Here is a 272,150-nt window from a genome sequence, read left to right as displayed (position 1 = left end):
AGATAATTTTGTTGTATACTGTAGTATGTTCCTATTTCTCATAATGTAAAGCTTATTAAATTGCAGTGCCTGTGTGAGATGAGGAATTCAGTGGCGGCCTTGGGAGAAAACTGTGTGTGCGTACAGTATATTGTTCATGTGTACTCCAGATGACGTCTACAGCCCCCTCAGCTTTCAGCTAACTAGATGTCTTTAAGGCTCGGATTGTCTGGTATTGTATTGTATTTGATTGTATTGTGTGTCAGGACATTGACAAGAGTGACAAAGACGTGACAAGATCGGAGGACAGATGGAATAAAGTTTCTGCACCATTTCCCTCATTGAGAGAAGAGACTGAGGCTGAACTGCTAGAAAATTAAAAGAGGAGCCTGAGAGAGAAGGAGGCGAATGGCAGGATAGATATTAAAAATGTTAAAATTTTGCTTAAATATTTCAATGTGTGCCCACAAGCTCAGTTTGTGAGCTTTTCTGTTGGTGTGTATGTGTATGTGTGTGTCTGCATTCATCCTCAAAACATCTCCCTTTAAAAGCCAGGCCATAATAATGAGAAAGCACTTTGAATGGACAAAAGAGGAGTCCAAAAAGAAGAAGAAGAAAAAAAAAAAAACAATGTGTACTGAGTCATAAACAATCGGTGGCAAATAACAGCAATTTCACAGCTAATTCGTAGATTTTACGTGTGGATGCCTCCATCACCTCCCTCCATTTAATGCTGTGAATAGAGACACACGCTGACATTACATCCACAAGACTGTGTGTGTGTGTGGTGGGTGGAGGTCGTAGGTTTAATGGTTTAAGGCTAGTTTGAGTGTCAGACCTGCTGCTGGGCACAGAAATGTACACACACACACACAAGCGTCGGAATAACTGCAGATGAGAGCTGATTGTTAATTAAATATTAAATAAAATCGAAACAAATCGATTTCCTTTCAATTCTTTAGCTTGTTGACTTAGCCAGAGTGCTAATTGTATACATTTACAAACAAAACCCTATAAACTTTTAACCTTCAGAAAACGCTGAAGATATGTGAAATGTCTCTTTCAAGTATGTTTTTGTGGCTACATTTATCATCCAAGATTCTTAGAGGGAGCATTAAAAGGTCATTTTTGGCTAAATTAAATAATCTTTATTGATACTATATAGATTTTCCTTTCCCCCCCCCACAGTAGGATGTATCTGTGCCCCGGATGCTGTGAACAAACACTTCGGCTCTTTCCTCCAAACAGCATTTTGTGAATAGAGGGGAAGTACTTGAGGGTCTACATATAAGTGAGCAAGATTTGACTTCAGTACAGGCTGAAAATTGCTGCATGACAGAAAACTTTCAGGACAAAAAGATGAAAAAAGCTTCACACTGTGTCGGCTTCTGATAACAAAAAAGAGGAGAATGGCTACATTACATTCAGTAATGGGGAGTCTTGAACTGGATGAGAGCTGCTAAAGGGAGCTACAGTAGTAGCATGACGGCACCGAGGGTCCTTGTGTAGAGGAAGAAGAGGGGGCCCAGGACGGAGCCCTGTGGAACCCCTGTTAACTGGCAGTATGGTTCAGACAGCTGATCCGTCTCGATGTCACCTGGTAGGAGCGACCAGTCAGGTAGGATGAAAGTGAGAGACTCCCAACTCTTCTAGAGTGGAGAGCTTCATCTCAGCTGAGTGGCCTATGTTGAATCCTGGCGGGGGTCTAACTGGGGGTGTTGCATTTAGCCTCTAAGCTACATCCAGACATTTCTCTGCCAGTCCCATTTCTGTCTCTACCATTTCATTACACATTCAACATTCTTTGTCAAAACCCTCACAAACTCTTAAATGTGCCTCAAGCAATCCAACCTGAAGCAGTTCAAGATGAAGGAAGCCTAAACTGGGCGTGAAGAGGTTGTAAAGGACTTGGTTACACCTTAAATATCACCTCCCACCTCTCTATATATTTTAGAATCTATACTGAGTAACACACCATAAAATGTAATTAAAAGGTAGAAGACATACAACATATTTATAGTCCAAGTGTTTAGTGGTGTTCAAGTTGATGAAATAGGTGGTAAAACATCAAGACTTTGGTCGTTCTGCTCTCATTTTTAAAATGATTGAATGAGTCATTACAATTTAACTTCTGAAAATCCTGGAGAAGGCAGACTAAACAACAAAAACGCACATGGTGCATTTCTCCATCTACTTTTCACATGTGCAATTTTTTTTTTCTTATTCCCAACATTTCACCTCTGACAGCCTTGCCCTAGATATTTCTCCATCCTTGTCAGACACACTAGCAGGTCTCATCGGCTGCCAGCTGTGGAGGAGAGGACGGGGAGATCAGCACAGATGAGAAGTGAAAAGGATGAAGGGAATCCAATCGATCCAAAACCTCCATCCTAATCTTGTTGACGTCTTCGGATGGTGCAGACAGCAGCCCTGAAGCAACTTTGGGGAACACATCAAATCTTAAAATTGTCATTTTTACCAATTCCTAAGTGTCATTATCAACACAGAAGTATGTGAACACAGCTTGGTTAGATGTTCTACTCATGAAGCATCCTTTTGATTATATTTCATCAGCTTTAGATGTTTAGAAACTCTTCAGGTGTGTTTGATTTATGGCCTCAGAAAGGTCTGACACATCAGAAATACTCTACTGCATCCCTGTGGCTGATGAATGAAGTGCAGCAACAACTAAAATCTGAACAGATTTGACTATCACTCAGGAAAAAACACATGATACTTATTTTTATATTTCCACTTCTGGCTTTTATTTTCAAGCAAATGTACAGTTGTTTGCCGTCAATAGCTACAGAAAGGTTGGCAAAAATCCACAAGTAAATCTTGATATGACTCTGTTAAAAACTGTATACAAAAGACCCCAAAACTGTACATCAATTAACATAACTACATTTATATTGTATATATATATTTATATATATATATACTGTATCTGAGTATACAGTTATTTATAGATACTGTAGGTTACGAGAAATATAGAACACTGTACATTAATACATCGTAAAAGAGAAAGATAACATTCTGTTCGAAGGCTGTCAGTTTAGGTGGTCTTGAAAGATCGGGACAGTTAGGACAAGAGTTATTGGTACAGTAAGACCTTAAATCCACCTTAATGGCTTGGAAAGTTTCTACAGCAAAGTGTCAATCATCAGACAAGACGGTTCAGTGCAAGGGTGTGTCTGAGCGTCAGCTAACACCACAGAAATCTCTTTTTTTTTGTCTCTTTAAAGCTATGCATACACACATACAAACAAACATGTCCAGTGTTGTTTTGTCACAACTCTGTTTGGTTGTTCGGATTCTCCTCTACAAAAATAAGACACGCATCAAATACTGTCTCCAGAAAGTAAAAAAAAAAAAAAGGTAACAAAGCCTCACATGATCTTTAACATACTGCACATACAAAAATCTCTATAGTATTCTGGGTACTTTTTGTAGTTTTTTTAATCAATTCATTTGGATTCCACAGTTTTCTGACGATGGATTACATGACACAAGACGGGGAGGGGGTTAATTCTGATTAGTGCCAATATTAGGTCAAGTTTGATTGGAAAACTAAGAAATGCTCAGACAATTCAAAATACTTCTGTTTTAACACACAATAAAAGAGTCTCTTTGAGTTTTAATTTGTGGGGAGAATTCATTTTCATCTAATACATTAGATTTCAAATAACTGACTCTTGATTGTGATGGATGACATTTGATTGTAAGATCATGATTGTAGTAATTTTTCCCTCGCCACATGATTAGAGCTTAGAGGCCACATTTGTTGAGATGGATTATTAACATACAAGGCAATAGTATGTAAGCTGAGGTAGGGTAATCCTTGTGTTACCTTTTCTAAGTAAATCTGTTGAGTGATTATATCAATAAATGCATACTAGCAAAGAAAAACTGGTTTCTGTACAGTTTCCGACATGACAGAGGTTCGTCTCTGTCCTCAGTTATGTGTCTTTTTTGTCGGGGAGGTTTTTCGTCAGCAATATCTTGAATAAATGAATTATTCCTCATTCATTATGGGGCAAAACAAGCTAAAAAAAAAGATGAGCGCAAGTGTCATCTTTTGGTCATTTTAGTTAATCTGTGTCTGCCTTGAAGAACAGGTATCTGTCCGAAACTAATGTGAATTCAGACATACAGAAGGTGGAACAGGATCCTTGATTACATGTGTACATTCAGAGTCCTGAGAACGTTAAAGGGCCAGTTCACCCAAATTACAAATGGAACATAAAAGTACTTTCTCGCTCTAGTAGTATCAAACCAATCAGATAACTTCATTTGTCCAAGTTTGGAGACATCGGTGTCTCAGATTTCTATTGCTCAAAAAATGTCCCTATGACTCTGAATAATCCACAGACTTCATTGTGAAAAGTTTTCCAAGGGGACTATTTCTTTGATAGACAGTAGTTCCAATCTGCATGGCCAGATACCACTAGAGGTATGTGAGAAGCCTTTTTCTTCTTTAAGACTTTGGGTGAAGTGACCCTTTAATAAGAAAACCAGAGAGAATGAAGTTTGGAGATAATTTGAAAGGAACAGTATAAGAACCCCTAACTTTACTGTTATAAATATTAATACAGCTGTGAGTGTCTTCAGTTGTCTAGAAGGAAACATACATGAAATTTTTTTTTTTTTGAAAAATTCCCAGTTTGTAACATTGATCGACTGCAGTTGATCGATCGAGCAGAGCTGGTACTCACTTCAAGTTTTCTTTTTTTAAATAAAGATTAAAGACACCATCAGACTGATATATCTCCAGTGTTCTCTGACCACTTCACTCATTCTTAATATGGTAGTGGGGGGTAATTCTCGACATTTTACATCAATGAAAACAGTAAAAATAACAGTCTTCCTGGACATGTATAAAACATTTGAAATAAAAACAATAAAAAAACAGATATTAAACACAAGTCAATGAATGTTTTGGTGCAATAAGTGATTCATTTGTTCATCAATTGTATCAGTTGTGATATTTCAGTGCTGTGTTGTTTTGAATGAGTCTTGGGGTGAAAAATCTGCATATAACCAGTTTTTACATTCACCTTTTCATTCACGTATCCATTTTCCCAGTCACTCCTCAGTCATGCATCCATACATCCATCATCTGCAGTGCTTTTGTACCATCCAAATGCCTATTATTAGCAGTAAATTTAACGTATAGCAAGCAAAGACAGATTTCAACTACCACAAGGCACCTAATGTAAAGCAGCTAAAAGTATCTCTAGCAGCAACAAGGCTTTGGTTCATAGAAGTACTATTAAAATCAGAGTACAAAAAAAATCATCTTTTCTGCTCTTTACTCTACTCTGTCTCACAACGGATGGATAGATGGATAGATGGCTGGACGGACGGAAGAATGGCTGAGACAGGCGAGAGAGGATGATGATGATCAGACGGGGTGGAGGTGGCTGTCACAGAGGTAGGAAAACTTCCACATCACTTCATCAGAGCGAGAATGAGAGAAAGACAGACAGAGACAGCTAGAAAGAAAGACAAAGGATACATGTTGGAAGAGGAAACTGTGAGACAGAATTCAAAGACTGTGCTGCGAAGGCCATTTTCAAGGTAGAGACTCTTGTTACACCATCATAAGGCTTTAAAGAGCACTGGACTATCAGATGCTATAATTAATCTGACCTGCAAACCAGAATTCCTCACAAATGTATATTCTGTTGACATCAGATGGAAAAACATCTGTGGCATGAAATCAGCATGAAGGTCTGACACCTGAACTGCATTTGAATGTATAAAACTCCAACTTTATCATTATATAGCACATAAATTAAAAGCTTCAATAAAGACATGGATCAGTCCTATATTCAAAGACAGAAATATGATTTTCACAAGCTATGTGAACTGACATTAACTAACTCCACTCATGAAAAAGACCTTGGGCTGTCCTTCACTGTAGTTTTTTTTTTTTTTGTAAAGTGATGAAACAGTTTCTAACTTTGAGAACGCACCCACAGGAAGGTGTAGCCTTGTGTGAGCTTCAATATGATAGAATAATACTGTAAATTCGATGAATCATGATGAAATTAGACTGACTGGTGGGTGACAGTAGGCCAAAACTGAGTTTAAAGCTAAATGATAATTCATTTAAAAGGAACTGTTTTCCTTGTTTCCAAATAAGAAACTCCATGCATTGTAAAGATTGAGAAGATTGAGCTGTGACACTATTGTCACACAACATAGTGTTATTGTATTATAAGTAAAGATGTCTCTGTTTTCATCAATAAATGGATATATGACCAATGAGCAGATCTCAGAAAATTGTTGTAAATATTTAAGGCAACAAGTTCTTTGGGGCACTTGACAGAATACTTTTGTTGCACTATGATTATCTCAACAAGGACAAGGATGTTTTGTATGGTCATTTTTAAAAAGGTGCTTTGAGGAAAGAGTTGGGAAAAAAAATAGTAAAAATCAAACCTCTAAAAACAGTTTGCTACATGGAGAGCAGAATTGACATGCACCCCATGTTTTACACATAAGGACAAGGGAGGAGCTGCATTCTTCTCCCATTATATCTTTCATTATATTGTTATCATTATATATTTCTCTACAGATGTCCTCTATATTCTCTCTGCTGGCCACTTTCAATTAAAGTGTTTTACAGTACCATGAGAATAGAGTGTACAGTACATTGACCCACAGTACAGACCACATGCTTTATCTAATGAGATAAACCTACAGTGTATCTATCAGTTGTTGCCTAGAGGAGGCGTATTGTCGCTCTGTTTCTTTGGTAAATAATCTCTGTGGAAAATGATGTAGTATTTACAAGGTGACATTAAGGCAATAAGAAACAGCTAGGAAGCAGTCACATATTGTAGCTATTTCTACTGAACTCTATCACTGTAACAATAAGCTATAGGACATTTAGATAAGTCTCTCAGCATTAATATAAGAAGAAGGTCGACAGTTAAAGTGCTTTAAAGATGATAAGAGAGATGGAGATCCTGCAGAGATGAATATAGCACACACACACACACACACACACACACACACACACACACACACACTAACACAGCCTCTAGTTATCAGCACACAGATGCACATATAACACATATACATGCAAGACGACTCTAGTTTCTATTCTGACATCTATCCCAGCAAAAACTCTAGACTACCTACACGTGAGTTTAAAAGCTTAAGTGTTGGATGTGAAGCTAAAGTTTAAGACATCATGATATACAAGAACTAATGTAATAGGAAAAAAAAGGGAAACTTTTCCAACACTTAGGCTTTACTCCTTGTGCTACAGCCCTCCTTACAGTGTTGTAGGATCCTACGGAGTATTTCGGAATAATATGTTTGCACACAGGCAACACCAGTTAGTCCTATAAGGAGGCAGAACAGGCAGACAGACAGACAGACAAAGAGAACGAGAGGAAGAGAGAGAGATGGTAGGAATTGAAGAAAAGAAAAATGTTTGGTCAGAGAAAGCCCATGCTTATCACCACTGTCTTCATCATCATCAGCAGCACAATTCCAGTCACAATACATTATGATTATCATCATTTAAAAAATCATCTAAATCTTAATAATTAGAGTAAAGTACACTTCAGCTGCCTTGCTGTCAAACACAGGCAGACTTAAAGGGCCAGTGCTCACATATTCAATGTGACAGAACAGGGTTTCAGAAATCGGAGCTCTTGAGTCGGGTTGTTAGTTAGTTTGTTGGTTTGTTGTGACATCAATACACTGAGCCCTTTGCACGTCGTGGCGGCGAACGAGGCCCTGCGGATGGAGTCTGTTCCAGAGCCGTCCCATAGTGCTTTGTGCCATACTCAGCTGCTGACTTGGGAACAGTTGTGAAGGTCACTTTCATTGTAATCTCTTACAGATGGATTACAGATACCTGCTGTTAGCAACATAGTCCGCTATTTGACTCCAGCTCAGTAATATAAATAAATTAGTTTCAGTTACTTTTGGGTAACTTCACTTTCCAGCTCTGCGAGCAGCGACCTGGTCAGCTTCTGGATGCCATTGTGTTTGATATCAGAATATAAGAACGGAGAAACACCAGAGAGAAATAAATTAGACTGAGGTCTCTGGCCCCGCCATGCCATAGGTGTGTCCCTGCCTTGTGTGGCGGGCACCATCGGCGAATCGGAGGAGGGGGGTGAAGGTGCAGTAGTCTGGCTTTCTTTGCCAGCGTGTGAACATGAGTTTCTTGGTAAAAGGTTCAGACCTTCGAGGGTTCGGGACGTTACGTTGGTTGCCCGAGCCTCGGCGGTGGCTGCCAGCCTTGGATGGAGCGTGGAGAGACGCCAAGGGAGTGAACTCAGAGAGCTGGCCCTTGTAGAGTTTATCAGCGTTCTGTATGAGTGTAAGAGAAGAAAAGAGAAATGTGGGGAAAGAGGGAGAGATATTAAGAAAGAAAGAGAGAGAGGGAGAGGGAGGAAGAAGGAGAAGCCAAGTAAAAAATACAGATGTAAACATGTTGTGGAGGCTCTCGGGAGAGCAGGTGGAAGAGATACATGGTGGAGAAAGTGTCATCCCAGCTGGCCAGCATTTAAAGTGTAAGATTTTAAACTATATGGCCAGAAGTCTGTGGACAGGTGGTGAATTTGTTTGTTGGTGATGTTGCCGATTAATCTGACTCACTTTATGTTTTTAGATGCTTCTTTATTTACTCAATATTTAGCTAGTAGCTTCTAGCAGCTGCAAGTTAACAACATTGGCATTTCCTAAACCAAGATAATTTTCTGGCTACTTCAACGCTTCTTAAGCTGAAGTTCAGATGTTTTGGAGTTGAGGCGATAGCTGTCACTTCAGCTAAAGGGACAAAGACCAAATGAGCTTCTGCTACAAACAAGATAATTTCCTCTGTCAGTAACCTGAACCTGCAGTAGGAGTGACTCTGCCTTCCAGACAATTCAATTGTTTATATATAATTTAATTAATACAGTATTTCATTGTCTTTAATCTAATTAGCCAGCTGTGATGATAATATCCTGTCCACTCTGTTCAGACACAAGCGATACAACCCAAGCATATAAAGTACATAAAACATGAGTGAATAAATAAATATTTAACATCATACAACACCATGAGCTTACTTTTATGGAAGCAAAACATGCAGATGGAAACATGACAAATAAACATGCACCAACCTTCAGTCCCACTGTGAGTAAATAGTTTCTGCAGTAAAGCTGCAGTTTGTCACTAGAGGGCGCCAGACCTCCATGTGACAAAACACCCAAGTGCAAATACCTTTTACCATACCTGGAGAAATCATGGCTCCTCAAACCTTTACAATCTTCACACACACACACTCACACACACACACACACACACTATAACCCACATGTTAGTCAGGTACAACTCCCAAAGGTCAAATCTGTGAAACCACACACCACGGCAAAGTAAACCCATCACTGCAGGATGTTAACATTACCCTCCATTACCCAGACAAGCCATAACACACACACTCACACACACACACACACACACGCACACACATGCAGCGGCAGGTTGTGTATTTTACCATGCTGAAGCCCTCTAGGCTTCTGTGACAGCTACTCCATCTAGTAAGGAGTCAGAACTCTGGTAGGCCATGGCCCTCTCAAAACCTCTATTATCCCTCACACACTGTGAACACACACACACACACACACACACACACACACACACACACACACACACACATACATACAGAGACGAACACATTTAGTGTGTACAACGCACACCCAAAAATACACATAGTCTAAACTCAGTGTTAAAAGAAGATTGATCTCTAAAACAAAGGTCATACCACAGTAAGACATCACACATCATGTGCTGCATTTACACTACAGGCAGAGGAAAACAATATGAGTTTTGTTGCTCTGCATGTCTAAATCCAGATGTAGATGCACAAGCATGCAATCAGACCGGTTGACAAGAGAGAGACACTGCATGCAAAACAGCGGAGGGAAGCAGGTAACAGGATATAGAGAAAGGAGAGAGAAGGAGGGATTCTACAGTTAAAAGACAGGAGGAAAGGCATGGGGGTCACCTTAGGGAGGAGGGCTGGGTTAGAAACTGATTCTGCTGGAGGTCTGAGACAGCATAAAGATGGTGGAGGGCTCTGAGGCAAGGCACCGGCGCTTAGTCTGCTGAAGAGGAGAGCCACAGGGAGGAGGAGGAGGAGGAGGAGGAGGAGGAGGAGTGAAGGAGTCAGGAGGTTAGAGGGAGGAGTAAACAAGAAGGGTAAGAAGTCAAAGGCTCTGAAGATCTGTCTGATCTTTCAAAATGCCTTATGATCAAATTATACAGCTGTTAAGGCTGAAAGCAGAAGTTCTTGTTAGGCTTCCTATGAGAGGCTGCTTTCATAAAGGAAGTCCTGACATTTACAGAAATGACAACATCAAGTTTGTCTTAAAGGATCAGATAAGTAGGTTAGTTATCAGCTCCCCACAACCACAGTTTTTAGGAAAGTTAAGGGGAAGGAGAAGTTTAGGACATGGAAAATATATGGATGTTCAGGTAAAAGGTAAAAAATGTTCAAACCTCACTGCAAACAGTTAGAAAACAAACACATTCAGCAAGTTATACATCTACTTTCTTGATTTTCTCAGTGCAACCAAGAAAGGCTGATATCACCACACTCTGCTATCAAATATAATCATCCAGGCCTGCTCGAAAGTCATCAGCTATACTGTGCCGGATATTAGTCCCCCCACCCTGTGACATTACATTAGATCCTAAAATAACATCAGTGCTGCACTAATCGTCTCATTAACTGACTGGATTTCATAGCCTGGGACAGCTGGTATTACAGTTTTTTGCTGTTTGAGTACAGTATTTGTACTAGATACTGACTGCCTTGTGACTTCATTATTTCTGAGCAACATGTCACTGTTTGAACATCTGTGGCCGAGAAGTCTCGTTGATTCCTGATCAAATCAAGCAGTAACGTCAGCTGCTAAAAACACTGATTTATCCTTCAATAACATTACTCTAAATCATCATTTAGTTTTATGATCGATGTCTTTAGTGTACTCAACTCAGGAACTCTGGAATAAATCAGTTCACATCTTGAAAAAATGTTGTCTTTTGATTTTTCTTCCAACGTCTGTTTTGAAAAGCGCTGTATAAATAAATTCTTTCATAGCAAAACAGACACTCCCAGGTTCTGTTTAACAGTTATAGAGGTTGGTTGTATTTATAACTCTCCTTTCATGCAGGATGACCAGCGCTCCACCTGGCTAAATCTTTGTAAGGTGCTGGCAGCATCAATGATAAAAGAGATTTACGCACACTTAGATCTCTACAGTATTCCACTTTAATTCTCATTTTATAAAATATTTTAACTGTTAATGTAGCTGGTCTGGATTAGACGTAAAAGAGCACTGCACACAAACAAACACTGACTTACATTGAACAGAGCAGGGACGTAGCCAAAGCCAGCGTACATCTGCTGACCCACAGTCACCAGTTAGACATTTTATACACTGCATCATCATAATTAATAAAGAGTATTATGTTGTTTTTTTCTTTAAACCAGATATTGAAAATGCTTTAAACCACTTTTCAGAGTGGCAAATGTTACTCAAAGATGTCTTGTTCTTGATAAACAGCAGTAGTTAGAGGTAAATCTGTGAAATAGACAAAACAAGCAGGAAGTGCTGCTCTGCCTGTGTAAACTGAGCTTACGTCTTCAGAGTTGTTAGCATTTTTATTAATATTCAGTATATAGAAAGAGTGCTTCTTTTTATTATGGCAATTATTTAAAAAAAATACCTTTAATAACTAGAAAGGAATGGAGTAAGGTCTGAAAATGCTACAATTTGCATTTTTTATTACTTTTTACGTCAATGCTGGAAAACTAATAGAGGTGTAAGGTGGTGATAACTTTATTGACAATTAAGACTTTAATTTTTATGTAAATATCGTACGTACAACATGTATACATAACTATGTATGTGTTTGTACCCACCTGAATGCGTTCAGTAGTGGTGGGCCACAGCGCCCTCCAGATGACCTTCTTCACAACATCTGGCAACAGACTGGCTGTAATCAGAAGGATTATGCTGAGCCAGGCCGGACCACTGGACAACATCTGCATGAACACATAGTACATCCTCTGGTAGTTGAGGAAGGGCCTGAGAGGAGAGGAGACAGCAAAAATGTTTCTCTCATTAATTCAATACAACTTTATTTCAGCAACTTTAAGCAATTCATAAAACCATAAAAAACAAGCCTACCAGATGATTCCACCCCACAGCAGAGAGAAGACCACAAAGAAAATCAGCGAGCCCCAGATGACAAAATGGTTAATCCAGGTCCAGTAATGTGTATCTAGAGCCAGCTGCAAGAGAGAGATGAGACCAGTCAAATGTTGAATTTCATACTGTAGCTCACTTTCATGATACCAGCGAGCTTTAATCCAGCCTTGCTTGGGTGCGTCTGTGAGTGCAGATGCTGTTTATAGTCTGGGTGAGTGTGAGAGTTGTGTACCTTGAATGTAACAGTGAAGACTAGCACAGTGAAGACCAGTGTCCCAAACGTCCAGTTTCCAAACATCTGCAGAGGCAAAATGACGACAGCAGCTGTTAGTGACACATTTCAAATGTAAGGATGTTTAATGTCAAAAAAAGTTGTCTTTGAATGCCGTACGTGCCATCAAATTAGTGAAATAACCATGTGGAAACAAATTCTGAGCAAGAATTTATTAAAATCTTCTTTGGTTTGTGTAAATATAGAAAATATAGTGTACTGATTGCTAAAATATCGTCTGTACACCTGGCATTAACATGCATGATGGCTGACATGACTGTAATCAGCAGAAATTCACATGTAAATGCAACAAGCACTCACTGATGCTCTGATCATTCTAGAAAAGTCTGACCACATTAACAGGTCTGCTGTTAATATGGTATACAGAGATAAACGCAAGTGCACATAATCAATAAGGAATCAATCAATCAAACAGATGGCAGGGTGCTCGGATAGCAACATTCAGGTGAGAAATAGTTCATCAGATGACAGATGGATGGGAAACAGGTGATATGAAGCGTTTTTAAGTGACTTAAATATAACTAACCTGCTGGCAAAGCATGTTTAAATGTGCTACATGAACCATTCATAAATTATTATTAGCTGTGTAGTTTTTAAACAAACAATGAAGTGAACATATTATAAAAGCTGCCAACATGAAGCAGGGCAGTTTTAATTTTGAACGACATTAACTCACAATACCACTGAAATATAGGACAGATCCTATTGCTGCCACTCATCCTGGTCTCAATTTATAGTAATTTTACAAAGGTGTCATATTAACAGCTGTATGGAGAATATTTAATGTCTTAAACACATTTCACATGTTGATTCTACTTAGTAGAAAAGACTACAGTATATAAAAAAGGTTTCCATAATAGTCTTTTAATATTAAGATGACAAGAGCAAGATTTTTTTGCCTAAAATTAAAACTTTGTCATTTTTATTTACGCTGTCGCTTTCTTACATGTTGAATATAAGAGAAAGAGTAAGAAATGTGATATATGAATAAATAAAATCAAAAAGAACATACAGAGGAGCATGAAAAGATACAACTTATGCTTTCAAAGGCCACCTGAATATGTGGTGGTTGTAATGAAAAATAAAATGATGACAGCGATGAGTTTTAACACACGATGATCTTGTGGATTTACAATATAAGCTGTTACAAATGCCAAGACTGGCCGGACTGGTGGCTTCAAAGTGTTTGGTAGCTGCTATTATTAAAGCAGGCTTAATAAGATTTGAGATGCTTGTTTGAAATTCTTATTTTCTATGACTATAAACTTAAGTAAAAATCAATAACACTAGGCAGCTATTGGCTGAGACAATTTAAATGTGACCTTGTATGTTAGCTAGTTTGCTGACACAGCAAAAGCGAACCATGTGAGTCTATGTGCAAATCAGAGCAATGCCTGATTTTGCTAAAGGTGTTTAATGTTAAAATGAGAAATAAGACAGCACTGTAACAAAGTGTTGATTGTGTCTCTTTACTATTTTGGTTACTCTGGTAACATTTTCCAGCAGGCTGTTACTTTGACTTGTTGGTTCCTGATAAAATCCTTCCTCAATTACTTTCTGTCAAATTAGGTTTTATGCATTATAAAGACTAGCAGAGAGAGAAAAGAGTAATTTAAAAATCCTCAATATGATAAAAAGCAACTGTGTGAGGCAAGAAATGATTTTCTTAAACAAGGTTACTTTAGATGTTTCTAGAGGATGAATGCAAACAAATATTTTATATGTAAATACATGAAGAGTGACACTAGAAAATGAGATCATCAACTAGGACCCTCCAAACTGTTGTACAGAGTTTCTCTAATGTATAATGTATATTGTAGTTGATGGATTCGCATATGACCAACTACATTTCAGTGTTCTGAGCCTTTAAGCAGCATTAACACTGACAAAAGCACTTGGCACCACAGAACAATTTTAACAATACTAATTTTTACTTGATGGACTGTTTTTTTTTTATTGTTCTTTTACTTTTTGTAACACTTAAAAAGCATCAGATTTGCTTCCTGTTGCATGAAAACATCACTCTTTGCCCTCCACCTTTGTCATTTCTTTACAAATAAGCCTATAAATAGTCCTGATGGTCCAGAGAGGAACCACAAATGTGACAATCTTCTTCTACTCTAAAAAGGGGCACCATCAACTGAAGAGGAATTAGATTAGAAAGATGGCTAAATGTCTCAAATGTCATGTAATGGAAGCAGTAGAGCAATTACATTTCTATATTCATTCATTCCCTGCTTTTAACTGAAGCTGTAACACACGGCTATCTGCCACACACACACACACACACACACACACACTCAATGTAAGCTAAGGTGATCACTACATTACTGGACACATGGTTGTAGGGAAAAAGGCGGGTCACTACACAAAAGCCTACAGTTGATGTGTCTACAGCAAGCACTAAGAGATGTGAGATGAACGGTGAGCGGATGTTGGGTGGTTTGGTATCAGACTGTGTGACGGGACAAAACGGGAAATTAGAGAGATGACAGAAAGAGAGACAGGGACAGGCTTACCATCTGTGTGTTGGTTGTCATTAGCTGGGAGGAGGAAAGAGAAGCAAAAAGAAAAAGCAACACAAAGGTAAGAGGAGAGGAAGAAGAAGAAGAAGAAGAAGAAGAAGAGGGCCAGAAGAAGAAAATCATAATAAAATGAACAACAGTTTTGTGGCTGGAGAAGAATAAAAAAAAAAAAAAAATTAGATGCATAAACAACTTAAATCAAGCAACTCAGAGCAGTCCAAAAGGTTTCTGGGAAAGTAACGCTGTTTGAGAATGAAAGAGAACGAATAGAGAACACAGAGGAAGATGGTGGAAAACCCGCCATGCTGTCGTGTCTTGGATGTGAATGGGAGAACATACAGTAGAGTAAATACTGTATCTGGTATGTCATATGCTGTATATTCATGTAGTAAGAAGTAATTACTAGTGAAGTTTAATTAAATATAAAGGTAATTAAGATGAGAAAAGCTGCCAGATAATTTAAAGAACGCTGAGGATTAGCTGGTATTTGGATATGGTTCCTGCTACGTTACTTAACACAACACACCTTTATGTTACTTCATGCTACAACTTGACAAATTAACTGCAAGTAACTGCTTATGCCTGCTAATCTTCAGCTATATATAATATGGTGTGTTATACAGTAGTTTATAGTTAGCATCAAGACATTGTGGTCTAGAGAAATCAATTTATAGACAGGAATAAAAGAGTTTTCACTGTTAAATGAATATGCCAAACTACAAGTGAGACTGTGCTGAATACTGAGTTACAATCAAAGTAAAAAATAAATAGCTGAAAGCCAAAAATAAATCTATCAGATGTTACATTTTGGGAAATCCACTACCAAAGCAACTCTGCATCATTCACTAAAGGCTACAGTTAATACACATTGAGTTAAAAAAAGAAGATGATGAAAAGGTGACAAAGAAAAAAAGTTTCTGGTCTGTGTTAATTAATAAACATAAAACCTCCCAGACAGAAATGACAAGCAACAAATATTGAAAATATGCACACAGACAAACTGAAAGAGGAAATTAAAAGCCAAATGTGTTGTCTTCAAGTATGCAGTCTTCAGTTTAAATAAATATAAACGTCCAACATCCATGAGTTTCAATGACAAAATGTGCTACTTGAAAAAAAACCCCACAGAGGTGCAGAAACATTTTAAAACTGTAAACCTGGAAGTATGGCCAGCAGATGTTTCTTCATAAACAGCCTGTGAATATTTTTACTTTGGATAATGTAAATCTTGTTAAAACATTTTAAAAATATCTCATTTACTGAATTACAATCGGCTGCCATAGACACGTAGGTGTTACCTGTCCGTTGCTGGTGAAGGTGGTGTTGTCAAACAGGAAGTAAGCACCGAAGAACATCACAATTGCGTCATATACTCCCAGCACAGTCCAATATATGAAGATGGGCCACCGCAGCAAAGAGTTCTTAGCGATATCTCTGTGGAGGTAAACAAAAGATAACAGTATGAGTTCCCATCCCTAATATGAGTTACTACACATATAATGATCAATACTACACTAGTGGCCTTTGGGAGGACCTTAACCAGAAATGACTGTAACGGGATATTTTGATTTAATTTAGTATATTATTTATATGCATTAATTCATGAATAACTCAACTAGGCATCATAAAAACATCAATATGACCTGGTATAATTTATGCATCTTCTGCAGCATCAAAACCTTTGTCCATGTTATTCAACACGCAAATTATCATTCCCTCTCTGACTTTTCAGTCTGAGAGGAAAAAATGCTCCGTCTAGTCATGCGACGCCTTGAATTTTCACTTTGTTTGAGCTTTGAACAAACTAAACCCGAGTAAAGTTTAAGTACAATGTTTCTGCCCCGTGAGGCCTGATCTGCATTAAGCAGACATCTCCTTTGCATGAATGTAAGATCAATAGATACTATAATGTTTGTGCCGGTAGTCAGATATTTTTTTTAAAGTGCTGTTTTTGCATTTGGAAATATTGTTTTTCTTGTTTGCCTGCATTTTTATATCAGTGATTCTGCAACCATTGTAAGTAAAGAGTCAGAATGGAGGGTATTATGACTGAAAATGACTGAAATCTATAAAATAACCTAAAAGTTAAACATTCATGTGTTTTTTTCTTGTTTATGAAGCTGAAATGAACTCTGTGCATGTTGGAGAACGTCTCTGGAAGAATCAGCTGACTTCAGCAGCAAACAGGCAGTTCATTCTGTGCTGTTGTTTACGAGTGGATTGGATCACTTAAACACCCTGAAAATTGGTGTCATGAGAGCTTGTTTTCCTGGTGACGAACAGTTAAAAAATTCTGGAAGAAGGAGAGCGGATCTGGCTGTTACCAGATGACAAGCATTTTATTTGCTCAAGTATTTAATCTGGAAGGAGCGAGACATGAACCACACTTACCTGCTCCTGCTGGGCTGCTGGCAACTCGTCAGTGACACTCAAAGCAAAATATACTCACATGTACTCGTTGTTGTACATCATATACATACAGACAAGGCAGATTTTGTATTTGTAGACTGGTAGATATCAACACTGACCTATACAGAGAGGGGTCCTTCTTCAGGATGTCCATGTTAATGTGCTGCTCTATGAGACTGTAGAGCAGAATGGGCAGCGAGGTGAAGCTGATGTTGTACAGAGTCAAGTAGGCTGTATCATACAGTGGCTAGGGATGAGGACAGAGAGCAAAGAATAAGTCATTTTTTATTTTATTCTTTGATAAGTTGCTTATTTTGTGTACTTGTATAATTAGGTAGGTGTGTGTGTGTGTGCATGTGTCTGTCTACCTGTTGTGAGAAGCCACAGAAGAACTGGTAGAGGAACTGGGGGAAGATGAAACATACATTCTGGGAAGAAAAAAGGAGAGGAAAAGCAGGCAGCGGGTCAGTAGTTGTACTGTACCGGTGATTAGTGTCTGATAGAAAGAATCAATTTTCTTTCTGTACAAGCTCAAAAGAGAATAAACTGTGAGAAATGTTCTGTGTTTTTACTCATTTTACTATAATTATTGGAGACAACATATAAAGGGTTTCTGATTTTTGATTAAAGCCTATTGTAAGTATTAACAAAAGTCAAAAACTTACATGTATAGTTCAAAATCTCTTGAACATTTCTTAAAATTCATTTAAACATACTAACTCTTCCACAAATACCACTATGAGAAACAAAATAAATACTAAACTAAAAGTAAATATTCAGAAAGCCACAAAACCCACAATAATCCATTGTACATGCAATGGGCTAATGGACTACCTTGTAGAAGAAGTATTGCACAAGTTCAGAGATGCGTATGTAGTAATAGTGTCCATGGACAAGCAGCATCTTCTTGAGGTGTTTGAATTTCGGGATGGCGTAGTCACTGTTCCTCACTGCCTGACGACCCTCCTTACCCATGATACCTGTAGAGACACACAATGTTTGTCATTAAACTGACGCAGTCATTTATAGTGAAGAGTATTATGGCAGTGATGACAGTGATACAGCACATTGGATTTGAAAGTGCTGACTTTCAGCTATAATAATGTTTGGATGAATAGTGTAGGACTCATGGCTCCAAGGACAATGTACAAAAAACAATCCTAAACAGACAAGGAAACAAATTAGTCTTTTAACCAAAGTGGACTTGACTGGTTGTGTCAGTCACATCTAGTCATTCACTTGAAAGAAAACCAGAATAAAAAGGCAAAAATCCCATAAAACAAGTAAGATTGGGCACTGATGTCTGTGGGTCCAAGACTTCAGACAGTTGTAGACTGCAAAGGTCACAAAGGAGTGTAGCCTTTTATTAAATTTAATGCAGGATGGGTGAAACTGCCAGAATACTAACCGATGCCAACATGAGCCTCCAGGATCATGCTGACATCATTAGCTCCATCTCCAATGGCCAGCGTGATCGGGTGCTCCTCGGAGGCTTTGATCAGCTTCACGATCTAGAAAGGCAACAGAGAAAAAGTGACATCTTTGAACTCTTACTGTAGCTTAATGCATCAGCACAAAGTATTACTAAAGGATGTGGTCTTTGATTTTTAATTTAGCTCCGTATTGATGTTTTTGTACCTGCGCTTTCTGGAGAGGCGCCATTCGACAGCAGAGCACAGCGCTGCAGTTGCGGCAGATTTCTAGGAAGATCTCTTTGTAGTTCCCTGAGTTTGAGTCCTCCTGGCCGGGCCTCATCACTGCAGAGAGGGTGGCTCCATCGATGATCAAACCATAGTCGGTGCAGTCACTTGATAAACTGTACGAACACAGGAACACTTGTCAAATAACACTCTGTACAGTAACTGCATGATGGCACTCAGTGAACTACTGTCATCCTATTTTATGCTCAGTATTAATTCATTCTGACTGTAACCACATTAATATTGTGGGAAATAGTCAGCTACAACACATTTTCTCCCCATTGTTGATTTATTGCAACAGATTAAAGACAAACACTTTATTTTAGTTCAGCTCATGTTACTAGATATTTGCTAAAAGGTTGGCAAGTTGGAGATCTGACAGTGTCTCTCACAAACACACATAAACATACCCAGAGAAGGTGTCCCTGGTCATGCCTCCATGCTGCCTCAGGACGGTCCTACTCAGGTCAAACAGGACATCGTGAAGGCTCTGCTCCTCGGTGCGTTTGGTGGTAAGCTCCAGAATCTGGGTGTTGCGGCGAAACAGCTTGCTGGCGTAGCAGGTAGCGGCCGCCGTCTCCATCTTATCACCAGTCAGGACCCACACCTTCATGCCTGCCTTGTGGAGAGACTCAATAGTGTCTGCTGCTTTTTCCTGGAGCCTAGAAAAAACACAGACAAAGAAAAGAGAGAAATTTCAGTGGTTGGCACACTAAATTATTTATTTGCAGTTGATCAACAACAACAATAACAGATTCATACAGTTTAACAATACTCGGATCATTTTCTCTCTGCCTCTCTCTGCACAGGACAAGTTGACTTGCAAAACCCTCTGGGTTAACAATTCTTTTTCAGTCTGCACTATAATTTCCTTAGTAGTGAGTGTGTGATCAGAGGGTTGAATTGCCACATGCCCTCACTCAGTCTGGTTCTCTCTGAACTAGGGCAGCACTTGTCTGGGTGGCAGCACGCACAGAATCAAAGGTTAGCGCTTTGGGCTATTAGGGGTGCGGACATTTGGACATTTAGATCCAAAGAGTGCATAAGTGTATTCTGGGAGGTGGAGATCCCTTAATCTTTAAAGTGCTAAAAGATACTAAAATATAAAACTAAAATCCCAGAATGCAATGTGACTTATTTTCAGTACTTATTTTGCAGTACAGAATTACAAGCTGTACTGCAGTTATTGATATAAGCAACATAACAAATTTGTACTTGTGTCGATGACAATGAAGGTCGGTTATGGCTGAAAGTGGCAAGAACAAACCAAAAGGAAAGACTGGATGCATTGAAAGAGATCCTCTACCTGTCCTCCACAGCAGTGGCTCCCAGCAGTATCAGATCTTTCTCAATGAGGTCGTAGGCCTCGGCCAGACGTTTGTCCCGGTCTTGTAGTGCCAATTTGGCCCCATTCAGCAGGTGGCACACTTCCTGGTACTGTTCAGGACTCAGAGGTCGATAGGCAACACAAAGTGTCCTCAGACCCTCCTAAAGAGAATCAAACAGGGTCAGACTGATATATCAAGGAAGAAACAATAGAGAAATTATTCACAGAGAACTTATTCTGATCAACCTTTTAGATTTTGTGTCTGAAATGTGCTTTATTTTGTTTGCAAGATTCTAAACAAACAGCAAAATATAGATATTGGCTCCATTTGGGTTCTGAATGTGAGTGTGTGGGTTTTAGGCGGCAACAGCACTTTCTATTTGAACCTCACCAGAACACCCACCACAGAATTGTTTGCTTCCACGGAAAGCTATGTTTTATCTGCAACTGCAACTAGCAAAGCTTTACTGACCTGGTTTCTGCTACCGCTTAAATTCACTGCCTTTAGTTCATCTTTATGGGTAAACTGAACTAAAAACTCCTACATCTTAGATACTCCTATACTGCTACAACCATCCTGTGATATTCAGTTCTGCATTTTGAGAGTTATTTTGTGATAAGGTTTCACAGTTAACCGTTTTATTATGTGTACATCCACTCAACCTGTCTACTACCTCAGTTGGTTATTTCCTACATTCCCCGGAGAATTTTGGACATCAAATGAGTGTATATAAAGATGATAATATGTTAATGAATGAATGAATTTTGTGGCTGTTAATAAATTCCAATGTCAATGAAACTACAAACTAGAAACCTCCCTGAGCTCTCTATGGAAAAATACAGAACGACTGTTTGATGGAAGTGGGCCATGCTCCACTGATCGACTTCCTGTTGTAACCATGGAAACTTGCTGTGGTCATGTAACTGTGGAAACCACCGAAGTCACACAACCTTTAAAATACACCCACAAGGTGAATCTACAGTGTCAAAACTGTTCCAAGAGAGAAATACTGTTATTTTATGGATCTATAGTATAAGGGAATGAGAGAGTTTGTGTGTGTGTGTGTGTATGTTCTCACCACTGCGTTGTGCTCCACCCGAGCTTTGACCTGATCCACCTTGCCTGATATAACCTTTGGGAAGATGGAGGAGTCTGCACCTTTACAGAACAGATAGAGCTCACCTGTTCACACACACACACACACACAGAAAGGCAAAGAAGAAGAGGGGGACGTGTGTAAGAGAGAAACCACACACATACGGTAAACCCAACCATATACATCCATATTAACAGTTTGGTTTGTATTACCAGTGCTGGCTCTGACAATGACGCTCATCCTCCGTCTGACTGAGTCAAATGTCAAAACTTCCAGCAGCTCAAACCTGATAAAAAAAAATTATATAAATCACACAAACAACAGTGAAAACATCCTATACTGTAGCTGCATTTCAGCCTCATATAAACATTTAAAAATCTATTTTAATTGATGGTTTATATTAGTTTTGAAAATGCTGAAAAGTTCTGTTTTCAGCCAACACTAATTTACATGCCTATATATGATGGAGAATATCTGAGATCATGTCTGTTCGTCTGTGTTCTAAATTTATAGCTCGCAGGGTTGCTGGTTTCGGCAGTTACTAAGCTGCTCATACTTGCTGCGGTAGTGACATACATCGGTTGCTAACCAAATTATGTAACTATGGTAACATGCTGAAATTGTAAACAAGCATACATATAATCTTTTATTCAATAAACAAGTGATAAATTACCAAAATTGATAATCTAATCAGAGGTGACAAAATTAAACATCATCATATATTATATTAGATATAAATAACATCTAAAATGAATGAAAAGCTGGTAGATATGAAACTATTTTCTCCAAAGAGAATTGTTGCCGCAGGTTAAAGAGATAAACAACGTGGTTTTAAAGGGACACACTCACCTCTCAATCTCATCCTCCCTATTCAAGATCTCCATGTGACTGTCCTTTAGTCTCAAATAGGTGAAGCCAAGCCTGAAGCACAGAGCAACGCACCATTATTGGAAATTGAGTGAGTTAACTGGATGAACTGGATCTGAATCTATCACTGGCATTTTATATGTGTGTGTGTGTGTGTGTGTGTGTGCTTCACCTCTTCATGCCCTCCACCAGAGCCACCTCGTCCGGAGATGAGGAAATGTAGAAGGAGGTGGATTTGCCTTGGTGGATGCCGTGCTTGATCCCATCTACTGTCTCCTCCTCCTTCACCTGCACCGTGTGGCACAAACACAGCGCCCGGAAAAACAGCTCTTCGTGCTCCTGTGGAGGACGACGAAACACTGTGTTACCCTCATGCACACACACACAGACACACACACACACACACATATAATTAAATTCAAACTGATGCTATGCTCACCCTGGCCCCGGGACCTGGTGACGTGTCTATCATGTCCATGCTAGCTGCACCGGGCATCACCTAGAAATACAAAACACAAATTAAATATAAATATGATGATATTAACATGAATAGAGTGAATATGGGGTTTTTAAAATATGATACAGCCACAATTACAACTACTAATTAATTTAGTGAGAATATATGAATAAAAGAAAGCTAAACATATACAGTATGTATATGCAGGGTGTGCAAATAGAAAACAGTGAATCAAAGAACGTGAATGGAAATAAGTGAAATTAGTCTTCATTTGTCTTATTCAGTCAATTTATAATGATGGTTGAGCTAATTATAATTATGATTTAGGCGTGATGACTGTTGGACCCAGTCTGTTCCTGTCTGTGTTAGCTGGCACTGACACTCAGGAGATAAAATCTTACAATGTGTGCTGTTAAAGGTTTCCAATTGTTCGTCTTCTGATCTAGTCATTGCTGATTGTTCTTGTTACAATTTTTATAAACATGTTTGAGAATTACTACTGGAATCTGGACCACTGACATCACAAGTGGTCACACAATCTTCACCAACAACTTACATTTGCTGAAGACTATGAGATTTGGTTGAAAGCTAGAAAGAAACAGTTACTATGTGTGGAGTGGCTTTCTAGGTTTTTAATAATCTTAAAGTGTGTTCCCTGCTTAGCCCCACAAATAAAGATATGAGAGCAAATAATCATGAGCATCCATCCATCTATCAGGTCGTTACCTGTCCGTTACAGATAGCGTGAGGTACATAAACGTGTCCGTCCACACAGCACTCTATGAACTCCATGTTGTTCTCTGTCAGGGTCCCCGTCTTGTCAGTAAACACATACTCCACCTGGAAAGAGAGCAGGATAAGTGTTAGTGTATGTGTAACACTACATTAAAGATGGAGTGCAGTTGTTGGTATGTTTTCCACATGCTCTGCATCAGAAAGTGTGAGCTGGAGATGAAGTTTACAGAATGACATCACTGAAGACAACAGAAATTGTGGGGAAACACATGTTTTGACTATAAAATGTGTTTGCATGTGTGTCCACCTGTCCCAGCTCCTCATTCAGGTCTGAGGTGTTGACCACAGCTCTCTCCCCCAGCTGTTCGTCAAACATCTCGTCGTCCCACATGATGAAGTAGGAGCCCAAGAACTTCTGCATCTCCACGGTGACGTACATCGAGACAGGGATGATGTAGTTGAAGAGAACCATGAAGGCCAAGAAGTCTGTGAACGCCCTGATGACCTGAGGAGGAGGACGAAGAGTGTGAGACGGTAAACAGGGGGTGAAGAAATCCTCTTTTCCCAGCTTGAAGGAATGCAATTAAAAGACTTACGATGTGTCTCTGTCTCTCTGTCTCGGTTCTCTCGTTGTACCAGGGCTCGTCTCTGTTGGGGTCTGCCTGCCACACGTATTTCATCACCGTGTTGATGAGGGCTTTGCTGATAAGGATGCACAAGTAGACCACCAGGTAGGCATTCATCGACCTGCAGAGAGAAACAACAAGCAGCTAGTGAAACATTTGTTCACAATCATATTATATACTCCTGTTTCAGACAGTATGTGGAGCATGATCATTCTACTTGATACGCAAATTTTCCCTGACAGAGAAAAGGTTCTGATATGACCGAGTTGGCACTTTAAAAAAAACAAGCAAACATGGACGCCTCACGTCAGCCCAAGTCTGTCCTTCAATGTAATTAAACCCAAGTTTAATGGTCATAATGTAATTTTTGTCAATGCACAGTATATTAAACCCTCATACGACCAGCTCAGTTTTCATACAACCTTCCTGAGTTATCAGATGACACGAACGCTCGCAAGTCCTTAACATGGGAATCTTTCCGATCCTTCCCTTTCATCTGACATAGTGCAAATGCGGCCTAAGTAGCAGCTATCGAGATAGAAGCATTACGACCTTCAACAGTGGTACAAATTCACAAAAATAGAAGCAGCAAGTTATCACAGTAAGGAAAGTATAACACTCTGTATTTTCTTGTAGCCTTCAACTAAATAGTTTGGAAGGAAAATGAAGCATATATTTATTTAACTCTACTTTCTCTCAATACCAGCACAACCTGATAGCATCCTGTATCCCTTTATGGCCTAAAAGGTGCCCAAGACTTAAAAAAAACCTGCAAAGTTTCTTTACGTTTAGAGGACTGGATCAGGTATATACCAAAGTGACACTCGAACTTCCAGGCATTAATTCTCAAACAGAAGATTCATCATTAACAAAAATATATCCAATCCACATATAGAAACTAAGTAAAGCGCATAGATTCAGGAAGACAGTGTAGATCAGTTCCACATGTAAAAGCACAATAACACACTGTATTTATCAGAATAGATACTTGAATAAAAAGGGAACAGCTGACACAAGTCGATGACTCGAAGCCAAGTCCATTTTGGCAAAAGAAAGACAAATAAAATTCTAATGAGTTAATCAGACTCACTGTATCCAAGTGTAAATGTAATCCACCTACAGTCAGTCATATCTACAGTACAGCCAATCTAGATACAAGATGCATGTCAATGCCAGATGGAGAGAAACGATCCAGTGAGTGTTGAGTGAGAGAACACAAGGATCTTCAGTCAATGAATAAATGAGGAAATGAAAAGTGAACAGATGGATGGAGGGATGGGTAGAAAAATGAAAATGATTATCTAAGCCAGTGTTAATTGAAGAAAATTATTCTGCCAAAGACTGTACAGCGTGCGTGTGGATGTCAATCAATACTAACAAGTTCTCCTCCACAATTTATTACACATACAGTACATGGAAATGAGAGAGACAGAGAGCTCACTTTTCCACTGCCGACCGCTTCTGAGACTTGGACTGGTAGTTGAGAGCCATCTTGGTTTCCATACCAGTGTAGATGGCAACCGCTAAAGGAAGAAAGAGATAAAGGTGTTTTAATTGTTTTTTTTAATGGTGATAATACTACAAATGCGTTTTTTCAATATGTGAAAGCAGAGGTGAATGGTATTTTTAAACATTTTAGTGTATTTCATGTGATATTACCATAGATGTACTCAGTGTTCTTGAGTGTGGCTCCTCGGAGAAGCAGATTCTCTGATCCTAATGGCCTGAAAACAGAAAAATACTCAGTTAGACTGTTTGTGACTCATCGTGAGAAATTTATCCCAGAACACCTCTACCCCTTAATATCAAAACGCCCTGTTTGAACAAGAAAAAATGTGTGTTTCTGACATTAACATTACATTGTACCTTGGATTTTGTTTTTGTGTCTGTAATCTATAAATGAATCATATCATATCATAATGACTGAATATGAAAGAAACCAATTGGTGGTGATTACATTAATAATTACTGGGAAAAGTGATAATATTTCTGATATGTTAGGAGTTTCCTGCATTGATTTTAGATTACCTGGCAACTGGCTCACTGTCCATGTAGACGTTGATACGCCCCACAAATCTGTGTAAAACAGAGGTAACAGACATGTTTCAGATATTTATTTAAGAAATAAACATTGTTCAAATGTGTGTGTGTGTGTGTGTGTGTGTGTGTGTGTGTGTGTGTGTGTGTGTTGTACTGACTTGTACAGGTCTGGCTGTGGTTGTTCACATTCTATCGTAGCGTGGATAGATTCCACCTCCTTCTCTGTGTTGTAAGCTTTGGTGTCTTGAACTGCATAGTATGTCTAACACAGGAGAAAAATATAGTAAATCATGACAGACAATGACGGATAAAGGGAAAGACAGAGGTAGGAGGAACATCAGAGGAGAGAAGTAAGACAAAGATACGATTGGAAGTGAATTAAGTGCTTAATTAAATGAAATTAAGTGCACATTAAACACACACACACACACCTTATGGCTGCTCTCTCCGTCCAGACTAGCTGTAGTAACAAAGCAGGTCCCGTCATCTCGAGACGAGGAAAGGAGGATGAGATCGCAGGGAAAAGTCTCATCTTCTTTCACGTAGACGACATCTCCGACCTGAGACGGACACAGAAATAGAGCACAGAGAGCTGGAGTGAGAGATGGAAAACAAAGGCACAGTAATTTACACTGGATCCTCAGTAAAACTCACATAGACTGTAACCCTTTTAAACCCTTTTTCCTTGTTAAATTTCTAATTTCAATATAATTCAACTTGATGATTCAAACCAATAATTTGCAAGTATTTGCACAATCAACTTTATTTGCACTTAGACTACATGGTCAAATTTGTCTCTTCCTTTTGTTTGCTTTGGTGAAAAGCTGAAATGAAATGTATCATATCTATTGACTTTCCAATGAGGCCTGAAAGAAACAAACTCCTACATGTGGCATCTTTAAAGATGGCATGGCATTGATCCCTATTAGTTAATATTGCTAATGCAGTTTGCCTAACAAGCTAACCTTCTGCTTTACCACCTGTAGACCTCTCAAGTTCAGCCAACAGTCACTTACATCTGTTCTCATACAAGACTGTTGATCCTGTAAGAGAACCTTCATATTTGTTTTTTAGCTGCAATTTCACTCTCTCTTACTCAACCAATGGTAAAAAACAACAATGTAACAGATTTTAAAAGAATGTAAGCTTACACACACACACACGCACACTCACAGCTTAATCACATGAAAATCCCTCAACATGAGCCTATAAAACAAATGCACCAAAGCTCTGTTCATGTTATATGGGGTGAGAGTGATTTATCTGGTCACACACACACACACACACACACACGCAAACACACACCCTGAGCTTGCGACTTTGTTTGCGGACAACTTTCCCATGCTGCACCACGTGGACAGGACACTGGTTGACGGCGTTGTCTGCTTTGTGTCTCAACCAGTCCTCATAACCCTGAGAGAAAGAGAGAGAGTGGCATGTATAAGTGAAGAGATGAAGTGTGTGTGTGTGTGTGTGTTTTGTCAGCAGTGGATTTATTGTAAACGCCAACAAAGAAAAAGAAACTTAAGAACTTAATCGCTCGTGAAAAGCTTCGGGTCTCACCTGTTTAATGGCGGTGACTGTAATGACAAAGAAGAGCGGCAGTCCACTGGTGATCGGACTGGTGGGAGTGTCAATGATCAACTGAAGTGACACAAACACAGACAGATAAAGAAATAAAGTTGAGATGAAATGAAAAATGCATTTTTAGCCTTTTTAGATCACATCCACCTATTTAACAATATATGCTAAAAAAATCTATTTCTTTACATTATTATATCAAAATCCAATCATGTTTTCCTCCTATAAAACAAAATATGACATGTTCTTATGCAGGCTTGAACCAACCAATTTCAACCAATAACATCATGACGTCCACGCATCAATCAATCGTCACGATACGGAAGTTAGATACTCTTGAAATGCTGTTTCATCAGGAAAAAGAGAAACAGGATCTGACCTTTACTTGCCTCTACAGGGACGTAGTAGCAATTACAAAAACATTGATGGACCTTATCTCCTCCTACACCCAGACAGATTAGTTCCTTTGTTTACATTGGATGAAACTTTATAGCTGCATTCACCAATCCTATTATGCTCCTTTAATATGGGACTACAGGAAGTTCAACTGTAGCAACAGTGCATGCTTTTGTTCTCCAAAATAATGGTTTATTGCCACATTGTCTGACAGGTCAATTATAAAAAAACAACAACAACATAAAAATAACTCCATTGAATTGTTTTAATTACAGCATAGAAGTGAACAAAAGCAGTAGCAAATAAGATCTTATAAAACTGAAGAAAAAAAAAATCAATGTAAGGGAAACAGCTCTTACCTGAACCAGAAATATGATGAGAAAGTAGAAGTTGGCGACTCTCCTGAACTGCTCAAACATATTCTTTGGGATGAAGTTCCAAAATGTGTACTGGAAACATGAGACATAAGTTCAGTAACACAGAAGAGTCACTTTAAGTGTTATCAACAGATATTCATGACAAATCCAGAGGAAACATCCATACAGGTTCAGGGTGACACAACTTGGAGACAACTGAAAATAAATGGCCGACATAAACACATACAGCAAAAGAGACAAAAATCAAGTGCAGATAGTTTCCAGCCTAATATTTATCCTAAGAGAGCATAAGGAAACATAACATCACATTTATTTAAGAAGCACAATGCTCCTCAATGTTTGTGTTTTTACAGCAAACACAAAAATCAATGAATAGATGCTTTTTAATCCACATCACCATCAGTGGGATTGAATAATTCTATAAGAACTTTCAGGTTTAATCACACAGTATCATCACAGTACAAATATAAACCTGTGATTAACCACAACCATAAAAAAAAAACATTTTACAAAACTGCACACAGAGAAACAAAATTATCAATAAACCACCAGCTCAAGTAGCTGCACAGATCACTGAAATCGTTAAATATCACTTCCTCCTAAATATCACCTGCTCTTCTTTCCCAAAACGCCTCTTTTCAACACTGTGTCCTATTACTGAAACTAAGTCACCCACACAACAAAAGACAAGCTTGAATAGTGCAGCAGCAGCGCTGGCTGTTCTTCCCTGTCATGTCCTTTTGTTCTATTATCTACGCCCTGCTCTCTTACCCTACTTACTCCATGTATAATTGATTCTGAACAGGAAAAAATAAACCGTCTTATCTAACTCAGTTCAGAAGTTCATTACTGTTGCTGTATTTTTAAAAAGATCTGAAAGTGCATTTTAAATCTGCGTGTGTGTGTGTGTTTTTTCACTGACCTTTGAGGAAACTATTCTGTTGTCGGGGAATCTTTGTTGTATAAAGGCCTCGGTTCCTGGAGGAGGCTCCTTGTGTCCGATGTAAATCGTCCTGCTGTCCACCCAGTTCTCCTCACCAGCACACTGCAGGGAAAATAAGACACAAAAGACACATGTTTGTATATTTCATGTAATGTCATGTGGGTGAAGCTTTGTTCTGCCAAGATCTGAATAGATTTTCTGAATAAATCATCCAATATTTGTAACTTAATTTGTCATTTTTATTAGACTCTCATATTTGACAAGGTTTTAATAGCTAAACAAACGTATGACGATCTTATACTGTCACACATGCACTATCAACACACTCCTGCACACTAAAAACAAAATACTGTGTGATACACGCAGAGATTCTCAGACATTTACACATGGATAGAATGAATGAGTAATTTCTCTTCAATGAATGAGAGCTTTTGTTACCACGGATACACGGACCTGCATGTGACTCAGACTGGAATGCAGAATACATGCGCACACACACACACTCCCACGCCCACTCCCACTCCCACACACACACATACACATACACAAGACTAAAAAGACACCTGAAAGCAGACGTCTTCCTGTGTTGTTGCATCTCTTTTGTTTTTTTGATGTTCTTTGTTTTCTTTCTTGTCCTCAGGATATAAAATAAATCCAGATAGATTTAGGAGGATAAGCGCGTTGGAAGTCATTCAGTCTGTCACTCATTCTTTCTCTACTTGCCAGAAACTCTAAGTTCAGCTCCGCTGCTCTGAAACAACGGCAACCTTTTTGCCCCATAAAGCCATCCAGCACATTTGCCACCAAGTACAACCAGTGATAAACAACAAGCTTGTAAAGACTTTAATTGCTTCTTGGTGATGTCTGATTGGTTTATTGTAAATCCAGTGTGTCAAATAAAAGTGCAACTGATTTAATCTTTAACAGAATAACATGCTAAGACTTCATATAAAATATTAAGTGACTTCTCAACTTTTTGCACTAAAAACTCAATTTTTTTCTGAACAAGTCGGATCAAGACATTTTGCAAAAGTAAACCCATTGACACATTTTAGTTTACTGGCTGAAACTGCATTTAATGCTTTGCAACAGCTTAACATTCAATATAACAGCAGAGGTGATGATGATACCGATGAAAGACTTACTGTATTTACCCAGTTTTCAGCTCCTATTTGCAGTTTCTTGCATTTATCCATTTTCTGCTCCTGTTTAAGTATCTTCACAATATTAAGGATCCAGACATGTTTGTTTTTTTCTCATACAAACTTAAATTACGTAACTTAAAACTACTAATCCAAAAATAGCTCTTAAAGTCCTACAGTTATATAAACAAGAGCTAACAAATATTAGACTGGAAAGGCTATTGGTGGCTGGTATTCTAATACTCCTGACTAGCCTGAAACATGCAAGTCAGATCTTTGGGCTTTAAAGCATTTCAGGCAGGACTGGGCTTGCATGGGGAAACACACTTTATGACCAGCTGGATTTGGGGAACACATCCTACTCCAGCTCAAACTCCATTCATCCTATGACAAAAGCACATCCCAGAGATTTACCAAACAAAAAACCTCAACAAAAAAATGCAAATTGTTTGCACAACTACATATTTGTTATGCAAAGTGCTCATTGGCATCCATTTCACTTTTCCAACTCACACGAGAAGAGGATGTCACAAATTCAGACTTTAAGTGTAAAAACCAAGCTCTGGTGGCAATACCAGCTATGTTTACAAAAAATATGCTGCACAAGTTTTAAGCAAATTTATGAAATGTTGTCAAAATGATATGTGAATCTACCATAAGAACATGGCAAGATTATATAACACTGATACATCACCTAACATGTCATCTGTGCTTTCTCTTGTTTTTTAAAGGAATTGATTTGTCTTTTCTGATCCATCTGGTCTGAAACATGAGACATCAGGGTTACATACACCTCCAACACCTCTGAGACATGTAACAGTTGGTAGCATTTTTTTTTCTTGGCATTTCCACCCTGGTTTTCTTTAGTTTGAATTGTGTCCAGGGGGCGTTCATGTCATAGCAGGTCACAGCCATCATTAAGCACCTTTTCATTTTGAACGGTGGCAACCAGCATGAGGGGCAGGCCTGGACGAGACATCCGAGCTCTGAACACACCTAATCCTCTTCACTTTTTCTGGTGTCGCTCTCACTCATGAAACACTCTCTATATACATTTCCAATGGCAGCTGTCAGTCACAGCGAATAAACCCGGTCTAAGTCGTTTAATTTGTTGCTAAATAGTCCGTCTACAAACATACACACACGTTCGCACAGGCTAACAAGAGGTGACAGTAATCTGTGGCCGGTCAATGAGATCGAGTGTGAAGAAGCTGCATGGCCCAGTTTCCATTACTCTCTGTCTCTCTCTTGTGTACACACACATACACACACATGCTGTAACTGGTTAACTCAGTGCTCTAAGATTACCTTGTTAAAGATGGAGGGCTATTTATATCCTGTGACCTCCAGTCATCAATGAGAGAGCAAAAGAATGGAAATGGAAAGGAAGGCAGAACTGAAAGCGAAGGAAAATTGACGTACAAATAAAAATGGACGTCTTCTAGACATACACAGTATATTATATCCATTTCTCATCACGCTTCCTCTCTTCTTTAGCTTTCTGAAGACGAGTATTGACGCTGCATTGAGAGTGAAGCTGCTAAAACAGCTGACATTCAGCGTTATTACAATCAGTTTGAGCTACGCGTTTCCAATAAACAACCAGTTTTAAAATAAATACGCCACCAAATCAACATCATATCCATCATATCAGTGAAGGACCTCACTAACAGGCTGACATCTGATGAGGAGATGAAAACCAGATAGCATGGACAGCTTGCCAGCGCCGTCGCCCACACAGTGTTACTGTTCCTCCTCTTCTCGCCCACCTGCCTGCTCCGTCTGCTTCACCTAACACATTTCTTACACGCTTCCTGTTTGTTGTCTGCATATGGAAAAGAGCCACAGGACAATGGCTGAGGTCTTAATGCTAGCATAAATTGATTAGAAACTATAGATATATATCTAATTGAATTTCACTATTTTTTATTAAAAGTAGTGGCTGGTTTCTGTCTGCTGCTACATGAGAAAGTGAGCAATTAATGTGGTTTACTGTGTTATCAAGAGATGTTCTACAGCACTGCCTATCATAAAGTGTCACATTACAAACATGTTATATAAACATACTGTTCATAATGGAGATGCTGCTAACTGGTGGTAGCTCGTCATAGTCTCATAAATAGCCTGAATTGGCATTTTGTTTCACTTCTTTGTATTTCAATCACTGCAGAAATGAAACTAGAAACTAGACTAATAGCTTGTTTTCTTTGATTGGAGTTGTGTAGATACAGAAGTATTAAAGCTGGACTCTGCAGAATTCAGTCTTTCCCTCTTATTTGACTTTTATAAATGTCTGTTGCTGCTTTTACAACACAAAACAGAAAAGCCTTCATGCTCAGTCACTACTGTATTAAATCAATCACCAGTAGAGAGTTGCACAATGCTTATTGTTGTACATAAAAATGCAGCTATTTATAATTTGGTAAGCTTGACCTTACATCAGTGCTGTGAACTGAACGCAGCAAAGGCAAACAAGAATAAATAAAACGTACGATTGCAAAGTTTCATTATTGGTCTTCAGGCAGTAACTTCAACAGCATCTGCAGTGAACTACATTTTGACTCAGGGCACCTCAACAAGGCAGGATCTACTGTAAATGTTCGAGAATAAGACAAAAGGCCCTTTTTATTTCCGCTGTTCTTGTATTTAAGTGGCACATATTAATCATACTACCCGCTGAGGGTCCGGCTGTCTGCTTTAGTGTGCGTCCAGACTAAAAACAACCTTGTGTTAAAAAAAAAAAAGTGACATTGGTGGCGGCGTGTTGTTTCAGGCGGCGGTGAGAAGATGAAATACAATTGAGGAAGTCAAGTGTAAGTAATAAATCCTGTTACAGGAGTTTGTCTGAAGGCTCATCAAATGACAGAACCTGCACTTGTTTGATGGACGACACTAATCCTCTAATCCTCAAACTACTGTACGCTGTGTGCAGCTTGAATCACTACTGTGTTATGTAAAGAGCTGCAAAACAAATGTGTATGAAAATGATGATTATTACATGAATCCATGTTGATCTGTGTTGTCTCCATTCACTGTATTCAACTGCCAGTAGGGCTGGGTATCAGTACTCAATACCTTTAAGATATCGACTGAAATAACCCAGTACTCTAGAAAAAAATAACTATTTGCATGGTTTTGCTCGCAGCCAATCACCGCAAGTTCTTTGATTTAAAGTGACGTGTGATTGGCCCACTATTGCAGCAGCTACAACCCATACAGTCTGTGGTGATGTACAGTTATTAAATAAGTATTTCAATAATTTGAACACTTTCAATATGTATTGAGGATTGGTGGCATTTTATGCAACTGAACGCTTCCATTCACATGACGGGTATTGAACGATGTACTCTATTAGTATCAGTATCACTTTAAGGGTACTGGTATTGGTACTGGTATCGTAATTTTTTAAACGATACCCAGCCCTAACTGAGAGTCACTGGGTCTCCTCTCTTACTGACATCTCTTCCATTTTATCCAAAATGCCGCTTTACTGGTTTTCTCACTTCTTTCCTCTCCATCTCTCACCGCGACCCGGATGACCTCTAAGCTGACAATCTCTGTCCTATCGATTATGCTTAGCTTTCATCCACATTCAGGCTTTTTACATGAAAGCCTGCCTGTGTCTAATCATATAAAACAGAATCTTTATAAAATAAAATCTCGGCTTATAAAATAAAACTGCTCAGTATGAGCTCGGGCCTTTAGCCTATGAATGTAACCGGAGACTTTACGCTATTCTGGACCTTGATAATCACTTTTAGCGGCGTTTCATGTTTCAGGACGCGGCAGGTTTCAGGGGTGTATTTATAGTCAGAAGGGAAACATTTGTGGTCAGGCGAGAGGGATGGAGAGAGCTCGCAGGCTTTGTTTCTGTCTGCCTCACTCAGCGCCCACATCCACTTTCCTTAAAGCCATGTTACAGGAAAGTGTTGGGAGCCTATTAGGGAACACACACACACACACACGCAGGCAAACACATCACTGCTACCATGTATGAGTGCAGGCACACAATAACACAATGGCAGTGTTACCTCTGTAGTCACTGGTCCGAAGGATATATTTAGCTGAGCAGACAAGCTCCACTTCTCCTATTCTTCCTGTCACTTGTGTGTGTGTTTTTCTCACTGCTACCACAGAAAGATGAGGAAGTCTCCGGAGTGAGAACATTAAGTTTTTTTATAGTTTTATTTATTTTTGAGCTAGAATTTACGTTAGTTCAGTTTAAAGGAAGTGCTGGAGCCTGAAGATACACACATGGAGCAGTCATGTGTTTGTATATTTTAAAAGAAGTGAAACTAACACTTCGGATGTGATCTAAAAACTGACAACAGCTCGTCAAAAATGCCTCGTAAAAACATAACATATAACTCTTTCTTGTCTAATCAGTAAATGGTGTGGAAAACACTCCGTGAAATTGCATTAAATGTTGCAAGTGCACAGACATTATTCAGCCTTTTTGGGAGAAAGTGTGGGAGAAAGAAAATCCTGGTCTGGTTTTGCAGATATGCTTAAACATTTGTGACATCTACCTTCTGAGGATCTTTACGGCTGCAAGTAAAGTAAGTAAGGCTGCAGTTATCACATGCTCGCTTCAGAGAAATCCCCCTACTACGGACCTCTTCATAGACATGGTCAACTATATATACTTCATGGAAAAGACGACTTACATCCTTTGAGACAAATGTGAAAAATACTGGATGAAATAGGATTGTTACTCTCAGGAAACAGACACTGATTAATGCTTTATTATTTCTATCATATTCAATAGTAGATATAGGTAATGGTGCTTAACTCTAATGTAATGAACTGCACTCGTGTATTTAATTCTTGACCTCATTCTAGGTCTCATGTCTTCAGTTTCTCTGTTAAAATGACTTGAATCTGACTGAAATGTGCGAACAAGTCGGCGCTTTGAAAATCAGACGACATATAATTCCCACACAACCTGAACACAACATTACAGCCCAGCAACTGAAGTCCCACTGTGATCTGGAACAGAGGACCATATTGTAAACAGGAAGAGTTGAACCCACCCACTCACACAGATGACACACACTTCCTTAAACAAGCAGCCGCCGTCCCTACATCCCCCCCAATAGCACCCGGACCACCAGAGCCGCAGTTGAAAGATGGATTCAGAGAGAAAAGATGAGTATTGTTGTGTTTGTTTGTTACATAGCGGAGCCAAAAGCAGCGGATATCTCATCTCGCTGACATTATTCCTTCTAACAGAGATGCCGTTTTGATCAAAGAAGCACAGAAACTTTTGAAGATATCTTGTAAATTTGCCATTTTGATTAGATTAGACATACTTATATGTTTGTGCTCAAGGAGTAAATTCAATTCCACAGCCTGGAAAACACAGATACATCCATAAAAAATCCATTAATAATCCAACACATGACTTAAACATGACTTACAGATTGACATGATTTAGATATGTCAACACACCATCACAGAGGGTAAGCAAAGCAATATAGACCAAACGTTGAAGATAATTATCACCACAAAATAACAAGCTGAAGATATTATTTGATCTGTTTTTTAGTTTTTTGGTATACTTATACATCAAAAAAGATGTAAAAATAAATCATCTGTTAAAAAAGAATAAAGGGAATCACTCAACTTGAGCCCAAGAAATGACATTTAGTTTAAGAAATGAATAAAAATAAAATTTATAGCTCAATACCAGAGCAAATGTCTCACTGCAATGCATTTTTAGTTCTAATGATCAAATGTAAAATGCTGATTACATTTCAAAATTACATGCATCCACACTGATGTTTTCAGGTCATTGTCATAAAGATCTTAGTCCACAATAAAAACACATAAACAGTATCAGAAGTCGTACCTTTCCATCCTACTGCAACAAAAAAAATGTGACAGACACCGGTCGTTCTCCTTGTGCTCCTTCATCACTGACTGAGTTTTAATAGAACCAAACTCACAAATTTAGTAGTTAACATTTACTGAACAAGCATTAAATAGTCATTTGTGAATTAACCAGATGAGCAGTTGCTGGGCTGAGAGAAGTCTGACAAACTCAACATGAATATAGCTTAATGACGACACCTGTACTGTGAGACTGGCTGTATTAAAACGAGTGATCACAGAGAGGGTTGAGGCATCTTGAACTGTACCGCCACAAAGCTCCTGATCAGGCTCACATCATTGTTTTCCAAAAGCTCTGTTTTACTCATCGACAACCGAAAGGAGCAGCTGGCATTTTAAGATGTATTCGCTGTAGACGCGGTTTTCTAAAAAAGCTACGTTTTGATGTGAGAAAAAAATGACAGCTTTGTGTATTTTACACATAAGGCAGTGAAAAGACTTAACAAAATTTATCTGGCTTAATGTGAACGTCAGATCTGTTGTTAGAAGTTTACTTTACAAACTCTAGAAAACAACTACAGTATCAACAGAGCATTCAGTCTCCGAGGTAATATTATAGTTAGTGCTGTGTGATGCCTGGAAAGTAAAGATAACATTTACAGGACGCTCCGAGCAGGAAAGAGGAATCACTGCAACGCACACAAATGACTGCTGTTTGTTTGCGGCTTTAAAGGCTGAGCCGTTGTTTTCGACTGATGACCAATCCCAAAGTATTTTATCTCCCGCTCCAACAGGCAGCGCCGAAAATGAGTCTCGACAAAAGCTACGGACGACAACCTGCTCTCTGCGATTCGGCTGACGGACACACACACACATACACTCATACCCTTCACACTCGCTTTCACATCTGTGTCATATATCAAGGTTGCATGTGCAAACATCATCGAACACATGCAGGTTATCTCTCTTCTGTCACTGAGCTATGGAGATAAGAGAAACCCTGTAGCCTTCCCTAAATCACATTAAATACAGACATACATTGTGTGTGAGTGTGTGCCTGTTGACTACTGCTCTTGAGATAAGGTAGAAAATGTTTTGGCTAATAGGGTGAGAAGGATAAATAAGTACAGGACTGTAGAGATGTTCATGCTAACTACCGTAGCAGTCCTCTGGTTTATTTCAGGTATTTAGAGCAACTTTTAAATTTAAAAGATGTGAAAATCGGGTGAATCCCAACAACCGAGAGAGTTTGAGCATTTTCCTAGGTCACAGCTTTCTTTACGGCTGCTCCCGATGGACTTGAAGTTTAAAAAAGGCACTGGAGCGAGTTAAAAAATAGCAGTGAACATGAACCTCTTGTGTTTTCAATGCATGTGGAGACCTTGTGCTGTATGTCAGCTGGTAGGCCTGGGAGGCAATAAAGTGATTAACTGCTGCAGTATAGAAAGTCCACATTGCATAAAGAGATAAAAAAAATAAATACTCAATGCAAATATTGTGGAGGATTAAAGATTTGGTGTGTTTATTTTTATCTTTATGTGTGTATGTGATACTCTGATACAAGTCCTGATATCTGCATGTAACAGCCTGGGTGTGTACGTTACTGTACCTGAGTCACAGATTAAATACCAGCTGTGCTCCCCATCTGTCACTGTGTTGTTCTGCCTCACCAGGGCCAACCCGCCAGACCAAATAAGATAATGACAAATCCTCGCTATCCTCCCAAACGCCACCCTTTAACCTTTAACCGTGACTGCGTGTCCACACTCAGAACAAAACCCTCAGCATGTGTCTGTGTGTTTAGAGCTGTGAGCTTCCAGGAAATGTCAAAAGATAAAAGCCATCGGCAGCCAATAAGATTTCTGTGATTCCAAATAGTTGAGATTTTTAGTTCTGGTTATGTGCGAAACATGAAAGAAAAGGTAAAAAGTGTTTGATATCCGGTTACTATGATTGTACTAGTATAGTTTACAGGTTAAAGTAGTGACTTGGAAATGTTCACCTGTTTGCTGAAGTTCTTCTTTCAGCTGATGAAGACTGTCTGATATGATTAAAAGCTATGGAAAAAGCTAAAAAGTGAACCTTGAATTGGGATGTTTGACTGAACTTTCATACTTAACCTTTGAGCCAACAGGGACAGGAAGTCTTAAAAGTGCTGTGAAATAAATCGCAACAGCTAATAATTACATATCAACATGACAACTGAGCAAACTCTAAATTTGTAGCTTAAAGAGCCAAACAGCATTATAACACAGACTGAAACGAATTTCCATGCTGATGTCATAGCACTTTAAGACTAGTTAATACTGCTTTTCTAAACAGATCAACAGTTTTGTTTCCACTTTCTGAAGTCCACCTCTCTAATTTTCAAGCATTACAAGTCAAGTCAGTTTTATCTGTATCACCCAATATAACAAATTTGTCTCATTACAGCAATACCACATCCTCTATCCTTAGACCTTTGATTCAAATAAGGAAAAAAAGAAACTTCAGGAAGAGTCCTCTCCCTGGACAGACAGACATGCAATCATGTGCAATCTGTGATCATTTTATAATCAGAACAGGGAGGGGAAGGGAAAGAAAAACAACACAAATCCCCTGCAGTGATACCTCTGGCTTGGTTATATGTCCCAGCAAATGGGGTTGACATCTGGGAGGGATAAGATTAACCTCCATGCATGTTACACCTTTATAATGATGCTCCTCATTAGCAGGTGCAAAGAACTGGTGATCTTATCTCCACACGCAGATCATATCAGAGAGAAAAACAAATAGAGTAAAAGAGCTTCAAAAAGCCAATGCAATTCCACAAAAAGAGAAATCACTGACTCATGTTTTTTAAAAAAAAAAGTGTGACTGTGCTGCTTTTGTGTGTGCGGAGGTGAAACAGCAACAACCACTGTGGCATTACCAGAGATGAGAGGACAGAATACTAATCAGTTAAAACCAAGCCAGTCTATAAAGCAAACTGTCTGTGTGTGTGTGTGCGTGTGTGTGTGTGTCTGTCTGTCTCTGGGGGATTTAGTGATCTGACCCCTCTAGTCCTTACTGCTTTGTAACCACACACACACACACACACACACACACACTGAAGATCACATGAGAGCACTGCTGGTATTAATCAGAGTCAGTGGACTTTATGATTCAGCATTTGTACTGCAACGTGTGTGTTTCTGTGTGTGTGTGTGTGTGTGTGTGTGTGTGTGTGTGTGTGAAACACCAACTGACATCATGATAACGCTACACCTGCATGTCCTTACAAGCCCTCGAACCTGAAGATAGTTAAAAAAAGGAAAAGTAGAGTAGAGAGAGAACAAAGGAAGGATGATATAGGGAGAAAATCTAGCAGCTTGTTTGATGAAAGATTTAAATAAGTACTCTACCTTTGAACTGACAACACTGAGTGAAAATACAAACCTAATTAACTGCAAAACAGCATTTCAGCTTCTACTGTCATTTGAACTTCTATTACCAATACTGCAACTACTGCACTATTACTACTGTAGTATTAGGCTACTACTACTTGACACATTACTACAATGACTGCTATGATTACTACTATTAGTAATACGTTTGCAATTACAGCTTACAACTCCTCCTCCTGCTGCTACCACCACTATAAACATAACAATACTGCAACTATTGCTCCTCCTGTTATGACTAACATGCTTGTTTTCCTGTATGTACTGCCCAAGTAATGATGTGAACCTCCTGAGCTTCCATTCACTTTCTTCTTTGATTTATGACTCAGGGCGGATGATCCAACCCTCACTGTGGAATGTTAAACACACACACACACACACACACACACACACACACACACCTGGATAATACCACTATAAAATCACTACCCGGTGTGATGCTGCTACAGATTGGTACAGTCTGATTGCTTGTGTGATTTTATTGGATAAATAAATCAAAGTGACATGACTACAGGTGCTGGTGGACTGGAGTGATACAGGGCATTAATGTCAGTCACTTGTTTTGCACTTGCTTGGTAATACCAATTAATAGTGGGAAAAGCACAAGATTATATGAACTAATAACTTGTTACATGAAGTCTTAATGAAAAAGGCTGAGTCATATTACATTACTGGCCTCAGTCTTTACAGTCTTTACAGATCTATTGTGCTTACAATTAAGCACAATAGATCATTTGCTCTGGATTCCTGAAGCTAAGAACAAGATTCACATAAAGGAAAAGAAATTCACTGAATTCATCCACTGTACATTTCAGTTGCATTTGCATGAAATTAAGGTCTTACAATCACCTGGCACCTTCAGCAAAACATGCAGTGGGTAGGAAGACAGATAAGACATGAAGATGCAGGACAAGTATAGAATAGGAAGTCAGAAAATATTTGGATAAAATTGCAGTCTTCATCAAAATGTGATGGATCTGCTGCACTGGAATTTTTACTTGAAAATTTACATTAAAGTCATCTTCACACAGGATTAAAATGATAATGATGAAAGGGTTCTAAGTTTTGTGAAAATGATTTAAACTTAAGACTAAAACACAGATGCTATCGGTAATAACATGAGTAATAATTACACTGACATAATAATGATAATAATGAATTCTAATCCAGTCCAAACAGGGTTTATATTATAAAGATTTGAAGCCTCAGGTAAAAGTATCTAAGGGTTTTACTGCAGGGCTGCTAACACTCTGGAGATCAGCCATCACTGAGATAAAATGACCTGAAATAGACGTTCACCTGCTTCTATTACCTATGTGGGTCAGCGGACCACTGCCAGGCTGCGTGCGGATTTGTTTTGTGGTTTTAAGATTCGAAGCGCTGCGTAAGTTTGTTTTTGTAAAAGGAGTTATATAAATGATATTATCCATTATTAACGAGCTGAAATCACTTGTTGTGTATGATTATGTAACACGAGGTTGCAGTCGCCTCTATTGTAGGCCTAACAATTAGGTGTGATGACATAATCTCTTTAAAAAGGATGAATCCGGCTTAATCTTATTTCACACAAATACATATATGAATACATGAATACATTATTATACTATTTCAGAGAGGTAGTTGTATTTCACACCACTCAAACAAGGCCGACCCTTCCTGCTGAATCAGTTTCCCTTCTTTGATAAACTATAGAAACAGTGACAGAGAGATGACAAAGAGGAGAGGAGAGGATATATAGCGAGGAGAGGAGGAGATATAAAGAGGAGAGGAGAGGTGTAACCTCGGTGCTTCTGTCAGCTATACAGAGAAATTCATTAGCCTGGTTTCCACACAGCAAATCTCAGTAGGAAACTGGGATAACAAGCCTGTTTTACCACAGTGCATGCAAGACTTCTAACTGTAGATTCAAATTTCACAACTTTGATGACCCAAATAATTACAAATATCCATCTGCATCAGAGTGAGAGAGTCTCTATAGCAGCATTAATCCCTCCATTGCAAGCTGTATTGCTTTAGGTGGACTATAAGCTGCTTTAAGCAGTGATTACATTCAATGAAGTAGATGCAGGATAATGCAAGATAGATACGAGGCAGGAGGCAGACAAGCTAATAGGCCAACCACTGTGCTACTACTCCTCAGAGCTGGATAGAAGACCATTGTTGTGGATTTCCTGTGGATAATCAGTCATTCTTCGGATGTGGAGGGAATAAACGTACACACTGCTCCTACTTGCTTCATTGTGTCTGCTCTGTGAGTGTATGTGAGAGAGAAGGGCTGGATGGGAGTGCTGCTGATGGTCACATGATCCCCCATGACTTGACCTAATGCTGCGTTCAAGTCGCATGGGAGTAAACGTTGACAACTTGGAAGCTTTCAGGACTGTAACAGCTATTGATCACCTGATGACAGTCGTGTCATCTCGAGTAGCAGTCTCTTATACAGCTGAACGGTATTTTTAAGTAGGAGGTTTGTATGCATCGGAAGTTGTTCTCACCCTGGTTCTCTGTCTATCACTGTTCAGCAGTTAGTAGATTACTTAATGCCCCTGAATGCACCTCTGCTCGCAAACACCACGCAGAAAACATGACTAGTCAGACATCCAAAGATGTGTCATGAGTCTGAGATTAGGGACAAAATGTCCAAAATGACCAATCAGACAGAATTCTGCAAGAATAGCAGCAAATATTTCTGACAAATGTTGAGTAATTCTCACTAAATAACCAATTCTTTAACATGGTTTTCTCTATATCTCTGGTATAAAAACAACTCAACTAACATAAACATATACTATTTTCAGATTCCATGTTTAAAACTCCCAAATAACAAATCTTCATACACAGTAAAATGGAGACATACACATGCTCTCACTGAATCCAACCTATTCCAGTAAAAAAACTATCAAATAATCACTTCAGGAAGTGGTGAAGAGAGATTTAATGGCATCTGTAACATCATGACTGTTCCCCTTGGCTCAGCAAACTCTACAGTTAAACATATGTCTATTGGTGTTTGTGTGTATGTGAGTACACAAGTTACACTAAGTGCCTGCATTGATCTGTGGACACTCAGATGGCTTTAAATAACTCAAGCGCTGCCGTTGAAGGGTAGCGGGCTCTTATGAGTGGGTAACATCACTCAGCTTTTGCAGGGGTAGCACCCTGCTGGAACATTTTGATTAAGTATGCTGAAGAGGCATCAAATATTGAGAGGATGAAACAAAATGTGATCCTTTTTGTGCAGGATGTGGTATGGACGATTTTTTCAAGTTATTCTGACTGATTAGACCTCGGTACAGGTTGAAGTTGGGTGGAGCAGTGTTGAGCTTGCTGAGGTTACAGAAATTGATGCAACAGATTGGTGCAACAGAGTCATGAACATGTCAAGCCCACACCATTCTGAATTGCATTGTAGGTCAAAACATTATTTCAAATGTTTGCATGGAATAAAAGAGCCTCAAATCAAACTAACTTGAGAGAAAATCATATATAAAATGACTCAAAATGATTATTTGATTGTCAACATAGTTCAACTTTAATTGATTAACCGAGCAATCGTTGTAGCTCTAAAAGGTTAAGTGGCTCTGTCCTGAGAGTTGGCAAAACTGGCTTCTGCCGTCATCATCAGGTGCCGAGTAGCTGAGCTTTTTGCTCTGTGTGTGTTCAGTCATGTGGATATGTGTAACGCTCAGGTTAACAGTGAGGAGACAATAGCTAAACAGATAACAGGTTGAAGTGTGTACTTTCAGATGATGGAGAACATCAGATCTCAGCATGAGGGAGATACAGTACAAGAGCACAGCTGAACCACAAATCACGGCCAAAAATGAAAATGCATCAACCAACTGGAGCCTGGAGCTCTGTACAGCCACATACCTGGAAGTAACAGCGATTTTTTAACTGTAATGGCCAAATAGATAGCAATTACCTTATTTGTTACAATACTATGCCTGCACAGAACTAAGGTGTTAACATGTGAAGCAGAAGATATTTCTGTTCTATTTAGATGATCTTGTTTTTTATGCATTTAACTTCCCTGATCCACCTGGAGAGAATCTGCAGTATAAGCCCTAATGCATTTGTATAACCTGCAGTTTGAGAGGTTTCCTTATGTAAGTCTGTTCTGTTCATCAGGCATTTTTATTTTCCTTAGGGTGGCAGTACCATTAGCTGTTGGTCTACACATGTTGTATCTCTGTTTTATTGCTTTCACTTCCTGCTGTGATGTAAGGCCATCTGCTTGTCTCCCAGGAGTTCAGAGAAAAGTACCAAAATGCTTTTAATCCTTTTTATCTTCCTCCAATGTGTTTATTTCCCAACTTTTCATTCTCTCGGCCAGTCTCCTGCACATTAGTGGAGTTCCCAAATGTTTGTCCTGCAGGGACGCTGCTGCTTAATGGTGTTCATTACACGGTTTGTGTTCCCGGTAATCATTCCCAGACATCACAAACAGACACACACACACACACACAAAAAAAAACTATAAATATGATAAATATAAAAAATATATGTAAAAGTTGTGTATGCTAGTGCTGCTGTGTCTCCAACATAGCGACAAATGAGTCAAATGTTATCATAACCAATAAGAATTAGGACCAAACTTAAAAATGACACCCTTTTCTTGTCTATTTAAAGACAAACTGACTCATAAAGGAACATCATTAGCCTCACTTTGTTCCCACAATATGTGAAGCAACACATCAACACGAGCATGCTGTGAGCAGTTTAGTGACGTCAACTAGGCTACTGCTATCCTTGTAAACATATACCAGTGGTGCAAAGTGAAATAAAGAATGCAACAACACCAAGAGGGATTGAATGAAACAGAAAAAGTGAGAAACAGGAAGTGAAATATTTGGGGAATTTAAAGCTTTACCTGAATCAGTCTCTTCATTCTTACTGGCCTTTACAGTCCATTCATTCTCTGTCAGTCAGATAGAAACTGTAGCCATGTTGTAGTCTAGGGTTATGCTACCAGGAGCTGAAAAGGCATTAATGAGGCCTCACTCTGTCTATCTGACCTTTCCCTGTCTCTACAGCTCCAATCCTTTTGTGTCCGTTTGCCAGTTGTACTGACTGGTGGCTCCTCAATAGCTGATCTGCTCTCCCTGGTTGGTCTAGCTGGTCCAGGCTCCAAGGACTCTGAATCGATCACATGATGATCAACTGATAAAGAACTGCAGTCAAATCCGAATTCGAGTCTCCCTCTAGAGCCTCCCTCTCACTGTTTCCATTCAGACTCAAGTTTGAAGCAACTTTCGACATGATGATACTCAACTATTACTGTTTCCTAACAGGCTGGAACGTCCATGAGACAATGACAATGTTTCAGCTAATCTTACTCTTCTTTCCTGCTTCAACTTGGAGACCAAAACTTCACTTAAAAAGCACTAACTAATGGGTATCTTTTAGTGGAAATTTATTCTGAAGATAAGGTAGAACATTGCATAAAGTCTAAATCCACTTTCCAGTTAGTTGCACCATTGGACAATCTGCTATAAACCTTATATTTTACTTTAACTGCTATTTTTTATTCTTCTAACTGAAAAATGTCTTTGTAATTTATTGTTCTCAAGTTAGTTATAGTAAGTAGTTGGTTAGTTGTTCATTTTCAAGATTACGTATTGATTTTACTTCCATATTAATATCAAAACTAAACAATATATTGAATTGTTGTGCTTATTTTAGCAATATTCATGTGTCTGTAGAGTCAATACTGTCCTGTCCTCTGGTAGTCTAACCTGTTATGTTACTGTATGTTGCATCACTGTTGTTACACGATGACAGTATGATACATTGAGTGTTTACATACGTATTAGTATCCTTTACAATCAGGTTTTTGGAGTTATGAGTTGCGCATGTAAACATCACATCCCGGTTTCGAGAAACCTGGAAGATACTGTAAGAATCATGTAAACAGGAAGACTAATAACCAGGTTTCTCATGTTCCATGTAAACGTCATATCCTGAAAATGATCAAAACCAGGCTACTTGTGTGCATGTAAACACACTCATTGTGATACGTTATTAAATCTATTAAATGTATGTTAAATCTATGTATTTAATCTATGTTAATTGAATCTATACATGTCATGCAATATCCTGCTGTATGTGGTTCTTTCTGTTTATGTTTTGCTCTAGTCTGGTCTTTTCTACTTTTCTCTGGTGGGTTCTGCTCTGACAATACGTCATGCTTTGGTTTCAGCCATAGACATGCCAACAACAACGTAGACTCATCACTTATTTTACAACAGAAAGTTGTAAAATAATTTAAAAGCTCCCTTAGAGAAATACATGCATCTCTGTGTTCTGTTCTTATATTATTTTATTGTACTAATGTGTTTTTCGCTGTGTGCTGTTTTTTCATTTCATTTCCTTTCAGCTGAGTTCTGTTCAGTTTAATTTTCTCTTCTCTGTCAAGTCGAGCTTCACTGCTCTCTGTTCTGCTCTGTCCTATTCATGGTGTTGCATTGTCACATGTCCCCATGAATCCTGCTGCCCTTCCATGTCACCAAAGAAGACACACACTCAATGCGAGTGAGAGAGGGTGCAGGAAAGGAGAAAATTACTATATGGTCAGTTTGTTCCTCATTATCTCCTTGACAACCATGAGATTAACAATCTCCCTGTCTCTCTCTCTACCACTGACTCTGTTATCTCACTATTATGTCTAAATTGTCCTTTCTATCTGTCCTTCTTTCTTTTTTTCATTTTCTGTCATCTATCATTGATTCTCTTTTTCTAGCTGTGACTGTTCATCATACTCCATGTCTTCTTTATCCACCAAACTCTATTTGTGTCACAGTGTAACACTGTCAAAGTGGATGATTGAGAGCTATGCAATTTCACGGTCAATAAGTGGGACGACACACTTATTGCAAAAAGAGATACAAAAAAAAAACATTTTACGTGGGAATTCCTGAAACTGCATCCAACAAGTGGAATAATCTCGTCTCAACAGGAGAGTAAAAAAAAAATCACAGGACAATTCAGAGGGTGAGGGGAACCTAATGGCATCATGTGGCCCTCATGGGACCAGTCACCTGACTGGGACTGAGGACCATAGTGGAAATGGATTTCTAGAAGTTATGAGATCCTTGCACTTTCCTTTCCAGCTGTTTAAAGTTAAAAGAAGTACGAGTGTGGCGGTGCTGTCATGCATAGTCACAATTACAGCTGCAGTAATGCGATGATATCGTTGACTGCAAGACTTTATTTACACTGCTTCTAAATGCACTTAGCGTTTCACAAAGCTGCAGCTACAGGACAAAATAATCGATCATGAAACAAAGTGAAATGACTCACTGAGCAGAACACAGTTAAAAAAAATACACAAATGGACTTTGCCCCCGGCGTTGGCAGAACACCATGCTGGTTTGATGCATAAATCCTGGAAGGGAGCCAGCCTACCGAGCCCTGCATACCCTCATCTCCTCCCACCAGTGCTATCTCCAAGATGCTGCTGTAGCTGAGTAGTTGACTACTGTACATGAATCTAGACTACTTCAAAGCTCATCAGGAAATCTAGTGTACTGCAAGAAAAGTTCTGATATGCTGTCCTCCTCCTTAAATAGATAAATACATAGAAAAAAAAGTCCAAGTATGGTGGCTTTTACAGCACTGCTGTGTGCTTTATCACAGCAAATGATGCTGTAAAGAACAGACATTTACAAGCTTTAGCTACGGTATCTATGTTATGTCTATATATAATTACAGTAAATGAACTAATAACTGCCAGAAACAAATGAGACAACTGGTAGCCACCATCCCATCCCAGTGCTGTCTTTGATGCTTCAGTGTTTTAAACTTCACAACCCCCTAGTGCTGCCTTTTGCCTTTTAGCTTTTTCCTTTAAATGTCTTATCTATACTGAAGATCAGTAACATGTTGAAAGAAACATATCAATTGGAAGTTATTCTCTGATGCAAAAACATCTCTCCATTACCTGAGTTCCAAACATTTTTGTCTCCCTTCATGCTGTAAATCAATCCTGCAGAGTTAGTGCCTCATCCATGCTGGTGGCACACGATGTAAAAAGTACTGCTGCGTTGCAAATTTAGTGGTAGCCTCTATTGTTTGTGGCAATTACAATGAAAAATTAATTCGGTGATCATTTATTCATGTTAAAATGCTACACATAGCACATTTAAACGATTTAGTGTTGCCATTTGGGTTCACTCTTAGTAATGCTGCACTTAGTTCCATTATTTATATTGTTCTCCTGTGTTATGTCTCCCAGTCTGTGTATAGTCCTGTGCTGCATCTTCTTCTCTCTTTCTGCCACCAGATTCTCAGGCGTCGTTTTGAGAACCTATTCCGACACAACTTTACAGCCGCTTACTGGAATACAAAGGAGCTTCTCTTCTCAGGTTTAGTACTCATAAAGAATGATATTTTCCAGATGAAACAACTTTGACACAAACTTTGAATAAATGCAGTCTTGTCATCATCTAGTCATACATCCATAAAAGCCAATTTTAGCTTCAATGTGACAACATGCCATCTCAGTTCTATCAGAGACATTTCCATGTGCAGTGATGTGTATGCTCAGTAATATCTCTGGGTGCTCTGGCAGACTAACAGCCTGACAATCAGAGCGGTTAGAGCGGATCACAGTCGTCTACTTCATGGTGGCTGCCAAAGTGCATTGATAATGTTACAGAATAATCGATGTTTCGTGTGCAACTGTTGTTCAAATATGGAAATCACTTGAGTGCTCAGTAGTTTCAACTGCATACTGAACGCTTGCATGCTATTCTCTGACATGTATCATCTGATCTTCCAGGCAATAAATATATATTTTATCGCTTGGCGAGAAATGACCTTCAGGAAAAAAGCAACGGGAACTTTTGAAAGATGTTGTGCTACAGTTTCCTATAAGGCTTTGAGCTGCGAAAAGTGGCTTCACAAGGGCTCCCTTTGGATGAAAAGCTTTTAACTCAGCCTCAGCAGAAACTACAGGAGCTCTACAGTATATTCTGTTATAAATCATCTAACTGTAGTAAATAACACATCTCAAATGTCAGTATTATTCTCAAAAAACAAACATAAGAGTAAGAATAAGAATAAGTCCATGTTTTAACTACAACTGCTCAGTGTTTTCTATTATGTCACAGTACAAAACTGTTGTTACATGTAAAAAGCGAAAGTGGTGCTTTGCAGATGCTGAAATATGCCCTTATCAATGGAAAACAATCAAAGTGGAAAGCCTTTCTCTTCTCTTCATGCACACTGATCTGTGGCCTGACAGAAGTCTGAACAGGCATGTTAAACAGAAATGTCTGAATTGATTTATCTCCTTTGCTGCAGTTGAAAGCAGAACCTGTAACAGCGAAAAAGCAGGGAAGCAATGTTTGAACTTTGCCTTGTGGGCAGAATCAAGACACTCAAGTCAAACTAAAAGTGGTTCCAAAACACAACTGAGTGAGTAAGAGGTTTCTATGTCCTGCATTTCACAGGAGCTGATAGATATAAAGTAATTTCATCACATCTCTGTACATTAGGAAAGAACACATGCATAGAGAGAGAAAGCGCAGGCAGTACAAATGCATGCAGAGTCAGGAAAAAGGAGGCAAACGGCACAAGATCGATACAACTTCACTCTAGGTAGCACCAACTGAGGCATAAAGACATTCTCTCTTAATATTGTTCAACCTGAGCCAGAAGTTTGCCTGATGCAGTGAAGCAAGTACCCATTAACTCCAAAGATTACAAAGAAAATTCTCAATGGGTGTATTTACACCAGAAAAATGTCCTTTCTTACCTGCCACTGACATCTAAAATGATTATGGATAGATGTCTGCTAAACCACTAATGTGACTTATAGGAAAACCCACCAAAAGCGATCCATTTTTTGCGAGTAGGCAAATTTTGCTTCACTTCCTGTGTGAATATACAGTTAGGGCCAGCTATCATTCCCGCAGACAGGGAGAACATTAAGGTGTACCTGCCCCCCTCAGCACTTTCACTGGCAACCCGGAACAATGTTATTATGATGACCCGAGTTCAAACAACTCTCTCTCTCTCTCTCTCGCTCTCTCTCTCTTTGGATAGAGGCCTCTATGCACCATTAACTCAGGGCTATCCATCATCTGTCTCCTTGTTCAATGGGCTGTAATATACTGTTAATGTTACTGCAACGACACTGGTACAGGCCTTTAATGGAGCTCACACTCTCCAGCAGGTACTGTTCGGGATGTGTGACGTGGAGCTGAACTGTTTTGAAAAGCAACGACACCGAAATTTTGTCTTTAATGACAAGCAAACTGAAGACATTACAGTGTCCTCTGAGTTTTTTGTAAATTTTTTTCCACATTTCAAAGACTAACAATTAATCAATCAATCAAAGTGAGAATTAATTAAATAATCATTAATTGCAACCCTAACAAGAAAAACATTTGTAATAAGAGGGAAATGCCCTGTACAGCCACACCTCTATCTCCAGTCGTGGAACCTTCATATCATATAATTATGCCAAATGTGGATTTATAGATTCAGAACATACTCTCTGACCTTAATATGCATTTATAGATGTCAGTTCTTTTTGAAGATGTGATTTTTGCCAAACTACACTCTCATCACATTCTAAATACTGGTTTACCTATCAAATTTAATTTATTAAATCAGTACTTTATTATTATTTACTTCTCACCACCCACAACCACTAAATCACAACACTCATTGCAAATGCTATCTGATGTCTTCAGTTTCTGGTGCAAAGGGAGAATTGTTGTAAGGAGTTAAAAGTTTTACTCAAGGATTCTGCTTTTTCCACATTTTAGTGTTGCTACTGTTTTATTTTTGCACTGCCTCATTTGCATTTTTGTCTCTGTAAGTTGTTTTCTTCTTAGATAGAACCCTTTGAGTACAGTTTTTTTGTTTTTTTTGTCAGTGCAGAAACTTATATTTGCATCTTAATGTCAACAAATACAAGGGACTGCTAAAAGTGACTGAAAAGTGAAGTAGCAGCCAGTCAAGCGGTGAAACAATCCAAAGACCAAATGGCTTAGTGAGAGCCTGTAAATCCTGTAGTTAAAGAGGTTAACCCTGGTGCACTTTGTGGATTGTGGACAGTATGGACGGGCCGGTGTTAAATGATTAGCATGAGGCTGAGAGGAAACCTGCTGTTGCTGGCATACACATGAGCACGCCTCAAAACCCATTATACAACTTCACGACAACATGCCCGTCCTTCAAAATCTAAGACTACCTTTTCGACTAAACCTGATCTAAGACATTTAAATACACACAGATAAACCTCACCATTGCATCACTGATAGTAAAACTGCTCTACATTGTATTTGGCTGTGTCTAAACTGAAACCTGATATTATACACACATGCTTTCTATAGGTGAAATAATTTCAAGTAAGTGTCAACATTTATCTGTTCCTCATTTGGTTGGGGACACCCTGGCGACTTTGGGTGTCCCTGGACCCCACGGCGAGCATCTCTGCTGAAGAAGACTCCATAACAAGCTACACAAACGTCACCCACACATTGTCAACCAGTCTGCTTTATGAATTATTGACAACTAGACAGAGCCAAGGCGTTCATGTGATCCGCTGCCCTCTGCGTCACCTGGCTACTACTCTATTCCACCTCCCCGCTTACTATCCTGCATGGAGTAGCAGTAACACTACAGAGACAACAATATGCTCACAAGCCACTATTCACTCACTCTAAACATTTATTCCTCCCTCATGCAGTATGTACAGATCAGTCACATGCTTCATGCACAGCCTGCTATTGTATTGAAAGTGCAGGAAAAACCTTTGCACTGTTTAGAAAATACACCAGGTGGCATTTAGGGGATCAGTGATTGACTTGAAAGTATAGCTTGTAAACTGGATTAAGTGGGTGAAGGTAGTGAACACCAGTAACCCTTTAATCCACTATGTGAAGGCAGGAAGCCAGACAGAGGCAGAGAGAGAGAGAGAGAGAGAGAGAGGAGGCACTTCCTGTCCAGGAATCCAGAGATTAGTCAGCGGCAGAGGAATGCTGCCCGGCTGCTTTAACACACCTCTGCACACAAACATGATATCACTAGTTTCATTCACAGCTGCAAACTACAACTGCAACTATTGATTATGTATCAAATAATCTATTCAGATTAAGACAGAAGACCATTTTAATATAACAATTTGTAAAGGAGATCAAAACATCACTTTTTCAATCAATGCACAAAGGTTATATTGAGGGTAGTTAACACTGAGTTCATTGTGCCTTGAAGACCGTTGACTTCTTGATACAAGGATATACCGTAGATTCTGCATTGTGATGTACATGCGTTTACACACATATATGTATAACCATCAGGAAACCCGTAACACCTACTTTCTGCTCCATTTCTTCTAAAATAGCCCGTATGTGCGTCAATGTGGTGAACTTATAAAGGTGGTACTTCTTGGGGTTAATAGGTAACTACAGTAGCGACTTCTAACTATCTGACTACAGTCAAATAGATTTTGTAATAAGAAACTGGCAAAGGGTACAAAAGCTAAACAGCTGATAAAAGAAGCATCTCTTCTGATTCAACATAGGTATGAATGAGCAAACTGTTAGTCAATCAGGATGCAGACTATACTGAGAAGTGGACAAGCAACATTTAGAAGAGTGTTATGTGTGAAAACTGCAGAGTCCACAATTTAGAACATTCATAAATGGTACTTTTAAAACTTTCAGAGGCTGAGAAGTATCAAAAGAGAAGAAGCGAGGCAGCAGAGTGAAAACACTGTAAGAACACTTAGTCTCAGTGCTCCTGCATGTCACTGTGATTACAGTTTGTTCTCACTCAGACCGGACAGGAGCGACAGCCACAGAGATTACAATTCTACATGTTACAACTTTAAAAGATAGATATAAGCTTATATAACGTCCTCTGCCTTTTACCTAATCAGAGATGGCAGCAACTGGAGAGACCATAACACTGTAACATGGAAACTGGTATCGAAGAGGTACAACGTGATCTCAGCTAAACTTAATTAGAGTACTGTAATGTGTTAACTTAATTAGAGTAATGTGTTAAATGTACTTCACCCATATTTTAGTGAGTGTGTAATCACATTAAAATCATTTTGCGTTCCTTCCACAGATGTAAAAACACATTCAATTAAAGTGTTTTAACTGAATGGACAGTTAGGAAACATTTTATATTATTAAATGCATTTTAAACAGTAAAAGGCTAAAGCTGCAACTAATTCATTATTTTCTCATGATAGATTATTTGATCGGTAAATTCATTGAGTGGTCCAAAATTCACAGATACTCAATTTACTATCACATAAGACAGAAATGCAGCAAATCCTCACAAATGAGAGGCTGGAAAATCTTTTCAGCTCTGTAAAAAGTCACTTTAAAAATATCTGGTGGAGGGGTTACCTTTAGGGATGACATCATATACTCACAGTATATGTCTATAATTATAACAGTGCAGTGAAAATGGAGACTACTGGAGACTAGAAACAATAGAGTATAAATTTATTACAAATGTAATAGCTCAGCTGTATCATATACATCATGTCAGCATATCAACAACTGACTGATATCCAGTTTCTATGTAAAGGCCAGAATTAGCAAATCCAACACATCAATCTAACTTTAAACATAACGAGTTGAGGCTCCCTGCTGGGTTATAATGACACCCCTGTTAGAGAGATCTGCTGTTAATGTCACATGACAACCTGCTGGTTTGAATCTTCTCCTCTTTAACACTGGCTTCGCTCCTCATTACTGCCTCCCCCACTCGTCACCACTCCCATCAGCTCATCATATCATAGCCAGCAACGTCACTGTACATTGCACTTTTTCCTTCTCGTCTTATAGGCTCCAATTGATCAATTCATCTGGAAAAGATGAATTAATAATTAAATAACTGTTTATTGCAGCCCTAAAATATTATTTCTGCATGTATGCATCTATGTATTTGATCCATATTTGCAACATCCCAAAAAAAACACTGTCCATAATGATTATTTGTCTGCTACATGAGTGGAAACAAAGCTTTTCTCATTCATAGTGTGCTTTAAAATGAGGTTATTAGACATAAATGAACTTTAAACGCTGAAAAGTCCCAGTAGATGCTTCAACAAAACTCCACTTTCAGTTTCATGTTCAGTTAGCATGTGAATCACAGCAATTGTATCTGTTATCTATCTATAACCGCTGTCTGTTTACTGATAAAACACAAAGCTTTTATGGTTGTCAGCCCACAAAGCGCACTGGTTCCTGGATAAAAGCCACTAATAAATTAGTATTATGCTACGAATGGTTAGAAAGCTCTGAAGAGGGAAATGTATTTGTAAGGAATGATATCATGGATACTAGCGGATGCTCTGATCTATATTATCTGGTTCCAGTGTGATTCCTTAACGCTGCATTATAAAAGACTTTTCTAGGAAAGAGTTCTACGTTACAAATCTATTATACTGTGGACGTGACACTATTACACTCTTGGCCTCATGAAACACACTCTCATCACATGTTGAAATGCTAGATTCTTTACAGCATAGAAGATTGATTTATTATGCTTGTAAATAAAGACTGCATTTATAATCCTGTTCGTTTTATAGATGTAGTCAGAGGGAGAATCCTCCATCGTATTGCTGACTCTCACTATTGACTGATATTTCATAAAAGCCCAGTATTGACAAACAGATAAATGTCCCTAACCCTAATCTTAAGTATTCAGCAGTCTCTTTGCATCCGGGGGTTTTTTTTCACCAGCAACACAAATCAATTTAACCATAACCCATTTGTCTGAAGCAGTTACCCAGATCAATTACAGCAGCAGACCTCATCAGCATCCCACATCCCACCAGTCGCAGGCTTGCCTCTGCGTGTTTTCTTACTACGCTTCTCCATATCACCCTCCACACAGCAGGGGTTTTATTTAATCAGCCATTCGCAACAGTTGGGAGGGCCGGATCTAAGCCGGGGTATAAACCTCCCTGGCTCTCATGTGTAGCAGCGTTTGCTCTGCCTGGATTATTGTCAGACACATTAGCGTGGAGCCTAATGCAACGCTCAGCCATATAGGCCGGCTGCTTCACTGCTGCCCATCGATTTGACTAGCAAAAGGGGGGGTGGGTGGGGAGGAAACAACTGGATTACATAATTCATGTGACTGACTGTTCCATTTGTAGTGCCGCTGAACTGGGAGAAGCAGCATAATAGATTAGATTGAATAGCACACAAGCGGCTCCAGTGGAAATAAACCAGTTCAACATTTCTGCACAGCAAAAAAAAAACAACTTTTTATCTGATATAAACATTCTGCAAAGTTTTAACACGTATGAAGTCGCCTTTAGTGAATCGTTTAATTGTTCACTTATTTTGAGACTATGGCTCGTTAATATGTAAATATGAGTGATAACTGTTGTCTGCATCTCTTGGCGTGTTCTGTCATGACTGGATACGCAGCCTGTTCTCCAGTATGCTGCATTACAACAGGTGATAATGATAAGTGACTCCACCTTTCGCTTATTACATGCTGATTTGTTGACTGAAGGCGACTGCTGATGTATTTGTTAAATGTGTGTGTGTGTGTGTGTGGGCTATAATTTGCTACATAACTTGAAATAATCCTCAGAGGCAAATATAATAAGAGGAAATATGTCTAGAGTTAAAATAACGATGATAAAATCTGATGTGCGCCAAATTCCATTCAAAATTCTGACGTTTTAATACATTTTTGGTTGTTAAATATTCGCTCAAGAGTATCTAAAACTCTTATTTTTATATAAATAGTTCACCAAATAGCACTTTTTTTTTTTTATAAAAGCATGTTTTTAAATAGGTTTACAACCCACCATGGTGTATGTTAAAAGTGAAAATGAACATATAATCAATTTTAAGTTGTAAATTCATCCAAATTATTATGTTCAGACACACTTTTGAGTCATTTATGGGATTATTCACTCAGTACAGTTGTTTTATGAGGCAATAAACAAAATATTAATCATAGCAGCTTATGAGAAATTGTTGTCTAGAATGAACAATGAGGTTGATATAGATATAGTCTGATGCGGAACAGATATCTCAGTCACATTAAAAACCATTGAAACCTCTTAAAATGAGGTAACATCCCTTCTATTTACTATTTATTTGTATTTCCTAACACATTGATTATGTCTCTGAACCCCCATGCTGCCATTATAATTCCTCTTTTTTGTCATTATTTACTTTAAGCCCCTTATTTAATGTATTTTTTAAATTCTTCTCTCTGTTTCTACAGTTGTCCATTGTTTAAAAACCAAATACAGAGTTATTATAGTGATAATTATTATAGTGATTCATAAAAAAAAGACAACAGTGTAACTTCCCATAAAAGACTCATTGTTCTTTCTCAATCATTTCCCATAGAGCTCTTCCCTCCACTCCCTTTCTGACGAGTGAAACTTAATCCGGACGAGTAGCTGCTTCGGCGGAATTTGACACCGATAGTGATAAAAGCTCACACGTTTTCTGTTTATCTGTTGAAATTGTAAAGAGCTTCAGTCTACAGGGAACAAATAAGCGAAAGTAAGCGAACAAATAAATGACATAAGCGCCGGTTAAAGAAAGCAAAACTTACATATCTGCTGATGAGGGTGCGAAGAGTGCTGAAATCCATCCCCATCTTGTTGCTCTTCCCTCCCCGGACACTTCTTCTTCTCTCTCAGACGTGTTTTTTCCCCCTTCAAAGGTTACTTTACTGTATGCGACGGCTTCTTTTTAAATCTCCTCCTTTGTCCATGACTTTCTCTGTCTTCTCTTCTTCCTGAATGTGAAAACAAGGCTCGGTTCCGACAGTTGTGAACCTGCACTCACCTACCGGGAGGAGCGGCTGTCTGCGTGCAGTTTTAGGACAGTTCACACAGACACGCACATGACTGGGATCATGCCAGTCGCTCCCTCTCCTGTGCGCGTGCACTAATAATCTGCTTGCCTACTAATAATCTTCGTCTACGTCACGAGGGAGCCAGGTGATGTAGTGCCGACTGGGAGTGAACGCATGCGCACTCTAGTGTGTATGGTGCGTAATTGATTGGACGTTTCAGTTAATTAGGATATTGATTTTTTTTTTTCTATACGCAAAGTTTTTTTTATTCACAAAGAGACATTTTCTGTATCACTATATAAGATCTCACATTTTCTCCTAGAACTGAATTATCTACTTCAATCACTCAGTTTATTAAAACAATAAAAAAGTAATAAGCTATTGAAACATGATGGAACTTTTTTCCCTGAAACCTCTGACTGAATGTATTTATATTGTGTATATGTGTACACGTGTTTTTTTTAATTTCATGTAACTGTCTTTTCATATTTTCATTTTATGTTCTTCATATGTATTTATGTTATTTGAACTTTAACATGTACTGCTACTGTTTACCTGAATGTTTGTATATTATGCTATTGTTAAAAAAAATAGGATATAGATTTTTGTTTGTGGCAAATGCAAAATTAACTATAACTTTGATGAAACTGAGCAAGAATGTGTGTGTGTCTGTTAAACATCTCATAGGACTCAGTTTTATCCCCACATGACTAAATTCCAATATTTATATAAGTACATATATATATTTGACAGGATTTGTTAGAGACATGCAAACAAACTTATTATGAAAACTAAACCTCCTGATCCTGTGGCCTACAACTAAATGAAAAGATTAGAATAACAATCATTGTGTTTTAGAATGTGTATTTTATTGTACTTCCATATCTGTAGTGTACTGTGGTTTTATGATAATGGAAGCTGTACATTTTAATTACACCGTACATGTAAAAGCCCAACTAGGGAGAAGAGCTGTGAATTAGCAATAGCTATAAAGTCTCTGTGTAGCACATCAGTTTCATGCTGTGTATTGGAACTATGTTAAATTGCATCATCCCTATTAAATAAGTAAAAATTCAAAATTTAGTTCAATTCAAAATTCAAAAAGTCCTTTTCCTCTGACATCTGATTCTTCAGTAACCACAGCAATTATTATTTTGTTAATTATAGAGACCTTTTTTTAAATTATTGCAGCATATATATATGAAAATTCACAGTTTGTTGAGGTCAGAAGGGTCAGAACCAAAATCCATATGCTGAGTTTCCGGAGGGAAATGTTTTCATTCATCGGTCCATCGTCTGTTTCCTGGAGACGCTTTTCGGCGGGTTCAGTTTGAAACACCAACGTCAAAGTCACAACAATAACAATCATCACATCCGGTTATTACTTTTAAAATAAAATCCTTACTCAAGAGGTTAAACTTTGTATTGCACAAATATACATAAAGGGATTAAAAATGGATGAAATTACCTGCATATCCACGTGCAATATGCGATGTTTACAAATTAAAAGTGCAGTATAATGTGTGTTAAAAGGGAAGGCATTATAAACTGCAGCTTCAGCCAACAACTTTTTTTCAGACTGCAGAAAAAACTTCAAGTTGGGTTATTGTATTGTTTTGAGCTGCTGTATTTAAGGATCTGTCTCGTTTCTTTTCCGTGTGTTTATATATGTGAAAATGAATTTGTATATGCAGACTGGGGGAAAAAAATCTAAATTCGAAATAAATTCTAATATTATAAGCTCAAAAAAGTGCAGCTACTTTTATACTTTTTTATATACTTTTCCCCCTCTACTTTACCTTTTATGGATTGGTTTGTTACTGTTCCAGGGCTGCAAAGCAAATGTTGTTGCACTGGACATATGTAATGACAATACATGTTTATTATACTTTTATTCTACTCTACAGTTGCAGATTTTTGATTTATACTTTCACTTTGCACACTTCATCATGTAGTAATAGTCATCAGTTCTTTTGTTTTTTGTCTTTGAATCATCAAGATTATTTTAAATTGATATATTCTTAATATTGCACTTTTCTGAATAATTTTACTTTGTCAGACTGCAGACTTTTAGAAAAGTCACGCATACTTTTGTAAAAGGCATGTAGACTTTTGTACAACCATGCAGACTTTTGTAAAGCCATGTAGACTTTTGTACAGCCATGCAGACTTTGTAAAGCCATGCAGACTGTTGTAAAAGACATGCATACTTTTGTAAAGCCATGCATACAGTTATAAAGCCATTGAGACGGTTGTAAAATGAATACAAATTTCAATGCGTTTACTTTGAAGGAATAAGGCGCTTCCTGCTTCGTGTTAGCTTCACTCATCTTGTCAAAATGGCGTTGCTCGTAGTGGGAGACTGGAGTTAATTTACACTGTGGCATTTTATTCCGTTATTCTACCATACGAGACGTTAGTCACGGACACTATGGCGACTCTGGATCAGAAATCACCCAACGTGCTTCTCCAGAGCCTCTGCTGCAGAATCACGGGGAAAAGTGAAGGTACACCAGTGAACGCTAGCATGCTCCGCGCTAGTCCAGACGTTAAACCGAACCTCATTCAAAAAATCGGCAGTTTTGTTGTTACACCACCTATTACTAAAAATACACATTTTAAACACGACATAAAGACATACACTGAATCTCTATAGTCTCCTGGTAAATTCGGATTATCATTTTCACACCAGGCAATACAGATCTTAATAATATTTAAACTTTTTATACCGCTTGCGTCGGTTCAACCCGGTGTGTCTTTATGACGGAACGTTGTAGAAAACTTTTGAAATATGATTGAAATTCGTGCTGTTCGGTGTTTAGGCGAAATGCCGACCTCAAGAGAGCAAATTATTCATTTATTAACAGCTTTACGAGTAAAAAAGCACACACCAAACGTTAGATATTAGACTAATTGAGACCAGTATCATTTTAGCTGTGTAGGACGGCTCGTAGCCCGGCTAGGTCCGCTTAGTTAGCTGTCAGCCAGTGGTGCACATCCCGCTGAATAGTTTCATGATACTTCAAGCTGTCATACACAAACACAATACACTACTGTGGTAGAGTAATTAGCTGTTCACTTCAGCTATCTGTACGCTTGCCATCCAGTTATCTCTCACGCTGAGCTCCACACTGTTTGTCTGGTTATTGGATGCTCTTGTGTCTTGCTAGCTGCAGGCCCCTGCTGGATGCAGGCATCACAATAGTGGGTTAGCATGATGAAATAGTCTGATCCTCCACTTTTCAGTCACTTTGATATGATTGCAGCTGTAACTTCATAATTAAAGGCACCAAAGCTTTGCAGCCTGGTATTTTTTTACAGAAATATTTGTATTTTTTCCATCTAAAGCAAGAGTGTTAGACAGTTATGTATTTTTTTCATAAATTAATAACCTATTTCTAAACAATAACCCACCTCACTCTAGTATATAAGTTTAAAATGGTTTACTGTGCTTCTGAAGCTTCAAAATAGTGGGGTGACAGGAGCAAAACAAGGAAAATCATCCTGGTCGCAACCTCAGGTGATTGCTATATTACTTCTGCCTACTTGTCGTAACCTTTAGTCTTTATTGTTCATTTATTTCTCCAGCTGAAGTCGCCCACCAGTTCCAGTATGCAGTGCGAGTCATTGGCAGTAACTACGCCCCCAGCATTGAACGGGATGAGTTCCTGGTGTCGGAGAAGATCAAGAAAGAATGTAAGTGACTTATACCATTCACCAATGACAATACTCTCATACTGTAGGTTACCAGACTGCTGGGACAGAGGGGAGAAACTAACATTACTCTGTTCAGTCATTGTGGCATTTTCCCGCATCCACTAGCCAAATCTGCTTGTCTCTGTTCCTGTCATGTGCTTATTGTATATGTCCCCCATGTGTGCACTTTACCTTTTTAAATCTTTATTGCACCATGATAGTCAATCCCAGTAGACCTTCATAGTAGCCAAGGTAGCACCATTAGTGGGAAAACATTGATCCAAGGATGCAGAAAATAAAAATAGCACAGCACTTCCTGTAAAAAAAAAAATGTTTATTTGTCACAGATCTTCAGGTGGACTTACGGGAACTTTGTGAAAGTATTTAAGGTTATAGTGTAATGCTTCAGAACAGAGTGAGCTGGGCAGTTTTGGCTTTTCTAAGCACAGATGGACTTTATGTGCCTCAGCGCTTCATTTCCTGCCGTCTTTCATCTTACTCTGCAGTTTAAGTCACAGCTCACTTTCATTTATCGTGTCCAAATCCCAAACAGGCTGTTTGTGGAAACGCTCCTTCTTTCATCATTTTGGTTTTTTTAATATTGGTTGTTAATTGCTCACAGGAGACGCAAATAATTCAATCTTATCATCAAAACTTGTATAAATCCTGCAGGGAACGACAGGAAATTTCTAACCTTGTTTTGTGAAATGAGCTGGTACTGCTGGAGATTTAAAGAAACTTCCCTGTCTGAAGGATTTTGTTCTTGATCTTGTTGCAGTGCTGAAGCAGCGGAGAGAAGCAGACGCCGCTCTGTTCTCCGAGCTGCACAGAAAACTTCAGACACAGGTTGGTATTTGTGTTTCTTTCGTAACTGTGTTCTTGCCAACACAGAAGAACAAGCACTAAAACCACCATGCACTTGTTTGAAATCTGATCAAATCTGAATCATATATCACATTATAGATATCTATGGTAGAGTGCCCAACAGATTATGATAATGTTGTGTTGATGGGATGTTGTGTTTCCTGTTTGACAGGGTGTTTTGAAGCATCGCTGGTCTGTTCTCTACTTGCTGCTCAGCCTCTCTGAAGACCCCCGCAAACCATCCAGCAGGGTGAGGGACACACACACACAGTCAATAGCACCTAAATGTATACTTTTTTGCAGTTGGATTTAGTTTCTTTTAACGTTTTTCTGGTTATTAATTAGTTCTTGTCCATTTGTTGGAAGCACTATGTGTGATATTATGTCCCTGTCCTGCACAGGTTGGAAATTACGGGGCGTTGTTTGCCCAGGCCCTCCAGAGGGACGCCCACTCCACCCCGTTCTACTGCACCCGGCCACAGAGCCTGGCCCTGAGCTACGGGGAGAGGAGCGCGGGCTTGTCAGCCAGCGTGGGGACCAGCGGGATCTCCAGTCTGGGAGTCTACACACTGAACGGCCCCACGCCAACTCCACAGTCACTGCTGGCTGGGTGAGGAACATACACAGTTTTTTTTAATTATTAAGTCATCAGTTGACACATTCATACATCTAGATGACTGATTCACATGCGTCAGCTGTGTTTAAGCAGTTTTGGATGAAAGGCTGTGCGGAGAACAGGGTTATTTATCTGATGTGTGTCCAGTAAAACCCTCAGCGCCAGATAAAGGAAGCGTCAATTAGCACCAGAAAATGAACTCGCCTCTCAGCCTGACCTCTCGTCTATTTTATGAAGCATCAGAAGACCATTTAATTCCATTTCTCCTCATTAATAATGCAGGAGTCCTTCAGTTACAAATGAACATTGAGCTGTCTGCGCTCACCTTTTAGTCCTGAAAGGGCAAATTCACACTCCAAACATAAAAAAAAAAAAAAGGTCTCATGGCATTGAACCGTGATTTATACTGTAGTGGTGCTTTAATTATGCAAAGACGTGTCTAGGTGTGAATTTTTAATGACTGTGTGTAATTGCTATTCTGAGTGTAATGTCTGACATGTTGCAACAGCTCATGATGAGAGGATGCAGTTTTAGGCTGATACTGATATTTGACAGAATAAAAACATTTCTGTACCGCAATTTCTTACTTTTCTGCCGGCATAAACACAGATACAGATATATCTGCGATGAGCTAAAATAAGCTGATAATATTGGCCTTTCATGTATCAGCTGGACTCCAGACAGATGACCTCTAAATGTGGGTTAACATGTCTAACATCTGGCGAACATCTGGTTCTAGAGGAAGCTTATTTGAATCAGACAGAATCCTTTCAGAAGTTCTGAGCTGCCAGCGCTCACCAGGTGCACTTTTTTCTCACTTTAGACATTTATCATGAGATGTAACAGGACTCCTCATTGTCAACCATCATCCACTAGTGTAGGATAAATATAAAAGCTACTAACTGCATGATATCCCTCATCTAAAAGTTGTACAATATCAAAAATATTAGCTGAGGGACAGTATGAGTGTGACACATTAGTCAAACCCTCACAGCGACAGTAAAAGTGTTTTTTGTGTGTTTCAGTCAACCTCCTCCGTCTGCAGCTGCAGGCGGTCAGCCTCTGGGCTCTCGTCTGGCCTGGGCTCTTCCTGTAAGTTCCTCCCCTTCCTCTGCCCTGGCCCCCCCCGCCAACCGGCCACTCCTCGGACCTCCAGCTCCCTCCACCAGAGTTGTCCGTCCTCGCCGAGATGGCGACGGAACCGGTGAGTGTCACGTATAAAGCTGGAGTTGATGTTTGTTTCATCTTATTCAAGGTAGCTACAAAAAAAAAAAGTTTGCAGATAGTATTACACCATAAACTTTCCTTGTAATGTGTTCATTTGGACCTGAGAGCATGAACTGCGTCCCAGATGTAAACCCTCTGTCTTCGTCCTTTTTATTTGCTCGTCCTCTGCCCGTGCAGGGGAGGTGAGCGAGGCGTTGCTGGTGCGGGACATCCTCTACGTCTTCCAGGGAATCGATGGCAAGTTCATCAAGATGAGCGCCCAAGATAACTGCTACAAAATAGACAGCAAGGTATCCGAACCCGCATCTCGCCTTGTAAAGCTTTTAATAGACCGATCAGCTCAGCAGGTCGCACACATCACCCAGAGCGACCTAACAGAGCAGGTCGCAGGTCGTCCCCATCCCAGAACAACCGCTACAATTGTTTGTCTTCAGACTAAATAAGAAATGAGGATAAACTGACTTTTTCTCCCCCTTTTTTACAGTTTTCAAATTTCATAAATCAAGAAAAAAACATTTATATAATGAAACCATTTGAAAACTTGGAGCTCCTGATCAGTTTCATTCTAAAAATAGACATTAGGCTTGTTTTTCACTATCTCCCTTTTAACACCCGCCATATATCCAGAGTAGATGATATGATATGAAACCAATTGTTGTTGATTGGACCTTTAAAAGAAAGATTCAACAGATCAATATGAAGCTCTTTGGCTCCGAGCCACATCGACCTGTCTTTTCTTTTCTCTCTCCTGTCAATTTGTTTTTTACCCCTCTCATATTATCAGTAGGAAGGCCTCAGATGTAACCTGTCCTATAGTCTCTCAGCGGGGCTAAACATAGACTTGTGGTCAATCCGCTGTCACCGTCCTGATGGAGAAGGAGCCACAGATATAAATTAGTCAATGGTGGAGATATTTTGGACTCTCCTCTGGCCACTTAACCTCTCTGTAAAGACCCCCCCCCCCCCCCGATAAGAGGTTTTGTTAAACAAATGAAAATTTAATGCGTCATTTAATGTGAATTCTTCCCTCAGCTGGAAAACCAATCCGAGGAGGAAGCCTTGCCAGTTATAGTGGGTGCATGATGTAAATTACGGTAATCTCCATGATGTAACTCCATCAGAGCTTTCACAATGAAATTAGAGGCAGATTATGCTTGCTAAAAGTGCCATCTGTATGAACATAAAAATAAATTGTCAGAGATGCCCTCCGTACTCCCTGTACTTGGGTTTGCGCCATAAAGTGCACATTACATAATCTTTGCATGTAGTTTATACATGTAGTTCACCTTTTTTATGATAATTGGTTCTGGTAAAGGGTATTCCATTACATCATAAATGTAGCAGGTTATTGTAACTTGGTTGACGTTACATGAATACAAGCCCCTTTCCAAAGCTTCCCGCCTCAACCGGTGCCCCTCAACATAAAGAGCATCTGTTATATTTTGGAGAAAATAAGCTAAAATGTAATAAAAATAAATATCATACAACTCCTGTTTATCACAAGGTGGATAAACAAACAGATGGTGCAGTGGATGTGGGTGTATGTGCATAAATGTGTGCTGTGGCCCCACTAGGTGGTGTTGTGCAAGTCCCTGAGGGACACCAGCAGCAGACTGGCTGAGCTCGGATGGCTCCACAACAAAGTCAGGAAGTACACCGACGCCAGGAGCCTCGACCGGGCCTTTGGACTGGTCGGACAGGTGTGTGTGTGCCTGCTATATATATTAATTATCTTTTGTTCTGTTTTTATTTAATCCTTCACTAATGCATACCCTTCTGTCCATTCTGTCCCTCTCTCTGCTTTTATCTTCCTCCCCTCAGAGCTTCTGTTCCTCGCTCCACCAGGAGCTGAAAGAGTACTACAGACTCCTCTCTGTCCTCCACTCCCAGGTACAAAAATGAACAATGCCTGACACGTTCACCCTTACAGAGATGATTGTTCAGAAGTTTATATAACAGAAAACATGGTGGAAAAGAAATTGCTATAGAAAAAAAAACACTCCCCCGACTAACAAGGAAACATCATTTCAAGGTTCAATTAACATTTCTTTATGTTTAAATGTTAGTGCTGCTGTTGACCTGTGTTTGTTTGTGTGTGTGTGTGTGTGTGTGTGTTGTAGTTGCAGGTAGAGGATGATCAGGGTGTGACCGTGTGCACGGAGAGCACTTTGACTCTCAGGAGGCTGCTGGTCTGGATGTACGACCCCAAAGTCCGGCTCAAAACACTGGCCGCCCTCGTCGACTTCTGCCAAGGTGAGCTGGATGTGTGGTGTGTGTGTGTATGTGTGTGCGCTGCTTTTGTGTCTTGTAGTGATTGAGTATTATAGCGAGAGGTGAATAGGAACGAGCCTTCAGGGTTTGTCTTATATATGGGTGTGCTTTTCTGTGTGTGTGTGATCAGGTCGGAAGGGAGGCGAGCTGGCCTCAGCTGTCCACGCCTACGGGAAAACAGGAGACCCGCAGATGAGAGCGCTGGTTCAACACATCCTCAGCCTCGTGTCGCACCCCATCCTTAACTTTCTCTATAGGTGGATCTACGACGGAGAGCTGGAAGACACCTACCACGAGGTACACACACACCTCTCTTTAAACCGTAGACAAATCAGAGAAGATCTCTGGACAAAAATGGACTTTTCTCACACATAACAGTCACCATTTAACAGTTTCAAATGAGAAAATCTGTGATTATAATCAATCCTTTAATAGAGAAACCAGCACGCATTTACTGGTCTTTTCTGGAACATTGTTCTGTTCAACCACTCTGACGTTTGACCCTAATGAGAGAGCACATTATTGCAATGAGAGAGGGAGAGAAAGAGAGGAGAGGTACGACAGCTTCTTAAATGAGGACTGATGAGAGGAGTGTAATGGAGAGCCCATGATGGATGTTTCTCCTTTACCTCCCCCTGCCCTTTCTCTCTCTCTCTCTCTCTGTTTCTCTCCCACACACACAGTATTTATGTGTCCAGCAGTAACCGTTACTTATCACCAGGCTCTTGGTCTTAAGTGCTGATTTTTAAGAACACAGAGGAAGTTATCACACCTCTCAGAAGGCCAATTACCCAGGAGATCACACACACGCAGGCTGTTAAAACACATGCCACATAATTATAGGAAAAAAAACTACCCAAATAAATATGAGATGTTTTCAGTTGTAAAACGACACAGCGGTAAATGTAACTGAAAAGTGGAAGCGAGGTGACATTTTCCAGATTTGACAGTGTGCACTCTTCAACTCTGCAGTCACACTTTGAAGCACATGAAGGTGTGTTTCAGGAAGATTTTTCCATTTTCATCTCAGGGGGAAATATGAGCTATTAAACCCATCAGGGATCAGTTTTATTAACCAAGCAGATCATAAAGGAATCTGAGATACACATCTTTTACTCACACTAGACACACAGCTGAAGAATATCACTAATAATCAGTATTATAGTTTGTAGACGTTCAGAGGAATCTTATCATGTTGGTAATGTACAAAATGCTGTTGTCCAATTTGATAATTCCTCACAAATTACAGATTTTAGGTTTTATAAAGGTAGAACACAGCTGATTGAATTATATTTAATTCTTTAATTATACCACAGCCAAACACTTTTCTCGTCTCCGACAGTATATCAAGACTGAAATTCAAAACAGATGACGCAACCTCGTGTTGTTTATAGTGTCATTTTTTGTAGACTCTAATTTCAGCTAATAGGCTGTGTGAAAGTGCTTTGTAGAGGTGGATTTATGTGAATCTGACAGTTGGAATCAGTTCAAAAATGTACCAGACAGCACGCGGAGAGTACACAGCTTTCAGCATGCCCATTAGAAAGTAGTAGATGAACAATCTAACCGACAGTGACAAACGATGTAGCCTAGCATCTGTGGAAACTGTGTCTATCATGGACTGTATGTACACCGTGCCAATAATAATAGTATTTATCCAGTGTTTGAACCTTAACTTGTGTGCATGTTTATGTTTGCGTGTGCAGTTCTTCGTGGCGTCAGATCCCAACGTGAAGACGGATCGCCTGTGGCACGACAAGTACTCCCTCAGGAAGTCAATGATCCCCTCATTCATCACCATGGACCAGGCCCGGAAGGTGCACACACACACACACACACACACACACACACACAGATCTTTTTATTCATCACCATAGACCACCGAGACAACAAACTATTATCTCCAAGCTGCTGTTTTGCTTTGGGTCACATCAGTTCGTTCTCATCCTCTGCCCCCCAGGTCCTGCTGATCGGCAAATCCATCAACTTCCTGCATCAGGTTTGTCATGACAGAACGCCGCCGGGCAAAATCACATCGGCATCCAAGTCTGCAGACACGCCCAAAGACGGTAGGAGTCTATCCGTCGCCTGTTTCTCTTGTCGTCTTGTTTAAAGGGAAACAATTATATCTGTACTTTGTTTCTGGGCATAATTAGGATTAAGAGTGTTCACATAAAGGGGCGTTATCTTTAGAAAATATCAGCCCAAAGCATGAATAACATTAAGAAGAAGCAAAAGCATGCTACAATATGCTGAACATGTAAAAGTTGGAATGGTATTTCTGGCTTTATTGGCATTCTTTATAGTGTTTTGTTTTGTTCTTTGGCAATGTTATTGTTGCATCAAGCGTACAAATGACAGCACTGACCAATAAGAAGCTTTTTTTAAATTATTATTATATTGAAGTCGTCTGGTGGACTGGCAGTGATCGATGCTCTTACCGCTCACTGGCCTTGTCCTCTCCTTTTCGACTATGAAGAGGAAAGAGGTATACTTAGCCATGTTCTATTGATCCAGGACTTCATCCGACCAGTTTGATCTGTAGCTTTTACTGTTGAAGGGCATCACAGTCTCTTCTCCCTTATTGTCAAGCAGCAGCGATGGATTTTATTCAGTATTAGTCGTTAGATCTTGCCTTTCTTTCACATTTTTGTAGGTTTCTTAATCCATGCTTTAGTATAAAAACATTTAAACATCAATGTCTAGTTTTCAACACCCTCTTTTCCACTAATATACCTGCTACGTCCCCGCTCTCTCGTAGCTGCGGAGCTGCTGTCGGACCTGGAGGGAGCGTTCCAGGAGAAGATCGACGCCGCCTACTTTGACACCAGCAAATACCTGCTGGACGTTCTCAACCGTAACTATCTGCTGCTGGAGCATCTACAGGCCATGAGGAGATACCTGCTACTGGGCCAGGGAGACTTCATCAGGCACCTCATGGACCTGCTCAAGTTAGCAACACATACTTTTAACACATCATCTCTTTTATAATACATCTGAGTGCATATATTGCATTAGAATGTTTGTAATGTTTCATCTTTATCCCAGACCGGAGCTGGCACGACCTGCCACCACTTTGTACCAACACAACTTGACTGGTATCTTAGAGACAGCAGTCAGAGCCACCAACGCCCAGTATGACAACGCAGAGATCCTCAAGAGGCTGGATGTACGCCTGCTGGAGGTAATGCGTGAGAGTGTGTGTCCACATGTTCCACTCTTACGTTTTAATGGAAGACTGGATCCTGTATGAGGTGTAGGGTTATTGTGCTTCACCAGGGGGCGCTGTGCTGCAGGTCTGACTCCAGCATGTCCTCACTTTTCTCTTTTGTTGCCTCTAGGTGTCTCCAGGTGATACAGGCTGGGATGTTTTTAGTCTGGACTACCATGTAGATGGACCCATTGCTACGGTAACGCACACATGCACACACACACACACACAGTCTCCCAGTATTGTGAATGTTTTTAGAGCTGCAGAACAATTGTGTCCAGGCATTGTTGTTGTGTTCATGTATTATAATTTCTGTGTGTGCTTCAGGTGTTTACGAGGGAATGTATGGGCCACTACCTGCGTGTGTTCAACTTCCTGTGGAGAGCCAAGAGGATGGAATACACGCTGACTGACATCTGGAAGGGCCAGATGTGTAATGCCAAGCTGCTCAAAACTATGCCTGGTACATAAAAACTCTACACACATAAATAGACTCACTGATACACATTGTAGGAATATTATTTTGGAGTTCTTACCTAACATAAATATGTAAAACATGATAAGCTAGTTTTTCCAGAGACTGGCATCCAGAGGGCTTTTTAAAAGTCTGTGACATATAGGCTGTTATGCTTTTTTTTTTTTTTTTTTTACCCTCCAGAGTTGTCCGGCGTGCTACATCAGTGTCACATCCTGGCCTCCGAGATGGTCCACTTCATCCACCAGATGCAGTACTACATCACCTTCGAGGTCAGACCATTAGCAGGGCTGCTAAAATCAGTCCCGGGCTGTAAAACATTACAGTAAAAAGTAGTAATTACACCAGGAGGTGATCTACTGCGTCTGTTAAATGCAACACTGCATAACATGAGGTTGCAGCTGATTTACAGGATCAACAGTAGCTGCGTTAAGTCACTGAAGTTAACTCGAGCTTTTCTTTTCTTCCTCAGCAAGCCAGTTCAGTGATCAATATGTCTTGAAGGACTTAATGAAGGAATTTAAAAGTAATCAAAAAGATCATTTAAATGATGCTCCTGCATTTAGACCAACATGAGACACTAAATCTGTCCTAACTTTTATTGTTAAGTCAGCAAGTAAAAGTGAAGTTAAGACTTCTCTGCTCAGACAGTTGATAAAACAATTATAAGAATTATACTATAAACATATTGACTGTGGGCAGGGAGACGCCACCATCATGTCAGAGGTGAACCACACTGACTGTGTAATATCTGATATTTAATAAAGGGGCAATACCATTCCCATATACATTAGGTAAAGTGTGTGTGTGTGTGTGTGTAGGTGCTGGAGTGCTCCTGGGATGAGCTGTGGAACAAAGTGCAGCAAGCTCAAGACCTCGACCACATCATCGCTGCCCATGACGTCTTCCTGGATACCATCATCTCTAGATGCCTGTTGGACAATAACAGCAGGGTAACACACACACACACACACACACACACACAGAGGAAAAAAAATAGGTTGTCAGAGTGAAAAGTACTGTTTATCCATGTTATATAAATACCATTTCCACACTCCCCCCGTTTTTATTTGTCCGTCCAGTCTCTTTTGAACCAGCTGAGGGCCATATTCGACCAGATCATCGAGTTTCAGAGCGCCCAGGACTCCCTCTACCGCTCTGCACTGGAAGAACTTGCCCTCCGACTGCAGTATGAGGAGAAGAAGAAGCAGAGAGAGGAAGAGGTAGGAAGGGGAGGAGAGAGAGGTTACTGAGGAGCTACAGAGAGCAAAAAGAGTAGAGGAGTGGATGATTAGAACATAAAAGCAAATGTTTGTCTGCTGATTCAGGGTCAGTGGGGAGTGACGGCCGAACAGGAAGCAGAGGAGAAGAAGAGGATTCAGGACTTCCAGGAAACCATACCAAAGATGCGCTCCCAGCTCCGCATCCTCACTCACTTCTACCAGGTACCAGCTCGAGCCACCTCCACAAGCAGCTGTCAGTCATCTGCTTCTGGCGTATCCTTAACGCAAACAACTTTTTCATTTTTCTATTTTTTTTCTGTCTTCGTCTCCCCTCTCTTCTCTCAGAGCATCGTCCAGCAGTTCCTGGTGTTGCTGATGACCAGTTCGGATGAGAGTCTGCGTTTCCTCAGCTTCAGACTGGACTTCAATGAACACTACAGGTTTGACTTTTAAAAACTAGGTCAGCACAGCACACAAAACAACCTAAAAAATCTCTCGGTAGCACATGGTAGCCCATTAAATCCCTCTCCTGCCAGGTTAGACCTTGAAAACTATCTGCTTTAGCCCAAGGAGGAGGTCATTCTGCACTAGATTGTAGTTATTTGATGGCTTCAAGTTTATTAGTTTGCTCCAGATGTACTTTTAAGAAAATGTGGACATTGCAGAATCATACTGTGACTCATTTTGAGTCACTTTGAAGCAGTTGTTTGCTATGGAAGCAGTATCTTTCATCATGTCCAGTGCTTTAAGAAGCAATGATTCAGTCTATCAGAGCATAACTTAATTTGTAAGATCTTATTAAAATATCATCATGTAATTGACCGTTTCCTCTCTAACTCCTCAGGGCCAGAGAGCCGAGGCTGCGAGCCTCACTAGGCGCCACGAGGGGGCGACGAATGTCAAACATCTGACACGTCGACAAGCATCGACAACAAATCCAGTCGTTGGAGCGTGGAGTACGACATCACAGCGGGAAGTGGTGACATCACAGAAACGGGACGACCAGCAGGCTTTAAAGCGCTTCATGTCGAGACGATGTCATGCCTTGGAGGAGCGATCCGGCGCTGCACTGGACAATCAGCACCGGCGGCGGTTACCGAGCGATGAGGGAAAAAGAAAAGCTGCTGTCAGACTGAGCTCCCCCCCCCCCCGAGTCACACAGGGCCACCTTACATGGCATGCCTTATTAATGAGAAGAAAACAAAACCTTTTTTTTTTTTTTTCTCTGCGCGGTTGCCAAATCTAGTCCCAACACACATGTATGTACATAGAGTATTATGCAAAAATGTATGTATGTGTATATATGCATCTTTACATGTCAGCACTTGTGGCTCTGCATCATCTTCTCTCTAGGGTTCGACCGATATGGGTCTGATAGTGATATTTTTTCAATTTTTGTATTTGTAGCAGTTATTAAAATTATTAAATCTGATCGTTTTTATTACAATTATTCCAGAAGAGACTTTCAGTGTGTTTCTACTGGAATTTGGTTCTTGTTAAGGTGGGGAAAAAAAAACAACATTAGGCTCTAATATTGTCTGGTATATCGGTCTAACCCTAGTTCTCAAATCTCCTTAAATTTCAGGGTTTTTTAAGGTGTCCGTTTAGCTGTCCAATCACAATCATACAGAGGATTTTGAGTTACATGAAGACAAATTGGGTCATACAGACAAAAAGCCGCTTTGTTGCCTACTTTGTTTACACCACAGGTTATATTAAAATCATTATAAGTTGATAGTTTTGCAATGGTTTGCCATCAGATTTGAGAAATAGGAGACAGAATCTGGCTTCTAACTTTCAAGACGTCACCTCGACTGAGAACCGACGATGTAAAGAATGTTATTATTATTATTATTATTATTATTATTATTAAGTATTTAAATGTGGTTTCCCTGCTTAGTTCACAGTATGTGCTCTTACGGATCATGTTAAAGAAAAACAATCCTCACAACAACCACAACAACCTCACTTCTTCTTCTTCTCATGACATAAACAATAGGAGCTATAAATGTTCAAATGTTTCAGTTCCTTTAAATATTGTAAATATTTCTAAATGAAAATCCACATTTTAAGAGTTTAATGGTTAGAAATGTTAACTCGGGACAGTTTATTTTCTGAAAGGAATATATTCCAGCGTTATAAAAGAAAGCAAGAGTGCTGTTTGTGGTGTTGTTAAGTGAGGCTTGCTCTGTGTGCGTATCGAGATGGATTCGGTTCAGAATAGTAGCAGCGTTTTCTGGATGTCATATAATCGTCATTATTTTTAAGAGCTCAAACATCTGTTCTTCGTCTTTTTATCAACTCCCAAAGTTGTTTTGTTCTTCTAATTAATTGGATTTCTTACTTACACACTTGCAATTGGCAATGAATACAGAATTAGTATTTTTTTTAATGCGGTAATGCTCCAAATCTGAACAGAGAAGTGAACGTTTTGCCTTTGCTTCAGCTCAAAAATGGATAATCAAATCATCAAAGTCTTAATTGCTGGATTTTTCCTCTTTAGTTTTGTTAGTTAAGAAAAAAAAAAAGTCATGTTGTTTGTTGACAAGTTTGGATTCACTGTTCACAGATTCACCAACTATCTACATGACCGTGTTTGCAGTGATGCTCCAGGTTTGATGTTTTTTCTTTTTTGGGTCAATAAAACAGATTGGTGCTGCATATGGTCACTAGACCAGTTCACAGGTTTCTAACAACGTATTCCTTCATACACATACACATGCGGTTACATCAGAAACCGCACTTACTGTATAAACACCGAACTGAACCTGGATCAGCACTCCTGCACCGTCTGGTTTCTGCTGTATGTCTCTGTCTGTTCTTTCCTCATCTGTCCTGTCCTCTGCGTTGCATAGCACATAATGTATAGATTATAGGGAAACAAACCATCCCGCTTCATCTTTAATAAAATAATGTTTTTCATTAAAATGTGTTCCAGTATGTGTTTTTACTTTCAGCAGTACTGTGTAGCTCTGCCTCTGCTTGTGGACTTACTGCCACCTTCTGTCAAGAAGTCCAAGATAACGTTGGTTGATAATTTCGAGGTTAACTTTCCACATTAATCTTTACTGAATCTTTAATTCTCGTCATTTTGTTTTACAATATCATAATTTACATAAATACAATATAATCTGCACAGAGCTGAACATTAACTCTTATTGGTTTAAGATTATCTGCAAAGATAGTGAGACTTCGTTTTATTAATTTCTAAATTAACTGATTTAAAGGGGCACTCTTATAATTTAGTATCACATTTATTTAAAGTTGGCAGACTTGTGAGAGATTAAAAATCATGAATAGCAGTGAAGGCTGGATCCTACATTTCCCACCATGTACCTCAATAAAAATAAAGAAAAGAAGCCTCACTGCCTGCTACAGAAGTCTTTTAAACTCCACGACTCCAGTTTATAATTCAGACTTTCTGTTATAAATTTGTAGCCTCCAAACTCCAAAGTAACCACGACATTGGGGTTATTTTCTCAGCACAAGACATTATATAACTGTTTTCACACTCCTTCTGACGACTAATCTGCTCTTGATGTGTGAAATCGGTGGAGTGTCCCTCTTTAACTTCTTTAATTGAGCAATAAATATTAAAAGACAAAACCCTGACAAATTGCCTCAAATGGATCAATTTAAAAAAGTGATTCATAAATAACTAAACACCACAAGCTAACTGCAGCGGCGGTGGCAGCACGCAGACGGGACGGACTTTTAATCAAATAAAAATGAGCTGCTTCTCAAATCAGTGAGCTGAATAATCTCGACTTTAACCATTTAGTGTTGCTTTTCATGCTGCTGCAGCCAGAACTGATCCACTGCCACACTGTTGCACTGATACATATTTCTTAAAATATGTATCAGTCAAATTAAGAAGACAACATTCTTATGTATTGTATTGTATTCAAAAAAATGTCCATCCCCAAATATTTTCTATAGAGTCTGATGTTTTAGTGAAGTTCAGCACCAAGGACAGCAACACAGTACTGCTGTATTTGGCACATGGGATGAAGTCTGTGTGATATTTTTGTATTTTTACATAACTATATGTATACTCATGTTTCTCTACTGATGTGTCATGCCTTAAGTGAGGTGTATTTTGCTGTCACATCCGTGTGTTCATCTTATTGTATGTTCTTTACACTCAATTATAGACAAAAATGAACCACTAGAGGGAGTAACAGCTTCTCCTTTCTAGCTTCCATTCTCTCCACCTTCTGTCTTTCTGTCTCTCTCACACTTAACACACACTTCATCATCCTGGCTTTAGATTCTTTGATGCATAGGACCTCCGACTTGCAATCAAAAACCAGATCATTTCTTTTGTCTTCTGCACCGACTGTTGTACAAGTGTCCTGTTGAGATTCTGTAGTTCAGGTGCAGTCGCAGATGAAAAACGTTCCTCTTCTTCGCCTGCTGTTGGATGTTGGAGCAAGATATTAACACACAGAGAGGCAGGAAGGAGAGGAAAGTGTGGAAATACTGTTACACACTCACACACAGTAACCACATGACACGTTTGTACCAGAGAAATATGTTCTGTCTGCCTTCATTTCTGTCTCGAAAACCAATTCTTTCAACAATTCACTCATTCATTCGCTTGATTTAGTGTCGTTTGTGCACGTATGTGTACTGTGTACGAGTGTGCACATGTGTAAATACCTGTTTATTTGTCCAGAGAGCCATCTCTTCAGACCTACAGCCTCTCGTCTTTGTGGATAACACTTTGAGAAAATTGTCAATTTGTGCAGCCAGAGTGCCGAGAGGCTGAGAATCCTGACTGCTGAGCTGGAACAGATACACTGCCTGGATCTTCATTTTCTGTCTCATTTTCTTTCCTTCCTTCCTTTCTATACCGTGTCTGTATGTGATATACTGTCTCTATGTGCAGAGGTGTTTGACAGAGCGTGACATCAAAATGGTTTCTGATCTTTCCAGACATTTCTCCCAGTATTCCCAACGCCCCTCATGTCATTCTATCCTCAGCAGAAATAGAGTTGCACTGCTGACCTTTATATTAAGCTATACCTCGCTGACAAACTGACCTGGTATCAGTTCATTCTGCGTGTGTCAGTGGTCTTGAGTGTTTGGAAGCCTCGGACATGTTCTTTTCATGTTTTTTTTGCTCTCAACACATACACCATTTTCATTATTTTACTTAAAAGTGATTAGTGCAATCCAAAATCTCAGTTTTGCTTGATGTGACTCTCTACAAGCACATGATTTAAACAGATACTCTAAACTGTCCTCTGTGTCGGTGCCCTTGTGCAGTGACCCTTCAGTAATACCTGAGAAACAGATCCAGCTGCCCCTAACAGCCACATCTGCACTCTCTCCAGCCTCAGGGCTCATGGTCACGGAGGTGACGGAGAGGACTTCCTGCCAGGGTCATATGTCATATGTTTGGTATTTTTCTGAAAACAGGAGGATTTTAGCAACCTCTGGTAATTCCTGCATTTTAGGTTAATTTCAGATCCAGTGTATTTAAGTTTGGCATCTTTTAGGTCAAATAAATGAAAGGATTCAGTACTTCACCAGAATTTGATTTCTGGCAGCATGGAGTGAAGCCGATCTATTATTGGGTAATAATTTTCTAGTATGTTTCCTAGAAAGAACCATGTAATCTAGTTATAATAGGTTGTTAACAGCAGTTGTTCAAAACTGTTACATATAACCACAGTATTTTTAGCAGGTTTGATAAATAATACTACAATATATAACTTTTTCACGTTGAAATAAATGCTAACAATTTAATAGCATTTTTTTCATGATCAGTTTGTTTTTTCACACTTTGACTGAAACTTCAGTGATGTCATCAGGGGTTACATGCAGGTGTTTCTGCAGTGCTGTTGCCATTAGAAAGTTGCATTTGAGCTGTCATTTATTTGATTGATGTGTTTTTTTTCATGGATAACTGGCCAAACGAGACCAATTTCTCCTCTTACAGTAGCCCAAATAAACCAAAATGCAGCAGCAGCTAGCATCTTGACGTGAAATCCATTCTATTCAGCAAATTATGAAACGTTTTACTGCTAATTCTTATTACATTAATGGTTTATAACATTAAAGTGAACTTTGTGCATTAGTGATGTTAACAAATGTTCCCCCTGAAAGGCCCATGAAAGTTGTTTAGTAAAAACAGGACAGTTGTTTAAAGTTGGAGTCTAATTTTCACAGAAGAATAGACCCGTGAGAACAACACATGCCCCATTTAAGCAACAGCAGCAGCAGAGTTTTGTTCAACTCTGTCCGACCCGCCGAAACAAAGCGACAAGCGCCAACTGTCATATCCCATCATGCATTAGCCATGCTGCAAATGCATGAATACAAGCTGAAGAATAGTACGCCGGCCATTCTGTTCTCTATTATATTCTCCATTATATTCTCTGTGAATGTCATTCAAGAAAAAGCTGCTTCATTTCCTCGAGACTGACTCAAGCCCTGATCTTCTCTTGTACGACCTTTCAACAGTGTTTTAAGGGGAGACAGTGGAAAAAAAAAAACAAAAAAACTGTGTGTGTTGTCAGACCAGGAACAGACAGCTGACATTTAATGACATTTCTGGCAGCAGGTGAATTCGGAGGATCATATCAAAAGGATGAATTCTTGTTCTACTCTTGTTTCTCTGCTGAGTGCCAGCTGGACCCACAGTTTGCTGTATACATAGTGTAACACATCAGTGCTGCAATATGCACAAAACACAACAGAACTGGGCTACAACTTCAGATTTCTCCTCCTTGAAGGCCGCAGTTTGAACAATCTTGCATTGTGCCTGAGACCCATACCTCCTTTTGTTCGCAGTTTGCTTTAACAAGAGTCTTGAGGATAGATGTGCAGCATTAATTGGACATTTGCATTTGTGGGATTTTAATGAGGCTAATTAGAGCAGCAGATCGTAGTGAAGTCTGATAGTTTCTGCCCGGATACGGAACAAGGTGTGAGAACTGCTTTCTTTTGTGCATAATTGTCCCCACATCCAGCCCAAAACTTTCACCTTTTGAAGTGGTTTCCCAGGTTGTATTTTCACTAATTGTGTCCGTCTAATTAAAGAGGCTCTGGTAATACTTGTCGTCGCCATTCCTCCTCTGATTATGATGTGTGGTTTCCAAAATTAGACCAGATGAAATGTAGAAAGAAGCGGCGGCGGCGGTGAAATGTGAGCACGATGATGAGAAGTTCAGAAAGTTGAATGAGGTTGAAAATTAGCATCTCATTACTACAGTTTTTCCTTTTTTGTTGTGTATTTGAAGTTGTATTTTGATTCAACAGAATTGAATCACCAAGTATTTTGATAACTGTTAATAGTTATATGTCCTAATATGTAAAACAGATTGCATCAGCATATGAGGTATGAGGTTTCCCCCTCCTTTCTTTGAAGTCTGCCATCTTCACTAGAATAAGTGCACATTTTCCAACATTATATTAAACCCAACCAGTGAAATAATGCTACAAATTCTGGTCAATCCACAGCCAGTCATCTTGAGTGTTTAAAGAATACTGTGACTTCTTCAAGAAGGCAGAAGTACAGTAATTTCATCTCAGTAGACTCAAGTCTTTCGCTTGTTGACAGTTGAAATAATGAGGAATGAAGCACAGAGAACAGCGAAATATAAAGAGCAAATATTAAAGGTTGAGTCGAGAGAAAACAGGGAAACTTAGAGGCTGGAGAGACAACTTTCTACCTTAAGAAACTTGGGCAGGTGAGCTCACTTCAGCTCGGCTGGATTTCTTGATGTTGCAGTAGGCTTTACGTCTTTCTCTTCAGGCTCGTTTCTGCTCCTCTCTCCTGCATTACCTCACTCCTCCGCACATCCACATCTTGACAGCTTTGCTCTGTAGTTCTCTATTCTGAATTTTAAGCAAGTCTCACTCCCAAACCATCCACAGGCGCTCCCGGCTTCTTTTGAGACAGCTGCATCTCAGCTGTCTGAGACACTTCTCCGTCACTTGGATGAAGCAGTGAAACCTTGTCTGGTTCATGCTTTATTCACCAGAAATGTTTTGTTAATTTAACACTGGAAAAGGCAGTAGATGTGGGCAGACACCAATGTGTTCAAAATTAAGGAAATCAGATGTTTTTACCTCTAAAATTCAAACCACAACTTTCTCACGTCAGCAAGGATCCTTTCAACTTTTCATTTTTAATGGTTTCTGCTTCCTCAAGTTCTACTTTATGTGTAAAAATCAGCCCTTGAGAAGGATCAGGCCAACTCTGCGGGCGGTCAACCATGCAGACAGGAGGGACTATTCAACATGAGGGACAGACAAGATGTCGACAGTTCCAGCCGAGCTGCCACTACTCTCTGATCAAATGATTTTTCAGTTGCTGTAGCTCCTCAGTGTCCACAGGAGAGCGCGGCTGCTCGTCAACATGCTGCAGAGAGACATGACAGGACAGTCTTGCTTGGCAGAAAGAGACTCTCGTTGCGCTCGTGGGTACAAGGCTGTAGGCTGCAGCCATGAGGCCAGTTTTTAGGAGACAACCTCAATCAATAACAAATACATAATAGATTTGGGATGAAAATGAGCATCAGACACAAAAATTTGTTGTTTTATATCCTGTGTAGCACAACCGATTCTTCATCTAGAATTGAAAAACTAGCATGACACAATTTTTTCTCTCACCTAGTTGGATAACATCTATGTTCCTGACATTTATGATCCCAGAAGTCCTGCCTGTAGGTCATGAATGACCGCAAGCTAAAGAGTTCAACATTTGTTACACAGTCAGATCTGGAAAGACATAAATGTCATGTAGTCTGATCTCAGCATTACACAGTACAATGATCCAATATAGGAACAAACTGTGAACCTGATCTGTGACATCCTGGGTTCAGATCTGGCCTGAGACCTTTGGAAGATTTGATCTTTCCTGTTTCTATTTTTCTGATTAAAAGAAGCCACAATCTTAAAACTAGAAATAGAAAAATAGACATAATACAGTACAGTACAGACATGTTATTGTCTGGTTGCCAGTGTTTTAAAGACACTTTTAATTGTAGACCTTTTTAGTGTTTAATTATAATCAATTAATGCATCTTAAAAAGCAGTGATTAACTGAACACACAATCCCTCCCATCTGTTCGTATGCGCAGCAGAAGGGAGGTGAGTAGGCTGGACTATCTTTACACAAATTTCAACTCTCCTCACTTTCAGTGTAAGAAAATACAAACTATAACAATTCTACAGCTATTGTGCGTATTTTTCTATTCTTCAAGGGTCCAGTTGTGGTGATCGCAAATTACAAGAGTGTAAAAACTCAAATCTGTGACTTCAGTGCTCTGTATGTTTCATTTAAATCACAGAGTAATGCACAGAGGTGTAGAAAAACATGGGCTCCTTGAAAAAGCTATGCGTGGAAATCAGGAATCACCTGTCTTTAGAAGGAGCACTGTTGCCTCCATAGCTGCCATGTGGTTTATCAACCTTGTGCATGTGCTCATATGGGAGTGATGCAGTTTCTCTGTTTTCATATTCCAGCGTAAAGTGCACGAGACAAATCATCTCTCCTGGTGTAATACCTTCAAAAAGGTCATGAAGACGGGAAAATGTAAATTCTGTCTCAAAACTCTGACTCTTTTTGTACACATTCAGCCTCACACACACACACAGCTAAGCTCAAGAGTAAAGAACTTGTACTGAAACAAGTTTACTGACTTATCTGAATATGTTAGTATTGTAAAATCCAGATAATTCAGCAATTCTTCTACGACAATTTCACTGAGATGCTTCATGTGCTCAGCAAATTTTCCAGTAATCTGCCTATTAGATTATGAAACATCTTGTGTTGAAAAAAATGAAACGACTGTTGGAATAAAGATCTTAATTTTAAGATCTTCTTTTAAGTGGAGCAAAGTGCTGGATAAACAAACAGCTGATCGAACATCACCAGTGTGATTTCAGTCGCCGAGTGTGTTTCTGCATCACAAGCTGCCGCTGCTTTAAAGATATTTATTCAGCTTAGCTGGTCAAATGGATTGACGGACACATTAAAGGACGAGCAAAGAATGGTTTATTAGCACACTTGTATTCATACGCATGCACAAGAGTTCTGCCGTCAGTCATGAGGCCTGATGGGAGAAGCTGTCTGCAGGCTGGAAATGCCACCGTCTCCTCTATTGACAGACAGCAAAAACAGAGGGAGAGCCAGATCGACAGACAGAGGGACGTAGGATGAAACAGGGCTGGGTCTGTTTGTTTACGCTTGTTTGTGCTGTTAATGTTTGATGAAAATACTGCATAATTTTCATATTTTAGGTCATGAAAACAACAGCATGTCATCATTATTCCTCACTTATAAAGCCTTATGTAACCTTATATGGAATAAATTATGAAAAAAGAAGAGCTTGATGATCTGAACATGTAATGCAACACATGTTGAGGTTATTTTTCTTTTTTAGAAATGAGCATTCATTCATCTAAATCTGACCTTACTGCACAAAATGTGAAAGTAAAGGTCAGTAAAGGCCACAGACAATCTCTGCAATTACCTCATTTGTTTACTGTGATTAGACTAATGTCTTAGTGTGATAAAGCAGTGAATTATTGATGTTAAACAACAGTCCAACAACGCTGGCGTGCCTGTAGTTTAAAGACAAAATGTGACACCTCCTAATTTGCCTTCTGTCTGGTTAGTGGACTGACACTCTGAAGCCGTGCTTCACCTCATTGTCTTGACAACTGCTTTACTGAGAGGTTAAAAACGTCAACCACAGCAGGTTAACTAAGTTCTTGTGTTTTTTTCCCCCCCTACAATTTAGAGTAATTGCCATAACAGCTGCCTGCAAGCATCTGGACAATTACCTGCGACAAACACTGAAATGGCTGAGAGGCAGCAGCACCCACAGGTGAAATTGCTAGAGGGCCAGACGTGTCTCACACTATGATCAACTAGCAAAACTGTCTGAGTCATCGGGCTAAAAAGCTTTTCCTAAAAAAAAAGGTTCATTGTGTGAATTAATTAGCTGCTTAAAAAGAGGACAAAGCAGCGTTTTCTCAATGTGCATCTGTAAGGAAAAAATGTATCGATTTTCCATTTGAACATCTTGACCTCCGTTGCACGTGACACACACTCGCATGCACGCACACCAATCAAATGTTCTGCTCCATTGCCAGTTGCCAAGGTCACCAAACCTGCACACCCACTGCTGCCTAAAAGCAAAGAAAAACACTTTATCTTTTTCTTGCTCTTTGTGCTGCAGTCGGGCATTGATCTCTGTGTCTGGCTCACTCTCTTCTGTCTCTGCTCCAGTCCAGTTTTCCCCCTTCCGTACCGGCAAAGAGGTAGACAGAAATAAAGCGGCCTATTCTCAGAAATCTCTAAAGGAAGTGCTCTCTCTCCCTCTCTCCAACCATGGAGCTGTGACTTCAAAGCCACTCTCTAAAAATGGTGGGATAAAAACCGCTCGATATGGCTCCTACCTGGCGTAGAGGGGTTGTTTTGTGAATGAACCAACATGCTGAGTTACCCGTTAGTCCCAGAAAGAGAGTTGTTTTGACCCAGCTCTGACTTAATCTTTAAGTCTTAATTTTTTTTTCTATTTATCCCCATGGTTTCCTATTTCCAAGGGGACATAACCAATAAAAAAAAAAAGAACTGTTCCCAGATGTTTCACCATTGATTTTAACTCCAGCTCTTCACAAAGACATCACAGTGACATCAACCCTGATTTTCAATTGACAAATATAAAAATACATATCTATTGTGCTCCATATTTTAACATTTAAAGCTTAAAAATCCCAAGAAGAACATGCACGTGAAAACAGAGGAAGACTATACACATGTTCCAGATGTTAAATGAGGCACAGACTATGACTGAGATACACAGTAGACTTTGAAACCAATGCATTCGTATTTAGTGAGTTAAAAGCCGATGAGGCAGCTCGATACTAAAAGGCTTGAATATCCCAAATCATAATAGGACATTGGTGTGTGTTTGTCAGATGAGAGCCAGCCAGGGAAATCATATTCATATGAAATGCAATATTTATGAATTCTGATATTGAAGGCTTCTTTCTAACTTTCGATATTAAACCTGCTGAGGTGCCCTTCAAAATCTTGTAATAATCCACTCCTCCTTTTCTCTGCTCTCCCCATCTGTCTGTCTAATAATATCACAAAGATATCCAAACATGAAGCCAGTGCATGCTCGCTTTTTGTGGATATGATTAATGAGTGATGATCAATCACGTTTTAAAGGAACAGTTCCTCAGGTTTTCCCTCTGTTAATACAGGGCTATGATATGATTGTCTCTGTGAAGGTTGTGGTCATGGTTAGAAGGAACCAGTGTTGACTGTTGGTAATAAACAGCAGTCTGTAACAATGTCAAGCTATTGTTTCTGACAGAAAACAGTCAACTTGAGTTTACAAAGTGGTGAATATTGTCTGACTCATGAGCTGACAAAACTAAAAATATGACAAAAACAGCTTTTTGTTTTCAGCTACGTTTAGATCCGATTAAATGTGGCGAAACTGTGGTCAAGCTAAACATGACGCAGCTCCACAGAGATGATAAGTGATGCAGTGGTTTGGAGTGGTCATGATTACTGTGAAAAACCACCCTATGACTCATAGCTTTGTGAGCGTGTGTGTGTGTGTGTGTGTGCCAGCAGCAGCATGGTTGGGGTGCGTGGAGAAATCTAAATCTTGGGGATTGGATGGGTAAATACAACTGTTTGTGTGGTGACGTGATGCAGTTCTGTGATATATATATGTATATATATACTCTGAATGTGGAAAATATGATAAATAGTGGGAACATCTTCTTAATGCAGAGAAAATCACATTTTTAATCACATAAAGTTCCAATTTAATATGAAGCAAACTTGCTGTTGGCTCCATATGGAATAATTACACAAGATTTTCATTGACGATCTCCCTCTGCTCTCATCTCTCCCTATATTTCTCAGTCCAGTGCTCTTCATTTGCATGACAGTTGAGAACAATATTGCCAAAGCAGCGAGACAAAGGCTTTCTCTGTCTTTAATTTTGTTCTCTTTTCTCTTGCTCAGTGCCTCTCAGATAATAAAATGTTTCACAGTTATCAAAGTGTGTCAGACACACTGTTGCCAAAGCTTTGTCCATAATAGAACCAGAAACAGGTTAGATCACGTTTACTTAACAATATAGTACAATGCTTGCATGTTGCATGAAAATGACTTACTTCCAATCTAAAGCTACATTAGCTGATATTTTTTATATTAAAGGGGACATATCATGCACATTTTCAGGTCTTTATTTTTATTCTGGGGCTTTACTGGAATATCTTTGCATAATTTACAGTTAAAAAAACTCCTTATTTATCTTCAAATTGCCCTTTATGCAGCCCCTCAGTTCAGCCTCTGTCTGAAACAGGCTGTTTTAGCTCCTGTCTCTTTAAGGCTCCCCCTCATGATGAGCCCGCTCTGTTCTGATTGACTCAAAATATAAACTTCTCAAATACATCCGTACATGTTCGAGCCGAAATCTGATCCAAAATATGCAAGTCGACAACGTGAACGCCTCATGGAACAACCTTAGCAGCAAAGACTATGGAACTGACAGCCATTTGTGGGCATGTGCAAACAATCGGATGAGGAGGTAGAGCTGACATTGCAAACAAAGCCCTCAGAGCAGGCTGAAGCCCTGGGTGTTGACTCTCAGGGAGCATTTTTACATAAGTTCACCTCAAGTTTTGGAACTTTGACTATGTTTAACATAAACATCTGACATTATAACAGTATATAAATGACAAAAAATCACAAAAAGCATGTTATGTCCCCTTTAATAATGAATCAAGTCATCAAATGATTGTGTAACATGAATGGTATAACTCCTACTGATAATTACTACCTAACTCTGCATTTTTAGGGAGCCTTTTAGCCTCTTTCAGTTCATTGTTTTGATTTGGCGGCACATTTACTGTTTGGGTTCACTCTCAATGCTATCATCAAGCTTTCCAGCCAAAAATGTGTTGTTAATGTTGAACTGGTCAATTCAACAGTAAACATCATCAGTTTTGTAATTTTCCTCTGTCCGAGCTGGAGGAGATGGTTTTGTTTCTTCTCAATCCAACGTCAGTACACACACACACATTTACACGCACACACCGAGGCACTTGGTTGATGCTTTCTTGGTTGCCATGGCAGCCAACGAGTATCTCTGGTGCCGGGCAGAAACGGGCTCTGATTGGTTAATCAGTATTCAGACCATGTGTCTGCGTGGCTGGATGCTGCTCTGCCCTACTCTGTGTGTGTGTGTGAGCATGAGCGTGTGTGTGTTTGTGTGTCCATCAAATGTCACTTATCACCTGAGAGAGAAATGATTCCTTTCTCTCCACCTGCCCTCGTGTTTCTCTTTCTTCATCAACCTTTTCTTCCCCTCCCTGATGTTCTGAAGATGAAGAAGGGTAATGATGACAGAGGAAAAGAAGAAAAAGAAGATTAAAAGAGAAGAGATGGGGTTAAAGGGGAAAAGAGATGAAGAAGTGATAGTGACAGCATGACGTGTGTCACCCTGACTAGTCTGACCTCTGACCTTCATCTATACTGTTCAGCCAGAGATGGTTTGGGTTGTCAATTTGAACCCATGAGACATTTGGATTAAATTCCACACTAATAGAGATCAATAGATCAATACATTATGTTCCTCAGTTTTATGATTACCATCCTTGGTTTCCATGACAATCTAGATGTTGGTTCAGAGCCCAAAAAGAAGAAAAATTCCTGGAGAACATTTACAATTTTTTCACATCAGTCAAATAGCGATAATGAGGCATATAAGCAGTAATTACAAAGGAGCGGGGGGGGGGGGGGGGGGGGGGTTTGATCTTAACCTTTCCGGGTGATTGACAGCAGTCTGGTTGCCATGGGACTATAATGAAACTGCAGACAGCCTTATGTAATGCTATTGTTGTGTGAAAACCACATATTGTTGCTGATTTTCATGTTTCATCTTCAGTTAAAGGTTCAGACGCTCCTCTAAGGGGGCTAAGAGGAAATTCCTACCACATGTTGGTTCATGACACTACTAAGAGATACAGCTGGACAGCAGTAAAGAAAAACATGGGGGTTAAGCTACAGACTGTGCTGCTTTTTTTAGTTCTTCACTTGTTGACAGTTTGGAGATACAAGGTTTTCACATGCACATCCACATGCACATTTCACATTGCGGCTTGAAGTGGCCATGATTACTATGAAAACCATCTATGACTCATGCCTTTGTGTGTATGTGCAAATAAGAGTGTGTGCGCATGGAAGTGTGTGTGTGTGTATGTGTGTGTGTGTGTGTGTGTGTGTGCGCGCGTGTGCGTGTGCTGGAGCGCCTGTTGTCTTTGATGATAATGAGGCAGACAGAAACTGGCTCTCAAGTGAGCTCTCATGCCACCTCAAACACATTGCTTCAGCATGGGCACACTATATGTGTGTGTGTGTGCGTGTGTGTGTGTATGTGTGTGCATTTGTGGCAGATAAGAGACCAAAAATCCCAACTCGATGCTGTTTTAATGAAATTAATCAAAAAGACGGGAAATCGAAACATTTTGTGCTATGTGATAACAAAATGTCATTTTGCATTCCAGCTATAATTGGTTGCTTTTTAATAAGAGATTACGCTTCAGCCATTTTGCTTTGTGCTTAATGGAGTTTTGGTTTAGCTGGTGGCTAAAATGATCTTATTGGTTGAGTCACGCCACAGTGGGTGAGCCAAACAGGGCTAAGATTCCAAATTCCCCCAGCAGAACTCAAAATCATAAAACTCACATTTTATTTTATATATTTATTAAATGTTTCTGTAAATATATCTCCCTATATTGCAGTCTAAATATAGCCGTTTCTACACTGCAAGGTAGATAATTCAGGTGAAGAATACTTGCCTAAAAAAGGTTGAATTTTAAGATATTAATTGATGTGTAATATGTGTGTAATCATAAAATGTAAAGTTCTCGTCAAGTGATTAAAAACCCACAAATTCCCAGAAACCTTGCTGAGGGCATAACTTCAGTGTCAACAGCTGCAACTCTAAAGAAAGAAAGAAAGAAGAAAGAAATAAAAGACTGATATTGTGACCTCAAGAAACAACAGATTCTTCATACAAGATTCGATGTAGAGAGCTGGAAAAATCTAAATAAGAATAGTAGAGAAAATTTTAACACTTATACACTATTTTTTGTTGAAGGACAATAGACTCAGCTGACATGAATGGCAACTTGATGGATTTCTACAAAGTGCAGAAAAAAATGGCTTCCAAGTAAGAAAATTATGTAATATCTTGTTCTCATAAGATTTAAAAAAAACACCATTTCAAACAGCCTAAGCTATTCTTAACATCAATCTGCTCACATTAAAGTAGTTTAATTGAATTTGTCTGCACAGTGACGAATCAAAGAAACGCAGCAAAATGACAAAGTATGAATGTAAAATCATGCAGGAGGCTTATTTATTATGATCTCACCATGAAAAAAAAACTACAAAAAATGTCCAGATGTCGCTACTGAAATGCAAAATGCACAAATGATGACTAAAACGACAGAGAATGACAAGAGTAATACATATCGAGTCAAAATAACTGAGGCAAGATGCAGAAAATAATGACAAAGTCGCTAATCTTAATACTTTAACAACTATAAAAACTCAGATAACATTAGAATGATCTTAAGTGAGAGATGAAGCATGCAGCATTTCACTGGGTATAATTAAAGTTCTTTATAGCCTCCTTTTCACTAATTAAACACCATGTTGCCCTTGAAAGTACACCTAATTTACATTACATTTACATATGCAAATTCTAATTACATCCACTTAATTACAGTATTTGCTGTCATTTAAAGGAGGCCAGGCGATGCATTATGTGTGGTTCTGTGCGATGTGTGTTTCTTCCTGCCTGTCTGAATGTGTCCTCCGAGCCGTCTCTCCAGCTCTCTCTATACACGTCTGCCTGATAGTGGAGCTGTTTAATGGTGCTTCCATCATACTGTGCTCAGTGGAGTGATGGTACTTCTCTTCCTTTGTGTCTCCAAGGCTGGATTACCAACCAGACAAAGCTAGCATTGGGCCCCAATCCTCCCCCCGGTGTACTGTGTGAGTTTGTGGCAATTTGACTGAATTTAAATTTCTTTGTGAGTATGCATAGCTACAGGTAATTCCACACCAACTTCAAAGTTACGTGCAAGATACTGGCACAAAATCAAGCAAGTATAGTCATTTTATTTTTGTCTTTTTCCTCTTGCCTCTTGCACACCAAAGATGTAATTTTGTGGGAAGGAAAAAACCGTCAGGGTTGAGTTGTTACTTCGGAAATTTTGCTGTCAGAAATGACAGCTTTGAACAGCGAAAGCCATGTCATGTAATGTCATGTAATGATGTTACAAGATTGCGGCAATAACAGGAATTTGGTGTGACTTCTTAATCTACCTTCTCCACATCTTATTTTGTGAATTATGAGTCACCTCCGCAGGCTGAAGTCTCGACTAGTTCCACATCTCTGAATCACTGCCCACATTTCCAGTTTGTTTGCAAGTCAAATACATGAATACAACTAGCTGAGGCCTCTCCTTGGATGCTCCCTTATTGGGCAGTTGTGCAAAAAGAACAGAAAAGAAAACATGAAAATGTGAAGTTTAGTCTCAGACTTGGTGTGCATTGTTGCAGTACAAAATATATGTTGGGCAATGACTTTAAAGCACAATATCAATACAGTTTTGAGGCTAACAAAACAAAAATAGTACACAAATAAGCTACAGTGCTCACTTCCAGACAGTGTTACTTGTAGTTACAGTCCTTTTGCTGAGCAAAGTCAGTCACTTAACAGCTGATAATACAGCCTGCCCTTCGGTCAACACAAAGGATGAATGAACTTATTGAGGAGACCATCAGGTGTGTATGAGTGTGTGTGATACTGGAAAGTGGACCACGTAAACCACAAAGTGAGAGTACTAATGTTAAACGAATGAATGAATGGTTACAGAGATGTTGTGCAGTAAATAAATCAGTCCAGTCACACTTCCTTTCTATAAATCCTTTATTCAATATCATTGTTTTCTGTGTGTATACAATTGACAATTGGACACAAACTGTACAGTGCAGACAAACTCTGTTTGCATAATATGTATGTAAAGGTAACTGTACATTTACTGACAGACAGAGTAATCTCCTTTAAAGTTAGCACCAGTCACATTTTGCTTTTGGCTCATGGCTGGAATGGTTTACACTAGCAAAATACAACAGGCTGTGATTATTCTATGAGTTTACTTAGTGTGTCCTTCATCTATAAATTCTGGTTAAGACTGTCTGATGATCCCGGCTCCTGGTGTCATCTATTTCTAACTTCTGCAGCTCAATCCATCATTGTTAAAAGAAGAAGCAAAGGATATCAAGCAATTACTGTACGTGTTCCTGTGTTTTTGTTTCATAGTTGTCATTTTACCTGCTCTCATTCACCAGAATTAAATATTGATGCTCCGCTGAAAGTATTCCACATAAGACATGCATTAGTGTAACAATGTTAGTGCTTTGAAGTAATTTTGATTAATTTGTCCTTTGCTCCGTTATTGCAATGATGGATTATGCTTCGAAAGCAATATGTCTTTATAAGTTGTTCCTGATGCCACCAGAGGATTTGGATGTATCAATGAAACAAATATCAAAAATGACCGTTTAGCATAAACCAGTGGCAGAAATGAGCGAGAGGCAAAGCGTCACTGGTGCTACGCTGTAAATGTTTGTTTTGTTTTGATAACACATTTCCTACATTACCACATGCATTAGCCCCCGTCATCTTTCCTCTTTTAAAAACCATGCAACAAGTGGGGAAAACAGTCCAAACGGAGAGAGGAGGAGAGGACGTGAAGGTCGTTGGAAGAGAAAAGAGAAGGTGTGGATAAGTTCTCTGGCTGCATGATTACGAAACGAGCAGAGAGCAAAAAGCTAGAACAGTTACAGTGAACAGAAGATTGGGGATCAAAGGATAATTGAAAAGTAAAATAGGGTGAAGTGTGTGTCTGCTGCATGTGTGTGTGTGTGTGTGTGTGGGATGAGAGTGTTGGGAGCAGGAAACAGCTAGGAGGAGAGCACGTTTACTGTCTCGTTTCAGGTTCGGTTGTAATAAGGCAGTCTTTTGTACGAGGAATAAAGTAGAACATAAAAACTACAAAGAAAACCTGAGGGAGACAAGCTACATCATGAGTACAGTTCTAATCATTACATATCCCAGTGTCTCTAAAGTGCACCTGTACTACAGTTTTAAGTCTTTTTCATCCTATAATGTCTCCTCTTGTGTCCATTTTGTGCCTTTTTAATTCTGAGCGTGGAAACCTTCATGAGACGGAGCTACAGTTCATGCAGGAGAAAGTAAGATGGCTACACGAGAACATGAATGGTACTTGTATGTGGAAATTAAAAGTGACCCAGGTTGTCGTGATTGCTCACTTCTAATTAAATCAGCTGCTCTCTTCCTGTGCAGATCCCGCTGTTAGATATCTCATAATTGTAGCCTTGGTACCTGGCTAACCACCAGTGGAGACAAATCTCTCAGGAGATGCTGATAGTAATTGTGCCTTCCTTGTTTGAACCAGGAACTGTGATTACCAGACTGGAAACACTATTGTAGCAGTATCTTTGGTCAGTAGCCAGGAAACCGGGCCATATTTCTCTGGCCTCAACCGTCATTAATTATTGAGCATGTGCCACGGAACTTCAATAGCCGCTTTCACAGGATGTGACTACCGCTAACCTAACAAGCTGGGCCTCTATTCACGGAGGAAGGTTTGGTTCCTCTGCTAGCAGTGTGTGGGACAAATTAGCTGCTTCATAATAATCCCGTGAATGCTGTCCTAGAGTCTTGTTATTGTATCTCTAAATGCTCACACTTAGAGACAGCTGAGACAACACAGGACACGTTGAAGAATATCCTTAAACATAAAAAAAAGTAAGTTTACAGACCTGATTGTCAGGGCTTGTTTTTTTTTTTTTAATCTTTTGCTAGTGACACAAGAAGGTAGTCAATACATCCACATTTCTTTGACTTGAGACAAGCACAACACCGGTCAAAAGACTTCCTCCTCATCAGCACCATCATCCCACTTTTTGCTCTTGAAATCACATAAGACAAGACAGAGCTGAAGTCAAGTGACTGTGAGAATTTGGAAATCTTGCTGGATCCCAGGAAGGCTGAGCTTTATAACATAAACGAACAGGTTCTCACATTTTAAACCCGGCTGCTGACGAGAGGCACTCACATAGCAAGGGTTCACAGTGCCACCCAGCACCAATAACACTTTCTGTACTCGTATTGATTCTTCAGATACAAAAACTTCAAATGCTAAACTCTCTTGAATCTCACATATTTCAATTCCAGTTTGGCATTAATACATTGTTTTCTGTGTTCTGCGGTCTCTTTTTTTCTTTCAAAACATATTAAGTAAGGGGCCAAGAGATGACACCAGCCTGAGTATCAAACTACATAAGTTCATGTAGCTGGTCCGCTGCACATATTTGAACACGAAAGCGAGTAACAGCTAATGAGATCAGAGGAGGAGAGAAAAATGTGGTGTATGTGAGGGAAAAAAATCTGAGAAATGCCAATTAGAAACACTGTGAGCTGTCTAGTATTTTCACAGTTCTTCAGCTGTGGAGTGTATCCTCTCTGTACAACACAGCGGGACGACATTACCCTCGTTAGAGCAGCAGCAGTGCAGTGGTTTCACCTGCTACACAGACGCTACCTGTTGCTGAGGGGATGCAGCTGATTCAGGTTGGTGCTCGTTTGATGTCGGCACAACAGTGCTGATTAATCACACAGCCTTGATTTGTTGCTTTTCGTATTGTTGTTTCTTTGTAGTTTGGTAACGTCAGCGGAGGTCATTCATCTTCAGCAAAGCGGACAGTGTTTCAATGATCCGATTAAAATGCAAAGTGGTTATTCCAGTTTTTTTAGAAACTAGAATTCAAAGCCGGAGAGATGCACAGTTTCTGTTGATTAAACATGGATGTTGTCTCCAGTAGCAGCCCTGTTATCCTGAGCCTTCATTCGCCTCGTTGTCACTGACACTAATAAGAAGTGCGGGATCACAGTATTAATATCTCCTCAGTGATGTGACCGACTACTGGTGTAACTTTTGGAGGAGCTAATTGGCGTCTAGTCTTGCTTGTCAAACAAAGACGAGTAAACAGAAAGCCTGGGTGTCGAGCAGGATTCAAGTCCAGAACAGATTGGTGCCATGTTGACTGTCACAGTGAGAGGGCGAAGCATGGGAATCTATTTGGTTTAATTTCATTTCAAGGCATTTGATTTTCTGCCTTGTAGTTCTCCGCGTCTCACACAGACCCATATTTCAGTATTCTGATTTGATGACAGCTTTATGTAACACTGCTATCACTGTGCTATTTGTTTTCTCATAATTTTTCTACAGAAACCACATTCGTAATACTTTCTCAGTAACCTAACCTGATTTTATAGGCCATTATGCAGGCCTAATTTAAAGCCACTATGTGAAGAATTGTTATGATTATACATTGTTGACATTATTCGGATGGTATAAGCTTTTGTTTGTGGAAAAATGAGACAATCTGGGAGAAAATTGGTGCTGTCTTTGTGTTGCTTTTAGCCCATTCATCTGTGTAGAGGACCCAGTGGTAAGCCAGCCAAAAACCCAACATGCATAAAATGATTTATAAAAGAAAACAAGGTCAGAATAGACCCGAGGATAATTAGGCCCGATCCAAAATGGCGTCGACCCGAGCAGAACCTCATAGAGTAAGAACACCAACACTGGCAGCGTAATGCGATCAGCAGCCATCCAGCTGCGGTTCAAAAAAACGTAACAATACGTGTAATTTATCCCGTATTTCACAGTTCACACTCTCCGCCTCGTGTCAAAAAACACATTTCTCTCCTGCGATGAATATGCATGTGATCAGAGCTGAAAGTCAATCCGCTCTGTTCCAGTTGCGGATTGACACACAGAACTGAGACCATTGGTGGAAAGTAACCATGTATATATATTTCCTCAACTGCTGTACTTCAATACAATTTTGAGGCACTTGCTTTTTACTTGAGTAGCCATTTTATGCTACTTTATTCTTCTGCTCCACCACATTTCAGAGGGTAATATTGCACTTTCTACTCCACTACATCTATCCGACAGCTAGAGTTAGTATTTTCTTTGCAGATTAAGATTTGACATTAAAGAAACATATGACGGGCTTATTAAAAAATGTTAAAGAAAACATTAAAGTTAACAGAAGATTCCACTTAAATAACTGTTTGAAGCCCAAAGAGATAAAATTATCTGATATTTTATTAAAATGGCAAAGTTTAGAGAAAAGTAAAAATAATAATAATAATACAAATTTGTGTAGCAGCATTTTTTTTGTTTGTTTTATTAGCTCCACCTTGACCAGCTACAACAGTAAAATAGTATCTGCACACTGACACATATCTTAATAATAACATAACACTGACAGCGGCCATTTTCCAACAGAGATTTTACTTTTGTTACTTAAATACATTTTACTTAATCAGGATTTTGAATGAAGGATTTATACTTGTAATTAAGCACTTTTACATTGTAGTATTAATACTTTTACTTATGTAAAGGATCAGAATACTTCCTCCACCACTTCCTGAGACCTGCATACTTACAACAAGACCTTACTCAACTGGATTAGACTGGGTCCGACCCATTTAACACTTGGTAGTAAAGTCAGAAATGTTCAAATTCTACACATAGTGGCTTTAACATCATTTACCCTGTTCTCTTTTACCCTCATTCCTACCTTTTATTTCAAGTACTTGGGAAGGCAGCAGAAATCAAAAGTACTACCAGTACTCCTCATGATTGAGAGCGCTGTCTAAACCCTTCCTGAGGTTTGACTCTTTTTCCGCTAAAACCTCAGTCTACAATATATGCTCTGCTACTCCATGTAAACACTGACTGCTACCATGCTGCTTGGACACCAGCATGCCCCCACAACCCCTCCTATACACTCCATGTTGCTACAAACCGGGAATGTGTGGAAATCACTTCATTTTCAGTGCCGAAATTCTTTAATTTGACATGTCGGCTGATCTCCTCTCCTGAGCTACACTTGTGTCAGCGGTGTGGAAATCATAACTGCCATTAAGGGACAGAAAAAAAATACGTCAGACAGAGAGGTAGAAACTAAAATCCGTTTGCGTCTGTACAACTATGTAGCTTGATAGCACTGTGTGTGTGTGTGAAGAATAATAAACCACCTAACTAATAGATAATAAAGGAATACCGAAAAAGACAAACATGCTTTAAGCTATGTGGTGTTTAAACAGTGTCTCTGTCAAATAAGAACTTGCAGAATTTAATAATAGCTATATAGTATGTGATCAAAATTAGAGGGACAGAGTTTGCTTTGTATGTAACGCACGGGGTTATTTTCAAGTACATGTCATCGTAAGCTCGGTACAGAATGTCCTGTGCCGAATCTTAATTGATCAATGAGTAAGCATCGTCTGAATCATCAGTGTTTAGTGTTTATTCTCTTTGCCAGCTATTTGCTGATGTTTTTAATCTGTTCTTTACTTACTCAAAGATCGAATCCATGTGGTCGATTCTGGAGGTGGTGTGCATGTGAGTGTGAGTGTGTCTGAAGCCACCAGCAAGCAAGCATACCTGGCAACAGAAAATAGTACTATCAGGAGAGGAAAAAAAAGGGGCCTCATTCTTACAGATTGTCACAGAAAAATACCGGTGAAGACGACATTTTTTTTCCCTTTTTTTTTTTGTTTGTTTATATTTTTAAGAAGTCATTTTGTCTCCAACATGAGGGTGTGCCACTGTCCCAGTTCCAAAATATCTGGCTGGCATTGGCCTGACTTTACTGTCTTCTTCCTCCTCTTCCACCCCCCCCCCCCCCCCCCCCGCCACCAGCCGCAGCGCTCCGTCCTCTGGCCCTGCCCCACAACACCGGATCCGTCCAATAGGGAGAGAGAGGTGAGGCGGGACGCGCGGCCCCACTGCTGACCAGTCAGAACTTGAGCTGTTTGTATTGTTACCTTTGTTGCAGTTTTATTTTTTTTATTTTTTTTTTGAGAGTGCAGCAGTGGGGCGAGTCTCTGGCTTTTCCTGGCTTCTGGTTGGCCAGGTGAGGGTAAAGGGGGGCAGGGTTATGTCTCCTCCTTGTCGGGTTTGTTGACTGGCTTGCCGCCATTCATGACCACCGGTTCGCTGGTTGTGCTTTTGGAAGGCGGGCCCCCGGCGAGTTTAGGCACCGCCTCCCCTACGTCATGCAACGAAGGCTCTCGGTACATCGCAACTTGAGGAGCGGAGGACAAAAATGGAAGACGTGAGGGGAGGACAAAGTGAAGGATGAAGAGGAGGAGAAGAGAGTGACAAAGAAAATGGAGGTAAGAGAAGAAGAGAAGGGAATTGAATTGAATTGAATTGAATGAGTAGAAAAAGAGGGATGACATAGAAGGCAAAGGAAGAAAAAGGGGAAGGGAAGAGAAAGAAATGTTCATTACAGACTCTATAATCAAAAGAAACATTTACATACATTTTGGCTAATTGAGTAAAATATGAACTTAAACCTAAATGAACTCCAATTTTAAAAAAAAAACTCCAAAAACCAAAAAACCTTGGTTTGTATGTGTGTGTGTGTGTTACCTTCTATAGGTTTAGGCAGGAAGTGTGCAGCTGGTTTAGTCTTTTTGACCCTGTTGCCCTTCATGGCCTGTCCTTCTTTATTGAGGCCCAGAAACCAGGCCCGGCCCGACTCCTTCTGTCTGTAGAGCATCGAGCTGTAGATCACATAGTAGTTCTCAAACACCGACTCCTTAAACTTACACTCCGCTGTAAACAGTTCCTGAAGAGACAGACAGACAGATATAAAGAGATATCAGTCATATTATTTAACAGATATATATATTCTCAAACCACCATTTATACATTTAGTTGTCGTACTCTTGTAAGTTAAAGTGCTGAATTCGTCTTTGTAAGAAAAGATTTTAAACACACGCGTGATGAAAACATTGACTTACTGTTCAGTTAAAGATGCAGATACTGAACAATTAAAATGAATAGAAAAAATTTACTGTTGCTGTCATCTTAAATAATGGTTTATTGCTAAATTGTAAAATCTCTTTACTCATACTGTACATATACATGTTGTATCTTCATCACAAATTGTTTGTTTACATAAAAAAAAGAATATCAGCTTATATACTGATATCTAGTTTTATTCATTATATCAGTATCATCTCAAAAAAACATGATTGGTGCGGCTCTCACTCAATAAACCCCTCAGTCAAAATCCTCTCACACGAAACTTGAATGATTTCTGTGGGCAGATATAAAAAGTAATGAAACTATATTGACCTGCGTTGTACAGGGAGGAGTAAAACAACACTGACTGAGTGATATATTGTTCTAACTCATGTCTTTCTCCCCTGACAGTCTCTTTGTATGCACATGAAAAACCAATTTAACAGATTTTTTAAAAAAAAAACAAACAAAACAGATTGATCCTAGTGACACGAAGCCCACAAGATCTCACCCTCCCACCCACATCAGCTCTGCTGTTATGTGTCAAAACTCTTTTCCATGGGTGCCGGCGCCTCCAGCGGAACATATTTCAGCACAGAAACAAGGTGTTATTCTTCCTGGGAGAGAAACAGTTTCTCCCTAGTGTCCGCTTGCACTACTGAGTCATGGCAAGTATAAAAGACAGCCTGAGATAAAACATTCATCTCTTGGGGGAGGTCAGAGAGGCAGTCTGAGAAGTCAGCCTCCATAGATTCTGATTATCAGAAAAACCGCAATTTCTTCTGCAATATTTACATCTAAAAGCTGAGATCAATTATATCTTATTTCTTGTAGGAAGCCTCCACTGTTTTCTTATGTAATCTGAATGTAATCAGTTTGGGATAGAAAGCTTTCCCATAAGGCTACAACTAATGATTATTTTCATCATAAACTATTCTGTTGATTTAAATACATATGCAGTTGTGCTCATAAGTTTACATACCCTTGAATGTTTGGCCTGATAATAAAGATACAAGTTGATACACACAGGTTTAAATTGCTATGAAGGGTAAGTTTCCACACCTGTGACTTGTTTGATTGTAATTAGTGTCTGTGTATAAATAGTCAATGAGGTTCTCAGCTCTTGAGAGACCTTGCACATTTCGTCCAGGGCTGCTCTGACTTTACTGGATACTGAGCCATGTGGAAAGCAAAATGACTGCCAAAGAGCCTGCGAGAAAATGTAGTTGAGCTTTATAAATTAGGAGAAGGATATAAAAAGATATCCAAAGATTTGAAAATGCCAATCAGTAGTGTTCAAGCTCTGATAAAGAAGTGGAAAATTAAGTGTTCTGTTGATACTAAACCACGGTCAGGTAGACTAACAAAGATTTCAGCCACAGTTGCCAGGAAACTTATTCAGGTTGCAAAGAAAAACCCACATGCAACTTCAGCTGAAAGTTTCAAGATGCACAACGAGGAGATACTTGAACAAAAACGGGCTGCACGGTCAAGTTGCCAGAAAAAAGCCGTTAATGTGTCAATGCCATAAAACAGCCTGCTTACAATATGCCAAACAGCACCTAGACAAGCCTCACAACTTCTGGAACAAAGTTATTTGGAGTGATGAGACCAAAATTGAGTTTTATGGTCACAACTATAGAAACTGTGAATGATAGACATCTTACAGATTCTGCCAGGGTATGTGAACTTATGAGCACAACTGTATATATTGATTAATAGTTTAGACAACTCTTACAGCAAGTGCAATTAATTCATATGTGCCCCTTAATGTTTTGATAAGATTAAATTCAACTTTAATAATCCTTGTTGGGAAGTGAGATTCCTTTTCAGCCGATATACAAAACACAAGTAATAATTACACCATACACAATCATTTGAAGCTGCATCAATTGATTTCATGGAAGCGAAACAAGCTGATAACACAGCATCCAACATATTATTTCCCTATAAAAGTTGCTTATTTACACCTCCAGCACACGGGGAACAACCTTAACATTCATCCAGACAAATTTCAATCCAAATTTCACTCCTTTGTTTTAGTTTGCACCACCTCTTGAGAGTAAAAATATCCAGCTCCACTTTTTTCACCACTTAGTCGCTAACTATGTCTGCTGTGTGGTGCTAGCAGGGAGCGGGATTATCAGTGACATTATTTGCCTGCTGCGGATGGAACTAAAAACGGAGTTTGTTGGCCAGAAAACCAAAGCAATGAGCTAAAAAAAAGGCGTAAAAAAACCCTGTAGAGCTGCTGTGAGGGGAACTGCAAAGTGATACGTTGTTAATATGAAAAATATTAGTAGTGCAGATTTAATTGTAACCCGATTTTAATTACTACTATAATATTGTGATCACTATTATCTCCCCTTGGATGACATGGAATGGACTCTCATAATCATTTCGCATACAAAAACCGCAGAAAAGAAAAAAAAAACTGTGTCAATAAACTACTCCTCATATAGCCGAGGAGGCCTCTGCCAACCCAAATAATCCCCCTCGAGGTCCCCAGACCCTAGACTGGGAAGTGTTTGTCTAGACCTTCTCTTATTGGCTGTTGTGGGCCTCTTGCCTGAGCCACAGACACATTGTCATTCAGCTCAGGTCTGTCGGTCCGAGTCTCATAGCAACATGAGGAAGAGAGGCGACACTGTAGCCGTGGCAACCAACCAGCGCTGAGAGGGAGGGGTCAGTGGGTGGGTGTGTGTGTGTGTGTGTGTGTGGGGCGGCGGGCGGCGGGGGGGGGCCCTGCAAAAGTGACAGAGAGAAACACACAAACACTTGCATTGGTAATTTAACATATTACGTGCTATATCTCATGCTCTACCGCATCCGCTCATGCTAATGTGGGAAGACACTTAATAAAAGTAAGGTTGGGTGGCACCAATACGCGGCAGTGAGGGATCAGACACGGGCACATACACACACACACACACACACAAACACACACTTGTGGCTCTAGGGGATGAATGGAGGGAGGTGCAGGAGGGCTTTGCTGGGATATGAAATGTGACTAAATGATGGCAACAAAACAAGACAGGTGATAATGAATGAATGCTCTATTTATTGCCAATGTCAGTGACACATACACAAACACACCATCATAAATCAAATGTTCTCCTTTGCTAGCCATGGTTTTAATTTGTATTAACAGCGCGGTTGTTCTCGGTGGAGCTTAATATTTTTTTTGTTCCTGGATTAAATTAACTTGATAATATATATTTAGTCTTGACCTGAGACCCATTATTCATTTGTAAAAGAGAACGATCTTGCTGGTGTGCAAAGAGCGTTGCCAGACACAAATTAATGTTGGTCAGAGAGGTCATACATCACTTAATGCTGCTTTTATAAATAAAAGATGCTGGATGTCGCGGCCTCTCTCAGCCTCGTCTGAAGCAGCAACATTTATTCAGACAGAAAAGTGAGCTGTAAGAATTTCTTCAGATGAAAACCTTACAGCCTTACAGGTGAGTCATTTTAACAACACCGCCTGCCTGAATGCGTTTCTGTCGTCATTTCCAAATAGTTATGTTCACAAGCTGCCCACAGGAAGAAGACGGGGAGAAAGAATGAATGAAAGAAACGGGGACACGAAGGAGAGGAGAGAGAATAAATCACCCAGTGAGGAGGACGACGCCTCCTGATTGGAAAAACAGCAGGGGATTCTCTCTCTCTCTTCTCTTATCTTTGTATTTCTCTCATCACTCTTCTTCTTCTTTTTTTTTTCCCCCCCTCGCTCTGTCAATTCTCTGTGCTCAGCAGAGATTTAGTGGAAGTGAACACAGTCCACACATGCGTGCGCGTTGTTATCTTTTACGAATTACACACGCGTACATACATAGCTGCAGCTGTTTTTCCACATAGCTGTAATCAGATAGAGAAGAGCCCATTAACATGTTAAACATCCCGCTCCGAAATGTACTGAATTGATACAGGCAGCACTTTGCCCTCTTGTCCATTAAAGACCTAAAAATAAGGAACTCAAAAATAGAGTGGGGAATAGCAATCTCAACTCTTGGCACAGCACAGGGCTGCACTTATTTCCACCACTACTTGACTGCTGACCACTGGGAGCCTCCCAGTGAAAGCACATTTGCAGTAAAACAATCCTTTTTTTTTTCGTACTGTAATTTAGTAAAGCCTTTAATCCGCAGATAATCAGAAACATGTTTGCGGAGAGGGACTGGCTGAGTGGCATCAGGATACACTCTGAAGGAAAGCAGAGAGTTCAGGTCTGTGACACCATTGACCAGGGCAGCCGCTGAATGACAGTGACGCCACAAGTTCTCCCTTCAAAGATGTGACTCTCCAGGCGCACAGGCACATGAAGACAGAGCGATTGATTGACTGCCTGAAGCTACATTCATATTTAACAGGTCATGGTTTAGCACGTAGCTGACGTGCACCTCCGCACGAACCTGCGTGTCAGGGCTGCGGTGGCTGCAGAGCTTGTGATTTGTCTGCTTGTGTTTTTCCTCCTGCAAGATTTCAACACTGGGGGGGGGGGAATTAAGTGCTTAAAAATAGTGTTTCGCTGTTCTTTCGGGTTGAAAGTTTCAAGCTTGTTTCGGCTCTGACCATACCCAACTTCACTGGTAACACACATCTTTAAAGCCGTTTCCACTGCTTTAATGCAATTGTTGTACTCTCACTACTCACTATTATGGCGAATGGAAAAATGTAAACACAATTAATTTGGATAACAGCGTCCTACTCAGTGGTGAGACAACGCAAACCTTCCTATAGTCAATCTATATTTCTAATTGAATGAAAGGATGTAAACATAATAACTGTGGGATGTATAATTAAAGGACAACATGACCTGATCTTGTACGACACACACAGCTGGTGCTGCGGTGGAGCTATCATCGGGTGAAATCTGACATTGAACTGTAAATCAATTCCTATACGCCACAGGCACCTACAGCAACACCACCATATAATGTACATACTGACATAATGTACATCCTGACTTTCAAGCTACCAGAGACATGACTGGACCGAGTCTGATCTCTCTTAGGTCGGCCTCACAGTATCCCAAATGTCTTGGGATATGTTCATTTGTTAAATCCATTTCTTGCTGCTTGAACAGTTTTTCTCTCACTGCTTCCTGCTGAAAAGCCTTCGTATATAATCTTTATAGTTATAACAGAGCTTTCTAGTTTACAGTTTTTGAAAGATGCCTCACTAGAACTTGAATAATAAGTCATGCAGATCATATTGTTGGCAAACTTCAGCTGTAAAATGCCCTGCTTCAGTATCTTAGAGACACAACTCAAATTCAAATAATCCAAATTTAAGGGATCTTTATAAAAATGTCTTTGTTTTTTTTAATTAGAAATAAAGAGCCGATCAATTGTAATCAGATTTTTGTAGCTCTCACATTTCGACACTGACATCGCCTTCGAAAAATTCAAAATCTGTCAACACTTCACTGAGGTTAGCTGACTTTTTACATGATGATTTTAATTATATCATTATCATATCAATAATCAAATTAATTAACTGTGTTCCACTGTTACAAAACTCTCTGTTTTTAATTACAATGAATTTTGAATTATGTGTAATGACACTATATACCATCACAATACCACTGAGTTAATTCATGATAATCATAAATGATCGCTCAGCCTTTGTTTCTTATTTCATTTTTGGTTAAAAGTGCATTCAAATCTTTTTAATTATCAAAAATGACAACTTTGCAGTTTCAATCTTCATAAATATGTAGAAACATTGTTCAGATTTGTTCCCCCTCATATAAAAGTGCAGTTTCTCTACTTGTAACATTACTTAACGCGACTAAAGGAAGTTGTTTTTCTTCCCAATGTGTATGTATATATATGTGTGTGTGTGTGTGTTTGTGTGCATTGCTCAGTGAGTGGGTGTGTTTGTTTCCAACACCAGTTATTATCACAGCACTAATTACCCAGGGGAATTGTGGGTAAACAAATCATTCTAAAGAAAAGAAGCCCACAGAGAAGAGGGGCGAGGAAGAGCGGGTATGTGAGAACAAAAGAGTAAAGAGCACGGTTAGAGAAGGGACTTGTCCTCCAGCCCGGGCAAACTGAATCAAATCATAAATATAACTGCAATCACAGCGTCGCTCTCCGCGCGTCAGGAAAAACCGCGACCTTCCTCAGCCACTCCAGACCTGCACACCTGATCCAATTACGCTGTTATGAAAAAGTGTGGCTCTTAATTGGATCAGGTGTGTTAGAGCTGGAGCAACAACTCACAGGACGGGTACTCCTTAAGGACCGGTTGGGAAACACTGAGCTGGCGGACCCTATTAGGAGTGTGATCATCTGTAAAATATCGGAAATGTATCACCTAGTATGAGTTTTGTGTCATGACAAGATTACAAGCTGCTGATGGATATCCTGAATGATTTGACATTTTTTGTTAGGTGAAAGTCCTCCACCGTTATTTAATATCGTAACGAGACAAAACAAGAGGCTGCATTCAAGAGTTTGAAGAGTTATTAGATGTCAAAACACTTCAGAGCAGTTGAGGAATGATTTTATTATCAGTCTCAACTGTGGTAAAAAGTACAATTACCTCATTCAAACTGACATGCTCACGTCATATCTGATGGGTGTTAGAGATGGGAAATATTTCCATATGACTTGCGAGCGCTCACATCACAGGACAACTCAGGATCATTGTAGAGTTGGCCATATTTGTTAAAAACTCTATTATTATCTGTTACGTCCAACAAGTCTGGGTTTCATTACCTTGAATGATGCCCTTTGGCCCATGAGACATCCATGATTCTTGGCACTTTGTTATTATTGAGCACTAAATTGGATTAATCTGAGTTTCCCAGTTGTAATTATGACTTGACGTGAACAGAGTTTACAAGCCGGAAACTTATGATTACAGTAACTCCAGTATGACATGAACGTGGCAGTAATCTACCAGGATGATGTGAGCTTGCACGTGTTTGATTGTTGAGCTGACTTTTAAAAACTTTTTTGCAGAACAACTTGTTTTTTGGGCCAGAGCCTTTGCTATGCCAACACGGTGGAGGCGGTGAAATGAATGATGAGTTTGCGTTTTTCACGTGGACTGGATGTTTGACAAACCAACATAGCCGGAGATAAACGGCAGCATCAGAGAATTGTTAAGATTTTATTGACAGCAACCTCAGTTTTTAGAGTTTAAACCAGTCTAAATGTTTCTATTTAAAGCAAATATGTCTTTGTGTGTTTTGAATCTCTTTAGATTTCTGCATACATCAATCCGTTATTTCAAGCAATCATTTAAATAAACCATCTTTAGGGGCAGAGCTTTTGTCTTTGAACTGCCAACTGTGATTCATGAAGGAAAGCTGGGAAAAAGGCTACATGTACGTACATCAGTAATAGCTGTCAAACATCATTAACGGACAATAGTTTTGTCGCTAATGGTCAAACCTGCTGTTTGAGTGTGATGTCTGCCCTGTGGTACTTCAATGCTTCATAAAGAGGCTCCACGGCTCACCAGTAACTAATTAATTCTCTAGTCACCAGAAATGACCAGAGAACTTGTGTGTTTGTGTGTGTTTTTGTGTGTGCGCATCATGACTCACATGGCTATCATTTATTCTCTCTGCCACTCCTCTTCCCTCTCATCTCTCTGGATGTAGACATCACATCTCTCACTGTCTGAGTGCTGTACAGACTGTGTTATGAATGGAAGTGCACGCCTACGTACCACAGACATGTGCCAGACAAACACTCACACACACACACACACACACACACACACACACATAGAGCACACGCACCCCTTTGTTTGCTAAAGAAAAAGAGACAAGACGAGGTGGAAAAAATGACAATTAGAGAGAAAATGGAAAGATCCGCGATGCAGAAGATCGGATTTCATAACATCGAAATGAATGAAATAGAGCCGAAACGATTCGCTGATTGACAGAAAATTAATCAGCGACTATTTGGATAATTGATTAATTATTTCAGTCATTTTTCAAACAAAAACACTGTTCTCTAGTTCCATGTTCTCATATGTGAGGATTTGACTGATATGGTAGTAAATTAAATATCTTTGGGCTTTGGACAGATGAAATTAGACATTTAAAGATGTTAAATTGGGCTCTGAGAAATTAAAATGAATCATTTTCCAAACAATATAGACAAAAGAATTCATTGACTAACCTAGAAAATATACAGCAGACTAATAACTAAGCCCAAAAATCAACTATGAGATCAGTTTTGTGAAATAACCTGCTGGAACTGACTTTTTAACTGTGGAGTAAATATTTTCATTACATTTATTTTATCAAATTCACAGCACTTCTTATTCTTCTGTTTGCTTGAAATGTTTTGCTTTTGCTTTTTTTTTTTTTAGCATATTGATCTTTCATTAGATAGCAGCAGATGGGAGTGTGCCTTAAATACTTTGTTTCACTTAGACTTTAACAAATGAGCTGTGATGGGATCGGCTGTGAGATGTAGACAAAGTCGGTCAAAACTGAAAATTGTGCAAAAGAATAGTGTACAAAGAAAAGGAGAACATGTAGGTGTTAGTTAATGGATGCTGAATTCATGTTGTTTTTATTGGGATTTAAATAGGCTTTTGATTCAGACTGTTAAGATTTCTATTATAAAGTAAGAACACATTTCTGATTTCCTGTAAGGGGACGAATAGTTTTAGTGAAGGACTGCAGACTATTTGCCGACTCTTAATTTAAGATGTTTCTATGACCTGAAGAGATATCTGGACTAAAAGGGAAGCAGGGAGAGAGAGGGGATAAAGTATTAGCAAAGAAACAGGAGCAACGCCAGGGTGAAAAAGATGGATGGAGGATAGACTTGAATTGATGGTGTTTTTGCTCCCGGGACCTTTCCAGCCGACAGACTGGGACTCTAACAGCCCGACTCACTGGAGCTGGCATGAAGGAATACATTTCCATTTCTAATCTCCCGGCCGGTGGACAGTCAGCACAATTCAGATTTCAAAAACAAACAGGTTTTCACGGGGGGGGGGGGCACTGCTGTGCACGAGCCCCAGTTCTTGATCTAGATCCGTCGGACTGTTTACCTCATTAAATCCACAAACATTTCCTAAGAAAACGCTTTAAATGTTCTTCCTTTTCTGAAGATCACATTATGTTCCATGTCACTACCATGTTAGACATGTACATCTGTCAGAGGAGCTCAGATCAGTATCATCTTATGGTCTTTTATCCCTCGTTTAATGTAGGATCGTCTGTCTTCTTTCTCACCTTATTCATATTTAGTAGTAAGAGAGGAGTAGCAGGAGTAGCGGTGCGTTATAGGAAATGTGCGACGATTTTACTAAAAAAAGTCAATTTCCTCTCACACCTCTCCGCAAGCATCCTGACACCTACACCTACCCAACCACCCTGGTACCCCCCCCCCCCCCCCACCCCCCCCCCCCCCACACACACACACACACACACACACACCAGCATATATTACCGACACTTTTGCACATGCAGGAACACACTCTCCTCATCTCATTCACACACAAACACACATACAGTCCAAAACTCATCAGCACTTTTTTTTTTTCCTCTTCACTTTCCCCAGCATGCTCCATAATTATCACATAGCAGCTCATTGCACACTGAGCCATCTGTTAGTAGCTCACCCACCCCCCCCTCTACCCCCCACCCCATCCCCAAACCCACACGCACGCACGCCACACGTACATGCACAACCACACACTGCCAGATGCTTAGGATCTGGGATTAATAAGACAGTCCTACCATGTATAACTAAGTTTGCAGCATATCATTAACAATTTGCAATAAGAGGATAAAGAATCTCATTGAGAGCAGAGCAGCATAAATTTAGGATCAAGCTTAAGTAGCTCTGTTGCAAAGGGAATGCACCATACAGGGAAATGTCCTAAATTTTTGTTTTTGAGTCAAGAGTGGGCAATATTAATGTATTGCGATAATAATCACAGATTCATCTCAATAGCAATATCTTATTGTATGAAAAAAGAATGAAAAAGCATGATAAATACTAACAATACTGCGTTTTAGTCCAGATAAATCTTTTCAGGAAAATAGTTCTGAAACAATTAGTTGATTAAGCAATTAGTATGTAGACAGTTTTCTTTATTATCACTTGATCTGCAAGTATTAAATTAATTATTGAGTCTATAAAATGTCAGAAAATGGTGAATAATGCACAGTTGGCATCTTTAAATTGCTTGAAAATCCAAAGATATTCAACAATATGAAACCAAAAAAAGCTGCAAATTCTCACATTTGACAAGCCAGAAACCAGCGACTCTTTAAAACGAGAGTGAAAGAGTTTTTCACTATTGTCTGACATTTTATAGACTCAATGATTAATTCATTATTTGAAAAAAAACAGCAGCTGATAACAAAGAAAATGGTCAGATGCAGCTTAAATATATCCTTCAACTGTTTAAGATCTTCTACTGTGTCATGTTTTGGTGAGATTCACATGGTTCATATTAATTAGGAGATGAGAAATGTTGAGCCACAATCTCTCAAAATGAGAATTTTATTCAGCAACATAACCGGCTGGTTTCCAGAGTGGCAACGAGTCCAAATTTATCCTTGGCTTTGAATGCATAACGTAGGCTGTGAAGTCATGTGAATCGCTCTGGCATTCAGTCATACAAGGCTGAAAAATCAAAGCCCAGACATTGTCCTGTTTATTTTTTCTGTTTATCAGTGACACAGCATGTTTCACTGATCATATTTGTCCATTAGAGACCCAAAACAATCTCATATCACATCCTTAATTACGTATTTACCTCGCAAATTACTCAACCCCCTTTCCGTGCACGCTATATTACGTATTCAGTTCATCACGTTCTGATTATAATGATTACAGTGCAATCAGCGCTTAAAATGCTCTTGTTCAATGATGTGTGTTTATACCAGGCTCTTTGTTTGTGCTCCCAGGTGTTTGCTACTTTAGTTTGGGTCATTAGGACGGGTGAGAACGGTGCCATTTCTTTAATGCTTTAGGTGCCATCAAATCCCAGCACTGAGGAGTCTGGACACAAACTAACTATGGGAAACAAGCCAAAAAAAAAAAAAAGGAAGATATAGCTACAAGGAGACATGGGTTGACATCTATACAGTCTGCACAAGTATAAAAACTGCTGACAAGTGCACCATGTTTTTTAAAAGTTACAGGAACTAGAATCTGATTTGTATCGACCTCCTGACACCGACACAATAACTAACCTGGCAGGATGAAAGATTATCCAAGCTGTTGTCCAATAAACAAACGCAGACCCGAAGCCACCAATTATAAAAAAATACATAAAGCTAAACGTCTCCGGACCAGTGTAAACAAACTGTAGCGGTGATAGCACCCTCATAATGTTTAATGAGTATCTCTTCAAGCTTAGTGGCGCCATCCTTACCGCACACTACACCTGCCAGGACCTTTGCAGCAGCCAATTAAACATCAAGCAGCACTGACACCATGATAAATTACACCTGCTGTACGTAATTTATATATTTTCGTTATCATGTAGCTGCCTGCACATCAGTCGCAGAGCTGGAGCATGATCAAACATCCTCACTTTGCCTCTACGCGGCTTTAGAGGGGATTTCTACATTTCTACTGTGTGTGTGTGTGTGTGTGTGTGTGTGTGTGTGTGTGTGTGTGTGTGTGTGTGTGTGTGTGTGTAGGGGGGGACTCCCTGTCTTCAATTATTTACAGGAAGCCCTCATGCATCTGTGACTTTCAGCGACAGGCTGAGGAAGCCAAGCAGAGCAGCACAGATCTCCTTTCTTTCTCCTCTCCCGATTACTCTTCTTCTCTTCCTCCTATCCCTTTGTCTACAATCTTTTTCCTCCTTCCTCTCCATATTTTTTTCCTCTCCTCTCTCCTCTCCATCGCTTTTCCTCTTCCGTCTACAACCTTTTCCCTCCTCCCTCTCCATCAATTTCTCTCTCGTCTACAACCTTTTTCTTCTCTATCTCTTCCTCCTTTGTCTAAAACCTTCCTCCCTCGTCTTTTCCTCTTATGTCTACACCCTTTTCTGACCTTTCTCTTCGTTTTTTTCTCTTCCGCCTAGAACCATTCCCTTTCTTCATTCTTTCCTTTCTTCTCATATTTCCCTTTCATTTACCTCCTCGCATGTCCTCTTTGTCTTCTCCTTTCCCCTCCCATGCATTCCTATTCCCCACACCCCCCCCCTCTTCTCTTCTTTCCTCTCTTCTCCTCACACATCACCTCCTCTCTGGCTCCTGTCATATCCACCCAAAGACAAAAAAAAACAAAAAGCAAAACAAAAGAAACAAAAAGGGGAAGAAAGAGGGATGATGCGAAGGAGAAGAGACGCAAGTGGAAGAGTGTGAGCTCTCTCTGAAGAGTCAGCATGGAAATAATTCATATTCCGCTCAAGCAGATCTCCTCACAGCCGACCGCGCCTCCTCCACCTCACTTCTCCTCCACTTGCTCTTACAACCTCCTTCTCCGCTCCCTTGTGTCAGTGTTTTGGCAAGGTTTTCACTAATTTTTCATTTACCACTCAGAATCATTGATGCTTCGGGAGGGAATGCATCTGGGGTGACATTTAAGGACACTCAAACTAACAATTAACAAATATTAAAAGAATTAACAGTCATTTAACGTGCGCTTGTCCATAATCTGACAAATATGTGCCAGTAGAATCCATTAAAAGCAGCTTATCTGTCTTTTTCCATCTCACTCTCTCTCTCTCTCTCTCTAATGAACCTGTACCCAATCTTCAGCCTTGTTTTCATCTCTTACAAAACCTCAAAATAGGTCTCTCATATTGTCTTCTGACGAGGCAAAAAGAAGTGATTCATGCTTTCATTATATTATGCACCGCCTGCTGTAACTCTGTATTCTTGTCTGAAAAACTCAGCCAAGCTTTTCACGGGAACTAAAAAGAAACTTCATATCATTTTAGGCTGACACTACAGTCGCTTCCAGCTGACAATTAATGCCTTAGCCCCCAGCTTATAGATCAGAGCTTTTATCTCCAAATGTATATCCATAATCTTGGCCTTTCCTGTTATGGATGTAACTCAAAAGGTGCTTGAAAAAATGCATATCTGTGCAAGAACATTACCTATTGATAGTAAATTCTCCTTTAAATGTTAAAGGTTGCACATTTTCAAGCAAATTCCCTCTGTAACTGCTCCATTTTGCCCTCTTTTGCTCAGTTAGCCGTCCTTCAGACAGAGCAGACGGGGGGGCTCCCCAGACAGACCCTGGTCCCCGGATGCAGTAAATGCAAGGGTCTGTACACTGGATAACTGAGAGGAGTTGGACTAAAATTACCCAGTGCTTCCTCTGATGAGAAAATAGCGGGTGAAATCTGTTTAAAGAATGTAATTGGTTCATTCATCCCAGCTCAGATCTTCAGCTCTGTCTTTTTTGACTGGTGTGGAAAAGATGCACCTTTCTGAAACTCTGACAGACAAATATTTGGATTTACTCTTGTGGATAAAGCGAGACCTTATAAATGACAAGAGAGCCATCAAAACAAGAACCCTGCTTTCATTTAGAATATGACGATTTAAAACCAAATTGCCAGGGATAATCTGGATAAACAATAGATCATTTTCATTTAATACCCACAATTTTCCACAGAGAAACATTAAGCCTGCAGCAGGTACAACAAAAGTCTGAAAAAAAGAGACACAGCTAAACTGACACTGACACGTTGGACCGGCGGGTGTATTTACACACTTTGGCGTGATACCAGGTTGGACTCCCACACCGCAGCGTTAATCACAACAACTCTGTGGGCTGTCAAAAAAACTGAAACAAAACATGTCTTATTTGTGGACGCCGGGCCTTTCAGAATCGCCCATTCTCATGAGTCCATGCCTGCGTATATAAGTGTGTTTGTGTGTGTGTGTGTGTGTGTGTGTGTGCACTCGCTTACCGAGGAGTAGAGGTGACCCTCTCCGTTCATGGCGATGTAGAGGCCGGTCTTGACTGATTGGATGGCCACGACTCTCAGACCCACAGGAATTAAGTTAAACAGAGCTGAGGACAAAAACAGACAGACTGACTTAATGTGTGTGTTTCTCTTCTTGAAGTACGGCGCTCTGAGAGCCGTAATGTAGGTCGGTCTGTTGCTCAGTTGGTTTCGGTTAGTTGGTGGGATGAAGACGCAGCTTTTGGACTCTGAGTTTTGTGAGAGAGGAATGTAACTTCTACTTTAAATATGAAAAAGCCTAAAACCCACAGTTACTGTAGCTCTATAATACAATTAAGGTAATATTATGAGAATAAACCAGTAACACCAGTAAACAGTTATTTTCTTGAGGTGTTGCTACATGACTATTTTCCCAAAAGGGTTAGAATATAATCAATATATCTCAGTTATATAAGAGTTGTCACACTGCCATTGATTTGTATCATCACAGGTAGTATGTATGTTTTAATCTAATTTTAGAAATGAAGAATAATTTAGGGGCAAAATGCAAGAACGTCACATAATGAGTCATATGAGTCATGTAGATAAATTAAGAAGAAGAAATGACACGTATTGCAACATTTAGTTATGAGTAAGACCTTTTTTGGCATCGAACTCTTTATATTTGTAACTGTATGGCTTTAAGATGACTAATAAATGACAGCTGTAGTAATAAATGGTATTAATCAAGTTGAAACAAGCAGTTTTATGAAACGTTTGTTCAGTTAAGAGGGTTTCCTGAATCTGATTTCATGGAAAATAAGTAAGAAAAAATAAAATAAAATAAGGTTTCTGCATGAAGTCCATCGTATATGAAGCAACTTTTGACTCGTGGGATTAAGTAATTGTTCCATAACATTTTAATATCAGCCTATTCTTGCATAATCTTTTTTTTCAAAGGCTCATGCAATGTTATTAGAAGAACAGCAGTCAGTGATGATAAATGAACAGACAGCTGATCACACCCTCGTAGCCTTGGGCAGATATTTAAAAAGACAATTATAGTGTCACTGGTGTTTTGTTCACTTCCTGCAAACCCTTCTGTATCTCTCTAGAAGTGTCTAGTTGTGAGATGTATTTTCTTTACGTTTTGAAGGAAATATTTCGATAAAATGGCGTCTTATCTCTTAGTAAAAAAAAGAGATAGAAATAAAGCTTATTGATACAGCCTATTATATAACATCAGCTTTTGTTTGGGAGACTGAACAAGAGAAATCATGTAATGAATGCTGAAGTGGTTTACAAGCAGATGGTAGCAACACAACTCTCACAGACTTCTGTATTGGTTTTCTTATTTCTATCAAAAGGTTTTGTATTTTTATATTAAAAAATAGCCTGATAGCAGCATTATGATCCAAACTGGCAGAATCAGCTATTCAGTTACACTAATGGATTACTTTTACAGACTTTTTGTGATGTAGAAATCAAAAAGTTGTTTTACGTGACATTTGGAGTTTAAGGTGTGTGAACAATCCTTTGGAGGTTTTAGCAAAAGTGACAAAGAAGCATCTATAATAAAAAAAAAAAGTGAGAAATCACATTAAACTGAGAGCAAATACTCCAATCACATTGGAATTGTAATTTCAGGGGGCTGATCAAATGAAGAAAACCTCTCAGCCATCGAAATTCACACTGCACGATGAATGAATGAACTGATATTTCACTTTAACGCCGTAAAAAGACGAAGCCTGAAAATGAATATTATTATACAACATTTGCACTGTGATATATTCCTGTATCTAGCTCCACTCTGCTGTGAAAATGTGACAATTATTATGTCGATGATTGGCTGTCATGAGCTGTGACCTTTCAAGGTTGTTGAAATTCTTCGGTCTCCCACTGAGGGCAGTTGAAATCACACCCCTTCAACCTGTACGCCTCTTATCATTACAGAGGTATCGATTAGCCGGCTGACAGCGCAGACAGTGGAGTTGTTATGACAGAAACAATGTCAAACTAGATTCAAGGCGAATCCTAAGTATGTTGCTGTAAAGTTCATAAAATCAGGGCTAAAATTTCATCAAGAACGTACATATTTCCAAAGGTAAATGTGGTAAATGTTCAGATTGAGCAGATAGATATCACAAAAAAATTGATTTTTCTTTTTAGAGCTAATGTCTAACCATGAAAAAAGAACTCCGTTATGCTGGAGGAACAATATGAAGATAAAAAATTGTGTAATTGGTATAAAATCATAACATAACAATGACCCATAATGAAGGGCTTGATAGTAGATTTGCTATTAGTCCTGCTGCTTTTCCTTCTAATCAAGGGCTGATTACACCTGGGATACCTGAGCCCTCATTAATCAAGGTTGCATAGAAATGGTTGTTAAGCATCTCCAACAACCAACATTTACAATGTTCAGATCGAGCAAAAAGAAACGCATCAAATGTGCAGAAGTACACCTGCAAGTAATCATCCTTGATAAATATCACACTTTCTTAAACCACTGTTACACTCACACGCACGCAGCCTTCATTAACATAAAGATTTGCCCTCGGCTGATTAGAGACGGTAACAACCGTCTCTTTAAATGCTGCGGGAAAATGTCACTGATGTCTCTCCTCTCTGCTGAACACGGCTCAGCCACGAACAAACTGACAAACAAATGAAAAAAATTAAGCTTGGCAACAAGTGCGAGCTGCAGTGAATCCTGTTTGATCTACACGCCAAGCTGTGGCAGAAAAAAAAAAAGTGATGTGAAGACATTTGCCAAAAAAAAAAATATAAGAAATCATAGTAAACAAGTGGGACATTGCTACAACAGGCGGACGGCAAAGAGCAACCGGCTCAGCCAATACGGAGAGGACACTTTGGACCAGTGAGTTGTCTGCTGTAGTGATTACTGATGAGCATTTGATTTTCTCTAAGCCGAGCACATCAGAATATTGCAAAGGCTACATTAATCAATAAAGCATCCATCTGCAGCTCCTCCCTGAAGGCAGCGTCGGGTGCAGAGGTCCAATAAACTTAGCCTTAAAAACAAAATCCTTTGAACCGCCACTTGTCGCTTTCAGCCGAACAGTTGCTTTGCTCTCTGAAAACACACTTGCCTGCACGAAATGTCCCGAAAACCTCCATTAAAACAAACCGAGGCGTTCTAAACACAATATTGCTGCCTCATTGCTGTCTTTATGATTGCGTATACTGTGGATTTGCAGTCAATATGCATAGTGTGTAGATGGTACGGCTAGAAATAGGAGACATTACTAGGATTCATCAGATTATATGGTCCCATTCTCTCCTTTTCACACTGAGAGGAGAAAAATCATCTCTCGACCTTCATCCAATCGGATGAGGATCGAGAGACTGACACGTTGTCTCCAAATAACTATTTGGCCTTAAGAGAGACTGTCATGGCTTTTCCTTTGCTATGATGAAATTCTGGTTTTGGGCTGCAACTCTCCTCATTGTTGTTTTGAGCAATGATTTTTCTCTTTTTCTGATTTTCTCTTTTTCCTTTCAGATTCTTGTTGCTGTGCCTCACAATCATTCGTTGTCAAGAAAAGCACAATGCTGCTCCTCTACATGCGTGTAGTTAAGCCTTAGTGTTGATAAATGAGGAACCCAAATGTAATTGACTGGTTGACTGTACAGAAAGTCAGCAGGGCTCTGTGCACTAACGATGAGGATTAAGTGTGAGTGTTTTACACCCACGTTTACCAGGTTTACCTTCAAAAATGCACATCACACCTGATTGTGTACAGTGTCTATCAGTGTGTATGTGTGTGTGTGTGTGTGTCTACTAACAGGAGTTGGTGCTGTCGTCTTTGGTCCCGTCCATACTTCCATCCTGGCCCATCTGGAGATAGAAGCCCTGCCTGCAGAACAACCTGGTCACTATGCCCTTCAGCTGTGGTTCTACACAACACAAACACAAGGACAAGGACACGAGAAGAAGGGAGAAGAATTGAATCGCTGTACATCACACAAACGTTAAACCAGCAAATGCAAATAAAACGAGGCAAAACTTGAAATAAGGTTGGTCAGCTTAGACAGAATGATTTATCAATGATTCACGTTCAAATGCAAAAACTTCTCCAAGGCACATCTGAGATACAATACAGTTTGGCATTAAAGGACACACGTGATGTGACCACATGTGACCTGCTGCATCCTGAGGGATTTCCTGTGGGGTGGGGGGGGGGGGACCAGTCAAGCACATCCAATCCATTACAGGATTCTTGGACTAATCCTTCCTTCGTGATCATTGTTCCACTTGAATAAGTTTGATAAATTATTTCTGAACCTTTGATGGTAAAGAGCAGCCTTATAATGGCTTTAAATCTGTTATGTTTACTATTTATCTATCCGGCGATATAATGGTTTGCAGATGTGATTTTATAGATCAAACCTCAGATAACTGTGTGTATCTTTTGATGTGATGGTTTCTCCCCCATTTAAAGAAGTGTTTCAAAGCTCTTGTATGATAATAATCTATTTAAAAATACAGATTATTGTCACAAATAATTAGATGCAGATGTTTACATCACGTCATTACATTCGATCATTGGTGCTCCAGTGCAGGTTTTTTTTTAAATTCTCAGTCACTGGGTGCTGTGTTCTCGGTTATTTCATGTTGCTTCAATTAAACAGTCATTTCTGCCTCTCACTGTGTGAATCCCGCATCTCACCATCAAATACAAAATTGCTGAGATAAAACACAATGAATAAAACAGCTGCTGGGAAAGAGAGACAAGAGAAAGACAGATCAAGTAAGAAAGGAGATGAGAAGGAGCTGAGAGACAAAAACTGACACTAGATAAAGATGGAGAAGGAGAGACTAACGAAGAAGAGACTAACGGAAAGATAGAAAGAAAAAGACTACACCAGCGTTAGCTTTAGGTGAGATAATAGTAGTGCTTCTTCAGCAGGTACAGACAGGCGTTTTTCCATCCTCATCATCATCATCACTCTCACCTCTTCTGCTTTAGATAGCACGCTTTTTCCATACGCTCACATTAGCCGGCCCGGTGAAACGATTCATTTAATATGGCTCCTCTCACACTCACATGCATGTGACCACACCCATTCCTCCCTCTGTGAAACTACCACATCACCGCTGACTTCGCCTGGGTCGGTGCAGCTATGCTAAAGCAGGGTGGGAATCCCCTTTGAACATGTGTGTGTGAGAGAGACAGAGAGTAAATGTGTGAAAGTATACCCTAATGCACAGAGACAGAAAAAAAAAAAAGCCAAAGCTGACCCAGTTTATGAAGAGTGTATGTGTGTGTTTGTGTTTGTGTGTGTGTATGAAAGAGAGGCAGGGGTGTTTTCCATCTTTGTGAAGGATCCATCTTGTGCAGCAGGGGAGAAGGAGGGAAGAGGAGCCGTGAGGCTTGCAACCAGCACTCAAATTGACAAAATTCCCAGCACACTATTTAGCATGTTGTATAGAGCGGTCAATGATAAATCAAGACATTCGCTGACAAGGATCACCCACCACTGGGAAGGTTTTGTCATCAGTATGCAGGTGTACTCTTTTTATTGAAGGATAACCCACGACTCCACTATCTGGTAATGTTAATCACACATTTACTGATTTAAATTCCTGTATGGCTGCTTTAAACCACATTTAGCATTTGACAAGTTCCTTTCTTCAATAACTGCCTTTTTTTTCTAGTTTCCCTCTCATGCTGCTTTATGGTTCAAAATAACAGTCCACCTGCTCGGCATCTGCGTGTCAGAGCAGAGGAGGAACTGCCCACTGCAGACGGACCGAAATCAGCCACATTTCAATCTAACCGACCTTGTTTGTGTGACGCACAGCCTGAAGAAGCTGCTGGAAATGTTTTTTTTTTATTATTGTCTCTTATCTTTTTCGAGAACTTGTCACATCTCCTATATTTTATCTGTTACATTTTAATTAATAAAAGATCATGTATAATTATTATACATACCTAAAATAGACCTGGATGTATGGCAGAGAGTGTACCTGCCAGCCTGACTTTACATTTATTCATCTGTCTTTCTGGTGGCTAAAAAAAACCCCCTGTTTGATGTGGATATATTACAGCAGGTGCATTTCAGTGGTGGCATGTAATAACAGAAAACCTTTCCTGGCTGGTGATATGAGTCAGCCAATGGGAATGTTCGAGGCCATTAAGTTTATTTTTAAGAGAAGTTTTTTTTTTTTTTTTTAGAAAGACATTTACATTTCTCAAAGAAACTTTAATTATCACATCAGCATTAGCATCAAAAACTACATTACCCAATAACCTTTTTTCTAGAGGCTATGATTTGAATGTCAAGGTCACTGTAAATATCTCCAATTCTGGCTTTTTTTTTCTTACCAGACCACTGTCCACTCTCTCAGAGTGATCGAACGAAGCGACAGATCAAAATGTGGTCTTGTGTCTACACTTGTGTGCAAATTTTAAATCAAAACTGTAATGATTGAGGACAAACATCACGGTACATGTGCTATAATTTATCTTGATATAGATTTTTAATCACATCCCTATTATAAGTGCAATTACAGTTTCAAATGGTGTTATTGTTGGTGTTTGCATAGATTCCTGCTGTAATGGATGAAAAATCAATACTTCTCCACGGGGGAACCGTACTGCTGCATCCACTCATCATCTATTTATCTGTCTATTCATCCGTCCGACATCCAGTTATCCATTTAATCATACTCCGACCTGACGTGCCGAGCCGTTGCCACAGTGACATTCCCACAATCGTCAAGGTGATATTCCCATTCCTCCCAGTAACTCCATATCCTGTCTGTTACTAGGGAAATTCCCATTCTCGCGTTGCCATGACAACAGTCTCGTGATTCCAGACTGTTCCAGTGGAAGGGTATTCCCCCATCCACACAGACATACACACACACACACACACACACATACAGTACACACTCACACACACAGCTATATTTTCATCATAATGTGATCTGATTCAATCAGTCAGCCCGTCAAGCTGCCGTGCTGATTTGACGTGTCATATTGTCAGTTAATTTGCCCCAGTCTGAGTCTAAATACAGTGTTTAACACGGTATAAAATATCAGCATGGGTGTCTTATACATGCGATGCATAAAAGGCATTCTGTATTTCTTTCTCTCCCTCTCGTTTACACACACACACACACACTGAGCAGATTCAACAGCACCCAAGTGAAGATTTTACAAGGAGCAACTGAATGCGTTTCAGTCTCATATAAATCAGAGTGATGAGTGATTAGAGGGACGCTCAGGGTGAAGAAAAGAGCAGATTTCTTGTTAAAATAATGGTAGAACAATTAGACCTGGCTGAGCTACAGTAAATGTCCTTCATCCCTAATACGGCAGCAATGACGCAGTTTGTTTGATTGTGTATCTACAATAATAATTAGTAAGAGTCTCTAAATTCAGGTTGTCCTAATGAGACAGTTCAGATTTTATACACGTCTGCACCACATGTCATCATTGTCTTTGACTTGAAAGGAGACTGTAGATGCCGTGTTGTCTTAGTACTTCTTAAAAGGCTTTTCCAGCCTTGACAAGAATACAATTCAGAGGGAAACACTGACGTCATCTATCGATTTTCCATACCTGCTTATGCATTGATTGAAAGTCAGGGGGAACACGCTGTACAGAGAGAGCCGGTCCAACAGAGGTGACAGAGCTGAATAACATCACTTAAATATTGAATGCTGGTTAAGATTTTTCTTTACTTCTTATATTTATAGTTCCTAATTTTCCCCAGCAGTGAATCATCATTTTAGCATAATCTCATCCTCTCAGTGACTACGCAGAGTTCATGACCATGCGTGAGGGCGGGACACGACATGAACAAAAATCAAGGAAATCAAGAGCTTTGTGGTTCAGCTCCCTCCCCGACAGGAGAACATTTTTAATCTTGCTTAAACACCCAGAGATACCTAATTCACCTCCCTCACTACCACCACCACCACCTCGCTGGAACGGACACGTTGTTGTGGTTTGAGCAGTTTGTGAACATATGTGAGCTCGGAAAAAAAACGTTGTTCGGAGGCTTGTCGTCCTGTTAGCGACATCAATGTCAGACTCGGCTCAGATAAGAGGCCAGAACATCAAGGACATTTAGGTGAGATAGAGCACAAAGTCTGTCTCATATTCATTTATAAAGGGACACACTTTTAGTAAAATTTCCTTCATTTCTGGTAAATTCTTCTGGTTTCTAGATTTTTCTTACATTTTTTTATTTGTTGCATATTAGGAACTTTTTTATTGTTTGTTTGCAAAGTAATGTAAGATGTTGTGTACTTCTCTGACATATGTTTCTCCACTGCAACTGTATTTTTTGTGTCTTATAAGACCATATAGGCTGAACACCTTTATGTGCATGACAATGAATAAAATAACAGACATTTGCATTTGCAGACATCACCTCAGGCTAGCGATGAAATTGCCATTTTTCACCCTTCTCTCACATTTTATATATCAAACAATTAAATATATTGCCGCATTGACCTATAATGATAATAATCATTTGTTACATCCCTATACTTCTCCCTCCACACTTTCTTGTTCCCTCTTTGCTACGAATAGGACAAAGTCTATATTTTCATGCAAATATCATTCCAACTGACAGCTGTGTCATTTCTTGCTGCTTTATGGTTCAAAATCACAGTCCACCTGCCCGGCATCTGTCTGTCAGAGCAGAGGAGACATCAGAACCCACTGCCCACTGCAGACAGACCAAAATCAGCCACATTTCAATCTCACCGTCCTTGTTTGTGTGACGCACAGTCTGAAGAAGCTGCTGGATGTTTTTTTTTATTGTCTCTTATCTTGTTTGAGAATGCGTCATGTCCTTTATATTTCATCTGTGACATTTTAATTAATAAAAGATCATGTATAATAATTAAATGTAACTAAAATAGACCTGGATGTATAGAGTGTATCTGCCAGCTTGGCTTTGCTTTCCTACATACTGTTGAGTGAAATCCTGCCACAGCAATACAATTAATTCTTCGCTCGGATATCAAAAATTATAATAATATTAATAACAGCATACTGACTAGCTGTGGACAGGAAAGAGCCTCCATACTATCAGGAGAGGATTGATATCACATTTCTAATAAAAAGCCCATTTTGGCTCCATGTCAGTCTCACTCTGGCTGATAAAAAATACGCAAAATTAAGCTGCATTGATCATTTAAGCTTTGATTGAGCCATGAAGGCTGCAGATTGGTTTGAGCCGGGTCTGCCTGTCTCACCTTCACAAAACCTCTGGAAGACAGTGGGGGATATTGGCAAATCTCTCACACAGAAAACACACACACACACACACCCACACACACACACACACACACACAGACAGAGAGACAGAGACAGAGCACAGAGATTGTGGATGTTGCCAAGCTTTCACCAGCAGCTCTCACAGCTGGGAACACAGAGGAGGGAGAGACAGAAGGAAGGAAAGGAGGAGGCAGCAAAGGAAAGAAGGGAGGAGAGGAGTGGAGAAGAGAGGAGAGGAGAGGAGAAGCTGTTGTCTTTTCTCCCTAGAAAAGAAAGAGGAGAAAAAGGCAGGAAAAGTAAAATGAAGCTGGGAGGAGGGATGGAAAGATCCAAGGTAGGAGGGGGGGAGGATTAGGACGGAGGAGGAGGAGGAGGAGGAGAAAGGAGGAGGAAAGGAAAGAAAAATTGGGAGGGGAGTGGAGGAGGAACAAATGCGGAACTGAGGAGGAGAGGAGAAGTGGCTGTTGTCATCTAATTCTTCCTTAAAAGGAAAGAATGGCAGAAGGGAAGAAGGGAGGACAAGTAAAATGAAGCTGGAAGAAGGGACGAAAAGATCAAAGATATGGGGGATGACTGGAGAGGAGGCAAGCAGGAGGAGGAGAATAAAGGAGGTGACGAAAAAAAGGTCAGAAATGGAAGATAATGGAGGATGATGGAGAGGAGAGGAGGCTGTTGTCATCTTCTCTTCCCAAAAAGGAAAGAATGGTGGAGGGGAGCAAAGGAAAGAAGAAGATGGAGGTATGAAAAGATCTAAGACAAGGAAGGGAGGATTAGGATGGAGAGGAGGGAGAATGAAGAGACGAGAGAAGAGGAGGTGGAGAAGGAGGAGGAGAGCAAGAAAAGGGAACTAAAGACAAAAAGAAAGTAAGAAATGGAAAGATGCAATGAAGGAAGGAGAAAAGAGGAGAGGAGGTGACTGTGGAAGGAAAAAAAGGGAGGAAAAGTAGGAAAAGGAGGTGACAGGGAAAAGGGAAAACGAGTGATGGAGAGAAACAGGAAGAGGAAAGTACGAGGAGGAAAAGGGAGAGGAAGGGAAGGAGAGGAGAGGAGCGGTGAGGAGAAAAGAGATCACCTCCTACTCCCATCTGGAATCTGGCTCTCAGACCACACAAAATTCCCGTCACTCACCAGAGCAAACTGGTGAAAACCAAGTCCTATCAACATGACTCCTCACGTTCGCCTCCTCTGTGTCTCTCCTCCCCTCCTCTCATTTCCGACCTCCATCTCTCCTCCCTTCATCCATCCCTCCGTGCACGTCACCTGCTGGTTTCTCACACAATCAATTGATTACAACAGCACTTATCGCCTCTGCAACTGAACGCTCGCCGTAGCACACAATCACAACATTCTCATTAATCTGCATTCACATCCATAATTACTTCTCCATGCACTGACGGCACGATCCGTACCATGATTTAACTGTGATGTTAATTTGGATTAAAGAAAAACCTGAATGGTGGAAAATGTTGAGCTCCACATGAACAGAAAACTGTTTCTGTTTTGCATTCGAAAGAGGAAAAAAATCAGAGTAACAAAGAGCGAAAAAAAGTGTAATTTCAATATGAGAGAGAGGCGTTTTGCTGCTGTCGTTGTGATTTATTCTAACGTTTTAGTGATGTGAAGAGAAAGTGTGATCATGGTGATAGGGCACTTTGAATTATGAGCTGGGAAATATGAGAGAGCGAGGTAGAGATGCACGGGGAGACGGAAAAGAGAGAGAGAGACTAGACAGACTAATCTGTGGCTTCAATAATGGATGTACCTGGAAACTACTGAACCATAGGGCACTACAAGACATGACAGTGTGCGTGCGTGTGTGTGTGTGTGTGTGTGTGTGTGTGTGTGTGTGTGTGTGTGTGTGTGTGTGTGTGTGTGTGTGTGTGTTACCACAGAGGAGAGAGAGAGAGAGAAAGAGAGAGAGAGACAGAGAGAGGGGCGAGTCTGTCAGTCTGTGTTTATGCATGATTGGGGTGTGTGCGCGTGTATGAGCGCGCGCGCGAGTGTACATGTGTGCATCGGCCCAGGCGTGCACGTGTGATGAAGGTGCTTGTGTATGAATGTTGTCACGCGTAAAAATGTATATGCGTGCGTGAGAGCGTGCGTTTCTGTATGTTTGTGGAAGCGCGCACATAATGCATATCAATATATTTGCGTGCGTGCGACTGTCTGTGCATGTGCATGCATGTCGCCCCCCCCCCCCCTCCTTTCCCCACACCTTGTCTCCGTAGCCTCCTCTTCTTCAAGCCAAATATCCGGACTTTGGAGAAGATGTCGACCAGGTTCCCGTTGCACAGCCCCTGCTTCTTACCGGGGCTCTTCCGCCGCCGGTGAGCAGTCGGTCGGTGGGCGTGTTGCTCTCTCGCCTGTCGCTTCTGCCGGATCAAACCGCTGGCGATGGCCGCTGCCATGTCTCTGCCGAAACAGCCGACACAAAACCAGCCCTGTCTCCGTCCGTGTCTCCAGTCTCTTCAGTTGTGTCCACCGGAGGGGACGGAGCGCAGACAAAACCAGACACAAACCTCCAGTCTCCGCTTTACCGGCTATAACGGCCCCATACTTCAGCCACAACGCGGTAAAGTCCAGAATAAACACACCACTTCACCTTACAGCATATTTTCTGTTGCCGTTATTCCCCAGGCCATTGATTAGAAACGCACAGCGGTTTACCTGTCCGTCACGTTTCACCGGTCTGTCTGTCAGTCAGATAACAGCAGCTGTCACTGAACGGCTCCTCCAACCGATTTTACCGGACCCCGTTTGTCAGTTTGTCTTCCCATGGTCAACAGGCGAGACCAAACACAAAACCTCTGAAAAGGGAGAATAATGCAATAATAAAGCAATTCTGTCCTCTCTCCTCTGTCCGTTTTGTGTTCCGCTGATGGAAGCGCGGATCCAGATGTGTGAAACCAGCGGCAGTCACCCAGAGCAGCACCGGAAAATGGGCGGTTTGGTTTTCAAAGTGAAAGCTTAACAGGATTTGTGTGTCTTTCAGATGGATTAGACTATAGTAGCCTAGCTATATATTAATGGCTGACATTACTAACCATGCTTTTACTTTTTCAGTATGGTGTTTATTGTATTATAAATCTTTTAGCCTAATATTCCTCTTTTATTCTTCTAGACCAGTGGTTCTCAAAGTGGGGTTCAGGGACCCCCAGGAGTCCTTGAGGGGGTTCCAGGGGGTCTCTAGCAAAAAGGGGAATCATTTATTTTCACTACAATTCCACATATAAGTAACACAATGCCAGAATGTGTGACTATTTTGGTCATGGGTTTCAGACACTTTCTGTAATAAAACATCTAAATGAAAAAATCTTATCAGATGGGGGACCCTGCATGGGACAAAACCCTATCTAATGGGGGTCCTTGTTTAGGGGTCCTTAACGTGAAAAGGTTTGAGAACCACTGTTCTAGACATTTTGCTACCTGTTGTTGCCATCAAACAGGGTCAATTTCCATTTAATAAAATCACAACTAATAGTTTAATCTCTGGATGACTATTAATAGGACACATTCCCGTTGTTTTAATTATATTAGCTATTTCATCTTTATGTTTTATATTTGCTTTTAAATGTCATGAACACTGACTGCTGCATACATTTCTCCTCCAGTATCACATATTCCTCTGAATGGCCTTTTGCTGTGACTCATTTAGTCGTCTTTTGTAATGTCCCTGCTCTTATTGACACTTGACCTTTAGTTTGCTTTTAGAGGCTGCAGGCCTGACTGTGAAAGTTCTTCAAAGGTGTTTGTGCTTTTTGAAACCCTCCGTTGGTTATATTTCATACAGACAAAAGTCGTACAGGGGACATTAGATTAAACGAGTGGAAATGTAGCTGCAATTTCTCTCTTAGAAATCTGCTTCAAATGATACACTGTCAGTGATATCTAGTGTATTTTTTTTTTGTGTGTGTGTTATTTTGAAAGGAACGACCGGATGTCCTCGTGGCTGTCGTTCTGGCTGGTTTGACGTTGGAGAGCGCGAGCCACACCGCCGCTGGAGCCACGCGCCGAGCGAGCAGTCACACACGCGCTCTCAAAAACAACTTGTCATCCTCATTATGGGCCAGTGTAGGGGTGTATGAGGGGCAATACAGAATAGAATAGAATAGAATAGAATAGAATAGAATAGAATAGAATAGAGGGCATCCCTTCCCTTAGGCCGGAGTTTCCACAGGCTTTGGTGGCCTTTTCATATAACATTTCCATTATTCTTGAACTGCGTAATTGTGTATGTTTCCATCAGATTTAAGGATATTATAATTATTTTTTGCCTAGAATCAGTCAACCAGGGCTGCAGCTGCCTCTGAGAACACTGAAGTCATGTCCTCTGTATGTTTTTTCTGAAAATGTTGGTTTTTAAGGTGATTTTAGTATTTGTCAGTCTCAGTATTCACTTAAAGATCCCCTCCAGACATGTTTTAAGATTAATACTCTGCTTTGAATTATAATTTGTGTCTGATATGTTGTGTTTTTTTTAAGAATTCTTAAAATTACATCCACTCCTTCTCCCTCATTGGAAAATCCAGAATTTATGAGCAAATATTTTTATTTCAAAAGATCAACTGCTGGATACAAGATGTCTTCTACTTCAATGAAAAGTCCAGTCTCGGTGTATGTGCACATGTTTCCACATCAAACTTAATGTAATAATCCAAACTAGACTAGACTGCCTTCAACATTATTTCTTCACCTTTTGGAAAAGATAACAAATAGCAGAATTGAGTAAAAAAAAAAGTGTGAAACTCAATTTATTTAAAACATATTTCATCTCTTTCATATTTCATTTCAGATTCGGGCAAGTAAAGAATGTAAATGACATGATGAAGAAGGCAGCGCAGGCTAAACAATGAAACCTGCTCCCCTCATTACTTCATCCCACACATACTGTCTGTATTCAGCTCATGACAGCTCGTCTGAATGAACGGTTTAAAAATGCAGGAGGTGGGCTAGATTGACGGGCTGATAAAGTGGAGGGCTGCCTCACATGTCTGGTTTGTCTACTGTACACGTGCTTATAGCTTTAAAACAGGTTTCCAGCTGTAAGCTTACACTACAGGACTGGACTACAGTAAGCTCACATTTCCTCCGTCATGTGGGGCTGTAACAGGTGAGTACAGCCAGTCATGTTAATACATTAAGTGCACTGTAAGGATCAGATTCGGACTATACCATACATTCTATTACATGCACATGTACTGGTTCAAGTTTTGCCGATACAGTATCTCACACGTGAGCATGAATTGGTCGTTCCAGTACAGCATGTAGGTCAACCATCTCTTCAGCTGCTGAATAGAGAGCCGAGCTGGGACCCAGCTGCACACAAAGAGCACTAAAATGACATTTTTCCTGTCTTCTAGGAAAACTGATTACAAAGAAAATCTCAAAACCTTTTCCAATCTATCCCGTCTTTACGATGAATATAGTTTGGCTGTGTGGGGTTTTTTTTGATGGCATGGTGGAACCTCCATCATGTCAGGGATCAACAAACTTATCAGCCGGGAAAATTACAATTCTCAAGAGATATTTTGAAAGCAATGTTATTGACTTTGTAAGAAAAATCCTATTATTATTATTCAGGAACTCTTAGTTTTTGTGTCTTGCTAACTAAGGATTGCAATGTCAATCATTTATTCCAACACTTTGGTGATATGATGATATATGTGGACATAATTCTATCATATTTGCTGTAGATATTCATTATTCCTGTAAGGATTCGCACTAATGTTTTCGGTGACCTTTCCTTTAGCACCGACAACAAGGTATGACTCGTGTTTCATAGGCAGGTTGCCATTAAATGTACTTATCATATTCATGCTCCCAAAGGGATGGATCATTCCCATCACTGTCAGTCCCAAATGTCAGCTTTGCATATAAGATATCTCACAGTCTAATAGGTTGATTGTCATTTAATATGCTGATCTCAATCACTGTCCCGAGGGAATGAAACCTTTTGTTTCCAATATAGACTGTTGCTATTGTTACAAAAATAATTACAATAAAAATAACCATGTCACAATAAAAAAAAGCAGTTAAATATATGTATGATAAGTATTTGTAGCCTGTGTTTTTTTACTTTTTTACTTTTTCTTGGTTTTAAAAGTATTCCGGATAAATGAGAAGAATGAAAAGAAAGAGGGATTCATGCTTAAGTAATTTTTCTTCTATGTTGTGTGGATCCAAAAAGGACTTGAGGGCAACCGGTGAAGCATATGTGATTAAAAAATAATCGGATGTCGCTTTGAGGCTTCGTGACGTCAGGTGCAGGTCGGAACACTTGAACCAAAATATTTTCAGCACCATGGACAGCAAACAGCATTGGTCTCTGTTTGTGTATGTGTGTGTGTGTGTGTGTGTGTGTGTGTGCTGCAAATGGACACACACACACACACACACACACACACACACACACACACACACACACACACACACACACACACACACACACACACACACATATTATCCTCATGCCCACTTGGTGGCGCCAGAGTGTGTCTAAGAGCATGAGCAGTAGTTCACTGATAACATTATTAACAGTGGTGATACATCAGTGACACAGTAGAGCCTCATTGTGTTTGGTACATAGTAATTAGGGACTCATATAAATACTATAATAACCAAATGTGGTTCTGAACACAGGTAAGAGCTTCAAGTTTATCAGATTTTTGTCTTTGAGAATGGAAAATATGTCAGTGCCATTATGTTTTTATGACTTTCTTATTCATATATTTTTTCTTTGCTTGGTCCCATTCTGGCTTCAAATCAAAGACTCATAAAGACAAAACAGCGGCAGCAGACTGTCATCTTGGATTTTCATATTTTTTTTCCCCCCATTTCTGCAGGTAAACCCAGAATTTCCTGACAGGGTCCCAGACTTTCCTTCTTTTGTTCTTGATGTTGCTGACACACTACAATTTAAATATAGAAAGTACTACTGATTCACTCTTGCTTCATCTCCCGGACAGCAAGAAAAAGAGAGAAAGATGTGTGTGTGTGTGTGTATGTATGTGTGTATATGTGTGTACTAGTGTGTATTTTATCCAGGTCAGTCCAAGTGAAGGAGTTATGAATAAATCAAAGCTACATTTACATTAAAATTCATCCTTTCTACTGCTTTTTATAACATCGGAGGAAGGCAGGACACAGCTCTCATACTTCAAAAGGAAAATTCTTTGCACCCCGTCCTTCCTCCATCCATTTATTCCACCATTCATACCCCTGAAACCACCCATCCCGAATCTTTCTGCTTCATGCACACATTCACACAGAGATAATCACACACGCAAATCATGCAAGAGAACAAAATATGCAATATTGGGCATAAATGAAAAAGAAAATGACTATTATTGGCCATTCAGGCTCCCTCCTGAGAGAACACACACACACACACACACACACACACTCCTATTATTTTCCATTCTGTTTGAAGCTTTGCCTTTTCTGCACATCTGGGTCTTCTGGGTCTGCGCAGAGGCAGCAGCGCTCTCTACAGGCACTAAAAGGGAACAGCACTCCCCTCCTCTTTTTCCTCAATCCCTCTTTCTTTTATCTCACACATTTATTTATTTCCAGCCTTTCTTTCTTTTTATGCAGTTCCAGGATTCTTGCTGACATTAAAGACATTTCTGCTCTTTTTGTACATAAAAGCTCAATCAAAAGTTCATTTTGTTTTCTTGGAATTTGTATTTTATTTTATTTGTATTCAGTATTTCACAGAGATTTCATGCTGTCTAGTTTTGTAATGTGATTTATTTATAAGTTTGTTGCAATTACAATAGCTTGAAGCTTAATAATGCTCATCTGGGGGCCTCTGGTGGCTGCTCGACTGTCACTGAGCTGCTTTGTTCAATTATGCCTGAGATATATTATGTTTTGGAGCAACTTATGTGAAAAACATCCTGTTTCATATGCAATTACACTATTGTTCTACAAATTAACAATCAAGCACCTGGCAAGACAGATGTTTTTCAGACATTTAGATCTCAGTGCTGTTATCTCCAACTTGATAGTCTCAGTTTGTTGCTACTAAGACACTAAGATGAGGGGTAAACTTCTCCATAATCATATAAAGAATCTGTTGCAGAGGTCTGTTTTACATTAAAGTCAGTGGGGAGCAGCTGCAAGGTAAATGACAGCATAATAAAATAGGAGAATGCAGCACTATAAAAACTGATTTTCAATACTTAAGAGAAACATACTATATCTTGACAACTCCTGACCAGACTTGGCATGAAATTTTATGGTTATTACAGAAGATTATTCTTAATTATTTCGTTGACAACTCTGAAATATTCACAAAGAACCCTCCTGACTTCATAATGACCCCGTGCCCTTTTCTCTAGTATTCTCTGTACAAACTTTATGCCCTATTGCTGGTAAGGCTCTAAGAATAGAAAACTGTGATGTGCACATACTCTATGGAGCAGGGGAGAAGATGATAAAAGGGGCACCTCGTTCAAATGTGGGTGTTAGGCTTCGATAAAGCGCCCCTCTGTTGTGGCATTAGGCCAATAGTGAAGCAGCATTCGAGTTAAAAAGGGTATCAAACCATATGTCATTGGGCACACAGAGAGGTGGTTGCTGAGTATGTTGATTGTTATTGGTGTCTACAGACTCTAGCGGCTGCTTCAGACTTTAAGTTGTTTATTAGTCCCAAGCATCACTTTAAAAAGCAAATTAATGTGAATAAACTCACTGAACTAGCCAGAAACAGTAGCATCAAGATGATGACAGCAAGACTGCCTCTGACATTTTCTTAAACACTAAGAGGATAGTGCAGTATGGATTATTAAAAATGGTGATTGTACAGTGTTCGCATCAAATCACAGAAACTCCTCGACTACCTTAAAAGAAGTAATGAACATGTTGGGGGTAGCAGGATGAGTGTAACTTTTATTTATCTACAAGTTTTAATATTTGTTGTTGCCTTATGTGAAACAGAAAGTGTTGTTTTTGTCCACATACTTATGATCATAGTTTTATTTTTCCATGTTCAGTATGAAAGAACTTGACTGAGGCCTCTCCGCTGATGCTCTTGTAGCTGAATTTGAGTAAATCCCTGCAGCAGTGTTTATGATTTGGAATGAGATGTTCAGCAATCACATATGTTAAATTGGTTGTCCACGTACTTCTAGCAACACAGCATATAATTACTTGATTTCAAATTTATAACGTTACCATACCTGATAAGTTGAATCTTGTTGAAAATATCTACAACCAAGTAAATCTTCCCTTTAAAGGATGGTTCAACATTTTGGGGAAAGATGCTTATTTTAATTTCTCTCTGAGAGCGACGGGAGAAAATTGATATTAACTTCATGTCTGTGCATGTAGTCCGGAGCTGGAGTCAGAACTTGTTGAGCCTAGGTTTGAATTAAAACAGGGCAGGAGGAAACAGCTGTCCCAACCAATCAACACCTCTAAAGTTGACTAATGAACGTGTTGTATCTTGTTTGTTTAATGTACAACAGCTGTGAACTAGAGGCTGAACTTCCTGGAGTCCTGTCATCACAGTCAGGTTGTCAGGTGTTGCACTTTCATGCATATATACAGAGAACTATATTAAAACCTGTGTTCTACAGCCAAAGATGCTGCACAAAAGTGCTGGACAGATAGATAAACTGTTGGCTTTCTGTTTGTGTGAGCTTTAAAGTTGATGCTCGACATACTTTTGAACTTTGGGCAGAGCCAGGAAAGCTGTTTCCCCCTGTGTCCAGTATTTATGCTACGCTAATCTACTGCTGGATGAAGCTTCATATTTAACACACACAAACTAACACAAACTATTCCTTAAACACACACAGACATGAGCCTGATCTCCATGTTCTCTTCTAACTTTTAACGAGAGTAAGTGTATTTCCCAAAATGTTGAACTATTCCTTTAAATAGAAGATTCATCTGATGAGAATTAGGCTCCGTCTCTACTGTTTTTACTGTGTTGGACTTGTAGTGCTTCACCAAAATGTGTCGAACAAACAGAAGCTCTGTAGGTGGCGCTCTTATCTTTGTCTGGCCAGTCATGATGGCTGTGCTGCTCATGCTAATTACTGTGCTCTCTCTCTCTCAGCAAAATGAAGAGAAAGCAACAGGTAAACATTACATTCATGTATTAAGATAAAATTAATCACAGACATAAATACTTATAATTTGCGGCAGAAGATGAGAAAAGAGTCGGGAACGAGTTGACGATGAAGACAGACGAGAGATGGAGCAATAGGAGGACGGGGAGGTAACAGATGTGGGTGGGTGTTCCCCAGACAGGAGTGTGAGGATAGCCACTCTGAACTGAGCAGGATGACTCATAATTCACGCTCAGACACCCGCCCCCGTACACACACACACACACACACACACAGACGCGGGGAAGTCCACTGTTACCTAGGTAACGAGTGATTAGTGACGCAGGTGGGTCTCCGAACGCAGGGAGAGAACACCTGCTGAATGCTGAGAGGATAACACACACGCAACACACACACACACACACACACACACACACACACACACACACATATACACACATCTGGCATCAATTACATTCATCGCACTGCGTGTCTCTTTTTTGCTCTACGCACACACACAAACACTCCTCTCCTCTCCTCCTCTCCTCTCCTCTTCTCTCCTCATCTATCTTTGTAACATCTCCAACTCAGCGGGGAGGAGAAGAGAGGGAATGGAGGGACTAAATTATTCATTCACTCCCCCTCTCTCTCTTTTCTTCTATCTCTGTCTGCTGTTTTTCAGTGTCTCGAATCCCCCTCCCCTCTTTCTCCCCGTTATACCTATTCCTCTCTATTCCCCTTTTCTTTTCGGCGCCTCTCTCGCTCGCAGCACAAAGACCAGAGAAACAACTTTACACAAAACAGGGATATATGTGTATCACAGTAAAACATATGTTGCGTTTGAGTTCCTGTTGTTTTTTCCTCCACACTGCAGTGGTTGTTAAGTAAACTTTAAGTTATCACAAATATACTTCAAACAGGGGAAAATGGGGTCAAGTTATGAAGGTAAGATTTTAACATAAAGGACTTAAGTTGTGGCATGTTTAACCTATGCTCACGTACTTTAGTTGCCATAAAATGCAACAAGTGGTTTGTTTTACCCATTAAAACACTTCCCCCCAAGCTCACAGAGACCTCAGTTCTCATTGGATTGTGGCATCATGTAGACCCTGTCACACGCTACAGGATTTATTCCACAGAGCTGCAAATGTTAGTTGATGTTTGGGGCTGAAATCAATCTGTTCAGTTTTTGTAAATTAGCCAAGGAATGCACGGGTGTGTCTGCAGCCTCAGGTGCCAAGATTTCTGGATTTTAAAGTCAATAGATATGAATTTTGAAAATATAAAAATGTATTTCCCTGAGCAACATGTAAACAAAGCAGCAAAGACTAATCTCAGCTCTTATTTCCTACTGAAGAATAAAGATATTGTTGTTACTTGTGGCCATCACACTAATTTTATGTGTCTAAATTCATATTTGGATACCATACAGTCATGGACGTTGTCATGTCGGTTTGTTATACTTTTATATTCAGTTTTAGTGAACATAAAAGAAGATTCAAGCAGATAAAAAGTCTCCTGGGACCCGTCTGTATATCACATGGGTCTTGATCCTGAGGTTAAGTACTTCCGACTCTTCACAACAACAGGACTTGGATGTCAATTATAGAGGTCTTCATGGACCGCGGTCCTCTAAACACCTCACATATTGATATTGATCTCCCTTTTAAAAGCTGCCTGTTTCAGCTTCAGGGACATTTTGAGGGGACACTCCCAGGAAGTGCTGTTCTAATATTTCTGGTGTTGTTGGTACTTTGAAGTGTGAAGTAATAACAGTGAAAGTCAATTCGTGTTAGTCACGCCATTTCCCCAGAGTTCCCGACTGTAAAAAAAAAAAAAAAAAAAAAGACTGTAGACACTGGACCGGTCTGAAATCGACCAGTCAGCTCTAACTTAATTCATTATGGCTGCCAGTTAAAGCAGCAGCTCATATGCAGAGAACGCCAACTGCTAATGTGAAGCAACATGCAAAACGCTGCGTTCGCTATTACTAGCAAAGTAATTGTACAAAAATGAGTCAAGTGTTCTGCTCATTTACTGCTTTGTGGCTACATTCAATCATATTAATGCAGGTTTAAAGGTACTTTGATTAGGCTCATGCCAATGCCGTTTTGCTGCCGCAGATCCCTCCACCACCTCAACCTTCTCCTTATGTGGTGTTTCATGTTGTTGATTTAAGTAAGATTTATGTTCATGTATGTTATTCAGGGGAATTAGCTAAAAATGTATGAGGTCAGAGTATAACTTAAGGAAAAAACTGACTCTCAGCATCCTTTATTGCTATCCAGGGGCCCGTTTCACCAAATTTGCTAAGTAGAAGCTGCATGGGATCATTTGATGTCTTATGACACAATTAACTAATGGAAAAAAAAACATCATACTTTAAACTCATGTATGAGCCTGAGAGAGGAGACCATTTTCATGACAGTCATTCGTGAATTTCACCACTTGCAGAGATCATCAAGTCAGTAAGATTCATTGTCTGAGAACCATTAATATCTATAAAAAATGTTGTGCCAAATGTTGTATTGAAATACTTCATTGGATAAATTTTCAAAGTGTGGAAAAGTCAGGGGGCCATAAGTTCATCTGTACAAAATTTCATGGTAGTGTTGATCTGACATGCAGTGAGAAAGTTAATGTTTACATGATATGTGAGATATACTGTATATTTAATACAGATGTACGGTACACATATCGTATGATTCAGCAAATACAGTCAAATTCTAGGACGTATTCTTACAGCTATTCTAAAAATCAGTACTTTTAGGATGTTGTTTTGAGTCATTTCCTTATGTTTTTCCCTTTTCACAGAGAGGTCAGAGGTCAAATGCAGTTTCTAGAGAAGGTACAGTAAAAATAGGAGTCTCGAGTCGTCAGTGAAAATGATCCACACAAAATGGTTACGGTTGAAAATGGAAGACTTCTGCATCAGAGCGGTTATATAAGCGCTCCAGATCTTTCCCCAAAAAGTAAGAACCACAGAGGATGAGGGGAGGGGGAGAGGGTGGTGGAACTATGGGGATAGGGGAGAGATAACTACAGAGACTGAACGGAGAACTCCTTCAAGCAAGAGTTAAGGAGGTGCTGAAAGTCAAAGCTTGGTGGAGGTGGTAAGGGGCTTGAAAAATATGTTTATGTAATGTGAAAATTAAGTGGAGGAAAATGTATAAAAATGGCACAGTCTGACGCAGAGCTAACAGCTTCTATGGAGTCAGACAGCATCCTCATTTGGTTTTTAGAAATGTTTAAAATGAGGGTTAACAGTGCCTTTATAAGGTAAGTAATGTCTTGTTATAAATCTAGGCTATTATTCACATTAAACTGTGTATTACAAGCACGATATATCATGTTTTCTCATCCCCTCTAAATCTAGACAACTCTAAATCCCACTTTAATATCAACGGGTCCTCGGTGAAGAGGGAGGACAGCTTATCTTGGTGTCTACATCACTGAGGGCCTGAACAGGGCGCTGCATACTGACTCAGTGGTGAGAAAGGCGAAGCAGAGACTGTTTCACCTCAGACACTTGAGGAAACTCCGGGTATCCCCTCAAAAACTGAGGAATTTCTACTCCTGCACCATTGAGAGCATCCTGACGGGGGGGAAACGCCACTGTCTGATATGGAAACGGCACAAATTGATTTCACTGTGATTGTCCCTTATACGTATGATTACACGTGACAAATAAACTTAATTGAACCGGTCGATAGAATCTCTCTTTAAACAGATCGTGCGGCGCAGTCACTCGAGCAGACTGCAGTGATAGCACTTCATCTCCACTCTATTATCCACACGTATCCCCTCCACTTCACCTACAGCGCGCGCATCATGACTGGATTTGATAGCTGCAGCTCTCATCTGGATTCAATTACCACTAGGAGAGCATGTGCCCTCACTGTATTTTTATAAGCAACTGGTGTCTGTTGCATTATACTTAAAGCTGCTCTAATGACTATTTTTTACATTAAGAAGGAATCAAATGACTATGTTTGATGTGAGAAGCTCTGACAAACTTCCTGTAAGCTACCATCCCATCGCCGAACTGCACACAGACGAAGATGAGTTGTTGTGAGACCAGACGGGAGCTAAATAGGAGAGTGAATATCGGTCTTACATCCATCAGGTAGTCAGGAACTCATTATGAGTCAGTATGAACAGGAGGAATGATTACAGCAAGAAAAACATATGTCAATGTTCATTTAGGCACCTGACTTGAAAAACTGCGAACCAATCCTTCAATGTAAGTGCAGACTAAACCAACCAGGCAGGCACAAAACAGCAACTGTATGATTAGGGGCTCAATATAGACAAACATTATTCACCTGACTTGCCAATTAACCTACAGTAACCTGCCTGTCTTCAGACTACGGGAGGAAACTGAAGACTTCTTACTCAGGTATGGTTGGTGCCTGCCCTCGACTAATACACAGTAAGAGCTCAAAGCTATTATCTAAGACATAATTGAAGACACGGTAATGTGAATATAACCTGCGATGCCATATAGGCTGGATCATGAGCTCACTCATTCTCTCTTCCTTCAGCTGACATCCACCTCTCAATCATTTACAGGAACATCTCTCACACATCCATGCATTGCTTTCATTGCTGATATTACACACCCTCATTTTTAGCCTAAGTTAAGCTCTCTGAGTTGTACCATTACTGTACAGTGCAGTTCAGTGTGGCACACTTCAGTACAAAGCAGAGCAGGGATAGTACTGTACACAATGTGTAGACTGGACCAGTGACAGACAAATCTAATGGATCTGTCAATACTAATTAATTTACTCTCTCTCTCTCTCTGGTTGATATGTGTGTTTCGCTCTGTGTATGTTTGTGTGTGTGTGCATGTGTGTGTGTGTGTGCACTGCACTGATCTGTCAGAAAACACTCACAGCCAGAGTGGGATTGAATGGTTTAACTCCCAGCCCCAGTGCGCCACTGCTAACAGTACTTTTCAGTGTACTGGTCCTTTAATGAGTCATGACAGTGATTTTCTTCTCATGCCTCTGAGATGTTGACATCACTGTAACCTGCTGGTCTCTCTGTAATGAGCCAGTCACGTCTGAGGTGGGCCATTGTTTGATTATGTTGACAGCGCTGGTTTTGATCCCCTTAATCTTCAGCATGTCAGACTGAAATATTGTGTTTTGTTTTGCTAGTTACGGCATTAAAAAAACAGAGACAACATGCCAACTATCTGCTCCATATTTTCCAAGAGAAGGAGATTAGAGCCTGTTGTTGATGACAGATTCATTATTTTTCCTTTTTTAGTGCAGCGCTTCAAGCGCCCCTGTGTGCACGTCTGACTGAATCAGACATAAAATTAGTCTTGAATAACGGGAACAAAGAGCGTAGGTAGATAATGTGACAAGAGATAAAACTTTGTCAAGCATTCAAGACTCAACAAAGGAGAATGTTTTCGGTGCCACCCACAGTCTTGGAACTTTAAGCTTATTTTTCTCAGCAGCATTTCCAGGCAGTAATAAAAATCTTAGTTTCAGCTACTGTGTTGTGAAAAAACTTGCTATTCCCCACACCTCTCTGCAGAAAAAAAGTTCACAGATGGATCGAGGAGAAATGGCCAGGTGGTGGATTTTTGGAAAAGGGTCTTTGCATTGTTATAATCTTCTGGGGGGAAAAAAAGAGAAATAACCAGCTTCATTAACCCAAATTAATCAAAATCGGATTATACACAGCAAACCTGATCCCCTTGTCCTTCTCTTTGTAACAATTCCAGTTACATTTTAGATAGATTAGGTAATAGAATGACATGACAAGAGGCAGAATATGAATGTAAAATGCTTATAATAACACTAGTTTCTGCTCTAGATGGCGAAAAACACATTTCTGATGCTGACAGTAATGCCAAAGAGACCTCTGACTAATCTGTTTTCTCCACAGTGCTGCATTAAAGGAAGCTTGTATACAAATATGTGCAATGTGTGTACAGCAATCCTTCCCAGTGAAAATGTGAATAGTTCAGCAACACGGTGTATTAGGTTTTCATTCAGCCTGCGAGGCTACAATCTAATCCAAACTCTTGCCATAATACAGATCTAAGAGCAACACTTTTCACAGGTACAAGGGAGATTTGAGAGGGGATACACAAACAAATACAACACTCTGCAGTGAATAAGTGCTGTGCAAATACTGATAGTATGACCATTTTATGTCTGTGTCCATTATTTAGGGCTTTAGAGAGCAGAGGCTCTCTAAGGTCCTTGAGAGTTACCGTGCATTAGAGTTAACATGCATTAGAATTTCTTCAAAATTGTCCAAACAAGCATGAAATTGCTCCCACTCGTCTCATTGCATAAGAGACATTTTATCAGCCAGCATTAATTACTGGTGTTTGCTATCAAAACACAATATTAAAAGCATTTTTATCAGGGGTGATGCCTTTTAGATTCTTGTTTCGCAACAGCTGATTGCTTCAACTTCAGTGCAGCTCACGAATATATTTTGTTTTTTACAGTGGTTTTAGAGTTAAATCGTGATGTGATTTTTTTTCAAGAGGATTTGTCAAAATGCGCCGAAACAGGTAAAAAAAGATTAACTTGCTTTTATGAATAATGAAAAATGATATTTGCATTGCATGTGGGCAAATAAACACGGATAAGTCTGGTGATATTCTGTATTTTTTCTTATTCTCAGCAAATCCCATGAAAAGGCCAAAACCAACAATCCTTCTAGCAAGTATTGTCTGTGTATCTAAAGCCTGAGATAGTTTATTCCTCTCTGCCATAGAGCTCCATTGTTGTCAAAAATTATAAACAAATGAACCACACCGTTGCACCAGGTGACACGTTCCTTCATTACCATGAACACACACTGTAGTTTATTTTGACTCAACGCCACACACACCGTCCTGCTGCCGGAAGTACTCTTCAGAGCACCAAATGTGTATTACTCCACTGAAAATAGTCCCTAAGAAATGCATTATATTCACTCCTGTTACAGTAATAGATGCCAAAAACTACAGTGCCCAGCTGTTGTTATATTAAATGATATATTTTGTATATCTTCAGTAGAAACCTGTGAGCTTGGGATTGAGTGGGAAGCCAGGAGTCAGAAAGTACTGAGAGGCCGAAAATGCATTACTGATTTTGGTCTTTGTTGACAATATGAATAATATAGAGTAACACCAGCTTTATCCTTTAAATATCAATGAATCTCCTAGTTTATCCTTTAATAGTTGGTGATGTGTGTTGGTCAAAATGCTCCACTGTGGCTGCATATTCTGCTGTTTTCTGATTAAAAACAGCCTCTTTGCCCAGTGAATAATCGCCCACAGTGACCCATGTGGGACAGCATTTGCATTCCCGGAGGTGTTAGCCACCTCATACAAGTCTAATCATTCATGTGTGGATGATTTACAAAAATTATTGGATGAAAAATGTTCACATAGAGTACAGCCAAACATCTCCACAATCATTTTTGACTGAAGTTACTTTAAAACTGACTGAATGCAACACACAGTATATGAAAATTTGACTCACATGACAACAAAATCAAAGACGCAAACACACACACAGACATATATCATCAACAGCTATATAATACAGGGTCCTCCAGACAGACACTAGAGAGTGACGCCCGACTTATCGACTACTACACGTCATAGGACACGTCAATTTATATAGAGAGTGTGTGTGTGTGTGTGTCTGTGTGTGTGTATACTCACTGTCTCAGTTCAAAATCAATGAGGCACTCAGGGTAATCATGAACTGACACTAAAAAGCCTCCAAATGCCCCTGTATTACATCACCCTAAACCCTGTCTGGATTATTTTAATTAATGATTTTAGTTTAATCAGTTAAATGTGTGGCATTTTTGGACTTCAGAGACATCACGGACGCTTTTGTCCTACAAAGCGTTCACACAAAAGGACGCTTGTTGTAACAGAAATCTCTGAAACTGAGAGGTTTTTTGAGGTTTTCTGCGACTGAATTTCATAGTAATACCATAGCGAAAGTTTACAGAGAAGCTAAAGGATGCATGAATGACTTTATTTTAACATACAATATAATTGGATCGCTGTTATACAATAACTTCACGTCTCCAAAAAGTGAATTTTAGTAGCTAAAATAAATTTCCCATTAGCCGTATTTCTAATGAACTGACTGAATTTTAAGCAACCTTTAAAATGATGCGAAAAATATAAACTTTGTGAGTTTATATCATGATGATAGCAAAGAAAATTGTACAAATAGTCAGTATTATGATAGTTTTATTCTTTTTAGTGATTTTTTTTAGCGGTAAAGCAAGTAGCAGTACATGTCATAATCCTGCTCTCTCTCTATTTCCAGTGTTTCCAGTGTTAAGAGCACCTTACCTGGTTCAGCTTTGCCTAAAGCAGCTCGTATTCTCCTCTCTGCTACCCTCAGTATAAACTCAAAGTCCATGGCTGACACAAACACACACACACACACACACCTGTAAACACCAGCCTGCCGGACTCCTTGGAAAAACCCACTTCTTAAATCATCTCGACTCCCCCAACGCGGCCTCAGACGCGGACTCACACACACGTACTAAGAGGGACAGATACGGTGATTATGTCACGCAGGGCTGTCAACAAGTAAAAGGTTAACACAGACAAGAGAAGAATAAAAGTCAGCTCAAGTGTGTGTGAGTGAGAAGTAGAACAACGGGAGAAGAAAGAAGTGGAGAGCAGAGATATAAAGAAGAGGTGCTAGGAAAAACCTACAGAGTGAGAAATCATCATCCAATCAGTTTTCACCTCTGCATCTATTTTTTTCTTTTGCATTGCAGTTGACAGGGCAGCTTTCAACATAAGTTAAAATTATAAATACACCAAAGTAATCAGAAAAGAAAAAATACAAGCTAAGAAGAGCAGATGTTCTTATTTATTACCTCCGCACTCAGAGGCAATCCTGAAGATTCCTCTTATTTATGTGTTCATTCGATATTCTGTGTCTTCCTTTGGTGCAAATGAGTCATCAGGAATCAACAAGTTCTCATACATAAACAGCAAAATAGGTCATTTTTCATTGCCTTGCAAAACAAGTCATATAACAGTTTTAAGAAATGACTCATTTGAGTGTTTACTGATCTGTCACATCTATGATTAAAGGGCTAGATAAGTTTAGGCACCTATTTGGTTTTAAAGTTAGGCAAAGATGCTTTAAGAAACATTCATGATTAGTAGAAGATGAGACCATCACAACCTCACCTGAAGGACTTTTGGGGCTTTGCTACAATCATTATTCACACAACCGAAAGAGGTCACTTGTCAGAAAACATAAGTTGTTCCATAAGCATTTGAACAAACAACTTATAGTATAAATAGAACTGTGTTATCCTGATGCAAGATTATTAAGATGACCCCTCTGGGAAGAGGTGGATCCAAGGCTGCAGCCGCATTGCTCCAAGGCGGCTGAGGTACTTTATTTGTACTGTTGACAGATTTATTTCTGTACACCCCACCTTTCCTGGTGCCTGTCCCTCATGATATCTTTTTTTTTTTCTTAAATTATTGTGAGCATCTCAAGTTTTCCTTATGGTTTCCTACATTTTTTGTAGTGCTTCTTAGCATTTTGTCTGTGTTGTGGTTTGAGGATTTGTACAGGATTTATACAGCTTCTCTATTAAAATTCAAGTTAACAGTTTTCAACCAACAGCAGCTTTTTACAAGTGTGGTATTGTCATGAGTGGCTGTGCTATTTCTTATCTACTGAACTATAGTTGAAAGTGCCATAAAAAAACAGTGAGTGGACCTTAAGTTGGGATTGTTTTGCCAACTACTGACTCCAGGGTCAAGACTGAACTTTCATGCTTAACTTTAAGCCATGTGGATGAAATAATAGCAGCTAACAGCAGATTGTTTTGTCAATATATACTGTATATTTATATGGCATCTCCAACCTCACCAATTAAACACTTTTTATACAGCAGAGTTGGAGAGAGACCGAGTTGTTGTCAAGTGTTTCTCTGCTTCTTATCATCCAGTCTGTGAAAACACTTCTTAGTGGGGCCTTTGATGCCCTGCTGCTTTTTAAGTGCACTTGGAAAAATAACACTCAGCACTCACTCTCTCTTGACAGAAACCTGGAGCGAGAGCTGTCCAAACACACACATGCACGCACACACACACACACACACACACACATCGCCTTGTTCACCTTGCCTCTTTTGCTCGTTGCTTCGTTTCGAAAATTATAGTGTTTCCACTGTTGAGCGGAGTTACACTATAATCAGAGCTACCGGCGTCTCAAATGTTTTCTTTTTCTTTGTTTGACACCCTGAAATAACATTCACCTCTACCTCAATACTGCCCTTTCAAAACAGGAATGCAACGATGTGGTGAAAGTCAGTTTCAGACTTTTATGCAGGTTTAACAATTTATAAACCGGTGTAGTCGCATCGCCTGTAAAGTTCAGTTTAGTTTGGTTTGTTCCGGTCTGATTATATAAGATGACCTGTGTGACTGTGCTGTAAATGTGCGTGAGCGAGGGGCCGTGATTACTTGACAGCTTACGTACATGAGTGTGAGGTATGACGTAAATGATGAGTTCAGGCCAAAGCACATCAGAAGCAGCAAAGTCATAATGTCTTTCTGCAGACTCAGTGTGTTTGGACAATGAGGCCATGAGTTAATGAGTTCACACACACACACACACACACACAGATAGGGAGTGTATTAGACTACTGCACCAAAAACCCTCCATGTGACCTTAGAGGACAGACCGTCACTATTTTGTCCGCTCATCACATCTGGACAACGTAACAGCACGCAATTGAGAAACAGACAGAAAGACACGCACAAACAAGTTTAGTTTGTTGCAAGCTTGAGGAAAATATGACATATGAGTATTTTTTGATTCTTGACAGAGATCAAATTAACATAAAATAAAAATAGAATCAATTGAAATCAAATAAACGTGTACTGTGTGTGAGTGGGTCTTTCACTTCTAGAGACAGATCTGAACTGGCAAGAACTCCACTGCTATACTCCAGTGTTTAAATAAAATATAAAGTACCATGCCTTCATGGCAACTCTCCAGAGATGGTGAAATTATAGGAATTATATTTTATTCACTGGATAACTAAAAACAGACATTAAAGGACGTGTTTGTGTGTGTGTTTGTGCATGCGGGTGCGTACATACGTGTGCTATAAAAGGGCCAAAGTCTCTATGTGGGTCACGTCATATGGGACACAAGACATTGAGTAACATAGTGCCTTATTCCTTTTTAACAATGAATGATAGTGATGCTGGTTCATCTGGAGGAGGCAGAGGGAACTCCATTCACACAGTTTCTAACGGAAAAGGTTCCCTAGCAGCAGAAATGAAAGAAATAATGGAGAAAAATAACAAATATACAGAAATAAGACTTTTTAATGCCATGGTTGAATTTAAGATTAATCTGTCAGTGGGTATTATGACCTTTAAAGTTATCATATTTATTTTTTCAGTAAGTTAAACCCCATTTTTGATATTTATGGCATTTTTTTTTCTGCGGTAGCCATTGAGAATAATTATGTTCTGAAATTGCCTCTCTCTATATATCAGTTTTGGCATTGTTACTCGTAGAGTCCACGTTTACCACACAGGATTCAAATTGGCTACACAGACAGGAAATTGTGCACTGATGTGCTCCAGTGTAAATGTTCGTATTTCAGAGAAGCCTCCGTGGTTACAGCTCACTCTCCTGCAGCTTTAATGGAGCTGAATTTGTTACTGATAATTCAAACTGAACATTTTCTGCTACTTTACGAGGAGGCAGCCACAAGAAAATCCAATTTATTTGTCAGCAAGGTACTTTTTTGGCAATACTATTGTTCACTAAATTCAACCAGGATTGAAATCTTAAAGGTTAAACATGAAATAATGTGATAATATTGTCATGAATTATTTGAAACAACTACTGACGAGACTGCCACAAACTTTCATATGAATATTCACACTCCAGAGGATGATTCCTAATGTTTCTGGTGGCTGCTTGGCCTTTCCTCTTGTGTCATCATCAGGACAAGCTTTGATATACTCGAAATATCAAACTCTAATTGGTAGATTGACTGAGCAAACTTAGCGTTTAATGACAATCTTCCCTCTGCTGCTATCTCTAGGACAAACTTCATGTTCTGAGTGCCGCTAAAAATAGCAAAATGTGTTGCTTTCTGCATCCAACACTTTCATATTGTGGGGTGTAATGAATATTGCAGCACTGAAGGACCAACTGTGGGGCTTAAGACTTTAAGCCTTGTTATTTTGCAAATCTTAGATCTTATTATAAGAATACCGACATTAAGTAAAAGTGCACTTATTTTACAAGAGCAACAGAAGTAAGAAAGAAACAAGAGACTTTAGCTTGCTTCTCAATGAATCACCTACATACAGTACATACTGATGCACACACACACACACACACACACACACACCAAAGCTGTCTTTCTGCCCTCCCAGTGGACCTTCACTAAATAGTGCAATTCAGAGGAAAAACGCCAGCAAATGCTGAGTCAGCAAAAGCTTCTCCACCCTACTCCCCATTTATAGCAGAGTTATATTTCACCACCAACTGCTGTGTGTATTACACATAAATACACACACACACACACACTAAAAATGCCGAGGGAGAGAGTATATGTTTTCTTTAATTAAAAGAGAAAGTGACAGCTAAATGGTGCTGGCTGCTATAAATCCATGAGCTGCACGATGCTGCTGGGAACTTACTCATTTCTCTCAAAGACAGCGAATGTACCGCCGTTCTACTTTGCATTCCCCACTGTGTGTGTGTGTATGTGTTTGTGTAGGTGGGTGAGATATGCTTTCATTAGCTAATCACAGCTCACATGATAAAACAACATATGCAAAAGCCAAGTTTCTGAACTTGTGAAACTGAAACCTGAAGCACACAATCAGTCACTTTCACCATCATATAAGGACTTCAGTAGCCACGTCAAAAAAAAAAAGTACAGTAATACACCTTTTTGATGCAGGGAATTGGTAAAATTAAGTATTTGCATGCATTTTTTTCGACATAAGAAATCTTTAACATAACCTTATTCTCAATTAATAATAAAAATATCTTCTCCTTACAGCAGCGATTTGTAACATCCTTCTTTTAAGTCCACTTCCTAGCTTTTTACGGACAACTGAGCCAACTTCATCCACTGGTGAAGACCATGAGATGCGATTGAAAGCTCCAGAAAAAGCTACTAAGATTATTATTGTATCAAACTACTATTTTCAATCTTTCTCATTCATTTCACTGTTTCAGCACTCACGTTGTTAAACATGTTGCAGAAAGGACTGAACTATACATTTCAATATACAGTGTATGAAGTATGACATTTTAAAATAACATCAATTTATTTTTTACTTGTGCTAATCATATTTAATGACTTTACACACCAAAAGAAGGACTTTGAAACTGCGGGGTAACTAAGAGTAAGGAAGTTATGCTCGGTGTTGTTAAAATCCCCACTTATGTATCATAGGAGTGCACATGTTCGCTCATAAATGCAGAAAGTCTAGCTTCAGGCCAATTCATCAAATGAGCAAAGAGGACATAATAAAAAAAAGGAATTAAAGCAGAAACACTGAGCCCAAGGGACACAAAAAAAAACAGTCATGTGACACTGTAAATAGCCAGTGCTGGTGTGTTGGCAGGCAGTGAAAAGACACTGTGGAAATGTTGTTGGACTGTTCTGTTCAGTCCAGCAAATGAGTCCTTTCACCTGCGCCAACAGGCCAATATTGATTTTGCTTTGTGTATTTTCACCTTTAATCTGCAAAATTAGGGGTTTATCTTTGGTGCTGCTAAGCACTGATTACTGTGGCGTTTTCCCAGAAATCACTTGTCAGTCGCACAGTGCAGACATATGTCTTTTTCCTTGAAGTGTTTGTTGATAATCATAAATATAGTTCTACCTTTTATAAACTGTTTATGAACCTAACAGTTTGATGTGCGGGAAATATCTTCGAGAGATATTTACATCTTAAACTACAAGTCACCTCTCTTGTGCATCTGTCTCTGTTTCTGTTAGTCTTATTTATCTTCCACGAACTACAGTCGCCTGCAAGTATGGGTGCAGCTCTGCAGTCTAGCACAGCATTAAGATCACAAAAACACCCTCTGCTTCTGAGGCTGTTTAACATAGTTGTATGGTTGAAGTGATGAGCACACTGCTGCAGGACAAAGCATGTGTTCTGTATGCCTTTTTGGCTACAAGATAGTTGCATCAATGGCCAAAGCTGATACAATCCAGGCGCCAATATTCACAAAGATCTGGTTTCTTATTTGTCTCATAATGAGTACATGTCTTATATGCTACTTGCTTCAAAACTTGTCATTGTGCACTTTCACCCACTGTTTACCTCGTGGTATCAGAGAAGAGCCTTTAAGGACAATGTTTCTAAAACTTTCAGCTCGTTGAATGCAAATCACAAGATTTTCCAAGACATGCTGCCAAGTTTTAAATATCTGAGTCGTGTTTTCTAATTTCCAGGCCGCCACTGGTATGATAATAAGCTTACAGAGAGTTGAAACTTGCTTGAGTTGGGTAATCCATCACAGAAAGCATCATGTCTGTTTGTTTTTGTCAGAATTAGACTGTTGTTGCATGGTATTGCACGTAAGTGCAGAATCTGATCTGCAAAACCTACACAGTGTTGCCATAACTTTGTAACTTTGACAGAAATAAAAGCAGACATGATGATTGAGCAACAGATCTCTAGAAACTGACTTAACCAGTGGCTTTTTAAAGCCCAGAAAACACACATTAAGTATCTCAAACAACAATGATATGCATTAGAAAGTAGTTGACAGTAAACACAGAGATTGTTAATGCTAGTTGGTTGCTGTCCATGGTGCTGAAAAGTCTTTCCTTTTAACGCATCAGCTCTAAACCAGAAGGACAGTGCTTTGTAATCACTAAAACAAGTGAAAAAAGAGAAGACACAGCATTAATGTCTCTGACCTCATCGCACCATCACAATAGCCACTCAGTGTCTTTTATTTTTCTTTTCAGTGATGAATGTTTTCACAGAGAAATGCTGCAAATGACTTCCAGTGCCCACATAATGAACAGTTTGCATTATGCTCAGCTCAGAGTGTGGTGTAAATAGGCTTGTAGATGAATGATACAGTGCATGGTAGCAGGATAGAGTTGAAACATTAACTCTTTTTTACTTATACCACTTTTTTGTCTCATACTATTTCCTCTTACATAGTGCTCTCAACAACAACATGTTGTTTTCAACTTCCTCTGATGGCCATTAGATGCTGGCTCAGGAAAAAAACAGTATATATTTATATATCATTGTTTAATTTAGGATATATTAAGGCTAAAGGAGAACTTTTTTGGGTTGTTTGCTTAATTGATTGGTCTCTAAGCCTATCACAGTCAGTTTCTACATGCTGGTCTCTCCTCTGCACCGACCAGGCCTCAAGCTCTTTCCCAAAATGTAGTTTTTGGCTCGAAACAACGAGGCAGAGATAATAATGGCGATGATGGATAGTTTGTCCAAACTTTCACATCTGTTGATAAAGACATAATATGTAACTACGACTTCAAAAAGTCGCCTCATCGAGCCTGTCGTTGCCCTCCAAACATTGTGTCGAGGTTACAGGGGCCAACTCTCTAATGCAATGTCAATATGCCAATAATGTCAACAACATCCACTTCCTGTTACAACGCCAATGTCAATCTCTGTGCCGCCTGGAGCGGAGGAAAAATCTGGTGGAAAACAGAGCAAACAATTTGCTTTCAGTTAAAGCTTTTAACAAATCTGACGGGAAATGTTCTGATTTCACTCCGCTTTACGTTTGTCCCGAACCCTCTGGAGAGCACGACTAAGAGAATAAAGGAGCTCCTGGTGAATTAACCTGAATTTCACCTTTAATTATATCACACCTGCAGCCTGTTGATGAACACAGTCAGCGTTATGTGACAGACAGATGTCCTATCCCTAATCTCTGAAGTTATAGTTACACACATCTGCACAGGAACCCAACTTTAGAAGATGGAGATGTTGCCTGAGTGTACCCAGCATGATGCTGGACATAACCAACAGCTCACCTAGATGAAAAAGTTGAAATAAACACTGTATGACTCCTTAAAGTCAGTGCCCCAAGAAGCTGTGAGCTCTGCTGAACACATCACATTCAGTCTTCTATCTCACGAGGAGATTATTGTGCTCACACATCCTGACTGAAAATGTCTGCAGCCATAAGAAAAACACACAGGGACTCTTTCCACTCTACAGTCCACAGTATATCCAAGGTGGAAGTCTAAATAAGGCCATGTGCTGTTTAATCATGCAGGTTACTGGAGCCTGAACGGGTCTGCATGCTGCATTAGACTTGATTTTCTGCAGCATCTCTGCCACGCACGCTTTTCACACGCACTGCCACTGTAGTCTCTATCTGTGCTAATAAGTTATCACCCCCCCCCCACACATACACACACACCCACCCCTTCTCCCTGTTGCCCCCTCCCCCCCTTCCCCTCCCCGTAGTGCACTCACTTGCTGCACAACTGCGATTGCAGAGAAACACCAGCAAGCAGTCGAACAGTGCAGTCTCGGGAGGGAATACACACACACACACACACACACACACTCCCGCGCACACGCACGGGCACGCATTAAAGTGTTTCTCTTTCTCTATCACCTCCACACACGCACGTACACAGAGAGAGAGAGAGAGAAAGAAAGGGGGAGAGAGAGAGACAGTGAGAAACTCACCAGTTGGGTTCTTGTTTTTCTTGAGGCTCCTGCCACAAAGACACTGCAGCATATGCGATCCTTTGCTGAAAATGTTGTTCCAAATAAACCGCATGGATTTGGCCGAGACGGGGGAGGAGGAGGAGGAGGAGGAGGAGGAAGAGGAGGTGGGGGAAGAGAGGCGCTCCGGATGCGGCAGCCTAAAATTCACCCACCGCATGGGGGCTGATCCGCCCCCCTGTTTGCATGCCAGCAGAGCCGGCCAGCTGTTGGGCTCAGTTCGGCGGTGCTTCTGTCCCCCAATTTGCACCATAGACAAGAATAAGAGCAGGAAGCCCGGCTCGTCGCCCGGTTTCTCGCCCGGTTCCTCCACAAGCCCAGAGACCAGGAGCCGCACGTATTCCGCGTCGACGTCGTCCCCGTGCGGCAGGAAGAGAGCAACCGCTGCGGCGCTTTGCTCCGCGGTCTCCGCCTCCGGCTGCCCCAGCGGCCGGTGGCCCTCAGCGGCGGAGGAGGGGTCGCTGCTGCTGCTGCCGCCCGGCCGCCGCGGCGTGAAAAGCCCCCGAGCGCTCCTCTTCAAATTGCGTCGTCTGCCGCGCGGCGCGGGGAGAGGAGCGGCAGCGGCGGACAGGCATGCGGCGGCGCTAGCGTGAAGTCGGCGGTACGCGGCAGCTGTCGGCTTCTGCACAAAAAACCATTGCATATTAGTGGGGATCGCAGGGGTCGGTGCGTCCGTCCGTCCGGGATGGGAGGAGGAGGGGAGGGGTGCGGATACCGGGTGTCCGTCAGCAACTCGGTGGCATCCCTGTACCCGTACAGCGGGCAAGTACTGCAGCGGGGGGGCTCCTTTCCAAACACACACACTCAGTCAGACACACTCACACACTGCACACACACACACGCTAGATGCAGAATCCTTTTCCCAGCAGCAGCGCTGGTTCTCTGCTCTCTGGTCAGTGAGAGTGCACGCAGCGCCGGACCGGGCAGGTGAATCACTGCAGGGAATCTCTGCACTATCCCACTCTGTGTTTTTCTCTTTAAAAAGTCCTTATGAATATTTGATCCGCGTTTCGGCCTCCACTTCTCAATAATCCATAAGCTCCAATGCGCCAAGATACTGCTGCTGCTGCTGTCTGTCTGTCTCCTCTTCCTCTCCTCTCCTCCTCCTCCACCTCCTCCTCCTCTTCCTCTTCCCTCACCTTGCTGATGAAAAGAAGCTGCTGGACTATGGCTCTGCTGCCTCTTCTACTCCAGAAACTAGATGGAGAAGTAGGAAGAAGGAGAAGCCCGGCTCGTGGTCCTCTCGCGCTCTTCTTCTGCTTCAGCGTCTTTCTTCTGCTGCGCTCGAGACGACCGACGGCCGGTGGGGCGCGAGGAGGTGCACTGACTATCTATACCCAAGCAGCAACAAAGTGACGGCAATTAAACAGTGAACGCATTCCGGTTTGCACCTTCAACACAAAACACCAAACCATCTAAAATTGAATTAGGCTGCTTTTATGTTCATGTGGAAATTTCTTCTGTTTCTCCCACATGAACCAGAATTTTATTACATTTTTAGGCTCATTGGTTTATAAAAAAAAAAGAACATTATTTTCTATGTGTTTGGATGAACAGGCAATAAAACAAAAAGAAGCAAACATAAGCCATTCACAGCTTACACTTCCCTCCAGTATTCCCTATCCTTATTAGTTATTTATATATACATTGGCTCATATTTTCAAGATGAAAATGCAACTTTTGTGCACACAAGTGTGCGTTTAGCCTGAGCTCTTTCTCTCAGAAAGATGACTCTACTACAGGGTTTACTCTCGACTTTTCTTCTGAAGGAAAAGCTTACCTCCGGTTTGCTCGTGCAGTTTGATGCAGCCCTGCAGAGAGAAGCTGTTTGCAGTTACATAGACACGTGGTTCCCACACCGTCAGCATCTGGAGTGATTGGAAATGTAACCGGCAACATTTGGGGAGGGGGGCGGCGGCGAGATGGCGTCACTAGACTGGGTAAGAAACCACAACTCGTCTCCTCTTCTTGTTCTTCTTGTTGCATCGGTGCGAGCGCTTTCTTTTGTATATCAGATGGCTTTACTCGAAACTCCGTCCACAAATCTGGCAGTTTAATGCCGCCTTTCCTTGATGGCAAATGTGCACACCTGTTGCACGACTCCTTTGGGGTCTTCTAATCAGTTCTGCTATGTGGACGACGAGCAAAAACACTTTTAAGTTAAACACTTAGAGTTGAAATGTTAAATGAAATGCTGTTTGGTTGTATTGGCTGCATATTGAAAAGGCCAAAGGAAATTATTAGAGGTCTTATCTCGGTGCTAGACTGTCTCACACTCATGGAGGGTTGAAACTGAGCTGAGAAAGCCGCACTGGTTTTTAATTGAGAGAGAGAGATGTCGCTGTCCAGAGTGCTGAATCCACGTTAGCTGGCTTCACGCTCACAAAACATAGGGAAACCTTATCAGTGGTCTCTGGACCGTAATAACAGTGTCAGTGACATTTCAAACTGATTAAACAAACAAAGCCACAACGAAAAGCAATACACTGACTCCATTATTATAACACCTTTCACGTGTCTACATTCTATTAAGAGAAATAATTAAAATTGTCTGATAAAAAACAACAAAAACGACCAAAGAACCTCTGTTTGACACACACCATTAAGCCCCTTAGAGTGTTTTGCCATCTTGAAAGGCTTTTAAAACACAGAATTCATTCTCTAGATAGGTTTGTGGCTCATTTGCCTTTGAATCAGTCAATTTATAAACCTAAACCCAAAACAGCAGTTTTACTAAGGGAAGAGGAACGACATTTATGTATAAAGTGCCTTTGATGTTTGCAAATGTAAGAAAAATCCACCTCTCTAAGCTGAGAGAAATGAAGGTGTAGAAGGAAATTCAAGGAAGTCATTCTCACTCAGCAAGAACAGGAACTATTCAGGAGAGAATGAATTCAACCCATAACAAGTTGTAACTTTTTGACAGCCAAATCTCACATTCCTTCATTTGTTATCACTAAAACTTCCCATACAATATGACAAACATAAAAAAAAATTGAGCAAACCAAAGTGTTTTGGCTGTCTTCCTGAAATGAAGCCAGAGTGTATACTGTCAGGTAGATATATTTGGTTTGACTGTATTTTCTGGCAAGCAGCAGGGAGCCTATTTATGAAGCCCCGGGCAGAATTCGATCCCTCCTGCTGCATCCCCATCAAAACCCCTTGTGGCAGTGCATCAACTCACACAATAGTCTAATTTACCTCTTTAAAAACATAATATACAAGTGTAAAATAGCTGTACTGTATATCTTTTTCAATAACACAGTACTGTACATGATAATCAGCGGTGTTTGGAATGTGGTGTACTGAAAAATAGCACAACAAACCAACATACCAACAGACTTTTTCCTACGAAAATAGCTTACAGTTTTGAAATATACTCTCTTTTAAACAACTACTGGATGGATCAGCATTAAATTTTGCACAGACATTCATGTTCTCCTTTGGATAAAGCCTCCTGATGTTGGTGATCCCTGACTTTTTGTCTACCAGCAGGTCAAAGTTTTCACTATTCTGCAAAACTAAGCTGCTGAACATGGTAAACATTATATCTAGTAAACATTAGTATGTCAGGATTGTCAAAGTGGTAGCATGGTGACTAACATTTTGCTCAAAAAGCCATTAGCGAGGCATCAGACTTAGTCTTGTTTCAGTGCAAATACAGCAAATGTTGCAACTCTTGCAGAGTTTCTTGCAGATGATAGAAAGAGTGAAAAATTAAAGGAAACATTACAACATTATTCGCCTCAATAAAGATAAACATGATAAAACAGCAATTGGTTGGACAAGCCAGCACAGTCACCAAGGGATTATGGGAAATGTGGTCTTAGTTTTGCGAAACTAACCATAAGACAAAAGAATGAAACATAAGCTATAACCGTATCCAGCGCGGTCTTATTCTATTCACAATGATTGTATGAAGCTATTACAAATATTCTGACAATGCTATTTGGATGTTTAAAATTGCTACACATGGCATCTTTAATCTTCAGACAGTCCTTTCACCAGGCTCTAAACACCAGGCTGTTGTGCAAGAAACCAGCATTATTTACATGCTCAGATGAGAGAAATTGTGCAGCTGCACAAATACAAACAATTACAGCCAAACACTGAACTTCCCAGAACATACATCACTCTCAGCTGCACTGCATTTATTACCAGGATAATGGTCCTCACAAACAGTCATGTCTGCTGCTCATCTCGTCTTGTATAATGTGACATTTGGATCACAACAAAGACCACACATAAATAAGAGATACACACACACACACATAGTCATTACTGCAGGGTGAGTGGCGCCTGGCAGATTTTTTTTCTCACACTCTGTTCTCGACTTGTATTGTTTCGAGGAGCTCAAGGCTGCAGCATGGGATTGCTGTCATCGAGGGGGCAAAATATCATCTGTGTGCACAGAGAACTGCTTCAGCTCAGCAAAGCAAACAGCCACAGCTGCATGTGTGTGTCCAGTATGTGTGTGTTTGTCAAATAGTGGAGCAGGAGCAGGGAAAGGAAGAAGAGCAAGAAAAAAAAGAAGGAAAAGCGAAAGGAGTGAGGATGCAGGAATGAAGAGAAAGAAAGGTAGAGGAAGATGCAAGAGAAAGCAAGGAGGAGGGCAAAACAGAGGAACAAAAACGCAGACGAGGAGAGAAGAAGACTGAGAGTAACACTCGCAGCCCTTGGGAATTCAGAAAAAGCAAATGAACCAGAAAAGAGGTTACTTTTAATTACGACACTCACAGAGATCATTTACATCAGAAAGTCTGCACGTTGTTGCAAATTTACATTCTACTATTTAAACACTGCACATTTTTAGACTGAATCTACTGTAGTAGTTTCAGATGCGTTTTTACACACTAGTACTCAGTATTTTCCAACATTTCCACTATTGCAATTTACTTGTTATTTCCAAGAAAGTTTCATGGAAAGCACTATAAATCTGGTACCAATTATATGGAAAATAGAGACAAAATTCAGTTAAAATGCAGTTATTTTTGTCAGAATTTACTTAGTTAAGTTTAAAGCAGTTTTAAAGCAGAAAATATAACTGAAAAACTAAGTTTAAAAAATAGAAAAACTTTTTCTTTTTTTAAAATGTAGGCATTTTGTTTTGAGGGAGAGCGTCAAAGGACTTTGACCCTTGACCTCAGTATTTGTAAAATGTCTAAATGTGAGCACTGCCAGGAAACAAGGTCTTATATTCAGTTTAGCTGTCGTTGTTCCAACAGAACCAGTTAAAATGTTGTTCATTCATAATTTTTTAAATTGGGCAACGTTTTGGTGCTTAATTAACATGATTAATAAAGTATTTTTAAGTGTTTTTCCTTGGCTTTTGTTTAAGACATTTTGTTCTCTGCAGATACTGAGAAGTGTGAAGGAACACTACTTGGGCCTAATACAGGGCTAAGTGTATTTCACATAAAGCAATGGCATTTAATCATCCCTCTCCAGCAACTATCTACCAAAAGACTGACAGCACTTGCTTCTGAATGGCAGATTTGTAGACTGAATGCCTGTAGGAGCATGTAGTGGACACCAGCCTATTGAGAAGTGGGTTAGCACTAAGCCCGCTGATGTATTGATCTGTTGGCTGCAGCTCCGAGAGAAAAGCACAACATGGCCCACGCCCAGGGAATATAATATAACTGACCTCTAAGCCACAGAATAGACTGCAACACAAGGGCTGCAGGAAAAAAAGTGTAACCCAAATTGGAAATGAATATCCTGACTTGCAAGGCTTTGTATTAATTCTGATCCCCTGTGATATAAATCATTTTTTTACAAATGCCAGAAAAAAATCAAAGATGAATAAAAATGGTTCTTTTAGACGCACAAGGTTTCCTGCAGGGCTCTGGCAATATATTGAACTCCATTACTGAGAGGCTGGAGTTTGAGCAAACAGCCCGGCACATATCCTAGACTAGCTCTAACTTGATTTTTATTGGCTCCTTTCACAAAGGAATTGATGAAATCCTTCAACTCAGACCAGTGTTGCAGAATTTTTATAGCGGAAAGCCTCGACTCAGCAGGTTTACATAATTTGAAGTCCAGAGTCCAATATTGAAGTGACTCTTCGAAATCATTCAATAAGTGACATTTTCAGTACAGTCCAGAGTTTGCAAACATCCTGAATGTCAAGAAAGCCGAGCTGACCACATATTTAAAACCTAAAACCACATTTTCTGGCACTTTATCACTTCAAGAGCATCCCAGTAGATGCAGCACTTCAAAATTATGGAGCCCATATCTATGCAGCAGTACTCCACCTGCTGGTTGTCAAGGGAAACTGTAAGTACAATGGCAGGTGGTTGTCTTTTTTAAAAACTTTGAGATATTACATTTTTTTCCTCATGATTTTTTCAACTGCATTGAAAACTATGAATAGCTGTCTGACTGATGTGCAACTTCATAAAAACATTGCTCAACTTGTATGAGTTTCTGACAATAAATGAAGCCATAATACAAAGTGTTTTTGTACATAATAAACATATAAAATGTTATTGTGATGGAAATGCTTTTGACAAATTCAGCTTTGATAGCCTGCATCATCCTCTCTTGGATCTTTCTCCCATACACCATGACACATATTAAGTCTAACTGAAATTAATGATAATACATTTAGGCAATTAGTTACTTGCTGATCAAGTAACTGAACAAAACAGACACAACAAAACCAAATGAATGAAGAATCAAATTATCAGAGGCTGGAGAGGAGGAGAGGATGAATGATCCATGGAGGGATGGTAGAAAATTTAACATGATCATAAATGTGTTGTAGTGTGTGTCTGGGACAAGAGGGGCTGAGTGACAAGGTATTTTAATCAGCTGCTCCCTTAGTAGTATATAGAAATCCGATCATCTTTGAATGAGTGTTTGCACAGATGTTGTGAAGACTTCTGAACCACCTGTATTTGCTTTGGGATAGGGCAAAATCAATTATTATTGAGGTATTGGGCAAAAAAGTAAAAGATGTCGGTTACATTATTTGTTAGGGGTTTTTGGGGAAAGGGCAGAGGAAAAGGTATCTCTATACCAGTGGCGGTTGGTGACTCAAAAATTTGGGGAGGACAGGAGGAAAACCAACATGGAATCTTACAACAAACTGCATCAAACTATATCATTGTCTCTACCTGATGAAATAGGAGGGATGGGGAGCAATTTTATATGCCAATAAAACAATTTGCTTTCAAAAACAAAACCCCCTGAGTGGTGAAGACATAGCATATACATATTGTTTCTAAACAAAGAAATGCTCATTTTAGTTGTGCATTGGTTCAGAATGTGTCATTTTACCAACAAAGTGAAATTCAAATTTATAGTATTGTTCTATTATGACAACAGATTTATGTTCTCATCACATGATTTACATGTGTTTCCTATGTATTTTCTTAGTATACGGAAATATATAAAGTACCACAAAGCTTATAATGTGATACAGGTTGAGATCAGTGCTGAATACTAGAAAGATTGAACACTAAAAACATTCGCAGATCTAAAAATGTAGGTTCACATCAGAAAGTATTAATGCATGTATCAAATACATGACTTACACACTCTTATCTATATGCACCACATACAAAATATAGTCTACAAAGCTGACATGTTAACACTTGTTATTCTAGTTACTTTAAGCTTATTATTCATTATACAGCTCAGCTTAAAAATGAACTGAAGGAACTGTCACATCAAGTAACCAGACCTCCTGCACACTCATTCACTAATCACACAACATCAACAGGTGACTGAACAACTACTCAATTAAAAACTGTATCAATTCCGAATGAATGAATGAGTCCAGACAGCTCACTATAACTTCAACAGGCAAACTACCTCCAGCACATTATATGAACTCTGCTGCATTCTTGTTAAGGAGATAAATTCACACAACAGCCAAACAGAGAGACATTTAACCATTAGAGATGAAATTAGCAACCAAAGAGACAGAGAGAGAGAAGCTGTATCTGACTCACGTTATCTGACGTCTTCTTCTTTCTTTCATGACAATGAAGTATTCATGTCATAACGTCCATTTATGACTGTTGGTCATCTTGTTTGCTAGTTAACAGAACTTTGTAGCTCCTCGTTAAACAGTCTGTTATCATTAGCAACTATGACAAACAAGCTAACTCTCCTGGTTGTTTCTCCAGTGGCTTCACTCTTAACCCGACAGCGCGCGCGCTACCCAGCTGATAGCGCCGATTGGACAGGAATTCAATCGCCTCTCTTACATCAAAAGTAAGAAGAAACTTTGGAAATAAGCGGGAAGTTGGCATTATTAATATTAATGTGTGCCCGCCAGTCTGTTGGTCAGTTGTAGCCTACATCATAGATAATCCCAGAACCTGAAGTCGATCTCTGTATAGCCTACTGAATAATAACAAAAGATAGAAATCAGGAGATATAGTCAGGAAAGTTAAGTCTCATCTGCAACGAGGTGATGACCGAAAGGGGGCAGCAGCGCGCCCATGCAGCGTCTAGTCTGCCGGAAATAAAGAAGACGAAGAAGAATATCGACGCAGTTAACTCAGGCAGATCTGCTGGTGACAACATAGGGACAACGACTGAACTCGGGTAATTACATACCATATGTTAGGTGTTTTACTGATAATTATGTTGTCGTTAAATGCTGTCGCTGTCTGTTTGTCTTTTCTCAGTTGACTCGTTGTCATGGAGCGATGCTTTAGGTAGGAAGAACACAGAAAAGCGCTTAACTAACGTTAGGCTATTAGCTTGTCCCGTTTACCAAACGCTTTCAGGGGCAGTTAGCTTGCTTTGGTTGCCTTATCAAATGGCTAAAAATGCAAACACCGGGCTAAAACGGGGGCCTTTGAGTTAGATAAAGCAGTATTAGCTCGCTGACAGCTCTCCGATGTGTGTTTGGCTAGCCCCGATGTAGAGGAAGCGACGCCAAGCTCCACTTAAAAATTGAGGAATTACAAAATTCCCCTGCTTGTCAGCACAATCTATTGATATAAACAAAGATAAGTTCCTTTTCTTAATCGTTTTCAGTCACGTCAGTACTGTTAGAGGTCGGCAACAATCTTAACATTAATTTCTCATGTAGCTCTTACACCAATAACATTTTTAAATATCACTTTTAGTGTGTGCAGTACTCTGCAAGTTGTTCGGCTACTGAGAGATGCATGACTCCATATAATTTTAAGTGTTGCTGGTATCAAATTTGGCATGTATCCCAAACTGAAGGACGGATTTGGTTAAGAAAAGTCATGAGTCATAGCTGCTGAACGAGGCGTGTAACATTTGCGAGACTAAATGAAATTGACAGATTTTTGTGTATAATTTGGCCTGAAAAGCGTCAGCTCCGTACCAGAGGGCAGCCAAATATATGAAGCATAAAACCACACTGTAATAGATCACTTGTGCTGCTTTGACTGCATGACATGCCTCATTTCCATGATTTAAACGCTTCAAGACACATTTCTGGTTCTCACACATAGATTAAGAACCAGTTGATTTTTCTTTTGCATGCGATTCTGCATCTGTCTGTGTTTATATAATTGTGTTGTTTTTTTCTGTGGTTTTCTGTCAGATGACCCCAAGAAAGGGAGACAACTTAACTTTGCCTATATAGAAATGCTGCAATCATAATTGTGACTAATAAAAAATACAGATGGGTGACAAATTTAAAGGAAGAACCTGAATAAATGAGTGGAGAAACATAAGGAATGCAGATGCTTCCACACAGGTGCACTGCATGGTACAATTAAGCAATTAATATCCAACCATGCTCGGTGGCATGTATAAAAATGCTGAGCAGGCTTAGCTGATTCTGATTTTGTATCAAGATGACAAGAGGAAAAGATCTAAGTGGCTTTGAAAGTGCTCAACTGGCTAATGTTTCAGTAGGAACAGTGACAGATCAATGGGAAAGACATCAGTAAATAGGGTTGGAAATTGTGGTCAACAGCGCACATTTTATGACCGTGATGCTCGTGCATTAGTGCGACATGTAAGGAAAAACAGAAGAGCAACTCTTCCTCAGCTGACTGAGAATGTCAATACAGGACCTGATCAGACTGTGTCAGCAAGAGCAGTCCGACAATTACATAAAAAAGGGATATTATAGTAGGGTTGCAGTGCATAAACCCCTCATTACAAAGATGAATGCACATTTGAGAGTTAAGCGGTGCAAAAACCATCTAGGCACTGGTCTACAGAGATGTGGAAAAAAAAGTGATAGGATCAGATGAGTCATCCTTCACCATTTTCTCAACAAGTGGGTGAGTGCATGTGTGGCATCCACCAAGTGAACGGCACAAGCCTGAATGCTTGACCCCCACAGTTAGGGGATCTGGTGTCTCTGTTATGTTGTGGGTGGCATGGTTTGGGTCCACTTGTCCCCTTAGAGGGAAGGATCACTGCAAATCAATACAAAGTTGTTCGGAGTCATCACCTTTATCCTATGATGAAACATTTCTATCCTGATGGGAGTGGTCTCTTCCAGGATGACACTGCCCCCCATCCATAGGGTAAGAGGGGTCACTGAATGGTTTGATGAGTATGAAAATGGTGTGAATCATATGCACAGTCACCAGATCTCAACCCAATTGAACACCTATGGGTGATTTTGGACTGACGTGTCAGACAGCACTCTCCACCACCATCATCAAGACACTTTTTTCCTTTAATTTGTCATCCGTCTGTACATATGTAACATGTGTTCTACCCCGGATCTGTCTATTCACAACTACCTCTTATCTTGTCCTATCTGAAGTGACAGCAGGGATGGTTCTGCTCCTTGCTCCCCACCTCCACCAGCATCGCCTCCTCCTCCTCTCCCTCACGTCCTCCCTTCTCCACGCCACCCCCCTCCTATTCCTCCCTCTCCTCCCCTGTCAGTCCTGACTCCTCCTCCCCGACGAGGAAGGCTGAGTTTTGCGGGAGCCATGGTGGACGTCAGTAAGTGGCCCCTGTTCTGTCTGCTGAGCAACGAGGAACTAGCCACGGTCCGACAGGCCTGTGTTTTCGGGACTTCTGCTAACGAAGCTATCTACATCACACATGGCAACGAGGTGAAGAAAGCGTGTTAGATATACCAGCACATCCTGCCTCTGTCAAAAGTCTACATTCATCTAAATTTAAAGTATTAAAGTTTCTTACAAAGCTATTTTTTCAAGTTGTAATGCAGGTTTAGTCATTTGTATGACAAATTGCTGTTTTCCATGCTGCAAGGAAGGAAAACAATAAAATAAAGGAAACCCTGCATTGTTTTCACTCTCCTTATAATTGCAGCGCCAGTATACACAAATTAATACCACGCCATGTAAACCAGAATGTTACACAAGTATGTTGATATAGTCTATTGTTATACCGTCATGTTTGTGTTCATTGCGCATCACATTGCTTTCTCAGATTTCTCTGTATATCCTCTGTGTCATTGACAGCTTGTGAGCTTGAGTTTAATGTATTTGTTACACAGTAACTGGTAATAATGAAAAGAAACTATATAACAGAAGAACGTTACTGTATGCTGTAACTTTTTATCTCCCCCACCTCCTTAATTTAAAGAATAACCTGATTTAGACACTGATGATCAAAAAAACTAAACTGGTTCTGAGGTGTTCCTGGCTTTGTTCTGCACTGTTAAGTTCTATGTAATTTCTGTTTTATGGTAATTAGTATCTCTGTGTATGTTGATGTTTGTGCTATTATTTCCCAGGTATTTGTGTTTGGGTTGAACTGCAGTAGCTGCCTCGGTACAGGAGACAATCTGAGCACCATTGTGCCAAAGAAACTGGACTTCCTGCGGGGGAAGAAGGTAGTCAGCCTGAGCTATGGCAGCGGGCCACATGTCGTATTGGCTACTGAGGGTAGGTCATTACTTTTAATAATCATTCACTCTATTAATCACCCTTTTTAGTAATAAATCATTCCCCCATGTTGGCTGGAAAGGTGGCTGTTAAAAGTTGCAGTGAACAACAAAAATTCATGACAGTGAAGTTTTTATGATGACAGAAAAGTTTCAAGATGTCCAAACCAATCCTGCAACGTAAAATTTTCCACTGTCTATCCGTGTGCTCAGCATGTTCCAAACACTCATATTTCCACCAAAATAAGGCCAAAACACACTGCTCAAAAAGCTAGTAAATACGCCTTTCAGCTTAGATTATTTTTGTTACATTTCTATGGACGTTTTGATGCTTTTTCCTGTGAAAACTCGTGACCACTGGAATCTGTTGCCACCAGCATGAATGCAAGTGAACAACAGCTGCTTGTCTCTTATGAAGCACCACTACCAACACCATCAACCCCTTTAAATAAAAGGCATGAATATTTAAAATGTTACTCTAAACCAAAAAAAATGTTATTAAAGTAAACAGAGTTTGATGGATGGATGATTTTTTGAATTTGATTATATTATATCAGTGTTACTGTGTCTAAACTCCATATAACCAACTTGCCTGCAGAATTTATTTAAAAACTTCTATTATAAGATATGATGGTAAAATTCTATGTTCACAAGCTGCAGACTCTTGTGATCTCGATCCTCCGTTTTATGTTTGTGTGGATTTATTGCAGATGGACAGATTTTTGCATGGGGACACAATGGCTACAGTCAGCTGGGGAATGGGACTACCAACCAGGGACTGTCCCCGGTGCTGGTCACCGCTATCCTACAGAACAAGAAAGTGAAAGAGGTGTCATGTGGTTCACATCACTCCATGGCCCTCACTCAGGACGGAGAGGTAACTGTCACTTTCATAACTCCACAGTTGCATCATCATTTACTGAATTATTTCACTATATATTTTTGTTGCTAACAGTTTTTAAAGAGTTTTTTATAGTAATTAATTTGCAACTTCATATGGCAATGAGGGTGGGTGATATTAATTGATAAAAATATATTGAATAATTGCCATGTAGGTCAAGTGTCATACTTAAGCTATGACTCTACCAAGGGATCTTAATATAAATCCTCTGAAGGAACAAAATATTACAACTTTTACAACTATTATTCTAAAAGAAAAAGAAAAATACTGTAGGATTTTGGAAAAATTTCAAAGAGTTAGAAGTTGGCTATATAATTTAATTCAATCTAGCAAAACACAAGAATTTGACATTATGTTTACTATAAAACAGGAACAGCATGTTTACATCTACCAGTATTTTTGTATCCCATGTTAACTTTCAGACGGGTCACTTGAAAATATTGACGTAGCTTCCTGCTGCTCAGACGGTGTCAGACTAAGCAGCTTGTTTTTAACTCCAAGGCATTAGAGCTAATTAGGATGTGTGCGTGTGGCTAGGACGAAAGACTGTTACAAGGTTAAATGTTAAATAGTACATTTCACAGTGTTGTGTAAATATGGAACTGTTTGTTCTGCATTGTGTAATTGTGCATAATCTCCCCCAGTTTGTAGGACAGCACGTAAACACATTTTATTGATATTTTCTTAATGGTTTTTTTTTGGGTGGGAGGACTATTCTCCACTTTAAATGGAACTGAAGAAGCCTTTCAGATGAACAGAGAAACATTTGTCAGTTTCAGTGTGTTTTATGTATTTTTATTTGACGCTTTTTTGGCAGTTTTAAGTTAGTTCTGTCCTGTTAATCTGGCACATCCCTCACATGGAGCTCTTTTGGCTGCCACAGATTTGATTTAACAGCCTTGTAAAGCCATGTAAAACATAATAATTGTGAAATATTGTTTTCCTCTCACTGCAACTTACTGTGTTCCAAACCCCAGTCCTGACCTGCCTTCCTGCCCCTCCAGGTCTATGCATGGGGTTATAATAACTGCGGTCAGATCGGCTCAGGCTCCACAGCCAACCAGCCCTACCCGAGGAAAGTCACCAGCTGCCTGCAGGGCAAGAACGCAGTTGGCATCACATGCGGACAGACGTCCTCCATGGCTGTGGTGGACAATGGAGAGGTGAGACGGCGTCACAGGAAAAGTTGATGATCCATGTGAGAAATCTGAACTTCACAGAGTAAAGAGGACTGTTTTGTTTTTATCCAGGTTTATGGGTGGGGTTACAATGGAAATGGACAGCTGGGTATTGGCAACAATGGAAACCAGCTGACGCCTTGCCGCCTCTCTGCCCTGCAAGGGCTGTGTATTCATCAGGTAAGTCAGTACCCAACATTCCTGGCTGGTTGCACTGTGTACGCTAAAGTTGATTTTAAGCAGCACTCCTGTCTTACGATCTAATAAAGAATGTAAACAGTAGCTGCAGAACCAGTGGTGATTAAAGTATTCCCTGCTTTCCAGGTCGTATCGGGCTACGGTCACTGCCTGGCGCTAACAGACGAAGGGCTGCTGTATGCCTGGGGAGCAAACACCTACGGTCAACTGGGAACTGGCAACAAAAGCAACAGTCTCACGCCAGTACAAATCATGGCTGACAAAGAGAGGTAGGGGTGTGTGCTCAAAGCTGATTTTCAGAGCAGGGTTGCTTTGTATAACACAGCCACTTAAATCATCTTGTATTTGGAGAATAGACTGCAAGTCCACCCCCCCCCCCCATCCTGTTAAGCCTTCCTGTTTCCTGTCCTCGTTTCCTCCCTCTGTATCTCAACTACTGATCCGGATCTGAAGTGGTGACAGTGGGCAAAAAAAAAAAAAACTGGAGTTCTTCCCCTCAATAAACAATGACTATAGACCAAGTCCTGGCATAGCAGAAACACTGTTCACGCCAGCGTGCCATCCTTCCCTGACACAATCTTTAAGATTTTTCTTGCTGTGGCTATAAAAGGATATTTACACTTTCAATGTGATTGTATATATACTTTAATTCTGTACTTTAATACTTGAATTCAACAGGATTGTAGAGGTGGCAGCATGCCATTCAACACATACTTCAGCAGCCAAGACCCAAAGTGGGCAGGTACTTATTACCTTATTAATCTTATCCACAGTTGTTTAATGTAGGTGCATTCTTGTGTCTACATTTGTTTATATATGAGTGTGTTTTGTGTGATTGTGTATTTCCTGCTTTTGTACCTTTAAAACTCTCCTGTCCATATGTCATGCTCATACAAACTCTCAAATATAGTGATCAGTCAGGCCACACTCTGGTGTATTAATGCACAGGGTGGTTAAACAGTGTTAAATAGCCCTTTTTCACAGCAGGTGTTTTGAATTGTCATAGTAGGAGAAGCACAGGTGTTACTAATAACATTAATGAAATGTCCCAGTAAGTCATAACAGTGTGACAGAGAGCCAGCACGCACAATACCAGCTAAATGAAATTCAGCTGTCATTAGTTTAATTATTTTCATCTGTGCTTTTTCCTACTATAACGTGTCAAAATGTCTCTCTGAAAAAGGCCCCGTTCTAACATCTGGATCATTACCTCTCCTCAGTCTGTCCTCGGTGTTTGTGATGCTAGTAACAATGCTTCTGCTACTCCAGGTGTACATGTGGGGTCAGTGTCGGGGCCAATCCATCGTCCTGCCGCACCTCACGCACTTCACCAACACTGACGACGTCTTCGCCTGCTTCGCCACACCCTCTGTCATGTGGAGGCTTATGTCCATGGGTGAGGGCGTCAGTCCACAACTGTCTGTCATGTAGGAAATCATGAACAGATCATATGTTATCATTGTAAAAGTAGATTTGATTTTGAACATAATTTTCAAAGGTGTTTCGCTTCATTCTAGAGCATGATGACTTCCTGACTGTTTCCGAGGCTCTGAGGAAAGAGTTCGACAGTCCAGAAACGGCCGACCTCAAGTTCAGCGTTGACGGCAAATGCATCCACGTTCACAAGGCTGTGCTGAAGATCAGGTGTGTGTTTATGTGCATACAAAATAATCACAATACATCATTCATAGCATTACCTTCTTTAAATAAAGGTCACTTGTTTGCTGCGGGCAGGTGTGAGCATTTCCGCTCAATGTTTCGCTCTCAATGGACGGAGGATCAGCAGGACGTGATAGAGATCGGCCAGTTCTCTTACCCCGTCTACCGATCCTTCCTGCAGTTTCTCTACACAGACACTGTTGACCTTCCACCGGAGGACGCCATCGGTTAGCACACGTACACTTCAAATACTGCGTTCTCTCATTTGTATTGCTCCTAATCATTTCTACAGTATCTGTGTTTTGTTTTTTTGTGTGTGTGTCGCCTGCAGGCCTGTTGGACCTCGCCACCTCTTACTGTGAAAACCGCCTGAAACGTCTGTGTCAACAGATCATCAAGAGAGGCATCACTGTCGAAAACGCCTTCACCCTGCTGTCTGCCGCCATCCGATACGACGCAGAGGTAACATATACACAGACATATTGTACATCACAATACTATAATGCCATGATTAAGGTGTAATGGTTCATCCTACCCTTCCAGGTTTCTTATAACATACTATAGCAGCTAAGTCCACCTTAAAGCGACTAAAGAGCTGCATAAACAGGATAGTAATTTATGTCTGTTGTCTAGTGAAATAAACACTTCATCCTTCAATTAGTGCAGTCAACAAATTCTCATGTTCCTATATTGACCACAGACTAAAGTGACACACTATACTGTTGTATGTGTTGCTGCTGCAGCATCGATTACATTATATTTTGTATTTTCTCACCCTTTCTCTTGTTATCTGTCTTTTTCCAGGACCTGGAAGAGTTTTGTTTCAGGTTTTGTGTAAACCACCTGACTCAGGTGACTCAGACTGGAGCCTTCTGGCAGGTCGACGGAGCGATGCTCAAGGAGTTTATCAGCAGGGCTAGCCGCTGCGGAGCGTTCAAGAACTGAGTGGTAATCTTCCATTTTTACCATGTATGAACTATATTCTGACCATGTGGATGTGGTTTGTGCTCCATGTGTAGCAGCAAGGTGCGTCACTGCTACATAAATAGCAGCTCTGATTACATTCCTAAGAGAAATTCTTGAATTGTTGCTTTACATGTTTACTGAGGCACACGTCGACACATGAGCAGCCTCAGAAAGGATGACATCACTCACACAATGTCGGACTTGAATATAAGCTGCGTTATCCGTGGATCTGATATCGGCACTTTGGCCAATTCCTGTGGAGTCACTGACAAGCACTGTTAAGTGTAAAAAAAAAAAAGAAACACAGCACCTTTTCTGTCGCACTTGAATTTTTCTTTGTTTTCTTGGCCAGTGCTTGAAACTTTTCCATCACTCTCTGGGAAAGTCTCTGTGTGAGACCAAAGACCTGGAGTCCACATCTCTTTTGGAGACATGTTACTGGTGTTAAAAGACATTAGATAAATGACTTACACTGGCCAGGACAGAAGTACCACTAGACTGAAACACATCTCTGAGTTACGTTTACTCCCCATTTCAATCGTTTTCATTTTGCAGCTTAGGTAAAAGTAGCTCTTGGGTGTGTTAAATTTAGCTTGACTCTTGAAGTTATTGAGTTGATAGAGGTGTCATAACATACACAGTGGATTCAGATCCCGCTGTGGGTTGTTATGCATCACCTGGTTGGTTATTTTAATTGTGCTCTTGGCTAGTATTCTGTACATTTTGGAGGTTTAAAACCAAATATTTTATGTTTTTATACTCAAGTCTTTTGACAAGTTAATTCCACTATGCTTAAAGGCACTTTTAAGAAACTACAGTTGCTCTCTTCTTCACATGCAGTTAAACAGTAATAGTTGAAATAATTTAAAACACTGAGGAAGGGAAGACCAGAAAGGTGAGTTAAATGTCGCACTAGAAATTTTACAAAAGCAACAGTCAAAACATTTTGAAGCACTTTCACATTACTAGCCACGTTTTTTCCTTTCATTGCAAGTGTGAAAGTTATAAAATGTATCTAAGGCAGATGGTTTGTTACAGAGGCTTTATATTCCAAGTTTTACACTGGGACCTTCGACAAACTGATCCAATGTGACTATTTTCATCTACATGGGTTTGCTAATGTTATTGAGGCAAATGCAAGGAAAAAACAGGCAAAGCAGGAAACCTAATATGACCAAAATGACTAGTTAATGCAGAGAGGAAGGTTGGATTTTAAGTCAAGCAGCAGTTTTTATAGTTTTTTTCTCTAAATACAGTGAAAATGCACTGCGCTGAAACTGCACTAAAGGAATAAGAACACTTAAAAATTCTCAGCAGGAAAAAAAAGTTTATATTCTGTTTGCTTGAGTCTAAAATGACCAAATCTACCTAGTTTTAGCTTTGTGCTGCATCACTAGGTGTTTAAGTATTTATACTGGTGCAGGAAAATGTTACAGAGTAGATAAGAGGGTTAGAGTGTTATTGACCAGGTGAGCTGGCAGTGTGAATGGCGAGATCAGTTTCCATTTCCTTTGTTAGGTTTCTATTTCTTGATGCACTCAGATGCTCATAAAAACTTTTTTTTTAAATTTGTTTTGAACTTGAGTTGGACCTCTGCTCAATCATACAGCACAGTTTTATTCAGGTTATAAAACAATTGGAGACTCATTGATTGAGGTTTCTGTGACACTTAACTGCTTTAGTAGAATGAGGAGTAGGCTTACAGTGTTCTTGTTTTAAATGAAAAATAACAAGCAAACTGGAAAAAAACAAGATTTTTTTGCTTACTGTATTAAAATAAATACATATTTTCATTATGCTTTCTTAAGCTTTTATGTACATAGGACACATTTATAAAACTGCTGGTAACATGCTTTAAATTAAACTTATGGTATATGGTAATGGTTCACTTTGAGGTGATCAGCATTGCAATGTTGGGATTTCTATGACGATTTTCTTGCTGTTACATAAACTGCAACATGTTATTTTACTGTTGTTTTTTTATATTTAGTTAATGGATGACACATTTCTGTGAAGAAATAAATAAGTCCAAACTCTGATTTGTCTCCATTAAATGTTTATTTATTCTAAAGTAGTCCTTTATATATTCATTCTTATTATGTGTATATTCCTTGGAATTAGATTAGACCTCGGATAGATTCATGTTTTAGAAATCATAAATTGAAATCATGTTTTATTTCTTATGATTAGAATGACTTTTTCTGCATATAATTTTGTTGTTTTAATTCTAAAGTGGTTAATTCTTCATATGGTAATAATAATAACTGGATAAAAGCAGCAGTTATTTTATAATATATGATATGTCAAATAAACGACTAAATATACTCCTCGTTGCCCCACCCACCTGGTGACGACAGAGATATTTGCGGAAGCAAGCCGGAAGCTATCGTCAAGTTACCGACAGTTAGCCAGTTTATGAAGGTACATTTTTCTTTGAAATTGATTTAATAGCGTATGGGCAGCATATAAATAAAATTGTACTGCCTAATGAATATGAGTGTGTGTATTTCTGTCTGTTCAACTTTTGGTTATGAGTTTGATGTCTTGATGTCGTGAGTGCTGACTGCGTTTGCTAACGCTAATGTAATTGGTATTAAGTTATTGGCATTATGTTAGCTTAACCTAGCTAGTTGTAACTAGTTTAACAGTTACGGGCGTGAAAGTACAGTGAAAGGGCCTTAAACAGGACTGTATTTTATTAATGTTACTTATCCTGCTCTAAATGCAGCTTTTGTTTTTTTTTTCCTTTTGCGAATATTTTGATTATCCTGAAAGCAGTGACCGGAAATAGTCGTTGTCTTTCAGTGGAACTTGATGTCGTAAATCGGGTTAATATCTGGATTCCGGATGAACTCTTCATCTTGATAGTGTTGTTATTGTCTTGCCGGAAAGCACCGTGGCCAGATATCTTTGCTAGCTGGAGGATTGAATGGAAGAAAGCGAGATAAACAACCGAGCCGATCCGGGCCGGGCCAGGCCAGGTCGAGATACGAGAGACAGCAGCACCCAGACAGACAGCAGAGTACAAGGTGAGGTGAGACAGATGGAGGAAGAGTTCGTGTTGTAATTCTGACTGTCCTGTCACAAAACAACTGATATATGATTATATTTTAAAAGCCATAATTTTAAAGCATCCAGCTCCAGTTTCCCCTCTATGCTGCAGCTCGATGAGCTTCTTACACTAAAAGCAAGTCCTTCACCTTTTCCTAGACATTTTACGTGGCAATTGGGTAACTGAGATGAAATAAATAACATGAGCCATAAGTCAGGGCTGTAATTTTACTCACAATAGTCAGATAAATGGGTTAGGACCTGCTTTTGCTGCTGTGACCTTCATTTTATTGCAGTTGTAAGACAAGGAAGCAGCCGTACTGGTGCAGCGTTTAACCCATCAAAATCGTGATCCCTGCTCTCCTCCATCATACATATATTTTCACAGTGTAACAGTATAATCACAGTTTTGCACAAGGTTACTTTGATTGCAAAGGATGGACGAGATAACACTTTTTGTTTCTCCCCCAGGTCATGGTCCCCGGCTATCAAAGGTAAACTTGTTTACCTTGTTGAGTCTGTGGTTGGAGCTGTTCCCCCAAGAGCAACCTGAGGAGGATGACCAATCTGGGGTTGGTGCACACACACACAAACACACACACACACAGATAGACCATCTTGCTTGTTCTTTCATATTTAATGAAACACACCAAGCTTTGGTTAGAACTTGAAGTTGATCCACTACATATTTAATCTCTGAGCTACAGTTCCAGCATTACTCTCTGTTAAGTAATAGTTTTGAATCTGCTGTGTTCCAGATCCGTGGGATGGGTCTGGTGGTGGTGCGGGACAGCAAGGTGGTGGGACTCCACTGCTCGGGACCTGAGCTCCATGCAGGACAAGCAGCCATCATCCAACACGGTGCCCACCTGGCTGACTGTCATCTGTATTTCTCCAGGAGACCCTGCGCTACCTGCCTCAAGATGATCATCAACGGTGAGGAGAGACGGAGGGAGTTCAGATAGTTGGGCAGAGAGATGAGTAGACTGCAAACAATAAACTGCATGATAGAGATATTCTTTGTAGTACTGCTGTTACCCTTCAAAGAGTAGGAGGTATTTCTGCTCATTGTGACAACAAACTGTATGACTTCTGCTACAGTACAACTACACCAAAACCATTTAATTTATTCATGTGCAATAGTCAGTGTTTATATTTTATAGAGAGAGACTCATAGCATCAACCAATACTGCATACTTGAGTATTTATAGCCTGACCTATTCTGCCAACACCCTGGGTGGATAGCTGCACTGCTTACAAACCTCTGAATTACTGCTCACACCTCCAGTTTGTTCAGCAGTCTTTATGTATCATGATCAGTCTGATTAAACATAGAAACAACACAGAGCTCAAACAATAATACAATAAAAATCCCTTACAAAACCTTTTGAAGAGCAAGTGGTTATCCACGGCTACATGACTGATCCATGACTAAAAACAGTTTCAGTCTGTTCAGTTTAAAATGTTCTCGATCATGATCCATTCTGAGTTTTGTGGATAAGGAGTTCCACTACTGAGCCCCGAACAGAGTAAAGTGTCTGTCCAGAGGGACACCAATATATCAAAGCAGGATTACTTTGCAGTCACGTCTGGCAATTAGTAGGTGTAAAGTAACAACTAATCTCTACATAAGAACTAGTTTGTGTGGTTGAAACCCATTTTAATTTAGTGATGTGAATTGCTGGTGCAGTTGGCTCCAGATTTTTTGCATGAATTTTCAGAAGCAAATTACCTGCTTTGTTATTACGTCATTCGGTCCTCTATTGTTTGATTTGTGGGCATGTCCCTACCTGTCAGAACATACGTCATGTTGAGGCATCAACCTAAACCGTAGCCAGAGTAACTGCAGCTTTCCTGGCAGCTGATGAAGTGTCAGTGCATTCAAAACCTCTTATCTAATCTTGTTAAATCACAATATGTCTGCTATTATCTCAGTGTAACACCTTCCTAAATGCTCTTTTACCTTTGTTAGGCTTTATGACTCTTAAGTCTCTAAGCATACAGCAATTTGTCAGGTGTTTACTTTTCTTCTCTATCTTGGTAAGCAGCCTCTTCCACTTTTATCGTTGTGTGCAGACGTGAACTCCATCCTGCTTACTTTCTCCACCCAGAACCCACTTTCACATCCTAAGACTTATAATGGTTTTTAAACGAGAAGTTGCTGTCCAGGTGCCAACCCAAGGGCAGTCAGTTACAATCATGCTGACTTTTATTAGAATTTAAAATGACATTTGCAATAAGCTGAACTTGGAACTGTCTTTCTATCCTCCTACTTGGCTCTACCTCCACTGGGAGTAACTTAACTGGAAATAAAACTAATGATGCTGTTTGCTCTCCTCCAGCTGGAGTCAGTCAGATCTCCTTCTGGCCTGGAGACCCTGAGGTTAGCATGCTGAGATCCACCTCTACAAACCATTCAAACTGCCACTCACACAGCCTGGCTGACTGCATCACGGAGGAGGCCGCACTGGATGCCGTGGCAACAGAGAAGCTGAAGTCCAACAGCCGTCCCCACATCTGCGTGCTTCTGCAGCCACTGACGCCCGGCCTGGCACAGTTTATTGATGAGACGTCCAGGGAGTGTGATTTCATGGAGAGAGTGACTGATGATGAACCCGGGCAGAACATAGAGGAGCTCTTCAACAGGTACCCAAACTGCCTGTCTTTGTTGCTGCAGCAGTAATACAGCACAATACTGTCTTTGAAAACAACCTGAAAAAAACCAAGCTGTGTTCAGCCTGTCACAACCTGGGAGACACAAGTTCTTGATCAGCTGAAAACAACTGATTTAGCTAATCAGGTGCAGGTTGAACAGGGAGAGATAAGGGGGAAAAAAGTAAATTTATATAATTTATGTAAAGTCTAAGCTTCTCTCATCTGAATTTTGGCAGTTAGGCAGTACTAGGACACGCTTTGGAGACATTTCAGTGAGTAAATGAAACTGAAAGTGTAAAACTAGGGGAGGACAAAAGTAGGATTTTGGAAAACATGTTCTCCTCGTCTCTGTTGGAAATCATGTCTTTGCTTTAATCAGTGAAGCAGAAAAATAATTTTGGCTGCAAACCATACATTTTTTCCCACAAGCCAAATTAATTTTAAATAGTCAAAACTGCATGAAATACACATAGACTTAGATCAGAATAAGGTGAGACTGGAGCTCAAACTCTTTCTGCTCTCCAGGGAGCGGACGAGACACCTGAAGGATTTCTCCAAACAGTTCCTGGTGGGGACGTCTCGGCAGCACCGGGCAATTTTGACTCAGATGGGTCTGGAGAACTTCTGTGTGGAGCCCAACTTCTCCAACCTGAGATACAACATGAGGGAGCTGGTGGAGGTTCTGGCTGCAGTGGCTGCTGGGGTGCCGCAGCAACACTACGGTTTCCACAGGTTAGAAACAGTTCTTATGTTTATATATATATTCATGTGGGAATGGGAATCTTCATGCACTTGCCATCCACAGTTGTTAATGGTTGTTGTTTGTGTCGTCACTGTGACCCAGGGAACAGTCTGAGCTACCACTGGCCAAGTCCTCACTGTCTCCTTGTCATGAGGGAATATCCCAGGAGGTGGCTCGCCATTGCGTCATCCAAGCCAGGCTGTTGGCCTATAGAACAGGTCTGGTTGTTTTTTCTGTTTGTCATCAGACCATATCCTGTTTCATACTGAACAAAAAGAGATTCAAGCAGATGAGAAACACTATAAGCAACAACTATTTAAAGAATAATGATAATCCTGAAATTGACACTTGAATACCTAACACTACACTCAAAGGGAAATCTGATAGAGTAAGTAATGAGTCAAACATCTCTAATAGCAGTCTAGCAAATAGCATTTTAGCCAGAGGAAGCCTAACAAATAATCCTACATTACAAGAGACATAGATAACCAGTTAGATTTTTGTATGTGAGCTACTCTCAAGTCTTTAAAGGGTTCTGACAACAGATGCATGCCTGCTGGGCATTTTCCTGAATAACCGGCTTAAAGGTCACAATCATTTTGAACACCAGCTTTGTCACCAGCTTCATTTCATGTCTGTCATTTTCATTCCAGAGGACCCGAAAGTGGGTGTGGGTGCTGTTATCTGGGCCAAAGGACAGTCGGTGAGCTCACTTTCCTTGCCATTGCTTAGATGTGACTATTTAATATCCAGTGTAGAAAACCGCTGTAATTCCATTGTCTTCTTCTCTGACGCCGTCAAACTGCTCTCTTGTCCCAGGCTGGCTGTGATGGAACAGGGTGTCTGTACCTGGTGGGTTGCGGTTACAACGCTTACCCAGCAGGCTCGCAGTACGCAGAGTACCCACAAATGGACGACAAACAAGAAGACAGACAGAGACGCAAATACAGATACATCGTCCACGCAGAGCAGAACGCCCTCACCTTCAGGTCAGAACACGCACTTTTTAGGATATACGATGGTGTCTTTTAAACAGCGTTTGACAAAAATGTTCCTCCTGATGCTTTTAGGACTCGAGATATCAAACCAGAGGTGCCCACCATGCTGTTTGTAACAAAATGTCCGTGTGATGAGTGCATCCCTCTGATAAAAGGAGCCGGCATCACTCACATCTACACTACCAACCAGGACAGGGGCAAGGACAAGGGAGACATTTCCTACCTGCGATTCAGCAGCCTGAAGGGCATCAGCAAGTTCATAGTGAGTACATGGTGGGACAGATAAAAAGACAGAAATACAGTTTAATTAACAAGATGAAATTGTGAATACTTCTTTACCATTTTATGTTGTTAAATGCTCATTTTTAGAGGTTAGGTCTTTCTGTTCAGATATGTAGATAAGATAATTCATGTTATATTGTATTTACTATAGCAAAAAGTGGCAACAATCACCACATACATTTGTAAAGGTAATTTAGTTTTAAGCCATTAAAAGGTGAAATTCTCAAGCTTTCTACACTAGAATGTGGGAATCTGTTGAAAAGGAAGATATATGTTGATTTATTCTGTTACATAATGAAATCCTCTCTGACTCAGCAGCTTTTTTTTGTGTCTTGCTGCTGGTGCAGTGGAAGAAAGTACCTTTAACATGTCACCACCTTGGAAACTCACAGACATTTTTCTGTCTTCACAGTGGCAGAGGAGTCCCTCAGTTCACTCAGCGTCTTCTCCTCACCTCGCTAGTAAGTTCAATCTTTCAAGGAGATTATTTTGGGTTCTGGGTTTTTGAAATGCTGCAAAAACGACCAGCCTGACCTCGTATTTTAACAGTGGCGTCTTTTGTTCCAGACGGTAATGTTGGGAAGCACAGCAGGCAGACTGAGCAGGAGAGCCACAGCAACAAGAAACTGTGCACCAACAGATCCCACGACTCCACTCCTGTCAGCTGAACATCGACCCCGCAAAGACGGACGGACGGACGGACTGACGGATAAACGGATAAACCAAAAACCACTGAATCATGTTTTTAGCTCGTGTGCTGCAGATTTGATATTTTATGGCTGTACAAATACAGCTAATCAAATCTGTGCCACACATGATTTTACAAGTCATTTATTTTCCATTCATTCAAGACCAGAATCAGTTTTCTGAAGTTTTTGGGAAACTGATCGACAGACATAAACATTAATATTTCTCCTGTGTTACCTGTCACACCCCGCTGAGTGATAAAAGAGCAAAACGCAGCCAACTCTGGCAGTTTTAAGTTCAAGATTGGTCAAATTTACTCCCAAAACGCTGTATTTGGTCAATCAGTGGCTGCTTTAAATAGGAACTGTTAGCGGTGGGAGTTTGGAGGACAGTCCGCCAAGTCCTGGATGTATTTCTTTAACATGTGATCTGAAACTTTCCTCCTACTGTGTGTTTTTCACTCGTCCAGTCATCAGAGGGACGAGAACAAGCTGACAACGGTAGAAACACACTGACCTCAAAAGGGAAACCACTAAGAAGGGATGGACGCCTCTACTGAATGATGGAAGAGGTAAAGAACGCATGGACAAAGTGGACAATTTGAACTGAATGGAAAATGGGTAAAAAACAGGGATGCCACAAAAATAATATTATAATAGTTATATATATATAACTATGATACATGGATTTGTTCATGTCATTTTTTTTTATATATATACATAAGTGATGACTAGTTTATTGAAATGGTGTAAGGTGTTGGATTTATAAACATCCATACGATATATAAGGTTACGATGGATATAGCTCCTGTTCTCCAGGAGAGACTTGAATACACTGTTAAAAATATATATATTTTTATTTGGAAGGACATTGCTGTGTGAATACTTGAAAGACAGACTGTAGGATTTTACGTCATAATATGTAATATAATATGTTATATTGTTTAAAATCCGATTTGAACAAAAGCAAAATGCACTCAGTTTGTATCTCAGGCTTGAAAGAAAGATAAAAATCTCTTCCAACATTTTTATTTTCCTCAGACAAACAGGCTCCTTTGTGAAAGGAAGATTTATAAGATATGAGATTTAGTTTCGAGGACTTTAACAATGGCAAAGAAGCTCAGAAGCTACCAAACCTTCTGACTGTGGTCTCTTTTTATCACAATTAATTTCACAGCGGTTATCGGTTCAGGTGTTTAAAAATACTACACGAATCAGCTTTAAAAAACAAGTAACTCCATCACACAGCTTTACTTGGTGTCATTATTTGGATTTATCTACCCACAGTGTTAAGGAATTATGTTTATTTGTTTTTAATGTTTCTACAATGCTGAATCATTGTATGTCATGTCTTTGTGTGTCAGTACAATAACACACAGATAAAATGTGTCTGTAACTGAGATCCAGATCATACAGAAAGCAAGTAAATATAAGAGACTGTCAGCTGTGGAGCCACTCAACATGTCCAGTGATACGAACATCTTTAAATATACTGTATCCATCATAATAACTGATATTTATGGAGAAAATATAGGTTTCTTTAAGAGTGGATGATCAACATCAGTATTTGTACTGTACATCACCCGTCTCAGCACATGACAAATGAGCAGACACACTAACACAAAGCATGCATTCCCATCCTTTTATTTGTTTTGAATGTGGTACAATAGCATCAATGTGGAAAAGTGGACACCGGGAAGATAATGGAAGTTTTGCTGGGGACCAAAGTTGTTCATTGTTTGAGTTGAAAAAACAGGCAAAAAACAAAACAGTTTGGCTCGAGTGATAAATCTAAAAGCTGGTTGGCTCTACGTTTTTTTTTTTGCATCTTCTATTCTGTTTGTAAGCCGTGTTCTGATAATGTGTAACACTGTCACAGTTTCTAACATCCAAAAAACAGCTGGTATTGTTTTTATGTTTTCATTTTTATGCCAAATGAAAAGAAAAAGAATAAGCAGTTCGCCTTCTGTACTCCCCCACTGCCTTTATTTCTGTTTGACCACTGTAATTTAACATGTGACAGCTAAACATGAGTTTGAAATTTACTTAAAAACCATTAAGAATTAAAGGTTAAAATCCTAATTCAAAGACTTTTTTCATTTGTAATGACTCCATTAAACAAAAAAAAAAAAACCTGTGGAAGCTCAAAGTAACCTAATGGATCCACATCAAATACTGATTGGGAAATAAATTCTGAATTTTACTGACTTCAGTGCCAGCGTCTTTTTCTAAATCAACTTATAAAACCAACACCACTTTAAAAGTAGTGTTTTCTCCTCACTGATTTTGCACATTTTATGGTCCTTTAACTACATGTAGATTTTTTCACAGTTACATTTCACCACCAAATCCTGTTACAGGTCAACTTTGGCCTCACTCTGTCACAAGTTTCCAGAAAAGTTTGTAGCCAACACAGTTTGTAATTCACATATCGAATCAGTGCTACTTTAGCAACAAACTCGTAGTGAAACTGTAACCCTGGTCCGTACGCATTGGCAACCAATCAGCTGCAAAAAAAAAAAAATGTTTAAAATGTTGACAGCATAACTCAAATATAGTGAGTTAAGAGGTTCACTGCTTAATCACAACAAATATGTTCTATCCAGAGCATATTTTTCAAACATAATAATTAAGCTCCCCCTAGAAAGATACTGAAAAATACAAAAAAAAAAAAAGATAAAAGAAGGGAAAACACACCAAACCAAAAAAGGCACCTCTGAATCTTCTCTCCATTCTAAACACCAACATCAGATCCAAATCAGAGCAAAAAACACAGAAGTTACAGTACAGAAAGAAAAAAAAAAAAAAGGAGTGAAACAAAAACACAAACAGCCATCTTTACAGCCGCTCTCCTCTCTCAACAGGGAGCCTCTTCCAACACAGCAAAGTGCCTCCTGTTAATGTTCAAATGTTCTCACTCGCCATGGCACTCACTGAAGGTGTACAAACTATAAACTGTACATGACAACGAATGAAAACTATATAAAAGAAAGAAAAAAAAAAAAAAAATCACCATCAAGCCGTATGAAAACAGTGATCAGCTTAAGATTAACAAAAAACATTTTGAATCATCATATTATTTTTTTATTTTATCATACAGAAAGTGCTATCAGCCACCAGCAAAGAGAACCAGTGATTCAGTTAAAAAGGCCCTTCATGTTCAAAACACAAGATTCCTACAATTACTCGGTTTTTTTGTTGTCAATTTTTGGTTAACAGTGACTGAAACCAATTCTCTTGAAAACACCTGTATTCTCAGTCTTACTAAAGCTTATTGAGTTTATTAGAATAGCACAAATGGAGGCTTTTAAAGCTGGAAACATGTAAAGATTTTTAAATCAAGATTGAATAAAAAGGTTTTGGCTTTGCACATTTATCAACTAGCTTTAACTGCAGGATCACATTGAGATAAATCAAATCATGACCAGTCAGAGCTGATTCCTGCATCCTATAAAACATAAAACATCTGCTTCTGTGACACGCTAAAAGCTTTGCAGAGCAGTGCTGAATCTTTGCGATCTTGGACGTCTGTTGTCGTAGCAAAAAAAATCAGCCTTAATTTATCGTTTAGTGTGTTTCCAACTTTAGAGAACTGCGTTAGCCTTCCTGCTTGCTGAATCATCAGTGCTAAAGGACACGACTGTTTTCCATTTTGGTGTGAATCCATGAAGCTATGCTGACGTTTCACATTTGTTTTAAGTCTGAAGACGCTTTTTAGTTTCATATCAGCAAACCTTAGCAATCATTTGCTTTGGTAGTACCACAAGAAAGACATTTGGCCACCACGAGGCAACTGAGCATTATTGTTGCCGTTTAGCTAGCAAAGCTTTTAGCAACGACTGAGAACGTGTTTCACACTTAAAATGTTCTAAAATAGATATTTTTGCTTGATCCTGATATGTTGACCCAGTTTAAAAAAAAAAAAACATCTTCATAATTTTTCTGGTTTGCAGCTACTTCATTCAAACAATTAGAAGTCGACAGTGACCATGATAAAATATCAAAAATGGTCGTGTCTGTTTTGTCCGACAGCCACTGGACCATTTTGGCTGAAGCTTTTTAACCGCTGGTTCTCCCAACAGAGCACATCAGCTGCCTCCAACGTCGTGAGTTGTGGCACTACATGCTACAGATGAAAAAAAAAAAAAGATTTCATGGAAAAAAAAAAAATTTACAAAAGAAAGATCAGTGATTGAGAACTATTCTTGCACAAGTTTTTAATGAACCAACAAAGAGAAAAAAAAAAAGACAAATAACGTCTCGAAGATTTTTTTTTTTAAATAGTATAACCATTATTGTTAATGTGTTTTTTTTCTATGTTTTCCTATCGATAAAAAGTCGGGGTAGAGGGCGGGGAAGGGTGCCTCTCTAGGAGGCCGGTTTCTTAAGATCCCTGATCTGTTTGATTAGGTAGGTCTTCTCGTCGTTGAACTGCTCGTCATCTGTGCGATCCTTCTGGAAGTTGCTCAGGAAGTCGATGAGTTTGGTCTGGTTCTTGAGCAGGATGTCGATGATGGGCTGCGTCTTGTTGGGGTTCGCTACAAACACCTGAAGACACGGGGCGGCAGAAAACAGATGTTAACAGAATAATCTGTACACACTGTGTTTGAACTTCAGCAGGCTTCGTTCTACCCTCAAAATGTTCCTTTAACGCAGGTTGGAAAACTTGTTTTTGCTATATTGGCTTTGATTTGGGCCTTTGTGCATCAGCTAATAGATTGCTAGAAGCCAGTCTGACATTTCATCAATAGATTTAGAGAATACAGAGAAGCACAAAGGCCTGTCTGACATCAATTACTGTCATGTCAGTCCAGCAGGGTCTGGAAGTTACTGGATCAGATCAAAACTCTGTATATAAAAGTCTCATCTATGCCACATTCTCACTCAGCTCCCTTTCTAAAAAAACCTCAGACTGGTGTTTCTACCTTGAAGACGTGGAAGGCCTCAAACTGGATGTTGGGACTCTTGTCTCTTAGCAGATTCATCATCAGCTTGAGATTCTCCGGCTTGCTGATGTAGCGTGTCATCACTGTGAAGTTATGTCTGTCCAATAACAGCTCGCCCAAAAGCTGGAGGACAGATAAAGTCAGTGAGATTCAAGTTTTATGAGGAAAAAGTGGAAATTTAGGCTTGATGGTTGCTTCAGGGACCAAAGTGTGGTGTGGACACAGACAAAACAGACCAAATTATTCCCCTTTAAAAACAGCTGCTCAGCATTTATAGGTCAGAGGAGATTAATTCACAATGTAAAATGCACAAATTCGACTACAAATCAATATAAGAGTCAGAATCAAACCTTTAGAGACTGCCTCTTGGTGACGTAGTTCTCAGAGTGCAGCAGCTTCTCGTAGTCTGCAAACACCTGCAATGACATAAGAAACGCACTTTATGTTATGAGATAAGAATTTTGGCTTGTGGTTTAATATGTCTAGTTGCATGTTTTTTTGGATATGTGTCCATTTGCCCCCCAAGGAAAGTTTAACAATCGACAAAACAAAAAGAGGAGGTGAATGAATTTAGAGAATTTAGAGAGCGTCTTACTCTTCACCAAATCATAGTTCTTTCTCTCCAAACTGTGGGATTGAATGGATGCCATTACCACAATTACTACATGCTCGCGTTTAGTAGATCACAGAACCACGAAATCAGTCAGAAGTTAACTTGTGTGGATGTTTATGTACCTGGCAGGTCACCAAAATCTAATCAATACATGTCAAAATCCTGGGTGTGATCTATTTTGGCTCAGCCTTATCACAGACTCTCAGCCCACAGCGACGTCTCCTGAGAGGCTTCACAGCGACATATGGACATCTGTCAACACACAGCGTCCAGGTAAAAAGGCAGTGTTGTGTGGCTGAGACCCCCGGGGGGGCCCTACTCATGAAAGGGGCCCCTCTGCCAGGGGGGAAACTGACAGCATAGAGTGTAGCTTTGTTTCTAAAGAAGTTGTGACACTCACGGATTCAGTTTTCCTGGAACTTAAAGTGTATTAGTCAAACCTTTATTTCTTACTCCCTACTTATCGGCCCTCTTTTTCCAGCTTATTGAATAGTCTCTCACAAGGCCCTGTGGCTGTCTGTGTGTGTTTTTTGGATACATGACTGGGCCATTGAGCACGGCAGTGACTGATACCTGATCCGGTTACGCATGTATCTGCATGTGTTTCCTCTCTTGGGGTCTTCCTGGTCAAGCAGTCATTTAGAGCAGTGGACAGTGTTCATGTTTATGCTTCCAAATAGTGCTAAGTGGTTAATGTTGCATGACTTTACATGGTTGGTAGGTGGGTGTGTTTGTGTGTTGCATAGATGTGAGGTGATGAAATAGTGACTACAAATTTCCACACGGTAATGCGGTTCAAAAGATGCATCAGCATGTGCATTAGTTATTAAGAGTCGTTCATCATGTGTTTTCTGGACTAATCCTCTCTGGGTTTGAGCAATAGAGTGGTGAAATTTGTGTTTGTGTGTGAGTCGAAATCACTCACAGCATCGTAGTTCTGTTCGAGGTATTCAGCCACAAGCACTTTGTGTCTTGTCAGGAGATCCTGTGAGTAAAGACGGAAAAATAGATTATGATTCAAGTCTATCGAAGGCTTTTTATTACCTCAACATGGCCACCGGTAACCACTGTGAACAGGAAACTGACTTGTTGATAACATCAAGATAAAAAAAATACTGTTTGTTTGTATTTTGGCCTTCAAAAAACCCCGTACTGTAGACACTACTGTACAAATACTAGTTGGCTAGTGAGCTGACAGTAGAAAAAGAAACTACCTTTTTTCTAATTATTACTTTATTAGTTTTTATTTGTTAATGCTCATTGATCAAAAGAGAAAAAAAAGAACTGTGAATGATAAATAATCTCAAGGTTTTCATCACCAAACATGAAATCAAACCTGACTTAAGAAAAAATAAATCAAACAAAAACAAAGCATTTGTACTTTTACCTTTGGTGCTTCTAGCCATTCAGATATTTTCAGTTTTATTTGCAATTTATAATTTGGTTGAAGTTTTATATTAGGAATGAAAATATCCCAAAATAATGACAAGACCCAAATAAAAACACATTTTCTTTAGTTTCTGATATAACTTATTATCTGCCTCATCATACAGACTAGAAGAGAATAACTTGAGGTACCTTGAAGGTGGCGAAGGCGTCGGAGGCGATGTCGAAGGTCGACATCTCCACGTAGTTGAAGAAACTGTTGAAATGGTCCGAATGAAGAACTATCTTGGCGAGCGGCTCGTGGCGGATACACTCCCTCAGCATGATCCCACAGTTCAGCGCTACCTGTGGTGTCTCGTACCTTCAAAACAGAGAGATAAAGAGTATTTGTGTCACCTGTTTGGAAGATGTTCAACTGTGTACAGTATGTACAGTCAGTGTGTGTTTTTCCTCACCCTTTCAGCAGTATAAAGAGGACCTCTTGGTGGGAGCAGAAGTATTCGACAGTGGGGCTCCTCGTCCCAATCTGCCTCCTCAGGATGTTGTTAAAGATCTGACACACGTCCTTCTTCCCCTGGAAACACACACACAAATAAAATTAAACATATAAGCACTAAATACTGCTGTGTCCTATCATCTACAGCTACCTTTCTTTGCTCTTTGCATTTCTCCTTCACTCCATAACTAAAGCAAAGTCAAGTTGAGAATGTTAATTTCTGAATGTATTTTGCCTCCAAACCATTGGATTCCATTCATTCTCATATTCTATGAGGTAATACTGTCTGCATTACCTCAAAGCAACAATGCAGCTAAAAAAAAAAAAAAAACACACAGACTTCATCTTAAGTGTTATGAATGACAACTCTAAGTTTGTCTCTAATTAGATTTTTTTTAATCAACACATGCCTGGAATAGCTGCAGAAATACGTTCAAATTTCTAAAAACACAGCAGAAACTGTGATGTCAACAATACACGATGTGCTAAATTGAGCAAACACCACTGGCATTATCCTTGAATGCCACACTAGGCAACTTTTCTTCAAATGTCACCTTCTTAGTGTATAGTGCAGGCGGGTGAGGTGACAATGCTCAACCTGCACTGAAAAACTCACTTTTTGCTACTTTGCTACGACACCGATTTCTGCAGGTATTTTCTCCCCCCCATCGTGTTTTTTATGTCAGCTAAATCATGATTGATGGCGCACGAGTAACTCATAAAGACAAGAACCTGTCTGAACTCTTCTCTCCTCACCTCAAAGTCTATGACCTGCAGGTTTTCTACCAGTGAGATCAGCAGGCCGCTGTTGTACAGCTCCTGCGCCAGCTGGGCCACAGTCTCGGTGTGAGGCTCCTTATCGTTGCTCCCGTACAGAATCTCCTTCATGGACACCAAACACTTAGACACCTCCTCAGACGCCTGGAAAACAGGGAGGAGATGATGATAAAGGAGGTAAATGGATGCCTTTGTTTATATTGTCTCCTATAAAATAATTACATGGCTATAATATTCAAACATTACTGATAATGACTTGAGCCTGAACTTGGCTTGTGTGTCGTATTTTATGTGTGTGTGTGCATGTGTGAGAGAGAGTAAACTGTCTTGACAGTGAAGTGTCAGTGGATGACAGGACCAGGCTGTTCCATGCTCTAATTTCACAGACGCTTGTCACCCTTGGGCCCCTGGACACTCAGGCATTTACAGAGACACACACACACGCACACACACACAGAGTCCTTCCCCTACCTTGTCTGTCTTCTTATCCTGTTTGACTAGGATGGCCAGGTTTTCCTTCAGGGTCCTGACGATGTCCGCCGGGCTCTTGTGGGATTTACCAAACAGCGGCATGATGGACACGCACTCGCCTCTGGATCCTGAGCAACACAGCGACAAGTACACAAACACACACACACACACACACACACACAAATGAGGGAACAGGCTGGATGCAATAATATTAGTTGTGCTTAAAACAATAATCAGCATTGTTTTCATGTGAATGGGATGTGTCTGTTTTTCTTTTCTCCACTCTAAACAGCGAATTGTCCTGTAGTCAAGCTTGTGAGACATTTTTTCCACCTAAATAAGCAAAATTTGGCTTTTGTAACTGTTTCCCAACACTTTCTGTGACATTTAGGAGCTTGTCAGCTTTTCTAGCATACATAAAAATTCATTAGAGCTCAGCTAATTCGGGGTTTTTCATGCTGATACTACAATCCTGAAGGAAATTTACATTAAATACTTTGATTATTCTGCATTTTTTTGGCGAGAAAATAGACAAACGTGAAGCCAACCCCCTCCCCTTGAAGTAATAAACGAGCAGAAAATGACAAATCATGAAGAATTCCTGGCACGGATGGATTTCTAAACCTGTGCTCTTTCTTCCTCCGGTTTGGTGTGATGACTCAACAAAGGGCTGCTGAGAGAGAGACATAAGAATGTGGCATGTGTGTGATTCAAGATTCCTCTAACACCTTCGATACACATTCCAGCGTCATCTCTAATCTACATGAGCGACAAGTGAAGCCCGTCTGACACCATAGTCTCCAGATAATCAAAGTTAATACGTTACGTTTGTTATGTAACACCAGAAACAATGAGGGGTTGTTTGGCTGTTCTGGAAACCTCAAATTTCTCCTCAACTTTTCACCAAAATCAAGTTTCCGAATAAATTTGAGGTAAAAAAAAAAGTATTTTCTATATCTAACACTTAGGTTAAATTGTTGTCGGACATGATAGCAGCTCCCTGATAACCGGTTTGGGCAACCAGTCAGGTAATGGTGTATGTTATCCAGACTTGAAACTTGAAGAAGAAGATGAAAAAAAAAAAAAAAGAGCTTCCCAGATGTAGTCTGGCTTTTCAAGGCTAAATCCAGAGAAGAATGTGACACAAATGTCTTGCCAGGAGGCAAATCAGAGTGACCTCTTACATAAGTGAGCTTGAGAATTTCCCCCTTTCATAACACTGACAAATCAATATCCAAAATTTCAAAAAAAATAGGCTATTATGTGCTGTATATTTCGGAAAGAAAAAATAAAAAGGTCTATTCATATTCAAGATCGGGTTCACTGATCCCCTGTTGAAGGAAATAACTGCTTGGATTCAAAATTTAAGGCGATTTAAGTCCAATTAGTTCTTGTCTTGACTGATCCATATAATTGAGTTTTGTTTTATTCCATAATATCTGAGAAGGTTGTGTTTTGCCCTCGTCAGAAGGTCACAGACTGTTTGGGCACCAACAGTTAGGATGGTGCCAGTAGATGTAGGTTACTACAGTATTTGGACACACAGCGTACTAATACACCAGCTGCCAAACTGGACTTCCGTGCACCAAACTGTAGCATACAGTCCTGCAGAAGAACGACAACCTCACATCCTCATTCAGGTACATATTCAGGAAAAATAGCTTAACTTTGTCAACAGCATCAAACCAGGGGAAAGTAACAAGTAATGTACTGTGTTGCTGTGTATGTGTTGAGTGTAAGTGAGAGAATTCGGTTAAGTCAATGACTGAGTGTGTGAGCATTTAAAAAGGATCCAGGAAGCAGCGGCGGCCTTCAGAATCCAGGCCGGGTCAGGAGCAGGCAGAGAACTTGTGACTGCTAATCCTCATCTGGGAATGTGAGGGCATTAACCTCCCCGTTTACTCTCACTCCCACCTTTGTTCCTTTCTCCATCTGCAGGGTACCTGCCCTCCGCTGCCATTCCTCCCTCCATCTTTGCTTCGTTCAAACTCATTTCATCCGTTTCTATCTCCCCGCTGTTTCAAACTTTTTAGCTGCTTCCTCACCTTACCTGAGAAAAGTACTGTTAACCAAAGTCGAACCTTAACTCAAGTAGTACTCCGGCTCTCTGAAATCATTGTTCACACATGCTGAGCAGTTTCCTGATATCCTAAATAATATGGTTATAAAAGACTTATCCACAAGGGGACAGCAGAGGTCGTAGACTGGTACAATGGTTCCAGAAAGTGGATTTTAAAAACCAGCTACTGTGGAGGAATGTCTACTTTTACACATTTTCAGTCATTTAGTGTGTGCGTCCTTAGTGTTCATTTGTTTTGCTCATGCAGAACTACTGCTAGCATCTTAAATGCTGTGCTTTTTCCAGAATGCAATAAACGTGTCTCCTGTTTTACTTTATGCTGTTGAACATATTGCGAACAGGGTTAACATCGCAAAGGTTAGAGCAGGGTTGAAGTGTTTAAATGTAATGATGTAAAGTGTCCATGAAACACACTGAGGCATTAGTGACAAAACTGTGAGCAATACTGCATCTTGCAAGCAGAAATCCACACTGAAGGCGCACTCCACTGATTTGGTTTCTTAAAAACATAATGAGTGAACGTCTATCAAGGATTTTGGTTCATTTTAAAGATCCCTTTTTTTGCTACTAATTTCAAGGACATTTTTTCCAATAATTTTCTTCAAGTAGATGCTGTGGAACTGTTCATTTGTAGAGCACTTCTTTGAAAAGGTTATGTAATTTGTTTTGTAGTACAATGGAAAATTCCCTTCACTCATTATAGAGTTTTTAAGAAAGAATCAAATGTGCTAATATGTAGTTTGACACACAAAACTACACACTGAAAAGTAAGTACTTTCTGTCAGTCAAAGAATTGTTAATCTAATTTATTAAGATTTTTTGCACATTAACAGCTACATGTGAACCCAAATATAATGAGTAGGTACAACACTTTTCTGTTTTTGTACCAAATTGCACCACCCTTTCTGTAAAATCTCCTAAAAATTACCTGTTAAATACCTGAAAATTACACCGAAATTTCCAGGAAACGAATATAAAAATTAAGGACCCGTAAAATAAAACATTACCAGTCAATTTAATAGTCACAGGGGGGTATAACTCAGCCAGTGGAAACAGCTGTATAATGTCGTCTGTGTATGTGGACGAGCTGTGTCAAATCTGAGAAAAAGACTCAAGTGACATCAGTGGAAGATGCAATGGAGTCGTGGGAAGTGTAGGATCCAAGGCTTTTGGAGCTTGAGCCATACTGTTACTAAAAGCCAGAATATCTTGGCCTCTGCTGCATCACTGTACAAGCCAATCAATTTCACAAGATGCTCAGATGCCCTTCTGCGTGAGGACCAGCATCTGTAGTCCTCTTGCTCACTTATTATTCTGCAGGTTTTGTCATGAAAACACTTCGATATCACTTGAAGAGGCAATAACAACCAAATTAAGAGCAACTGTCAGTAGAAGAGCTGTGTGTCTGAGCAGTGAGGAGTAGAGACACTCTGATTTCCCCAGACAGAATACAAAGCGGTCAACTCTGAGCCGTACAATGGATTTATTACATCAATTTTGCTCCATTACAAAAACTGAATTATATGGCATAAAACCCAACATGCTGCCCAAATAAAACGTCGTAAAGCTGCCGAAACTCACACTGCAAAAATGAAAGAAAGAAGCAAATAAGATCCTCTAAAGAGACATTTGAGGACAGCACAGTGTTTTCCCAGAACGAGGAAGACAAGAAGGTAAATGTTGGCTAAACTGCACACTTTCCTTCAGCCTTAGCAAATAAATGCTGCCGGCATCTGTCTTTTCATATATCAAAAGATAAGTCTAATTTTTATAACAAAAGAGCACTCATTTGTAAAATTATACAAGTGGTCTCTCCGATGCCTGCAAAAAGAATACAAAATCTCAGCTGAGTGTGTTTGCTTTCCTAAAAACTGCCTCACCGAGTTCAACTTTTTAGTTTGGGGTTAAATAACGATTATAACCTCAACTCTGATACATAAAACACCTGGTCGTGTTCCCCAAATGAGTTTTTCTGTGTCACGGTGACATTTTCTTTCACTCTGACACACAGACAATAGCATCAGTCAGAGTGTTGGCTGCTGATTCACATTCAACAAATAAAAAAAATCACACGAAACAAGACGCATTATAACACCAGGGAAAGTCAAAAATATTTCATCACACACTATCAGAAGGTCAACTTGGTCTCAAGGAACCGAGTCCTTAAAACAGGTTAGACATATAAACTTACAATAAGTGTTAAGAAAAATGCCCGGACACGGGAGGAGTTTCTCTTTATCATTACATTACCTCATGACTGCACTACTTCAGTCCAGTCAATATTTGCCAAAGGATAAAGAGGCATTGAGGAAGTATTAAAAACACTGCACTTGCAAAAGCTTTCCTGCCTTTTAATCCGATCATATCGTAGGCTACTGTGACAGGTAATAACCAGTTATACATCTAACATTTCCACTCACTTGTTGCCGCAGCTGTAACTAAACGTCTCTTATTATTAAAGAATATTTAAAGCAAAAGGTCCATTTTAATCATCTAATAACACTTCTTTCAGCCCTGGAAAGCTTAAGCTCTCTCATTTTCACTCGTAGACTACTTGAGACTGACTAAATGTTATGTAATGGAATTAATCTGGTGCCCACTGGGCTTGAACACACATACACACACAGCTGCTCTGCTGAAGTATAATCTAAAAGGGAAAGGTTCCACTTTGCCCCTGGCCTAAATATTCATTTTTTCAGCTGTAATCATGAGGAACCAAATGAGCTTAAAATAAAGATATCTGCAGTATAAACCTAAAGAGTGACAAGGACACATATGACATGTAATGACTGAGGATATTACTACAAAAAGATTATGAAGAATAATTTCATTCTTAGCCATATTTAAATTAAAGCATGCAGCAATAAACCTATATTAATATTACAAGCAGCAAATAATGACATTTTAATTCATTTTAAAGATACTATTTGGGGCTCATTGCTTCTCTTTTCCCTCTGTAAAGCTGCCAGTCTTTGAAAATGAAAAGCTTATGCCTTCCTGCATAAACGGCTTGTTTATTAAGATATTTTTTAATTCTGTTTTATGAAGGCAAATGTCATGCGCTCGTGTTAAACAGCATAACTTGTTGTGTTCCACTTTTTCCTTCTCCAAGTAATCAATCCCGCTATTAAAAGTTTTATTTTAGAGCTCAAAGCGCCCTTTAATTGTTGGGCAAATAAACATATAAAATGAGAGGCAAAACTTCTTCCAGCTGCCTCATTATCAGTAAATTCCTTTCACCAGAGATGTCGATGTTACAGAGAACGATGACATGAGCAGATTACTGAAAGATATCCGCCAGAAATCTGAAAGAAAATACCCTTCACTCTCATCTTTACCAGACCTGCGCTGAACAGTCACTCAGTGCGTTTTGAATAATTCACGTCGTCCTACACAACATGCATTAAGGCTGCGTGACTGACTGTTAAGTTTACTTGCATTCGTGTAGCCGTTTTCCTGATCTCTACCTTCCTTTTTGTTCCTTTATGGCCTATATTCTAACACTTATTCTGTTATTATTCATGCGCTACTTATATTCACTGCATCCTATGAGAATTCACTATTTGCAGCACTTTTATCCCTACAGATAACACTTGTATATCCTCCTATTAGACCACAATCTCACCCATAACGATTTAGATCTGTATCTGTTTTATGATGCCCAAGCATTAATTTAGCATCTTATCTCCCTCCCTTTTGGAGCATCAGAGAATAGTACTGTAGAAAAATCTGCACAGTCACACACTCTCTCTCTCTCTCTACCATCACCTAATGTTACCCCCGTCTGCGCAAACATGCGCAGAAAGGATTAAGCGTTTTCATGGTTATTAGGCGCTAATATTTTCCTATTGAACGGATTATCAAAAGGTTTACACCATCTCTCTCCACTTCATTCCTTCCAATCGAGCCGGTCTCTTCCAATTCCTGTGGTTACATGAGGCATTTTTATTCTGATTGGGCTACTATTCTGATTATTAGTGGAATATTAGGGTCCATGTAAACGTAGCCGGTGTCATTCCAGCGCAGGGAGATAGCGATTCGTCACACCTACATGTTATCCAGCCAGAGGAGGCACTGACTACTGCTTGGGCATTTCATGGCTCATGCCTAAAAACAGGTTTCACGTCAGCCGCCAAGTGAGATGGTGCACACTTGATATAGAAGCCTTGAACTTTTACAGACAGCTGCTGAAACATATTCAATAAAAAATTCTAAGAAAAAAAAAACACTCTAACATTCAGATTCAAAGTGGAAATGAAAAAGCTTAATTCATACTTACTTTCATAAGTTTAGAAATCTGTGCACTCATTTGAAAATGTTTAAAGCATTCAGGAATGTTTTGCACATCAAAAAGGTATTTAAGGTATTTCAAAAAAAAGATGTCTGCCTCTAATTTGACAGCATTTCTTCTCGACTGTCTGGAATACAGATGCAGCCGTTCATGATGTAACACAAACAACTGGAATTTGAGTGTTAAAACAGGGCGATCTGCTCGGAGCAAAGAGGCTTCTGGTTTAACTACTCTGAGTGTTTCTGTCATCGTTCTGTCTCTCAGCTGATGGTAGATGTGTTTTTTTTTTATGGGAAAGGATTAGTTACTTGTCAATTTAGTAATCCCATTTAAATTATTATAGCCCTCTTAAAATAACATAAAAAATAACAGTCAACTCATTTCCTACTAGAAATACAGAGTGTCAAGCAGCTGCAAAATTTGGAGCACTTCTGAAATCAAAGATTAAATTTAATGGAAGTCACCAAGTTTTTAGGAATCTCTGTAATCAAATTCAAAGGTTTTTAAGGAAATTCCAGGGTTTTTTTTGCCCATAGTCTGAAAAGGTATTTGTTGCTTTGTCTGTGCTGAGAAGTAAAGACCTGCATGTTTGAAGTGATGATGCTATATCGAGCACACAGCCCAGCTCAAACTACAAAAGAGGCGTTCTCTTTCCAGACGTTCACACAGAGAATATCCTCTCCGAGGCAACCTGGGAGGAACGCTCCCTGAAAAGGACAAACATCAGCTCATCCATTCTTAAGATTGATAATGATGGAAAAACTCCCTTCTTTTTCTTTTTTTTTTTTTTTTTTACTTTGACTGGAAAACAGAAGGATTGTGTGTCAGAGCAGGATCGACCCATACTACTCCTCACTTTGATGTCTGCCTGTATTTGATGTACTTCATCGAAGCAAACAGAAACCTCAATAGCAATAAAAATTCAGTTATGGCTCTGTGCGTTTAGTTGTCTAAAAGTAGCAAACTTTACAACCTCATTTGTTGGAACTATTGTAAATGTTTTATGAAAGCACCAATAGTCATCCCTACAATATTACCACAATATTGATGTTGAGGCATTTGGTCAAAAATATCATGATATTTAATTTTGTCCATATCAGCCAGCCCTATCAAACCCCAACCACAGCCTTAACTCTTGATTGGTAGAGCTAATAAGGAATGTTACACAGCCTATGAAGCCAAATTCAGGGTAAAAACTGTGCTAAAAAGACAGGCTAGTAGTTTCAAATCTTATGCTAACATAAATATGGCAAGATGAAACTACAACTACTACTTACTATAGGTGTAATTTGTCAAAAGTTGGTAATGTTACAGGTAAAAAGTACCCCCACATGTCATATATTATACCAGCCTTGGTAAAATGATTCAACAGTAGGCTCACCCACACTGACTAATGTGGATTATACTGTACAAATATAATATCTGCTATCTTCTAAAGACAGTAAGTAGCTTGATCAGGACACTTCAGGTTGTTACAGTTGTGTTCAGGGTCAGTTTGGACTTTTCTGACTGTTCTGAACCAGTGACAGACAGGCTTGGCCTACCAGGATATTAGAGCCCACTCTATCTGATTTTGGTGTATCTGTATGTCAAGGCAAACAGAGGTAACCAGAGGAACAGAGGATGTGTGGTGGTTTTATATTCAAAATAAAAGCAAAGCAGCTTTAGAACATCTGGACTGGCCATGTTCAGTCCAACATGTCATATTAAGAAGGACTGCAACTAATGATTATTTTCATTTGCGATTAATTTACAGAAAAAAAATAATTTATAATATCACAGTTCACTCAAGAGTTAATTTTGTCTTCCCAGAATAACTTCCAATTAATCTCAATCTACTTACTTTTCATCACAGAGCCTCCAAAGCCAATCAATCAATTCACCCTGTTATTAGTTTAATTAAGTCAATAAACTGTCACAAAAGTGTAAATCTGCCCAGTTCAGTTTCCCATAAACTCAAAGTAGCAGCTTCAAATTGCTTGTTTTGTTGCATCCAGCAGTTCAAAACCAAAGATATTCAATTTTCAGTCATATAAAACAGACAAAAACAGCAAAACTCCTCACATCAGAGGAGCTGGAAGTAGAAAACAGTCAGAACTTTTGCTTGATTAATCAATCATCAAAATTTGCTTTTCTGACTTGGACAATGATATTTTGGAAATGTACTTATTTCCAATGGGAAAACAGGCGAATTAGCACATTTTCATTCAGATAAAGTCAGAAAAAACAACATATAAGCCCAAATTAAGATGTATAATGACTGTATATAAAGATGGCCGACATGACATATCCCCAAACGTAGTAGTATAGGTCATAAATCCGGCCCCCTTCATGTTAGCAGATGGGACATGAGCTAAACTAAAACAATCTAAGTACACGTCAAATAAATTTTTCCCAAAGATGGTTTCTGTCATTTAGGGTAGTTCTTATCACGCTGATGTTTGTCCAAGTGCTCATTTTTCTGATAAGTTTGTTTTTAACTAGTTCCGGGAAACCATTTTTTTCCCCCCCAGGATTTCGAGGTCATGACCTGCCCTAATCTGCCTCTGATTAGCTACTACTCGTTGAGTTCGTTGGTTGGGTTGGTTAGGTTTAGGCATGAGGAGAGAGACTGGTTAGGGTTAGGGTAAGAATATCAGGGCAAACCAATCAGAGGCAGAGGAGGGCGGGTCGCCATCCTGGGAAAAAAAATATCACTAGCGACAGGAAGTGGAGATGCGTGTCCATCTTTATATACAGTCTACTAGAGTTGTAGAAAAGTGACCACAAAATATTTAGAAGTGAGTAATTTTTTTAAAATTTACTATTTTGTCCGGGTCACAAAGGTTTGAAGGAGATAATAGCCGTTTTTTTTAATACTTTTTAGGCATGAGCAATTAGGAAATAACACTTACTACCCAGGAACCAAAATGGTGTTACATAGTGTTACAGTTAGACTGGTCATATTTTGAAATATGTGACCGGAAGCAGCTTTGTTTTCATTCTTACTAGCCTGACACTGGTCGACTAAAGTAACACAGCAGGGAGGAACAAAACAAAAAACACACACCGTATTTGTGCTGCTGAAGAACCGAAAACCCCATTAATAACCATAGAGTTTGGAGGAATAAGCGCTTGTAACGCAGACAGCTGTAAAAAATAAAAACAATAACGCATACGGCCGCATAAACAGTCCCAGACAATGTGATTTTACAAGGCTACACCCCTCGCGCCTCCGGTGTTATGTCCCAACTGGTTTCCAAGCTAACTGGTTCCCGTGCACGCGCTGTGTTCCACCTAACAGCAGCAGTTGTGGTCAGCCTCTGTCATATTCGCCGCAGTAGATATAAGATGCGACTTGAAAATCGCCAGTAATGTGTTTATGAATGTGTGACGGATCCTGTGACAGAGACACACCACAACTGCTGCCGTTACAGCGCGTGCACGCGTACGGGAACCAGTTAGCTTGAAAAGCAGTTGGGCTAAACTCCCCTTTTTGTTTGACAGATTTCCAAAGCTAATCGCAGTTGTCTGGATCATTTCAGAAACAACTGCTGGAAAAGGACATAATGGAGGTCTCGTTTACCAACAAAACGGACAATTCAACGTGTCAAACCCCGGCTGAAGTTACAAAGACTGTCAAGGGCAATAATATCTCCCCATTAGGTTAACAGGGAGCTATTGCTCTTCGACAGGATTGATACTTACAGCGGGAAGATGTTTGCTCTGCTCGGGGATCTTTAAACGTCTGTCCCGGTTTACAGCGCAGCCGAGCCTCCCTGGTGGGGTCTGGTGGTCACGCCAGGGCTGTTAGTTGGCAGGAAAGTCAGCTGAAAATGGGTGCGATACAATTTAAAAATGTGTGGAGTCGGTTAAGAAGGCAGTGCAGAATCCCATCTGGTCGCTTTACAGCCGTTCTGTCAAGCTAGCTAGCCTGAACTAAATACTAATATCCGGTGTGAGCGTTCAGAATAAAAAGTCACATTCGTCCGTTTAAAATAATGGAAGAAGACGAAAAAACAAGAGGAGACATGATTAGAATTAAAGTTAAAAACACTAAAAAGCGAATATTTCCTGTCTTTAATAATTCGGGCAGGAATTTACTATGATTTTTGCTTTTAATAAACGCTCATAGACTAATGTGCTTTTACAGCGCAATAAACGTCACTTCCGGCAGCAGTGCGGCTCACGCTTGCGCATTTGACACATCTGTATCTTTCCAGCCGCGGCTGAGTCTCGTCCACATCCTCTCACATTAAGTCCTTGTTAACGCCTCGCCTCATGTATTACAACACCATATGCCATTTATAAATGGGCAAGTATGATTTTGTTAAATTTAACACATCTGGTGAGACATATTTTCCCCTTCTTTCACCATAAAGAGGAAAACTTCAAGTAGGAAAGAGAAGAAAGGTCGAATAGTGTACTTATTGGAATGCACCCCAGGACAAATCATGACAGTCTATACTGGAAACAGCCCATTGGAGGTTGGATGTCATGTGGTTAAAATGCCTTTTTCCGGATCAAAATACAGAAATAAAAATATTCCCAAATTATCTGTATAGTTTTTGCTAATTATCTATAATTACACCCTAAAAATCTGCAAACTAATGGGAAGTTTTTAACCAAATTGAAAATTATGCTGGTTAAAGTGTAACCAAGGGTCAACAGGGTAAAGTCTACACACCTGACTTACATTGATGTAACTGAGAGTGTTGCCAGTCAAAGATTATAATATAATATATAATACAAATGTCTTAAAAAAACAAAGTCATGTAGAGGAAACCATCTCAGACTTTATTAAAGCTGCTTTTCATTTTACATACAATTCAGAATTACATATTTACAAATATACACAGATACGTCTCATTATAATATCTTTATATCAACACCATACTCAGTAGATATACAATAGGAAAATAATAGAAAGTGGTTGCTGCAATGTGCTGCATAAAAAGAAACTAAAAAATATATATAACCCTTCTCATCTCTCCAGCCTCCGAGTCAAAAGTACAAAGAACTCAATAAGCTTCATTGTGTGACCATGATCAAAACACTGACAAGTTTAGTGCCCGTGTCAGCTTTCATAAGAGGGCAGAAAATAAACTCTCACAATATACAACAATGCCTGGTAAAAAATATTTGCCTTGTTCAGTCAGGTTTAAAACCGGGGCTATGAAGAATATGCCACAAAGAATGATGATATACAGAGAGACAAAGAGACTCACAAAAACAATCCCCTTCACAATTTTTACATGCTCTCGAGGAAAACAATGTGAGGTATAAGAGAGGACACATCTGTACATATGTAACATACATTTTATCAGTCTTACAGAACTTACACTGATCAACACATAATGCCAGCCACAGTTTACTCTCTGGTTTAGCTCACAGTTTAACACCGAAAAGCCTGTAAACTAGTTTCTTCCTTTTTTTCCGGAGAAGAATCTTTTCTTTCTCAGGGAAGACATGCGTTTTGAAGAATTTGAGAAGCGGTTCTCAACAAAAAACAGCTCAAGAAAGTAGTCAAAAGCACAGATCATGATTCTGTTAAGCCAGTGGACAAATACAGCCCATATTAAGTAATAAACAGGTGGGGCTGGTTTCAGTGGAACAGTGTGTTGCACTTGGTATGTTTCTGTTTAATAACAGGGTCACACATTCAACATTAAGGATGGGTAAAAGGAAGAGATAATTTTACAGTGCGCCTTGCGGATACAGTAGAAATCATAGGTTATAAAAAACATGTTTACCCTTGGAAAACAAGGTAAGAGAGGAGGTGTCATTCAGTGTTCAGAATAGCACAAGTTCCTTATGTATGTGTGTGTGTGTGTTGAAGAGAGAAAGAAAAAAGCAGCTGGTTATCAGAAGTGTGCTATCAAGCTGTATCAACATCCTGATTTCCACTATGGGCCTAAAATTAGACTTTTGTCTCTTTTTCTTTTTTTTTTCCACCTTCTTACCCGCCTGTGATGATTACTCAGCTACATTACGATGTCAAGTAAACAAATATTGCTCTCAGGCTGGTGGTGCAAACATGTCGAGCAGGTCTGGGCCCTGGTAAGCCCTGCTTGTAGAGAAGTGGCTACTGTCACATGCCTGAGTGGGGCTGGGAGCAGAGTGACGGGACAAAGCCTGCTTTTGTTCCAGCAGTGCAGACCAAAGATAGGTAAGCAGAGTGGCCATGAGACAAAAACCAGCTAAATATGCAGAATATTGAGATTTATGTGAGACTGTAGCTATTTGTTTTACCAAAATTTCAATAAAGATTACCTGACTAGAATTTAATCCATCAGGTGAATGCATAAGAATTATATATCCTTAAATGGGACTTTGCATGTAAAACTATTTCAGCTGATATCTGTGGCCTTTCTGGGTGTTTGTGACATAAGTATTTGTTCCGAAGCACATATATGTGCAAGAACGCACACACACAAAGACATTAAGTCGACACAAGCAGGCATGCAGTCACACCTGCCTGCCCAAACGACTTCTGGGGCTTCCTGAGAGGTAAATCCAGAGCAGTGCAGAGGCGAGTTAGACAATCACTCTCAAAAGAACGAGGTTCAAAAGTTGTTCCAAGCTGCCGCTCTCTGTGTAAGCGATGGGTATGTGTAGCTGGAGGAGTGCGAGACATGTGGCCACCAGGGAGTGCTGGTGGTGACGGTGGAGGATTGATCTCAAAAGTGTGACGGCTGTTGCTGCGCTCACTTCACATGATAAGGAAAGTTGGTCAAATTAGATGGTTCTGTTGTTTATGTTCTTAATCTGCATTTAAGACATTCACCAAGTGACACTTTTGACGCTGTGTCTCAGTTGAAGTTAATACCATAAAGCCGGGGTTAAGGGAAGCGCATGTTAACAATCTTTTCCATGTGGGATGAATACAGCATTCTTGAATGGAAATTAAACTTCTTTAACATCACTGGCCTGCCAGACACTACAGGGATTCAGCACACTTCATGTCCAAAAAGATTACAAGACTTACAGTAACATGCCGTGAACATCTGACCTGTTCAGTGATGCTCCAAGACGCACTGAAAGCTTTTCTTTTTTTTTTTTCTTGTTGCAGCCAGCTGCCAGTTTTCACAGTGTACGATTAATGTCTGATGTATCATGTGAAATACCAGTCTGATAGTATCTGTAGAGGATTCACACCAGAGAATCTGTCGCTGTGCTGTGATGTGATCGACTTGTAGGGGTTTGACTAATTTAGAGCAGATATTCTTTGAATTTGTCCACTTTAATATGCTACATAATCACAATGATTAAATACAGCACTGAACAACTGTTCAGTGACTTATTAAACTGAAACATTCAGCTTTTCTCTGTACTGTAGTTTACAGAGTGTGATTTTTAAAGAAGGCCTGACAGGAAGTGACAGATCATTTCTCCCTGATATTTTTATTATCTGAAGTTTCTGTCACTGGAATGAAAATACCTACACTTAAAATTAGCAGCATGCTGATATTTTTGAATCATGGTTGCAAATAGCTGATATTCAATATCTATCAATCTGATTGTTTGCGTTTTTTAAAAATCAAATGATAATATAATACTGCTGGGTGAAAATAAGCTATTTTTCATGTACAAATAGACTGACAGGTGACTGTAAATATCCACAGAAAGGTGGGTGTTGTTAACACTCAGCCGGTAACATTCGCAGATGCAGTGATAGTTTTGGTTTTTTCGGTTGGATGCGGCCAACTGTGAGATGAAAGGAACATTTTGATTGTGTCCTCCTGTCAGAGTCAACTTCCAGTTTTGTAATTCCACCTGGAAATGGTTTAAGCTGGTGGGGGACGGGAGCCGGGACAGTGACTGATCGCAGGTCAGGGTTTGATGTCAGAATAGCTGGTGTAGGTCTCGCTGCAGCTGGAGGAAGTGCTGAGGTTTCCAGAGACGCTGTCATCTACAGGACAAACACACACACAACAACAGTGTTGGTTTTGGGGCAGTAAATCAAAGGCTCACATCCTCTTAATAACTTCAATAGTAGGATATTCAATTGCTTCAATTAGTTTAATTGTAGGGAAAGTAACAGTATGACTATTTGAGCAACACATTACCACTACTTCCCTATTACTACTCCACAGTGTTGAGGAACAGATCTGAATATGCCTAAAATGTATATACAGTATACTAAAACTAACAATGAACTATTTAATATAACCAACCTGAGCTGCTGAGTGACTGGGATGACTTGGACTCTGAGATGAGGCTGAGGAGGTTTGCCTCGGCCACCCAGCCCTCCTTACTGCTGCGAAGGTTCTTCACAAACCTAAACAGGATTCAACAAACACTTTAGCCCAGATAGAGCTTTACTGCAGATGCACAATATGTATAATATAACAGGTTTTTGATTGAAGGAAGAAAGATGTTTACCACTGTCCCTCCTCTCCTTCTCTGATTAGCTGGACCACATCTCCGCTCTTAACAGACAGCTCCTGAGGTCCCGCCTTCTCGCAGTCCGCAACCACTGTATACTTTCCTGGAGCCTAAAGGGTGTCAAAGGTGAAAATGAGGCAAGTGGCAAACATTATCGCAAGCATATTTATTTTCCTGCATTGCTTCCAAAATACTCCACAATGAAAATTACTGGGCCTTGTCAACGTTGTCACTGTATGACTAAAACTTAAAAATACACCATATACTGTATGTAAAACTCTCACCAGCTTCTTTCCAACTTCGTCCTCAGGGTCAGAGTTCATAGGGTCCTCGCCGCTGGAGTACCCATCATTCTCTTCTGAGGCGTCCACCGAGAGAGACGCTTTGTTCCAACCTGTAGGTGAAGAGATTTTAGAGGTGAGTGGATTGGAGAAAAGGCAAAAGAGAGAGGTGGAGAAGAGGAATAGTGGTAAGTGACTTAAGGAAATGTAGAGTTGAATCTTAACCACACCCAGACGCACAGACTCATACTCCATGTGGCATTAAAATGTTTCCTTATGTAGATAAAGTGGAACACTTGGATTTTAAGTGTAGAAGTCATAATCAAAACAAGCTCTAGAAATGCTCTCCTAGGGGTCATTGTGCTTCTCAGAATGTAAATTTGGCATATTCATGGTTGGAAAATCAGTGAAACAAGATTTTTTCCATCAACATCGGAAAACAGACACGGTACATGAAGGTACATTTTACCAGGAGGAAACAGAATGCCACATGGAAGGAGGGTCACAGTCACACATAAATCTCCCACGAGGAGCACAAAAACCACAAACCCAGAGATCCCACTCAGGTCAAAAACAGCAATTTCTCATCATCCCAGTGAAACACAGCAAGGAAATAAACCACAAGTGAATCAAGGAATCAGAGATTTTAACCAGATGGATTAATGAACTGCACTGTTCTGACTGCTGGTGCACTGGAAATGCCAGCCTTACTTACTTTGTGTGCTTTTTTCTTACTCACATTATTCTCCGTCCCACACAACAACAAACCCCAAACACCCAATAATAGCAGAGGAGAGAATGATTGATTCGAGGTAGAGTAGGCATCTTGCAAAAATTTAGTCATTTAGTCTTGAATTGAGACTTAAAATCTTTCTAAAACAAGTGAAAAAGTAGGTTATCATCAATTTAAAAAGAATTTTCTCTCCCCAATGGAATATAAGACAATAAGACTCAATACAAAGCTAAATGACTTGGAAAGTGGATACTTTTGCTACACTTTACCTCTTGTAAAATCAATCATCACTACAAACTACAGCAAACACCCACAGTGGCTGATCCTCAGAGCGGCTCTGTACCTCGCCGCTTGCTCTGTAACAGACTAGAGGTACTCATCCATTTGACTCTGCTCAGAGTGTGATGGGGAGCCGACTCTAGACAAGAAGAAACAGCCAGCAAATCAGTGACTGTGTGTGAAACTGGTGACGCTGTTCTTTAGGAAAGGTTAGTAAAGAATAGGAGTTAGTACAATAATCATTCTGACACAAACAAGTGTTCCTCAATGAAAATGGACACATCATCTCCACAAATGAAAGACTCGTAGCTCAGTGATGATGATGACCTGTGGATGAAGGCAAATAAATGGGCATGCACATGACAAATTGCAGTGTTCAGGGACAAAAATATATCACAGAGCATCTGCATGTCTCAGAAAGTCAAAAAAAAAAGACTTTTAGAGACATTTCACTGCTCCAAATGTATGCAACTGGATTTAGGACATTTTAATAGTAAATGGAGGATGAAAGGATGAAGAACAGTTTCTATTGGTGGACTAATATCTGGTAAAACATCGAATCCAGAGACACATGTGAGATCTACACACAAGACTGTTGCACACCGTAATGTTGAGGGATGGGAAGATGAAAAATGGACTGACGCCCTCTAGAATTAAGACGGACCCCCTATGATGGGACGACAATATACCTTTGAACCCAAACGGAGTGGGGTCACTCTTGACCAAGTGGCGTTTGGAGCCATGCTCGGGGCTCAGGGCTGAGCCTGGCCACACAGGCAGAAAAAAGTAAAGAGAAGGAAGAAGAAGAGGAAAAAAAGTGAAGAAACAAATGCAGAGAAGCAAGAATTTAACACTTTCATGATCTAATCCAGTGAGATACTACTTATATCTTCAAATAACTCACATTCATTTGTTTCCTCTTATTAAGTATGAATTTCATGCTCATTTCAGGAGGTTTTTCATTTCATTCAGGGTCAAACCTCATGAAGTCACTCATACGCCACATATTACTTTTAAAGAAGTCTATTAGACATTATAATACAGTATCAGAGTAACTTTCTCTATTGCTATTGAAGTTCTAGTGGTGTATCTGGTGGGAACTGCTGCACCTGACCGGGAGCAATGTAACACTTCTACCACCAGGAGGCAGCAGAGTAACTACTGTAGGATCATGCATTCAGCTCATGGTGAAGGCTGATTAAACTGAGTTTTAATTATTTAGTGAATTGCTGATGTACTGTTGATAGACACATATTGGTCTCAATTATAAAAACAACACTTGTAAGTCCATTATACTAAAATTAATAATTATGTAATGTTAAGATTAATTTAACTGAATGTAGAGAGGAATCATCAAGTCAGCAAACTGACTCAATAGGGTCAGATACATCAATATCTATCTAAATCATGAGCTAATGGTCATACCAGACCAAGTAAGGCTGTAGCAGCATAACTCCTTAATGTATTTAATTAACCAAGGATGCTTTTTATTGCTTATAAATTCAACTTTTCATTTGTAAAAGGAAGAATATGTTACATAGTCTGGCTTTAACGATATAAAAACTAATCTGAACTGGTGTAAACATTGTGAGCCTGTTTTCGAAATGTCGTCAGGTTTGCTAATGTTACCTTTCGGACTCTTGAGATTGCTGAAGCCCTGCAAAGTAAAACGCTTTTTAGCCACTGAGGACCTGTCAGTGGTCGGACTGGTCACCGGTTCATCTGGAAGCAATGGTTTGAAATGGGAGGCAGGAAGAGAAGAGAGGAGAGTGTGGCAATCACGAAAAGAGAGATATAGCCCAAAATAAAAATAAAAATAAAAGAGGTAGAGAGACAGATAGAGGAACCGTGGAGATGAAGGTGATGAAGAAAAGAAGAGCCCAGATCAGTGAAAGATTACAGTGCAGCTTTAAGTAGGGCATAGATAAAACTTTTTAAGATGTACAACCGTGGCTGATTGATAGATTTATGTCTGTGCTTGAGGAAGCGACATGAATCAAACATTCACCTTTGTGTTTCGGCGAAGAAGAGGAGTTTGTGTCCGAGATCGGACTTGGTTCCACCTTCTTCTCCTCTTGCTTCTTCTGGTTCTTCTGAGTGCTGCTACGAAAGGGACTGCGGAGGGACAAGAGGAAGAAAACATTACAATAAATAAAAGGCATATTGTAGGTGTGTTTGTGTGTGTGTGCCGTGTGTAAACACTGCGTGCACGCTCATGACACCAACCTGAGGGAGATGGAGCTGTTGTTGCTGGTGGGAGTCGGGGAAACAGAGTCTGAGCTTTTCTGCTGGCTGGCATCTAAAATATACAACATATTATCACAATTGCAAACAGGTATGCTGTGCCAAACACAGAGAAGAAGAAAAACAAACGAGCGTGTGTGGCTGAGCGTTCACAAATACCTCTGCAGGCTTTGAGCTGTTGGGTCAGAACTTTGCGGATCTCGTTCACCCATGCTGTTTTAATCTCAGGTGTTGGAGCCTAGATAAGAGAAATAATATCAATTATTAAAGCACTAACAGTTGCTTTTTAGTGAAAAGGAGCAACACTGGTTACTTGTCCATCATTATATCATCCATACTGCTCGTTTTGTGGTCAAATAGGTTCAGTAACCTTACCTGAACTATAAAAACTTCTTCTCTGGAGTTACACCAAATCTCAAACTTCTTGTTGTCTCCTTTAGCGTTCTCTGTAATGCCCACCGCACTCATCTGAGAGAAGAATGACGAGAGAAATATTAAGCACAAACAAGTCTGCAGCCCTCATCTTAGACTACAGTGAAATCTGACCAGTGTGAACTTACACTGAGGGAGTGTTTGAAGCTGTAAGACGGAGCTTTCTCGTAGCCTTCCCCGTTCTCCTCTCTCCTCTTACAGAAGAGCAGGGCCTTCTCGTGCAGGAACAGGTGCCTCTGCATGGGCTTAAACCTGGCCAGGTCCTTGACCTTGGCGTGACCTTTCTTATGCTCTGTCCACACGCTGAAGGAGCCCTGCATCAGCAGACGACCAAGCTCTGACAGGTTACCCTGAAAGAGGGAAAAGATAGACCGGTATGAGAAAAAATACAAAATAGGGTAACCCTGTAGTGTTTTACATACATTTATTTGACATATTTTTCTTCTTTAAGACTATTTGACCTATTATTGTTATCCAAGTACTGCAGGATAAAAATGCAGAATTTTACAAATTGGTGAGAATCTGACTGAACAACAGTTTTCATTTTATGAACCATGTCAAACTAACAAGTTAAAAGTAAAACTGTATATTGTATATGAACAAGTTGCACTTCTCTTCTGCTAGTTGGAATACAATAAATGTCATGTCAGGTCATAGGACTTTTTAAACTTTAGATGATCCATGTGTTCAATTTGAACCTGAAAAAACTTGGGCAAAAAATGGCAAAAACCTTTCTACCGAGCAAATTCAAAAGTCCACTCCTAAAGCTGAACAACAGCATTTCTCTCAGAGTAAGTTAAACAGTGTAATTTCTCTGACCTCGTATCCTGTGATGGCGATGAGGTGCATGGAGTCGTTCACAGCTTTCAAGATCCCCAGAATGGAGGAGAGAGCTTCCTGTAGGTCATCACAGCCATCACAGCCCTTACTGTACTTCAACAACTCCTGCAAAACAAAGTGAAAAACACAGATACTCAGTGTCTTACATAAATGTTCATACAGATACTGTATATACGGTACATGAAGAGAGCTCACCTTCAGCAGTAGCTGGTACTTGGTGATTCTCTGGACGGGTTTAAGGAGGTAGGAGTCCAAACCAAGTTTATGTTCCAGCTTCTTCTGGCACTTCTGGTTCACAAAAGATCAACGAAAAAAAGGTATTTAGCTTCACTGTTCTTATAACATGAAAAGAAAACTGTTGATCAGAGCAGTGAGGATTTGTAGCATGTGCTCCACTAATCACATTCTCCTCCAGTCTTATAGGGAAATACAACATTATCACTTTTATTTAAAATCATAATAGCTGACGTTCACTATTTTCTTTAAGTAAATCATTTAATGAGGGCAAAGAACAATATCACCCTTACAGAAAAAAATCCACTCGATATGCTGTTTGTCATATTCTCAGGATAAATTTGGCAAATGGTTTCAAAAAGGCGAGAGGTGCAAACATGAAAGGTGAGAGGCAGACCTGGAAGAAGGCACAGTCAGAGCACTGTCTCCACAAGCTCTCTGAGCGAGGTTTATTCTGGCAGTAAGCCTCATAGATCTGCAGGTCCTTCATCTACAGAGAGAACAAAACCGACATTGTGACAAGTTGGAACAATTTCACCTTTTTTTTACTCAAAGTTGTAAAGAATAAACAGTTTGCTTTCTGCAAAGTTTGTTGAGACATTTCCTGTTTGGTGCAAGATTGTCAAAATTAATAACTTTAGTCATTGATTTAACTTTTTAAGATTAAGATTTTCTATTGGCTCTTTATATGTCTTAAGTCCAGACCAGAATGCAGGAAGTGCTTACCCTTTCTAAAAAGCAGCGGCCCACTAGTTCAGGATAGTCGGTGTACGCTTCCAGTTCCTTTAGAAACGTCCTGGAGACAAAATAAATGACACCAATGCTTAGACCAGGAAGTCAAAGTAAAGATTTTGAAAACACAGACATTTATTCAAGTCTCACAACACAAATGAGCAAAATAATCAAAAGCACTTGAAAAATAAACTGCGTGTACCTCTTATGAAACTGGTAGATTTCAGGCATGTTTCCAAACAGGACGTCCTTCTTGCTGAGCAGGGTGCTGGGGATGAGGTGAGCCATGGCAGGGTTTTCCATCTCTGCTGCATAGCCCTGGAGTTTAATATTACATCCATTATTACATCGAGTACAACCACCAAAGAGCATGTACAGAGCCTGTTGTGGTGAATATACATGAACAGACTTGACTGAACATCACTCACCTCCAGCACACACAGTAGCTCCTCAACATACGCTCTCTCTGTCTCCAGCAGTTCATTCATCACGTGGCTGGAACACATAAAAACAAAATATATTTTCCGGTGTGCTATTATACTGTAACCCTACCTCTCTAACTCAAAGATAAGTCAGTACTGAAGTATTTGGATGTCAGTTTATTGTACATAAAATATGTATTCTATACCTTAAAAGTGATAGAAAAGAACAAAAACTAATCACAGTATTAATATCCATTCACTGCTTTCTTATCTATGGCTCACAGAATGACCTTTGACCCCTTACCGTCTCAGCACTGCCAGGTTTTCTTCTTCTTCTGATAGAGAAGCATGTCTGGTGCTACCGTTATGTACGGGAGACTCCACCTGGACACACACACAGATATATATATACATAAAAAAAACCACACACTGTACACTTTCCTTTCTCTTAAATTTTTGGGTGAATAGTAACCTTTAATCGATCAATTAATTGATCAGTGGTCATGCATTTACCTTTTTGCAGATGGTATTATCCGCAGAGTATCTCCTCTCTTTTCTCTGTTGATCTGAAGGACAGACAAAAAATAATGTTTTTATCCCGTCATCACTCTTAGTCTACATCAGTTTCTGTTCTTAGCAAGGCACCACCAGATGCTGCGCTGTCATTAAATAAATGTATCTTTTGATCTAGGCTTACTGGGAGAGGACTGTGGAGACTTCACTTCAGGTCTTGGTGCCACTGGCTGCACTGGTCTGGTCTGTTTGGCTGCAAGTTTCTTCAGGCTGACACGTCTCTTCTCGAACATCTCCTGGACAGAGCTTTGCTTCTGGAAAACTTTCTCTATCTGGTCCTGATGGAGGACGGAGAACAGGGATCAACATAACAACAGTAGGAAACATTATAAGGCATCACATGTAAAAAAATAAAAATAAAAAAAAATATTACATTGTCAGAAAAGCATATATTAAATCTGTTAAATCCACTTCCTACTGACCCTGAGCTGAGTAGTGAGCACCGCCTCATACTGGCAGCAGATGGCGCTGCGGTCAGTGAGGGTGTGTAGTGGTGCTGTGTCCAGGTATCGCTCCAGTTCTTGCAGAGCTGCCTCAGCTCCATCCTGAGACTGACAGCGGTCCACTGGTTGGCTGGCCAACAGGAAGATGCCCTCCTCACACCACCGTGATGCCTGGGAAGAAAAATATTAAGGCATTATAGGATTAACAAATCTGGCAAAAGTTCCTTAATCTTATATTTATCTCAAAAAACTGCTTGACACACTCTTACCTTCTCCAGAGCGTGGTGCAGCTCCATCGCCCGGAGCAGGAGGCTCTTCTTGCTCCTCAGAGTGGAGCTGATCTCCTCACACACTCCTCTCAGCTCGATGCACTTCGGCCTGATGGAGTCCTCAGCATAGTGGGAGTTTTCTATCAGCCTGTCACCTTCGCCGGCCAAGGACAGGGCATAGTCTAGTACCTCCTGTTGAAACACGATGAACATGTCTATTCTCAATATCAGATTATGCTTTCAAACGGAGTCAGGTTACATAAAGAATATTGGCTTGTCAGCAGTGGAAACATCATCAATCAATCGCTGACAGTGAAACAACTCCTCCTCCTCCTCCACTTCTCTCTTCCTCCTCCTCAGTCAGCATTCATTACTTGATGGAGTGGGACACTTATATTGTGCAAAGCAGCCATTCTACAATGTATGCGTTTTTAAGACGTATATCAGTGTTTTCAAATGTAGAGCTGATATTTTGAGGCAAATTGCAAGGTAGCCTCTTGAAATTTTGTAATTTCCTCACCATAAATCCAGTATGTGGGCCTCTGAAATAGCATTTAGATCTTTATAAGATTCTCTCCACTAAAAACCTGGACACTAATAATAATAATATTGGGATTGTATGTAGAGTGTCAATCATGTAATCAATCTAACTGAACTGGTGCAATTCACACGTGCACACACAGGTGCCCTCTCTACACCTCTCCCCATTTTCATTTAGATCCCAGTGTGAGGGGGATGGAATAGGGCATGATATTGATTATATCATTAGCTATATGGCTTCAAGGATGCATCAAAGGTGAAAAAGTTGAGCATGTGTTTTCTGAACCACGTGAGCTGCAGGATGAATCAGGATTGTGTGTGTGAGTGTGTGTGTGTGTGTGTGTGTGTGTCTTACACAGGCCTTTTCCTCATGCCCATTGAGCTCTCGGAGGACATGCTCAGCATGGACAGGGCTTACGCTGACCTCAGAAAAGCCTGATAACCGCTCCAATGTCACATCAAGCTGGGCACGCACCTACGAAAACACACATTGTTAATGCAATCGGCACACAAACTAATCTGTCCAAGAACTACATTTCCCATAATTCAACTCACTTCACGGAAGTGCTGTTCAAAGTGACGGAGCTGCAAACACTGCTCCAGCTTGGTGCGGTGACGCTCCCAGAAATCATCGAACGCTGTCTCTGTTTCGTCCAGCTGACCCAGGAGTCTGAGGGGGAGGGGAGGAGAGGAGAGGAGAGGAAGAGTCATTCATGCATTCAGTGACAACTTCTTGATCTATTTATGTATCTATTCATCCCTTCCTCTACCTCTGAACAGTAGCTAAGTTTTCTAGTTCATCGTGGGTCATGTTGTATTCAGGGTCTGTCTGTAGAGGCTCATTGATACACTCCAACAGGCGTCCCCCTTGAGACAGTGCCACCTGCAGGTCCTCCTGGAAATTGAACAAATTATATTAAGTCTCTGGACGTTGCATTTGCCTTCAATGACTACCCAAATATATTTCCCAGGCTTTAAAAACTGCCTAAAACTTTCCACCAAATATCCGTAAGAGAAAGAGGGAAACACAGAGGGACCTATGGTTGGCTGACATGAATAGAAAAGACAAAAAAGCATCTGTGACCTTCATTTTATCCTTCTTCAGAGTGTGTGTGTGCAGCAGGTTGGTGGTGGCCTCGGCATCATTGGGTAATTCTGTCTCTGCGAGCTCAGTGCCAAAGGCCTGCAGGGTCTGAGCCGTGGTCTTCACCATGAGAGCGAACGCCTCGATGGCCTGTGGAGGACATTCAGAGTATAAATACACAGAGGTCCATGATGCAAAAATACATGCATAGCAGTATTCACACACCGTGAAATACTATCCTATGTGCAAAAAATATACTTCAAAATGCAGTTGTATGTATGTGTGTGTGTGTTTGTGTGTATGAGTACATACAGTGCGATGTGAGATCCAGCTGTCATGGCAGTATTCCTGCGTTCCTCCCAGCTCTGTGGTCAGTTGTCCTGGATCAATATAGGCGTGGAGCTCAGTCACCGAACTCAGCATCACCACCTGAATGACAAACAATCACACAATCAGCTGATTATAAGAAGTATAATTATTAAATGATAAGAGCAATGAAAAAAAGAACATGAGAAAATACAAAACAGAAAGTGAATTTCACTAAAACAGAGTAAAGATCATTGTTCAACCCATTTAATGAAGTCTTATAAAACTAGTTCTAGGGGGAGTTGCAGTGACCTAAATAATGCATTCAATGAGTCACAGAAACACATACATTATGTAGGGACTGATTAAACATAGACACATGCAGAGTACAAGTCATACTGGCACCTTCATTTTGAACTCATCCTTGTTGTACTTGAACAGGAAGTCCGACAGTGTCCGCTGGAGCAATGTAGTGGGACGCAACACCAGAACCAAGTGCAAGATCCCTGGAAATGAGCCCTGAGAGAGAAACAGAGGAGCTGAGTTGTCAAATGCAGGTTTTTTATTCCTCATTTTTATTTAATATCTGTTTTCAAAATTATATATGTATGCATGCATCATTCATGTGTAACTTGCTTAAAAAGGCACCCTGTCGAGTTTTCTTGTAAACAAACAAAAGTGTTTCCCACCAAAACACATAATCAAACTGTATGCCAACTCAGTGGAATAGTATCTAACTAAAATGGAAGGAGTCTCTGTCTGTCTGTATGGATGTATGTCTGTCCTTCGATTTTCTCGACAACCGTTCATTTGATCGACTTCACACTTGGCAGTTATATTGCTGTGACCCAAGGAAGTAGTGTCAATAGCCTAGTCCCAAATAACTAGCTGTTAGCAATGACAGCAGCCAGTTTATCTCACATTCGCTGTGAGCTTTTGCTCCCAAATGATGCGTACACTCTAGCATTGCTAGGGGACACAACTGTGTCATGGCAGGTGTATTGCTCAGGACCCAAGGAAGCACAGCATTGACTGCGAAGTTGTTTGGATGAGCGATGTCAAGAGAGCTGCAAGCAGCAATACCGCAGACCAAGCAATATGCCCGTTCTGAACAGGCACGTTTTGAACAGGCACTGCACTAGTTGTAAGCAAAACAGGGACCCACTTGTAAAAACATTGTTCCATAGCACTGCTGATGGTCAAAAACTCCATATGGTACCTTTATTTTGATGCTTTACAAGGGCCATGCTCAACAAAAATGCTAAAACCTCACATTCGAGAGTTGCCTATATCAAATGCACCTTTTAAATTACAGCAAATATAAACATAAAGGAACTACATTGTATTCTTGGCATACCAAAGATGGTTTTTAATATGCTTTTTTTGCCATTGTAAATATGTGCGAGATGAGGTCTATAATTCAGGAATGGAATTATCTATCAACACTAAGTAAATGTAGAGAAAGTCTTGGTTTAATATTGCAGCTTCTGAGTCTAAAGCTGAACTGAGCCCACAAGTGTAACCACTGTGCCACTGCTGCAATAAAGAGACCAACCATGACAAGGTTTTTCTGGGATTTAATATCCCCTAAAACTCACATTTCTTCACAGTTGTTCCCTTGTCACACCTTACACCTGTAAACCCGGTGCTACAAGGAAAATTAATCCTGCGACTTGAGAATAAGCAGTTTTTGTGTCTCTCCACCTCCACACTAACAGGTTAAAATCGTGGAATTGCCTTTACACAGACGACAGCCCAAGAGGCCACTCAACCCGAAGGCTTTATTGGTTATAGCTTCCTCTAAAACCCCGGGTGAATTGCCTTGCCCTGTTAGGCATCATAAATCGATGTAGGGTGACATGTGCACACACACACACACACACACTCATGGACATACACACACACAAAGGGCCCGAGGCAAGCGCAGCCCATGAAATCTTTCGATGCCATTTATAAAGGCTGGACAAAAAGAGTAAAGATGTGATAGAAAATATTGGAAATGTTCAAGATGTTGTGACATTGTGTTATGTTTTAGGCTGATGAAATTTGAATAGTAGTAGTGTCTAGCTATGCTAGCTTTTGCTGCTCATGCACATAACCAATTAATGAGAAATTACAGTCTGTTCTTATCAGGATATGTATTATATTAAGAGGTTTTCTCATCTTTTACCCACTAAGAAGGATGTTTTAATACATTTAATGAATGTACAGTAGAAACTGGTCTCTACAAAATGGTGCCACCTGCTGACTACATCCATCATTGTCGTCACAAAGCTGATATTGATCAGACATCCCATAAAAACACTCACAACCGGTGCAATGATAAAATCTGTAACAAAATAAATTCTGTACATGGCCATGATTTAGTCTACAAGGAGACCTGCACACACCGAAGCCACATACACACATACATCAGTCATGAAATGCCTGCACGGCGTTGCCATGGAGACCAGTCTCCTTGGAAAATGCATGGAGAGAGATGGAGAGAAAGAGAGAGAGCATGAAGGAATGCAAGGGAGAGTGACGATGCAGAGAGAAAGAGGGTGTGTTTGAGACAAATTAAGGGAGAGAGAATGAGAGCGACAGAGTCTTCTCAAAGTGTCGATAGTGCTACAGCTTCACTCTACTCTTCCAGTCTTTTAATTTTGGCTCACACACACACACACACACACACCTCTGCCTGCTGTGATGTTGATGGAAACAGCCAGGTTGGAACACTCAACACTCCTACATGGTTCCTTTCCAATTCACACCCAAACAGACGCTTAATTTTCCACTTCTACTACATGCTCCCAAACAGTCCTTACTGCTGTAATGACACCTGCAAATAATATACTGAGAGAAAGAATAAAAACAGTAGAATCATTGCAATTCATTTTTCTGCCTCTTTTTTTTTATTGCGATGAACAGATTGTCCTTCTACCAGTAACACACCGTGCAAAAATATAAGCCATACATCTGTAATTTGAAGCCATTAAATTCAATAAACCCTTAGAGGTCTTGGTTTAATTTGTAGCTCCGCATTAACATGACAATACACACACGGCTTGGTGCGTCCCCTGACAGATGAATACAGACATGCTAATGCGTATACACGTCCCCGGATACACACTTATGCACACACACACACACACACATATATATACACACACACTTCTCAAAAGATAAAAGCCACACATAAATAAATGATAAGGATTAGATTTTTCTGTTGACCAGGGTGATTTATATTCTTGCAGTGAGGAAGCAGGGAGGACGGCCCACTCCAGTCACATCCTCTAATGACGTCCACATTGTTCTCCTGGGAGTTGGATTGCCAACATATTAAATCACCTCCCTCCACTTGCTCAAGCCCCCCCCCCCCCACCCCGTCTATATCACAGTGTTTGCTTTTGGACATGAAAAAAGTCCAGATTCTGACAAAGAGATTCACATTAAATCTCGACAGAGGCTGCTGTAGTGTAGCTGGTGTGTTAAAAAAAAAAAAAAAGTATTTGTTGTAACAAATTCACGCCTGTTGTTTGCACCAGCTGATGGAGCTGTCTGGGTCTTCACCCTGCAGCAATATTCCTCTATGCTTGAGTGACTGCATATTTATTACCCTACAACAGAGATGAAGGGATGGTGTCCCATCATTATCTGACTGAAATGCTGTGGATTAACCCCTATTTACCCAAATTAATTTCTGGTGTTGGGATTGTGAATCTATAGTGAGATTTTGGAGGAAGACTGAGTGGAAGCCTGTTGTTAAAGCATCCAGAAAAGACAAGGACTAACTGAAATTGAGATTGTGAGCAAGAAAGGATACTGACACTAGAAACATGAGTAATGACACTTGGACATATATGATTTATGCTGCCGAGCAGGAAGCTGTTGCTTTAATTCTTTGGTTACAGATTGAGGCTGATTAAGATCATAAATCACTAGAAAACCCCTTTACATAACTCTTTTTCTGAACAAGTGTGGAATAAACAATCTAAAAGGCTTAATGTAATTAATTTCTACAAAGAAAATCACATTATTTAAGACTCTTGTTGGAGTTTCTGTAATTTTGTGAGCGGTTTATTTCATGGTGACTATCGACTGGAGGTCAAAGTTCACACTTGTTTTTATTTACAGCAAGAATGTACACAAGACTGAACACTACAGGTCAGCGCCATCTGTGCATTGTGAGACAACCAACATGGCAGTGTGAGAGCATCTGTGCCTGCATTTTACACTAATCTCTAACAATACTGCCCACTCCGTTTTTTTTTTTCCCCCCTTTTCAGAGAGAAACCAGCAAACGGCAGGCAGGCGACCTTGAACGGCCTTGATGAGCAGATTGTCTCATGGGAAGACGGACGACCTTCATACTCCAGTAAGACCGAGCGTCATTGGCTGGTGGACAGAGCAGGCGTACCCAATGAGGACATCTACCAAAGGGGATCGAACAGAGGGGACTGAGGAGGACAGACACACACACACTCACCACCTGCTCTTTATGCCTTCAGGTTAAGTTATAATGCTGCCTGCTGCCATCATGGACATGCTTTTATGTATTCTACTCCCCCAACATGAAACATAAAAAGGATTTAAAGCTGACCACCATGTGTGTCTTTGTGGATATAACCTAAATCTAAGGATCCTGTCTTTGAAACACTTTCTTTACTTGAATCTGCTGGTTTAGATAGTGATATAGGATCTCTTATACAATTACACATTTTCTATTTCACACATTATTCCACCTTGCTCTCTCTTTTTTTATCTCATCGGTATGCAACATTTCTGTGTGTCTTGATGGCACTTTAATGACCAGGACTTCCTTAAAATATGCCAGGTCTACTGTAGCATGAGTTCATCACTAATTACAATCATTTTGAGATATTAATATACTTACTGTAAACAAAAAGCATCACCAAAAAAATGTATCAGCCTCTAACTGCTAGCAGGTCAAACTGAGTATAGCGGTAAAGCTTCCAAACTGCTTTGCAGCACCAAATGGGAAACTATTCTCTGTTAACAATTATCCCCCTATGATATCATTTCACTAAAACAAAAATATACATTACAGTGTTCCCAGTTTTTTTTTTTCCAAGTGCTGTGAGGGAAGGGAAGACTCCATGGGGCGGAGAGACAATAGAAACACAAAAGCTGAAGCCAGAGGTGAAGAGATGGATGAAAGAAAAAGGAAAGAGAAGTGATGAAAGAGAGAGGAGGGGAGATCCCGCTGAGAAGCTTCTGCTACCATGCTGAAAAACTCTGCTCTAACTGCCTCTCTGAATCATGGGGTTTCTATGGGGTATGATGAGGTGTGAGACTCACTTCATCATAGCTGTTGTACTTTATTATTTTCATTAAGACCAAATTACAAGAGTCTGTCTGACCAAGGAAAAAACAAAACATATGTATCTTCAATCAAGAGTTAGAACAAGCAGATACTGATGTTATAAATGAAAAAATAGTGATTTTAAGGTGGAAATCAGGGTTCATGTGACCTGTGACTAATACTTATAACATTAACCAAATGGTAATATCTTGTCAGTCATCAGTTATTGATAAAAATATGAAATTATATGATGGTTAGGGGTTTGGTAAAGTGTTCTAAATCAATATAAACAGTTTCCATGCATCTTGGTTTGGTTTTGCTCACACTTTCACATTTATATAACAGCAATAAAAGAAACAACTACTGATTGGAGCCATTGCACTGGAATAAGATAGCAGACCTGGAATAGTCCATTATGATTGGTGGGGGAGTATCTTGATTGTACAGATGTTTGTGTGTGTACAGGTTAAACTGGTGGAGTTCAGTAACTAAAGCAAGGAGCCTCGTAATGACTTCTTGGCACGGTGGGGACAGTTTCTTAGAAATACCACAGAGAAAACATTAAGCTTGATGATAATCAGTGTCCAATTACCATATATTTACATACATTTGCATACATTGAACATGCTAAACGGTGCAATACAGGATGAGCATCTTAACAACAGATGTGTAGAGTGCGGTGAAGCTTTAGCTTCATGTTGGCAGAGCTGGTTAATCGTGATTCACAGATGGAATAAAGGAGGACAATGCAAAAAAAAAAAAAAAAAAAAAATCGATAGGTGAGAAAACCAAAAACCAAAATAAATGAACCAAGTTATGTAAAGCCATAGTGAGACATGATACAGCATCATTCTAGAGAAATAAATAAAGACTTTTTAAACTTCAGTATTCTCAGTGTTATTAATATAAATAACAAGCACAGAATACTTTATCTGTCATTTGATGCTTCTCTTGTAGTCTTGTTTACAAGTTTGAAAATCCACCCACTGCTGCTGCTTTTCTGTTAAGAACGATTTTAGACTAAAATGATATCACAAAGAGAGCAGTCAAGACTGTTTGTTTCTTGAATGCCTCAGCTTAACCACTTTTTTTTTTTTTTTTTTACTTTTTCATGTTTAGGGCCTCTGAGAGCAGCCATTATGATTCCTTCTTCTCTCCTCCTTTTGGCTTTTTCTCTTTTTTAGCTTTACCCTCTTTCCTTTTTTAAGCATTTCCCTGATTGCCTCCATCAATATCCTTTATCCTTCCTCTTCTACTCCCTCCTCAATTGATCATTTTAGAGAGGAGGGAAAGATTTACACTTGCCCAAGAAGTAGGCTAGTAGGCTAATGGCACACAGATACAACGACATTGAAAAGAAGAAAAAAAATATAACAGAATGAGATGAATGGCTCACACAGTTTAGACTTTCTATTTCTGCTCCAACAGGAGGGTATCTCATTGCATGCACACATACAAACACCATGTTCACACATTGTGAGACTCCACCACCCACTCCAGCATAATATGCTATTTTTAACCCCCCCTCTTGCCTCGTTTCAATATCCAGAGAGAAAAAACACAGTCGCCTAGTTGCCAGTACACGTTCTTTTTATACACAGCTGAATAATGAATAAAAAACTAACTCGACTAAAACATATGTACAAGCTAGCGATTGCACACGAAAGACCAAAACATCCATTACTCTAAAGCAAATTATACACACACACACAGCTGACACCAGCAACTGCACCCACAGATCCATGTTTAAACATTAGCATTAACACATGTAGAGTAATGAACACACACCAAAACAGCTATTTGTAGTCAGAAGTACTTCATCAGCAAATGATGCACAAACAAATGGATCAGTGCTCACACGAAAGACAGTTTTCCCCTTCACTCTCACACACACACACACACACACACACACACACACACACACACACAGGGTCTTACTGCGATGCGGAGCAGGGTAGCCTTGACAGCGGCCCATCGGTCCAGTCGTCTGTCGATGACCAGGATGAAACCCACTCCGGATGCTGCAACACTGCAGGGAAAAAAAAAAAAAAAAAAGATACTGTTATCACGATGTGTGTGTATGTTTGCAAACCAGGTTTAGGTCAAGGTCCGAAGAAAATCTAATTATCGTATGAGGCATCACATTATTCCAACAAAGGAACTTTATGAAGCATGTTAATGTGTTTGCTCTGCTCTCCAGTATCACCCTAGAGCTACTGAGTGAGTTCCAGCAAGATGAGGACTTCATGTCATAGTTATTTCTTCTATCAGATATGATCCTAATCACTGAACACTGTAAGAATGACCTGTAATACTTGAGTAAGTAGTACATTTTCAAATAGATCTCCATCTCCTCTCTCCATGAGTACTCCGACAGTGTTTCAGGTCCTGTGATGTCCCTTTCTTTGGATTTTACGTGAACTAACAAAAATATAAAATCCATCATTTCCACCGCAGCAGATCAGAGCCAAATGTAAAAGCTTCCATTGACTGTCTTTAGGTTGGATCACAATAACAACATATAATAGCAGAAACATTATATGAAAATTTGCAGCACTTCAGTGGTCTTTGTTGGCCTTTGTGACAGTGAAACATATTATTTTGGGATTAAAAAGAAATGCTAGGAAAGGTTCAAACCTTGGAACCAACTGCCTGTGTGTCTGTAGTCAGCATTTGTCATCAGTGATGATTATGAGAGACCCTTGTGATTACCATGGCAACCTTGGCTCTGCATTTACGTGTGTGTGTCTGTGTGTGTTTGTCTGTGTGTGTGAAAATCTTGTCGTTCATTCCACAGGCAGTGCCATATGTAGCGGCCTCATTAAGCTAATGTGTGTGTGTTAGTGTATGTGTGTGTGTATGTGTGTGTATGCATGTGTAAATGCAGCATTTCCAGTAAAGGTCCTGCTACATTCTGACATCTAAACCCACAAGCAAAAAACAAGAATATTATAACACAACACACACATACACACACTGTGGGGCCAACATACAAATACTGCTGAGTTGGTCCATCTGGGTGTCATTATTTGCCAATTTTCAAATCATCACACACACAGACACACACACACATACATATTAAGAACATGAACACACTATAGTACCCAGTGAACGCTGCGACAGCAAATCTTCAATCCATCTTTAGTGGAAAAAAATATTCAAATCACATGAATGAAGCCGGGTGAACTGGGAAAATCTTTGCTATTCCAGGACAAAAAACCCAACAAATATCCTTAATATTCTGTTATCATCCAGCAATAATCCAATATTCCTTATTTTTCCCTTTATTCCGTGTTGTCAGTGTTCAACTCCTGCATCCACAATCATCTGTTTGCAGCTCACAGAAGGAGAGAGGTGACCGTTCACATCCTTAAAGAGCATCTCCCTCCTCCTTTTCCCTTCTCCCTCTGCTCCTCCACCACTTGCTTCCCGCCCTCAGCCAATTAAAACCAAGCTCTGCATCTTGCTGTTCCTCCACAGCCAATTGGAGCTCAGAGTGCGGCCGATTGGCAGTCGGGTGCATATAGCTGGTGGGGAGAAAGGGAGGGGACTCAGAGAGGGGGGTGGGATATGAAAGGTGATGAGCCGCAAGAAAAAAAAAAAAAAAAACCTGATACACTGAAAGGCCGCCATGACACACACACACACACACACACATATATGTATATATATAGATATCCAGATGCATACATCTCCATCCTTTCTCCCCCTCTTAATAAGAGTAAGTGTGTGTGCTATAGCGTGTGTGTGTGTGTGTGTGTGTGTGTGTGTGTGTGATGGGAGTGCAGCACTCAGCAGTAAAGGAAAGGTGAAAGAAAGGGAGAGGGCGTGAGAGGGAGGAGGTACAGAGGGAGGGAGGAGAGAATAAAGGAGGAGAAATACAGACAGAAAGAAGAAAAGGTAGAGGTGTAGATTATGATTTAATCTGAATTTAATTAGCAAAAAAAAAATTGCATTATGTTAAACCTCCTCAAGCCACACCTAAAATCTGTCTCTCTGCAAAAATTCATTCAGTCAAATTCTGCCTACATTAAAATCATCTCATTTTAAAAAGGAAATCTTAAATGTATTGCTTATTTTTCTCTCATAAACCCACTATTTCATCCTTTATTTTTCATTCCCAAAATCTCCTTTTCTCCACTCTTTTATTCCATTATCTCCAAGATTTCTTTATGTCTTTTGTGGCTTCATCCTTGCAACACCCTTTGGTGTTGTACTGACATCTGTTGGTTCCAAGTGGTATTACAGCTCTAATTCATTTGGCCTGATTCCTTTCACAGTTTGTTTGTTGTCAAACCAAATGTGGCTGACAGAAAGATAGTGTGTGTGGGTGTGTTTATGTGTGTGTGTGTGTGTGTGTGTGAGAAACTAACCTGGGAACGCTGGTGAGGTAGCTCAGGACATTTTGGATCTCCTCCTCTTCCAGCTCGCTGAAAGTTGGGAATTCTGGGAAGACGATGATAGGGCTTCCGTTTATCCCACGGCCCCCTGGAGACACAGGTGTTGGGGGTAGATCAGAGAGAGGTCCAGGCATTGTCAGCCAGGGGTTTGAGGTTTTAGAGATGTCTACTGACTATAAATTTTCCACAAGAACTTCAGATGAATAACTAATCTTATGACAAAGGATGTGAAGATAATAAAAAAACTAAACTAAAGTACAAAATCAAAAGGGCCTCACACAAACACGCACACACACACACACAAGTACACTTGGCTTCCTCTTTCGTTGGTGGGTCAAGTTGCAAAGCAGTTCATCATGGTGATGAATTATTCACATGCCGTCATTGGCCAGGCATTATCGTCATGGTAACCCAACACAGGGCCCTAAGTGTGTGTTTCTGTGTGCATCAGTGTGCAAAAAAGTTTGTTTCATGTTGTACAAGTGTTTGTGTTTCCTATCTGGGTCAACCTGTCATCAGTAACTGACAAAAGTGAAACTTTTCCTTGCAGAGCGGTCCAGCATCGACTGAGAGCAGCTCTCTCTTTTCTTGCTTTAAAGTTCAAAAATCTGATATACACAGAGTTTAAAGTTTTGACTTTATGCCTAAAGTGTTCCTCACTGCAGAGTAATCTTTCAAGTAATGCCACTTTTAAGTCTTTTAAGTGTAGACTGAGTAGAAGCGATGCTATTTCTGGAATCTGGATGACAAATCTGCACTGCATGTACTGTAAACCTCCCTGCTGTCAGACACACTACTTTTATCTGCTGCAATTTTTGTTACTGACTTTCTTACTTGACATAAAAGAAAGAGCTGTCAAACTGCTAAACATATTTACCATCCAACAAGACAGATAAGTACATAAAAGCCAAATTTAAAGTAAAACCAAACCACAAAAAAAGAGATACAATTCCAGAGGTTTTATGTTTGTTGCATAATGTTAACAACCCCAATTTGCGCTATCATTATCTATTATTATATAAGTCCTCCTTACTTGGCTTGAATGTGTTATTCTCTATTATGACAACCCAGTTTTACAAACTAATCTAATCCATGCTGCCTATTTGAAAATGCAGCAGAATGGAAACAAACTTAGATATACCTGAGGTCACTAGTTCATCTTGAATTTCACCACTTTACTTAACAGTGTTACATCGTTTCGGTCAATTGAATTTGTTAAGCTGATTCAAAATGTTGGGTCCGCTTGTATTTTTACTTATGTAAAAATGTCACGGCGGATATTTATTTACAGTTGCATTTACAGGTAACGCTGAGGAAAGCGTAGGGCTGAAAGGTGTCTGTTTTTTCGCTGCTGTGCATCATTAAAAAGTGATAGACACATATCTGTGAGTTATTTGTTATTTTTGTTACTTTTTTGCTCTTTAGTTTAAGCATTTACAGGTTTTCACATTGAAATTTGCTTAAATTGAGCCTTCCTTGCGAGTTAATCATCCCTAAAGTCCTGCTGTACAATAACAACAGTGAGATAAAGAGAGAAAGACATCAAACCAACCTGGCAGGATGGCAAACTGTTTCTGGAGTTCAGAGCCAATTTCTGCCGCGAACAGGGGGCCATCCTCCCTCTGCAGAATGTCATCTGGTGAGAGAAAGACAAAGACATACTCATTAGATACTAATGTCTCCACACACAAAAGCATAACATGTTGGAGGTTCTCAACTCTTTGCAATTAAGGACAGTTGGTTGCACTTCTGAACTCAGAACTGAGAGGTCACACCGGAGCTGCAAAGACAGTTAATGTGCCGTTTATTCCGGTGGTTGATGAGGTCTGGTGACTGTTATAAAGGTCAATTGGGATCAGACGACAAAGACAAAGAAGAAACAGTTACAATCAGGCTGTGAGGAGCGCCGTAGCTCATTGAGCACAATCTGATATAGAGCCAAAAAGCCAATGTGACCCATTTTAGTCTTTATAGCCAACAGCTGACCTTTTTATTACCGATGCTTATAGGTAATTCAATCCTGTTTATATAATATAAACTTGTTAGCTATCTAATGATTTCTACCTTGCAACCTTTTCTAGCCTCAGTTAAACACTCTTTAACATAAACTGAAACTATATTAATTTCAAGACTGTTCATTTCCTCTTTTTTTAAAAAATATATGTTTAGGTTCTTCAGCTGGAAACAAAGGGAGGAGTGCAGGAAATGGAAAGAAAGAGAGATCGAATGAAAGGGAGGAGAGGGGAGAAAGCGAGGCAGAGACACCAACAGGGGGATGAAATAAACAGCATTTGTATTTCCTCCTCTCGCTGGTCAAGCTGGATTACAGTAATCTCATTTAGCCCTCGGAGACATGTAGAGACAGAGAATGATGGAGATAGAGGGAAAGGGAAAGCATCCCCCCCTCTCGCCCACTTAGTCGCCATGTGTGACCCATGCATGCCAAACACAAAGAGGACTCTAAATTGTGTACAATCGTGCGTGTCTGTGAATGAAAACTGAGAATTTTTGATGTCATTTTAGTGTGTGTGTGTGTGTGAGGGAGTATCACTGTGAAAAAGTGTGTGCATGTCGGTATATAGACAAAGGCTGGCACTGAGGCTGGTGTGAGGGAAGCACAGTAAGGTTTCCAAGCAGTATGGTGGGACTGGCAGTGAAAGGCATTAATTACCATGTAAGTGCAAACCAAACAAACTGTTCACATTTTAGAGAGCAGTCATCCGCCCAAATCTCCCCTCGGGAGCAGCTCTGACTGATTACGATCAGTCTCCAACTTAGTAGACAGAATGACAGTTTGCTGGTTTCAGGCTCATTTAAAATGATCTGTTAAGTAAAATGAGTGGCGAGACGGGGTTGGAGGGGGGGTCTTAATCATCAGATTAATCAGATTTAAGCCAAAAAACGGCTTCACTTTCTCTGGTGTTAAAATCCCAGAACCATAAAGTATAAGAATAAGTAGCTTTCATCACCTTGAATATTTATTTATTAAGCCTATGCCTGGAAATGAAATGACTTGTTCTCAGCTACGTAAAAAATCACTATAAATATAGTTTTTAAAGGAAATGCCATGAAATTTATTTATGGCTTAATGATTATTTCAATCATTCTGCTGATTATTTTCTCTATGATTGATTAATCATTTGGTGGTTCTCAAACTTTTTCTGCCATGCCCTCTTCAGAAGCCAAAAAAAAATCAATAATCCTCACATTGGAGAAGCTGGAACCAGAGAGTGTTCTGCATTTCTGCTTGAAAAACTATTGAAACAATGGATCAATTATCAAATGTTGCCGATTAATTTTCTGTCAATCAACTAATCAATGAATTGACTAATTGTTTCAGCTCTGCCCGACTCGCCTTGATGGACTTGAGACTTGACTTGAACCCAAAAGTTTGACAAACAGCTTGTGACAGCATGCAACCTTTTGCAAGATACAGTTGATGGTAAATAAAATATTTGCCCCAAGAAGTAGCGAGTAGCCAGCTAGTTTCTGATGTTTATTGGTCATTTCTTCCATTGACCTTAGAAATCTGACAGATTAAGAGCTTAGATCCTCAGTAATGCTATATACAGCGTGTCAGCATACCGTTGGCTAGACAGTGACTCACACCGCATACTGTAGGTCTCATGTCTCATGAGTAGTCCGCACAAAAAGTGTTGGCAGCTGTTTACAGGATGTTCGGGATACATTCTGCCTTTTTTTAAGGTTACTTTACAAGTGGGTAACACGACATACATGTAGCTGTGGCGAGGCAGGAATCTATTAAACTGAAGGAGTACAACAGTGGCTGGCACACACACACGGAGTAATAATGCCAGTAAGTCACTGGGCAAGGCTCAGATATCAGGGGATTATGTTAAAATGAGAGAGCAGTGATTCAGGAATTCTCCAGCTACTGTGCATATACACATACACGCATACATTGTTATAATCTGTTGTAAAAGGGTAGGAGAGCAGCAGCAGAGGAGTTCAGTTAGGAAAAGAGGAACAAGGAGGGAAGTGGGGAAGGACAGCAAGTAGTGAAGGATATGAAGAGGCAAAAAAGGAAGAATTTGAGGTAGAAATGCAGGAAAAAAGGTAGAAAAGAGTAAAAGAAGGGTCTAAAATTCTAAGCAGGATACAGTTTAAAGAGATGGCTAACGTGGCACTAATGCAGGTCCACTTTAACAGACTTGTACAGACCACAGAGCTTGCAGCAAAGTCAACCAGCCTGTAATTTAACCAAAAAAGAGCAACTCTGCTATAATTAGCTTCTACTACAGCAGAAACCAGAAGGGAAGAAGAGAAGGGAAGGTAGGATGTGTTTGGAAAATGTGGATAAATCTCTTCACAGCGCCTTTAAGTAAAAGCACTAGATGTATACGTTTTAACAAACACTTTATGCACACGCTAACGTTACATTTGATATGTGGAGGCAGACTGCGTGTGAGCAAGTGTGTTGTCATATGTCAGCGTGTGTGTGTGTTTCAGTGTGTTGTAGGCTCACTGAGCCCAGCTGTCACTTCAGTGTGTCAGGCAGTAAGCTCTGGCTAAGACCCAGACTCTGGAGCACAGTCACACATGCCTCTGACTCTACTGTACCTACGCGTATGTTCGTATGTGTGTTTGATTTCAAGACTTAAACCCAATAGTCATGACCTAAAGCTGCTGTAACTGGGTTCTGACAGTCATGCTTTCAAAATTAACAATTCTTAACAAACTTAAGTCCTTAAGAGATCATTTCACGCTAAAATCAGCTTCTAAACTAAATCTTGGATGGTGTTAAAGTCACACTAATCACCACTTTTTTGTGTATTTGAATATTCGGTAGGCCAAAGAAGCTGTGACAGCATCAGTGAGTGTTAGTATGAGAAAAAGAGTGTTTCTCAAGCCAGGAAAATGACAGAGTGGGTTTGAATAACAGCTGTTCTGCTCTATTGTTACTGGTATAATTTGGACAGGAAATGCAGGGTGGTATTGCATAAGTATTGGGACTAACAGGATTTTTAATGATGCTTGGAAACAGCTGCTTTAGAATATAAGTCATCATGTTTTAAAATACTTGAAACACAATCTGCATCTTTGATGATTCAATGATTTCTGATTGTTGAATCTTTATATTTACTGTATGTTATTTCACTAGTTTCATTCATAATATGACATTTACATGTATAAAAGTACTAGAGCATGAAAGTTAGGCATGATAAATTGTTCATTAAGGGTTTTTGTGTTAATGAAATGAGTTTTTACTATTAAGAAAAGGAATTGTTCAGGTGTTTTGGAATTTAAAATTGTTCCTTTTTTTTATAGTATTTTGTTGGTTTTGGTTTTATATTCTTCGTTGCTCGCTCCATGTCCTCAAATGAGAAGAATCTCAGAAAAAAGTTCGCTTGTCTCTTGATACTATTGTAACATTGGTGGACAGAAGAAAGAAAACAGACTACCAAAACTGCTTTTTCATTGCAAAAACATTTCAAAATCCAACAACATAGAAACTCACATGACAATTGTCTCAACACAGCAACCAAAAGAGTTTCAAATCACTGCTAGCTTCACTGTCAAAACAAACTTTTTTTAAAAAATCAACAATTTCATCATAATTTTTTAGCCAAGTTGGAACCAAACTGCTCAGTCCACACACCGTGCATCCCTATAGGGGTTGAATGGCGCAGACATATCAGACATTCAGGCGTCGCACTGCTTTTCACCGCTGCTGAAACTCTAAAACTCCCTGCTTTGTCCTCAGTGGAATGAATGAAATTAAACTATAGCGGCGAGGCTGCAAGTGAACCCCTTTACCCACCAAACAACACACACACACACACATTGGAAGTGGGGCAATGCAGCCAAACACAAATAGTGATTATGGGGGGCCTAGAAAGAATGTCCCCACCGCCTTCTTGTACCCTTCCCCCCAAGCCCTGACACCCCTTACCCAGTTCATTCATTCTTTTTTTCAGGGGCTTAAGTGAGGGCTAAAATGATAGCCTACATAACCTAACAATCTTCCCATTAAAACTAAATATGACACTATTCAGCTCATTTGATCAAATTCAGTTATGTTCTATAAGATTCCCTGGATCCAGCAGTTAAATTCACTTAACTATTCACAAGACAAAGTTTCCCCTACCTATGTCCTGACATTTCAATATATTGCCATGACATATGTCTTAACTTATATCTTCAGGATTTAAACAGTACAGTATGAGAGGAATTACACGACACATGACAACTGAACCCATTCACACTCCTGCTGACTGTCTCCAGCTGAATGCCCATGTGTGTGTATGTGTGAGAAAGAATAAGCTCTGGATTTAGAGAGGTGAAAAGATAGCGAGGAGGAGAAGGAGGAGGAGGTGGAGGAGGAGGGGAATGAGGCAGTCGGAAAAAAAAAAAAAAAAAGAGCGTAGAGGTGCTCTTGTCTCAGTAGGATGAAATGGAGGACAGGGTTTCTTTACACATGCCTACATATTTAATGTGTTGGCCTGGTGCAAGCTGAAAGTTTGGATGTGTTTTTTCTCTGTGGTAACACTTAACAGCTGTAAAATACACTGTCAGGCTTATATATACACCTACAGTTTATACTATACTACACATTTGTCCATTTCTTTCTTCCCAATTTTAATCCAGCAAACCTTTTAAAAGTTAGTTTATGATGTGTTACATTTAGATAATTTACCAGGAATTAATAATTAATTGATTCTAGTTCCATTTGAATAATGTTTTACAAAACCACTATTTTAAGAAGTGCTACTTGTACTGTCACACTGAAGATATCTGGTGGAGGTTAAATGATAATTCAGGTTTATTACAACTTTTATTGTGTTTTCATAGTTTTGTTCATCAGTTTTATCAGTAATAACCTCACTGTACTCAGCAAGTTAACTTCTGAGAACTGGGAACATGGTGACATCACTATGACAGGTTGTAAACAAACCCCAAGGTTCACCAAATGTATCTGGGAGAGAAAGCGATGGTGACTGTTAAAATGATTACCCATACTGTCCGTTGTAAACATCCATCACAGTTTACAATCCTAGTTCAACTTTGACCTACCGTATTTGCCATAGTTGTGCAATTTCCTTTGTCTTGTTTACAACGTGTCTGATCATCTGACTTATCATGATGTCAGCATGTTTCCAGATCTCAGCAATGTTTTTTTGTTTTTCTCAAAAAAAAAAAAAAATCACCTCCCTGCCCTGATCTCCTGATTCTTTTTAACCTGAAGAAGTCATCGCTCTCTCACTTTAAAATCTCTCACACAAAGAGTTATTGTTATCATCCCATTTTGCTCAATTTTTGATGGTGCGCTTGAGTACATGAACCAACTTTGCGGGGATTGTTGTTTGGGATTTTGCACGATGTAATTCAGCTCTAATTTCATTAGCCTATAAGAAACATTGCTGCATGAAAGAACAGAAAGTGCAAAATCTGTGTTACAACATGCTTGAAAAAACAGTTTCATTAGCGAGTTTCTTTTGGCATAAAACACTAATAACTTAGGGTTAAAGGAATGATTCACAATTTTTCAAGTTTGTCTTAAAACAACAGTCAGGTTTCCATATGAACACTGAAACAGGTTGGTTTGCTGTAATCATTCCTGCTGGTCATACTGGCAATTAAAAGATCCCATCATGATGCGCTTTCAAAGTAATTGATGGGGGACAAAATCCAGTCCTCTTTTCATGCAAAAGTGTATTTAAAAGTTTATCTAAAGCTTAAAAATGTGTGAACCTGTCATTTAAAGTAATGAAGCAAAATGCTAAAATAATAAGACTACTGGTCCTCAATTTAATACTTGATAACAAGCAGTGTTGGAACAGTTTGAACCCCGTCAATAAAACACAGTCATCACAGGTTGCTCATCTATCACAGCATCTGAACCCTACAGAGTTACATTAAAATAGGACCGTACAGTGTGTGTGTGTGTTCGGATTTGATTACCGCTAACACTTCTTTACAATGTCATTTGCAAAAACTCAATTTGTCAAGACAACAACACACTCTGGTAAAATCAATGCTCATGGAGGTGAAAGAGAGGCAACAGCCCAATTAAGTCTCATGAAGGTACAGTTCATTACACATACTGAAAGCATGATGGAAACCCAGCTAACGTTGTCTATTACGGTCTCAGACAGATACTCACACCTCCTCCTCCTCTGCTCTGCAGTCATGTTCCTACAGGTTGTCTTGTTAAACACACATTGTCAGTTCAAAGACGGCAGCCAGCTGTGTGTTAATGGCTGCCAGCGTTGGTGGCTGGTCAAAGTTCAAAACCACAGGACGCTGGAGAGCTTTCTGATGTTCACCATAACACACACACACACACACACACACGTGTGCACACAAAAACAGGACCCCTGGCTGAGGACTATGCAAACAAAAACAAGAATGATATGGTCGGACACAGAGGTACACCAATACACAGAAATGACCTCAGACATATGGAAACAGACATAAACACACAGTGAAGAAGAGCTGAGGAAATACAAACAGCTCTCATCAGGATCCACTGATAACTTTGTTTCATCAATTAAAACATACTTTAGAGCATCAAGATTGACAAAAATATATATGATTTTAAATAATATTGATTTTAAATGTAGTTGGAAAAATATGGCTTTAAAAGTATTAGATATTCTTAACTGACTGCGCAAAGTCTCAGCATCAAAACAGGATACAGTAAAAGTGTTAAATCTAATTCATATCGACCTCATTCATATTGTGCACATTTGAACTAAATGACAATCAACACAACCCAATGTTTTCCAAAGTGCACAATGAATAAATATGACAAATTTCACAGATTCAACATTGCAAAATGAATTTAAAGACTTATATTTACATACTTTAAGGTTTTGGATGCTAGCAGCAATAAGCTAAATTTAAGCAGGTGTTCTAGAGATTGTTGCCTAAAATGATATTTATTAGCATGTGTGCAAAGACTCACTTTATGAACTTTAATAATGTTTGTTTATGTATCACAATATTCCAGGTAAAGTTTCCCCACCCAGGCTATGATGATATCAGCTTAAATATTTGTCCTGCCTAATGACATGGCATTAAAAATATCACAAGGTACCATGTCTTGCAATGCCTATGTGTCATTCATAAATGCACATGGGAGTGGTGTCATTGAGGCAGACACCCAGTACTCAAGCTTCACTGAGACCTTCAGCCCTTCATCTGCTGCTCTGGTATGCACCAAATGGAAAGGACTGGCTTGGAATGTAGACTTGAAGGCACTAGGTTGAAGAAATGAGGTGTGTGTGTGTGTACATGTGTGTGTTGTGAGGGCATAGCAAGGGGGTTAAAAGTTGCTGCGTTGGCATCAAATGCCAAAATGTGTGTGCACGTGTTTGCATATAGAGAAGCAAGGTTTTTCCAGCCACTCTGCAGCTGTGTATGTGTGTGTGTATGCGCACACTTGTGTGAGGGAATCCAAGCCCTATTATCTGGCATTATACTCAGGGTTTACCAGAGCTCCATCTGTCACTGCTGTGGGACATCTAACACACACACACACACACACTCACACTCACAGGAGAAGGGGCTGGCAGGCACACACACACCATGCCAAACAACAACTGGGTCACAGGGCCAACAGTGGCCTGGAATGTGTGTTTGTATGTGTGTATGTGTATGTGTGTGTGGTGCCCATCCCCAAACCCAAAGCTTGAATTAGTGTGGATCAGGAAAAACATGAGCCAGACAAACATTAAAATATTACTGATGGTCACGTGAATGTTTGGGTTCTTCTTTGTCTTATGAAAGCTGTGGCTGTCAGCACGCAGTCAGCGGACATCCAGAGGAGAGTCCAGGTTCATTTCACCTTTACTTACACCCACTTTTACTAGAAATGATGCCAGTTTGAGGATGCATAATATGACTATCCCCGACAATAACAAGTAATCTGTGGTGTTTCATGGATCAGATTCAGGAGAAAGAAAAACACACACAAAAGTCTATGAAATCATAATTTTTAACATTTGAAATTGTCAGCAGATTTGTGTGTCATGCAGCCATTCTGAAAATCTATATTTATTTATTAATCCTATCATTTTGATGCTGCAATGTGGTTCCGCCCTACATGTATGTCTTGGTAAGGCCAAGATGCCGATTTAAAAGTGATCCCATTCAGCAACGGTTCGAAATACAGAACAATGGCTTCGGGCTTGACTTTGGCAGGCAGCCCCAATCTACTGAATAGATGGTGGCATCATCATCATCTCAGCAAACAACACACTACTGTCCCTCTCTCTGTCTGCAGTCTGCGCCGCCGTCACAACACAACACAGACACGCAACAGCTCAGAGGCTGAATGCTCAAGCAAACTGTATTCAAATCTGTTACAGAAATTCATTGAGTTTTCATTATCTGATGATGGAAAAAGAGAAGTTGGTCTTCAATATCAAAAAAGTCTTGTTATTGTAACATTTCAATGTACCACCCAGTGGCAATGCTGTTGTTGCAATGCTGTGCAATACGTAAATTCAGCCATTTATCAGGCCACTCATGTCAAACCATCTTTATTTATTCAACACATCTTTCTTTTATCATTTAGCACATATGTTTCTAGTACCACAATAGTGTAAACATCAAGTGAACTCAAAAACATTTGCATCGTCTCAAAATATGAATAAAGAGAGCTTGGAACTAATGCTAAATGTTGCGTTATCTTAAAAACGTGGCCACGTCTGACAGATTTGTTTCAAAGGCTTTCAACATGAAATATTACTGTGTATAACTCTAAATGATTGTATATATTTCTATAGCAAGTGCAGGCAAACTATAGGATTTAAATGCTTGAATCCACAGCCCATATAATCAAATTGCTCCATGTTAGCACACCAGAGCCTAGCAATCCTTAAAGCAGACATGGATTATTTTGACGTGCTGTCAGTGCCAATCTGATAGCTAAGCAGCTATCTGATTGTCCTTGTTGTTGGTGTGATAGTTCTGCACCAAGAAGTTTGATGTTAGTCACCTTTCTCAACGCCAAAGCGGCACTGAACCTCTATCTGCTGCAAGTGCATGCCGCAGACCTGTAATCTCATGGGAATTTGCATCAGGTAACACCCAAACACACTGCGAGCTGTTGGGAGGTCTGCGAGTGCAGCTCACTAAACTACAAAGCATGTCGTCGCAATATTGTGGTTTTCAATCCAGGTCATCCTCCCTTCCTTCCCTCTCCTCCATTAAAGGGAGACGAAAAAAAACAAGCGGTAAAAGCTCAGCTGAGAGTAAAACCAGCGGCTAGAACAGCAGCCTTTTTTTTTTTTAGTCGCCTCTGGCCATAGATACCAGTAATTATACTCCTCAGAACAAAGATGAAGATGAAAACTGAGAAAGACAGGGATGAGAGAGGAAAAAGAAAACTTACAAGAGAGAAAGAGAGGGAGGGGAGCTAATGTGTTTTTACTTGCCCTAAAAGAAACACGCAGATGTAGGAAAAAACCTGACACTATTCTTTTACACGGTGACATCATGCACGGGAAGTTATCTCTCATAGCAGTCTTAAAGGTCACTGATTGTGAGCTTTTTAGGGATAATAGATACAGTAGAAAGGATTTATTGCACTGTTTGTGTGCATTTTATCACAAATTCCAAATATTGTTTTTCCTCTTTTCAGCTTCTTTTGTTTTTCCATAAATGTTCCGAGCTCCTTGCTGGTTTAGGATAATGCGCATGTGATTACTGGCATCTTTTTAAGTGGATATGCACCACAACATTTTGACAAAACCACATCAATTCTGATACCCACAGAGGAGCACTGTAGCACTCTCCCAGCACTCTGATCCGGGCCAGAACAGAAACTTGATCTGAATTACTTGAAAGAGTCTCCTTGTGATTTTGTAACTGTGGTGAAGTTGAGTAGGTCATAATCAAAAGGTCAACGATCTTCAACAGAAATCGATCCCCTCTCTTCAAAGCTTACATGTACGCCATGATGAAAATCACTTTTAAGTCATTTTAATTTCTTTCAACAAGTATTTTTTGAACAACTTTGCACAATGTATATGATGCAGATCATACTCATTTTGACCAACGTTAATTGTTGATCATTTTAAACAGTGCAAGTTCAGTTTAGTCATTATGGGGAATCTAAAAACAATATCCCCAAATGATGTCATCAGGGTTATCTCAGTTTGGGCTTCAATTTTTTTTCTTTTTTAACCAGTCTCCCGCAAATCCTGCAACTTTTTAAATCGCTACTCATTTAATGACACTAACAGTCATATCATTAATGGTGAAAGCTCTTTGGGTGCAGCAAGGTCAAGTACAAAGCAAAGTAGTAGTTTAAATGATAGTAATTGAGGTAAATGTGACAATATATCATGAAATGGATTTCAGGTTGTATCTGCCCTCCCTGGAGAGGCCCTGGAGCTAAACAGAGCTGTGTATTAGCGTGATAAATATGTCGCTCCTCATTATATTTGATTTGTTGTATTTTGTTGTTGCCATCATTCTATCTCCCCTTAGGGATCATTAAAGATTCATCCCATCCATTTAATCCAATTTAGCTCTGTATTGAGTTTATTGATTATGTTCTCTTGCTTACAGTCAGTTGTTATGTTGATACAGTTCTTCTGTAACAGACTATTTGCTGCTGCTAAGGCTGTTTTTTTTGTGAATAAGCCTCTTAAGGGCAAAATAAATTGCCTGAAAAGTACATTACAACAGCAGTGCTGCTGTTAAGGCCAATACAAACAGGTAATGTCACAGCAAGATAAATGCTTCTTATTCTTCTGACACACAAACACGGAACCACATCCGAGATTGCATTACGGGAGCTTAGCTGAGACTTGTCAGCGTCTAATCTTGACTTGGCAAAAAGCAACGCTAGGAAAGGTGTATAGGCTCATAAAATAATCTCAATCCATCTGCCAGCAGAGCAAACACGTTCACTCTCTTTGCACAGCAACACAAAACAAGACACAACACACACACCTGGAAAAGGCCACAGAGGGCCAAGAAAAGCACGACAGAATCTCCATGGATTATCATCAACACTGTGCTTCACAGGTTTGTCATTATCAAACAAGGAAGCATTAAACACCGCTAAAATGATGGAGATGGACAGCCACACACACACACACTACTGAGGAAAAGAAAATAAGGGGGAGGAGATGTTGACATTCAAACTCTCAAAAGGGTTTTGTCCAAACGTTGCTCCCGACTGATTAACATGCTGTCAGTGTGCTCTTCTGTGTACTGTACTGAGGGCAGACACACATCATGTTAACACACACACACACACACACATCTCTTTAACACACGGAAAGTGCCTCAAGACAAAGCACACTGTCCACTTGAGATTGCATTATGTAACCGTCTGATGGATAGAAATGCCTTCGGTAGGAAAAGCATCTTTGGGCAATGAGACGAAATCAATGTGGATAATGAAGTCCAGTCATGTCCATTCATTTAGTTGATTCATAAAGTGCTTTACAGCCATTTATAAACTTCTGTGAACATCCACGTGCTTTTAACAAGAGAGAACACCAGTTTGTTTGTACTACACTTTATCCATCATACTGTCATCACTACTGGCCAAACTGCAATATTCTCTGTTTTATGTAAAAATACATAAAGATCCCTTTTTTAAAGAATTGTGACCAAGATCAGTACTGAGTGGGACATTTTACATTTAATGGTGACACTGTATCTTTGGCATTTCTATACTGCAATTTACTGTTATTTATTGGCCAACACAGTGTACACAGATACATATCTGTGATGAGCTGAAAGACACACAGAACAGAAAGACTGTTGTACTTCAAGCCCGTCCTCAGGACATTTTTTTTAAAGTATGTTGAACTTGTGTCGGTCTGGTGGGTGTTTTGACGACGACCCCTGATCTCGCCTATTACAGTTTTTTTTTTTTTTGCCCAGCAACACCAGCAAGGCCCAGCATGTGACATGTCTTTACTAACACTAACAGACATATCATTCAAAGACGTAGTTTGATGCACAAATATAAGAAAAGTTATTGTAGTTATACTCATAGTTAGCTTATAACATTGTGCAAGAATATTTCATTTCTAATTTCTTTTTTTACTCTGCGCTGTTATTGCGATTTTAGCAAATAACATTTATTCAGATTTACGTGTCTATCACACTTCATAACACCTTAAACCAGAGATGATTGAGTGATTGAGGTTATCACAGTTGACTCTCAGTATGAACAACAGTAGAAAGAATAAAAGACTTGAAACCACTCAGTCTTGGACGTGTCTCAGACTCAACTTAAGTGATGTAGACTACAACCCTGCTTCGCTGCCATGACAACAAAATATCTATATCTAATTAACAGTTAGTCATGTAATTTCATGAGAATATTCATGACTCATAGAGGACAAACCCTTTCAATTCTGAGCACTCTGTAGACTCACTACTGATAAAGCTCTAAGTAGAATAAGAGGTAAGCACGTATATACACATTAGCTCTACTTTACCACCTGGTCTACCTCTGATGCCAAAGACAGCAGTTTGGACTAGACATTACAACAAGAGTGCAGGAAACACAAACACACAACCTATAAAAAGTGCAGGATACAGTTTTTTTTTTAAGTCTGTCTGTGCTGCACACACACCTGCTGAATTCTCACAATCTTATCTCTCTCTATAAAACTTATCCACACACAAGAAAGACACCCAACACACACACACTTTAGTATCAAATTATGTTGTTCTACCTCTGTCATTTGCCTCTCTCTCTCTCTCTCACACACACACAAATACACACACACTCTACCTGTCATCATCTTCAGTTGCAGCCACAGCCTGGTGATATCGTGGCAGAGTTGAGACACTCGGTTTAGAGCCATTGCTTTGCCGGTACATGTAAGCCCCCCTCATACACATTTACACACACATATATACACACACACACACACACAGTTAAAACACATTCACACACAACCACATGTTGTCAGAGAGCATCGCGGTGGAAGTTCAGGCAGTCCATTTCTGCCACAGCCAAGCTTCAGCCGCTCAGTGAGCTGTCACTGCACAGCACAGCGCAGCCCTCACACACTCACACACTCACACACACACACCTCCCCCCCCCCCCCTCCCTCCTCCTTATTTGTGCCAGGCAGTGAGGCGGAGCTTCAGATGATCCACCCTCCCAGCGCAGTCTCATGTTTCCCACTGTTTTCACAGACAGAGCATGACAGATTATAAGAGTCTTTAAAATCCTGAACAATAAACCAAAAAGTGTTGTTCAGGGACTTCAAGACTGAGATTGTTAGTTAGAGAATTAACAACAGTATCTGCAACTTCACAATAGTGATTATTGTTCATTATCATCATTCTCATGTATAAATCTCCAGTGTGCTTCACAGCCTTCAGCAGATAAATTAGATCACTGCATTAATACATTTCTTTGTTTTGTTCTTTAGGCAGTTTGAATGGACTAGATTAGCTGAGACAAAGGCTGATACTAATCGGTTTTTGAAAGTCTGTTATCTCTCCGTCTGATTCAGCCTCTAAACAGAAAACAGAGTGAAAAACACAGCTGCAGTGAGAATATGCAAACACATACGCACAAGTTAGCACAGCTACACAATACAAAATATGATTTTGCAATCGTAAAACCCTTTGTTTGGGTGTGAATTTAATTAAAGTTGTCAACGTGATGTATGTGGTGTTTCCATCCTGATCCTGTCAGTATATGAAACATAAGAACTGGTAGATCTCATTTTATCAAACTCTTCTCTGTAGTCTAGATTAATCTGCATTAATCTATAAAGCTTTTTACAGTACTTTTCATCATGAGGGCAAATTATTCTCTCAGCTTTAAGAATCATTCATTTAGTACAGACTATGTTCCACATGTTTCTTACATGTTCAAAGCTATGCATCATTTTATAGATTTATGTGCTTTTCTACTTTTCAGACTCAATGCATTTCACAAACATGGTCATAATAGAAAATCTACCTGCAGAAACATGGATGAGTTAAGAATTAGAATGATATTTAATAGTCTTTTTATTGAAAGAAGCTACAAATATAACTTTTGTCCCGAGTTCATCTTTGGTTATTGTTTGAATTCTGGGTTTGGTGAATGAGCTCATGATTGCAAAGTGTCAGATATCACAGTTTCCAATCAACATCTGAACACAACAAACTGGCAAAAAACCCCAAATAATTAGACTCCTAATGAGGCTACAGCAAAGCAAACACAGTTTCTCATATATGTAGTGGAGAATTGTTTAATGTGCAAGTATAATCCAGCCAAATTATATCTGTACACAACCTAAATATAAGACTATGTAACATTTGTGCTGGAGGGAACGGAGGCCTCAATCTCTCCGTTTTCTTTTGCTTTTCTCACACTCTCTCTCACAGACTCAAAACACACACACACACACAATGCCAATGAAGACAGCAGGGGGACCCAGTGTGCCACACACAGAGAAGCAATGAGAAGTTGGGCTGGTGAAAATGTGAATGGACCCTGGGGAGCTCGATTCATAAGAAACCGCCCTGCTGAGAAAAACACACATTTTCAAACTGTGATTCTGTTGTTTGTGTTTATTCAACGTCTTGCTCGCTCTCTTTCACATCAACGAGAAATACACTAACTCCTCTCATCCCTCCCTCTGATCTACAATGCATACAGATGACGACGTGCATGTCTAGTTACTCCCTAAAAACACCACTTAACACTTAATTTACTTCGCTGTATCCTATTACTGCTGAAAAACCCAGTTTCCTGATGGTAATCACCGAAGTTTATGCTTTCACTACAAGGCTGGACACCCCCCTCCCCCCCTCCTAGATGTAGAAACTTGATAATTCCACACAATAAAAAAAAAACTGTAAACTGGAAAGATTAAAACATGGCAGAGGAATAAAGAAGAGATGAAATGTTAAAGAGGGGTCAATGTGTCAGTATCCAAAGTCCTTTTTTGGTAACATTCCTCATTTTCGTCTTCACCCTAAACAAACCAAGCAAGCCTGGGGATTTATGAGGCCTCCAGCCCTGTTTTAAAAGCCCATAAGCAGTGACACTAAGAAACTACATCTCCTCATCCTGCCCCAAGGGTTGTGGCTGCAATATAAATAAACATTTCACAATTAACAGCCATCAATACTTAACGAGCTGTAAAGTGCGGTTGGTGGAGTCTGAAGTACAAATAGAATAATATTTAGCTTTAGAGCTAGTGGTTCACTGAAAAGAAATTCAAGTTGTAAAGTGCCACAAGTAGATTTTAAAGGGGCACTGCAATGATTTTACACATAAAGATCAGATTTCTGTGCCTTGCTTTGACTTTAGTTTGACACCTAAGAAAGGAGGCTGCAGCGGTCAACTGCTGACCAGCACAAAGGGGATAATCCACGCTCACTGCCGCAGGGCCCACATACACACATAGACATGCAGGGAAATTCACTCTATCACAGTGTGGTCTAAAGTATGTAACAGAATCATTTTATTGACTTGCACAATGGTTTTACTTGAAAAGATTGAAATTAAGTGCACATCAACAGCTGTCTATGAGCATTAACGGTCAGTCCATCCATACAGTCAACGTCAAAATAGGACACATGTTTAATCTTGGCTGTATCTATCAATAAAAATAGCAAACAATTCAACATTAAAGGACTAATGCTTTAAAAATGTTCCAATTTCTATGTAGAAAAAGAACATATGTGAACTCTGCCACTTTATATGCTCTCTAATCCTTCAGTCTGGTGTTTGGATGTGATGTATTCTGAGATTAGGCTTGAGGCGATGAAATACAAACGATGTGTCAGATTAAGAATGAGATTAAGGCAAAAACTAAAGATGAATCTGTCAGTCTAGCCTGAGATAAGATTATCAATAGATGAAGAGTTTGAGCCTACGGGATTTGAAAAGATCTGAACAAAATACAGTTACAGTGAGTGTACATGCCAAGAGCCGTTTCAAAATGCAGGCGTGTGTGTGTGTAATGTCAGATTAAGATGATAAAGCGCATTTGCTGTGGGACAGGAAAGGCAGAGGGTTTATAATGGTGCATTTCCTGTCTTGTGTGGTTTGTCCTCCAGCAGCTCTGACAGCAACGCATTTCATCCACCGGACGTCAATTTACAGTTTCACCCTGAACGGTTACATTTTAGTCAGAAAAGGTACCAAACAATGTATTAATGAGCTGGTTGTATGGCTTCAATAAATGGTTTGTCTTATGTATGTCTAAACATGTAAGCTCTCAGAATCAATACACACTACAAGTATTCATGTCAAAGTGCTCTGGCACACTAGGAGATAAATAAATATATTAAAATTTTCAGTTCACTTTTGTTCTTTTCATTCAAATAAATCTTCTACTACATTTAACTGAATTACTTTAGTATATTAAAGGATAATTCTGATTTATTTCCCAGTACTGTACCATGATTATCTCTATGTCTATATGATATAAGAGATGCTGCAATACCACGTGATGTGGCCAGTGTGTGTTGCTTAGCTAGTTTCTTATGCCTCTTGGTAAAAATCACATTTTACTCACTAGTTCATAGCTAAGCAAAGCGGGTTTAAAACAAACCTTCAGTTTAATCAACTATATTTACTTATTTGGAAGATAAGGTGAATAAAGTTATTATCCAAAATTTCTCAATTTGTCATAAACATCCATCACCATTTAAATCAGGGAACATTTCAGGTGTGCTCACTTTCAAAAAACAGAATTTTCCTTAAAGTGTTGCATTTACATATATAAGTGAACAGTGTTGTATATGTAGTATATTATTGCAAAAAAGACTGTCCAATGATGCACTAGCTAGTCCTATATATATAAAAAAGCATTTTTTACTGTACTTTCACACTTGCAATGACCTATTTTACTAATTCAAGTCTTTTCTGGTGAAAAATATCAAAACACTTATGAGAAATGAACAGCAATCTGACGATGCATTTTCCAACTATTTCCATGCTATGAATTATCACTAATCATGACTTCAACTCAGGCTGATTGTGCTAACTTCATTTGATCCAGGTAATGAAATGTATAAGTTCAAACTCAATGTGAACATGTGAAAAATTCCTCAGTCTCACAACATCTGAAATCAGCCACGCGATAAACATTATTATGACGTATGTGCAAGTTTATGAGAGGGTCATCTTGATACAGAAGCTCAAAGCAACACGATAAGCAACATTAAAGGCTCAGGATGACAAGTGAAATACATAAAAATCAACTTTTAAGTTAAAAATATTCATTGACGTGTCAGTGTGCATCTGTGTGTGTTTCCATGGGATGCAAGGTAGACTGAACTGTGTGTGTGTGTATACAGGGATGACGGGATGTAAAGGAGACCTGTTTGTGCCTCTGTACGTGTGTGTGGGATGTGGTGCAGACTGGAGCTAGAATAACTCCCAGATGAATTGTTTATTTGACCCCCCCTTCCCGCCTCACACACACCCCACGACACACACACACACACACGTCTTTGTGGCCAAGACGAAACACTATTGACTCCTTCCGCTCTCCGGGATCAAACACTATTGGCCAGCTGGAGCATAAACAGGAAGACACCAATTGAGAAGTGACTCACAGGCCGAAACAAGAAGCAGAGGAGAAGAAGGGGGGGAAAAAAGGTGTGAGGGAGTTGAGAGCTTGAATCAAGGTTGTGACAACATATCAATCTGAACTTTACTGGCTTGTTGTTTATGGAATTTAATTTACAGAACAAGTCTATGGACCAGCATTAGGTGCAATGTTTAACAACTCTCTAAGTACTTAGATTAGATATATTAGAATATTTTCTCATATGATCCATTTTTCTATATATTAGATTCTGATTGTGGCATAAAATGTAAAGCTGCTATACATCATTATTAAAGACCAGTATAGTCAGTCAAATCCACCAATTATGAGCACCTAAATGTACCAGCTCTGGTCGACTGGTTTCGAAACAAGAACTCAAACATCCCTAAAACATTACAGTCGATCACACAAAAGCTACTTAGAGTCATACGCACATGTGACAGAATTGTCACAAGTCTTTAATTGTTTTACAAGATGCAGCCCTCATCCAGGTTTCCTATAACAAGAGTGCCAAGAGCATGTTGACAGTCAGTCATTAATCCTCCATGTTCTAGTAAAACCCAATAAACCAAATGCAATACTGCCGGGATGCTCTGGTGACATCACAGACCTTCCCTGGAACAGCTGATATATATGAGTCTAAATGTGCAGCGCAGACTACAATGAAGGCTCGAGTCCAGCTCATAACACTCCGATAAATTGTTTGAGCGAGCGGCGAGAGGGATTACTGAGTCATAAAAAGAAAGAGACATTCCTGCGCTATAATGTGATCAACCTCTTCTCGTAAGATGTCAACTGTGCTACAGAGAGCCTCAGGAGACAGATAGAGGGGCGGTTGTGTTAGTTTCTCACCAAACAGATATAAAAGTGTAAAGAATGATTTGACGACACCAGTTTAAAAGTTTCACATTTATGTATTTGGCATGCCCTCATGTTCTCAAGTGATTTGCAGTAAAGTTAGTTGTTTGAAAAGGTGCTTAAGGACACACTTGAACATGACAGCAATGATCAAACCCCCACACTTTTCAACTGGACATTTTCGGACTGCAGCCCAGTTTAGCTCCTTTCAATCTCCTTTAACTGAAATAATTAGGAGTGTTTGTGAGGGTGTGTTGTTTCAAGTACCAGTGAGACAAATATACAAGAACACGATCCAAGAAGTCAAGTTGGTGTAACATATTAATGCATTTTAAGGGTTATTAGATGCCCAAAAAAAGCTGTACAATGTTTGTAATACTCACAGAGAGGTCACAAGGTGTCAAAAAAGTGAAAGAAAGAAGAGGTGTAACACAGAGATGGGAAACGGATTGCGAAATAATCAGATTACTCATAAAAGAGGAAGTTTTTTTCCCACCTAGGGGGAAGACAGGCATCAGTCACAGTAGATCATCACGTAGGGAATCAACAGAGGAAGTTAAAGACAGCTGACTGCTACGAAACCGTATGATTTTTGTTGTTTCAAATCGACTGTACATTCCCAAAATCTGCAAGCACAAGCACTTTGATTGTTGTGTAAGATTTAATTTCATTTTACTAGAAACAAAATCAAATTATACACGTTAACAGGGTGTATAAATCAAATTTTAGAAATGTAAGTGAATAATATATGGCTTTAAAGACAGTAGAGCTTGAATTTAAAAAAAAAAAAATCAGAATCTACAAACTCAACAAAACCATTCAGCACATGTCTTACAATCAACATTTTACATCACAAAACAAACTAGTGATGCAAATATGAGTTATAGCAACAGCAAGGAGGGAAATATTTCAGCAAGGCGACAGGATGATGAGATCAAGAGCAAAAACGAAGCACCTATCTCTGTGACACAGCGTTTCTAGAGCAGCTTTTACTAAAAATACACATATCATCTCTAATACAGATCAAAGCACACAGAAATGGACCAGAATAGACGAGAACAGTCACTGACAGGCACCAAGATCTAAAAAAAAAAAAAAAAATCAAGCAAATGCCTGACATGCATACCGGCAACCAGAAGTCTTTTGTTAACGCAGATGCATAACAACACACACACAGTCTGTCAGGTAATAATGCCACCTGAACCACCTTGAATAAACAAGGATGTAGCGCTGTATTACTCGTCCTTTATGAACATCATCAGACTGTGCTTTAGTCTCCACAGAAGAATATTTCACCAGTTAAGAGCCTGAAGGATGGATAAATATTTTTTCGGTAACTAAGAATACATTGTGCGCTTGATGGGCAAAATTAAATAGAAGACTAGAGACCAAAGAACCTTAATTTATGGTACAGAAATAGAACAAACAGCTGGGGGGAATTAACGGCTGTACGACACTGAACACAGCTTGTCTCAAATGTCAAGGAAGAGCAGATTTTTGGATTTGATCGCCGAGGAGAAGATTGTCAAAACGCCTTGTAGTTGATGACATAACGCACCTTAGTCTATCTACACTGTAGTCTTCCTGCTGATTTTACCTGCACATGAATTCCGCAAAAGATCTTTGCATTTTGATTGTGTTTTCATTTGGAGTAGAATCACTTCTTTGTGATTCGTGTTTGTCTGTCAGCACAGCTGTAATGAATGCTGTCTTTTCACAAGAAATGACAGCAGAGAAGGTCTATAAGAGGATGTTTTAAGGCTATACTGTAGCAGGCGTAATCTAGAAAACAGAACAAAGATTCAAATCAAATCGAACAGTTAAACAACTACAACCTGATGGGAACTGACATTATTTACTGCAAAAAGCTGCCGGCAAATGAAAATATCCAGAACAGAAATCCCCTGAATCATGATTTCACAAAAACATAGAAAATAAAAAAAACTTCATGTGATCATTACGTGGCAAACAACTAACAGCTCTGAGGAAAAAAAACTGCATGTACCCACTTTACTCACTGTTGGTTTAGTCAGGTGGGTAATCACTTGTCAGTCAATAAAAAGGTACTTCACTGTATCCCCAAACTCCCCCCAAAAAACCCTTTAATGGAGGAAAAAATGGAAGAAACCTCAGGAGGAGTAATAGAAGAGGGCTCCTTCTACCAGGACGGACAGACATGCAAAAGATGTTGTGTGTACAGAATAGACCCAGATAGCAAAATTACAGCGTAGATTGATAACATGATCAAGAGGATGTTGAGCAACTTCCAGGTTCCAGCTACAGCATACTTAACTGACTCAGTTGAATACTAAAGGTAATATTTGACAATAGAGTGAATAAATACTCAAATCAACACCAAAAGCACAAAACTCCAGTCACAAAATAATGTTTTTTGTGATTCTGACTTTAGATTTCTGTCTTTACCTACACTGTCAAACCTAACAGGCATGATCTCCGTTGCAAATCTGACTCAACATATGTGTTTGCATGCAGTTACAGTTCATACATCCAACTCACTACGCAGATGTTGACAGCACTGGGTGTATCTGTAGTAGCTCCCCATCTCCTCCAGTGAGATGCAGGTAAACCTCTCTCCTCCCGTGCGTTCCCTCATCCCGTCCCTCTGCCTGTTCTCCACTTCCACCTTCACCGTCTTCATCTCCACAGGTAGAGAGAAGAGTATCATCCGCCTCGTCTCCTCATCTGTATTTACAAACCCTCCCTGTCTGTCTGTCTTCTTCTTGCACACACACCTGTCAAAGTTTCTCAAGTGATTACACCACTCCTCTTTCCTCTACCCCTCCCCTCCCACTGTGGAAATCTGCATACCGATATCTGACTGAACAAGAACATGCGGCTATGGCCAGATATAAATCATCACTTATGTTGCATCTTGCATGTCTTGCAGTTTTGCCACACAAACGCCTTCGACATGTGTCCATCTTTACATGTCATGTCATGTTATAGTGATTTGTTCTCCAACAATAGTGTGTTAAAACTGTCTTTTCTGCTTGTCTGCTAGGATTTGAAAATTCAGTTCGAGTGACAACTCGGATGTGAAATGATACCATAGATTTAAACACAAAAGTTATAGAAATTGAAGTGATCATAGTCCAGCTAGAATCTGAGTTCCTGAGACAGATCTGAGTCCCTAACTTCCCGCTTGAGACAGTGGAAAGCCTTTCATCCATGTTAGCCTGCACCATTAACACGACTGAACAAACTCTCGGTATCATTGGTCGCAGCAGAAATGAATCAGCTGCATTTACAAGTCAGATGTCTGTATAACACATAAGCAGCGTGAAGGGATCAGTTTGTTTGGATAGAAAAGCTCAAACAAATAACCAACCTCCCATCTAATGTCTACAAGACTGATCCTCTGACCAGTCTGGTTTCTGGCCTTGTGAGAGAGTCGCTCATGTGCACAAATATTGATCAGGCTGTGTCATGTGAACTTCTAATAATCGATGGAGTTTCTTCTTTAACCCGCCTAAATTTGACCTATCCAGTAACCTTAAAATGACCCTTTTACAAAGTGCAACCACTGAAAAAGTGCCTGCTTCTTGTCTATACAACTCAAGTTCACAGAAAGTAGGTTGATATAATTTCATGCATTAAAACAACACTCACCTTGTCTGTTAGTCTGTGTGCTTTTATGATTCTGTTTCCTTTCTGCTGCTTGACGGCCACAGCAAAGGCTGGCAGACATGATCTATACAAACACATGCGGTTTCTTTCTTTCTAGCTGTCCTCCAGTCTGCTTGTCTTTCTAATCAACTTCTTTGACTTTCTGTTTATCTTATCTGCTTATCTGTCTCTCAACCATTCAACTAGTGAGCAGTCAGTCGATCCACCAGTCAATATACATTTCTAATGCAGGTTTATTGAGACATAAGTTATCGATTAGCCACTTACAAGGGCTATTTCAGGTAATGAGTTACCAAGGCCACCAAAGTGTGCTGCGTTCAAGGCATTACAGTCAAGTGTAGAGAATCTGCCTTAAAGTGAGAGCTATAGTGCCCCTGCTGGTCTGCTGAGACTACATTTAAAGGAATACTACACCATTAGGACGCTTGTTTGCTACCTTACTAGAGGTTGGATGAGAGGATTGACGTGAATTTAATTTCTGTGCTAGGTTAGGTTGTGCTTTGGAGGTTTTTTCTGGCGAACAAATACAGAGTCGAATGAAGTATACGAATGAAGGTTAAATTGATTACTCATCTAATTCCCAGTATAACAACAAACAAGCATTTTTCCCAAAATTATGGCTGCAACTAAAGATTATTTTCATTATTGATTCAACTGCTGATTATTTTTTTTATATTAATTGATTGTTCAGTTCATAAAATGTCAAAAACTAGTGAAAAATTACATCACAATTTCTGAGCACCAATGAGGACATATTTGAATTGCTTGTTATGTCTGACCAACAGTCCAAAACTCAAAGTTATTCTCTTTACTATGAAAATCAGCAAATAGTCACATAAGAGAAGATGGAATCAGTGATTTTTTTACTTTAAAAAAAGACTTAAATGGTTAATCGATAATCACAATTGTTGCAGATTATTTAAGTGGATTGGCTAATTGATTATGTGACAAATGACCTTCAGCTCTACCCAAATGTCTGAGTATTCCTTTAAACATTATTAGATAAGCTTATCAGTGTTTTTTCAACTTTCACACAATGAATTCACAAACACCAGACACCACTGTTTCATAACCATAGGGGTCAGAGAATTTTAATACATACTGATATATACTTGATGTATTTCTATAAAAAATAGAAATAAAAGGTTGAGTAACACTCCACTAGAATAACTCACTTTTACACAGCCTGGTAAACCGAAAATATACACTTTCCAGTTAATAATGATTCAGAACCCCCCCTTCCTATGTATATCCATGAACTAATCCACTGATTTTCCCGAGTTTTGGGGGTAAAGCCATTAATGCCACTAAACAAAACTTGAATATTGTTCTGGGGGTAGATCCCTAAATGTGCACCTAAAAATATTACCTTCTCAATAATCACATTGATTTTTTTATAAATAAAAAAGATCAAACATCATGTACTGTTTCGTGTGTATTTCTCTCTTTAGATGAGAGAGAAGTACACACAAAATATTAGAGCGTTATATGTTAATTTCTCTCTGTAGTCCATTTTTTATAATTCCAAGTCACCCAAACTACTGCTGATTATTATGGTTGAATAACGGGGAACCACAGCAGGGGGAATCTCCCTGAGGTGATAGGAAATCCTGTCCTGTCATCCTGTCACATTGATTTAAATAACAGAACACACTTTGAACAATGCACACGACCAGTTCCTGTGAGCAAATTCCTCCTAACGCAAAATACACACCTGTACCTTTACAATCAGCAGACGCAAACTAACACTAACCTGTTCTCCAGGTCGTTCGACGGCCCCTGCTGTGTGTGTGTCGGGTCAACTGCCTGATAGATACGAACAGATTGTGAAGCAGTCGACTCAACGCTTCTTGGGCCTCCTGAATCAACTCCAAAAGAGACATTGTCTTAATCAAACTGACTGTTTCATACTATGTCTTCGGGTTTGTTCTGCCTGTCTCTCACCCTCCTCGATTATGCTGCTGCGTTTGTTGGTGACTGTTTATCTCACTTCATGTCTGCTCTGTGTTTATCAGCGGAAGAGAGGGATGGTGGGTGGGCTGTGACATAATCCCCCCTTCAGCTAATTATACTTACTTGGCAAATGTGTGTGTGTTTGTCCTATAGAGTGTCACAACTGGGAACCGGTTTTGGACGTTAATTGGTGAAGAAAGAGTAGAAATTTAAAGGTATATGTAATTATTACATGCCATCACCTTCATTTTTGGTTTTACTTCCAATGGAAAAGCAAAAAACGAAAGCAATCAAGTGTCTGGTTTCACAAGTAAAAGAAATGGAAATTTGGAAATTGCTTTACCAATAATGTGTTTTTCTGTATGTACATGTAGGATAAAACAAGTATTAACTATCCAACAATCTTTACCCAACTAAGAACTACTAACTCACTACAAAAAGGAGGAAACTTGTGACTGAATTTTCAAGAACGCATGAGCCCAAAAGTCCCATAGGGCTCAATTATTTGACCACAAATCATTAAAGTTTCACTGTGGCCCCATTAAGTCTGGTGTACAGGATGCTAAAGTAACCGTGCACCTATTTTATCTTTAATTGCAACTGATATGTCGAGTCGTTAGACTTTGCCACACGCAAACAACACTTTGTGCAAATTTTCCTCTGATACAACTGGTGCTTTAAGGTTCAAACATGACTAAAAATGTCTAAAAATAAAGTATTTGAAGTATTCTATGTGAGGAGAGACGTGTTTGGAAAGTCTGATCTGACTTAAGTGAAAGTATTCTCTTATATACACTACACAACGCTGACAAAAATGAAACCGTGCGTTCACTTACAACCAAGCAATTATTTGCATATGAGATGAAACAGATGCCTCTATGATAACTACAAAAACATGATGTAATTTTTGCCTAATTTAACTGACTGAGGAGGAGGGGATGGCATCAACCTCCAACAACATTAACATAAGAAATATCACAAGGAATACAATAATTGTAGCCTGATAATCAGACTGAATTGCCATTTTCACTTCAATATTCATTCCATTGTGCCATATCTGAACTAAAAAAATGGAAGATTTGGGCAGCAATTTAAAGATCTTTAACCAAAAAACTATCAGCATTGGAGAAACATAACCATTGGTCGTTTCCTCCACAATGGCCTCACTTCAGTCTCATGAAAGACGATGTCTCAATGTACAGTACTTGTCAGCATGATATGTAGATGACAGATGAAGGAATTCAAAAGCTCCTGAATAGGCAGTTTTCATTTAAAACAACAGAATGACAAAAATACTTCCTCAGCTCAAATACACACCCAGTTCATCAGATACACCTGGAAAAAACTAATGCTGTCTAATATACAATAATACTGAAAATTTTGTTTACCTTATTTACAGCAGCATGTTTAGAATAAATATCAAAAGCAGCAACCATAAAGTTGAATCGACGCCTTAATAAAACACTTTTGACAAAAACGGAACTCTAGTTTTAGCAATAATGAAATAACTGAATAATGAAGGTTATACAATGGTCTACTTTGTGTTTGTCAATTAAATTGATTGTATGGAGCCTATTCTAAGTATTCAGCTGAGACAATAGGAGCTCCTGACTGTGCCATCAGTTGTTGTTTTTTTTTCCTGGGCATGACTGGTGAAGCAAACTAAAATTACACTGGTGCCATCCGCAAAGGTCTCCGCCTTTCTTAGACTATCACATTATCATTGTTTCACCTAATTTATCATCACACAATCACACCAACATTCCCCCGTGTTTAAACTTCAAAAGGTAGCGAGCAATGGCGGTCATGCACTTTTCATTAGGAGGCATTCTGCATTATTAGATTCATTAATCCATCAAGCGGAAGAGGCGCAGTCCAAAAGATCAAAACCTGTGCCCTCCTATTCCAAAATGGCAACAAAACTAATGACAAACTGAATTTTCTGGCTTATTCTGGGTAAAGCCAACTCTCCAACTCGGTGCTCATTTGCAAACCGTGGCCTGATTTATACTAGTTCTATTATTTAATACTATTAAAACCTATTTATACTGGTACTATTTATATCTATCTTTCAAACAACAATAGCATGGCATTTCACCTTTAACGATGAGCTGACAGCACAGACAGAGAAAGAGCAAAGGAATCAAAGGGCTTGCATGCAAAAGGTTGTGGGCTCAAATTCAATCGTTGCCTTTAGCTGCAGAGCAACCTGTCGCTGCATGCACTGCTGCCTAATGAACATTACATCTAATATAAGGTAGAGGTAATTGCAAAATCAGCTGTGTATGACAATCCATTCTGTTTGATCTAAAGCAGACACATCATGACTAAAAGAAGCACAGATGTAATGATAGTGGACATTGAGGTTGAATAAGGTGTTTGGCAGCTTTAACTAGATCAACAAGAACTACCAGCTTCATGTATGATGATACCCAAATTGATTCCAAACAGATTTTACTTTAGTATTCGGGTACAAACTGCTTTAAACAATTGCACATATTTTAAAAACTCAGCTTAGATCCTGATTTAACTATCCTCACCCACCAAAGTCACACTCCCTTGACATATAGACAGGAAGCAGAGGGGTTATTAGAAATGGTCATCAATTAAGGAACTAAACTGACTAATAATAGATTATGTATATAAATGTGTATATTCAACTGTATTAGAGTTAGAATATGGTCAATTGTTCAGTCCAGATAACTGGACAAACACAGACAACATAACACCACATCAAAATATTTCCAGCAATCCACTTCTTACAGCTACGTTTCTTATTCATAGACGTGTATTTAGTCCCTGTTGGTTGTGCATTCAATCAGAATTGACTGTTTTCAAGTAAGAAGCAAATGAGGATCACAACCTCGTCTCTGCACTAGCGACTCCTGCTGGTTAGACTAAGTATCTGTGTGGAAATTATAAGAGGCAAATCAAGTCAAAAAACTAATATTTCATTCAAATAGAGCATTGTGAATTGGAAATATACTAATTTAAGCCTTCTCAAACTTTTTTTCATGTCATGGAAACAAAAAATAGTCAAACTTTACTGCCACAGATCATCATGTAATGAGATTTGGTCCTCAGGATATCAGCTGAGGATTTTTGCTGCTCTTCTACTGTTGAAATGTTTATATTGTATGTAGGAAAATGATAATTGTAATAGTAATTCGTAAAGCCTCACTTACACATTGTCTCCCTGGTTTAAATGACTCCTTGCTTTGCTAGAACCTACTGAAAGACACCTTGAATCCCAAAGATCCAGTTTTCAAAGGCAGTGGACTAACTCATACACCTGCTGCTAAAGATTCATAAATGCTGAGCGATAGTAAGCAACTCTTTGTTAAACTGGCACAATAAAATGGAGTTTGGCCTCACGTTTTCTACAAATGAGACATACAAATGCATTTAGACAAGGCACAGAGTGAGTGAGTATCCAATTAATGTATTCTGTATTAAAGATCCCATGTGTAGGACTAAGAAATTTGACTTAAATATCTCCTATCAAAAAATGACACTTTCCACTTAGTCTGAGGAGAGTGAATGAATCGAAAGCAAAACAAAGGCTGCACCGATTTCTAGAAATGTCTAACTTTTAAAAATGCCTCAGTGTGACACTAACATGTGTGCTGGATAATCAGAATTGTAACTTTCCACACCGGCACATGAACCCATCAAAATAGTTAGAGTTAAACAGTGAAAACCATATGAAGGTGACAATTCCAATACCTAATCTTCTCATCATTGGATGGATGGATGGATCAGACACATTTGAAGCAAATACACCGGACATCCCTCTAGTAACACTTAGGGTAATAAAGTGACAGATCCTGCAGGGATCCCTACCATTGATTGTCGGCTCCTGCGTTTGCTCCACTCCCTCATGCACCGACAGCTTTTCTCCCATCCTTGCCCTGGAACACCAAAACTCAGCTGACGTTCCTCTTCACATGTACTTCACAGCTCCCTAAAAAGAGCACAGAGGCTGAATATTACTGAAAGAAACAAGAAGAGAGTGGAGTGAATCCACAAGTTGAAACAATACTGAACCATGAGCGTACTTCAGCAGCAGAGTCAGGTGAAAGAACACAAGCAGGAATAATGAGAAGAGGAACAGACTGATGCACTGTCCATTTAATTTGGTCAGCCGTGTTGAGAGAGGGAGGAGAGGAAGGAAGCCACACACACACACACACGCACACACACACACACACACACACACACTCACATAGCACATAGACAGCACTAAAGGCACTTTCGGAATTGCATAACACATAACAACATCCATGCCTCCGTATACCGAACACACACTTCTGTCCTTGCTGGTGTTAACAACATTACTGAAGCTAATTTTATCTTTTCATTACACCGAGCTGTGTAGCAATTTATATTAGCATTTTAGACGTGTGTGTGGTCAACTTACGTCAGCGATTAATTTATAAAAATAGATGGCAAACAGAGTTTTCGTTACAGAATTGAATGAAGGCTCTGCACCGGCAAACACTAGTGTTGCACCATCTCCTGAAAGTTTAGCATTCAGTAAACAAATTATGATCAATGCAGATGCCAACATCTGCTCAATCACCCAAGTTATAGGCTCATGCCTTCATTAAAAAAAAAAAAATGTTACAGGTACTGTATATTCACATATAATGTAAGCAATTTGTGTATTTTTCAACTAGCTGGGATATGAAGTCAAAATCTGATCTTCATGGTGTCAAAGGTCAGTATTTTAAGCTGTTATCTGGCACGTGAAGAGTTTGTGCATCAATATTCGATCTGGTCTTAAAACACAGACTCACACACACACACACACAGATACTCACACACACATACACACACTTGATGACTTCTGGTAGAACAATCAAAGCAAATTTGTCCAATTCCCCGTCCAATTACCAGTTCCCTGACAGTGGCTCCTTTCATTGCTTTGACAATAGAGCAGCATGCCCTTAGTCATATGGACAGAGATCTTGTGACGTGGGGATATGCCAGGCTAAATAAAGACCAAGGCAAGTTCCACATGCAATACAATGTGACACTTCTAACAGCAGAGTTCGCAGAGGTGGCCTAGGGGATGTCCAGAGAACATGGAAATAAAGGAGTCAACAGTTTTTAGGTGCTATATGTGTTTTCCAAAGAAAGCTCACAAACTTGCTTTCAATTTCAACTTGAGTTTCACACGACTACAAATATCTGTGTCCAGTAGAAATAAAGGAAATACTGCAACCTTGACTTTGTCCCTACTTAAACTACACTCACATGGATGGAAAAATGGATCTCCAAACTTTTCAATTATATCAAAAGGGTGACTAAATGCAATTAAAACACAAAATGAATGACTTATTGGTGTACTGTATGCACAGCACTGGTGATTCAGAATCATGCATGCATAACTACTTACTACTTTACTTACTACTTTACTTTCATGTCTTGAAATTGAATTTCATTAGTCACCAATTCATCAGATCATGTGCCACAAATTCACACTGCTACACAGAAACAGAAATAAAGTGACAGCAGATACTGATCACTTCATTTAAAACCTGGATGTTCTGGGGTTTCATTGGGAGTTCTTTAAGTTTCAAAAAGGAATTATCCAAGCTCAGTAAAATTGATTCAGTTTAAATGTCATCATATAAATCCCTCCAAACCTCATTCCAATATCTGAATATTTGCTTACTTGTCCAATTACTAAAAATCCACACCAGAAATAACTCATTTTGCCAAACAATAGTAGAAATACTTCATACCAGCAGGCGTCAACACATCAGATCTAAATAGAATCTCATCTTCTTTCTCCCACACCGCTGTCCTCAAATTACCTTAACATTTAATTAAAATGAGTCAACTGCTTGCATGCCGAATTGTCAACTTGACCGTACTGATTAAAAATGTCTAGACCGTTAATTCTGTTGGTTGTGTAGCTTTCATTTGTCAATGTGTAAACATTTAATTGGCCAAAGTTTGGATGACTAAAATCTTCATGAAAAAGAACTATAAATAGACTTTGAGAAGCTTTGAATGTTTTTGTGTAGGCTCTCTAATTACTTGCAAAAACTCAACAAACAACTCCGACTTTCTCAATTAAAGCTAGTTCTCCTCCTCTTCCTCCATTTTCCTTTCTCATCCTGTAGAAGATTAAAGTGACTTCAGGGCCTAAAGTGGCTGTTGTTCTAATATCACTTGGAAAACAACTGGAAGTAGCCTACTATATTGTTGCATGTGTGTCCAAGTACGCCTATGTTTTTGTGCACTGATAGGCCTAAAAAACAGACATAAAGAAGATGAAGGAGACTGAAAATAAAGAGGGAGGCAGGAAGGATGAAATAATGAAGAAAGGGAGGAGGAGGAAATGAGCAAGGACAGAAAAGTAGGACACTTGAGAATGGACGAGAGTGGACAGTGGATGAAGAGGAAGAACGTACAGAGAGGAATGAGGAATTGATGTCAGGGAAACGATACCCATGACAACCATATGTGATTTGTGTCAAATTTGACAACATTTAAGTCAATATATTGCTCAATTTCAACCAGATCATTCTTCCGAGAGTTTAGATCTGTCTGTAGAACAAATTACCATATTGCACCTTTCAGTGGCCCAAGAAATTAAACTGAAAGTGCGTTTATACAGAAGCTTCCAAATCTTGAACACCCCCAAGGTGTCTGTAGCTTCAACCAGTTTGACAAGTTGATCCTTGGACCACAAATAGACCCCCAAATGTATTCTTCTCTTAGTCATTTCTGGTTATTTCCACCTGAAGCTCACTGTAAGTCTATTCAGACCCCTTTTACCTGCTCACAAGGTAACAGCTCAATCAGAGAGGAATCTGCAGTATCTTTAAGCAGCTGGATGAAGAACTCTGAATAATTCCTCTAGGACACCAACAGGAGGGACATTGTGACATCTGGTGGTAGAAAAACTAAGTGCAGAAGATAACGTATGAAACAAACCTAGTTTATGTCAGAGGAACTTTTCATTGCAAATGGTTATACGGTTTATTTTTAATAATGAATTAATAAAACAGCCACCACTCAAACCAACTGTTTGGGTGGTGGGTGATAAATGTATCTCCAAACTCTAGTTTTAGAATTTGAAAGCTTGCAAGACAGATGAAACCCAATCAGATGATGTATCCATTGATTGCTGAAGTAATCATCTTAAAATGCATGCCTAAATGTTCTGCCTGATGCTCCCTACATGTCAGTGTGCATCTACATATAGAGTTAAGTGATGATACACTAATAGTCAACCACCACTACATTGTAAATTTGTATATAGATTTATTTCTGTTGTTGTAGGCAGCATCAGGGCTTTGAGCTATTCATTATTTACAATAATGATTCAAATGTAGATATAATTGTTTCAGAACAGTTTGATCTCTATCAGAAAACTTATTAAGCATTATCTGCTTTCATGACAAATAATCCAAACCCTGACCAATTCTCAAAAAGTTCAAACATTAGTCTGTGGGTCTTAAAGAAAACTAACATATTCACACAGATATAAAGCTAGATTGTTCAGATAAGTTAGAAGAGCACTGAAACAATACATAATTGTTAAACTGGACATCTATTAGCCAAGACTACTTTCTACAACAAAGTACATGAGTTGTAAATAAAAAAGGTCTACATCAAATTAATTTTGTGTTGAATATTTACTTTATATCTTTCTTAAATGTATCTAACATGACATCATGGACACTTTTCTCAGCAGACATTTTGACTTGTCAAAGCAGGAAAAGCACAGATGGAAATACTAACACTAACGATGGCTCCATTCCAGTAATTGTCCCAGTAAGTGATGTCAGTGACGCAGCCCTCGTTAATGTTATTAATTCCACCTGTGCTTCTTCTGCTTTGACAAGTCCTTTATGAAAAGGGTCTGTTGCTGAAGAACACTTGTTTAAAGCTTCATTAAACCACTGTGAAGAAACTGGAACAGGATGCCAAGTGCAACCGTGTAATATGATTGAATAAAGAATAGTTAGATATTTTGGATATAATTTAACCCAAAATACACACTGATTTCTTTTACATTACTTTTTGCCATTACTTACCCTTTATTGGATAATTTAGTGGAGAGTGGCATGAAAAATAGGGGACAAAGAAGACATTAACAACACCACTAGGAGGCCCCATGCACATGCATTTGAGATGATATACTTGAAGTGGCTGACAGAGCAGATTTTTCAACACTGCTGGTCAGATAATGCAGGCTGGCTCTGATGGATCAATCCAAACACAGATCTGATCTGCTAGAGGTGAAAGATGCTTCAACTGGACTATAAGTACATGGTCCTACGCAAAATGAACAACATTTCCAGTACAATAGTCAGTGTCTTGGTACATGTGTCATTTACAGTCACTTCTGGGCCGCTGCACTGGTATAAATCACCCCCCATACACCTCATGGCACTAGGCATGCCGCATACATGCCTTGCATCCACTCCTCGCCTAATGACAGCCATATTGTACATCTCCACAATTAGCTGCATCAAGTTTGCAGTAGAAACTGCACACATGACAGGAAACTATCATTTCTTTCCTTCAAAGTAATATAAAAGAGGCACATATCTGTTTTCAGAACAAAAAGCATGTAACTTAATTAAAAGCTTTTAGCTGGTTGATAAGTATTGATAAGAAGTCAATTATAGCGCCATTGCACTCTGCTGTCATTTTCTAGTAGTAAGTATGGTAGTTTATGGCTGCAACACTATTACATAATGGATGGATTGGATTGGATAGACTTTATTGTCCCCTAGGGGCAATTAGGTGTGCAAACAGTCATCAACATAACCAATATACATCATAAAACAATAAAAGGCATAAATACATATAATAAACATAGAGTAGATGTCATCATAATAAAGTTGCAGTGAGCTATAAAAGTACTAAAAGTCCATCAGTCCTTTGTTAAAGTCTGTTAACAATAGCAACTAGGCCTACAGCTTGTTTAAGAGCCCAACAGCTGAGGGAACAAATGATCTCACATATCTGTTTGATTTGGCCCTTCTAGGGTAAGCGTACCTCCTGCCTGATGGCATGAGTTGAAACTCTGCATGAGGAGGGTGCTGAGGGTCCGCCAGGATGGCCTTTGCCCTCTGAACGGCTCTACCTCGATAGCCAAGATCATCCAAGTTGGTGCCAATGGTGTTTTGGCAAAGTTTAACAATCTTTCCAATCTGTTTTTGTTAAACATGCTGAGATTGTCATACCAAAAAATCATTGCAAAAGTTGAAATTGATCCAATAAAAAAAATGAATAAAACATTTTAAAGAGCCAACAATGAGAGTCAAGGTTAAAACTCCTCAACTTTGTCAAGAAAAACAGTCTCTGATTGGCCTTTTTGCAGATGGAGTCAGGAAATCAGATGCCAAAAAAGTATGTAGTAAAGTTAAAAAATAGGGCAACAGCTGCACTTTTTTATATATCATTGGACTACAGTTTGTTGTTGTGGTTGTGATACTAAAATAATTGAATTCCAGGCCTGACTGTGTTTATTTATCCTCATGCTTCCCGCAGGCTTTTACATTTAAAGCGGAGACCGGAAGCTGTTGTGCTTTATTCCGGCTGGCTCGACACTTGCACCCCAAATCGCCTTACGGTTGTTTGGACTTCAGCGGGGTTTGTCTATGTCTGTGGGAATTTGTTTCGGGCAAAAGGCACGAAGAAATAAGGACCAGAGGATTTCTCAGCGCAGATATTTTGTCACATCTGAAGACCCCAGGCTTTTGTTATCAACCTAAAAGACATACTTCGTCCCCCCTCCCTGGTGAGTTGCCTCTCCCTAAAAGATCTTCAAGTTTGATGCAATAGCGGATGTCCTCGTGTTCAATTCAGATTTTACAACACGGTCGAAATGCCGACTTGTGGTCTGTAAATGAGCATTAATTAGCCCTGCTCGGTTTTAAGTCACAATTTCTTCTGATATTTCGTCTTTTTTGTGTCAAACGTGGTGAGTTTATGATGGCAAACATTTGTGCTGCTGCAAAACTTCGCACGCATACATAACCGTTAACGTTACCTTTTTGACGTCATGAAGAATAACGGTTATTCTTGGATTGAAGAATCGTAATTTAGCTAATTTACAGCAGGCTAACATAACGGTGTTACCGAGCGAAACTCAGAAAAATTCCCCTTTTCTGACATATTAAACGTTGTGTTTTAATATTTTCGTCGTGTCGTGCCATTGTAGCGGTCGTCTTGACCAAAGTGTGATTGGCGGTTGTCTGCCATTTGATAAAAAATGTGGTTAAATTACAGTACAGTGGAAAACAACTCTCGGCGGTAAAGAGGCTAATTGCTTACAAGCTACAAGTGGGCATGTCTTCATCTGGAGCTCAAATGCCCCGTGGGCTTCCTTGCACATTTTCCTTGAACTTTACCAAACATTTCCAAAACACCATCATTGACTTTTTGAGATAATACTCACTTGTACTCTGCGTGATGATTATCATTGTTCGTTCCTCAGTTTCCAAAATGGAGCAGGGCTCATTCATGGTTTAGTTTTGGATCCTGTACTTAAAAAATATTTAGTGTTGTTAAACCAAACAAGAACAGAGGCTTGCTTTGGCATTCAGTATAAAATACAGTAGCACATTAGAAACAAAATAAAATTATTTTTTTTTCATATCCATGGATTCCATCCATTGAAGGGTATCATAAAGAATGTGATGATGGAGGCATGTCGTTGTTTTTCTTTAGAAATTTTTGTATATGATGTGGTATGTGTTGCATTTTAATATGTTGTGATTTTGTTTGGCTGCTACCTTGGCCAGGTCTCTCTTGTAAAAGATATTTTTGATCTCAATGGGACTTCTTGGCAAAATGAAATAAGTGTAGTTGCCAACTTTAGAATTGAATAAAACAAGCTCTGGATGCCACGTCAATATCCCAGCAATAACATGAATTCAGAAATGCTATATATCCTATCAAAAATGCTTTGAGAATGTCTGGTAATGGTACCGACACATACAGGATTAATACTGGTTACTACTAAACCTTGTGACAGCAAGCATCCCCTCTGCAAAACTGTCCTCAAACAAGGTACAAAGACAGTACTAGCAACCTCTCAGTTCAAGCAGGTTTTGGTTTGTTATTGCATTTGTTATCTGTTAGTGCTTAAATACAATGAAATACATTGTTATCTATTGCATTTAAAGCTTTATTTAAAATATGTATCATCCATAGCAGAGCGCAATACACTCAGTATATATTCAGTAGAGCCCACATCTGATTGATGTGACAAGTTCACATAACAAAAACTCTTGGTTTCCCTTGTTCATTTCAGTATCATATTTCAGTCCAACACAGGTCATCATTACCAAACTGTCAGGCTTGTATTTCAACTAGACTGTACATAGTACTGTGTGACATGTATTTAGCAGACAACAGAGTGGGGGCTTCACCAATGAAAGCACTCCAAGGTAGAAAAAAGTTAATATCATTTTGTTAGTATAACTGATGGTAATTTTACAAATTACTGCCACACTAGGGCTGTCGATTATTTTCTTAATTAATCAATTAGTTGTTTGATCGATAAAATGATGAAAAATGTCAATTGCCGTTTCCCAAAGCCCAAGGTGACATCCTCAAATGTCTTGTCTAGTCTCAACCAACAGCCCACAACCCAAAGATACTCAGTTTATGTCATAGAGGACTAAAGAAACTAGGAAATGTTTACATTTGAGCTGGAATCAGAGAATTTGGACATTCTTTTCATAAAAAGTGCAACTAATTTAATAGTTGACAACTAATCGATTTATCGACTAATCATTGCAGCTCTAAATCACACAGTACCTTGAATGTCTTGCAGTTTTTTGCCCACAATAATTATGTTTTTAAAGTAGTTTCCCCAATATACCCCTGCAATAGTTGCCTTATGTCCACTTGAGCAAAGGGGTAGTGCATGTTGAGATTGAATGCAGAGCCACTTCTCTGTGCCTGTGGTTTTTTTGTGCCTCGTAGTCATTAACAGAATCAGGAATGGGGCTTTTTTTTTTTTCTTTTCTTTTTTGGTAAACATCCTTTCAGGTTTTGGAGTACTCTACTTTAACTTTACTTGTCTCTTTGTCTTTCAGGTCCTGTGATACAGGTGTTGTTGCCGTCCTGTGACGGATTTTTCCTCTCAGCTGACGGGTGTGAGGAGGAGAGGAAGCAAAGATGCCGAAACCGGTAAGAGGCTGAAAGAAGCTCGATGAGAGTCGGCATACAAACGTCTACTGCTTTCATCATACTGAGTTGTCCAGAGATGCAGTGCTAAGAGGGATAAGTCAGGAAAAAAACACTTGAGTGTGGCACTTTTCATGTTAATTGATTCAGTGTTTGATAGAAAAAAAGTGGAGTTGTTGTTTCACAAGGTATTAAGCAGTAGGCCATGTTGCTCAGGATATATGATATGGATCAGAAACACAAAAAATTGCGTGTTTGTTCCTGCCTAGTCTGCTTGTATAAGCTGACTCTACAGTACTGCTCGCTAGTTGTCATAATAGTTAGCATACACTGCTGCCGAAAGCTACGTTTGAGTATTCGGAGAAGTGGCAGATTCATCCCCATGGCTGCTCCCACTCCTCATAGGCCTCTTCCAAGTAAACAACAGCCAGAGTGTGAAGTGAACTGCCTGGCCCACAGGCCTTGCAACTGCAACACTGCTGCCATTGTTGCTTAAAGGGTGGAGAGAGAATGCCAGAGTCCTGGGATGTGAACAACGCCAAAACAAAACCAATTTGATGCGGTCTCTTCATGGCTGTCTGATTCCCACTGTTGTCATGCTGCTTTTTCTTCATAAACTTGGGTAGAAGTCAAGCATAAATCTGATGATATTGCATTTTGCACAATAAGGTTTCACTTTGATTAGTGTTTCTCTCATGGAAAGATTTAAAGGTCAAATGGTTAAAGCTCGCATCAGAAACTTTCCTAGGAACTGTTAACAACAAGCCTTAGGCCTCACCATAAATGAAGCACATCTCCTGTCCGGCTCTTTATGCGGGGGTGTTTGTGTGTGTGTGTGTCTGTGGGTGGGCGGGTTTGGGAAGCTACAGAAGAGGAACAGCCAGGCACTGATGTCATCCTCCACTTCCCCCTCTTGTCCCCTGACTCACCAGGGCACCATCCCAAAAACAGGACAGTGGAGGGCTGGATGCTCTGCTGAGAGCGACATCTCTGTCACAGACAATAACTGACAGAGAAAGTACAGATTGTCGCAGGGAGGCACTGACATAATAAACAGAGGAAGCAAGAGCAGGGCCCATCTGAAATGACCTTCTCTGTGAGTGATGCCAGAACCCAAAACTTTTGGGAAAGGCCTTTTATGTCTCAGTCAGCACTCATCTCTAACCATCTTACAAAAACAATAGCAAGGCTGAGTAACAAAAACTTTTGTGGGGGACGGTACTGAATTGTGCAGGTGGCCCCTTTACACTAACAGTCACAACTTCACAGTTTTCGAAATTTCTTTTAAAGACATGGTTCTGGTTCTTGTTCATGGTAAGGCTTTTGCAGTCAGGTTACATGATGATAATCAAAAAACAAAAATAAAACCTATTGACTGCGTTGAGATGAATCAAAAATGCTAAACATATGATAGTTCCAGCTTCTTAAATGTGATGATTTGCTGTTTTTCCTTATATGTGACAGTTAATTGAATATCTTAACATTTTAGACTGATAAGTCAGACAAAACAAGCAAATTGAAACATCACCATGGATGGCCTCTGAGAAGTTGACTCCTTCTCCATTTGCTCTTTTTAAAAAGTCACCCAGCAAGGTTCAAATATGGGTAAAGCTGTCTCAGTTTTTTTTTTCTCTGAAGAGTAGCAACATAGCTGCAACATTTCTATTTTCCCACAGAAGCATGGCTCTTTGGATGCTATTAGTGGTTAATTGGTTAATATCTGCTCGATCGATGGAATTTTCCGAGAGTGATTAATTGACGGCATGAACATCATCAGTGTGGATAAAGCTAAAACAATAAAATGCTTAGTCTCAGGACATCATCAACGTCATGCAGTTTTGGTAATACAGAGTAATGTGCTGATGCTCATGTCTTTTAACATCATATCCCACACCCACTTGACCCAACCCCTTCTGTTTGGTGCACTCTGTTGGCCGAGGGGCAGGGGAATTATGAGGTGACAGCACCCCACAGGAAGAGGGCCCTCACCAGCTTCCTAGCTTGCGGCTGTTTTCCTGTTTGCTGGAGAGGGGCCCCGCTGTGTACATCGGGGGCCAAGTCTATGTCAACATCCTGTCTCTGTGGAAGTAGTGAGGCAGGGTGAAGGTGGAGGAATATCACCAGACGAAAGAGGGACTGTCAGGAAAGATGAGCATGAGGTTGGGGAATAATAGGAAAATAAGAGAGAATAGATTGATGTCTGAATTTGTTGTGGTGATCAGGGGATGCTGCTCAGTAGGAATTTTAAGAGGTAAAAAACATTGAAAGGTTACGGAAAGGGAAGGGTTGCGATATTCCTGGGCAGCATTTAAACTCTGTTTGCCAGTTTTGTTTGACCCTTCACCTCATTTACAATACAAAGTATTGTAATCAAGTAGAGTAAGGCCCTCCTTCTTCCTCTTAAATATCCCTCTTTATTATCCCTCTAGTGTATCTTGTAAAATCGCTGGAAACTTTTCAGATCCTGTCTGCACCACTGTTGACTGGACCTGAGTTAGTGGATTTGTTTTCCTCTCATGAAAGGGATGCTTCTCACGCACCATTCACCTTCCCTCCCCCCAAAGGATGAATGTTTGTGTTTTGTAGGTAGCAGTGATTCCTCCTCCGCTCTCACTATTCCTTCCATTCCTCCTTCCCTCCGAGGCCTGCCTCACCCTGCAGGGGGGGTTAATCAGGGGGACAGACAGCTGCTCGGAGCCCAGCAGGCTAGATTAGCAGCTCTACTGATTGAAGTGTGTGTGTGTGTGTGTGTCTCTTAAGGCCTCCCTCAGCAAAGCTCTTCTAAACAGCTTACTGTAACTAAACAGCTGCACATTTAACAAGGGGCCTGTCTGAGTGAGAACTCGTCTTTGCAATTGAAATGGAGAGGAGGATTTAGAAACATCCCAAAAGGGCACATGAAAAGAAAAAAACAGGAAATGTAAATGATACAGCTACTGGATTTGACACAACTTGGACACTTATTGAAATACTTGTTAGCCTGCCATCTTTGTAGGCCGCTCTTCTTCACTTGCTTGTCACGTCAGGGCTGTAGTTCATCTTGAGGTCTGTTTAGTGATACTGTACATGAATGAGGGGAAGCCTGAAAATTGTTTGGTTATCTATAAGATTGGAACCATCATCGCTTTCTAAGTCTCATTCATCTAGGAAATGAGGAAAGGAAGGTGGAATACAATGAACAAAATAAAAGAAATAAACTCAGAGTGCAATTAAACTAACTTGAGCACAGCATCGTTCACTATCCTCATTTCACTGTTGGCTGTGACTTGTCTTTTCCATACACATGTGCTGGCTTGGCTTGGCTTGGCTTGACTCAGCAGCAGGGATTTGCATCTCCATTACAACAGTGCTATCTACTTGAAGGTGTGTCGGCTAATGACGTGCTTGTCTTGAGTTGTAGCGCTGTTTACTCAAGCCCCCAGGAAGTGAGCGTCACAACCCCCGTGAAATGACTTGTCTGACTATCAGAATTTGGTCCATTTGGTCCGATAACATTTGGAAAGTCTAGAAGAGCTGCAGGATTGAACAATTTTATCCCCATTCAATTTAGTGGAGGGCTAAACCAGAAGTTAGCTGGCTCATCCCTGTAAGATGATGAAGCCCATTAGAGGTTACCGCAACCTGCTTGGAGGCAGGTCGGGCGTGGTTTGACCGGACGTCGGAGATGGCTCATCTTGGGTGTGACTTGGCATGTTTAAACTGGTAATGGAAATGCAAATCAATGCAGCACAGTATGACTCGGTGCAGCCAGAAGTGCTGACGGAAAAAGGCCATTGAAGTTGCAATGAGTGGCAGGTTTTTGCTTGTTAAAGTCTGGCGCCAAATGAGTTTTTGTGTGGACTATACTACTGGCTTCACCCTAACTTGTTAGTTTTGAAATAGAGTGAACTGGTCCTTTTTAAAAACTGTCATGTTGCCCAGTCAGAGTGTCTAGTGTCATCAGACAGACAGTGTCGTATAAGGACAGCCTCGCAAAAGTCTCTCCTTTGAGATTTCTCAGTTGTCGGAGTGTGTGATTAGCTGTGTCAGTGGCTCGGCATGTTGTTGTCCCTCTTCTCCTCCCCCTCCCTCTCTGCAGGGGAGAGAGGATTATCTGACCGTCTGCTCCACACAGGATTCCACCTCTCTACACTCTGGGTTGGCTATGTTTTGGCAGAGACACACACACACACACACACACACACAGACACACACACACACACAACACAAAGGTTGGCTCTTCACAGCTGATTGCTGATGGCAGACGGGCCCCACACAAACACAGGCGAAGGGACATTCAAGGCCGGTCACTTGGAAACCTCAGCTCAGCATTCTCCATAACTACTCCCATCTCCAAAAGTCAATGAGGCAGCTGCTTAAAACTAACACAAAGTCTTAATTCATCCGTTAGTGAACCATGAATAGGTTATTTTGCTGATGTGGCTTTTGTCTGGCTACTTTTGTGCACTTGCAAGAGTAGATTGAGATGTTGTCTGAGTAGTTAAGTTTTGTTGTAGCGGGTGTTTGTGTAATGGAATTTGTTGGTTTTCACAAAAAGCACCAAGATTAAGGTGGAGGTCTGTCTGCTAAAGCTATGGGTCACTGAGGACAAAGATTTGTGGATTACTTATGATGCCATCTTCTATTCCAAATCTGAGAAAAGCACAAGTTTATTGCTGTAATCACAATGTTACATGAGATGCAACACATGTTGCATGAGACAACTGTATCCCAGATACTTATATTTGCAAGAAGTGTAGCAGATCTCCATCTTGTACATAACACTACAATACACAAAGCCTTTGCTTGCCCCTTAGCAGCTGTGACTCTCATTAGAGGTTTATTTTACAGAGGAGCACAAGACCACAGTCTCGGTCTACTCCCTGCCATGTTTTTTTTTTTATTGATAAAGTTAGTCATGTTATTTTGTGTGTGCAGGCTATAAGTACATAGTGCAAAAGAGAAGGGCGAAGGTGTCAACGCTTAACACCTCTGTTAACCCAATTTTCTGGGTATTTTTGTTCATTACTTGTTCACATTTGTTTATTTTTGTCAACGGATTATAATTGGATTAATATTAATCCATAACCTGTTGTTTTTGTGTGTTTTTAAATATCATTTAAATCAAAACTAACCAGAGTAAAGAGGTGGTTTTCATAGTTAGCATTAGCTCATGTTCTGCCATGTAACCATATCCTTGTCATCCTCATTGAAACGATGTAGACAGGGGTGTGTTGCAATAAGCAGATAATGTTATTGGATGCCGGTGTCATCAATGTAGAGTGCCTAGAACGATATACTCACTCCATCAAAGCACATCAGAACCACTCCTAGAAATCACACTAAAGATCCTATAACCACTGAGTGGGACTTGAGTTATTAATGAAGCTTCATACACACACTCTCAGCAGTAAGTTTAGATCTGAGTGATCACTAAGAAGGATTAAATAATGTATTTTCTGTGGTGTTACAGTGTGCAGTCAACAATACAGTGTTAGGAGGAGAAAACATAATGAAACACAGAAAACAATGTCTGAAGATTCTTGGTTATCCAAGGAGGGTTGAATCAAGGCAAACTGGACTTGACTGTAGACACTTGAAGATGTTTCGCCTCACATCAGGTGACTCCAATGACTCTTAACGACTGTCGTTACACCAGCCAGGAGCACTAACGAACCAGGTGGTATCAATTCATGTTAACCACCCCACATACCTGGGACTCCCCACCAGTCAGTTAATGTCTTCAAATATCTACAACCAAGTCCTCGATTCAACCCTCTTTGCACAGAAAATAATGTCATGTTAATGGAAAAAATTGTTATCTACAGGTAGGGACAAACATGTGCATAATATAGAAATGGCCTATATTTATGCAACTATGTATTGCATTTTTGAAATCCTGGTTATATTTCAGACAAGCTTCAATTGTAACATCTTTTTTTTTTTTTACCTGTTTTTAAAAAAACTTTGCTGATATTTTAACTTTGCTCTCATATGCTGGAATTCTTTATGACAGAATTCCTACCTCCTTCCTCCTAAGTCCTGTTTCAATGCAACAACTGACAATCATAGTCATTTAGTCACTTAAGCAGGTTAAATTGGGAACATGTGGGATACACTTTAGTCCCTTTTGGATATAATAAATTGAATAATAATGTTATATAAATGGACGGTCGCACATTACAGTTACAGTGATGGTATGGCCGTACAGGAGTGTTCATGTGAGATGTCTATAGTGTGGAGAAAGTGCTTCAGCTTTTCATGGGTAATTAATGAGAGGGAGACAGAGGTAGATACATTGTGGTCTGTGCTCCATGTAGTGCAGGGAGTCCAGTTATGTGCTGTATAGACACAAGTTTCATGGATTATTCATTGCAGGGATATTGAGAGAAACAGAGATGGATGAATTCAGGAGAGACGGTGAAGAAATATTGGGAAGGGTGGGAAATAAATGCAAAGTAAGCACTCTTGAGGGTATAATTGCTGAAAGGAAAAGGATGGTTCATCGCCTCACTTTCTTCTGTCTTTTCCCTTTTTTTTTTTTTGTATGGTTGATTCGTAACCTCGCTGTAACTTAATCTCAAAAGTAGTACAGCCCAGATCATCTCTCTTGCTTCCTGTTGCGCTCTATCTCCCCCGCTCTTTTTTTTTCTCTCTCTCTCTCTCTCTCTCTCTCTCTCTCTCATGCACTCTTGCTAAACTTTTTGCTTTTGCACTCTGCCTCTCTCGCTTCTCGCTTTCCTCTGTATTATGCATCTCCCGCCGTCTCTTTTCTTGTGCTGTTTAACCACCTCTGAGGCAGCACACAAACTCATTGTGGGTGGGAGGATGTGGGATGCCTCAGAGGTCAGCCCTGCTCTCTTCTGTGCCATCAGCTGCTGCTAGTTTCTACAGTCAGTGCTGCTTAACAGGGCACAGCCAATGACTTTAGTTTTATCCTCTCCTCCATCCCACCAGGGGACTTTGAGTAGTAGACCACCACGAAAAGTGGGGCTTACTCGTCCTGGCAGAGTGCTGAGAGAGTAGGATGGAAAGAGAGAGAGCAGTCTGCACAGTTCCTTCACTAAAGTTGGGTTAGGATTGAGGGACGTAGACACATTCCTCGCATACTGAGCAGACATTCTTCCACTCTCCTCTGTAGGAATTCTGTAATTTCCTGAAAGATTGACTGAGGAAGAGTTAGACAGCAGCACTTAGAAAATGTCTATAGATCAAAACTGTTGAACTATTTTGTGTTGGTACATGCATGCCACATCCTGCAATGTAGATTATAGTTCCTTGACCGATAACAAGGTGAATAACCTCAGTATTAAGCACTCACTGCTCTCACTTCATATGAGAGATGTGTAATATTCACCATATAGCTCCAAACCAACCTGTCATGTGGTCAGAGATAGAAATAGAGCCTGGGGTTCAAACTAAATTTTGGCCCAAGGCTTGGGTACGGTTTAGGTTTTACACGTGTAACTTTCTCTCTCTGACTTTGCCAACGGTTTGTGTCTATGCTTGTCATGTGTTGCAAGTCCTAAGCCTAAGGGTTGAAGCACTGACTGTAAACCGCAGCGTCCCCGGTTTGCATCTGGTCGAATACCATTGATGCATATCATTCTTCATCTCCCTCATCTCATGTCATCTGTCTGTCAGCTGTCTAAAATACTTCAACTTCCAGATATTTTTGTAGACTATGTACATTTATTCATACAACTTTACATACTGAAAACTTAGCAATTACTAACATTTTTGACCGAATTTATACAGGAAGTTGTAGCTTATTCACAGTAAAAAAAACTGCAGAGTGAAGGGAGTTGGCTACCGGTGTGTTGTGTAAGTTTTGTTGATGAAGATAAGTGGATGTTTGGTCAAGATTAGACAAAAAGTGGTGATAATAATAATGAGCTCAATGCCGTTGTTATATTATCATAACATGGCTGTAATTCTCTGGCATACTTCATGGTCATTTCACTCACTGGGTTTAACAAGCTGTTGTAAAGCTTATTAAGAAGTTAAACCTTTGTTCACAGTTACTTATAATACAACAATAACAATTACTTAGAAATTCAAGAAAGCTTGTTTTTTCCATAATAGAAAAAGAGTTTTGTAATCAGAAGGGACGGTTTAAGTTGTATTTCATGTTTCAATGAAAAATATCTGTTTGTCTGATCTAGCAATTTCTTGTTGTTTTTGTTTTTTAGATCAACGTCCGTGTGACGACCATGGATGCAGAGTTGGAGTTTGCCATCCAGCCTAACACCACAGGAAAACAGCTCTTTGATCAGGTCAGCATAAAGTAACTACAAATGTGATTGTTTTTTGCTTAACAAGCTATTTCTCTTTAATTGGCATTTTGATATTAAAAATTTGCTTTAGATAACTACTGTATTACCACTGTTGTTTGCACACAGTTTTTCTATTCATTTTAAAAGAAACTGACATTTTCAGTGCGCTGACTTGGGTTTCATCTTTGTTTTTTGCTGACCAAAGAGGAGGAAGATGAAAACTTTTATCAGTCAGAGCTCCATGTTATCCTTGTCTCTCATAGTATCAGATAATTTGAGCTCAAGAACAGCTAAAGCTTCCTCATCCTCATTTTTGGTTGTGCATCAAAGGTTTACTATCTTTACAAATAATGTATACATGGCAAACCATTTTAGGTTTTTCATACTATAGATCAGTAATGATTTGAAGCACTGAACTGTTAGTTTTAAAGTAATCAGCTGTGTATCCCAACTTGAGGAACACATTTTACATTATTATGCAGTAATTGGTAGAAGCCAATAGTTTTGGTGATCATCTCATTTATTGTGATTATGGTCTGTTTAAGTTATGTATGTGGGCGTCTTGGTGGTTGAATGGTTTACGATGTTTCCTCTGTAATTCAAGCCAGAAACCTTCCTCACATGTCATCACACTATATCCTGCCACCTGTTTTCTTCCTGTCTATACTGTCAGCAGTCAAATAAAGGCAAAATACCATAAAATGACATTAAATTATGCTTGCATCACCTCTAAGGTCTGAGGATTCATTTTGTTTTGTTCTCAGGTGGTGAAGACAGTGGGACTGCGGGAGGTTTGGTTCTTCGGCCTACAGTATGTGGACAGTAAGGGCTACAGCACCTGGCTCAAACTCAATAAGAAGGTCAGTCTCCCTCTGCTTAAATGCTCACTCTTTTACTGTCTTCTTGCTTTTTCCATCTCTCTGTCTCCCTCTCTTTTTAATGCTTTGTCAGTGTTCCTCTTTAGCTTCCATTCACACTTTATCTGTTGGTTTTTCACCCAATGTCAGTGATTTGCCTAGAAGCTCTGCTGTGGTCTCGAGCCTCAGATGTGTTCTTTTAACAGGCTTCCTCTCTCACTGAGGCCAACACACCCTCTAGCCGTAACACCCCCGCTATTACTGTGTGTGTGTGTATATATGCGTGACAGAAAATTCCCCTCATGCTCCGTGTGTGTGTGTGTATGGAGAGTGAGAGAAAGGGAGATGGTGAGAGAGGCAGGGGCTAGAGCAAAAATGTAACAGAAAATTCCCCCAGCATTGGAGCGCAGTGAAACCCAGACACAGATGTGTCAGTGTTGAGGCCCTCCAGCCACTTTGGACTAGTGCAGCACTGTCTGCGTCCTCTGTGACAGGGTTTTTTCTAAGTAGTGAGGCTCCAATGGAAACTATTTTGTATGTGTGTGAGCGTTGACTCTGCACAAATGTACATCCCGGCTCACGAGCATATGTTCCCAGATATCAAAGCGTCTGCTCTGACTGACAATTACCAGATTACAGTGTGTCCAGTGTTATGTGATGAATATGCTTGTTTGTTCCAGTCTCTTAATATGCTTTGATATGGATAAAAAGGAATTAATGAAAAGGATGATTCAGAAACGGTGCAAATCACAAGCTTTGTTGTGACCCTTCTTTCCTTCCGGGCAATTCACTGAGCTGTAGCTGTGACACTATGTTTTAATTTGCTGATTCATAGATGGAAGGATGGCTGATGATGATGTTTTTATTCTCCAGGTGACCCAGCAGGATGTGAAGAAAGAAAACCCTCTGCAGTTCAAGTTCAGAGCCAAGTTCTTCCCAGAGGATGTCTCAGAGGAGCTAATCCAAGAGATCACCCAGAGACTCTTCTTCCTGCAGGTAACCAGCCGCTCACTGCACTGGCACACACTGACAACATCTCACTTCTGGCAAGATAAATGTTGTCAGGATGACATTTTTATCGCTTGTTCGCTGAAACTGTCCTTGTTAAGTCAATATTTTTCTGAAGAACCAAAGTAAGCATGCCTATATCAATACCATCATTCAGCTCTCACTTGGCATGATTAGGCTAAACCTCAAAATATTTGACTGAATCATTAAGTATTTGGAAAAAAAAGTGTTGAATAAATGGAATAAGTTGCATTTGTTGCCTCTTTCTCTCCTTCTCGTTCTGCCAGGTGAAGGAGGCCATCCTAAACGATGAGAACTACTGTCCCCCAGAGACAGCTGTGTTACTGGCATCATATGCTGTCCAGGCCAAGTATGGAGACTACAGCAAAGATGTCCACAAGCCTGGGTATCTTACCCATGACAGACTGCTGCCTCAGAGGTACGCACACACACAAAACATGTCACAAGCTGTATGGCCTCTGGCAGTGAAGAACATGTGCTACCTACTGTGGGAGGTGTCCCCTTAGTTTTCACACGCACTCAAGGTCTGACGAAAACTAGAATGTGTCTCATTCCCTGTTGGAATTTTCTATGATTTCCTTCAGAGGAAACAATTCTGTGCCGTTTGACATTCCTTCAAGTGAAGTCATTGTGTTTGTGTTTGTGTGCACAGAGTCCTGGAGCAGCACAAGCTGACCAAGGAGCAGTGGGAGGACAGGATACAGACTTGGCATGAAGAACACAGAGGAATGCTCAGGTATGTGTCAAACCTTTCTCATTACATTATCTACCCGAAACTCCTTTTGAGTGAGACAAACAAGATTTGAATGTGTAAGTGTACGTGTTTGGACTTGTCATTGGGACATAGAAGTATGCCTTTGTCTGTGCAGTTTTTTTATTGTAGAGGGCTGAACAATACCAAACATTTCCATAGTTGGAAGGAGAGTGTTGACATACCTTTATTGGAATATGTGATTTGATTGTATGATACAGTGGCCATTTATTTTATAAAATAAAAACACTTCACATACACAAACATTTACACAGATTGGATCCTCTGTCTTATTTATATAATGGTGGATATTATATAACACTTTTTGATAAAAATCTTTCCTCCTCCCTAGAGAGGATTCTATGATGGAGTATCTTAAAATCGCCCAGGACTTGGAGATGTACGGAGTCAACTACTTTGAGATCAAGAACAAGAAGGGAACACAGCTGTGGCTGGGCGTGGATGCCCTTGGCCTCAACATCTACGAACATGAAGACAAGTAAGGCATACACCCACACACATTCATTCACAAGTGAAAATTCACCTAATCTAATACAACATTGCATTTCTTAGCCTGACAGTGAAGAATGTTGGGAGATGCTGTTAAGGCTGAGAAGTGTTCCCATTTCAGCTTTTAAAATGTTTTTGTTTTTAGGACAAACATATCTTAAGACACTTGCTTGCAAGGGGCTCAGAGCTGTGTTTTACAGTTGATTACCTAACAGGGGCATACCTGAGGAGAAGTGGAGGCTTAGGACACAGCGTGTCACAACCAGAAGGGCTGGTAGATGTTTGTCAACGCATGTCATCACAACAGTGTCTGTTATACCTTACACTTCACCACAAGATCAGAGCCAAAGCTTTCTTATTTGAAATGTAATTTTTTGTAATCCTATGATATTATTGCTGTCATGAAAATATCATAATGTTACTATTCTGTCACTTTGTGAGAAACTCGAAGCCAAGATGAGATGCTATATGTTTAGACGAAGCAAAGATATTTTTAGAAGTGAAAACTGGAGAAAAGGGGAGATGAGGGGGTGGGAAAGGAAGACTGTATCTGTCCATTGTAGGAGAGTCTTTCCTGTCCTCCCTGGTCAGAGATTTTCCTCTTTTGGACGGAAGGATAGATGTAATCACAACTCCTGTAGCATTTCCTCTGTTCTCTCAGCTTTGTCCTTCCTGTCTGTTATCTTAGGTCATCACAGCTGCTATCCTTCCTCTCTTGTCCAGGTGACAAGGGAATGAAGCAAGGGATAGTTTCTTTCTCTCTCCCCAGAGCCAGCAACCCCCTCGTTATCACTTAATCCCTTTTCCTTTCTTTCCTTGTTCCTCCTTGATCAGAGAATATCCACCATCCTTTTAATTCTTGGCTTGGATATTGAGTTTCATCCAGCCTGTTCTCTTTACTGCACCTAGCTACTCTTACAGGCTTTACTGAAAATCTACAACAGGAAATTGAAAAAGACTATTCAATCTCATCATTTCCTGTAAAGTGGTCTGTGTCTATACCAGGCACCATCTGCTGGCTGAATTTTATGCAGCATTCTGCCACCAGCTGTCTGGCAGCCTATACTATGTGTACTCACATGAGGTGGATGCAAATTCGAGAGTTAGAAATGTACAACCTTGACCACAATTTGATTTTCCTTTTTTCAGGTTGACACCAAAGATTGGCTTCCCCTGGAGTGAGATTCGAAACATCTCTTTCAATGACAAGAAGTTTGTCATCAAACCTATTGACAAGAAAGCACCCGTGAGTGTCAATTTCATCAAAAATATAGAAAAGTCAACAAATATTTTACTGTCAGCGCTCATGCAGACAGTGAACATGCCCTGTTTCAACATTTTTCTCTTCCTCTCTTTTTTTAACACATACAGGACTTTGTGTTTTATGCCCCGCGACTGCGCATCAACAAGCGAATCTTGGCATTGTGTATGGGTAACCATGAGTTGTACATGAGGAGGAGAAAGCCCGATACCATCGAGGTGCAGCAGATGAAGGCTCAGGCCCGGGAGGAGAAGCACCACAAACAGATGGAAAGGTACCACAGAAGAACACTCACACTTCACGTATACATTTTGAACCTAAAGTGATGGAAAAGCCTTCTGAACTTTAAATAATTGAATTATTATAGATCTGAGAAGTTTTGGGAATATAAAATGGCATGTCCATTTTATATGGCATGTCATATAAAATGTATAGATTTTGAGTATAGAACTTAATTATTTTTAAGCAATGTTTTTTTCTGTTCAAAATATAATTTTTTACAAGTGCACAAGGCTAAAATGAGGCCTGTCAATTCCAATTTGTCAAATTTAAAATCTGACAATAATTTCAAACATCAAAAGATAATCAATGCTCACCACTGGCAAATGGTGTTAAGGCAATTGCCCCCCACTTCACTGGCTTTTGAGAATACATAAATATATGTACAAACACTTCCACTTGAGTATTGAAGTGAAGTTGTTGTCCCAAAGTAAGTGCTGGTAAATAAAAGTAACTTCTAGAGCTTTTCCACTGGAGGGCAGACTTTCCTCTTTACACACACAGGGAGGCAGAAGGAGTGTCTGAGTATTTTATTCAGTTAAAGATGCTTCAGCTAAGCTTTGTTCAGGTCAGGATAAGGACACATGATTTGTTTTTTTTGTAACACTCATGTAATATGAAATATGTTATCACAAAATTTCTCAGGGCCCAGCTGGAGAATGAGAAGAAGAAGCGAGAGCATGCGGAGAAAGAGAAGGAGAGGATAGAGCGTGAGAAAGAAGAGCTCATGGAGCGGCTGAAACAGATTGAAGAACAGACGATGAAAGCCCAGAAAGGTGCCCATTTTTCTTTTTATCCATCCATCTGTTCATTTATCTCTGCTGCTGCCTCCCTCTTTCCTCCTTCTGTCTGTCAAATTAGAGAATCCCTCTAGCACTGTGAGTCAAGGCTAGTCATATTTATCACACTTGTATAACTAGAAAGACTGAAGCCACCACGCTTACCTTCCTCTGTTTGTTTTTATCTATTAAATAACGGTTTTTCCTATTACCATGTCACATGGCATTTGGCAGTGTGGTGTTGTTGTTGAGCCATAATAAACAAATCATACTTTATGTATTTGTGACTGATTTTATGTGTCTTGGTGAACAGTGTCTGACTGGAGTGCCAGTGTGAATCATTCTGTTTTGAATTTGAATGTACATGAAATGCCAGTATAAAGATGGAAGTAGAAACCATGTGTAACGTGCATGTGTGTCTGCCTACTCACAGAGCTTGAGGAACAGACTCGCCGGGCCATGGAGCTGGAGCAGGAGAGACTGAGAGCGAGGGAGGAGGCTGATAGGCTGGAGAGAGAAAGGAAAGCAGCTGAGGAGGCCAAGGCTGAGCTGGCAAAACAGGCTGAAGACCAACAGAAGAACCAGGAACAGCTGGTGTGTGTCTTTGTTCGTCTGGTGGTTTGAGCAATTCCAGGCCAGCATAATGTGTATATTAGTGTATTTTGTTGTAATGCACATGTGACAGCAGGATTTCTATTTTATTTCAGGCTTCTGAACTGGCTGAATTCACAGCAAAGATCGTTCTCCTGGAAGACGCCAAGAAAAAGAAAAATGATGAGGCCATAGAATGGCAGCAGAAGGTACAACACCCCTCTCCCCCAGTCTATACTTAGATACACTGGTTTTATTGTGTGATCTTTGATCAAAAATGAGATTAACATAAAAACACTTGGAAATTTTCCCAACCACTGCACGCTATGGTTGAGTCTTCTTTAAAGCTTAAATAGTACAGATATTTGTCATCTGTGTGTCATTCCTTTTTTAAAACACAACTAGTTGGTTCAAAACAGATGGAGTCACTTTTTTTTGGAGGTATTTTAAGCCTTTATTGTAGATAGGAGAGAGATGACAGGAAGTGCCCATCTGGACTCAAACCAGGGTAGTTGTCGTTGTCATCTTAACCTCTGAGCTTCAGTGGCGCCCCCGGAATTACTTTAATAGGAAATTATTCATTATTTCACATCTTTAAGTGTTTATAACATAAACTCTATGAGTGCCTTCACCTACTGTGATATCGACTTAAAACAATACTTCACTACACTATGTGGGCTGAATCAAACTATAACAGAATTCATGTCGAAATTGTTTAAATTAGAAACATTGTGGTACAAAATGGCTGACATATTTGTAATCTAAAAATTAATTCTCTCCATCTTATGTAAATCTTTTATATTCCAATGTAATAGATACAGAAAAGGTGTCTATGATCATTACCCAGTCCAAGCCTTCACCCCATATTATGATTCTACTTTGTAGCGTGGAATATCCTGCAGGCAGTCACTGTGTAATTAACAGCAGATTTGTTTACATTCAGCGAGGTCTACACTGATGGCCTACTAGCGTCTTTTACTCACTTGTCTGGTGTGAGTCCAGTGTGCACCTCTTGTCTTATTCTCTCCCTCTCCCCACCTCCACCTGCAGGCTCTGTCAGCCCAGGAGGACCTGGAGAAGACCAAGGAGGAGCTGAAGACTGCAATGACAGTGGTGCCAGCTCCTCCGGGCGGCAACGCCGAGCACGACGAGCAGGATGAGAACCACGCGGAGGCCAGTGCCGAACTCTCCAACGAAGGAGTCAGCCAGCTAGACCTCCGCAGCGAGGAGGAACGTGTCACCGAAGCCCAGAAGAATGAGCGGGTCAAGAAACAACTGCAGGTGAGAGCGGGGTGGGAAAACGCCGGCGTGAGGCCCAAATTTAGCCTGCCAGCCAAAGTTTTACGTTTAAGGGCTTTAACAAAAGTTTTGACGCATAACAATATAAAGTTCTTTGACAAAATGATAACTACATGATCAAGAACTTTCACTCTCAACTTAAAGTTCATTTAAAGTCTAATAAACATAAAATGAATTCATCATCAAATAAATGATACCCACATGTGGAGAGCGACCTGGCGCTGAAATGACGTCTAAAAGTTTTATTTTGTTAGTTTTACTTAACCGAAAGAGATTTTCGTCTCACAAACACAAATAACAACTAGATGATATTATCTTCTAACAGCAGTTTTGTTGCAAGGAAGAAACACCGGTCAGGCGGTGGCATATAAGGGTAAGATAAGGAATACGTCTCTGTCCATTCTTCTTTATACTCCTACTTTTAACAGGAGTAGACGTGCTGGCTTAGACTGTAGCCTAGCTTCAAAGCAGCACTACTGGTAATTAATTGATCAAACTGAAAAATATCCAATCCCCTCATATATAACATAACTTTAAATACATTTAAGGGGCTGTAGGTCTAAGCTGGGCTGCTGCATATGCCAGGACTTATACTGAAGCTATGGCAAGAAGAAATCAAACATCAACCAACCTGTTTTATAAATCTTGAATTTACAAAAATATATTCAAACGAAAAGAATTCACATACAAGCCTGTGTCTCTACTGCGCTTGTAAGCTTGCGTTGGCCAGTGGACTGCTTAAAAAATGGCCCTCGGCCAAATCTATGTAACAGCCGACCCCTGCTTCAGGGTTCAAAATAAGTTAAACCTTTTCACTTCATCAAGGATTTGTTTGCTCGGCGAACACTAAACACGTTTTGACACACAGATAGCCAGAGGCTGCGGATAAGTGGCTTTGTTATACTTGCAAGCTTTCGTGTCAATCAGATGTTTACTTTTAAAATGATTGAGGCATATTTTCCCCTCTTTTCTCCTCCGCACCTGTGTCCTGTTTCTTTTCTTTCACTCTTCTCATCCGCAACCTCCATGACCCGTGATCACCCTGCTTTTTTTCCCTTTCTTTTTCTATTCTTCTCTTTGCTCCTTTTCTCCGTCCCCTTTTTCTTGTCCTCTTCCTCATCAAACTCTCATCCTTCCTTCTCTTTGGTCTCCCAGACATTAAGTTCAGAGTTGGCCCAGGCCAGAGACGAAACCAAGAAGACACAGAACGATGTCCTACACGCCGAGAACGTGAAAGCAGGCCGAGACAAATACAAAACGCTGCGTCAGATCCGACAGGGCAACACAAAGCAGCGCATCGACGAGTTTGAGTCCATGTGAGAACAGGTCCTTCGTCGAGGTCTTGTTCCCGAACTTTCCCCTCAGCGGCTGCTCGCTTTTCATGGACAACAGATGCTGCCGTCCTCGTAATCCCATCGAGTCCTCCTCAACACCCCCGCAAGTCCCAACCCAGGCAATCTTGAGAAATCATCTTGTCAAACTTTGCCAAAGTCCGGTCTCACATCTCCACTCGGAAACTTTCGGATATTTCCCTGATATGGAGCTGCCTACACGCCACTCTCACCAAGCAAGTTATCATCGTACTGCAGAGATCATTTGTAATCCGTAAATGCAGGGGGAAAGAAAAACTGTAAAACCAAAATGGAAGCAATTGGATTGTTTTATTTTGAGCAAACATGGCCATAGAAAGCTACTTTTGTTGTTGTTGTTTTTTTCTTTTTGTTTGTTTGTGCTTGACCACTTGTATGCAAAGCTTCAGTATGATTCCACGTCTTCAGTTTAAGATTACCTGTTCTCCTTGTTTTTAAGTTCTTCTCCTCTGCTTTTGTTTGACTCGTTTTATTGATAACGCCCTTCTTTTTAGTTGTCTGTTATACACATTGAGGCTGGGTCTAGTCCCAGGCTATGAATAAGGACTGTAGTTTGGGGATAAATTAGGTCGCTATTTTCCTCCAACGTCAAAGCGCCGCTACGTTACATCATGTCAAAACATATCATACACTAGATATGCTAATACTCTTAGCATCTGTGAGTCATTAGAGAGATGACCTGATGTCATTTCACTCCATTTAATCAATTCAATCAATAGATTTATATAAAAAAAAAAAATTACACCGCAGTATTTTAATAGTTATATTTCAGGCTGAATATCAAGAATAGCTATATTTTCAGATTTTGAAGAAAGTGAATTGACCCCTATAGGGAAAAGAGCCACCCAACTTGTCACACGGCAGGTTTTGATGATCGAATGTAGCAAAGGTAACAAAGGGAAAGTGTATTTTACATGCAGAGGTAATAGAATAGCATGTAATGAGCTTTTGCCACTGAGCTATCGCCCTCAAGCTTGAAAGTGTTATGAAGATAAGCTAATTGGTAGTTGTGTAGCTGTGTGTCTTGTATTCCAGTTGCATCCGTGTTTCACACCCAGTCACTATAGATGGTTTTCTCTGCCTACCAGCTCACAGAGGAATCCAGGGTATTAAATAGACAGACAGAGGAACAGTAATGTGTCAAAGCTGTTTCTCTGTCTGTCTGTCAAACTGTGTATGTGTGTGTGTGTGAGTGTGAGAGAGAGAGTGTGATGTGTACAGATGTGGATGTGGAAGCTGATGTCTGGCACCTCTCTGGCTGGGGAGCTTATGAAAACATCAGTCCCAACCCGGGACAAATCTCTACCTCAGTAATGTTAGAAGTGGTGACTGACAGTCAAACACTCAGGGTGCTCCCCCTCCTCCCTCCCTTACAAAAAAAATAAATAATAATAATAAGGTCATGCTTTTACTGGGTTGCTGTTACATCCTTGGGCGGTGCTCCTGCGCAGGCTATGTTTTGTCAGAGCTCAGTTGCTTTGTAGCTGTATGTTGGGAAGGATTGCAAGAGAAAACGTACCTCCGAAGTGAGATCTAGGTCGAAAGGTGTTAAATTCTTCCATTTGAAGCTAGTGGTTTTCCCTGCTCCTGGCCTTGCTCAGATATTTAGAATCATTCAACAAAAATCCCAAACAATGAGGAAGATGAATTTAAACTATGCTGCAAACATGAGAATGGAGATGTATACAGACCATTTTCAGAAGAAGCTGGGTCACTCTGGTTGTCGGACAGGGTCCTGTGAAACGTTTGGGTTCCTAGGAGCCATGAGTTGTTGGTGGTGACAGACCTCTTTTAAAAGAGGGCTTTCCTGTAAAATAAATTACAAAAGCCTTCAAAGTCTGCTTAGAACTTGTCTCCTCTGTTACAATTTCACTTTAAGGAGACAGTTTGCAGACCTGCAATCGGTTCTTGGGACTGAGAAACTTGTGAATTGGTAAAGAGATGAGTTATTTGTAATGTGAAGGGACCCTGCTACAGTGATTTGTGCAAATCTCTCCACAATCAAATGGAGAATAGGCCAATTTCTTCCCCTAAAATCTTTAAAAAAAATCTCATTTAACATACTTTATGTTCAGACAACAAATCAACTCCACCTTTTGTGGGGTGGAAAACGTGTTCTAGGGTGCATTTTTGAAATGAGTGAACATGATGTTTTCCTTTTTTTTTTTTTTTTTTTATTAACAATATGATGAAAAATGTTTATTGTATTATTTGTTATGCTTTACTTGACAGCTGGTATAGGTTATTTTTTTTAATAGTCAGAATTTTAAAGTCAAAGCACTTGTTTGAAATAAGACACTGAAAGCCTGCCTTTTGTGTTTAACTCCAGTGTCCATTGCTAGTGTTGTGTTTGCCATAGCAGGTGAAAAAAAAAAAAAAAGATCCTGTGCTTCCAGCTCATATTTTTGTATTGTGTTCAAAGACCCTAAACCAGCAGCACGCATTGCTATACTGGACCGCTTCATTGGAGGGGAAAACTCTTCTTGACATGTCCACACCCCCAAACATCCCCACGTTCAAGCTGCAAGGCTTCAGTTAGACTCGGTTTTTCTTCACAGCAGAATGTTGTCGGCCTGCCTGTCCCCTCCAATGAAGCCAGCTTCTGTGATGATGCCTGCTCTGGCACCAGCTGTCACGTTTTGCCGTTTTTGTTTTTTTTGTTTTTTTGTTGTTGTTGTTTTTTCCTAATGTTCATGTTAGTATTCTTTAAGATAGAAGGCACGGATGGATTGCAGTCCATTTCATTGGTTCACAAATAAAAGTTTTAAATTTTGAACATGTCTCTTGACACCTTTTGTACTCTTTCATATCATCTTTTATACAGTATGTTTATGAAGTATTCAGGCCCTTTTGCTATTTAATTGTGTTAAAAGGCTTAATCTTAACACCAAGGTCCACTTAATAGCTTTTACCCAAAGTTTCACTATATCACACAGCCTTCAACGTATTAGAACAGGTGTCATCACGTGATGAAGTGTGGAACTTCAGTCATGTGATAACAAGTGGTCGTCTAAGGGGAAGAGATAAACCTTCTAAATGTACTTATTTTTTCTAATAGTCTATATAAAATACCCCAAATCAAAGTGGAAAATATTTTAAAATATTAATAATTAATTCCCTCTGAGATATAGGTGTGGTCTTCTGCTGCTGTAGCCCATCTGCTTCAAGGTTCGCCATGTGGATCCAGATACGCTCTTCTGCATACCTCAGCTGTAAGAAGTGGTTATTTAAGAAACTGTTGCCTTTCTATCAGCTTGAACCAGTCTGGCCATTCTCCTCTGATCTCTGCCACCAAGAGAGAACTGCTACTCACTGGATATTTTTCCCTTTTTTGGACCGTTCTCTGTAAACCCTAGAGATGGTTTTGTAGATCAGCAGTTTCTGAAATACTCAAATCAGCCCTTCTAACAACCATGCCACAGTCAAAGTCACTTAAATCGCCTTTCTTCCCCATTCTGATGGGTTTGAACTTCAGTAGGTTGTCTCGACCACATCTACATGCCTAAATGCATTCAGTGGCTGCCATGTGTTTGGCTGATTAGTATTTTGTGTTAAAGAGCAGTTGAACAGGTGTACCTAATAAAGTGGTCAATGAATATATAAACATTTAATACAATATTTACCGATTCTGACGTTTTTTCGGTACTTGCTGGTATTCGGTACTTTCTTAAAGCACCACGGTCGATAATTAAGTCTTAAAGTCTTCTTGGATTTGTCCCCATTACTCTTGTATCCTTGGGTTTGAGCACTCTCTCCTATTCTTCACTGAAAATCCTTTCAAGCCTTTCACACATGCCTCGGTGAACTGTGATCTACTGATCTTCAGCTCTTTCCACTGATTATCAATGAGGTTAAATTCCAGGCTTTGATTTGTCACAGACTTGACAGCATTGTCTTAGCTGTGTGCTTCAATTTGTTGTCGGTTTTCCAAAGACCTCTTTCAATCACGTCTCATTTATCATCCTTTCGCGTTAGACCAGATCTGTTGAGAAGCATCCACATGCCAATGCCTCCATGTTTCATC

General features: G+C 39.8%; 8 protein-coding genes and 1 long non-coding RNA gene across 22 annotated transcripts; 5 read left to right on the top strand and 4 right to left on the bottom strand.

The window, feature by feature from the left end:
* Positions 1–2,716: 2,716 nt before the first annotated feature.
* Positions 2,717–57,235, bottom strand: atp11a (ATPase phospholipid transporting 11A). 4 transcript variants are annotated; one of them, XM_067582979.1, is made up of 32 exons: positions 56,550–57,235; positions 29,564–29,686; positions 28,624–28,713; positions 27,851–27,931; positions 27,593–27,700; positions 26,719–26,847; positions 26,446–26,549; positions 26,276–26,323; positions 25,907–25,971; positions 25,689–25,770; positions 24,218–24,368; positions 23,929–24,126; positions 23,613–23,726; positions 22,869–22,928; positions 22,602–22,768; positions 22,412–22,483; positions 21,775–21,848; positions 21,545–21,648; positions 20,445–20,626; positions 19,549–19,800; positions 19,077–19,254; positions 18,847–18,949; positions 18,273–18,418; positions 17,807–17,866; positions 17,558–17,685; positions 16,328–16,463; positions 15,024–15,047; positions 12,445–12,510; positions 12,192–12,295; positions 11,924–12,089; positions 10,001–10,097; positions 8,236–8,319 (listed from the first exon to the last, which is right to left on the bottom strand). In XM_067582979.1, exons 1-31 carry the CDS (start codon positions 56,592–56,594, stop codon positions 10,020–10,022), a joined length of 3,438 nt encoding a protein of 1,145 aa, XP_067439080.1. In that variant the 5' UTR covers positions 56,595–57,235; the 3' UTR covers positions 8,236–8,319; positions 10,001–10,019. The 4 variants fall into 4 exon arrangements, with proteins under 4 accessions (XP_067439078.1, XP_067439079.1, XP_067439080.1 ...); XM_067582977.1 differs by lacking the exon at positions 10,001–10,097 and having other exon boundaries at positions 2,717–8,319; XM_067582980.1 differs by lacking the exon at positions 15,024–15,047 and having other exon boundaries at positions 56,550–57,234.
* Positions 57,236–59,107: 1,872 nt separating this feature from the next.
* On the top strand, positions 59,108–73,306 carry tubgcp3 (tubulin gamma complex component 3). 2 transcript variants are annotated; one of them, XM_067582619.1, is made up of 23 exons: positions 59,108–59,302; positions 60,384–60,491; positions 61,270–61,337; positions 61,528–61,605; positions 61,757–61,965; positions 62,997–63,175; positions 63,376–63,488; positions 64,773–64,898; positions 65,020–65,088; positions 65,319–65,451; positions 65,600–65,766; positions 67,176–67,286; positions 67,430–67,538; positions 68,231–68,420; positions 68,518–68,653; positions 68,811–68,879; positions 69,008–69,143; positions 69,339–69,427; positions 69,977–70,108; positions 70,238–70,378; positions 70,484–70,600; positions 70,724–70,819; positions 71,208–73,306. In XM_067582619.1, exons 1-23 carry the CDS (start codon positions 59,227–59,229, stop codon positions 71,622–71,624), a joined length of 3,069 nt encoding a protein of 1,022 aa, XP_067438720.1. In that variant the 5' UTR covers positions 59,108–59,226; the 3' UTR covers positions 71,625–73,306. The 2 variants fall into 2 exon arrangements, with proteins under 2 accessions (XP_067438720.1, XP_067438719.1); XM_067582618.1 differs by having other exon boundaries at positions 70,724–70,818; positions 71,223–71,430.
* Positions 73,307–88,356: 15,050 nt separating this feature from the next.
* LOC137176739 (fibroblast growth factor 14-like) lies at positions 88,357–153,704 on the bottom strand. Of its 5 annotated transcripts, XR_010925858.1 has the most exons (6): positions 145,273–145,604; positions 113,039–113,149; positions 109,250–109,353; positions 94,991–95,189; positions 93,912–94,640; positions 88,357–93,466 (listed from the first exon to the last, which is right to left on the bottom strand). XR_010925858.1 is itself a non-coding variant. In XM_067582632.1 (5 exons), exons 2-5 carry the CDS (start codon positions 113,088–113,090, stop codon positions 94,492–94,494), a joined length of 504 nt encoding a protein of 167 aa, XP_067438733.1. In that variant the 5' UTR covers positions 113,091–113,149; positions 153,279–153,704; the 3' UTR covers positions 88,357–94,491. The 5 variants fall into 5 exon arrangements, 4 of the variants coding, with proteins under 4 accessions (XP_067438733.1, XP_067438729.1, XP_067438732.1 ...); XM_067582632.1 differs by lacking the exon at positions 145,273–145,604 and adding an exon at positions 153,279–153,704 and having other exon boundaries at positions 88,357–94,640; XM_067582628.1 differs by having other exon boundaries at positions 88,357–94,640.
* Positions 153,705–153,730: 26 nt separating this feature from the next.
* Positions 153,731–164,079, top strand: rcbtb1 (regulator of chromosome condensation (RCC1) and BTB (POZ) domain containing protein 1). Of its 2 annotated transcripts, XM_067582621.1 has the most exons (14): positions 153,813–153,879; positions 153,963–153,992; positions 156,044–156,341; positions 156,989–157,139; positions 157,849–158,015; positions 159,044–159,202; positions 159,290–159,397; positions 159,542–159,684; positions 160,094–160,157; positions 160,685–160,811; positions 160,933–161,059; positions 161,150–161,301; positions 161,406–161,536; positions 161,879–164,079. In XM_067582621.1, the coding sequence occupies exons 2-14, from the start codon at positions 153,976–153,978 to the stop codon at positions 162,017–162,019; spliced, it is 1,785 nt and encodes a 594-aa protein (XP_067438722.1). In that variant the 5' UTR covers positions 153,813–153,879; positions 153,963–153,975; the 3' UTR covers positions 162,020–164,079. The 2 variants fall into 2 exon arrangements, with proteins under 2 accessions (XP_067438721.1, XP_067438722.1); XM_067582620.1 differs by lacking the exon at positions 153,963–153,992 and having other exon boundaries at positions 153,731–153,879.
* Positions 164,080–164,322: 243 nt separating this feature from the next.
* cdadc1 (cytidine and dCMP deaminase domain containing 1) lies at positions 164,323–172,192 on the top strand. Of its 3 annotated transcripts, none has more exons than XM_067582625.1 (12): positions 164,323–164,461; positions 164,933–165,069; positions 165,563–165,663; positions 165,850–166,027; positions 167,434–167,737; positions 168,272–168,478; positions 168,591–168,706; positions 169,142–169,191; positions 169,308–169,477; positions 169,559–169,748; positions 170,181–170,229; positions 170,336–172,192. In XM_067582625.1, exons 2-12 carry the CDS (start codon positions 164,970–164,972, stop codon positions 170,434–170,436), a joined length of 1,566 nt encoding a protein of 521 aa, XP_067438726.1. In that variant the 5' UTR covers positions 164,323–164,461; positions 164,933–164,969; the 3' UTR covers positions 170,437–172,192. The 3 variants fall into 3 exon arrangements, with proteins under 3 accessions (XP_067438726.1, XP_067438724.1, XP_067438723.1); XM_067582623.1 differs by having other exon boundaries at positions 164,324–164,461; positions 164,909–165,069; XM_067582622.1 differs by lacking the exon at positions 164,323–164,461 and having other exon boundaries at positions 164,832–165,069.
* cab39l (calcium binding protein 39-like) lies at positions 172,083–189,435 on the bottom strand. 2 transcript variants are annotated; one of them, XM_067582627.1, is made up of 9 exons: positions 189,198–189,435; positions 179,144–179,262; positions 178,652–178,816; positions 177,855–177,973; positions 177,592–177,760; positions 176,939–176,998; positions 175,751–175,816; positions 175,380–175,523; positions 172,083–175,002 (listed from the first exon to the last, which is right to left on the bottom strand). In XM_067582627.1, exons 2-9 carry the CDS (start codon positions 179,243–179,245, stop codon positions 174,823–174,825), a joined length of 1,005 nt encoding a protein of 334 aa, XP_067438728.1. In that variant the 5' UTR covers positions 179,246–179,262; positions 189,198–189,435; the 3' UTR covers positions 172,083–174,822. The 2 variants fall into 2 exon arrangements, with proteins under 2 accessions (XP_067438728.1, XP_067438727.1); XM_067582626.1 differs by having other exon boundaries at positions 179,144–179,271; positions 189,202–189,434.
* Positions 189,436–190,269: 834 nt separating this feature from the next.
* Positions 190,270–238,997, bottom strand: mcf2la (mcf.2 cell line derived transforming sequence-like a). 2 transcript variants are annotated; one of them, XM_067582617.1, is made up of 33 exons: positions 238,775–238,997; positions 214,551–214,634; positions 212,972–213,086; positions 210,537–210,627; positions 203,699–203,812; positions 203,300–203,416; positions 202,988–203,137; positions 202,674–202,798; positions 202,459–202,573; positions 202,259–202,378; positions 201,364–201,555; positions 201,074–201,265; positions 200,776–200,929; positions 200,592–200,644; positions 200,383–200,462; positions 200,085–200,151; positions 199,859–199,974; positions 199,651–199,720; positions 199,322–199,414; positions 198,886–198,978; positions 198,670–198,795; positions 197,979–198,200; positions 197,794–197,886; positions 197,578–197,656; positions 197,401–197,473; positions 197,183–197,289; positions 196,804–196,896; positions 195,864–195,938; positions 195,239–195,313; positions 194,166–194,275; positions 193,879–193,991; positions 193,671–193,774; positions 190,270–193,405 (listed from the first exon to the last, which is right to left on the bottom strand). In XM_067582617.1, exons 1-33 carry the CDS (start codon positions 238,902–238,904, stop codon positions 193,326–193,328), a joined length of 3,621 nt encoding a protein of 1,206 aa, XP_067438718.1. In that variant the 5' UTR covers positions 238,905–238,997; the 3' UTR covers positions 190,270–193,325. The 2 variants fall into 2 exon arrangements, with proteins under 2 accessions (XP_067438718.1, XP_067438717.1); XM_067582616.1 differs by lacking the exons at positions 195,239–195,313; positions 195,864–195,938; positions 196,804–196,896 and having other exon boundaries at positions 238,775–238,995.
* Positions 200,844–207,730, top strand: LOC137176740 (uncharacterized). Its single transcript, XR_010925859.1, has 3 exons — positions 200,844–200,967; positions 203,735–203,850; positions 207,562–207,730. It is a non-coding gene; the product is annotated as an uncharacterized lncRNA (long non-coding RNA).
* A 9,537-nt stretch (positions 238,998–248,534) lies between the features above and the next one.
* On the top strand, positions 248,535–270,902 carry LOC137176800 (radixin). Its single transcript, XM_067582734.1, has 15 exons — positions 248,535–248,746; positions 251,055–251,148; positions 259,317–259,400; positions 260,165–260,260; positions 261,131–261,253; positions 261,553–261,704; positions 261,939–262,022; positions 262,390–262,536; positions 263,697–263,793; positions 263,919–264,082; positions 264,733–264,863; positions 265,300–265,460; positions 265,574–265,666; positions 266,508–266,738; positions 267,912–270,902. The coding sequence occupies exons 2-15, from the start codon at positions 251,137–251,139 to the stop codon at positions 268,074–268,076; spliced, it is 1,740 nt and encodes a 579-aa protein (XP_067438835.1). The 5' UTR covers positions 248,535–248,746; positions 251,055–251,136; the 3' UTR covers positions 268,077–270,902.
* Positions 270,903–272,150: the final 1,248 nt, after the last annotated feature.

This window comes from Thunnus thynnus, chromosome 24 (assembly GCF_963924715.1).
Source record: "Thunnus thynnus chromosome 24, fThuThy2.1, whole genome shotgun sequence".
NCBI classification, from domain to species: domain Eukaryota; kingdom Metazoa; phylum Chordata; class Actinopteri; order Scombriformes; family Scombridae; genus Thunnus; species Thunnus thynnus.
This window is presented reverse-complemented; position numbering and strand designations above follow the sequence as displayed.

Coding starts and splice junctions, on each gene's coding strand:
- LOC137176800 (XM_067582734.1), top strand. Junction 262,023..262,389: donor GAACACAGAGGAATGCTCAG/GTATGTGTCAAA, acceptor CCTCCTCCCTAG/AGAGGATTCTATGATGGAGT. Junction 265,667..266,507: donor CCATAGAATGGCAGCAGAAG/GTACAACACCCC, acceptor CTCCACCTGCAG/GCTCTGTCAGCCCAGGAGGA.
- LOC137176739 (XM_067582628.1), bottom strand. CDS start 145,564: ATGGTGCAAATTGGGGGACAGAAGCACCGCCGAACTGAGCCCAACAGC. Junction 113,150..145,272: donor GAAAAACAAGAACCCAACTG/GTGAGTTTCTCA, acceptor TGTGTTGTGTAG/AACCACAGCTGAAGGGCATA. Junction 109,354..113,038: donor AGACGACAGCACCAACTCCT/GTTAGTAGACAC, acceptor TTTTGTCCTCAG/CTCTGTTTAACTTAATTCCT.
- tubgcp3 (XM_067582619.1), top strand. CDS start 59,227: ATGGCGACTCTGGATCAGAAATCACCCAACGTGCTTCTCCAGAGCCTC. Junction 65,089..65,318: donor TCTCTGTCCTCCACTCCCAG/GTACAAAAATGA, acceptor TGTGTGTTGTAG/TTGCAGGTAGAGGATGATCA. Junction 68,880..69,007: donor TAGATGGACCCATTGCTACG/GTAACGCACACA, acceptor TGTGTGCTTCAG/GTGTTTACGAGGGAATGTAT.
- cdadc1 (XM_067582625.1), top strand. CDS start 164,970: ATGGAAGAAAGCGAGATAAACAACCGAGCCGATCCGGGCCGGGCCAGG. Junction 165,070..165,562: donor GACAGACAGCAGAGTACAAG/GTGAGGTGAGAC, acceptor TTTCTCCCCCAG/GTCATGGTCCCCGGCTATCA. Junction 165,664..165,849: donor AGGAGGATGACCAATCTGGG/GTTGGTGCACAC, acceptor GCTGTGTTCCAG/ATCCGTGGGATGGGTCTGGT.
- atp11a (XM_067582977.1), bottom strand. CDS start 56,594: ATGGGGATGGATTTCAGCACTCTTCGCACCCTCATCAGCAGATAT. Junction 26,550..26,718: donor ACGGAGAGAGCAGCCATAAG/GTGTGTGTGTGT, acceptor CTCCTGTGTTAG/ACATACTATGCAGTTCAAGA. Junction 12,511..15,023: donor TGACAACCAACACACAGATG/GTAAGCCTGTCC, acceptor TTGCCTCTGCAG/ATGTTTGGAAACTGGACGTT.
- cab39l (XM_067582627.1), bottom strand. CDS start 179,245: ATGCCGCTGTTTGGTAAATCCCACAAGAGCCCGGCGGACATCGTCAGG. Junction 177,974..178,651: donor TGCAGGTCATAGACTTTGAG/GTGAGGAGAGAA, acceptor GTGTGTTTCCAG/GGGAAGAAGGACGTGTGTCA. Junction 175,817..176,938: donor TCGAACAGAACTACGATGCT/GTGAGTGATTTC, acceptor ATGTCATTGCAG/GTGTTTGCAGACTACGAGAA.
- mcf2la (XM_067582617.1), bottom strand. CDS start 238,904: ATGTCTCTTTTGGAGTTGATTCAGGAGGCCCAAGAAGCGTTGAGTCGA. Junction 203,813..210,536: donor CTACCCTGCTCCGCATCGCA/GTAAGACCCTGT, acceptor TTTCTCTCTCAG/GGCTCATTTCCAGGGATCTT. Junction 198,796..198,885: donor AGTACCAGCTACTGCTGAAG/GTGAGCTCTCTT, acceptor TTTGTTTTGCAG/GAGTTGTTGAAGTACAGTAA.
- rcbtb1 (XM_067582620.1), top strand. CDS start 153,746: ATGACCGAAAGGGGGCAGCAGCGCGCCCATGCAGCGTCTAGTCTGCCG. Junction 159,203..159,289: donor CTGTGGTGGACAATGGAGAG/GTGAGACGGCGT, acceptor GTTTTTATCCAG/GTTTATGGGTGGGGTTACAA. Junction 159,685..160,093: donor ATCATGGCTGACAAAGAGAG/GTAGGGGTGTGT, acceptor TGAATTCAACAG/GATTGTAGAGGTGGCAGCAT.